We start from the raw sequence: 283,909 nt of genomic DNA, 5'->3' as shown, positions 1-283,909 counted from the left end.
CAACACTGAATTATTGGTATAAATATCTGATCTGGAGATCTCCAGCCTATCCAAGGAGTTCTCTGGTCACTCACTCCTCAAGTCAGGACTCTGAACCTCACTGCCCACTACCTCAGCCCAAGGTGAGCCTTGGGAATCACCATGGCAACAAACTGGTTATGAACGGGGCTGTAGTTGCCATGGTGATGGGCTGCTCTCTCTCTCTCTCTCTCTCTCTCTCTCTCTCTCTCTCTCTCTCATCCCCTTCACCTCCCCTCCCCTCTTCTCAATGAACCAGAGTGATCTGCGAGCACCAGCTTCTCCAGGTGGGGTGGGGATGGGGGTGGGTACAGTGAGAAGGGGGTCTTGATTGAGAAAGAGGGAAGATGGACTGAATCTATAGAGGAATGGGGGGCTGTCGGGGTGCCATTGCCATGGTGACCGGGCTGCAGCCTGTTAATTAAGCCCCCGGTTACCACGGAGATGATGGTGGTTGACGTGTCTGCAGCGGGCCCTATGTGTGTGTGGGGGGGTGTGTGCTCTGCCCCAGACTCATCAATTCATAGCAAGAGCTTGGGTTCCAGAGGAGGGGCCCCCCCAGTGGGGGAGAGAAGGGTGAAGAATGGAGTTCAGGGCCTTAGCTCCATGAGGCCAGAGCTGGGGGTGGGTGGGTTAGGCCGTGGTGATAATGATATAGAGACAAGGGTGGATAGGGACTGAGCCAGAAAGAGGAACACTACGCCTACCTTCCATAGAAAGAGGACCCTGCCAAGTGGCTCCAGTTTCTTCCAAACAGCTCCTTGTCCTGATTCAGTGGCTGGGACCCCAGGCTGAAGTTCAGGGAGCCAGATTCTAGGCCCTAGGCTGCCACAGGTTCATCCCATGGAGCAAATTTATAGCTTTCCATTTCTAGTTTCTTTCAATTTCTTCCAATTTCCCCAGATAGGAGGACTGGTTAAAAAATAACTTACAAAATTCCTTCCAGTGTCCAAATCCTGATATTAGGAGGCAGTTTCCTTGACCTTTTTTTTCTCTCTGTCTTTCTGAGAAGCATAAGTGGAAGGGGAGATGAATTTTAGAGACTCAGAGTTGAGAAATAAGACCCGTGCCAGGCTCTGCATCTCGTGATGATTTAATGAGAGGATGCCCCTGGCCCTAGATCCTCCGAGGGCTCTCGGTGGGGATGGGGTGCTGAGCTTGCAGCCATGTTCCTGGGGCTCAGAGCTGAGGGTCACCCTTACTGGCCAAGGCCAGGCTGCCAGTGGAGGAGGTGCCTGCGATGTGTTTTCTGAAAGCCTCACTGCAGAGGCTTGGCCTGAGGCCAGAATGGGGATCAGTCTTCTTGAGAGGTGGGGGCTGTGAACCAAAGGACTGGGGTCTCCCCTTGTGGCTGTCTCCTCTGTTGGTCTTGGCTCCTGTTGAAGAGCTCCATGGATTTGGTCTGAGATAAATGGAGAATTTTCAGGGTGGGAAGAAGGCCCAGGGATTATGCAGCCTCACTCTTTCATTCTATAGATGGAGATACTCAGGGCCTGAGAGGAACCCAGCTTTGCCCAAGGAAATGCAGAGTTTCGGGGCAGAGGACAGGACAGCACCACTATCCCCTGAATCCTGGATGCCTTGTGAGATAGGAGGTCTGGTGAGGGGGCCCAGGTGGGACACCCAGGGGAAGAGGACCATGCCTGCCTTCATCTACTCCCTTGGGATCTAGATTTTCTCTGTGGGTGGGCTCAGTCCCTCCCTGAGTGGCCAGGGCTCTGGACCACAAATGGGAAATACCCCCAGGGGAACATCCCAGACCCAGGATTGCTGAAAAACCTCAGCACTTATTTCTCAGCACTTCTCAAACACACTACACATGTTACTGTATGACTTGTCTCTACAGAGTAGTAGAAAAGCATATTGGTGGTGGTGGTGGTTTGTGAAATGCAGTGTTTAAAATTTCTTTAACACTAGCCTACCCACCTGCAATCCCTTTAACCCCTGTCACCAATTTAAACTCATTTCAATTTTTGTGTGTGGGTGGGTGGTTTTCTCTCTGGGTGGTTTTCTCTCTGGGAAAGCCAAGAAGGCCAATTCTCACACCTTGTCTGAATAGCTAGCTCTCCACCCTAAAGAGTCCTTCCAGTGTCCACAAAACCCAGTGAAGGGGTTATCTTACTGGAGGATGCCTCAGAGTCCCACTTCAGTTAGCTGCTGAAGACTCGGTGGTTGATCCAATCTGAAGTCAGCGACACATGGGTGACAACAGAATCTGAGCAGCAGGCCCTGTCCATGGTCCTGAAAAACTCATGTCCTAGAACTGGATCGCTAGTGGTGCAGATTTATTTTTTCTAGGACCCTTGAAGATCTTCTGGGCCCACCTCCAATTGCAAGCTGAGAGGCCACTCTGGCCCTGCACCTATAAAGCCTGAGCACAAGAAAAGGGAGAGAGTTCATCTCCAACCCAGTCCCTGTTCCTTTCTTAGTAGCCAAGGATGAGAGGCACTGAGCAGTTTGGATATGACTGCATTTTTGCCTCTTCTATTGGAGGCAGGACCCATTTCAAAAGAGGTTATGTTGAGGAAAAGAGTCCTAAACTGGAATAAAGGAAACTGGATTCTAGACCAAGTTCTGCCATTCACTGGTATTGTGTTCATAGGCAGTCATTTCCCCCCATCCCCATCAACAGTGAGCCTTAGCTTTTTCACCTGTAAAATGAAAGCTATGCATTAGCTAAGATGATTGAAGCCATCCTCTCCAGGCCTGGAACTCCCCTGAAACTTAGAGGGCTACTGCTGGGAGCTTGGGTGAGTCTCAAAATCATTTGCCCTAAATCTGCTCTCCTCATTGGATGTTTCCATCTTGCTGGGGCTCAAAGGGTCCACACTGCTGATGCTGCTTCCTGAGATCTTTCCCCATAGGCTCAAGTCTGGGGTCTTGGGGTGCTGAGGGGGTCCCAGGACAATTAAGCTTCTAGGGGACTGGTGTCAGAGGAGGGGGAGGAACGCAGAAAGCATGTCAGCTCTGGAATCCTCAGAAAGCAATCCTGGATTAGGGGATTAGACACTCCCGCTCCAGGAGAAAATCTGGTCCCAAACCGACAGGCGGCCTCATTCTCCCCTCCCCCACTCCACTCCTGGCCAGCCTGCGACCGGCCTGCCCTCCCCAGAGGCTGCACCATCCCCAGTGGGGAATCAGCGCTCCAGAAACTCACTGCCGCCTTCTCTCCTCCTCACCACCTCTCCTTCCCAGGTTCCTTGCATGGGGGTTGGGGTGGGGTCCCTTGTTTTGGGACTCCAGTAATTTGCCTTTGAGGTGAGACGCTGAGACCTCTATCGGTCTAAACAGAAAGAAAGGGTTCACTGCAACTCCTCAGACTCATGCCTCCCATTTTAAGCTAGGATGAGCCAGACAGTTCAGCCCCTGACCCCCGGGGGCCAGCATGGTGCTTGAGTTAAAGGCTCTGGCCTTCGCACACCCTTAGCTCCAGCCTCCTGAGCAGCGATTGTGGGCGAGGGCAGGATTCCACAGCGTTCTTCAAGGCCGGCCTCCCCAGCTTTGCAGGCAAGCTCTCCAGGGACCCATATTCCACGGCGCGCTCCCCCTGCCGCCTCAGATCTCCGCATCTTCCCTCTAAGGGTCAGCCCAGACCCCCGGCCAGGCAGCCGCTGCGGGGCCGCCTCCCCGCGGCCGCGACCTAGTTCCCTGCCGTTATTTTTAGGGCGCGGGATGGCACCTGCCCACGTGCCGGCCCCGCCTGCGCCGGAGAGTGGGGGGCGGGCAGAGCTGCGTCTGCTCCCGGGAGGCGAGGCCCCCGTCTCCCGCAGCACCCTCTCCATCCCACCGGTGCAAGCCCCCAGGTTCCGTGCGAGGGGGCCTCCGGGAGCGCACTGCCCGCCGCTCGTCCCCTCTTCTTCCTCCCTCGCTCGCTCCCCCCCGCAAAACCCCGCCAGTGGCTCACGCCTCCTGCATACGGGATGAGGTGAGCCGCGCCGCCGCTGAGAGGGGGCGCGCGCGGGTGTGAGCGTGTGTCCGTGTGCGAGTGTGTGTGCGCCGGGCGGGCGGGCACTGCAGCTTCTTCCTCCGTGGAGCGGAGAGCGAGAGAGCTAGATCGAGCGAGAGAGCGGCGAAGGCAGGCAGAGGGGCGCGGGCGAGGCGGCGCAGCCATCCCCGGGCCCGGCGCCGCGCCGCCACCATGCTAAACAACCTGACGGACTGCGAGGACGGCGATGGGGGAGCCAACCCTGGTAAGCGATCGGGGGCGGCGAGGAGAGGAAGCAGCTCTGGGGTTAGAGACAGAGCCGGGGGCCGCCTCCTTCGGAAGCGAGGCTGGGATTGACCCGGGCGGTGGGCGCCCAAGTCGGCCTGGAGCCTAGCTCCATTGGAATGCGCCAGGCGCCGTGCGAGGTGCTGGAATGTGCCGCGCCCGGGGCCAGGACGGGGGGCCGAGGGCTTGCCACTGCCCACGGCCCGGGGGCAGACGTGGGCTAGCTAAGCGGGGGAGTCGGTGGGAACGGGTTGGAAGAGCTAGAATGGGCTGACGTGGAGCTCGACGGGCGGGAGGAGGGCTCCTTTTCCCGAGAAGGGACCCTGGAGTCCTGGCGCAGAGCGCGGGTGTTGGGGGGGCGCAGTCTGCTGCAGTCCCTCGCTTTGAGACTTCCAGCTGAAAGGTGGGGGGAAGGTGCCTATGGGGGGGGTGTTGGAGGCATATGACAGCCCCCGTCCGGCTGCGGTGTCTCCTTAAGGGGTCACTTGATGCAGTCCGGGCCCCCTCCCCCAAAGCTGCCCGAGATCCAACCTCCGACTGAAGCGAACCTCCTCCGGGGATTTTCAGCTCTACTTTGCGGAATCTCCTTCTCCCTCTCGCGTTCCCATGGGTTCCTTTTCAGGACGGGAAGCAAGATCACCCTCTTTTCTTTCCCCTTTCCCTTTCCTCTGGGTACTCTGGGATAGCTGTGAGGTTTCCAGGGTGGGGCAGAGGGGAGTCTCTCTAGTCAGCTCTGCTAGCTTTCCCAGTGAGGCCTCAGGAATGGGGTCCCAGCAGCCGAATCCCCGGCGCCGTGGCGCGGACACTGCGGACGCGCTGCGGTGGGTGCGGAGACTCGCTAGGACCAGAGGGGCTTGGAGCGAGTCCGTTGGCGGCTCCCGCTCTCCCCCGCCCTCCTCCGCGGTTTCCCTGCTCTGAGGTCTTCTAGGCCAGCCACCCCCTCGGGCTCCCAGGCCCCCCGCCGCCCCCCAGCGGTTTCAGCCATCCATCACGGCTGTCAGCCGCCCCCACCCCCCACCCTCCAGCGGCGCTGCGTCCCTTGCGCACTAGTGCGCCTCCTGCTCTGGCTGTCTGCGCTCAGCGCCTTCAAACGCTCCCCTGGGCATTGCTTGACCCTCAGGTCCAAGACTCCTGCAGAGCTCCCCGCGGAGAAGGCCCAAGGGTCCTAAAGGCTCAAAGCGCAGGGTCTTTCAGGGACAGGCAGCCTGGACTTGAAGTCCTCCGGATCCTGGGTCCAAGTCAGAGCCAAGTGGCCGCTTGGAAGGCTGTGGACACCAGGGTCCCTCATCCTCTGACACCCCTTCTTCCTCCCTGAAGCTGAGTAGGGGCAGGAACTACTGACTGGCTAACTCATCCATCTCCCCAGTGACCCTGGAGTCAATCCGCAGGCGCCCTCCTCCATAGCAGGTTCAGGCTTCGGGAAGCGGGTGGTTTGGCAAAGTCTAGTCTGCAGCAGAGCCGGGCATCCCATCGCTGCTCCTAGGGAATGAAGGTGGGGGCTGTCATCCCACATGGGAACCCCTTCAGATGTCTCCACTCTGAGGAGGGGGCTCTGCTCCCCCAGACACAGGGTTTGGTCCAGTCCCCCACGCCCTGCTTGCCTGGGCCACGGGATTTCTGCAGGGTCTCAGGTGGCCTAGAAAAGAGTGTGCAGCAGGACTCCAACTAGGAACTCCCTTCAGTTCTACCCACTCCCCACAAGTTTTCCAGACTGAGTGTAGCAGACTCGTCTGCAGACTTTCTCTCTCTCTCTCTGAGTGGCCAGGACCTGGGTCAGGCTTTTTGGCCCCAGAGAAAGAAGGCCTCCCAGTGGTGCCTGGAGACGGTGATGGGGTGGGGTGGGCGGTGGGGGGTGGTCCAAGGACCTCTGGGGCTTTAGGGAAGACCATCAAACCGAGAAAATCCGGCATCTCTGAACTTAGGTTCTTGGAAATGTAGGAGACCTGGGTCCTGACCTCGGGGAGGTGGGAATGACCAGAGAAAGAAGGCTCCTCTGGACTAAAGAACACAAGGATATTGTCTCTGCCCCCCAGGTCTCCTTTCCTCTTGGGGTCTGACGCTGTCCCCTACTCCCCTCATCTGGCTTGGGGATTCCCCGAGGCCTGGCCCCAGGTCCCCAGGGGAGGCTCCTTAGCCCGCGCCGCTAGCCTGTTTCCTCCCTGGGAGCTCTGGCGGCCGCAGCTTAATTGAAAGCCGATTCGGGCTGAGAGCTCCCAGGGGGCGGGGGCGAGGGCGGGGGCGGAGAGGGCTCAGCCTCCGTCTGGCCCGGCCTCTAGCGCGCGCGCCGCACGGCGCTCTCCCAGCCTTCTGACTCCCGGCTAAGGGAATGGGGGCGAGATCCTGCCTCGCGGTCCTGCCCCTCTGAGGGCTCGTGAAGCTCAACCCTCCCCCTCAACCGGGGTTCCAGGGAGGGGTCGAAATCAGCCCTGGCAGAGCAGGTTGGGGGCCTGGCGTCCCGTCCAGACGGCGGGTGGAAAAGCGCGACTCAGGACAAGCCTACGAGCTGCCCCCTCCTCTGCCCTCATCTCCTGGCTGGGCTCCGGCCCGGAGTCTGGCTCCGCGCTGCGCGCCGCGTTACATAAGCCGCTGCGGGCGCGTGGCCGGCTCTGCTCCGCGCCGCGCTCTCTGCCCGCGCGGTCGCCATGGAAACCGGCGCAGAGCTGCTTCGATGCCGGGTCTCCGGCCAGGACGCCCTCTTTCCCGCCCTGCACGCTCCCCGCGCCCCCACGAAAGAGGAGGGGAGGGGTGTGAAAGGAATGGGGCACTCTCGTGCCTGACCGTCCTAACCCCGAAGAGCCGCGGGGAGGAGAACCCACAGGAGACGGGGCCCCTAAATCTTGCCGCTGGGGAAAGGGTGTGGGATAGGGCGCCCAGGGTGGGTGGGGTACCACGTATATTAGTAATAATCGTGATTGTAATATTAACAGCAGTAAGTACACTTATGTGCCCAATACACACACGCCCAACAGGCATTATTTTACTTAATTCCCACCACAGCCCTGAATTAAACACGATTATTATCCCTTTGCAAAATAGGAAACCGAGGCTTAGTTTAAGTGACTTGCCCAAGGGGTGGACACAGCCATCGAAGTTGGGACTGGAACCTAAATCTTCTTGACTCCAGCCTGTTTTCCTAACCATTAAGAAATTTCTTCTCATCTCATCCCCAACCCCCTAGTTCCCACTATAATGTGGTGAGAACACGAGGCCTCTTGTCAGCATCTTAAAAATGAAGAGGGACCCACCTCACTTTTATTTCTCCTGTTCTCTAGCCCCAAAGAGCTCTTCCGAGACCCTGGGGGTCAGGAAGGGAGCCCGGGGGGATTCCCCTCAACAGACTTTTTGCTGAGCACCTACCACGTGCCAGGCTCCCACAGGCAGGACCGGTCTACTAGTCCCAGGAACTCATGGACGTGAGGAGAAGAGTGAGCTGGTGGAAGTCCTATCTGGGGGTCAGGAGTTCTTGGCTTGATGAGTGAAGTGGAGGTGGTGGCAGGAGACAGCGGGTGGTGGGTTTCCCTTGAGGACATGAAGCATCACTTCCACAGTTTTGAGTCAGGATGAGACTGGATTTATAGCAGGTCATGCTTTGGGGATGGACCCTGGCTGAGAGACTAAGGGAGGTTTCCAGGAGGAGAGGATGGGGAGGATTTGGGCAGAATGGAGATGGAGAGAGAGAGAGGTCAGGAGATGAGAGGATAGGAAATTCAGAATATGTAGGGCCTCCACTTCACTTCTGTCTTGGTCATTGGAGAGTTTCCCCGGAGTCCACAGAGATATCTACTACTGGGATTCAGCCCTGAAAACTGAGAAAGTGTGATGGCTGGAACCAAGGGAATGTGCCTCTGTGTGTGTAGGGGGGATTGCTTATGTCTCTTTGAAAGGACCCTCTCCTTAATGCCCTGGAGACTTCCTCCTTGCATGATCTCATCCAGGCACATGGTTTCACACACTTGCTACACAACTTTTCATGGGCTACCCCTGATTCTCATGCCCAGCGTCTCTCCTGGGTCCCGGGCTGATCTGTATCCAAGTGCTTCTGGACAAGTTCTCTTGAGTGTCCTATAGTGCCTCACCGTCAGTCAAATTCAGCCTCTTCCCCACCCCCAGTCTCCCTCTTTTCCTCCGTTTATTAAATAGCACCATCATCCACCCATTTACCTCTGCTAAAATCCAGGCATTATCCTAGATCCCTCCTTCCCACATCCGCACACATCTGGCATAGAAATGTGTGCCAATAATTCTGGAGTCTGCTCACTTTTCCACACTGCTCTGGTCTGGGGTATCAGCAGTCCTTGCCCAGATTTCTGAAAGTCCTTAGCTTCTGCATTTTTTTCTTTTTCTGTTTTTTGGCCACATGTGGCATGCGGGATCTTAGTTCCCCAACCAGGGATTGAACCCATCCCCCCCTGCAGTGGAAGCATGGTGTCTTAACCACTGGACCATCAAGAAAGTCCCCCCTAACTTCTTTATTCTTCGTCAAAAGGCCAGCATGATTGCTCTAAAACACAAATTTGTCCATGGTACTTTTTTGCCTGAAACTCTTCAGTGACTTCCCATTGTCCTCTGGATGGAGTCCAAAGTCCTTAACGTGGTTGGCTAGTCATGTAAGGACCCAGCCCACACCTACCTTCCTAGCCTCATTTTCTTCATATGCTTCTCCTCCATCCTCCAGCGCCCTTCCCCCCGTTCCCTTTCCTTAGACTCCTCCAGATCAAACTTCTTTCAGGCCCTCTGACCCAGTCCAGCTCACTCTTACCTCTGGGCCATCGAACACGCTGTTCTGCTGTTCTATCTGCCTGGAACACCCTCCCGGCTCCCTCCCAGTCTAGCTGTTACTCATCCTTCAGTTCTCAGCCAACACGTCACTTCCTCTGGGAAGCCTTCCGTGACCTCCCAGGCTGGGCTGAGTGCTTCTCCCGTGTTCCCACAGTCCTTCGTTCATATTCTGCCACACAACTTACCACTCTGGGTTGGAAACGTCTGGCTATGGGTTTATCTCCCCTGCCTTTGTGTTCCCCAAGGGCAGCAATGGTCTTAGGCTGTGTTTTATTCCCCCACCCAACCCCCACATCGGCATGCAGGAGACATCCAGTGAATACACAATGACTGCAGATGAACCAGGGACACAGGATATGCCAAAGGGGGTCACTTTTCCAAGAGGTGGAGTATCCTGGGGGCCTCCAGCTGAAGTGGTCTCTGCCTCCCCTCTAGGAAAGAGTGTGCTTCCACCTCCCAAACACCAGGATGGGCCAGTTATGGTCAAGGAGGGAACTCTGGAGAGTCTAGGGTGCCCTGATGAATGAAGTAGGACCACCCCACCCCCCAACCAGAGCAAGGAAGCACTTCCACATTCATTAAATATCCTGTACATGTCAGGGAGTGTGCTAGGTTTGTTATACAGAACTAAAATTCTGCAGGGGAGGCAGCATTAGCTCATTTTTTCAATGTGTGGACCAAGGTTCAGCGAGTAAGTGGCCACCCAGCTGGGTGCCCAGGCAGACGGGTGGCAAACAATTGATGCCGAGTTTCTCACTCCTCTGCCTTCTCAGGGGATGGCAACCCCAAGGAGAGCAGCCCTTTCATCAACAGCACCGACACAGAGAAGGGGAAGGAGTACGATGGCAAGAACATGGCCCTGTTTGAGGTGGGCTGCTTGGGGTCCTGGGACTCCCCCCACGATTCATCTCCGCCTTCATCAGCTGTTCCCTCCCTCCTTCCTTGGGGCACTGTCCCCTCCTCTCCATTGCTCCCTCAGGCCCACCTTCTTCCTTGCCCTTTCCCCCTGCTCCTCCGCTTCTTATCCTAACCCCCTCTCTCCCTGCCCATCTCATCCTAGTCTCAATGACTTGCCTCTTGGTCCCCATCTCTCTCTGCCTCCTACCACCTGGCTCACCCTCCTCTAGACCCTGGCGCCCCAGCATTGACAACTTCCTTCCACAGGAGGAGATGGACACCAGCCCCATGGTGTCCTCCCTGCTTAGTGGTCTGGCCAACTACACCAACCTGCCCCAGGGAAGCAGGGAGCACGAGGAGGCAGAAAACAACGAGGGTGGAAAAAAGAAGCCGGTGCAGGTGAGGGCCTTGGGGAAGAAGGGCTGGAGGGGAGAGAAGGCGGGGAGGAAAAAGGATTCAGGTGAAGGGATGAATGATGGAGACGGAAGGATAGGAGGTGGAGGCGGAGGGAGGGGAAGGGATGGGAGATGAGGGGTAGAGGTGGGGGGCGGGGAGGGGGATGAAAGTATGGGGAAGAGGAGAGGGCCTGGGGTGCTACTAGGGATGGGGAGGGCTGCAGAAACTGACGCCAGCCTCCCTGGCAGGCCCCCCGCATGGGCACCTTCATGGGCGTGTACCTGCCGTGCCTGCAGAACATCTTTGGGGTCATCCTCTTCCTGCGGCTCACATGGGTGGTGGGCATCGCGGGCATCATAGAGGCCTTCTGCATGGTCTTCATCTGCTGCTCCTGTGTGAGTGACTCCCTCCCCTCTCCCGTTCCCTGACAGCTGGGGCTTGAGCAGGGACCTGCGGGTGGGAGGGGAAGGAAAGGGGGGCGGCATGAGACCTGAGCTTTTTATAGGAACCACTGCGTATAATTTTGGAGAGGAAATTAGGTCTGACTGGGCCTTCCAGCCTCTCCCAGGCTCATCCCTGATGGCCATCAACCAGGTGTCACCTGGACCTCTGTGTGGGTGCGGGTGCTGCAGACTCATTGATAAAAAAGATAGGTGTACATTAATAAATCAGATCCACCTATAGCCCTGCAACAGTTAATATTTTGGTAGGTCTTGACTCACAAGAAAACGGGATGATGGGTCCCAAACAGGTCTGGCTGAATTCTTCCCATCCTCTCAAAAAACCCACATGTTCACTAACACCTACTTCCCATGACATTTACACTTCCTCACATGTGACCTGTGATTCCCCCCTCGACACATGCGGTAGCCAGTGCCGAAGCTGGTACACCTGCCTATTGAATAAACGAAGAAATGGAGGCTTAGAGAACTGAAGTGACGTGTCTCCTCCAGCCAGACAGCTGGTCAGAGGCCAAGCTGGGGTTTCCAGAGCTCTCTGATGTGAGAGCTCGAGTTTCTTCCCTGTGCTGGGTGAAGAAGAGGTTTTTCTGGACAAGAAGGACTTGGCAGGAGTAGGAGCTGGAACCGTACCAAGGAGAAGCTCAGCGGAAGAGGACTTGTGGGTTTGGCGGGTGTTTATGGGATAGCCGCCACCCTGATGGTGATCTCTGTTCTCACAGACGATGCTCACGGCCATTTCCATGAGTGCAATTGCAACCAATGGTGTTGTGCCTGGTACGTGACTGGGGCTGCTTGGAGGGGAAGGGGGCCTGGCTGGGTGGGAGGGAGACCTGGACGGTTGGGAGGAAGGAGGGGCAGTGCCCAGAGCTTTGGGCGCCCTCAGGAACCCCGAAAGGCAATACTGCAGGTCTGAGGCTGGGCTGTGATGTTTGTGGAGTCGGTGGGGGCAGCCCTCTTAAGGGGAGGGGAAGGAGGCTGTTGATGGTGTTGAACGGGGCAATGAAAGATCTCTTCCCTTTGCCTGAGACCCTCTTTGCCATCATCCTATTTTCTGAGCCATGACCTCCTTAGAGGGGTAATTAGCAACATGGTAATTAGTGCTGTAAAAGCCACTCAGAGTGTTTGGCTGGGTCTCCCACTACAGCCTGTAAGGCTTGTGAGGCCCAGTGCAACCCCCTTCCCACCACTGTCTCTGATCCCCTCCTCACCCCTAAAGCAGCCCAGGGTCCCTCGAACCTCTTGCCAATACTGGATTCTTTCTGCAGCTGGTGGCTCCTACTACATGATTTCCAGGTCTCTGGGTCCAGAGTTTGGGGGCGCTGTGGGCCTCTGCTTCTACCTGGGCACTACTTTTGCTGGGGCCATGTACATCCTGGGCACCATCGAAATCCTGCTGGTAAGAAGGGCTGGGGAGGAGGTGTGGGTCCCAGGCTGTCAGTCAGTTAACAGATGCTCTTGTAGGCTGGGTCACTCAGTAAGGCCAGAGGGATATCAGATGTGGTTCTGTCTTTAAAGAGTTCACAGTCTAGTTGGGGAGACAGGATACACTAATTATGTAACATGAACAGCTGTCGTTTATCAGGCACCCACTGTGCTCTCAGTAGAGTTCCAAGTGCTTTACAGTCATTAGCTTGAGTCCTCACGAGGTTTAAGTATTATTATGCCCATTTTACAAATGAGAAGCTCAGAGAGGTGAAACGACTTGCTCAAGGTCACTCGGCGACCAACTGTCAGAGGTGGGTTGGGAAGAGCACAGTCATGGTAGAAATGATAACAGTCATTTCCCTCAGTGATTGCCTACTACGCGCCAGGGTGCGCTGTGCTGGACACTCTGTGGATGTTAATGGTAGAGGGCAGATGGCTGGCAGGTTGCAGAGAAGAAGGAGCTGAGAAAGAGATCTGTTAGAAGCAGTGACTGATGAGCAGTCAGGGCCCTGGGCAGTGTCTGAAGTGGACAGCTGCTGACCTGGGTCTCAGTTCTTCCTGCCCCTGCAGGAGGAAGTGGGAGCTGGAGGTTCCTTGGTATAAGAGAGCCGGGCTGACATTTCCCAAACACTTTATTCTACCTAGGCCCCGTGGCTGGCCATGTATCATTTTATTTTATTCTCACGACTCTTGCATGAGTTAGATATCTTCATTTAACAGATGAGGAAGGCAAGGCTCAGAGAGGTAAAGGGACATGTGGAAGGGATGTGAAACTGTGTCTTTCTGACTCTGAAGCCTGTGCATGTCCCCCCAACTGCACTGCTTTATAGAACTAGAACTAACAGATGTTTCACCTTCTGGCCTGGGGACAGATTGGAGAAGTCCAGGGTCAGGAAGGATAGATGGGGAATAAATGACCCAAGAAGCCAAATTTTGAGAGAATAATAATAGACCTCTATGGCTTTTACAAAATTAAAACATTATTATAAAAGCAATTCTACCTATTGAATTGGAAGATTAAAAAAAATAAATTGGAAAAAATCAAAGAATGTAAAAAGGGAAATAACAATCTCCTGAAGAAAGTCATCATTAACATTTTGGTGTATCCTTCTAGTTTTTGTTTTTCTTTATGATATTGTATTTTGTCTTTATAAAACTCTATAGATTTCTCTAATAGTTCAAAACTCTCTGCAAATATCACTTACAACTGAAAATAACTTTTGTAACAATATAAATATATTAATATTTCATATAGAAATTATGGAAAATACAGATGTGCAAAAAGAATAAAGATTATTCACATTTTTACCATTCAGGGGAAACGACTGTTAACATTTTGATGTATCTACCCACAGACAGACATATATACACATGTATGTGTGTATATATTCACATGTAAGTAAACATATATATATTTACAAAAATGAGATAAAACACATTCTCTTTAAAAATAGATTGTTTTTACCCAGTCTAACAGGGATAGCTTTTTTAAGTTGGTTCATATAAATCTTTGTTGTTCTTTTTAGTAGCTACATAATCTATTTGGAAATACCGTAATTAATTTACCTAATCCTCTAGGGATGAATTTCTAATTTGTATCTGCCTTTCTAATTAAATAATAAAGACAATAAATAATCATTAATACTTATACTTGATAACAAAAATGATAGAAATTAATAATTGCTCCTAACATTTTTGCAGTATCATCTTTTAATGACTGAATAATAACTAGTCTTTGTAGGACAGACCCTCTCATTGGATGTCCTTCCCAGTCTCGGATTACTGTAAATATGCTGTGAAGAGTTACCTTTTTCTCCAAAGCCCTGCCTGCACCTCAGGTTATTTCCTTGGGGTGGTTCTTCGTTGGTCCCCACTGGGTTACCTGCTTGACTGCCTCACCCCTTTCCCACAGGCTTATCTCTTCCCAGCCATGGCCATTTTTAAGGCAGAAGATGCCAGCGGGGAGGCGGCAGCCATGCTGAACAATATGCGTGTGTATGGCACCTGTGTGCTCACCTGCATGGCCACGGTGGTGTTTGTGGGCGTCAAGTACGTCAACAAGTTTGCCCTTGTCTTCCTGGGTTGTGTCATCCTCTCCATCCTGGCCATCTATGCTGGGGTCATCAAGTCTGCCTTCGACCCACCCAACTTCCCGTAAGTGCTGCTGCCCTGCACCTCAGGCACCCTCCCCCTCCTCCCTGGCTGGTTTCGGGGTCTTCACACTAGTCTCTGCCTCCCCCCACCTGCCCCTATCTCTCAGAATTGGAGTGGTTGTGGATTCAGAGTAAACTCTCTTGGGAGGGAAAACCTCTTCTGGTTTCAGGTAAATCTCTTTAGGGTGGGGTAAGTTTTTTTGGAGGTGGGCCCAGTGTCCCTTGTGAGGGTCAACTGCTTGCTGGTGAGCTGGGCTTCCCAGCGGCTCAGAGGTAAAGAATTCACCAGCCAAGCAGAAGACATGGGTTCAACCCCTAGGTTGGGAAGATCTCCTGGAGTATGAAATGGCAATCCACTCCAGTATTCTTGCCTGGGAAATCCCATGGACTGAGTAGCCTGGTAGGCTACAGTCCATGGGGTCACAGAGTTGGACATGACTGAGCACGCTCACTCAGGTGGAGTTAGGAAGAGTCAAGTGGAAAGATTTCTGAAGGGATGACCAGTCTGTGTGAGGGAAATCTTTCTTGGGTGGGGAACAACCTTCTGGAATGAGACAACCACTTAGTGTTAAACACCTTCTCTATCATAGGACAGGACACAAAAGAGAGGGTCTAGGGGCTCAGGTCCCTCTTGGTTCAGCTTCTCTCCCTAGGACACATTCCTCTACATACATAACAGGGCTCAGAAGGATGGCACATTGGGACTGCTGTCCATGGTGCTGAAACAGCATCGCAGGAAAGCAGTAGTTCTCTGCCCTGGCTCATACTAGAGTCACTTGGGAGGGAGGCGATTCCCCAGAGGGCCAGTGGTTAGGAGCTTTGAAAAAACGCTGATCCTGGGCTCCATCCCAATTAAATCGAAATCTCTGGATATGGGGCCCTGGCATCTGTGTTTCTTCGTGCTCCCCTGGTGGTTCTACCATGAAACCAGGGCAAGGTTACATCCCTCCCCACCTTCCTCCCTTGTTTCTCTCCGTAGGATCTGCCTCCTGGGGAACCGCACACTGTCTCGCCATGGCTTTGATGTCTGTGCCAAGCTGGCGTGGGAAGGAAATGAGACAGTGACCACACGGCTCTGGGGCCTTTTCTGCTCCTCCCGATTCCTCAATGCCACCTGTGATGAGTACTTCATGCGAAACAATGTCACAGAGATCCAGGGCATTCCTGGTGCTGCCAGTGGCCTCATCAAAGGTCTGAAGGAGGGACGAGGTCTGGTGTCCAGGGAACACTGCAGGGATTGTGGACTAATCAGTTAGGATTAAGGGACTCTCTTTGGGATTCAGTTAAATTCGATCCATTTTAATTGAGCACCTACTCTGGGCCATGTTCTATCCTTGGGATCACAGAGGGGTAGAGATGAAAGGGAACCTTTGCATGTCTTTCCATCTAGTGGGAAAGAAAACCATCAGTTTGGCAAGTATTCACTAAGCACCTGCTAAATGCCTAGTGCTGTGCTGAGCACCAGGAACACAGCATAAATAAGTCACAGTTCTTGGCCTCAAGGAGTCTAATAGCAGAGACAGATGTAATAGCAAATAAATTATGACATGTGTAGACGTGCATTCAATGAACAGAGTTCTCCCAAGGGAGGGAGTGGTCATGTGTATAAGGTGGTAAGACTAGGCTTCCTGGATTCATCTGAGAAGGGTTTTGAAGAGCAAATAAGAGACTTTCAGCTATACAAGGGGAATAAGGGAATCACAGGCAGAAGAACAGCTTGCCTAAAAGCATGCAGACACAGAAGAGCATATTGTGCCCTTCCAACCACGAGTAATTTGGTATGACTAGGGCATAAAGTGCAAAGGAAGGAGGGGCAAGAAATGATGGAGAGACTGACATGAGCCAGACTGTGGTCAGCCCTGGAAGCCATATTGAAGAGTTTGGACAGTGCTCTGAGGGTGATGAGGAGCTGCCAAAGGGTTCTGAGTAAGAGGCGGACATGGTCAGTTTGTGGTTTCTGAAGGTTCACTTCAGCTGCTAATGTGGATGGGCTCATAGCAGGGAGGGGACTGAGTCAGGGAGTTTAGGGGGCAGCTGATGCTGAGTCCTGGTGAGATATGATGGTTTTCTTACTGAGAGTGGTGGATGCCAGCAAACTTGTTCTCCATCAGGCCTGTTTTGCACTGCCCCCGCCCTCACTCCCAGGAGACAGGTGGCAACATCTAGAGACATTTTTGGTTGTCACAACTGAAGGATTATTACTGGTTTCTGGTGTGTAGAGGCTGGGATGTGGCTAAATACCCTACAGTGTGAGAGGACAGCCCCCTCCCCCCACATACATACAAAGAATTGCCTATTCTTATCATAGTTACCACTACAAGTTAATAGGGCCAGAGTGGAGAAACACTAGAAAGATGAGAAGGGGTGTATTTGAGAAATATTTAGGAGGAATAAGGATAGGAGTTGGAGATGGTTTTGAAACAGAGACGGGGAAAGGGAATGGTTGTGAGCAATGTCAAGCTGATCTGTATTGATGGTGGTGCCTTTTACCAAGATAAGGGGTAAAGGAAAGGAGCCATTTGCCGTGAGTGGGTGGCGAGACCAGTTTGGGACATATTGAATCAGTCTGAGATAGGTCTTTGTTGTATATGTCCTTCAGTAGATTGGACCATTTTAGGGCAAGGACTCGATCTGATTCATGTGCAAAGTCCCTGGTCCAAAGCAGGAGCTTAGGAAATGTTGGTGGAAATAAGAGCTGGTTGATTTTGACCCTTCTTTTTGTCCACCCTGCCTCCTGGCCCCAGAGCTCTGGCACCCTGATATCTGAGAGTCATGTCTCCCCCACAGAGAATCTATGGAGCTCCTACCTGACCAAGGGGGTGATTGTGGAAAGGCGTGGGATGCCCTCGGCGGGCCTGGCAGATGGTACCCCCATTGACATGGACCATCCCTATGTCTTCAGCGATATGACCTCCTACTTCACCCTGCTGGTTGGCATCTACTTCCCCTCAGTCACAGGTGAAGGGGAGCTCAGAGAGGGAAGACTCTGCCTGGGAGTGGATGGGTAGGGAGAAAGTCAATCATGATGTGGGGAATTTCTTAGTCCAATAGCCCCATTACATAAGCAGGATTCAGTTCCCCTCCCACTGGACAGGTGAGGGAATTAAAGCCCGGAGTAGCCAAGTAACACGCCCAAGCTCTCACACGAGTCAGTGGGCCAGGACTAGACTCCTGGGTTCATGACTCGGAGGCTGGTGTCCTATCTCCGTCTGCTCTCCCATGGCTCCTGTCCTAACTGCTCCTCTGTTGACAGGGATCATGGCTGGTTCTAACCGCTCTGGGGACCTGCGGGATGCCCAGAAGTCGATTCCCACTGGCACTATCCTGGCCATTGCCACCACCTCCGCTGTCTGTATCCTGCACGGCTGGCGGGGACCGCTGTGGATGGGGAGGGCTAGACGGAGGGTCTCTGAAGCTGCTGCCGCATCTGGCTGGCTCAGGAGGGGTTGGGAGGACGGGAAATGCCGCCCTGGGGATTTTCCTTCATCCTCTGCTGCAGACATCAGCTCCGTTGTCCTGTTTGGGGCCTGCATCGAGGGGGTCGTCCTTCGGGACAAGTAAGTAAGGGGCTCAGGGAGGAGCCTGTTCTGGGGAGGGTGCGGTGGGCATCAGGCACACCTCTGTGTGCGCACTCCAGGGCCTACTGAGGCAGAATCTTCTGTTTTAATACAGTGCCGAATGGCCAGTTTGTGGTTTCTGAAGGTTCACTCCGGCTGCTAGTGTGGATGGGTTCATAGCAGGGAGGGAACTGATTCAGGGGGTCTAGGAGGAGGCCAAATGGCCCTGTCTTAAAAATCATAAAATTCTTAGAAAATGCTCTTCTTGATTCTCACACCACATCACGTCACCACGTGATGAGGCCAGAATCCCCATTTTTCAGATGGAGACACAGTTTAAGATATCTGCCCAGGATGACACAGTCTTATACAATTGACCATGTACTAGAATCATTATTAGTGGGGAGGGGCAAGATAAGGGTAGGGTGTTAAAAGGTACAAACTACTCTGTGTAAAAGAAATAAGCTGCAAGGATATATCATTCAACACAGGGGATACAGCCAATGTTTTATAATAACTATAAATGAGGTATGACTTTTAAAAATTGTGGATCACTATGCTGTTAACCTGAAACTTATATAATCTTATGTACATCAACTATACCTCAATTAAAAAAAAAACAATTGAGTTGCCACTAAGTTCCAGGCACTGTGCTAAGCATTTTACATATGTTAACTCCTTATTCCTCCCACCAATCATATGAGATAGGCTTATAATGATCTTCACTTTACAGCTGAAGAAACTGAGGCACAGACAGGTTGAATGTCTTGCCCAAGGCCACACAGACAGCCCAGTCATCAGGGGCTTTGTCTGTCCCTTCATTCCTACACAGCCAAGCCCCGTGGTGGACATACGGCTGGCCCTGCAGTTGGCATGGGAACCCTTTGGAAATCCAGTTGGCATTGCTTACCCAGCATCTCGTATCTTCTACTGCTTCCTTCGAGGTTTGGCGAAGCTGTGAACGGCAATCTGGTGGTGGGCACCCTGGCCTGGCCGTCTCCCTGGGTTATCGTCATCGGATCCTTCTTCTCTACCTGCGGGGCTGGGCTGCAGAGCCTCACGGGGGCCCCTCGCCTGCTGCAGGCCATCTCCCGCGATGGCATAGTGCCCTTCCTCCAGGTCAGTGGTGGGTGAGGTGTGGGCCGATAGTCGACCCCCTATACCAGCCAGCCAGGCCCCTGCCCAGCGAGGCCACCCGGTGAGGAGAGGCCACAGCAAGCCTCGAACTGCCTTCTGGTCTCTGCCTCTCTGTGATGCCACTATGAAAAATGGGTGTGCTTTAGTTGGGACTTGGCCCATGCTCAGGGTCATCTCTTTGGGCAGGGTTGTCTGCTCTTAGGGAGAAAAATAAATGGTCCTCCTTGGGCCTTGTGACTGGGCAGGGACTCAGGGAGACAGCCAAAGGGCCGTGAGAGGAGGGTGCTCTCTGTGGTGCTTTAAAAATATATATATATGATGAACTCCGTCATGGCTGCTTGCTGGCCGCCTGGAGCTCCTCTTCCATCTGTCCCCTCCTGTTCCCCTTTAGGGATCATCTGAACTTCCTTGCACTTGGGTACCAATGTCAGGGTGGGCAAGATACAGCAAAAGCCTGGTATCCCCTTGGGTACCTTTAAAGGATGAGAAACGCAGTATCCCTCTCTCTCTGCCTCTCCTGTACTGGTCCCCAGGACAGGAGGAGAGAGACAAGAAGTCCTTAGGGTCTCAGGCCCCTGTGACGGTTGCTGTGTCCTCAGGTTTTTGGCCATGGCAAAGCCAACGGAGAGCCAACGTGGGCCCTGCTCCTCACCGCCTGCATCTGCGAGATTGGCATCCTCATCGCATCCCTGGACGAGGTCGCCCCCATCCTCTCTATGTGCGTGCTGGCCTCCTGCCCTCCCCATCAGCTCTGGGGGTCTCTCTACCTGGATGCTCCAGCTGTGACCCTGGACGGCCCACCTGAACCACTTTAACAATCCCACTGTCATAGAAACCTGTCCTCTGTTGTACAGAGAGTCATCCCCACATGCACCAGGGCGTGCTGTAAGGGGATCTGGCCTTTGAACCCCTTCCTATGCATCAGAACATGACTCGGCCACCTCCCTGGTTTCTTCCTCCCTTTCCCCCTTTCTCTCCCTGTGTGTCTGTCTCTGCCTCTCCTGCATCTCTGTCTCTCCGGGCCCTTTCTATGTTCTAGGTTCTTCCTCATGTGCTACATGTTTGTGAACCTGGCCTGCGCGGTACAGACGCTGCTGAGGACGCCCAACTGGCGGCCACGCTTTCGATATTACCACTGGTGGGTGCCTGTCCTGCCCCCCCCCCAACCCCCTGTCCCACAGGACCATCCTCTTCCCGGCTCCTCACCCCAGCCCATCCCCTCCAGGTCTCAGGATCCTCAACTCCAGCTTTCATAGCCCAAGTAGCATGAGAAAAGTCCTGGCGAAGTTCTCCTTATAATGACAAGTAATAACAGAAGACAGTATAAGCAGTCCCAGCTAGAATCCCTCTCATGTCCATAGTGCTCAACACCTGCCAGTCTTGATGAGGAAGCCTCAGTTTCCCCAGCTGTGAAATGGGACAATAACCGTACCTACCTCATAGGCCCCTCTGAGCCTTACAGTGCTTGGGGCACAGAAGGGTGCTCCTCGTGTGGGGCCGGACTTCTGATTGTTCTGCTTGATGGTTCTTGATCCTCACAACAGGCTGGTGGGACAGACAGGGTGGGCATGATCATGCTTATTCTACCTGAAGGAAATGGAGGCTCTGGCAGGGAAAGGGATGGGCCTAAGGTCACCCGCCACAAGGCTGTGGCGCACCTTGACCAGAACCTAGGCTGCCTGCCTCTGTCCCACCTCGGCCCTCCTGCCGCACCAGTTGCCTCGTCCCATGTTCATCCTGGGAGATCTTGCCTCCAACTCTCCCCAGAGACCCCTGCCCTCAGAACCCCTCTGGCAGGGTGGTCTGCCAGGGCCTGAGGCACTGGGCCAGGGCAGTGTGGTGACCGAGGAGCTGGGCAGGGCCCTGTCCGTGGCTACTCATCCACCCAGAGGCCCCAGGTTCCAGTGATGCTCCTGGAGATGATGGTGTGGGCTCCCCTAGCCCTGGCTGTAGCCTCCCAGGTCTGGCCCAGGCCCTCTCTGCCCCATCTAACTCTTGCCTTCTGAGCCCTGGGCACCAGTGAGAACCCCGCCAGGGGCTCAGAGGCCGGGTCTCCCTTCCACTGTCCAGGACACTCTCCTTCCTGGGCATGAGCCTCTGCCTGGCCCTCATGTTCATCTGCTCCTGGTACTACGCCCTGGTGGCCATGCTTATTGCTGGGCTCATCTACAAGTATATCGAGTACCGCGGGTAAGGCGGGGCGAGGCTGGGACGGGGAATGGGAGGGGCGAGGAGGCTAGAGATGGGTACTTGGCGGGGAGGGGTGGGGTTGAGGCCGAGACGCTGGGGAGAATGGAGAGGAAAGCCTGAGGGGGTGGGACAGGAGCAGAGGCAGGCACTGAGGCTTTGAGAAATGGAGGTGGCCTGGAGCGACCGCCCTTCTGAGCCCGAGATGGACGGCTCTGGCTCCGCACTGGGGGGTGGGTGCTTCTCCCTGGTACTCCCCGGCTTTCTGCCTCTTGTGATCCCCCCTTCCCGGCCCCCAGGGCAGAGAAGGAATGGGGCGATGGGATCCGAGGCCTGTCTCTTAGCGCTGCTCGCTATGCCCTGCTGCGCCTGGAAGAAGGGCCCCCGCACACCAAGAACTGGAGGTGAGTGATGGCGACTGAAGAAGGAGGGAGCAGGGCCCGACCCACCCCACCTGCTTTGTTCTGCTCTTGCTGAGTGGTGTTCGGCCTCATCTGAATGCTTCCCTCCTGTAACGCTGAGGCTGAGCTGAGGTTCCACACATTTGTTCTCCAAAACCCTACCTGCCATGCCAGTTTCTAACCATCTATCCATCCCTCCATTCATCCCATCATTTGTTTAAAAAAAACACATGATCTATGTGCTGACCCCTTCTGGTCTCCGGGGATGTAGTGAGCTCACAGTTCCCTGGAGAAGGCACGTGCCCAGAAAGGTAAGTGGAGTATCACAGAGCATTCACCCTGAAGAGAGGTGGGATCATCCACTTTGAGAGTTACAGGGCCTCTTAGAAATCTCTAGATTCCTAACAATCTCTCTATTGGCTCCCCTGGTGGCTCAGATGGTAAAGCTTCTGCCTACAATGTGGGAGAACCGGGTTCAATCCCTGGGTCGGGAAGATCCCCTGGAAAAGGAAATGGCAACCCACTCCAGGACTCTTGCCTGGACAATCCTATGGACAGAGGAGCCTGGTAGGCTACAGTCCATGGGGTCGCAAAGAGTCGGACACGAACTGAGTGACTTCACTACTACCACTACTATTTGATTCACGTAAAAATCAGGGCTTAGGGAAGGTCTCAGGGGTCGTGGAAGGCAAAACTGGAGCCAGAATCTTCCCCTCTCACCTCTCAGCCCAGGTGCTTCCTAACTGCTTGCTCTGCAAGCCCTCCTTCTCCTTCAGGTTCATTTTGCTAAGAGTAAGGTCTGGAACCCTGGAATGAGGACATCGTGGACTTGTCCTCACTCATGTCTACTAAACTGGCCTTTTAGAGACTGGAGCTTTGCATAAATAGTCTGTGAATCCTCAAATGCTTAGCACAGGATCTAGCCCAGAGTAGGTGCTTAGAGGATGGTATCAAACTGATGGTTAGCTGGGGAGGGTAAATGAATAAGGGAATGAACAGATAAATAGATGGGTAGATAGCTGAGTGTATATATGTATGGGAGTGTGGTTTGGTGAATAGATGAATGTGTGGATGGATGGTGGTAGGTGGATGTGAGGGTAATTGAGTGAATAATGCATGTGTTGGTAAATTAACATGGACGTGAATGGATAACTGAAGGATAAAATAGATGGATGGGTAGGTGGATAGATGGATGTATGGGTGAGTGAGTGAGGTAGATGGGTGGGTGGGTGGATGGATGAATGCATGGGTGAGTGAGATAGATGCAGAGATGGATGGGTGGGTGGATGGAGAGATGTGTGGGAGATGACTGGATGGGTTGATAACCCAAGGACATGGGTGGATGGATGTTTAGGTGGATGGGAGTATGGGGGACAAGTGATTAGTGTATGGAGTATGGGTGTATGAGTTTTGGTGCTTGGGGAGGTGGTGGATGGATCACGTGATCTTGCACCCACTTCAGGCCACAGCTGCTGGTGCTGGTACGTGTGGACCAAGACCAGAATGTGGTCCATCCACAGCTGCTCTCGTTGACCTCCCAGCTCAAGGCAGGGAAGGGCCTGACCATTGTGGGCTCTGTCCTTGAGGGCACCTTTCTGGATAACCATCCCCAGGCCCAGCGGGCAGAGGAGGTGAGTATAGGGCTTGGTGGGGGGCACGTGGCAGTTGGGAAGACAGCCCCTTGCTCCTTTTCAGTTTCTTCCTACCACCTCTCCCATCAGCTGGGGCTCAGGCTTCTCTGTCCTCCTCCTCAGAAGTGGAGTCCAAGGGCTCAGTGACTAAGTTCCTTAGAATCCAAGCTGCAGAACTCAAGATGATCAGGGCCAGAAGGGCCCATTTTATGGATAAGGAAACTGAGGCTTAGAGAAGTCAGGTCATTTGTTTAAGGACAGAGAGCGGAGACTCAAAACCTAGACTCCTATTCCAGCTTTCTTCTGCCAAAGCATAAATCTTTTAAAGCGTTTTCACATTGGTGGATTCTTCCAGTTCCCACAATGCATGGGGTTGACAGGATAAGTATCCAATTTAGCACAGGAAGAGACTGAGGCCCAGAGAGGGAAAGCAGCTTGCTGAAAGTCACAAAGCTGGCTGGAAGCATAGCAGGATTTGAACCCAGGTCCCAGGGGCTGGATTACTTGCTCTCATTCCTATCTACTGGTCATTGCTCACGGAGCAGTGGGCAGAGCCAGCGTGAGCTGGGGCAGCAGGGGTCTGCAGTAAGTGACGCTAACAGGTGTCTGGTGGGTGGCAGAGGAAGAGGGTTCTGTCTGTGAATCAGGCCTCTCTCCCCTCGGGGCCATGATTAGAAGTGGAGAGGGCAAGGGGGCCTCAGGGAGGTTCGATGAGATGGGGTGGGGCACCCCTAATGGCTTGTGACAGCTGCTGTTTCTGCCTCACTGGGCCGTTCACACCGATCTGTCAGGGCCCAGGGCTGGAGGCCTCCACTGGTCACTTTAATTCAACATGCAGTGGCTGCACATGTCCTGGGTACCAGACACTAGGGTAGGCCCTGGGGGACACGGAGAGGTGGAAGACCAAACCCCACCCCTCAAGGTGGTCCCAGGCTGGAGGGGGAGACAGAACATACACAGAAGGCTCTCCAACCCATCTGAGGTTGACAGGGGCTACCTTAGAGTTAGTAACCACAAAGTAATAGAACATATTGAGTGTTTATGATCTCTCAGGCTGTATACTAAGCTCTACTCACATCATGTTATATCATTCTCCCTCTTCCTAAATGAGGTAGCTGTCACAATGCCCATTTGACAGATGAAAAAACTGAGGCTCACAGAGGGAAGTGATTTGCCCAAGGTTACTCTGCTCTTATTTTCAGCCACTGCATGCTGAATTAACAGACTGGGACAGAGGCAGAAATTGGAGCCCTTTCTGTTTGACATTAGGAGATTGGTTAAGAGTGTGAAGGATGGAGTCAGACCCCTGGATTTGAACCTCTACAATAATATCCATTATCCATATAGCCTGAAGCAAGTCTTAATTTCTCTGAGCCTCAATTTCCTTAGCTATAAACTGAGAGTCATAAAAACACTTCCTTCATCGCGCAGATTAAATGTGTGTTTTAAATGCCTACTATTATGCTAACTTTTAAAAATCGTTAAAACCAAATTGTCCAGCTAAGCAGAGGAGCCCAGTTTCATTCTGGTCTGGGTGGAGGGGTGGTGTCTGAAGAAGGTGATGGTTGAATTGGCCCAGGCAGGGTGTCATGGACAACATGGGGGAGGGGGAGTCTGGGTGGTGGGGGAGAGCTTCCCTGGGGAATCTGTGAGCCATGGCAGGTTGATGGGAAGCATGGGGTCTGATCATGAAGAGCTTTGCTTGAGTAGTGGGGAATAGGGGCCATAGGTGATGGGGTGCCAGAGGCTGACATGGTCTGAGCTGAGCTTCAGGAAGATCCGGATGATGGAGAGGAGAGATGGGAGGTAGGGAGGCTGCAAGGGGCTGAGCAGGGCCAGGGAGGCCTGAGCCTGAGGCTGGCCCTTTTCTGATCCCTGCCACCCCAGTCCATCCGGCGCCTGATGGAGGCAGAGAAAGTGAAAGGCTTCTGCCAGGTGGTGATTTCTTCCAACCTGCGAGATGGCGTGTCCCACCTGATTCAGTCCGGGGGCCTCGGGGGGCTGCAGCACAACACTGTGCTCGTTGGCTGGCCCCGCAACTGGCGACAGAAGGAAGATCATCAGACGTGGAGGAACTTCATTGGTAAAGCTGGCTGGGCTGCGAGTGGTGGAGGGCTGCGTGGAGGTGGGTTCTCCTTTGGGCCTGGGGACGGCTTCCCAGGCATAACAAGTATGGATCCAGCATATACAGGTGATGGCCTTCAAAGCTGGCCAGGTGCCAGACACTGTGCTGGGAGGCCAGGGACTCAGGTGTGAAGGAGACAGACTTGGCTCTTGCCGGGCGCACAACCCTGCAGGGAAGACAGAGCAGGCCAGTGGGAAGACCTACAGTTTTGAAGTCACCACTGAGGCCCGGGTCTAAATCTAACCTCTGGCCCTTCCTTGCTGTGTGATTGTTCACAAGTGCCTCACCCTCTCTGAGCATCAGATTCCTTGGTAGTAGCAGAAATAAGTCATACAGTAACTAACACTTACAGACTGCGTTCTGTGCGCCAGACAAGTGGTGGCTTTCTCTAGGTCTTGAATTCTCTCAGCAGGCCTGTGAGGGCTAGGCATGGCTGTCTCTATTTTAGTGGCGTGAAACTGATGCACGGAGAGATGAAGGTCACGGCAGCTGGTAAACCCTGAGGCTGCTTTATCAGTAGATCCCAGTTAGAAGGTAGTTGGGAGGATTAAGTGAGCGCTGCAGGGTCGCCTTCTTAATTAGAAAGGGCAGGTATCCTTATTACCACTTGACCAGTGGGGAAACTGAGGCCCAGAGAGGTTTTTGTGTGTGTGTGTGTTTTTTTTCCCCCCAAGTTCAAATGAGGCCCAGGCAGATGGGGCTTTTCTGACTCCTCAGTCCAAGGCCGAGGCGGGAGGCGGGATGGGGAGGGGTGCTGGGTGCCAAGGAGGGGACCAGGGTCACTGTTTTACCGTCTGCCATCTCCTTGGCCTCCTCCAGAGCTGGTCCGGGAAACCACGGCTGGCCACCTGGCCCTGCTGGTCACCAAGAATGTCTCCATGTTTCCCGGGAACCCCGAGCGCTTCTCTGAAGGCAGCATCGACGTCTGGTGGATTGTGCACGATGGCGGCATGCTCATGCTGCTGCCCTTCCTGCTGCGGCACCACAAGGTGCGTGTACGTGTGCGCGCGCGGCCCCGCGTGCACGTGCTCGTGGCTGTGCGCGCGCCCCACATGCACGTGCACGTGGCCGCGCGCACGCTCCCGTGTGCGCGTGCTCATGGCCACGCGCGCGGGGGGCTCCCGGGCTCCCGCCTGGCCCACCTCCGTGTGAGCTCCTGGGAGAGGGCTCCAGTCACCTCCTTTATTCTGAGGTGTTGGGAACTGACTGTGTCTCCCCTGGCAGATGTCCTTGAATTATAGAGGAGAGCCGTGTTTAATTCAAGCGAGTGATGCTTCAATGGCAGGGGGCCCTCACCTAAGCAGGGGCATTTTTGTACGGAGTGGCCACCGAGATAGAGGATTGGTGGGCTACCTGGATGTGTGGGAAGGTGGTGGGAAGGGTGAGGGACGAGGTCTGGCCCTGGGTCTCCGCACGGCATCTGGACTGGACCTTTCTGGGTCCCCTTCATCTCTCCAGGTTTGGCGGAAGTGCAAGATGCGAATCTTCACCGTGGCCCAGATGGACGACAATAGCATCCAGATGAAGAAGGACTTGACCACATTTCTGTACCACTTACGTATCACCGCAGAGGTTGAGGTGGTGGAGATGGTGAGCCCCCAGGAGCTGCCTCTGACATTTTAGAGTCCTGCTGGCCTCTTTGCCCTTGGGCCCAGAACCAAACAGGGGAACCCCAGTACCCATCAGCTTGTGATGCTAAGGTCCTCCCCCCGCCCTCCAATCCACTTTTGGCTGCGCTGGGTCCCAGTTGTGGTACTGAGGTCGATTTTTGTGGCGGGTGGCATCTTCAGTTACAGCCTGTGAACTCTTGGTTGTGGCATGAGGGATGGAACCTGGGCATACCCATCCACTTTTAAGCCTCTCACATGTTCACCCAAGAGCCCTTCCACCCATCCATCCATCCACCCACTCACCCACCCTGCCTTGTATCCTTTATACGAATAGACATGTCTAGTAATGTTGACTACATGAGAGGCACTGTTCTATGTGCTTTATATATACATTACTTCTCACAGCAATCAATGAAATAGATACAGTTATCCAATTATCAGTATTCCCATTTTACAGATTAGGAAGTTGAGGCACAGAAACGTTAAGTAATTTGCCCCAAACGTACACCAAGTGGCAAAGCCAGAATTCAAACTCAGGCAGACTGGCTCTAGAGTCCAGGTTTCTAGTAGTTACACTCTAAAGCCTCTTGTTATCCATTCCACTCAGCACCATTTACCCATCCCTCTAATGGTATATTCATTAATCCACCCATATATTCATTAATGTATTTATTCACTCACTCATTCATGCATATGTGTGTGTATTCATTCATCTCTATGTTCCTTTTTTAACTTCTTCCCCCTCTCCATTCACCCAGGTAATTAATTAATCAACTCATTCATTAATTCACCCATTCATTCACCCAGTCCTGGGCTTGAGGAGGGAATGAGTTGCCTCACCTTCAAAGAGCATCACCCTCTGCTTTGTCCTTCCTCCCACAACTGTTTATTAAACTAGGTCATTGGACAGGGAAGCCCTAGGCTGGCAGCAGGAAGAGGGCCTGCCTCTCTTTTCTTGGCCTTGCACCTGAGCTCGGAGCTCATACTTTCCTCCCTTGCCCCTCTCCCCCATCCCGCCCCTGCCTGCCCACAGCATGAGAGCGACATCTCCGCTTACACCTACGAGAAGACCTTGGTGATGGAGCAGCGTTCCCAGATCCTCAAACAAATGCATTTAACCAAGAATGAGCGGGAACGGGAGGTGAGGTTGCCCTAGCTGGGCTCGGAGTGTCTCAAGCTGCTGCCAGCTCTGGGGCTGCACAGATTTGGGATGGCCCACTCCTGGTCACTGGCATTGCCACCTCCTGGCACTGGTTCCCCAGCAGCAAGGGTGCACGCTGCAGCTGCCTGTCTCCAGCCTCCCAGCTGAGATGCAGAGGGGCTTTGGCAAGGGTGACAGATGTACTCTCAACGTGACTTCTGGGGCCCAAGGGAGAAGAGTGGAAGTTAAATGTGTATGGATGATGATTCCTCAGGGGTGTGGGCTGCAGTGTGGGGGACAAGGTATCATGTGATAGACCCTTAGAGAGTGAGTAATGAGTGGATATTTCAGGATACAGCTGATGATGAGAGCTGGGGGCAAACCTCCTAGGGTGTGGATGGTGGGTTCTCAGGGGTAACGGTGATGAGTTCTCATGGGGTAAGGCTGGCTGTAAGGTCTCTCCCGTGTGGGTAACATGGGCCCACCAGCCCTCTGGCATTTGGATGAAAGCCCCACCCCAGCGAGTGGGGTCCTTAGGGCTGGGGACAGAAGAGCTCTCAGAGGTGGGTGACAGTACAATTGTAAGAAGTGGCATGTGCACTGACCAGTCAGAACTGGCCCTGAGGTAGAGCTCAGCTGGGCCAGGTGTCAACCCTTTGGTCACTGGAGAGTGGGAAGGCCAGGGGTACTGGAGAGGAGTTGGAGTGGCCATATCAGTGGGGCAATAGCTATTTGGTGTGGAAGCACCGCAGTATTTTAACAACTGGTACAGGTCCCGAAAGTGCACATCCTGGCTGAACATCAGCTTTGGGGGTAGCTCTTTGCAGGGCATGGGTAGTGATTTCCATGGCACCAACTTGTGTCCCTCCCTAGATCCAGAGTATCACAGATGAGTCTCGTGGCTCAATCCGGAGAAAGAATCCAGCCAACACCCGGCTCCGTCTCAACGTCCCAGAAGAGACGGCTGGTGACAGTGAGGAGAAGCCGGAAGAGGAGGTATGCAGCTCGGGTAGTTTGGCTGCAACCGGTGGGAGCAGAACCTTTGGCCTCCAAATGAATCACGTGCCATCCCTTCTTTCATCCCTTAGGTGCAGCTGATCCATGACCAGAGTGCTCCCAGCTGCCCTAGCAGCTCACCGTCTCCGGGGGAGGAGCCCGAGGTGGAGGGCGAGGCAGATCCAGAAAAAGTGCATCTCACCTGGACCAAGGACAAGTCGGTGGCAGAGAAGAACAAGGGCCCCAGTCCTGTCTCCTCAGAGGGCATCAAGGACTTCTTCAGCATGAAGCCGTACGGGTCTGGGGGCTAAGGGCTGGGGTCTGGGGTGAGCCTACAGGGTCTTTGCTCCCCATTGAGAGCAAATGAGTGGAAGGGGTCCTGGGCTGGTAGTCAGAAGGCCCAGCCCAGACCTCTCCTTGGTTGCTCTGTCTGAGGACTCAGGTTGGGCTTGATTGCAAAGGGTCAGAACGCACAGGTGCAGGCAGTGGAAAGGTAAAGGCTGGGGGGCTGGGAGAACAGGAGTCATCTGCACGCAAGGTGTTGATGGTGGCTCAAGTCCTCAGCTTCTCCTGCTTTTTCTGACCCTTCTCCTTTTTCTTCCTCTCCTTGCTTCTCTTATGTTTCCTGAAGGGAGTGGGAGAACTTGTAAGTGCTTCAGAATTTTTAAACTCTCTCCTAGGTTGGCCAGGTTCCCTACTTTTCTCACTCTGCTATGAACCCTCAACTCGTGCCCCTGACCTCTGGGGTAGCCCAGCTTGGAGTGGTCTAGGGTTGGTGGTCTCTGGCTTGTAAGGAGCAGATCCCAGCAGCCCGGCGCTGGGGGCGGGGGAGGTGCTGGAAGGGGCGACTGGATCCAAGTCCCCCCTCTCTCCTAGCCTTCCTGCCCTCCTCCCTGGCTTTCTCCCGCAGGAACCAATCCAACGTGCGGCGCATGCACACCGCCGTGCGGCTGAACGAGGTCATTGTCAAGAAATCCCAGGATGCCAAGCTTGTTTTGCTCAACATGCCTGGGCCTCCCCGCAACCGCAACGGTGACGAAAACTGTATCCTGGGCTTAAAATTGGGAGGAAGGAGGGAGGCGGACGTCAGGGGTCTTAGTTCCTAGCCCTGGGAAGGAAGGGCTGAGCCAGGTCGGCTTCAGAATCAGCACCTCGGACAGGGACGCGAGCCCCGCGTTCCGCTGGCGCCCAACGGGAGCCTGATTCCATGGGGGAGGAAAGGGGACAGTCTTTCTCCTTGACGGGCGCTCAGACATGGAATTCCTCGAGGTTCTCACCGAGCGCCTGGACCGGGTGATGCTGGTCCGCGGCGGCGGCCGCGAGGTCATCACCATCTACTCCTGAGAGCCAGGATCAAACACCTGGGCCCGAGCGCGTCCGGCCCGCGGCCCCGGAGCCCTCGCTGCGCCCCCCGCCGCTGTCACCGTTTACATACAGACCCTGTGCCCGCGCCCTGGCCCCCTTTCCCCGCTGCCTGAAGCCCGGAGGCCACGTCGGCTGGGGCGGACCCGGAGAAGACCTCCCCTCCCGGAGACCAGAGTCCCGTTGGCGCGTCGGCCCCGGCCGCCCTTTTTCTAAGCCCGGCCTCGCCCCGCCGGAGGAGACGCTGCAATAAAGATCGGAGGAGGCTGCGGAGAGGAGCGGACCTGGGGCTTCGAGGACCCCCGGTCGTCCGCCCGGCCCCTTCCCTCTCTTCCCGCGCCCCGCCCCGCCCGCACTCTGCGCCCCTCCCCCGGCGGCCCGGAGCGCGCGGGGTGGCGGGGATGCGCCCCGCAGTCTGCGTTCTACTTCCTCGCGAGGTCGCGGGCGCGAGCCGGCCGAGCGTATACATAGTGTACAGGAGACATCGCGTGTATTTTTAACGTCCCCATATTTCTGTGACTTAGAAGCGCAACGGACTTCTCGCCGCAGTCGCGCTTTCCCGCTGGGGGCGCGCCCAGGGAAGGCGGAGGCCTCGGAGGCTGGGTTTTCCTTGAAGTCCGAGCGTTTGAGAGCAAACGTGCTTTTAGGCCCAGGCGGGACTCGTGGTCCCTCGACCACCCACCCCCTCCACGCCTCCTTACCTTTTCCGCGCGCCCTTGGCTTCCGACCCTTCTTCCCTCTAGATCTTTTCGGAGACGAAGTGAGACAAGTGTCCCAACTTTTCCTGGATTCGCCTCCCAGCGAACGTGAGCTTCCACTGTGGCTGCAGAGACGCGCGCAGCCTCTTCTCATCGGCTCTTTATGCAAGCTGGGGCCAGGAGAGGGGAGGGGCGTTCCTTAAGCCAGAGGAACCGAGAGAGGCCCTCGCCCCCGCCCCCAGGAAGCCCCGTCCCGGTGCCTTCGCTGGGGGAGCAGGCGTCTCTCCTCCACCGGCTTGTCGCCTGCTCCCCCCATCCCGTGGCTCTTCGCCAAAGACTGAAATCGGGGGAGGGGGGGGTTGGAGGGCGTCCCCTCCCCCGGAGTTTCCTCCCTGGGACAGGTGAGGGAGGAGGGGGCGTTTCTGGGTTAGGGGCCGGACCCGCCGGGGTGGCCCCAGCGCTGCCCCTGACGTTTCCTACCCTGTTCGCATCCGGCAATTCCGGCCTCGGGGACCCGGCCGCCTTCTCCGCGTCTGGGCGCCGGGCCTCGCTGCCTAGCAGCGGCCTCTAGCTGCGTCTCCCAGGTACCTGGGCCTGGGGGAGGGCTGGAGTCGCCACTTGCTTAGTTCTTAAGCGCCTCTCTGCCCTCCTTCAACTAGGGCCCCAAGGCCTTTGGCTTCTCCAACACCAGTCCTTGGCGCTTCTGCTCCGCCAGCCCGGCCGGAGATGCCCTCTTCCCTTAGAGAAACCCCGTTGGCCGGGTTCCCTTCCCCCAGGGCACGTTACTAAGGGGGGACATGCACTGCATGCTCGTTCCAGCGCCCTCTGGGGCTGGGTACAGTAACTCCAGCCCTAGGGCCCTGACTGCACCTAGTTAGACATCCCGTCCATCTCCCAGAGCTGAGGCTTCTGGGGACTCCTGACCTCACCACCTCCTTTCCTTTGAGCCCAAGGCAGAGCTGGCGCTGGTGCCATCTTGACTGGGTCAGGTGTGGCTGGAGGAGGTTTGGACGCCTGCGGTTAGACCAAGGCCTCTCTGAAATTTGATCAGGGGGCTGGATAGATTTTTCCGGGTAGTAATCAGAAGTTGGAGGTATCAGACACCAGCACTTCCCACCCCCATCCTCCAAGACCTCCCTCTGAGAACCACAGCTGGGTCTAGCCTTCTGGGGGCCTAGCACTCTCAGGCTGAAGTGGTGGGCTAGGCAGAACCGAAAGGGGGCTGTATTAACATCACTTAGGGAACCAAAGTTGCACTATCTGGGCCCAGGCTGTCTGGTTGGCAAGAGCCGTTTCCATTGATGAAAACAGACATCCCACAACAAACCCCCAAATTTTCTGTGCTACATGTGCAATATTTGTTATGAATGTTATCACCCGTCACTCATCAACTTATCTTTATAATCATGTAGCTAGATGTTTCATGTCCATTCAAGTGACTTTTATTCTGAGTGCAATATTTCAATAGCCTTGTAGTGATAACTAGTGTTGCTTTTGTTTTAGACGATCTATGTGCAGGGCAATGCAATGAAGTTGAAAACCCTTGTAAATAGGAGAGGTTGCAAACCAAATCAAGAGTATTTATTACTATTATTAGGCCTGCCTTTAATTTTCAGTGTGTTTCAGTATTTCGCATTCTGCCTCAGTATTGATCTTGTGTTCTTTGTGCCAAGATGAAAAGGAGAGGGTTGGTTCTTTCCTTTATTGTTGAATGCTCCCATTTAATGCTTTATAGCTTTTACTGTATTAATTTTTTAGACTCCCGTCTGCACAAAATGCAATAAAAATAATTTTATTATACCCTTCACAGCCTGAGGTGTGCTGTTTGGACTCTCCAGGGGGAAGAACTAGTAGGTGCGAAGAGGGGTATTCAAAGCGGGCCCCCCTGTGAGGATCCCAGACTCTTAATCAGAAACACTGACCACCCCTGACCGAAGAGTCGGTTGGTTGACCCTCCAGGTCTGGCTGCCTAGTTTGTGTACTGATAGTTCTGGAGCCCCGTCAAACATCTGAGGCAGCACCTCCAGGTCAGGCTGGGCGCTGATGGCATCCTCATCCCTGATCTACTGGCGGCCTTGTGCCAGTCAGTTTACCACACCCACCCCGAGTTTCCTGGTGGGGAGCTCTATGAAATGCTCTCCAGTGTGCCCACCTGGGACACTGGTTCTGCCAACCCCTTGCACGATGGGCTGGCAACAGACAAAATCAAAACAGGAGAGCACCCCTCTCTCCACTGCCTTTTGGTCAGAAATGGCCTCCTCACCATTCTGTTTTCGTTAAGAACAAGCGGACAAGCCTCTGACACACCGAGTCTGCCACAAACAAGGATGTTTACACACCACTGTGATTACCCAGCAGGCTTTTACTCCGAACTGTTGTTAAAGCTTCTAAACAGGTGAGCTGTATGAGAGGAGCTAGGGTTCAAAGAGGTTTTGAGGCCCGACTGCAGGCTGAGGACAAAGGGGGACAGACCTCATGACAGACTGAAGCCGTCAGCTCTGTCAGGGACCCTCACCCATGCGCTCCGGGGAGGAGTGCCCACAGAGGCCCTTCGCACAGTCACACCCCAAAAAAGACAACACGGCTTTCACTTTTACATTTTAATTAAAAAGTAATCATTTCATCTTATTAACAACACAGGAGTTCCAAAGAGGAAAGAAAAAAAATAAACACTATATAACACAAACAGGTCAGAACATAAAACACTGCCATCTGGGGACCTTGAGTTTTGGAAAGCAATGTTTACTCAGCTACTGGCAAGGACTCAGCTGAAGTCACTGCTCTCCCGTGTCTCCGCCAGGGGTCCCTTGAGACTGAGCCACAGGGCGCTAAGGAGCACCATCCCTAGGGAGAGGGCAGCTTCCTTTGGCTCCACTTAGAGCAGCAGGCAGAGGTCCTCCCTCTAGTAACTTCACTCTGGCTCAGAAGTTACAAACAGCCGCCTGCATCAAGAACATGTCCAGCTACCAAGTCTGACATCAAAATGGTCCCTACCTCCTGCTGCTCAGAAAACAGAACAAGAGCCTGATTTCTGGGCCAATGCTCAGCGCAATCACTGAAAAAATGGGTGTTCACCGCCAGAGTCTAGGGTGGTCTTCTCAGAGCCAACTCCATGAAGCTACCACTGGTGAGGAAGAGGCTGACAAATGTTAAAGGGTTCAGAGTGGTTGGGGCCCAGATTCACAGTTTGGGTTAAACTGCTGGTGACTGGTGCTGCTCAGTTCATGGAAAATCTTCCATTGCAATGAAAGCCACAAAGAAAAAAAAAAAAGAAAAACCAAGATCCAACTACTCTGGGTCAGGCAGAAAAGTGACTGCCATGGCCCCTCTTCAACAACTCCAGAGCAGCCTGCTTACCACCCCTCAGGCAGCCCCCACACTCGTGGGACAGGGTGCGCTGGGACCGTGCCCACCAAGCCCAGCCTGTGGCTCTACAACCCTGCACAGGGCCGCAGGCAGCAGCTCATGCTCTGCTGGGCCTGTGTGAGGCCAGAAAGCCTTGGGGAGGTTCAAAATGAACAAAGCCAGTGGCTCTCGCCATGAAAGGACTACCCCAAATGCAGCCAGTTCGGACTTGGCTGCTTTTTCCTTCCCCGCCCCGACATCGAGCTGACAGAGACAAATGAAATACAAACGGAGCCCAGACACCTATATTGCCCATGACCCCAGAGATCTTTATTTTCTATCAAAAAAATAAAAATAGAAAAAAAATAAAAATAACCCCAACAACAAAAAATACACCTCCAAGACAGTACAAACTCTGACTCTGGAAGGAATAAGTAACAACAGCCTTGGGCAGAAGAGAGCAGATGGTAGAAACTTATGCCATTCGATGTGGACCTGGATACGCGCAGAGAACATCCTCCAAGTAACTCTACTTAGAACGCAACAGGTAGGAGGCCAGGGGAAGAGGGGCCTGGGGGAAGTTGAGATTTAGCCTCAGTAATGCCTCTGGAACGATCCTAAGGGGGCCTGGGGCTGCCTCACCTGTGCTGTGGTCTGGCTAACCAGGTGGGAGAGAGCAGGGCCACTCTGGATCAGGGTGTCCAGAGCTTTCTGTACACTTGGATTGTCAAAGTTGATACTTGTGGAAGACACGGGCCTCTGGCTAGCCAAGTTGCTGGCAGGTGCCAGGAGGGTGGAAGGCTGGCCAAAGAGCCCTTGGGAAGGAGCCCCAGGCCTGGGGCCCATGTTCCGAGCAGATCCTGCCTGTCCCAAAATGCTTGGAGGCTGATTACCAGAGGCCTGTGATCTTTGCTGAGGCTGGCTGTTTGCTGCTGTGGAAAAATTCTGGTTCTGGGTGTTTCCGGCAGCAACTGAGGGGGATGCAGAGCTGCTATTGGCCACGACCGTGCCACTATTGAAGAGGCTGAGGATTTTGGCCTGAAGCTCTTGCTGGGAGGTGGGGGGTGCAGCTGGAGTGGGTGTAGCAGACGGGAGCACTTGGCCACTCTGGAGCGGTTGAGAGCTTGGCTGTGTCTTCAGTGAGGCACCCGAGGTCGCCCCGAGTGGTTGACGGGAAATCGGGCCTAGAAGACAGAAAGAAGAGGTATCTGGTTGAAAAATACCCTCCATGGGCAGGAGGCTTAGCAGCCCAGGGAAGAACAACAATCACTAGTTACATCAATCACACAGTACACAGACTATAACATCGATTTCCCAAAGGGGCCACTTCATAGTACGTGCTGTTTTCAGTAAACAGCTTAGTTCCCCCAGAGAACTACTTTAAAAAAAAAAAAAAGGCCATCTATCTTGGTTCCCAGGGAGCCAGCCATACTAGCCCACCCACCACCACATTAACTACAGGGATCAGAATTCAGTATCCAAATCTTAAGTTACCATTATTACGCCAGCACGGATGGCCCATGCGGGAAAACCCATGAGATGGGCTCATTTCCCTTACCCACCCCAAAGAGCCCTGGGCCTGCCACCCTCCCAACAGAGCCTGGGGATTAGAGAAATGCAGAGTCAGAACTTCACCTCGGCCCTGCCACGTAGCTCACCAGGCAGAGAGTCGGTGCTGCTCCTCATAAGCCGCTCCTTCCTCTCTCGCAGGTAGTTGATGATCTTGTCAGTCTCTTCAGCAGTGAGGTACCTGTTGTCGGCCAGCAGGTTGAGGAGGCTCTGGATGGCTGGGGGGTGCCCCCCACGCATTCCCTCCTCAGGGCCTCCTCGCTCTCTCTCCTGGAGGATGGCTTCATCAGCCATCTTGGCCGCCTGTCTGGCAATCTCCTCGCGCTCCTTCTCCCGGCACTCATTTTTATAGCGCTCATAATTTCTGGCCACCAGCACCATGGCATCTGCCTGGGGCATGTTGCGATGCTCTGTAGGAGGGAATGACCTGAGTTATTTTCTCCCATGACAGATCTGAGTGCCCACCTGCTGAACTCTACCAAGCCTTTCCTGACCTCAAACAAGCAAGAAAACCATTTCACTGACAAAAACCCTTGGAATGGGGATGGGGAGAGGTGGGGCGGGAGGGGATGCAGCTCAGAAGACAGAGAATGGGTTTCTTCAGTGGGAAAGAGACACCCTTGTAGAGAGCTAGTTCTGTGGGGAATTCTTAGATCATAGACATGTAGTAAAAGCCAGAGAAACATGACAGTCTCACAGATTCAAAAAGACCATGTGGAGAATAACCACAGGAGGTAGGCCATGGGGGTCCAAACAGCCCTCTGTAAAGCCTGGCTTTCCACCACACTCCTCAGGATAGAGCTGTTTTTTAATGTATCAGTTCAAAGGTTATGGACTAAGATCAAATGATGACCCTAAATAACCTTCTCCCCTCCCTCTTGGGAAACAAGATTTATAAAGTGGTGAGAAGACTTCTTGGCACTTGATATAAATGTCTTCACACATCTTGAGGACTGTTCCTCAGAGAGGCGAATGACCTGCTGGAGAGGCTTCTACACTCTATGCTTATGGGTAAAACTGGTCAGGCAAATAGAGGGCCCAGGGTGGTGGGAGAAGGGAAAAGTCTGTGCTGTGAGAGCAATCAGCAAGGCATCAGTTGACTGAGTCTCAACGATCTGGGAGCAAAGGACTAAAAGTTACTTTAGGGAAGGACTTCAGGGAACCTACCCTGGGCCTCCAGGAGGTCAAGGCTGCCTCCCTCTTCTCAAAGTCCCTCCACTGACTTCTCCAGCACACTAACAAAAAGTCTCCTAACTGCCTGTCACGTGCTTTGTCCCTCATTCCAAAGTCTGGTGAAAGCAGGGACTCCAGCACACTCAGTGCAGTGTGTGCCAGAGCTGTGCTGGCTCTCACTGGTGCGAGCAGACTGTGCGCCTCTCTCCCCAACTTGCCCTGAAGTGACTTCATGTTGGTGGCTTGAAATAGAACACGGTGGGAGTATTTACACCATGGAAATCAGGAAATTCTATAAACCACACCATCCCCACCCCAGAACTGGCTGTTAAACATTTACTAACACATCACTGCACATACCTAAGGGCTGCATGTAATGTCACACACAGCGGGCCCAGAACTGCATCCAATGAAAGAAGATCAAACCAGTAAATGACTATGCAAGTCTCTGCCATGCACTTATAAAAGGGCCCTACCACATTTGAGCTGAAATACCTTTACCTAAAACCTGCTGCTTCTGAGTAAGCCATAAAAAAATTAGTGGACTAGTATCTGGAAGTTTCTGGAATTCTAACCCACTGGGGCCTCCATACCTTGAGGGGTTCCAAACATGATGTTGACTGTACAGGAGCGGTGAATCTGGTGTTGCTGGGTGATGACAATAGCAAAGGGAGACCCTCCCCTGCTAACATCCTCCAGGGCTTGTGACAGTGATACTTCCGTGTTGAGGAAGATTAAATCTACTACCATGCCTAGGTCTCGGACCTTCCGCCCCACAGATTCAGCATAATCTCTGTAGAAACAAACAGGATCCAGTTGAGTACTCCCTGATCAACTCCCAATCTGTACAGTGGCACCTCAGCCAGAAGACTTCAAATCCTAGCTCTACCACTGTCTCCCTAGCACCCTCTTCAGGCTCCAAGAATCTAAACCAATTCCTTCTCTTTATATTGGCTGAGAAGTTCCCAATGGAACAGTACTTAGTGTCCCAGGCCCTTCTCTTGATTCTCTAGTCTGATGGTCATTCCTAAACACCATCCTGTTGCCTAAGATTTGTAGCACATTTCTGTTTTGGCAGAGGCTGTACACCACAGTGAAAAAACCATGGGTTTTAAATGCTAGAGTCAGGTTTGGATCTTAGCCCTAACATTTACTTGCAAAGTTGAAGCTTTAAGCAAATCCCTTTACCTCTTACAAACCTCAGTTTCTTTACCAATCAGACAGGAATAATAGGGCTCAGTTCATATGTCATTTCCTTAACTTTCTTTCCAATCTAAATCAGATCCTTGATATATTTCTTCTTATAAGACTCATCACCAATACATTTATTTTTGTCATCTGTCCAACTAGGGTATAAGCTCCACAAGAGGAAGGGGCCATGTGTGTTTTGCTCATTAGGATTACAGCTTCAGGACCTAGCACCTGCCACACACAGAAAAAATTTGATGAATGAATACATGTGAAACATGATTACTATGAAGATTACAAAAAAAATTAAAAGCGCTTAGCATGGAGTAGTACAGAGTAGGTGCTCAGAAAATGACAGCTATTATCATGCATTTAAAAATAAAAAGGCAAAAAAGTTATCTGCAAGTTAAAGCAGCATCTGTTTCTAAACAAGGCAGCCCAGAGCCTGTGAACTCTGTCTGCTGTTTGGTGTCTCAACACCTATCTCCCTAGGTTCTGCCTTGAAAATTAGCTCTTTAACCCCAAACTGCTAGAAAATACATGAATTTATTTACTAACCACTTGGGGAAAGGGAACATAGCTAATGCCAAACTTGCAAGCTGCTACACTCCCTTCTGCACCTCTGAGCTGCTTCTTCAAGGAAAGAATGTGAAACAGAGGTAGAATAAAACAGTGCTGTGAGCTCTGACTTGGCTAGCACGGTCACCTAACAGCTCTGCAAGGCCATGGCACTTCACAAAGCCGGTTTCTTGGCTGACGCATGCAGACATGCCTTCCAAAGTATTAGGGACTCGGGGTTCTCTCACGAAGGGGACATCTACTGCTTTGCCTGACCAACATATACTCCCTCGGATTTTCCTTTGGGAAGGCACCCCTTTTCCACTCAGTCTACCCCAGCTCCACAGGATTAATCCCACTTTTAGCACTATGAGTGGGAACATGACCTAGCCCTGGCCAATCAGGGCATCCAGCACTGCTGGCCAAAGTGATAGTCCAGGGTTGGGAAACAATTCCAGGATTTCAGGTGGAAGCAACAGGAAAAAGCAGCTCTCTTTCCACGGGTTTGCTAAGTTAAGGAGATACATGTCAAGAGCTAGCACTGTGCTGTCTTTTCAAGTAGAAAGCTTGTCTGAGAGTGAAGACAACACAAAAGACCAAGTCTTTATGAGAGGCTGACCCTGAATGCAGCTGTGCCTGAACGTCCCAGTCAAGCAAACTAAAAATTTCCCTTTGGGCCCAAGCCAGTTTGCAGTGGGTTTTCTGTCATCTACAACTGAAAGAACTCTGGTTAACACAGTACAGCAATGCCAGAGTACACAGCCTGGCAGTGTGTACAGCTGCCAAGAAGAAGTCTAAATTTCTAATTTCTCTTCTGCTTCTTCTCCTCACTCAGGAAAAATCCAAAGGGTTCTTACTTAGTTTGCTTGTTGACCACAATCACAGAACAATCAACAGGCCTCTCGGCATCAAAGCGTCTCTGGATTTCCTCAAAATACTGACGATAGAGCTCTTCTCTACGACGCTCCTCACGTTTCAGACGCTCTGCAGGATGACACAGGGAAAACTGAAACATGGACTGTGCCTTTCTATAAAAATAAGTCACAGGCCTTATTTTCAATCTTGAACTACTTGTAGGCAAATGTTGTAATCTAGACTACCTCTGAAAAAAAATTATTACTTTTTTACTATTATAAATTCATTAAAAAGGAATGAATGGATTACAAGGCATGGCTACTTTAATCTGATACATGCTACCAGAATGTCCTCTAGGAAAGCTGCTACTAATTCATCCTTTCTTTGGGGTGGATCACCTTGTGCTATTTCTCCATATCTTAATCAACACTGAGTTTTGTCATTAAAAGAAAAAAAAAAAACTCCTACCAATTGATAGGCAAAAGATAATATATCATTATTATCCTAATTTTCATTTTTGGGACAACTATTTAAGACTCTTATTGACAGGTAATTGTAATTTGCTTAAAAAAAAAAAAAAAAAAAGATCAGGCAATTAAAAAAAACCCAACAAAAAAATCCTAAACAAAACCAGGCAGTAAAGTTCTGTAACAAACTAAAAATGAGGTTCTTAATTTGACCAGGAATAAAGCAATTAAAAAATCTTAAAGATGTATTAAATATATTGAGAAAATCAAGGCTTTAAAAAACATGTCTTTACCTAAAAAATAGATGCTCTTAGGTAAAAATTATAAATAAAACAACTCTCCCCACATACTACATAGGTAATAAAGACAGTTATATTTATTTGGTCAATGAGCAAAAAACAAACATTTAACCTCTTCAGCTCCAATTTTTAGTTCATTTCTTTTCTTATTGATAGTATTTCATATTTATTTCTTCTTGTTGGGTGACTAAACCAGATGACAGTACTACTTTACATTTTAAAAATGATTTTCAAGCTGAATGCTCTCTACAAATGAACAGGCCATTTGTATTTCTTCTTTTTGTGAACTGCTTAGCCAAGTCATTAGCTCCTTTCCATCTGGTTATTAGTTTCCTCTTTCTTTTATAAAGTGTTCTATTTGTGATAAGAATAAACTGTTTTTTCTACTTTACCTTTTGCACGAGACTGACTTTCTGGGCCTGGAGGGCCACGTCCATCAAAGCTATCTCTGTAACGGTCAAAGTAAGCATCATCTTTCCTCCTGCAGTAGTCATCCATTCGCAGGTATCGGTCATAAGAGCCTTCTCTTCTGAAAATGTAAAGAAATGTGCACAAAGTTAAAGGTTTTATCCTGCAAAAATCAAATACAGAGAACTCTTCAAGACCCAGCTATCTGTGAGGAAGACATAGTAAGGCACAGAACTTTGGGATTACGCAAACAAAATTATTATCTGGGACTCACTGCTTATCAGCTCTGTGGCTGGGACTGAGTTAACCTACCTTCCAAAAGGACTGGGAGGATGTACAGAACGCTCTCAGCATAATGGAAGCTCCCTGGCCCAAAGTAAACACAAAATAACTGGTAGTAATTATTGATAATAGTTTTGAGGAACCATTCTAGGCACTACCCCAAGCCTCCTTCCTTGTGCTTTTTAAAAACTGTGGTTAAAAAACAGAATAAAAAAAAAAAAATATATAAAATAATTTTCATCATCCTGAACAGTCTGAACAGAAACTCACCCCCGATCTCTGTAACTTCTAATCTACTTTCTCTCTATGAATTTGCCTTTTCTAAATATTTCATGTAAGTGAAAACATGTATTTGTCTTTTGTGACAATGTAGCATAATATTTATTTCATGTAGCATATTTTTTAAGGTCTATCAAGGCTTAGCAGGTATAAAAAGGACCTTTTTATGGCTGGATAATATACTGTATGGATATACCATACTTTTTAATCCATCTATTGATGGACATTTGAGTGGTGTCTACCTTTCGGCTACTGTGAGTAGTGTTGCTATGTATAGTCACACCCATCTGTGTAAGTTCTTCTTTTCAATTCTTTTGGATATATATTCAAGAGTGGAGCTGGTGGATTATTAATTCTACTACATTTAACTTTCTGAGGGACCGCCAAACTTTTTCACAGCAGTCATACTACTTTGCATTCCTACCAGCAATGTATGAGGATTCTAGTTCCGCTATACTTCACCAACACGTAAAAAAAAAACTATTAAAGCCATCCTAGTAGGTATGAAGTGCTAGCTCATTGTGGTTTTGATTTGCATTTCTCTGCTAACTAAGGATGTCAAGTATCTTTTCACGTATTTATTGGCCATTTGTACATCTACCCTGTGGTCCTGCATGGCCAAAACAATTTGCACTCCCATCTTTTTTTCCATTTGCACAATGGTGCCTTTCACAGCCCACAGGAAAAGACCCAGATTCATCATTAAGCAAAATCCGTCTTCAATCACACATTCAGCAAATATTTATTAAGCGGCACATCTCTCATGGTGATAAACACCAGAAACATAGGCCTGAGAAAGGCACTGCTGTACCGAGTTTTCAATTAGTTCAGCAGAACAAACATAAAAAAGACTGCTACCAAAAACAAACAAACAAAAACCCAGCAAGCAGAACAACTGTAGAGGTTACCTGAGAATGGGATCTCGGGAGTCTCTCATCTCTCTGTATCTGTCGTACATGGGATCTCGGTGATCTCGAAAATTCCTAGTCTCTCTTAGGTCACGAAAGTCTCTAAGATCCCTCATGTCCCGAGCATCACGCATACTTCTGCTGTCTCGGTGATCCCGAATGTCTCTGCTATCCCTGTGGTCCCGCAAATCTCGGGGGTCTCGCATGTCTCTGCCATCTCGAGCATCCCGGCCATTCCTGCCATCCCTGGGCTCTCTTCTTGGACTTCCTCGAATGGGCGATCGATCACGTCTTGTATCTCGACTATCTCCAAAGCCATATGGATCTCTGTGGGAGGGGGCAAGAAGATGCTAAGACAAAGGAACTGAAGGAGTCTACCCTTGAGCTCTTTACTGGAGAAAGCCCCCACCCTCCAAGCATTTTTCTCTAAAACACAGCAGTCAGTGAGAAATAAGATTAAAATTTTAAGGACAGTCACCCATCTGGTCAGCAAATAAAGATTAGCATGTTTTAGAATCTCCAAAGATTTGGATATTCAAGGAAGAATGTATGATCCAGAGCCAAGGGTTTTGACTGGGGTCATAGTGTTTATGAGACTTTGTGAGGTAAGTCAATATTCTGTATACATGTCAAACTATCATCTCTATCTCGACAGGTTTTCAAAGTGAAAGGGTCTTCCCTCATTCATTTCCTCCCACCAAACTTATTTGAAAGAGATTTTAAAGGGGGAGAATAGTTGCAGGGGTCGGGGTGTGTGTGTGTCATAATAAGGGGCAAGACTCATGAAGAAAAAATGAGCAAATGACACAATCTCATACAAGGTTGGCACAATCTCATACAAAGTAACGGTGATCCAAGGAGTTATCCTTAAAAGTACAGAAAACGTTACTTTAAAAAACATTGAGCAGGATCAATCAAATAAAGGGGAAAAAAGAAAGAGAAGTGCAATACGAGACACACAGTCAAGTATAGGAGGAACACTCTATCTTCTTAACATGAGTAGCGGTCTCTCTTAGTCTAAAGTTTAAGTAGAACCTGGCTCCTTCTGGTCAAGGTGTTCTTTCTTTAAAAACAAAACAGTGTTTGAAGTCACAGGTGTTCAGCCTGATCTGATTCAATATTCTTCATGAGACTACCCCACTAGGAACTCATTCTCAACATGTTTAAAATTAAACTTCTTATTCAACCCACTCAGGCACAGTCAGACCTTTTCACTTTTGCCAAAAATCATCTTCCCAATTACCAAGGTTTAAGTTCTTGAGAGTTAACTTTGATTTTTCTTCCCTATCAAGTTACTTGAATACTCTTTGCTTTTCTTGTTCATTCCCATTGGACTTTTAAGTTCAATCCAAACCCTTATTCTATGCTGCATCACCAAGAATTTTTAAGATACAAAAACAAAATCCAATCTTCCAGATTTCAATTCTTTCAGCAAATAGCAGATAAACCATCGATTTCCACCTGTTACCAACTGCAGCTTGGCTATCACGCTTCTGGGCACTCTTCCCTAACAAATTTGGCCCCTTTCCATTTATTATTTCTCCCTCATTTCCTGATCTAACTTCCTTAGTTCTACTTAAGCTGGTCTTATGATTTAACTCACATGACTTATTTCAGTATTTCTGTTCATATGGCTTCTCAACCAGGAATGATTTTCCTGCACTAACTCAAGTATCACCTAATGCTCAAAGGCAAGTTCATGTCCCATGTCTTCCCAAAAATATTCTCTAATCTCTTGAGTAACTGCTGATCTCTCCTGCTAAACTCTTAGAGCACTTACTATTACTCATCTAGATCTGATTTACCTTTTTACAATGTCTCCTTTTAAGACCCCTTTTAAGGATTACCTCCTCCATAAAGCCAGCCCTGAACTCTTGATCTTTTCCAGCAAATAGGCCCCTCCTCCAGTCATTTCCATCTCAATAAACGGCACATCTACCTACTCAGTAGCTCAAGCCAGGAAACTGGATGTCATCCTTTCTTTAAAGCCCTATCCACTCTTCCAATGACATTTCCAAAATGTGTTCACTCTTTCTCTGAAACTGACATCCATTCTGCCCATGTTTCTTTATCGCCATAGGTACCACTGAAGCCCAACCCCAAAACACCTTTCCCCAAAACCACAGCAGAGCCTTCTAAAGTAGTCTCCCCATTTCTGCTCTTGCCTGTTTCCTAATCTTCTTCTAGATTACTCTAGAACCATCTTTTAAACATGTAAAACCCTTCATTGGTTTCCCACAGCATTTAGAATTCAGTCCAAAATCTCTACTGAGGCTAATAAGATTCTGCCCTGCCTCAGCTCTTGTCTTCTCCAACCTTATTCCGCCCCCTCCCTAGTCTGCGTCTTTCTTACCATATTGACTTTTCAGCTGTAACCAGTCAAGGTTTTCCCCAATGCCTCTCATTGTGCAGCAGGAACTACTCAGCATCCCTTACTCCATGATTCTGTTAGTTTAAAACTTTATCTTTGGTCCCTAAATTCTGGCCACCTTCTCTCATAGCACTGTTTTCACTCATGTTATTTATCACAATTTGATGTCACATATCAATTTACTTAATGCCTGTCTGCCCTACTAGACTGCAAGTCCATGAAGACAAGGACTGTCAGTTTGACTTCATGATAAAGCCACTACATAGGCTTATATTGTCTGGCATAGAGCAGATGCTCCATGAACCTGTTAAACAAGTCTTGCTCTGCATACATATTTCTATTGCTGCACTTATCACACTGTTCTGTAGTTATTTGTTTGCAATGGCTTCCCTACCAAACAGTAAGCTCACTTGAATGCTTTGTATCCACAGGACACAGCAGAGTTCAGTAAATGTTTAATAAAATGAATTATTCAACTAAACTGTAAGCCTCTCAAGAGCAGGCATCATGTCTTCCTCATATTTTTGTCACCTACCATGATTACACATATAGACATTCATCATGATGCCCTCAGCTTGGAAGAAAACCTCATTTTCACTTCATCCACATGGTCACAACAAAAACAATTTAAATGCCAACTCTGTTTCTATGAAAAGTCCTTGTCATATGTTTTAAGGCTCATAAGTACTCTTGATTGGTGGGAGCAAACATATGGGAGAACAGAGAATTTAAACGAGGATGGCTAAAGATTTTTCCTACTAGAATAAAGTGCAGAGTAACCGAGATTCTTACTTCAACTTTTATCATGTCATATAATCCCTCTAACATATGTAACATCTGATATAGTGTATATTGTGGGCAAACACGTAGGATCCAATGGGAAGGGACAACTGTAAAGTATTTCTGGATTAATGATCAGCAGATAAACCTGCCTTGGGGAGCAGTCAGAAATAAGTCATTAGAGGTGGAATCAGATTTCAAGTGCTCTTTGGCAATCAAGGCTGAAAGAGATCATGAACCTGACAGACCACAGACCACACACAAAGCCGTAGGCTGGAGAAAACGGGGTGGGGGGGTGGGGACAGGGATACCACCACATCAGGCACTTTTTACAGTCCTAGGACGATTACAAATGCCACATCTGGTTTTCATTCTTTTGAATCCACTGAAATACCTTACTCACCTGTCGACAGTTTATTCCTGGAGGTTGACCACAATACCCTAGATTCCCAAAGTCCAGGTTCAGGTTTCTAGTTTGAGAAGGTAAGCAGTCAATCTAAAGTCTATGTGCAACAAAACTATAAATCCCCCCTTAATTACCTTGGGGGTAAAAATGTAGAAGAGATGATATTCACAAGGGAACGAAGAACCAAAGGAGTAGCAGAAGCAGGGACAGAGAGGATAGCAAGGCTCTAAAATGAAAAGGTAAAGCTTTCCTTTCTCCAAAAGACAAGCAGCATGGCAGACTGCTTTTCTTCTGGAGACAAAAACAAAACAACCCTTTAGGAGCCAAACAAAGACCTCCCCAGAAAAAACGGATCCTGGTGTTGGCCCCAGCATCTTTCTCAAAATAAGAACCAGATGACAAAAAGGTGGTACAGTGTGCAGGATTCAGAGTGCCGCAAGGATGAAGCCTGCTGAACAAGATGCTTGGCCTCAAATAACAAGTGGGTTAGAGGCAAGTTTCTGGAGAATGAAGTTCACTAGATCATCCCATGGTACCAAAGTTGTTTAACTGGAGACCAATGCACTGTACCTCAGGTACTAGGTCACCAGAAGCTAAAAAGAAACTGAACAACAGTTAAAACTTCAGAATCAGAGTCCACAAACTGAAAGCAGTTGATAAACATCGCTAAAATCCTGTTGCAAATTCCTCATCTATTCAGCAGGAGGGGGCAAAGCCAAATGCTCTCTTGCCTTGAGAGAAATGGTAGTCACACCATTTGCAAACATCTGAGGGGTAAGGAGGGATGGATGAAGGAAAAGACCATGGCTCAGATGGCAAGTGATATGCTCCTGGTAGAAGTGCTTCTCTTCCTGAGGAGCACCAGGCATTTGAGAGCTCTTGGACAACTGATGGACTCTGAGCTTCTCTTTGGCTAGAGACAGCCTCAAGCCCAGGATGGTGTTCTTTGGCCTTGGCTGTTCAGAAGGTCAGGGAGGAAGGCCTCTGTCCTTGTCTTTGTCAGCATCTCCTTTCTCCTTTCTGTTCACTGGAATATTTTCCTTCTAAAGCCAACCTTTTTTCTCCTGGAAAAAAAAAATCCATCAGCTCTTTGTATTTCTGTTCTGTCACAGATACTGTCCACAAATACCATTCTCTAAATGGCTGGCTGCTGTGTGATGCTGATCCCCCACCAGGAGCTCCATGCTGCCATCAGAAACAGAGACAACAGACTTGTACAGAATTTTGCCATTGGGTGCAGGAAGGATAACGGGGTGCAACAAGCAATCGCACCTTACAGATCCAAATTTGTAAGTGCCCATGCTTCTCCCTAGGAAGCACACTGATAATTTTCTCAAACACAAATGTGACTCTTCTGTTGGTAGAGAGGTGGCACTTGCTGAGAACTGACGGATCTTCTTTAAGTGTTAGTGCGCAGGTAATCACAGCCTGGAGTCTTTAATTGTGAAGCCCACCTAGAGCTAGGGCAGTCTCACACCCAAGAAGCAAGCAGTTATTAAAGGAATTAACACTGTGGATACACAGAAATCACCTCAGGCCACGTAAGAAACTTGTCTGCAGTTAGGCTTTTTCTTTTCTTTATTAAAAAACTGAAATATAGCTGACAATGGCCAGTTTATTTCTGATGAACCAATCCTTGACGACTTTCACCAATGAGGCACCAGGCCTAACATTCTTCACGAATACATAGAGAAATTCTCGGCAGAGGTCTCGATGTAGACAAGTTAACTCTATTTGCTTTTCCTCACGTCATGCAGGAAGGTTTAGGAAGTAGAGTATCACTTAGAGGCCATGTCTGCAGAAGGATATGTTCCAAAACCTGGACTGCTCAAGTGTTGAGCTGAAGATGGAAACTGAGAACTGAGTGAGGAACGACTAGAATCATGATCAAGTCTCCGAGCATGGTTAAGGACTGATGCCTAGCACCAATGGTAGACAACTTGCATGGTAACTATGCAATGCTCTCAGTGTGCACAGCGGAGTTCAATGAAGTGGTCCAAGGGTTAAATGACGAGAATTCAGGCTGAAATGTGATCCAGAGCAGGGATCCCTGATGCAGAATTCTGTGCTTGGCTGGGCCAGAACCGTCAGAACCACATCCCAACAGCTGGAGTCATTAGAGAGGCATATTACTGAACGGTGAGCAATACCAGCAGAACTGTGGCTTACAGAGACATTTGAAGAGGTGATAATCCTGTGAAAATTCCCAAAGATACTGAGGTGTTTTGACACTCAAGGTTAAAGTCCAGCAAAATAAGGTGTTACAAAGGTCTTGCCAGCATGCTTAGAAACAATTTTCTTAAAAAGTAGCAACACTGAAGACACAGAGTTACAACTTAAGGGAAATGCTTGCTATAGGTAGCTTTTTTTTTTTTTTTTTCCTTCCTGTGAACAATGCATTCCTCCAGGGCTGGGGGCACATAAAATGTTTAGGGTTGCTAAATGAAGTCAGGTGGATTGCTGTCAACATACTGATACACTGGAATTATCTCAAGGTTTTGACTGGAAGCACGCACCTGAGGAGAGTGCACGCTAGCCAGTGTTCACCCTCAGAGAAATGATTAGCCCCTTCCAGACTAGTGTCTTAAGAGAGAATATACGATAAGCACAATGATCAAAACCTTAGTATTCTATTTTGAATACAACATTCAATTTATCTGACTTTAGGGTTTGAAAATTTTTATTTTTAAATGGAACAAAACTGGGACTCTGCTTAAAGACTTTTAGATGGGGCTCAGACTAGATTTTTTTTTTTAACTAAATGTGAATATTCCTCTTCCCCAAACCTTACTGAGTATGACTATATGAAACTTAATCATGCTAAACAAGCATGACTGTTCCACTTTGAGGAACCCAGTTAGGGACGGATCACCAAGAAGACTGATTTTCAATGGACCTTTAATTAGCCTAGCTGTCCCTCCTATTGATTATAAATAAAGCGGGAAGCCACAGGCCAATCCATGTCCCAAATGACCTCATCTTAGAATTTATTTTTGAGGAAGACAATATATTAAAATGAAAATATAAGTGACATATGTTTATAAATCTGGTAAGGAGAACATTTTAAAAGGCCCCCTCCAATGTTGTTTGTATGTTTATCTTTGGGGGTGGGGATATAGAAAGAAAGAAAAAAAGCATTCTTCCATTACAGATGAAATTATAGAGTTGCATTTTAGGCTGGGATGAAATTAATCTTTTAAATTTAATGCTCTGGCAATGGCAAAATTGGATTTTAAGCAGGGGAGTAAGCTATTTCCCCAACATTGCCAATGCTTAGTGAATACCTACAATAATGGGAAATGTTAAAAGCATCTGGTTAGGTATATTTTTAGTGCAATGACATAAAACATTCTTATCATAGCACAAATGAGAACTACTTTTTATTCTGTGATGTGCAGTCCCACCTCCTTTTTGCCTGCGGAAACATTACCCAGACATCACAGACATCATGAGGATACAGAGAGCAGGAGGATTTTACTAGGGGAGTGTCTTTATAGTGACCAATTCTACACTCCTGTAAGCTACCTACTTCAGAAACATACACATTTGAGCTCCTTGGAAACTGGATATACACCACATCTCGTTTCAAGTCATTTAGCAACCACAGCTTCCAGTGGAGCCCATATGTCTGACCATTAGATGCAAACTCTCAGTCACTTGTATTCCATGTTTACTGGGGCAACGAGGAGCAACACTGAAGGGACTGTCCAACATCTGCAGCGTGGTTAGATGCAGCACAACGGAAACAGACTTATATGGATCTGCTGAAGTTCCAGAGCATTCATTTATGTTCTTTAGGGCACTCACACATACACACAAAATCAATCAATATACTATTTACCTGCAAGCTGCAGGCATTCCTTATGGTGTCAGAGAAAACAAACAGAATACCAATGTATATGCTCACTTCTGCAGTGAAACCAATGGATGACCAGGGCATCCAGCTAACAGCTGTGGTGCAGCTATAACTGTGGTGTTAGATTCAACTTCCAGGCAGAGTGTTCAAAGAACCTAACTGAAATCAGCAGCATTACTTTGTCCCTAAGGTCTGCTCGAACTCTGCAGAACATACCCGTGTAATTTAATCCTGGTAGCTTAGAAAATACCATCAGGTCCAAGTGGGCACATATACAAACACAGAGCAACCAATCCTTCCTATAAGTAGGTAACAAACTATAGGTGTTTTTGTTTCAAAGCAGGACAGCTGTATGTTATGTGTAAGTGCCCAGTTAGTTGGGTATACCCCCAAGTGACCTGTGGAGCTACCAGTATAGACTAGGATTTGTTGTACTCAGCATGTTCAGTCATCATATGAAATGTAGTTTCCCGTGGTATATAGTTTAGGTACACAATTTACTGTGGGAAACTGGCATTTTACTTAGGGGCAAAGGCAAAATCCATACTGAATATCCACTTGGGCCATGAGGAGACACCAGATATGAGATATGTATGTCTGCATTCCACACAAAACTGCACACACTGCATCCACTTGTGTGCTATTTATGAGGCCAGACAGTTTGAATACAATATACTCATCTTTGGTGTAATGGCAACATTAATGAGGCTCTTCTTTGGGACGAATTTAATGCATATCTTGAGGGTACACATCAGGACTATCTCTTGTAAATAGTGGACGACTATTTGGGGAAATGCCTTTTATTTCCAGGAAAACTAAGAAAAAGGGAGACTTCTAGAGGTAGGGTGTTTTTGCCCTTTTTATTTCCCCTCAATAGGTAACCCAAGCACGCGAGCGCACAGGGGGTCTGCAGCACAGGCACAGTAGCAATCTCTCAAGCAGCGCTTTCTGTAAACCTGGGTGAACATCTGGACCGGCAGCCATGTGGAATGAAGAGTCGAGCCTGCTGCAGGGCAGCGCAGCACACACCAACGACCCTCGGGCACTCCTGCTGTGGAGGCTCCCACTGACACGTGAGCGGGGGACACACAGAGGTTTATCCTCTTCCAATCGCCTGCAACTCACGGTGCAAGCTGAACTTGCTGGGTTTGCCACGGAAAACAAAGCTTCCTCTGCATCTCCTGATGTATGTTCTAAAAAAGCAGCAAGGCCCTTCACACAGGTTCACGTTCTTATTGTTTGCTTGTGCGTTTCTGATTTCTTGGGGGGGAAGAAAAGACCCTTGATGTACGAAGTTGGGCTTAACTCCCCAGAGCCCAACTCTCCCAAGGTAACTCACTGCTTCAGGGTACTTTACCTTCGTGTGGGGCTGGGTCTTGATGGAGCCGTATTCATATTTCTTCTTTCCGCTGCCTTATTAATATCTGAAAAGAATAATCAACCCATCTGTTCAATGCTACGGAATAAAAACAAGATCATCAGCACATTTCAAATGAAAGCAACAACAAAAAAACTACAATGACAACCAGATGGTGTAAGAAAATCCATTCAGCAGACGCATAGTCACTTGGGCAATTTTTATTAAGTTACAGCAGTACGTTGTCATGGCTTGGTAGAGAATGTCCCTTAGTTTTCTAGCCAACACATAATTTGTGTAAAACTGATTATGTCAAGGCTTTAACACTGCCAAGCCTAAACCTAAAAACATCCCCCTCCAAAAGGGGAAAAGGCTGTCTTCTAAACTCTTGGAGAGCCAGATGTGTGATTCTTTTTTGAGGGGAGGAGAAAGAAAGAAAGAAAATTTTAAAAAGAGAGAGAGAGCAAGGGCAAGTAGTTCCATTTTATATTACAAGGAAGTAATGGCTGGAATCCAGTCTTAAAAAACATCTAATATTCCATGAAGCAGGGGCTCCTTTTAGTTTGCCTTGTGGCATTCTATGGGTAGAATCTTTCAGAATGAGATGTAGGAAATAAATTAATTTTTTTCTAAACAAGGCATATGACATGTTAATATTTATAACCCTCATAGCTAAGTACCTAAGAATAAGAACTGGCATGTGGTATAGTAAGGTTAAGTAATAAAACACTCATCGTAAGTCTTCACTATAGAAGCCTGGCATATACAACTAGATAAAGAACAGTGGAAACATAAACTCACAGAAGCCAATCTGTGCAGTTAAAGCCTCTCGGTTAAAAACAAAACAAACCTACTTTGCAAAAGCTGAAGCAAGTAATAAAAACACCATATGTAAGAAATATCTAAAGAAATGCACCAATCTATGCTCAAAGTTAACACCTGATAATTTTTATATGCCTTAAAAAATAAGCATATTAAAAATTTCATACTTTTGTATATGGAGAAATAAAACTGCTTTCTGCTGCAGTGTAATTTTATTCCCCTTGTTCCATATTAAGCAATTAACAGTGTATCTAATAATGACATTAAATGGTATTAAACAATCATATAATTAGGATTTAAAACAGTGATTTTAAATAGCTTTGAAAATAGTAATTATGTGTGTGAAAAATTCTAACCAGAGTCTTATCACATGAAAGACCAGAGAAATGACAAAACTTAAAGAGGTCTTGTATGTCTTTCCCCTGCTATGTTGTCAACTATTGAGTTCCTGTTCAAGTAAGAATGATCTCAGTTCTATTTTAAGTCAGAAGCCCCTTATCTTTAGGAGAATGGCTTTTGACCAAACTGAAGGTTACACATCTAAACAGTCAGAGAAGTATATTCTATGTAAACTGCTTCTTAAGTTTCTAACTGAGCAGACACAATCCCTCTACCTTTATAAAGAATCAGAAAATATGTTCTACACAGAAATTGGCCAGTAATACCTGACCATGGGTTTGGTATTGCATGTTACAAGTTACAACCCTTAAAATTCACTAAGGCCTGACTTTTTTTTTTTTTTAATATTTATTTATTTGGCTGCACTGGGGTCTAGTTGCAGCATGCAGGATCTAGTTCCCTGACTGGGATGGAACCTAGGCCCCCTGCATTGGGAGTGCAGAATCTTAGCCACTGGACCACCAGGGAAGTCTCAAGTCCTGAAATATTAACATATGTTATATAATGACAGATCATACAGGGAGTATCTAGTTTCTTCTATTTGTAATTGTGAAGAGTATCAGGTTCAGGCTTAGCAGGGCCTACTGCCCTAGTCCGCCCACTTACTTTGTACTGCTTTCTAACACAGGGTGACTATGATTCAGAGAGAAATGTAAAGTCTTTGATTATTTAAGCAGTTTTCAAAGTATCTCTGGAATACATGGGGAGTGGTGTTAGTGGCATGCACATTTCTTTTAAATAAGGACCATACTTCCCAGCAGGATTCCATGTATTATTAAAGAGTCATGTAAATAAAACTCATCTAAACACTGACTTGACTCAGCAAACATTTAGGTGAGAATATGGAACACAAGGTACTACTATAACTGGTGTCTATAAATACTATATAATTTTGCCCATATCATATGAAAAGGACTACTGCATTGTATAATTATATCCAATTCTGCGAGGGCCACTAAATATAGGACTGGGGAGATCAAAATACTCATGGTACCATATAACTTTGGGGCAAAACTGGTTGCAGTTAGAATGAAGGAGGTAAATATTTTCCTTTGAAGTTCGTGAAATTCTTTGCAATCACTTGAAAGATTATTTTAAAAACTCAAGATTGTATCTTTAAACCATTCTGACTGTAATTTGCCTCCTAGTATCCATTTTCATGGAGGAGTCCAAAGTAATTGTTTTTGGATGGTGTGGCTTAAGTTTCTTTTGCAGAAAAGAGAACTCTTAGACCATTTTCTTAATTTTAGGGGTTAGCAAACTTTTGGTATGGTATAGCAACTGTTTGTTTATTCATTCCTATTAAAGAGATCCTTAAATCTCCACCTTGAGTAAGATATGGACAAAATTAAACTTGAAACATTTTGCTAGTCTCACTGCCATGTAAGAGGACTGCTCACGTTACGCTAGAGTTGGAGGCGTTTTTAGTAAGAGTTACGAAAAACTATCATCACCGCCAATTCACATACACAAACAGGTCTAACATATGTGCACACAGAACTTTTGGAAAACCTAAGAATTCAGAAATACAGAAAGAACAGAGAAGCTACCAAAAGTACAAATAACTTCAGAGAGCCGATCACGGTACAACAAAGATTTAAAGCAGCAGAAAAAACAAACCAACAAACCCAAACCTTGCACCATCCCAATTTTCTGTCACATAATTAGAAAACCCATCAACTGGAGGTTCATTTGAACAAGTTTCAATTTGAAAATGCAAATACTGGGAGTAGTAAAGGGTTTTTTTGTATTAATTAATTGAATCAGATTATTTTCTTTCTAAACCCTTACTGAGATACAAAATTTACACCAAACAAATAGAAATGATATGAATGTAAAGGAGAAGGGAAAAGAGAAAGACAATTTGGGAATCTTTCTGGGTGTTAGAGGGGAATCAAAATTGGAGGGAATTTAATCAACAGGAGGGCAGTGGTAACTTAAAAGAATCTCCAAGGAGAGGTGGAATGCCTCTTCTGCCTAAAAAAGGGAAGAAACAGTGCTTCTTTTTCTTCCTGCTTTATTTTATCTGGGGCAGCTCAATCTCAGTGTCTCTTCCACCTCAGCTTGGTTGGTAGTTCTACACTTTGTCAATTTATTAGCAATGTGAATACCATTCAAAGTCACCATTACCACAAGGTGCTTAACCTTCACCTGAATATCTATAACTTCTATGGGGTAAAAATAGTTAAAAGCACTTCTCTAGTAAGAATTTTTAGACAAGAAAAACAGCACCAACCGAAGGAATTCACATAAAAGGGGGAAAAAAATGGAAAATAATCTGGAAAATGTTACACAGGAAGCAGCAGAGCTGTTTTAAATCACAAAAGAATGGGGGTAAAGAACTCCCAAAGGAAGGCACAATGCTTAATCTAAAATTTTATTTTAGACTAATATGCCAGACAGAGTTCACACAATGGTACTCAGATATGCTATAAATAAAAATGCATGTTTCATTCATATTATCAGAAACTGGTTTGCTCTATTTTTTAATTGTACCACCACAAAACAATTCTTTTCACTGTAAAACCAATTTTTATACTTCAAAGACAGTCACAATGGAAAACAGGACTATTCTCAACAAGTGCAGTGTGAATTGTAACATCTGACAGTGCCAACTCTGGTTGTTGAAATAAGTCCTAACCACTGGACTGCCAGGGGATTCCCTACACTTTCAAGAAATGATTACAAATGAAATAAAGCTTGCCGATAGGTCTAGCTGAAAAGCAACCAACAATTAGGAATTATTAAATTGGAAATACATGATGACAAAGATAATGCTACTTGAGAAACCATACTGACAAGACAGTGACTATGAGACAGTAACTCCCAAAATTGGGAAGGGAAAGGACAGGACTTCTCACTTACACCATATTTATGAAGATGACTTTGATGATATATTGTACCATTAGGGATATTATGAGTTATACTGTAAAGTTAGGGATAAGAGAATGCTTGGCCTGCTGCTTCTAAATCGATGCTTTAAGCTCACTCTGAAAACTACACAATCTCTCATATTTGGTTATCTCCTTCAATTTCTAATTGAAATAATTATTGTATCCTTAATGGTATTAGGATGTTATTCCAAGGAACAGAAATGGTGGAAACAATATAACTTATATTTACAAAATACTTACTCTGTCCCAGAGCCTGTACTAAGAACGTTATGTACATTATCTCAAGCAAACCTTTCTACAACTCTTGGAGTTGTATTATGATCTCTACTTTGAGAATGAGGAAATTTGAAGTTTAGAGAAATCAGGTGACTTATCTGAGGTCACAAGATGATCAAAAGGCAAAGCTAGAACTCAAAACCAGGTGTGCCTGACACTAACATGCTTAAACATGTTATGCTGCCTCCAACAGGGAGTAGAAAGACCTGACTTCCATTCTGAACACTGGTGAGGGCTTCCTGATCAGATGCTGATGGAATCTGGAAAAGGCAGTCTATGCTGGGCACAGCAGTGTTTAAGTGCCCCAGACACTCAACAGGGTAGGACCTGCTTATTCAATTACAACTTTGATTTCTATCACCTGAAACAACAATGTTTCTGGCTTTTACTACTGACATTCTATTCACTATAACATCTCAGACAAAAATTCTCTATCAATATTTAATTTCTGGCCCTTTTTACTTCTTTTGAGGAAAGAACCTTGGTTGGAATCAGCAAATCTGAGTTCTAGTCCTACTTTTCTGGGATGTGGGGGAAGGGATTTAGTCAGGTCACTTGATTTCTCTAAACCTGATAAAATGGATATTCTACCTTATTTGTTATACTGATTCAAGAAGAATATCAACGAAGAGAAAAAGCTCCCTAATTTGGACCAACAAAGGTTGAGCTAATCTAAACTACTAAAAAAGTTGGAGCAACAAAAACTTCAAAATATAGGTTCATTTAAAAAAGTAAAATTTCAACTGAACTGTACAAGTAAAGACCCTTGTGCTGCGCTTAGTTGCTCAGTCGTGTCCAGCTCTTTGCGACCCCATGGACTGTAGCCTGCCAGGCTCCTCAGTCCATGCGGATTCTCCAGGCAAGAAATACCAGAGTGGGTTGCCATGCCCTCCTCCAAAGGATCTTCCCAACCCAGGGATTGAACCCAGGTCTCCCGCACTGCAGGTGGATTCTTGACCTTCTGAACCACCAGGGAAGCCCAGAGATCCTTAGAAAACTAAATTAATGAACTTAAAAAGTACTGTTTGTAATCAGGACATCAAATGCTTCTATACATAACCACGCATCACACTCTGTACTAGGTCTTAAGACATACGGAAATAACAAGGCTTAAGTCTCTGCCTTAAAGGAGTTCACTGTTTAATAAAGAAGAGAGGCACATGTATACAGATAATCACAACATAATTTAAAATGGGCTTATAGAAGAGATAAAGAAGGCCTACCTATGCATATGTATGTGTCAGGGCAGAGAGAACACTGGGAGGAATAGGGGATGAGGGATGGGTGGAAGAGGTTGGAAGGCCTAAAAATAACATTTAAACTGAGTCTTGAAGAATGAGTTTACCAGAAAATAGAGAAGTCACTGCAGCACATGCAAAGGGAAAGGAATGGTCTGAAGGGCACAGTAAGAAATACTGTAGGAAGTCTACTGTAGGAAATGGGATGATAGGAGCAGGAAAAGAGAGGAATTACAGATGCAAGCCAGAGCAGACTAAATAACAAAAAAAATCTCTGCTATGGGAAAGGAAGAAACTGGTGGCAGGAGGGCATGTTAGGAGGTTATGAACTGAACTACCATAAACAGAGTTTCAGTGAAGTCAAATTAATGAAGGTTTATTCTATGTTTATTATTCAAAATAATAGGGGATTATTTAAATCTATGACATTCAAAATATTGCCCATTAAAATAATGTTCCTTGAAGATCATTGGTTTGACATTGAAGGGACTAGAGGGGAGAAAAATATCTAAAAGTTATGATTTTTACCTTCAATAAAGGGATATAAAATGAACTGATGGCTAGAGGACTCATTATTTAATTAGCCAACCATCCACTGATCAGGAACAAATAGACAACAAACCTTATTTTTTCTAAAATCTTCCATTTGTCATCTTTAAGTGTACAGTTCAGCAGTGTTATGTATATTCACAAATATAAACAGCTGGGCAATAGGTTTCCAAAACTTTTTCATCTTACAAAATTAACTCTCTTACACCCATTAAACAACTACCCATCTTCTCCCCGCCCATATATATTTTTTCTTTTCATTCTCAACATCACATTTCTTTAACGAAGATACATAAGTGCCACCTGAGAAGATGTTTAAAAATGGGATTTCCAGACCCCTTCTCAAACTTTCAGTATCTGAGGATAGAGCCTAGGAATCCAATCCACACTTAAGCAAGTTTCTTGGCAGGTATTTGGGAACTACAGTGCTACTCTATTATCTATTTATTCCTGTAGTTTATACAGAACATATACTTAAGTCCTCCATTTAAAAACCTCTCTAAACTCCTGTGTTCAAGGGGGAATAGTTCATAAACTGTTACAAAGAACATGTCACACAATGGCTAAAATCTGCAGACTGGTCAACTGGGAGCGGGGGTGGGACGCTGCACCCAGAACATGTATTTCCAACGAGCTGTTTCTAGTGACTCTGATGCTGTCCTAATGTAATCTTCCCAAAGGCTGAAAAAAAGTTCAACTATATATTTAAAACTCTAAGTTTTAAAATTGAATGAAAATCATCTTTTTCCTATTTTTTCTTTTGGATATCAAAAATCATTTCAGAAGAGAGATTAAAAACAAACTTCTTGTATCATCTCTATCTCAGTCTCCAACTGCATAATTAAGTATGCAACCTAAAAGCCAAATGACTTGTAATTCAAAGTTCTTCACAGCTTGCTCACTAGCTGCAGAATCAACCTAACTTTCAGTAATTCTATCATTCCAGATCCAAACCAGGAGACCACTCAAAATATTTTTTAGAGCTAAAGTTGTAAGCCATTCTGCTTTATAACTGTTCATTAATGCAACTTAAGTTCTCCTGCTCTTTGCCTAAAGTTGTTGGTCTTTGCATAGGTCAACAATAATGTTTTGAACATGAAATAAAAGGAAAAAGAGTCATGGTTTGGAAAAGTTCTGATTCTTTGAGTGGAATTATTTTCTTAACATTAACACAATTAGTCCAGTTGACCTATTATCTTTCATTTTTTAGTGATAAGATAAAGAATGAAAATGACCATCCCTATAAAAATTCATATTTGGCGGTAATAAAACCACCATTTAAAAAGCAGCAGGCATGCTGGCATCACATATTTAGCTGTCAGTATAGTTCATATTTCCCTCATGTGCTGCTGCCTCAGACAGTGCCCTAACACTGATGCTTTCCTTAATGCTTCTCACTAATGAGAATCACAGAGGGTAATTTTCTGTTGCTTACTGCCCTTTTAACTTCTCAGTAGTTTACTTCAAGTTACTGAATAGTCTAGGCAAATGTTTATGCTGTTCAAAGGACAAATCTTTAGGCACAAAAAGGCTGATGGAGCTTTTAAAGTGTTTGTCTTAAAGACATATGGTCAGTATTAGTTAACAGCAAGGTACAGAGAGCAAATCTAGAGTAGCAGAAAGAGTAGTCGGTTTGGGGGAACACCACAACCACAAGCTGTTCGTGGCAGGAGAGCAAGAGAAAGGCATCACGATACCTTCCTCTCTTGAACATCCACACTGCATATGTTTAGTATGTTAAAGCCTCTGAGAAGTTCTGGAGTAAGGACACTGCTTTTTTACCTTAACATTTCCCAATTTTACTTGACCACAAAATCTTTTATCTACTGGGCCACAAAATCCTTTATCTTCAATATGTTCTACTAATATGTTATTTGGGCAAGGAATATGACCTCTCTGAGCCACTGTTTCCTCATATGCAAAAAAGATATAAGACTGGTCTACCTATCTCACAAGAGGACAGGAGGGAGAAAATGAGTTGGTGTTTGTAAACCTGCTTTGTGAACTATAAGCACTGTCTGTTGTACTTTATCATCACCACCAAGAGTAACAGTGAGTGTAGGAAGAGATGGTTAATTTCTCCTGTGGAGAGTCAAAAACAAAGAAACAATATAAATGGAACACAAAAGAATGTTAAATATAGTTCCTCCAAAGGTTTTCCATTCTTTTTTTAAATAAATTTATTTTAATTGGAGGTTAATTACTTTACAATATTGTAGTGGTTTTTGCCATACATTGGCATCAATTAGCCATGGGTGTACATATGTGTGTACATGGGTGTACATATGTCCCCATCCTGAACCCCCCCTCCCACCGCCCTGCCCATCCCATCCCATCCCTCAGGGTCATCCCAGTGCACCAGCCTTGAGCACCCTGTCTTATGCATTGAACCTGGACTGGCGATCTATTTCACATATGATAATATACATGTTTCAATGCTAGTCTCTCAAATCATCCCACCCTAAGGTTTTCCATTCTTAAAAGCACAACTGAATTCCAATAATTTGCTCAACAGCAATAAGCTGTACAAAGGCACTGCCATCTGCAGGCGATGGAGAACGAATGCTTGAAATGGATACTTAAAATGAAGTTTCAAACCATCAGGTGCTCTTTCTCATCAGACTTCTAAAGCCTTTCCAAAAAATGTTTATTCTTAGCTTTTGAACACTGGTAGATGAGGTTCCATTTACTTAAGTTCTGAAATTGACTGGAATAAAATAAAATTCTCATTTCTTCTCCACACAGGACTGCTGCTTTGAAATGTGAAAATATTACCTTAGCCTTTCAAAAATTCTACATTGTCCCTGCACAAAGTACTCCCAGGGAATAAGGATTTTTTACACAGCCTTTTGAGGAAAAAGCCCTTGAAAGGCCTATGCTGACTTTTCTGAGTTCTCTCTCAGTGAGTTAAAGTAAATCTGCTCTCTCATACACAAAAACAGAGCTTATGAACAGACTACAAATAGAACACAATGTTAACTAAGGAGTAAGTTAATTTGTCAATGCCTCCTTCAACCCGTGGTGTTCAGAGGCCTGGGCCATTCAACAACCTGCATCTAGAAAAATTCTTCCTCTGGGCCTTCTCCAGCACAGTCTACAAGAAAAATCACTGTTTCTATGTTTTACGTTAAGACTGTCGGAGGTTTCAAAACCTTATCTGGAGGGTGATAGACAAGTTAAAGCAAAGGCAAAGAAACCAGAATGGAGGAAGAAACTGATGTCGACATACCGCAGTGATTTCCAATATTCACAAAGCAAAGTTTGGGCTTTACTGTTTTGGAAAAGTCAACACCAGTTAGTTTTCATACCCAGACTGACTCATACGCAAAACGTGAAATCTAGAGTTGTCACAAAGCAGATCCACCGGCGTTTGCAAAACATTTTTGTTCAACTATCTGGCAGGTACCACACCACAATGCCACAAGAAAACCGAGGAGACACACCGGGTGCTCTTGAGCGCAAAGTTTCTCTCAGACTATCCCGCGTAAGTTAACGATGAGAACGGTTTACAACGAGAAAGCTTTTAACGTTAATTATTACCCCCGAAGACCCTAGGGCGTTTCATGGAGTCCGCTAACTCTCAGGGGTAAATTCTGTGCACAGCGCTAAAAGGAAGAAGGACCACAATTAACCCCACATTCCTAGGGCAGCGTTTCCCAAAGCGTGGAACGCAGAATAATTTCAGGAGGAATCAGGACGCACTGTTTATTTTAATACGTAAGTATTTATTTCTTTATGAGCATTAAAGAATTGGCTTTCCATTAAACGGTCGGTGATTTACGCTTCCACCTTAAACAAATGTATTTTTAAAAAGGGGAAAAAAGTCAGTTTAAAGAAGAAAAAGTAACATTTGGTAAATAAATAGCTGTTTAGATGGGTACATGGATGTAAAAGTGCAACGCGAAAGGCTGAAACTGGGGAAACGCCGTCCTAAAAAAAAAAGCCCTCCCGGCGAGCCGTCGGGGTGCAGAAGGTGCCCAGGTTCCATAGACGGAGAACCAGCCGGTTGGGACGCTGGCTCGGTCGCTAGTTGCCAGGGTAACCGCGGGCTCGGTCGCTTTCCCCGTTTCCTAGGCCCAGATCCGCGCTATTAAAACGGGTGTGTGTAAGGGGAATGTCACATAACAACGAGACGCCTCGAGAATGCTGTCAAGAGGCCGCGAGGCGGCGGCGACGCGGGACAGCGCGTTCGGTTCGCCACCCAGCGCCGCGTGCCGCGCAGAGAGCCCGGTGAGGCCGGCCGCCTCGGCCCGGGTTCGAATCCCGACTGCGCCACCGATTAGCTGAGGACCCGAAAGCAAGCGACTTCACGTTTCGAGAAGGAGACATGGAATGTGAGGCCCGAGCCTACAGAGGAGCCCCACAAGGGCTATTATCGGCGGGTCGTGCTCAAACCGCAGGCGGCGGTGCGGCGCCGTCGGCCCCGAGCCCACCTCCTGCCGCCCCGGCTGACCGGGCCTGCGCTCGACGGTAGTCAAGAGAAGGCCGCGCCCCGCACCGGGCATGCGCAGCCCCGCGCGCTCCCGCAGGGGGGCCGCGGTGGCGGCCGCGCGTCGAGCGGGCCCTCCTGCCTCAGCCTTCCCATCCGGCCCTGGGCCCCCTCAACCGTCAGCCCCACGCCTCGGCGGACGGCCACCGCTTCCCGGCACTCACCGCTACCAGCGCAGCGGGCTGCTGGCCGCTTCTCCGCCTCAGGCCCGCCGCTGCCGCCTCCGCCTCAGCCCACCTGCCCGCCGTAGGACAAAGGCGCCACCAACCGACCGGCGCGGGCACGAGGCAATGGCGGCCGGGGCGGGGAGTAGGGCCAGAGGGCGCGCACGCAGCGGCAGGCGCGGCAATGTCGCAAGAGCGCGCGTGTTTGCGGCAGGACTGAGTTGGAGCGTCGATCTCCTTAGCGATGAGGGCGGGGAAGTGGCTCGCACGGCGGTTGAGAAGTCAAGGGGTTGCCTAGCAACGGCGTCCCTGGGTGAGGATGGGTCCCAGGCCTCGTCGCCACCATCCTAAAGGGCTTCGCCTTTCTTCAGATTTTCAGAGTGCCTTCTTTCCGCTGTAACTGTGGAAAGAGATCATTTAAATCCTGGAATACTTTGATTTCGCCCTGTATAAGACTCAACACCTATAGATGTGTGTATTGGAGACTAATACATATATTCATGTAACCCCCGGATCACAAGGAACAAAGCAGAGAGGTAGAGAAAGTGTTTTGTTTACGTTTAAAGAGGCTGCGTGGAGGAGGAAACGGCAACCCACTCCAGTATTCTTGCCTAGAGAATCCTGTGGATAGAGGAGCCTGGTGGGCTACCGTTGGGGTCGCACAGAGTAGGACAGGACTGAAGCGACTTAGGAGCACCAGCAAAGCAGCTGTGTATCTTGTTTAGTCTTACTGACAAGAGGCAAAAGGATTCTGGTGATATAGTCACAGATTCATCTTGAGTTCTTTCTTTCTTTCTTTCTGGAATATTCACTCAATGTCAAAAATAAATTTCCCAGAAAGTAATTGTTGATCATGAAGCATGTAAAATATTGTATTGCTCATTTAATCTGCAGAATATATTTGTCACAGTAAATGGAATTTGCTCACACAATTGTAAATGCACTCTGTTAATCACAGTGATGGCTATGTGAATCAGGTAGGCTTTTTGTGAGTTAGGAAGTGCTGCAAACCCCATGGGTCAAGTTTTTGTCCTTGTGAATGTGTGTGTTAGTTGCTCAGTCGTTTCCAACTATTTGCGACTGCGTGGACTGTAGCCTGCCAGGCTCCTCTGTCCATGGAATTCTCCAGGCAAGAATACTGGAGTTAGGTAGCCATTCTCTTCTCCAGGGGATCTTCCAAATCCAGGGATCGAACCCAGATCTCCCGCATTGCAGGCAGATTCTTTACCATCTGAACCACCAGGGAAGTTCTTGTGAATAGTGCATGCAAAATAAAAATGGTGGCAGTGGGATTTGAATACTATGAGAAATCAGATTTCTTTGACACCAGTTCATAAGGTCCCTCCACTAATTTATTCACTGAATGTTTATTATACACCTACAGGGTGGCCTTATGATTTATTATACACCTACTCGCTATCATGAGCAAATGCAGACCCATCCCTGCTGTCTTGGAGATTCAGTGCAGTGGAGAGATAGAATTAGGCAAACAATCACACTTGTGCACAAACAAAAATAACTGAAGGAAAGGAATAGGGATGCACTCTATTGTCTAGTTATTCTCCTTATGAATACTACAGAGTGTATCTGATGCCTATCAGCAGGTATGCTTGGCTTTCAGATCCTTCCCATAATTCATCATGGCACCTGGGAAAATGGAAGCTGTATGGTTTTTTCCTGCCTTGGCTGAGAGGTTCTGAAGGCAGATAGGGACTTCTACTCCCAGGAATTTCCTCTTTACTTTATCCCAGGCTGTTCACCCACTCTTGGTGAGGAGTCTCAGGGTTTTGTGGATTCACCTGCTTTCCTGATATCCTTTTCTGTGTCAGGTGAAAAATGACATTTGACTCAGTTCAGAATCTTCTGTTTCTTTCCTTCATTCCTGCTTTTTGGTGCTTATGACATAAAGTGGTACTCTTTTCATTGTTTGGTTGAATACTCTTAATTTAGGCTGATATCCTTTAACTTTTTATTATTACTTTTTAGTTAGATATACAGGGACAGAGATACTGTGACTCAACTTCGTCTTGTTACTTTACCCACCCAGAAGTTTTACATTATCTCTTACTCTTCACAATAACTCTATGTGACACTATATGCTTTAAAATTTTTATTTTTGTTTCTGGCTCTCTGTTCTGATGCTATATAATTTAAACTTTAAAAATTCCTTAATATCTCAAACATACATTAAACTACATAAAATAATACAATGCATACCTTTCACTCACTACTAAGATTCTCCTTCCATTTCCTTCCTCTCTCCTATAAATACCTACTCTCCATACATTTTCAGGTATATTTTGTACTAAGTTGCTTCAGTTGTGTCTGACTGTGACCCCATGGACTGTAGCCTGCCAGGCTCCTCTGTCATGGGATTCTCCAGGCAAGAATACTGGAGTGGGTTGCCATGCCCTTCTCCAGGGCATCTTTCCGACCCAGGAATCGAACCTGAGACTCCTGCATTGGCATTCTTTACCACTGAGCCAATGGTAGTCAGGGAAGCCCATACATGTCAGAGTTTTCTAGAATACACACCTTAGGAGTGGAATTGATGACTTTGTAGTATACCACACCTTGAACTTTAGGAGGTTTATAGCCAGATTGCTCTCCAAAGAAGTACTAGTATATACTCGTGCAAGCAATGTGTAATACCACTTTTAGATATACTTGCCAACTTTTGATATTTTCTGACTTTATTTATTTATTTTCACTTATATGTGTAAAATGATATGTTTTTTCAGTTTTAATTTTCCTGAATTTAGTGATATTGAGCATCTTTTCTTACAGGCTCTCCAGGTTTCTGTCTGTTGATATTTCTGGACCATTTTTCCACTGGGTTTGTTTATGTTTTTCTTATTGATCCATAGGAGTTATTTACATATGCTTGATACTGATCTTGTGTTAGTTAGGTCTTCTTTCTGTGGTTTGTTGATTTACTTTGTTGATGGTATCTCATCATTGAGAAGTTTTAATTTTTAATGTAGTCATATGTTTCGATCTTTCCCTTCACGGTTTGTAGTGTTTGGTGTCTTGTTGAAGGATTTCTTCCCTCTCATGAGGTCATGTAGATATTCTCCTTGGTAAATACTATTAGTACGTCAATTTTACAGGTAAATCATTTGGGGTACGGAGAGCTTATATGACTTGCCTAAGGTCATAGAGCATTGGAGGTGAGTGACTTGGGTTTTTGACTCCCAGGTTGCACTGTACTCCACAGCTGATAAATCTCTTGCCACCCTGTTCTGCTAATTATCTCATGAGAGCACTTCTCAGCCTTTTCTTGTAGACGAAGAGGATGTGCAGAGCTCAGACAAGCTGCAGATTAAGTGCGGTCCTCATTTACTGCGTCATGAAACCCTCTGGCTCTAGACTTCACAATACTTAGAAATATTTTGAAAATCTTCAAATAACTTTGGCTATACATTAGAGTTGCAAAAGTAGTACAAAGAATTCCTGAATGTTATTCACCCAGATTCCCCAAATGTTGAGCATTTTACCTTGTTCAATTTGTAACTGTTTCTCTGTATTATTGAATCTACCATGCTAGATTAAATTATTAGTATCTCTATGTTATCTTTGCATTATCAAACCTATTTGAATTTCACTAGCTGTCCCACTAATGCCAGTTAGAGCAAAAGAAACAAAAAAGATTTTTTTTTTCTGGTCTAGAAACCAGTCTAGGGTTTTATGTTGCCTTTTAGTTTTCAAATCGCTTCCATCTCCTTTAATCTGCAACATTTCTTCAGTCTTCCTTTGTCTTTCCTGACCTTGACATTTTTTAAGAGTTCAGGCCATTTATTTTAAGGACCATCCCTCATCCAGGCTTTCTGATGTTTCTTCATTATTAGACTCAGGTCAAACATTTTTGGCAGGAATACACAGAAGTGACGCTGTGTCCTTCTCAGCCAGTAATTTTCTTTTGACTAGAACCCTCTACAATATTATGTGAATAAATGCATTTTTCCAGGCAAAAGAATTAATATCTCTTATTTCCAGATCTCAAAGGATCCACATGACGTAATAAAGGCCCAGAAGTTCTTCATTCCTCTGTACTGGTCTTGGTGGGAATCCTTGCTCAATAAGATGCTCTGAGGGAGGCAGGGAGGGAGACATTGAGAGTTGGGCCATGCCCTCTCCCAGGCCATTTCCTACACCTTCATCCCCCCCGCCCCCTGCCCCACTCCCTTCTCTGCCACCTCTTTAACTGCTACTCATCCTAAGGGCTTTAATTTAAATCTCACTCCCATTCCCCATTTAGAATAGAGACTTTATTTTGGGGGGCTCCAAAATCACTGCAGATGGTGACTGCAACCATGAAATTAAAAGACGCTTGCTCCTTGGAAGTAAAGCTATGACCAACTGAGACAGCATATTAAAAAGCAGAGACATTACTTTGCCAACAAGGGTCCATTTAGTCAAGCTATGGTTTTTCCAGTAGTCATGTATGGTTGTGAGAGCTGGACTATAAAGAAAGCTGAGCACTGAAGAATTGATGCTTTTGAACTGTGGTGTTGGAGAAGACTCTTGAGAGTCCCTTGGACTGCATGGAGATCCAACCAGTCAACCCTAAAGGAAATAAGTCCTGAATATTCATTGGAAGAACTGCTGCTGAAGCTGAAACTCTAATATTTTTGCCACCTGATGTGAAGAACTGACTCATTGGAAAAGACCCTGATGCTGGGAAAGACTAAAGGCGGGAGGAGAAGGGAATGATGGAGGATGAGATGGTTGGATGGCATCACCAACTCAATGGACATGAGTTTGAGTAAGGTCCAGGAGTTGGTGATGGACAGGGAAGCCTGGCGTGCTGCAGTCCATGGGGTCACAAAGAGCCAGACACGACTGAGCTCCTGAACTGAACTGATAGAACAGACTATGGATTCAGACTGCTGCTGCTAAGTCACTTCAGTCGTGTCCGACTCAGTGCTACCCCATAGACGGCAGCCCACCAGGCTCTGCCATCCCTGGAATTCTCCAGGCAAGAATACTGGAGTGGGTTGCCATTTCCTTCTCCAATGCATGAAAGTAAAAAGCGAAAGTGAAGTCACTCAGTCCTTAGCGACCCCATGGACTGCAGCCTACCAGGCTCCTCCGTCCATGGGATTTGCCAGGCAAGAGTACTGGAGTGGATTGCCATTGATTACTTGGCTCCAAATCCTGGCTCTGCCATTGACTAGCTGTGTGACCATGGGCATGATACCTAACCTCTCTGTGCCTCAGTTTCCTCCTTTGTAAAACAGAGATAGTAAAAAGACCTGTCTCAAAAGATTATTGTGAATGTTGCTGAGTTAGCATGTCTAAAACACCTAGAACAGTGCCTGCCAATAAGCATTAATAAGCTGGTAGTAGCTTGCCAGCCTAAGGCACACTCTTAAAAAAAATTTTTTTTTAATTTACTTATTTGACTACAGTGGGTCTTAGTTGTGGCACACAGGATCTTTTAGTTGTGGCTTGTGGAATCTGGCTCCCTGACCAGGGATGGAACCTGGGCTCCCTGCTTTGGGAGCGTGGAGTCTTAGCCACTGCACCACCAGGGAGGTCCCTGCACTCTTACGGAACTGTGCTTTTCTGTCTTAAAACTACCTTTCCAATCAGAAGCTGTGCAGTGGAATATGAGGCAAATTTGGGAGTTACCACCTAATCTCACAGCTGAGGATAAAGAGGTACTAAATATAAAGCAGGGGCACTTGACCTGAGGTTTTTCACAAAATGGGAAAAACGTACTTCCTTATTTTCATTTACCTCTTACTGAAATTAAACTTTTCTTTCAATTAGGAATGTAGTCAACAAACAATAATGTTAGCAGAGCTTGCTATGTTGTCTCCAACAGAGAGCACAGATATTTCAAGTCACATTACAGTTGTGAGGGAGGTCTTGAATTATTGTTTATGCTCATCATTATTTTGAAATTAATGTAAATTTTAGGCTTGCCACAAGATCTTATTATTTAAACCATTAATTAAGAAGCATATTCAGTGCTATATCACACCTTTGTATTTCTAATATTTTGATGACTGTATTTCAATATAATTAGTTTTCTTTGTAACCTTATCTATCATATTTTATGCATTTAAAAACATTTCCTGAGAAGGGTCCATAGTCTTCTCCAGATGGTCAGATAAGTCCATAACGTTATACACACAAAAAAACCATAAGAATCCTGTTCTAAAAACAGTATTCAATCACTCTATGACATAACTAGTAGTAATATTTGGTATATCTCCTAAAGCAAAGGGAATAAAAGCAAAAATAAATGAGGCCTAATTAAACTAGAAAGCTTTTGCACAGCAAAGGAAATCATCAACAAGATGAAAAGACAACCTACTGAATGTGAGAAAATATTTGCAAATGATATGACCAATAAGGGGTTAATATCCAATATATATAAACAGCTCATACAACTCAGCATTAAAAGACCAAACAACCTGATTAAAAAATGGGTGGAAGACTTGAATAGACATTTTTCCAGAGAGGAAATGCCGATAGCCAACAGACACATGAGAAGATGCTTAACATCGCTAATCACCAGGCAAATGCAAATCAGAACCGGAAGCTATCACCTTACACCTGTCGAATGCCTGTCATCAGAACACAAGCAACAAATGTTGGCAAGGCTATGGAGAAAAGAGAACTCTCATATGCTGTTGATGGGAATGTAAATTGGTGCATCCACTGTAGAAAAGAGTAGGCAGGTTTCCCAAAAAACTAAAAATTGGAAATTCCATGGCAGTCCAGTGGTTAGGATTCCATCCTCTCTGCTGAGGGCCTGGGTTTAACCCCTGGTTGGGGAACACAAACCAAGTGGTACAGCATTAAAAAAAAAAAAACCCAAAACCCTAAAAATAGAACTACTGTATGTTTCAACATTTCTACTCCTGGATATATATCTCCCCCCAAAAAGCCCACCACTAATTTAAAAAGATACACACACCTCGGTATTCATAGCAGCATTATTTACAACAGCCAAGATATGGAAGCAACCTAATTGCTCATCAGATGAATGGATAAAGAAGATGCGGCTTATATATACAATGGAATAGTACTCAACCATTAAAAAGAAGGAAATTTTGCCATTTGCAACAACATGGTGAAATAAGTCAGAGAAAGACAAATGTTATGGTATCACTTATATGTGAACTCTAAAAGATACAACAAACAAGTGAATATAACAGAAAAGAAGCAGATTCACAGATATAGAGAACAAACAAGTAGTTACTAATGGGGAGGGGCAAGATAAGGTTAAGGGGTTAATAAACTATTACGCATAAAATAAACTACAAGGACATACTGTACTTCACAGGGAATACAGCCAATATTTTATAAGTATAAATGAAGTATAACCTTTAAAATTGTGACTCACTATGTTGTACACCTGTCACATATACATCAACTTTATTTCAGTTAAAAAAAATGTGGTCGCTGACTTGAGCTTCCCTTGTGGCTCAGGGTGAAGAATGTGCCTGCAATGCAAGAGACCTGGGTTCAATTCCTGGGTTGGGAACAATGAGATGAGAAGCTCCCCTCTGGGTATACTAAGAGGTGAGTCAGTCATGTCTGAGGACTTTATACATATGGTTATTTAATCCTTGCAACACTGGTATTACTATTCTCATTTTATAGATGAGAAAATTGAGGCTCAAAGAGGTAGGTTAATTACCCAAGGTCATAGGACAGTATACTAGAAAGGAAATCTGTGCTTTTAGTGACTTCAATATCCCGCTTCCTATGTAAATCCTCTTAGTCTTTCTGCTGCTGCTGCTGCTAAGTTGCTTCAGTCGTGTCCGACTCTATGCGACCCCATAGACAGCAGCCCACCAGCCTCCACCATCCCTGGGATTCTCCAGGTAAGAACACTGGAGTGGGTTGCCATTTCCTTCTCCAATGCATGAAAGTAAAAAGCGAAAGTAAAGTCGCTCAGTAGTGTCCGACCCTCAGCGACCCCATGGACTGCAGCCTTCCAGGCTCCTCTGTCCATGGGATTTTCCAGGCAAGAGTACTGGAGTGGGGTGCCATTGCCTTCTCCATTAGTCTTTCTAGTACCCTGTTAAGTATTAATAAGTATCCTATTCCTTCATTTTACAGATGAGGAAACTGAGACTCAAAGCAGACAAGTTATTTTTTCTCACAGCTAAACAACAGAGTCAGGATTCAAACCCATATCTGTCAGGCGCCCAAGCCCGTGTGTGTCCCACTGTGTCCAGCAGAATTACTGACAAGTACCATGGAAGTGTAGCCTTGAAGAGCTGATGGTTTATCAGATATATGACTCAGGCAGACCTTTTCAGGCCATGCATCGGGATTAGATGGTTTGGAAAGAAATCACTTTTCTGCTTTTGCTATGGGGTCACAGAGTTCTGTGGGGAACCTCTTCGTGAGTGTGACATACACACTGGCATCTGAAAGACTCCATTAGCTGCTATTGTCTAGACAGTAAAAGTAGGAAGCAGGAGATAAAAGAATACACAAGTAGGAAGTTCTGTATTGGGCTCATGCTGAAACAGAAAGAACATTATTTTGAAACCATTAATGATGAACTTGGTAAAGATCAAAGTAGTCTTGTGACCTGTAAATCTAATAAAATGAAAATGAGGTAATGGTATGTTTTATAACTATTGAGTTTCTGAGAAGCTGGAAATTATCTCAGCATGAATACTGTAAGCGAACAGGGAACAATGGAAGCCATCTAGAAAGAGATCTTTATTCAGCTTTATTTATAGCAGGTATTCGTCTTGTCTTTCAACACAGGGATCACAAAGGAGTCTGTTTCACCTTGCAGGGTGTATGAAAATACAACGGCTGTCACAGTCCCCAACGCTTCCTTCCTTCCGAAGAACACAGCATAAAGGAGAGAAAGGCAGAGAGTGCTGTGAATAGGGGGCTGGATCGCTGGGGCTAGGAAAGGTGACAGGAGGGAAGAGGAAATAAGGAAAGAAGAAAAAAATGAAGTGATTCTTCCCACCATCACCCAACCCCTATCCTCTAGACCCAAGCTGTGTAATTTAACCGTCGTCACTAGCAATACATGGGCTTTCCAGGTGGCACTAGTGGTAAAGAACCCTTCTGCCAATGCAGGAGATACAGGAGACCTGGGTTTGATGCTTGGATCCGGAAGATCCCCTGGAGAAGAAAATGGCAACCCACTCCAGTATTCCTGCCTGGAGAATCCCATGGACAGAAGAGCTTGGCAGGCTACAGTCCAGAGAGTTGCAAAGAGCTGGACATGACTGAAGTGACTTGGCAAGCACTTTATGTTTATTAGAAGTAAATAAAAAATCTGCTTCCTTGGTTGCACTTACCATCTCCCAAGGGTTTAACAGGCACATGTACTTTGTGGCTACATTATTGGATGGTGTAGATACAGAATGTTTCTCTGGAAAGTGCTATTGGACAGCACAGATAAACATCCAGTTCCATCTAGGAAAATTCAAAGTCTAGGACAAGTGGAACCCTGTGACTGTATCGTCCTCAGCCCATGGGAAGACAAGAGTAGAATCTTCTGAAGTGGGATATGAGAGTGCCAGGCTTCTGTGTAACCTAGCACATGTACTCTCTAGGACTCAGTTTTCTAATTTAATGATTAATATAAATATTTTAGTGGATACTATAGGAAAATCACATAATTAATTCTTAAGATAATCATGTGAGCTGTTAGGCCAGTTTTTTTTTTTAATTGGGATACAGTTGCTTTATAATATCGTGTTAGTTTCTGCTGTACAATGGAGTGAATCAGCTATATGTGTATACATATATATATAGCCCCTTCTTCTTATGTTGGGCCTATGTTAACAGAGGAGAAACCAGAAGTTAAGAAAGTGCTCAGGGCCACATGGTCAGGAGCAGAACCTGGCTTCGGACTCAGGCCTCTGACTTCAGAGTCCACATTCCTGCCCACCTAGCTACCCCACTTCCTGCTGCTCGGTTCCTCCTACACAAATGAAAGTGCCCCAGTCGGATTCTCCCCACAACAGAAACTGGGACTAGGACTTAAGTGCAGCTAGTTTATTTCGGAGGCGGCCCCAGGAAGTGCAGATAGGGGTGTGGGAGAAGTGAAACAGGGAGGGGAAGGAAGCCATTACAGGGTTGGTTAAGGACAAGGCCTACCCTGTGGGCAATGGAGCGTAATCTTGATGGGGAGAGAGTGTGGAACACATGCTTCTGAGTTATCCTACTTAAAGGATGAGCACTGCAAGGAGATCAAACCAGTAAAGCCTGAAGGAAATCAACCCTGAATATTCATTGGAAGGACTACTGAAGCTGAAGCTCTAATACTTTGGCCAACTGATCTGAAGAGCCAACTCATTGGAAAAGACCCCGATGCTGGGAAAGATTGAGGGCAGGAGGAGAAGGGGGCAACAGAGAATGAGATGGTTGGATGGCATCATTGACTCAATGAACATGAGTTTGAGCAAACTCTGAGAGATAGTGAAGGACAGGGAAGCTTGGTGTGGTGCTGTCAAGTCCATGGGGTTGCAAAGAGTTGGACACAACTGAATGACTGAAAACGATAAGGGGGTTAGGATATTCATCCATGAAATCCTTGTCATTGTAGATGGCTGTTCCTAAGGACACTGACTCTGGCACTTCTGTCCAGACATCCTCAATGCCTCAACAAGCTCTTGTAACCATCCAAGGTCCCCCAGGCAGAGGCCACATGTGCTTCAAGTAGGGAACAGGAACATGTACATGGAGGGCATGTGAGTGAGGTGCCAACAAGATGCTACGTAGGAGATTGGACTGAATGCTCTCTCTACTCTAAGAAACTAATGGATAGCTGAGCTTGGCATTAGGTATTTTTACATCATAAAATCTGAAACCATAATGATTAACAGTCTGCCAGAAAATTTTCACAGGGAAAGCCTGGAGGTACAGTTAGACATCTGAGCTGATTTTCAACATGGATGACAGAGTAAAGAGTTAATACCGTTGGTAGTGGAGGAACTCGTTTTAGATAAGGTAATCAGGGAAGGCCTCGCTGAGGAGATGCCATTTACCGGGAAAGCCCAATAGTGAGATAGCAGAGGAAGAGTGAAGGACAAGCGTTTGAGGTAGAGTGAGCAACACAAAGACTCTTGAGTGGGGAGTCGAGAGGCCTTACTGGCTGCAGTGTAGCAAGCAAGCAGGCCAGAAGAGGGAGAGGTCAGCGAAAGCCAGATAACGCAGGATCTCAAGGTCCCGGTAAGGAATTCAGATCCCTTCCTCCAACCTAAGTAAGTAAGTAAGTGTTAGTCGCTCAGTTGTGCCTGACTCCTTGCGACCCCATGGACTGCAACCCACCAGGCTCCTCTCTCCATGAGATTTTCCAGGCAAGGATACCGGAGTGGGTTGCCATTTCCTTCTCCAGGGGATCTTCCCAACCCAGGGATAGAACCCGGGTCTCCTGCACCGCAGGCAGATTCTTTACTGACTGAGCTACAAGGGAAGCCCCTCCTTCAACCAAAGCCATCTCTTATTCCAGATCTCAGAGTCTGAGAAGGCTGTGGGCCAGACATGAAGTCGTCTTTGTCTAGGCATCAGGACCAGCCAAGCCAGTGAGGGGCTTTAACCAGATCATGATAAAGAGCTTTTCTGTGGGTGGGAGGGAGGAGACATACATATACTTATGGCTGATTCATGTCGTTGATTGGCAGAAAGCAACACAACATTGTAAAGCAATCATCCTTCAACTAAAAATAATAATAATAAAAAAGAACTTCTTTGTCAGCTCACCTGTTACTTTTGCTAGCTCTTGAAAGTGAAAGTGAAGTCGGTCAGTTGTGTCTGACTCTTTGCAACCCCATGGACTGTAGCCTATCAGGCTCCTCAGTCCATGGAATTTTCCAGGCAAGAGTACTGAAGTGGGTTGCCATTTCCTTCTTCTTTCCATTACCAGGCTTCCCTGGTGGCTCAGAGGTTAAAGTGTCTGCCTCCAATGCAGGAGACCCTGATTCAATCCCTGGGTCGGGAAGGAAGTGGCAACCCACTCTAGCATTCTTGCCTGGAGAATCCCATGGACGGAGGAGCCTGGTAGGCTACAGTCCACGGGGTCGCAAAGCATCGGACACGACTGAGCAACTTCACTTTCACTTGCTAGCTCTTAGGTTTCCTTAATTTCTGATTGGGTTCTTTCCTGAGTTTCTTAGTTCTCTTTGATAAATTCCCAGCCAGCTCTGCTGAGCTGAGGGGGAAAGATTTTTGTCCATGGCTGGGCCTGGGAATCCCAGCTGGAGAGTCCAGTCATCTGGAGGAGAGGGGCAGTTAAACTTTGGACAGTGTGGGGATGAGCAGGTGGATTCCAGTGCACCCTTTCAGTCTCATTTCATGGTCCCACATTCCCCCCACATTCACATTCAAGTTGTTTAGCATCCAGCATGTGCCTGGGCTCCTTGTGGGCCTCGGGCTATAAAAATCGTCTTCTCCAGGAATCAATTCAGGTATGAGTGAGGGCCCAATCCAAAGGTCATTGAGTGAGAGTTCCCCGTTACTTAGGAGCTGGTAAAAGTCACAGGCCCACCCTTTGTAACCTGCATTCCAAACGGGAGGCAGTACTTTCTCTCCAAGGTTTACAGTGGGGCAGAAATGGTCCCATATCCCTTAGCCAATCCCTTGCTTTCCTTTTCCTTGCCCATATAATAATCCTGGGGAGGGAGGAGTTCTCTGGTTTTATTGAGGAATGTAGTGTTTATGGCAGAAGATAGTTCCCACCCCCACACCTTTCTCTGGTAGTCCCTCCTGGATATTAAAGAGTGAGTTCAAGAAGAGGATGCTGGGATAGTGTTCCCAAGTGGTGGTGGCGGGGGTTACTTGGCAACAGATCTGCTGATGTCCTCCTGTGCTTATCTGAGCAGGGGAGAAGAAGGGTGGACAGGGGAGGAAGTAGAGTCGCTGACCAGGAGGTGTGAGTTTTCTCTGGGTCAGGGGGATGCCCCAGTAGTTAGGCTTTCTGGTACCCCGTTCAAGCAGACTGCTGAGCAGAGGGTCCCACCAGTGGCAGGGGCCCTGCTGGTGGTGCGACAAGTTAGGAGAGCTCAAGTCTGAGCAAGGTGCCCCTTGTCAGAGAACCTGGCAGTGAGGAAGACCCTAAGAAGGTTATATGCCCCATGGATGAAAACTTGCCTCCCTGGGTTAGCCAGGGAAGCAGGGTCAAGCAACAGGCAGAGGGCCATGTTACAGAAGGTTGTTCCCGCTCCCTCCTCCCAATTTCAATAAGGGGATGGTAGCAGGGTATGTCTCCCAATCAGGCCACACACCCACTTCCAGTTTTTATCCAAACAAGTGGGGTCCTGGCTCAAGTCAACCCTTGGATAAGTAAGGGAGAAGATCAAATGAGATTTAAATTGAGTTTGAGAATAAAGCTTTCAAGGATGGAAGCTTAACAACAGAAAGTGATCCTAAAGTAATGCAATCTGCCCAAGATGTCGTTAAGGAATGGAAAATGGAGATTCAACACAGCAGGACTGAAGGCAGAGATGAGGGGGAAAAAAGCTTCATTATTATATCCCACTGAGTTGAGTCGCCTCAATACACTGGTTCTGTGAGTAAACAGAATAATTGAAATACGGTGTGGTAGAGCTGGAGTCTTACCTAGGCAAGCAGCTCCAGGGTTCTGAGCAGGCATGGGGAGCTAGGGGTGCGCATCCCAGGTTGGGTGATGGAGAGGGCTTTCCAGAGAAGAGGCACTTGAGTTGAGCCTTGAAGGATAAGAAAGAGCTGGTTGGGAGACTTCCCTGGTGGCCCAGTGGTTAAGAATCCACCTTGCAATGCAGGGGATGCGAGTTTGATCCCTGCTCAGGGAACTAAGATCCCATGTGCCACGAAGCAGCTAAGTCTGCATGCTACATCTAGAGAAAGCCTGCACACTGCAATGAAGACCCAGAGAGGCCAAAAAACATTCAAAATAAACAAAGTAAAATTATATATATATGTATATATAAGTTTTAAAAATCCTACATTCTTTAAGGAGACTCAAGGAGAAGAAATGGCAACCCACTCCAGTATCCTTCCCTGGACAATCCCATGGACAGAGGAGCCGCAACTGCTGAAACTTGCAAGCTCCAGGGCCCGAGGGTCACAACTAGAGTCTGTGTGTTGCAACGAAAGAATCTGCATGATGCAGCGAAGATCCTGCATGCCACAACTAAGACCCCACGCAGTCAAATAAATACTTTTTAAACAGAAAGAGTTGGTTCAATGACAGGACAGTGGGAAAGGGCTTTCCCTGCAGCAATGACAGCAGTCTGGAGCGGAAAGTTGAAGGCAGGGAGGACAGTTAGAGATGCAGGCCTTGAGACCCTGTGGGCTTGTGGGAGTGAGAGATCTGTGGGGTTGCTTCACGTCTGGGAGGCGCACAATCGGGTTTGTATTTTAGAACCACCTAGCAGCCAGATTCCAGCAGTGCTGCAGACTTGACCTTCAGGCCCGCTTCTCATCCATTTATCTGGCCCTGGGACTTCCCCCACCGCCCCCACCTCCCTACAAAGGCCATTTCTTCTGTGATTTCAAAATCCTGGGTTCCTGCTCTTTGGAATGTCTTTTGCCCTACTCCCACCACTGAACGCTTCACGGTTTCACCCTTCAGTGGGACTCTGAAATATTGTCACCCTCCCCAGAAGTCATCTTTTCTCTTTCCTCCGCCAGCACACTCTTCTCAGCCCAAGAAGATTCGATGCCTTCTCTGGGCCTATGCCTGCCAGCCCATGTCTCCTCGGAATATGCATATACTAAAATATCTTCTCTTTATCTCATCTGGTCTTCGCCCCATGGGGCCACCCGGAGGCTACTATTTATTCTTTCACACATTAATTTAAGCTGCTTTAATTGCTGCTATGATATGTTTTATATAATATAATTAATGTTTAATCCTGTGTACTTGCTTCCCAAGGCAGTTTTGTGAAGGGCCCAATTTTAGAATCAAGCAAATAAAGAATAAGTAATGGCTTAAGTTATTATAGTAACGCCCCCCTCCACCGCCCCCCTAGGAATGAAAATGGTGCTTGTGTTTTTCAAAGTGGGTTAAAAAGGGAAAAGATATTTTAATGTTGTCTCTATCCCAGGCATGCTTGTGTGACTTTCATGAAATTCCCTGGTCTCTGATTTCAAGTGTTCTGGGACTACGGGTATCAACTTGAGGTCTGTGTTGAAACTACCAGCTTAGTACCCCCTTTCTGATGGAGACTGTGCTTAGAATAAGAAGTTATCAAACCCACTCACTTATTTATTCATTCAGCAAACGTGTTGGTGCCCAGGACTGGGACAGATTCAGTCCTGCCCTCAAAGAGCTCACCATCAAGTGGGGCCAGGCATATGGGTTGAGAATTCAGCATATTAATGCTGTGGGAACATGGGAGCAGGGGCGAAGGTGGGGTGCAGTATCTACTTGTGTCTCGGGGAGTTAAGAGGAGGTTTATCTAAAGAGAAGGTAAAATTTAAACTCATTCGAGGAAGGAGAAGGAAGGAAGAAAACAACAAGACAGAAGAAAGAAACAACTGTGCCTTTGGAAAGTGAGGGAAAGCCGAGGCTGCTTGAAGCCAGCATGCATGGTAGGACACGGCAGGGTGTGAGCGTGGGAAGAGAGGGTGGGGCTGAGTGGAGACTCAGCTGCGCCAGGAGAAGGAGTTTGGACCATCCTCAGATGAGAGTCTCTTGTTCAGGAAGGAGATCAAACCAGTCAATACTAAATGAAATCAACCCTGAACATATATTGGAAGGATTGATGCTGAAGCTGTAGCTCCAATACTTTGGCCACTTGATGTGAAAAGCCGACGCTGGAAAAGACAAAGGAGGCAAAGGAGAAGGGGTGACAGAGGATGAGATGATCAGATAGTATCACCGACTTAATGGACATGAATTTGAGCAAACTCTGGAAGATAGTGGAGGACAGAGGAACCTGATGTGCTACAGTCCATGGGGTTGCAGAGAGTTGGACAAGACTCAGTGACTGAACAACAACAACAGGGTCTCAGTTCAGTTCAGTCGCTCAGTCGTGTCCAACTCTTTGCGACCCCATGAATTGCAGAACACCATGCCTCCCTGTCCATCACCAACTCCCGGAGTTCACTCAGACTCACGTCCATTGAGTTAGTGATGCCATCCAGCCATCTCATCCGCTGTCGTCCCCTTCTCCTCCTGCCCCCAATCCCTCCCAGCATCAGAGTCTTTTCCAATGAGTCAACTCTTCGCATGAGGTGGCCAAAGTACTGGAGTTTCAGCTTCAGCAACATTCCTTCCAAAGAAATCCCAGGGCTGATCTCCTTCAGAATGGACTGGTTGGATCTCCTTGCAGTCCAAGGGACTCTCAAGAGTCTTCTCCAAGGGTACAGAGCAGGGCAAAAAGGTTTTTAAGCAGTGAAGTGCCCCCATCAGACCAGATCCTACAAACAGAATTGCGACAATGTGCACAATGAGAGAGAGAGATAGGGCTCAGAGTTACCCGGAACATAGCAGAGACTCAACAAATACTTAACTGAATGAGTGAGGCTGTTGTGTTGTGACAGCCCAGGTGAAAGATGCCGAGCCTCTGAATTAAAGCTGTGGCAGAGGGGATAGAAGAGAGGGGATGGATCCTGAAGGTAGAATCTACAGGTCTGCAAATGTGCCCTTTGCAGCAGAAGCCAGGAGAATGGGGTTAGCAGCTCTCTCCCGTCCTCTCTGCTCTGTGCAGTTTGGCCTTTTGACCCTGCCCAGAAACTCAGAGCTTGGAGAGTCATCACCCCAAACACCCTCTAGTTCAAGCTCCTTAGGTTTCACTGAAGCACACCGAGGCTCAAGGACACCCAGCCCATCAGAAGCGGAGCCTAGGCCAGAACCCAGGTGTTCCCTGCTGCCGAGCAGAGTGTTAATACTGGTTCAGGAAAGGCTTGGAGGGTCTGAACTGGGGAAATAATCGCTACAAGGACGTGTGCTTCTGTAGAACTAGGGGGTCTCCAGTCTCCTAAGATTCTCAAGGGGTCCTGCGAGCCCACGAAAGACTGGTCTAGTCTAAGTGCCTGTTTTCACGTGGCGGAAAGAAACTGGAATGGAATAGAGTCTGGTGGGGACTGCACACATGGATGGATGAATGGATGGGATGGGGGAGGGGGCGCGCTGGGACGCGGCGCCCACGCGAGGGAATTTCCTTTGAAAGACAGCGAAACTGTAAGTTGGGAAACTCTTTTCCTTGAAAGGCCCCCGCCCCCGCCCCCCAACCCTCCTTCCACTACCCAGCCGTGGCCTTCCCGTTTTCTGGGAACTTCCTTAGGCCTCTCCATCCGCGGCGTTCGACACTTTCGGTTCCGCCGGGATTGCCGGAGGTGGCGGGGAAGAACGGGGCAGGGTGGGGGAGTCTTCTCAACACTCATAGGGATCTCTTTCCACTCCCTTCGCCTCTCTCCCAACTCCTCATCCCCATCCCCAGAAAGCGGCTGTCTCCCTCCTGCTGGGCCTTTGTAGTCCTAGAGTGCGCGGGGGTTGGGGGGGGGTCCCATGAAGAGCTCTCCTTGGAACCACGCTTTCCCCTCTTCTCCCCGCTTCCTTCCCCAAGCGCGTCCCTAAACTCCTTGGGGAATTAGACTCCCCGGGAATGTCCTGGGGGAAATCCCAGGGAGGTGTGTCTCCGGGAGCTCCGCCCCTCCGCTAGCGAGGCTGGCTGCGATTGGTCCCCGAAGACCCCGCTTCTTTCCTGGGCGGGCTCCCGGGCCGGGACAGGGGAACTGGAAGCGGCCAAGTCCCGGCGCGCTCTCCTCCGGCCGCCGGGTTCTCACCTCGCCATGGTTCGTTTGCCACTGCAGTGTCTCTTCTGGGGCTTCTTTCTGACCGCCGTAAGTTGAAATTCCGTTCCGACCAGAGGCGGGAATTTGAGATTAGAGAGTAGGGAATGGGAAAAGAAGCGATACTTCGGGCAGGGAACCTTCTGAGCTGATTTTGGGGTGGGGGTGTGGAAGCTGGGTAGGGTACCCGGGGTCAGCTGAATGAGATGGGCTGTTTCTCTCTCCTCCCGGGCAGGATGGGGGTCCCAGGTGGCCCACAGAGGGCGCCTAGTGGGGTCGCCGCAGGAAAAGCCTAGGCAGCGCAGATGAGGTTGGGGGTTTCGGCAGCCTTAAGCCTTTATCTGGTCAAAAAACTGTAGAGTCTGGGTCTGCCTCGAAGGCTGGCCCCAAAGAGGCGGTGAGGGGTTTCAGAAGTGAGAAGGAAGGCCAGCCAAGGGAAGGGGCGGGTCTAGCCGGTTTCCTGTCTCTTTCCCAATGTGGATAGATGCCAGCCTCTGTGAGTGGTTATCACCTCCTTGCCAGCTGGGGTGGCCTTCTTCCAGGACATCTTGCGGGAGCAAGGGATGAGGGCAGTGGCCCAGGTGCTTCTCTGAGAAGGCAAGGAGCTTTTAACGTTCCCACTCCAGAACCAAATCCTGGTGATCCTCCCCAACCCCCAACATAGGAGGAATACCCAAGGCTGTGTCCCTGCCTCCTGAATTTAAGATGACATAGGGGACTCTCGGGGGAACTGAACAGTTCATGGGACCATGAAAGGGCTGGGAGACCAGCAGGGGTTTCTCCAGGTACCCCAGAAGGGCTCAGATATGCCCAACCAAGCATATCTCCGGGATTTTCAGAGTTCCACACTTGACTCGCTTCTAGTTTAAATGTATTTTTGTAGTTCCTCATTCTGGAGGCTGGGAATCCCCCAAGTACCTGACACTGTCATCCCCACCCCTCTGGTCTCCCCCTAACTTTCAAGGGCTGTACTTTCTGGCATGAAGGCAGGGCAGGAATGACCCATGAAGTAGGGGGTCAGCAGCAAGGGGAGAGATGCTGTGGGGAAGCTGCTCTGGCCCCAGCACTTTCATTTTCACTGTAAGCAGTGGCTCTTAGGGAGAAAGGAGGCAGGAAGGGGGCTCTTGGAGGAGAAGTGGAGGAAAAGCCAGTGGGGATAGGGTGAAAGGTGGTCTGGGCTTCTCAAGAGCAAAGTCCCAGTTTTAGCTCCAGGTGGAGACTAGGCTGTGACAACAATATCTGAGGTTATTTACTGAGAGTTTCCTGTGTGTCAGGCTCTGAGCAAAATACTTTACATGCATTCTTGGTCTGATTTCTTCCAACTCCCCCATTATACAGATGAGCAAACTGAGGCTCAGAGAGAGAAAATGGCTTGCCCCAATCCACTTAGCTAGATGGAACCTGCTGATAAATGTACATCTGCCTGATTTCTGAGCCAGCCTCTCAGATGGTGAGAGTTTCCAAGCCTTGGTCCTGAGCTACCACATGTCAGAAGGGTTGAAACTATGAAGTGGGAACTGGGGATTCGACACATTTTCAGAGGAAGGGCTATATTTCTCATATGTTTGAAAATGGCATAGAGGACTTTTATTGCTCTGGGAGTGTGGGGGGAAGGTCCATGGGCTTGTGGGGAGAACGTTCATGGGATGGTGTGTTGTGATGTGATGGTGGGAGCAGTGACCTTTGCTGTTTCCTTCCCTGCTTGGGATAAGATACACTTCTGTAAGTAATTCGCCACCCCCACCCCCCACCTCCCCCCCCGGCCCCGAGTTGAAGGAGAACCACCAATTAGGTAGGTTCCTGGTAGCCAGGGTGCTGGGCAACCCAGCAGATACTTATGTATGTATGATAATTAAAAGTGCCATTTAATGAGCACCTCCTATGTTCTGGACACTATACCAGGCCATATGCATCCATTCTTTCTCATCTTCACAACCTAATCTGTGCATGCATGCATTCTAAATTGCTTCAGTTGACTCTTTGTGACACCATGGATTGTAGCCCGCCAGGCTCCTCTGTCCATGGGATTCTCCAGGCAAGAAAACTGGAGTGAGTTGCCATATCCTCCTCCAGAGGGTCTTCCTGACCCAGGGATCAAACCCATGTCTCTTATGTCTCCTGTATTGGGAGGCGGGTTCTTAACCACCAGAGCCACCTAGGAAGTCCTAATTTGTGGGGCAGGCATTATCTCTCCCATTTTAGAGTTGTAGAAACTGAGGGTAAGAGAAGCAAAATAACTAGTTAAGTGTTACAAAGTCAAGACTGGAGCTTTATGCTGTTTGACCCTTAAAACTGTTCTTTTCACCGGCTGTTCCCAGGGTGTGAGATGATTTTAGAGAGCATGCGGTCGCTGCTGTTCAGTTGCTAAGTCATGTCAACTCTTCTGCAACCCCATGCGGATGTAGAATTAACAACACAAATCCACTTTGCAGTTCTAGTTAAAATCCTTTTCATTTTTTCAAGAAGGAAGTCGCTGGAGCTAGAATATAGTTAATACCTCTCAAATGCCTTGCTAATCCTCCTTTTAAAACAAAAATCAGGAGCAGGCCTGGGGTAGAGGGCTGTCAGTAAGCAAAGCAATCAGCTATGGTTTAATGACATTGTTTTGTTTCTGTTGAATTTATTTTTAGGGTTGCCTTTTATTTATGAGAAGTGATACTAGTTTTGTTCTCATGGCAATGCTATGAGGTTTACCTTGAAAATAAATGTATTTAAATGAACAAGAAGTCATGAATAGCATGGGTGGTACCTGGATGTAGTGACAATGATGCAGGTGAGACCCACGTTGATGGAGAGAGGGAGTATTGAGACCTGAGTTCTCATTCGGATTCTATCACTGCGTGACCTTGGGCAAGTGAATCAGCCTTTCTGGTCCCCAGTCTCACCACGTGTGAAGTGAAAGAGTTGGATTTTATGCTTCCAGCTGCTCCATCCTGTATTTCGTGAGGGAGGGGTTGGATGATCAGATGATGAGAGGTTGGAGGGAGAAAACATGATGAGGCTCGGAAAGGGGAAGAGGGTGGGGAGCAAAAGAATAGAAGGAAGAGGCCACATGCTAAATATAGCCCCCATTTGGACTAGGACCAGCTGGAGTCAGCCAGCTTCAGGACTCCAGGGTAGATGCTGGAGTCCTCATGTGCTCTTGGGTTGCTGGGGAGAGGAAAGACTCAGCCCTCAAGCCAAAAGGAAGCTTTAGTTCAATGAATATTGTGAGTTAACAGCGCAATTACTTTGTAAAATATCAGAATGATTCTCTGGGTACCTTTGTCATCATACTAGTTGGCGGTTTAGTTAAAAACAAATGCAACATATAACACACAGGCCCCGTTTTTCTGCTTTGTACTTCCACTTTGGTTCTAACCTCTGTCCTGGCTGATTTGCACCTGTCTGCCAAGGAGGCTACATCTGAGATTTCAAGATCCCTTCAAATCACCCAATTCTTTTTTTAGGTCCACCCAGAACCAGCCACTGCTTGCGGAGAGAAGCAATACCCACTGAACAGTCTTTGCTGTGATTTGTGCCCGCCGGGTGAGACGCCGACCCTCTAGCCCCACGTGGGACCTGTCTTGGTCTGCTGGCACATGCAGATCTCATGTGTCAACTATAAGCTTGTGTCTTAAATGACCCCTGGGATTCCCTGTCCCTGCCCCAGGATGTTCTGAGTTTCCTCTCTGCCGACCCAGAACTAGGGTTCTTATCTCTTCTGCGTCCTATACCAGAGTGTGAAGGCTGGAAGGGTCTGGGACTGCCCTCTTTGAACCCCCCTCCCTAAAGCCCAGCCTTACCGCTTTTCAATTAAGTGTCTGACTCATTGGGTTGCCTGGAGTGCCCTCATTTCCGGATGTTTTCCAGGACAGAAACTGGTGAACGACTGCACAGAGGTCAGCAAAACAGAATGCCAGTCCTGCGGTAAAGGCGAATTCCTGTCCACCTGGAACAGAGAGAAATACTGTCACGAGCACAGATACTGCAACCCCAGTGCGTGGGCTGCGGGGGAAGGGGGCCCTTGGGAGTCAGGCTGATATTCCAGCTCATTCCTGACAGTACAGCCATCCTGGCTTTTTTTTTTTTAATAGCCAGGGTCTGTTCTGATTGGTTAGAGTCTGGGTTGTCTTGGTTGTTACCTAATTTGATTGCTGTCCCTGCTAGGAAGAGGGTCTAAAAGAAAAGAACAGGAAATATGAAGATCAGGGGCCCTTGGATCACGGCCGGTAAGGGGTTCCCATCCTTCCTTCCTGTCTCTGCGCAGACCTAGGGCTCCGGATCCAGAGCGAGGGCACCTTGAATACAGATACCACTTGTGTATGTGTTGAAGGCCAACACTGTACCAGTCACACCTGCGAAAGTTGCACGGCCCACAGCTTGTGTCTCCCTGGCTTCGGGGTCAAGCAGATCGGTAAGTGGCCTGTCTGGGAATCAGTTCTACAGGCAGGAGAGAGGAGGCAAGGGCCCAGGGAGAGGGGCTGGGCAGCGGGCACTCCGCCCCAGAGGCGGAGAGACCAGCCTACGTTGATATCTCCACCATAGTGGGTTGGAAATGGAACCTTTGCCTCTGCCTCCCACTGTGGGCATCAGCCTTGGCCCACTGTGGGCATGGGGCTCAGGAGGGCCGTGGGGGAAGCCTCCCTAGGGGCTGCCTGCAGCAAGGGAAGGTATGTGCTGCGGGGAGAAGTGCTTTGAAGCAGGATGCTCGTCTGGTCCTGCCTGCCCACCGGTCCCCCTGACAGCCAGACAGGGGGTCCACTGTAATGATTAATGCCTCCTCTTCCCCCTCAGCTACAGGGGTTTTGGATACCATCTGTGAACCCTGCCCGGTCGGCTTCTTCTCCAATGTGTCATCTGCTTTTGAAAAGTGTCACCGTTGGACAAGGTATAAGGACTTATCCCTTGTGTTTCCTGCCCCAAGAGGGGCATGGGACCTGCTTCCCTTCTCTCTGGCCACCAGTCCTTCGGTCCCCGCTCCCCATGTCCACACACACTCACACACCTCTAGAATGTCTCGAGGGACCCCCACGGCCAACCAGACAGACACTTTCGGCATTTCCTGTCTGCTCTCTCTGGGTGGTAATGGACACGGCTGCTCTCTGATCTTTGGTGAAATTCTCCCTCCGGGGGGGGGGTACAGTGACACCTCTTTTCCTTTCCTTGTACCCCTCTCAGCCCCTCCTTCCTCCTCCTGAACTGGTTTTCTAGGCCTTTGTTCTAGGCTCTAGTCTCCCTTCACTTTGCCCACCTCCCCTGGACCATCTTTTCCACATCCGTGGCTTTGGCTACAGATCGTTCCCCATCACCATCTGTCTAGATTTGTCTCCTAGGTCCCAGACTGTCGTATGTATCTGCCGAGGGAAGCCTCCTCGGAGGTGAGCCATGGGCACCTGCCTGCTCCCTTCACCCGCTGTGATGGGCACAAACATGCCTCTGGGCACCTGTTGCAGGGTCCCCCTCTGTCTCCCCCAGTCAGTCACTAAGTCCTGTCTGTCTAACCTTCCAAATGTTTGGGGACTCTTCCTCCTTCTCTCTGATCTCCCCTGTCACCACCTTAGTTTGGACCTCACCACAGTGGTCTGGCCGATGCTGTAGCCTCCTCACTGGCCTCCCTGCCTCGATCCTCTCCCTTTCAGCTGGCTCTCCATCCCTTTGCCAAAGTAAGCTTTCCACCGTTCTCTCCGGAGCATGGCACTCCCTGTTGAAAATGCCCCGTGGCTCTCTGCGCCTTTGGGATGAAACCCCAACTCCTTTGCACAGCCTCCGACCTCCCAGCTCCATCTCGTGATCTCTTCGTGACATCATGTTGCTTGCAATTCCCTCAACACACTGTTTGTTCTCTTGCATTAAACGCTTCTGCCTGGAATACACTTAAGCACACGCCTGATTAAGTTTTTTTTTACGTTTAATTTGAAAAAATGAGTAAGACAGGCCTGAGTACAGAAGGCATAAAAGGGCCAATAGTGATACGTCCCCTTGCCGCCCTCAGCCATCCTGCAGCCACTGGACCACGCGTGTCCTTCTAGAGGTTCTCTGCACAAACAAACAAAGGCACACACATGCAAACAGATCTTTCACACAAATAGTGGCATCCCGTATATACTGTTTACTGTCTGCCTGTCTCCAGTAGGTGGCAAACTCCTGAACTATAGAGGCGCTCTTTTTCTCTTCCATGGATGTATCCCTTATGCTCCAAACAGCATCTGCTGCATAGTAGGTGCTCAATAAATCTTTACTGATAAATGTTGACTGAGAAAGGAAGGCACCTTGGTTTGGTAGAACCAGAACACTGGGTTCCAGACTCACTCAGCTTAGAAAGGGTATGACCCTGTGGGACTGTGACCCTCATCTGAGCTTTGGTGTCCTCATCTGGAAAATGAGAATGACCTTCATTTCACAAGGGTCAAGGAAAAGACATGTAAATGTGTTTCAAAAACTCTTAAGTACTCTTCTCATATATGTGCTTTCTTTGAAGCTTCTCTTTTTCCTTCGTTGGATGTTTTGTCCTTTGCGATATCCTTCTCTGTCCATCCCTTTCCATTCCTCCTGGGAACCACCTTGGTCCAAGTCTTCATCATCTAATGTTTGGCCACTGCTTTGGCAGTGGCCTCCTGGAAAGCCATTTTTCTGTCATTTCTCCACCTGGGAGATCTTTGGCCATTAAATCCTCTGGCAGCTTTAGTCATCTGGTTGGATGCTGACGTGACCCACCAGCTGAATCCAGCTGAAAACTTCATGGCTGATTAGTGATCTGGTTCTAAAGACTCAATTTTCCAGAGTTTCCTTATACCATCTGGCTCATCACCCACCTAATCCTTCATATCATGTTGTCCTGCTTAAAGAGAATATGTTGTTATTGTTGTTCAGTCGCTAAGTTGTGTCCGACTCCTCTGCAGCCCCACAGCCTGTAGCCCACCAGTCTCCTCTGTCCATGGGATTTCCCAGACAAGAATACTGGAGTGGGTTGCCATTTCCTTCTCCAGAGGATCTTCTCCACTCAGGGACTGAATCTGTGTCTCTTGCATTGCAGGTGGATTCTTTACCACTGAGCCACCTGGCACGCCCTACATATACTGATGTTCTAAATTTTACATCCCTCAAGGGCCCACTGAGATCTAACTTCCCCAGGGAAGTCTTTCTGGATGACTCTCAAACCAGAGATTCTCAACTGAGCAGTTTTCTCCCCCAGGGGACACGTGACAATATCTGGAGATATTTTGGTTCTCACGACTGAGGAGGAGGATGCTACTGGCCTCTAGAGGCCAGGGACGCTGCTAAACATCCTACGGTATTCAGGACAGTCGCCACCACAGAAGAAAAATTATGTGGCCCCCAGACATCAGTGGTGCCAAATTTGAGCAGCCCCCGCGTCCTTGCATTCCGGTCACTGTGGATTCTGCCTCCTTTCCCGGAACCATGCCCCGTTCACATGCACTTGGCACTCGTCAGAGGCTTTCCTACCCTCACTCCTTCACGGTTTACTGTTGTCTTTCCTCTGCACTCGCGAGTTCTGTATGAACAGTCCGTGTCATTCCCATAACAACCAGCACGGGAGAGCACGCATAACACATGCTCCGTGAACCTGCGCTTGTTGGTTGTTGGCCGTCTCCCTCTGGGGTTGGAAATCTCACGAGTGGGGAAACTTAGCATCTCTTTGTCTCTGTGTGTCTGCATGGGCACGCATATCTGTACACAGCTGTGAGAGAAAAGGCCTGGTGGAACAACATGTGGGGACGAACAAGACAGACGTTGTCTGCGGTAAGTCCTGGAGAGTGGGCCCCAGCGGACGGCTAAGAAGGTGGGGAGCTGAGGGGAGACTGGGGTACCCGGAAGCACTGGTGGGGTAAGAGGGAGGGGAGGCTAAAGCAAGAGGAGGAGGCAGTTTGGAACTGTGGCAACCTAGCTCTGCTGCTTATCTGTTGAGCCTGGGCAAGTCACTCCCACTCTCTGAGCCTCAGTTTCTTCATCTGTAAAATGGGACAATACCACCTCCCCTACTAGGGCAGTGTGAATCCCTGGCATGGGCTCAGGCATTTTGGAGGCGCTCCTCAGGGCTGTTCTGCCGCCCTGCACACTGAGGACCAGCATGTGTGACACTGTTTCCTCTCAGGGTCTCAGTTTTGTTTTTTTTTGGCCGTGCCACATGGCTTGCAGAATCTCAGTTCCCTGATCAAGGATTGAATCCCGGCCATAGCAGTGAAAGCCCGGAATCCTAACCTCTAGGCCACCAGGGACCTCAGTTTTGATTTTAGAATGAGGAGGTGACTTACAGCCCAGATCACAGACTCAAATAACTACAGAGATTAGGCAGGATCCAGTTAATGAGTGAAAAAGATCAGGGGTAAGAAAAAGACACTCTGCTTTTCCTTAAAATTCACTTTCCTCTTGGCAGGATTGGGACTGGGGTGAGGTGAGGGAGGCACTTGCCTTGGGCACAATATTTAAGGGGGCACCAGAAAAATGCTGTCATCAAGATAGATATTTGAGGCAATACTTAAAAAAAAATTACTGTGAAAACTCCACAACAAATAGAATAGCAACAGTTTAAATAAAGACAGGCTCCAACCCTGTATTTGCACAACCCAGCCTCACTTGCCTCACTGTAATCCCGACTCCAGTTCCAATAAAACTTTATTTGAAAACAGGTAGCTGGCCCATGGGCCAGAGTTTGCTGATATAATTTTTCAAAACATGACATTAAAATATGACTTATTTGGGGCTTCCCTGGCAGCCCAGTGGTTAAGACTCTGCACTTCCTATGCAGCAGACACAGGTTCGATCCCTGGCCAAGGAACTAAGATCCCATATGCTGTGTGGCATGGCCAAAAAACCCCCGACTTATCTTGATTACTGAGCTTTTGGGTGTTCCCTTCAGTTTTGTCCTGAGGCAGTGCTTCATTGGTCTTACTTTAGTCCTTACCACACCTCTGGTCTTTTTTTTTCCAGTTTCCCATGTAGAATAGAGACTTATGCACAAGAAACACTTTCCCTTCCTCTCCATCCTTCTATAACAAAGACGAGGGTGCAGATGTAAATGAGGCTGGGCCTCGGTATTGGACAAAGAGTAGGGAGGGGTGGGGAGTGTGGCCAGCTGGTAGCGGCAACTTTCACCACTCAGTTCTGGCCAATGAGTGGCAGGTGGGCTGCTGGCCCACTGGGGCTGGATCTTCCAAATTTGTAAAAGAAATCAGATACCTAAATTTTAAATGTGCAATCTCTTAATTTTAAAATGTTGGCAAATATTATAAATTAAACACACACACACACACACACACGCCAGTCACACTAAAGACATCTGTTGATCACATTTCTACTAGGGGCCATGTGTTTGAAATTTCTGATATAGATGAGCTTCGACACAGAAGGATTTGAGAGTCCAGCAAAGCACAGCAGCTTTGGGCAAAAGGTTGGGGAGCCATGGCTGAATTCTTACTCTCTCCAGGTTTCCAGAGTCGGATGAGGACCCTGGTGGTAATCCCCATCACGATGGGAGTCCTGTTTGCTGTCCTGTTGGTATCTGCCTGTATCAGTGAGTCCCCAGGTGGGGAGGTGATGGGGCAGGAGGGACAGTTGATGGGTCACCTGTTTCCTGATCTGGCCTTGCCGACTCCCCATCCTTTTTTTTTCTCTCTAGGGAACATAATCAAGAAGCAGCAGGCTAAGGTAAGTCACCCAGGGGAAGGTCTAAGACAGGAAAGAAAGACTGATTCATTGTTGCCTATATGGCAACAAAATTGAGGCAGGGCCAGTCCCCTCCCCCTCCTCTGGGCTTGGGGCTTCTCCCCTTTTGTCCTTTTCTCTTCTCCCAAGCTTACCTTCCCCCAGAGCTTCCCCAGCACCACTGGCAAAGTCTGCCATTCACTGTTCTTTCCTGGGACAGCCGCATCTTCCGAGCCTTGGTGTGGGGTCTAGGAGTGGGTGATAGAGGAACATTTCCTTAACCCGCGGTCTCCCCTTACGGAAGCTTCGTGACACCCTCGCTGTGGCCAGCAGGGGGCAGGGCGCACCCATGGAATCAGCACTGACCCTTGGTTTGGGAAAGGGAAAAGGGGCGAGGGGTGGGATGGCTTCCAGGGAAGCGCTCGGAAGTGTTGCTAGGGGCAACCCCAAGCCTTGTCTCCCCAGGCCCTGCACCCTACGGCTGAAAGGCAGGGTCCCGTGGAGACGATTGATCCGGAGGATTTTCCCGGCCCCCACCCGCCTCCTCCGGTGCAGGAGACCTTATGCTGGTGTCAGCCGGTCGCCCAGGAGGACGGCAAAGAGAGCCGCATCTCCGTGCAGGAGCGAGAATGAGGCTGCGGGCGCCCAGGAGCGTGGCAGACCGGGCCCATGGACAAGAACCTGGGGCTGCTGCTGCGGGGGAGGGCGACAGCCGCCCTCTGCCTGCACCCCTGCAGCCCAGAAACAGTTCACCTTGGGGCGCCTTTCACCCCAGCCCTGGAGCCCGGGCGCTCAGTCTCCCAACCTGCTTTTAACGATGGTAACAAAACTTTGGGGAGGACATACAATAATATCCACCAGACCTTCCACCCCAGCGAGCGGTTCATTGCTGACAGATGTCATTAGGTGGCTGCTCTGGGCCCAGGAGGCATATACATGGATATGCAGCGCAGTATTGTTTGTGACAGCGAGCAACTGGAAACTGCTTAACTGTCCATCACCAGGGGACTGGTTAAATAAAACTGTAATATATTTATGCAACAGATCTTGAAAACACTGTCATGGGGGAAAAAGTAGGTTGCAGAATGGTGGGCACAGCAACTTTTTTTTTAAAGCGTGTAACCCAAATCAGGAGGCTCAGTGCTAAAGCATCTGCCTCCCAATGCAGGAGATGCAAGAGATGCGGGTTCAATCCCTGGGAAGAACCCCTGAAGGAGGAAATGGCAACCCGCTCACTCCAGTGTTCTTGCCTGGAGAAGTCCATGGACAGAGGAGCTCGGTGGGTTACAGTCCATGGGGTTGCAAAGAGTGGGACATGACTGAGCATGCACACACATCCCAAAACAATATGATGTATCACCTACAGATACATATATAAACACAGAGTGTTATATATGTGGTATAAATGGGGGTCCTGGAAGGACACACAGTTAGGGAAGAAGGGTCCAGGGGAGGGTTGGTTAAAGAAAGATTTGACTTTCCCATAATGCCTCATTTTTTCCCCCCCAAAGAAGAGTGAATTCACACACTGCTTATGTAATTAAAAAGTCATCAAACATGTAAAAAGAAAAGCGGGGGTGGACACGCTGGGTGACATGAGCTGCTTCACATGCTGTCAGGCTCTCAGAATTAGAGTGCTTTCTGAGCGTAAATAAGAAAAGTCCCCAGGCCACGGCCTCTCCAGGGTGGGTTCTATGTGCCCTCACATTTGGCACCCTGTTTGCAAAGGGGTTTCCCCGTGTGATTCACATTCTCGACAATAGCCTTTGGGGCAGGCAGAGCCGGCATCCCCCTACGTCTTTATCGGAGGTGGAAAAGGAGGCCCAGAGAGGTAATTTATAGTCACACAGCAGTTCAGAGTGGTCCCCCTCAGAGCGCCCCTTCCTGGTCCTGGGCTGCTTTTTCCAGCCCTGCTTGCTCTTTGGAGCCTACATCTGTGGCCCCTTCCCAGGGAGCTCCTGGGCTCCCCACCTCCTTTGACATCCCAAATGCCATAGGATCCTCTGACGGCTTCTCGGTCAGATGGTGCCTGCTTCCCCCTAAGCAGTATCTGGGGATAAAAATAAACCGTCCTGTTCTCTTTTCCTGCTGTGCCAACTGAGGGGGAGCCTAGCCAGGAGGAGCAGCAGATGGAGTGGGAGCAGAGGGGAGGGGAGGGGGGAGGTTGTAGGGCAAGAAGGAGAAGGAAGGGGATTGCAAAGCTCCAGCACAAAGACTCCTGCTGAAGATGGGGCTGGGCTGGTTTAACCCAGGGATCCACCCCCCCTACCTCTCCCACTGGGAGAAGCTGCTTTGGATTTCCCAACCTGTCTTGCTGCCTGGAGGGTGGGGGTGGAGAGGGCTTGTCCCCATTGGAGGCTGTGAGGGCAGCTGGGAGCCAGGAGAGGGGCACCTGGCTTGGCAACATTCCCAGGAGAGAACCATTTGGAGGCACCAGGGGGAGCCGTCTGGTTCAGAAAGCAGGGCAAAGTGGTGGAGGTGAGGGGTGGGGGGAGGGGAGCCCTTGGCCCTCACCTTTATCCTCTGCCGAGAGTCCAGGGAAGCCCTGGTGACTCAGTGGTAAAGAATCTGCCTGTCAAGCAGGAGACGAAGGTTTGATCCCTGGGTCAGGAAGATCTGCTGGAGAAGGAAATGTATTCTTGCCCAGGAAATCTTGTGGACAGAGGACCCTGGAGGGTTACAGTCCATGGGGTTGCAAAAGAGCTGGGGCTAAAACAACAACAGAGTCTAAATGCTAATGCTACTTCTGTACAGGACGGTAAGGCAGAAAGAGACTAAAGACCCAAGTCTGCCACCTATTGTCTGTGTGACCTCGGGTAGGTCACGCTCACTTTTTAGGGTCTCAGTTTGATCATCTGGCAAATGGAGGCAATACAATGGGCAGATGCTACGCATGCCTCCTTCCATGTATCCTAGTCACTGGTTCTCAGTCTTGAGCATGTATCAGAACCACCTATAAGACCTGTCACTAATAAAAGACAGATTGCTGGGCTCCGCCGCCCATGTTTCTGATTCAGTATCTTTGGGATGCGGCCCAAGACTGTGCAATTCTACAGGTTTCCCAGGTGATGCTTCAGGTCCCGGGGTCACACTTTGAGAACGAACACCCTTGGCATTCACATTTCTTGCTGAGCAGTCGATTTCCTCTTGCAAGCACTCGGGGCTTTCCCTGGTTTTCAAAACAGGCTTGGTGCAGGTGTAGGGCAGGTAAGATGCAGCTGGGTGAGCAAATGCCCTGAATGTGTGCATGCGTGCTCAGTCACACCAGTCGTGTCTGACTCTTTGCGACCCCGTGGACTGTAGCCTGCCAGGCTCCTCTGTCCATGGGACCCTCCAGGCAAGAATACTACAGTGGGTTGCTGTGGCCCTCCTCCAGGAGATCTTCCTGACCCAGGGATTTAACCTGCATCTCTTACATAATGCCCTGAATACTCTCAAACAAATAGAAGTGAAAGTTGGAGGATAAATGCCCCAGCCTCCTTGCCCTTGGGAGGGACAAATCTGAGGTGTGTTCTGTGCTGTCTCCTGGGTTCCCTAGAGGGCTCGATCCACAGATGCCCTCTGCATGGGCTTCTTTTCTTTTCTGTCTCATGTCCCACAGCCCCACTGGTGCCTCTTGGGTTCAACTCTCCAAAAAACTACCTGCATGCCTTCCTCGTTGCAGAGTCTGCTTTTGGAGAAGTCCCCTCCAAGAGTCAGCATTGGCCAAGCATGAGAAGGTACAATTTTGTATATCTTGCATCCCTGACAAAGAGAAGGGGTTGTTATTCTTGGCAGCTGTAGCAAGTTCTGGATTCTAAATGGACCTCAGCCAGGAACTTTTTAGGTGACTCTCTGGTTCTGAGGTTTCCCCTGCTCAGATGTGATGAAGGACTGGGGTTCAATGAGTTCTAGTGCTCAGTCGCTTCAGTCGTGTCCAACTCTGTAGCCCACCAGGCTCCTCTGTCCTTGGGGATTCTCCAGGCGAGAATACTGGAGAGAGTCGCCATGCCCTCCTCCAGGGCATCTTCCCAACCCAGTAATCGAACCCATATCTCTGGCGTCTCCTGCATTGTAGGCAGTTTCTTTACCCACTGAGCCACCTGGGAAGCCCATTATGAGTTCTAGGGAGCTTGCCAATTCTAAAAATAAAGAGGATCAGCCCACACTGTAGGGTCCACTCTGACCTGTGGATAAATGGGTGGGCGTGAAGCTCGCATCAGCCAGAAGGTGGCGCCAAAGTAATGTCCGAAGACCCTGGCGGCTGGCTTTTGCCCGCTCTCATCCTCCCGTCATCCATCCGCCAGAGCCTCCTGCGACTTCTACTCTCCAACTTCATCCGTTTCTCGGGTCTCTCTGTCCACTGCTTCCTCCATTTAACAAGCATTCCTGCATTCCTCCTGTGGCCTCTCCCCCAGCTGGGGTTGTGCGTGCGTGCTCAGTCACTTCAGTCGTGTAGGGTTGTGCAGGATAGCGCTAAGAAGGCGCAGGGCCGGAGCGCTCTGTGCTAGGCACAGGGCCAAGAACTTCACACGCTTGTCTAAAGTCCCTAGGACGACCCCGAATAAGGCACAGTCTCTTCGAACGCCCATTTTACAGATGGAGGCTCAGAGGCTAAATGACTTGCTACGGTCTGAAGAATTAGAGCTGGGATTTAGGCCTGACTGATTGATCCAAGACCTCTGGCGAGTGAAAAACCAGGCACATGTCATTAGGCTGTTAAAAGGCCGTGTGACCGCCCAGGGCAGAAGAAAAGGCCCTGCAGGAGCAGGTAACCTTTAGGGCTGGGGTTACACGGGAGCTGGAGAGCAAGACAGGCAGGTTGGGGCAGTCAGGATGGCAGAGCCTCTGGGCAAAGCAGCAGCAAGGCTCTGTCCATCTTGTGGGGGGAGGGGGAGGTGGCATCTATAGATTCCATCCAGTGGTTGCCCTCTAAGAATGAGAGTTATATATTGCTGGGCATCCAGATTTCTATATTAAATCTCCCAATGTTTAAATGCTACCAATCCCCCAAATTAAAACAAAACTGTGAGAGCTCAAGACAGCATATCAGAGAGGGTTGAAATTAAAAGTGACTGGGAATTTCACTGTATCCAGCACTTTTCTTTTATAATTAAAAAAAATTTTCAGCCACATTGCGTGGCACAGTTCTCTGCCCAGGGATCTAACCCACGCCGTGGAAGCGTGGAGTCTTAAGCACTGGACCTCCAGGAAGAGCTACTTTAGTTTTCTATGAGGGGAGACTGAGGCCCTGGGAGGGTCCAGGGCCAAGTCAGGCCACATGTGCCAGGCAAGTTGTCTCTTTTCTCTGCACCCCAGCTGGGAGGCTGGAGAGTTTCTGGGGCCTTAGGCTCCACCCTGCGACCCTGGTTAACTGGATCTAAAACACTGAAATTCTAGGACTGGGGGCCAGGGCTGAGCTGGTTGTAATGCCCTCTTAATTCGATGACAACCCCCACCCCCATCTCGGCCCCCAGGCACACGCTCACACACTCTCCCCTTAAGCCTTCAGGGCCGCGCAGTTGATTCCTTGGGCAGCAGAAGTTATTAAAGAGTCTGCTCCAAAGGATTTCTCTCCCCAAGAGTGATTCTAGCTCAGAAAATTACCAACCCACCTGCAGGGATGGGGAGATACAGTTTTGATTTGTTTAAAAAAAAAAAAAAACAAAGAAAAAAAAAACCCCATGCTGTGGTCCTGGAGTCTGGGGGATGGGGGAAGCTCATTGAGGGGTGGAGTCCTCTGGGATGTGCAATATTGCTACGGTGTGTGGGGGGGAGGTTGATGATCAGTAAAATCAGTGCGCAGCTTTGTCCAGACAGAAAGTGGGTGGCGGTGGAGGGATTGGGGGTAGAGGGGCCTCCTGCTTCTCTATTCCAGTCCCCTCTTCCAGTCCCTGGGGGCTCTCTGCCTCTTTCGCCGTCCGCCGACTGGCACATCACGCTGGGCCCTGGCACCCAGCTAGTTCGCTGCCTGCTCCTCCCTCTAGGATCTCCTCCCACCCTCTGCAGTCTCTGCGTCTCCCCCTCCCCACCTTCTGCCCGTCTCCCTGACCAATCACCTCCTTCCCCTCCTCTCAGTCCTCCCATCTCACCCTTGTTCTCTTTTGAACAAGTATTCTTGTTTTGGCAAATCACCAAACTCCAACCTGTGCATCTCACCACCCCCACCCCTGTCCAAGCAATGCACAGGGAAACCAGCCCACCTGTGAGAGTTCCCCCCCCCTTCCCGCCCCCACTTCCAAACCCCCGCCAACCACAAGTTACAGGTCCTTCCAGACTTGTTTTCTGTACCAAAAATATTTTTTCAACTCGGGCTATTATTGCATGCAGTATTTTGTAAGCAGACTTCTTTGCTTAACTGTGTACAGCAGACATCTCTCCATGCCAATAAATATAGATCGACAACAAGCTTTTTAATTGCCGCATAGGATTCCATTGTCTGGCTGGAGCCCGATTCAGGTAAGGGCTCCATATTAATGGACATTTAGATGGCTTCTCTCTTCCCCTCTTGAGTCCCTTCCTGCTTCTATGGCATCCCCCTCTCCACTTCCTCTTTCATTTTTCCTCTCCTCTCTGGCCTTCATCCCCAGCCTCCCGCCCTCCCCATTCCCTCCAAGCCTTGGGGGGGCCCCCTGTGGAGGAGTGGGGGGTCGCGGGTGTTTAACACCCGGTCCCCTGTGTCAGACATGTGCCATCTCATTAGTAAGCCTGTCCCCCCAAGTGAGTCAGGCAGGAGCCACAGTGGCAGCGAGAGGCCTAATTGAATGTAACTAATTATTCACTCCCTTAAATGGGCCTGGGAGGGACAGAATTACTCACTCTGAACTGGGGAGACAGGGAACTGGCCGGCTGGCAAACAAATCCTGGGGCCTGCGGAGCCAGTCCTCCTTGGAATACTAATTAGGCAGGAGGGCAGGATCAGATCAGGAACCGAGAGCCAGCCGCCTGGCCCGTCCCCCTCCCAGCTGGGAAACCGGGGGTCTAGAGGAGAAATGAATCATTGTGTGAAGCTAGTTGCAGGCCCACCCCATCCTGGACCTGGGAAGGGTCACTAAGGGAGCGGGGTTTGGGGGACGTGAAATGTTGAGCCTTCTTTTGGCTCTAGGAAGACAGGATTCATGTTTCAGGTGGAGGTGGATGGCAAGAGACCTCAGTCCCACCAGGAGCCGTCGGGACCCAGCTGGCTCCAAGAAGGGTCCCCTTTGCTCCTGAGCTGTCAGGGGCAGAGCAAAAGACTGATGATGTCCACAGTTCTCATGGCAGCCCTCCGGGGTGGCAGACTCCTTAGCGAAGATCAGAGCCAACATGGGCCAGAGCCGGGGCTCAGCCCTCTTTGGCTACCAAGCTTGAGTTCCTAACTGCGGAGAAGGACCCAAACCTCACTCCTGACAAATCAAAATGTCCTCAGGGTGGGGTGGGGTGGTAGTAGTCCAGGCATCTTTTTTTTTTAAGAGCTTTCCTGGTGATTCTCACATTCTGTTGTTGTTGGTTGTTCAGTCTCTAAGTCATGTCCCACTCTGTGATCCCATAGACTGTAACCCGCCAGGTCCCTCTGTCCACGGGATCTCCCAGGCAAGAATACTGGAGTGGGTTGCCATTGCCTGCTCCAGGGGATCTTCCTGACCCAGGGGTCGAACCCACGTCTCTTGCATTCGCAGGCGGATTCTTTACCCTGAGCTATCAGGGAAGCCCTCTAACATTCTACCAGGTCTGAAAACCACTTGTTTAGGCCTTAGTTCCCTATGAGTCTCTGTTCTGGGGCAGGGGCGGGGTGGCCTGGGTAGGGAAGTGAAGAAAGACCTGAATGCAGCCCGAGGGAGCTCCATGCTGGGCAACTCCTGCAGGTCAGAGGTGAGGATATGGGGAGATGCAGAAAGGAGAGCGAAGGGGTGTGTGTGTGAGAGAGAGAGAGATAATGGTAATCCTGCCATCTTATACAGGCACTTCTCACACAGGATCTCATTTGATCCTGACAACAGACAACAGCTCTTTGAGAGGGTATAGTTATCCTTGCAGCTGAAAAAGGTGAGGATCAGAAAGGTTGAGTAAGTGGTCCAAGGAAACACAGCGCGGCCAACGTCCTGGCTCTCCTGGATTCCAAATCCCATGCTCCTTCTCTGCCGCGGCTTTGATTCTGCTATTGTGTTTGCAATGTCTTCTCCAGCAGGTGTTAGTGTGGGTGTGCTACTATTCTGTGTGTGCGCACGCTTGTTAGCTGGGTCTATATGAGCATGCCTTTCCCTCCTGAAAGGGGCTGGCTGTTCACAAGCCTCCCGCTCCCATCCAGCACAAAGCCTCCTGTTGACCAATGAGAAGAAGGGGGGAGGGCAAAGCCCCAGCTTCTTGCCCCCTTTTCCCGAAGCCAGCTCCAGTACCCACTCAAGAGGCAGTCTCCTCTCGATGCTGGGGGCTGGCGAGGGGCAGGGGAAGGCAGGTTACCCTTCCAGCCAAGTGCCGGTCAGCCTTGCTTGTAATGAATGTGGAGCGAGACCTCTCTGTAGTCCTAGGGCAGGGAAGTTTCCCCTGCCCCATGAACGCGCTGCCCCCGCTTCGGCCCCCAGCGAGGGTGGCAGGGAGAGATGGATCACCCCCCTCTCTCCACCCTCCCCAAGTGCAAGGGACTTCATGGGGGCTTCACAGCGGGGCAGTAAATTTATGAGACCAACACAGATCCCCCAATCACCTCGTTGGCTGATCCATCTTCCTGGAGTCAGGGATGACATGAAATTATCGTGAAATACATCTCCAGATGATGGAGGCGCTGGTGGGTTGGGGGCCAGCAAAGGTGCCAGGGCAGAGGAAGTTGGGGCTCAGGTGGGAGGGCTGTTGCCACCCCCTCCTTGGCTGAGACCCAGAAAAGGGGACCCTGCTCACTTTCCAGAGTCTTTGGCTGGGGTGGGGCAGCTGTGTTCCATCTCTGCCTCCAACTTCCTTGGAAACCCCCTGCTCAATGAGACTCTTAAGCCACCAGGCTGCATGTAGGACCTCAGCTCTGATGGGGCCATGAGGCACTTGTGTTTCCAGAGTCCCAGAGTCAGAGAGACGGGCAAGGTGAGCTGAACAGGGCAGCTGGATTGGAGGAAGGGCTTCGTTCTGCATGAGTGGGTGGGGGCAACAGAAACAGGGTCAGGACCACAGTCCTGCGTGATGCTCCACACCTTTGGTTGCCCACCTGTAATCATGGGCAGGGACCAATCAGAAGGTCTCTCAGAGGGATGGGGTCCTTGGAGGCTCCCCTACTGTATCTGGCATTAACTCTTCAATCTCTGGGATTGAGGAGAGAGTCACGGAAGGGACCAGTGTTGAGGGGGTGCTACTTGGAGAGCTTGGGGTAGCACCTAGTTATGACTATGTTTGGAAGTACAGCTGACCCTTGAACAACATGGGGGTTGGGAGCACCCACCCTCTATGCAGTGGAAAATCCACGTGTAGCTACAGTTGGCCCTCTGTATTCACGATTCCACATTCAAAGATTCAACCAATTGTGGATTGTGTAGCATCATAGTATGCTTTTATTGAAAAATGCCTGCCTATAGATATTTTATATAAAATATCTGCATAGATATCTGTGCAGTTCAAACCTGTGTTTTTCAAGGGTCAAGTGTAGTTAGTTTTTTCCCATGCCCTATAGCAGGATGGGGGGCTTCCCTGGTGCCTGCAATGCTGGAGACCTGGATTCAATCCTTGGGTTGGGAAGACCCCCTGGAGAAGGGCATGGCCACCCACTCCAATATTCTGGTCTGGAGAATCCCATGGACAGAGGAGCCTGGTGGGCTAAAGTCCACAGGGTCGCAAACAGTGGAAGACAGCTAAGTGACTTACACTCACTCACAGAGCAGGAGGATGTGTTCCAGCTTGAATGCCGTCTTGGAGCTGGTCCCCAAAGTCCAGTGGTTCCTCCCTCTCCCTTCTGGCTGCAGTGTCTGGGTCCCCTCCCCAAAGACGCTGGTCTTGAGGCCACTGAGTCAGAGGATGAGCCCAGGGATGAAGGGCATACAGGGATCTGCAAACCCAGGGTGCCAGAGCCTTCCTGCCTCTCCTCAGCCCCACTTCAGCCAGCTCTCAGGGGACCCCCCGCCCCGCACCCTGAGCGCTGAGCTGGAAGTGGATGCAGCCAGCATCTGTGCAGCTGGGATGCGGTCATGCGGCCTCCTGAGCAAGGCCAGCTCTTGCTGTGGGAAACTGTGAGAGTTGAGGCTCTGTGGGGGCCTCCTGGGCAGGACTGGCCGACCCTGCCCGCCCTGATCTAGCCCTGGGACGCCCCCCTGGGAAGGGGCATAGCCACTCTGGGGGATGGTAAAAGTCCAGACAGCCAGACCGGCGGCACCTAGTGATGTTTCGGGCTGGGCGGGGGCCCTGGAGTGTGAGTGCAGCCCCGAGGCAGTGGGGTGGGGGGGGAGCCAGACACAGCCGACTCTGGAAATGAGATTTGTGTTGTTATCTGTGCTCGCTCAGGCCGAGGGCCTTGGGCATTAGCTAACCTGACTGAGGAGTTAAGAAGCAGGGAGGGGCCCAGAAGCAGAGGGGTGGTAGGAGCTGAAACACAGGCTGGAGTGGAGGGAGCACCTGCTGGAGTGTGTGTGTGGGTCTCTTGAGGGGTTTGTATTTGTGCCTTTTGGTTTTCCCAAAGTGTGTGTGTGTTTCCCTGGTTTATGCGGATGTCCTTTAAAGGGATGCTGGGTGAGTACTTGGCTTCTTGCTCATGTGTTGAGATTTCTCGTGTGTGTGTGTGTGTGTGTACACAACCACACATTCCTGGCAGTTTGGTGTGTACACGCTCTATCATACCCCACCCCCTCAGCAGCCTGCAGGTCCAAACACAGTTTAAGGAATAGAGCGGGGGTGAGGGGGCAGGGCACCCAGAGGGTGGTCCTGGGAGAGCTGGGCCCTGGAGGTGGTCCTGGCCTGGCAGGGAACAAAGGGCCAATCAGTGGAGAGGCCACGAGAGCGCTGGCTGATTGAGGAAGAGGAATTAGCCAGGAGCCTCTCGGGGCCCCATGGGGGGCTGGGGGGGGCCTGGTATCCTGATTAGTGAGCAGGCACAGCTGGGTTCACCTGAGCTGCAGGCAGCCGGGCAGCCTGGGGCAGGGGGAGTCTGGGCATGGGCCAGGGATGAACCACAGCAGGGCCTGGACTGATGACCAGGGATGGCAGGGATGGACTATAAACAACAGATGTCACCATGACCCTAGCAGCTCCCCGATACCCAGGGTTCTCAGGGTGCCTGGTGATGGAAGCGGCATCTGCCACTCAATCCTCACAATGCAGGTTCATCCATCATTCGGGCTCCTGCATGAGGACATAGAGGCTGATGTTGCTGTTCAGTCCCTCAGTCGTGTCTGACTCTCTGCGACCCCAGGGACTCAGGCTTCCCTTGTCCATCACCATCTCCCGGAGCCTGCTCAAACTCATGTCCATTGAGTTGGTGATGCCATCCAACCATCTCATCCTCTGTCATCCCTGTCTCCTCCTGCCCTCAATCTTTCCCAGCATCAGGGTCTTTTCTAATGAGTTGGCTCTTCGCATCAGTGAGGGGATGCACAGCTCCAGGTTGACTCGACCTCAGAGTCCTCTTTTTACTTTTATGCCACCATCCACGACGGGTCCCAGCCCTCCGCTACATCACCAGTGGGGAGAAGTTACAGGAGTACAGATTGCAGGGACAGGAAAAGAGGGATTTATCAATCAACCTGACCAGCAAGGGCTTCCCTTGTGGCTCAGCTGGTAAAGAACCTGCCTGCAATGTGGGAGAGCTGGGTTCTATCCCTGGGTTGGGAAGATCCCCTGGAGAAGGGAAAGACTACTCACTCCAGTATTCTGGCCTGGAGAATTCCATGGACTAACTCCATGGGGTCACTGAGAGTTGGACACGACTGAGTGACTGTCACTTTCTTGATCATCAGAGCAGACTGACTTGGTAGGTGATGAGACACTCATCACTGGAGGTATGCAAGGAGTGGCCCACTAATGAAGGGCTTCCTTGAGGGATAGGAGATTGGGTTCCATTTTCTTCCATCACTGTAATATGGTCTTGAATCACAGCCCCTGGGTTGGAATCCTCACTGTGTGACCTTGGGCAACTGGCTAGCCCTCTCTGTTTCCATTTTCTCATCTGTGAAATAGAGAAGTTTGAGGATTGAATTCAGAGGATAGAATTTTTCCAGTAGTCATGTATGGATGTGAGAGTTGGACTACAAAGAAAGCTAAGTGCCGAAGAATTGATGCTTTCGAACTGTGGTGTTGGAGAAGACTCTTGAGAGTCCCTTGGACTGCAAGGAGATGCAACCAGTCCATCCTAAAGGAGATCAGTCCTGAATATTCATTGGAAGGACTGATGCTGAAGCTCCAATACTTTGGCCACCTGATGCAAAGAACTGACTCCTTGGAAAAGATCCTGATGCTGGGAAAGATTGAAGGCAGGAGGAGAAGGGGCGAAGAGGATGAAATGGCTGGATGGCATCACCGACTCAATGGACATGAGTTTGAGCAAGCTTCGGGAGTTGGTGATGGACACGGAAGCCTGGCGTGCTGCAGTCCATGGGGTCACAGAGAGTCGGACACGACTAAGCGACTGAACTGAACTGAAAGCACTCAATATTCTAACACTGTGTGTTAGGTGGGGTCAGAGAGAGCTGGGGGAAGAGGGACTTGGGATGAACAGAAAGTAAAGTGGAAGGAAACACAGGTGTTGGTTCTGAGGCTTGAGGGGTTAGGCGGGTACTCAGGTCCCCTGAAAAATCCCCAGGCTGCTCTGCTTCAGTCTAGACCTCACCTCCCCTTTCAGGCTATTACTCCTCCTCCCCTCCCTGCATTCCCTGCCCAGTTTTTCCTCCTCTATTTCATTCTTTATCCGCATTAAATTGACCATGTCACCCTCTCATCCATAGGCTTGGATGATTCCCTTTTGCCCATGGAAGTGATTCTCCAAGTGTGCCAGGAGAACCCAGGGAGTTGGGGGATAACCTTAGGTTATCTGGAGTCCCTTACACGACCCTTACAGGATCTGGAGTCCCTTAGGAAATTTCTAGTTCTCTACTAATTCCAAGGAGGACATCTCCATTTAATGGTATTTTGTCCTCTACTCCTTTATTAAAAGGAGGTGAGGCTCAGATTCAGAGCTATCAGCAAGAACTCAATATCACTGATGAGTTCCAGCCATTTCCTTCTTCTCAAAGCACCAGTCCTCTCGGCCCCCCAACTACACACTTTCTTCTTTGTATCCTCTTCCCTGGCTACTCCTCCCCAGTCTCCGGGATTGTCCTCTGGGGCTGACCCTCTAAAGCTGGTGTGCCATCGGGCCCCCTCTTGTCTGGACTCTGTCTAGTCCCATGGATTTCAGCACCACCAGTGAGTCCCCAGCACATCTCTCCAGACTCAGAGAGGAATGTCCAGCTGCCTTTGTGACATCACCACTGGATGTCCATCTCAACCTGAAAGTCCAAAATGGAGCTTGAGTTACCCCACACCTCTGCCTTCCCTCTTGCTCGCTCTGGGTTTCCTTGGTTCCTCTCTCTAACCCGCCCCATCCAATCCATCAGCTATACCCATTCACTTTACCCGCAAAACATATCCTGCTGCTACAGACACTTCCCTCTAGTCACTTTGTGCTCTGGACCAAGCCATCCTCACGCCTCACCTGCATGTTACAGTCACCTCTGCCCTGGTCCTGTTGCTCCCACCCTGCACCCCTACAGTCCACCACGCAGCAGCTGGAAAGGCTTTTAAAAATGGTGATCAGACACTCTCCCTCCGCTGCTTAAAAGTTTCAAAGGGAATTCCCTTGTGCTTACAAAAATTCAAGCCCTTTGCGCTGGTTTACAAGGACCCTCTTTGGCCTGTTTCTCCCTCTTCGTCCTCACGTGACTCACCCCCTTGTCCACTCTGTTCTGGTCCCAGGAAGCTCAGTTCCACCTTATTCTGTCTGGGACACTCTCACGCTTGATCTTTGCATGGTCAGTATCTTCTCTTCCTTTTGCTGTGTGCATGAGGGTCACCTCCACAGAGAGGACTTCCCTGACCATCCAATAACCAAGTCACTTCCAGACATGACCAAATCGGCCTCTTCAGGCACAGCAGAGCATGACACTTTTACTTGTTTCCTTTCTTTGCTTTTTTTCTTTTCCCCATATAGCTATAAATGTCTTCCCTGGTGGTGCAGTGGTAAAGAATCCACCTGGCAATGCAGGAGACGCAAGAGACGTGGGTTCAATCTCTAGGTCGGGAAGATCCCCTGGAGAAGGAAATGGCAACCCACTTCAGTATTCTTGCCTGGGGAATCTCATGGACAGAGGAGCTTGGTGGGCTACAGCCCATGGGGTTGGAAAGAGTCGGACATGACTGAGCACTCATGCATGCATGCACGCACGTGTATAATTATGAACCAAGAACTTGAGTTAGTAAAATGTCCAGGAGGATCATTGGTGCGAACCTGTCTGGTTCACTGCTGTATCCTCAAAGCCAAGAATGGTGCCTGTGTCACTGGAGACAATTATTAAGTATTTGTTTCTTGAATTAATAATTATACATATATATATTACAATCACCTTCGATTTATGATGGCTATCACTGTGTTTTTCCACTGTAGATAGAGATTTAAACTTTCCTTTTAAGAATAAAGAGAGAAAAAAAAGAATAAAGCAAAAGGAGATCTTATAAGAGACTTGTATCCAGAATATTAAAAAACTCTTACAACTCAACAATAAAAAGACAGCATGGTTAAAAATGGGCAAAGGATTTGAATAGACATTTCTCCAAAGCTGAAATGCAACTGGCCCATCAGCGCATGAAAACATGCTCAGCATCACTAGTTACTGTGTGTGTTAGTTGCTCACGCGTGTCCGACTCTTAACGATCCCATGGACTGTAGTCCACCAGGCTCCTCTGACAACGGAATTCTCCAGGCGAGAACACTGCAGCGGGTTACCATTCCCTTTTCCAGGGGATCTTCCTAACCCAGGGATTGAACCCGAGTCGCTTACGTTACAGGCAGATTCCTTACTGTCGGGAGTTACCAGGGACGCCCCATTGGTCACTATGGAAATGCAAATCAAACCACAATCAGATGCCATTTTAAAGCCATTGGAATTTAGCTACTAGGCTAATTAAAAATGAAAAAAGACAGATAATAGTAAGTGTTAGCAAATGTGGAGAAGTTGGAATGCTCATGTATTGCTGGGGGGATTGTGAAATGGCACAGCCGTTTTGGAAACAGTTTGGCAGTTCTTCTTCCTCAAAAGGTAAACATGGAGTCATCATATAATCCAGCAATCCCACTCCTAGGTGTATACCTAGGAGAACTGAAAACATACGTCCACCCAAAAACTTCTGTGTGAGTTGATAGCGACATTATTCAAAATAGCCCCCAAATAGAAACAACTCAGATGTCCATCAACTGATGAATATGGTATAGCTATCCAATGGAATAGTATTCAGCAATAAAAAGGAATGAAGTGCTGCGATATGCTTCAACACATCTGAGTGGACCCTAACACCAGGTTTCTAACAGGAAAAAACCCAGTCACAGAAGGCCACATCACATACTGTTTGATTCTATTCATCTGAAAGCAATGGCAACCCACTCCAGTACTCTTGCCAGGAAAATCTCACAGATGGAGGAGCCTGGTAGGCTGCAGTCCATGGGATCTTGAAGAGTCAGACACGACTGAGTGACTTCACTTTCACTTTCATGCATTGGAGAAGGAAATGGCAACCCACTCCAGTGTTCTTGCCTGGAGAATCCCAGGGACGGGGGAGCCTGTTGGGCTGCCGTCTATGGGGTCTCACAGAGTCGGACAGGACTGAAACGACTTAGCAGCAGCAGCAGCAGCATTCATCTGAAGTGTCCAGAATAGACAAATCCATAGAAACAGAAAATAGATTAGTGGTTGCCAGGATGTCTGGGATGGTGGTGGGGGGAGAGGGAGGGAAAATTGGAAATGACTGATAATAGTTGATGAAAATGTTCTGAAATTAGATAGTAATGATGATTGTACAATTATGAATATGCTAAAAAACATGAATTGTACACATTAAAATGGTGGATTTTATATTATGTGAGTTATATCTCAATAAAGCCATTATTGAAAAATAAAGTTTAAAAATGATCACTGAAAGAAAAAAGCCAAGAAAGGCATGAGTCTCCTGCACAGTCATGGAAGAGGAATGTGAGCGATTTGAAGCTACCTTATGGGGACTTCCCTGGTGGTACAGTGGTTAGGACTCTTCACTTCTACTGCTGAGGCACAGGTTTGAATCCTGGTCGTGGAACTAAGATTCCACATGATGCATAGTGCAACCAGAAAAAAAAAAAAAGATGCTGGCTTATAGGCTTACAAGGATAAAGTCCAGACATCACAGTTTAACATTCAAAGCTTAACTCCAGTTTTGTATGCTGCTCTTCTCTTTAATCTGGTCACATTGGGTTGCTCCCTGTCTCTGAAACAGGAATCTTTAGCGCTGCCTTGTCCTTGCAAATCCTTGCCCCTGACTGGGGCGCTCACTCTCCTTTTCTCTATCTGGTCAATGTCTGCGGGAAGGCTAGGTGCTGAGGCTTCTCAGGTTGCACTGGTGGTCAAGAACCCGCCTACCGATGCAGGAGACTGGGGTTCGATCCCTGAGTTGGGAAGATTCCCCCAGAGGCGGGCATGGCAACCCGTTCCAGTATTCTTGCCTGGAAAATCCCATGGACAGAGGAGCCTGGCGGGCTGCGGTCCACAGAGTCGCAAAGGGTCGGATGCGACTGAAGCGATTTAGCACGCATGCACACATGCAGTATATGCCAGGCTCTGTGCCAGGTGCTAGCGACACAGTGCAGAGAAGTGAGACAGACACAGTCTGGGCCCCGGGCTGGCTCCCAGGCAGGACAAGGGAGATGAAAGCGTACCTGGCAACAATCAAACTGGAAGGAGAATCTGGGATGCTGGGAGCACTGAGGCTGCAGAGGCGCAGAGGAAGAAACTGACAGAGCCTGAGGGATCCAGAGGGGACAGAAGAGGGGCTGTTTCAGCTGCGGAGTTTAGCCAGGCAAGAAACAGAGGGAAATGTATGACAGGCTGAGGGAATGGACTAGGCTAAAACCTCAGACAGAGCACAGCAGGTTGGAGGAGGCATCAGAAGGCAGACTGACTGGAATGTAGCCTGGGAGGTGGGGAGTGGCAAGAAACGGTCTTAGAGGGAGAGTGATCAGGCAATCGGTGCTCTGGGTCTTTGTTGGTCATGCCAAACATGCTGGATTTTTAATTCCAGAGCTCAGTTCAATTCCACAGAATATTATGCTTATTTTTCTTCAAATCACTGATCACCCCTGGCATTATACATCCATCTGTTTATTGCCGGCCCCACTACTAGAAAGGACGTGAACTTTGTGTTGTTGACTGCTGTGTACTCAACAGCCAGAACGGCTCATGTAGGCACTCCATAAATACTTATCAAATGCATGGATTTACATGCCTGTCTCCTCTGCTTCACAGTTATTTAAGGTCAGGGAATGGCTGGATTCATCATTATGTCCCCAGGGCCCAGCACAGAGCTTGGCACACACATGCTGCTTAATAAATATCCAGAGAATAAGTGAATGAATAATTGTCTCCTTCAATAGGCTACAAATTCCTAAAGGGCAGAGACTGCTTGATATATGTCGTCAGTGGCCCCCACATTGTCTGGCAGACAGCAGACAGTCAGTAAAGATTTGTTGCAATAGTCGAGAGTCCCCTCTGGATGGGGCCCCTGGCATGCTTGCGTTGGGAGCTAAAACTTGACACCTTCAAGGGTATTAGCTCCCAGGTAGTCAGGAAGAGGAGATCCCCAGTTGTCAAAGCGTCTCCGGACCTGGGGCCACAGGTCTTGCCGACAGGATTAGCCTAGATGTGCCAGGTAGCCAGGGAGACTGGGAGCATCAAGGAGGGCTTCCTGGGGGTCAGAGACCACACCACTGCCTATCAGGTCTCAGCCCCGCCTCTCTCTGGTGATTGGCAGGTGGCTCCACCAATGAGGTGTGAGTGCAGCTGTGGGTGGAGGTGGTGGGATGGGACAGATGGTGGGTGACAAGGAAACCCCCATGTTCTCCTCCATCTGTTACATTTAATTGACTTCCCGCAGAAAGAAAAAAAAAAGATAAACCAGTTGCAAGGATGAAATTGCTAATTAAAAGGCCCTCTGATTAGATAGACAAATATTTACCAATTACGCCTGACCCTGTCTCTCTCTCTTATGTCTGCAAACTCCCCCATCAGCATCATGGCTGCATGACACCCAGCTGGTGGCTCTTCCACCAATGCCTCTCCTGGGGCTCAGACTGGCTCCGGGTGAAGCCGGGTAGGAGAGAGGCAAATATGGCAAATAGTCATTCAACAAACACCATGCTCAGGTCCAGGCTCAATGCTGGGCCCCAGAAAGCTGCATCAGGATTGCCAAGCTCAGTGCTGTGGGTTGTGTGCTGCGTGAAGGTTCAGCCCAGGGAGAGTGGGGCTCCACTTGTCAGCCTGAGACTTCTGGTGGCAGAAGAAGATTTTTTCTTTTTTTTTTTTTTTGCACAATGGGCCATTAGCTTGCCAACCCATGTTCAGAGGATCATGGCTGTATTTTTTTAAATACACACAGAATGGGCTAGTGACAGCTGAATAGAGATGACTATGATTCAGTTCCTGAGCCATGGGCTCTTGGGAGTGTGGGGGAGAAAAATCTACCTATGATGAATAAACTGTCATTTAACATTTATTGAGCTCCTGACGTTGTGCTAAGTCCTGGGCTTCCCAGGTGGCATTAGTGGTGAAGAACCCGGCTGCAGGAGACATAAGAAACGCGGGGTTGATCCCCGGGTGGGGAAGATCCCCTGGAGAAGGGAATGGTACCCCACTCCAGTATTCTTGCCTGGAGAATCCCATGGACAGAGGAGCCTGGTAGGCTACAGTCCGTGGGGTTGCACAGAGTTGGACACGACTAAAGCGACTTAGCATGCATGTGCTAAATGCTGGGGGAGAGAGAGATGGGTAACACATATTTCCTGCCCTCCAGGAGTCCTGTCCACTTGGAAGAGATGGGCACCCATACCTGGGTCTGCCCTTCCTGTCTTCTTTTCCTTCCTGCATTCCAAATAATCTTCAGAAATACCTGGGAGATAAGAATCATCACTCTGGACTCATGGGGCCTGCACTTGAATTTTGGCTCTCCCCTGTTCTGGCTGCGTGACCTTGGGCAGCTTACCTCACCTCTCTGTGCCTCAGGTTTCCTAAGTTGGAAATAACGATGGTAGCAGCATCATGGAGTTATTACAGATGAAATGAGTAAATGCATGTAACTCATGCCTGACACATAGTAAGTGCTCAACAAAGGGCAGCTATTGTTATTTTTTGGGTCTATTATGTGTCCCTTGGGAACACAGAGCTGCACCAGTGTGGTTTCCTCCCCCTTTAGAACTCACAGTGTGGCGCACACACAGAGAACCCCAGTAACACACCCAAGCTCACATACACTCAGGCTGCGCTGAAGAAGTTGTGGTGACAGGGTGCAGTTCTATTTTTTGTTTTCTTTTGTTTTGTTTTGTTTGACTGTACTGGCTCTTCCCTGTGATGTGCAGGCTATTTGTCCCATGGCGTGTGGATCTAGCTCCCTGACCGGGGATCAAACGCGCGTCCCCTAACCACTGGACCACCAGGGAAGTCCCAGGGTGTAGCTCTAGAATGAGTGAGTTTTAGCTTAGAAGTCAGATGAGTTGAGGTTGTCTTACACCCAGACTGGGGAAAATGGAACGATTGCCTGGTGAGGTCATGAGCTCTCCATCCCTGGAGGTATGCCAAAGAGTGAGGTTGCCACAGAAAGGATCCCAGCTGTGTGGGAGAAAAGCAGGTCAATTCCATCAGGCAGACACTGGTGTGGGGCGTGACAGCCCCCTCCTAGGACAGTGGGATAAGTTTTCCAGGACCAGAGAATTCCCTAGCGACCCGGTGGTTAGGATGCAGTGCTTTCACTGCCAGGACTGGATTTGATTCCTGCTTGGGAAACTAAGATCCTGCAAGCTGTGCGGTACAGCCAAATTAAAAAGAAGAAGAAGAAAAAATGGATACTAAAGTTCTCCAAGAACAGCTGGGTAGGCGTGGAAGCCTGACACTGGGCAATGCACTGGGAGCCCATTCCACTAGCAAAGGGACAGCCAAGCCTCCCGCCATGCATGTTCATTTCCTGGGGTGAGGCCCTGAATGGCAGGAGTGTTACAGACAGAGGCAGGAAGGTGTCAGACTTCAGCCCCTAAGGTGGCCCCAACTGGGGTGGGAGAGAGCTGGGATGATTCAGTCCTGAAGGGGTGACTTGGGAACCCCTCTGCTGTGTGACCACTGTCTACTTACTCCTCATCTCAGTTTCCCCACCTGTAAAATGGGAAGAGAGTGGACCAGATAAATGTCAGTGTTCAGCCCTTGTTTCCCTTCTCCCATTTCCAAATCACTGACAACACATATTAAGTACTCACCACATGCCCAAATCCGTCAGTCCTAAAGGAAATCAATCCCGAATATCCATTAGAAGGACTGATGCTGAAGCTGAAGCTCCAATAGTTTGGCCACCTGATGCAAAGAGCCGATTCATTAGAAAAGACCCTGATGCTGGGAAAGTTTGAAGGCAAGAGGAGAGGGGACAACAGAGGATGAGATGGTTGGATAGTATCACCTACCCAATGGACATGAGATCGAGCAAACTCCAGGAGATGATAAAGGACAAGGAAGCCTGGTGTGCTGCAATCCATGGGGTCGCAAAGAGTCAGACACGACTGAGCAACTGAACAATAAGAACATGCCATGCACTGGATAAGAACAACTAAGCCTGTTGCATGTAGCATCTTGTTTGTTTATTAAAGTTTTATTTTCTTTATTTTTTGGCTGTGCTGGGTCTTCATCGTGTCGCGTGGGCTCTTTGTTGCAGTGCACGGGCTTCCTCGAGTTGCGCACAGGCTCAGCAGTTGCATCGTGGGAGTGTCTCTAGTTGTCCTGCAGGATGTGGGATGTTAATTCCCTAACCGGCAATCAAACCCACACCCTCTGCACTGAAAGACGAATTCTTAACCACTGGACCACCAGGGTTCACCCCTAACATCTCATTTAAATTTCACTTCAACCCAGAAGGTAGGTACTCTTACCGCCATGCCCGCTTTACAGATGCAGAAGCTGAGAAGTAAAGGAAGTTAAGTTCAGCTAGCACAGAAGTAACAGAGCCAGGTCTCAAATTCAGGCCTGGCTGACACTGAGATGGGGGATGCCAGTACCTCTGTCCTCCTGCCTGCCAGTCCTGCTAGGCTCCCCCGCACGGCCCCCGCCCTGCACCCCGTCCTAGGAGCACGGCTCCCCCCACCGTCCCCTTCCTGGGCTCATACCATGAAAGCCCCATGCAGAGCCTTCGACTCTAGAGGGATATATATTATCTAAATTTGATAAGACAACTTAATTTCACTCTGTGTCTGTTACCGGCGATAAAACCAGGAGACTTTTATGACCCAGCGTCCTCGGCAAGATTGTCAGGAACTTATTATACAAGGTCTAACTGGATTTCTCCCTGCAGATGGCTGGGAGCCACGGGCTGGAACGCAGTTTGGCATCACATTTGGGGGAATAAATGCAAAATGCCTGTTCCAGAGGCTTAGATAAGGCAGCAGGCCTTTGAGCTCCCCAAGAATCGGATCTGCCTTTCCCAGGCCCTGAAGGGTGATTCGGGTAGGATTTACTTAAACGCTGTTGGCGGAGGACAAGATGATGGGTTTTCTCTCCCCCTCACCCCTTGATCCTTCTCACCCAGGGAAGGAATGTGGAGGTGCCTGAGACCTGGGGTTCAGAAAAGAGGTTCCTGGAGAGTGAGAAGTTCAGGGCAAAGATGGGGTATGGAAGGAGGGGCATGACTGGTGATGGAGGTGTGAGACAGGAGATGTGAAGACTGTGTGCAGTAACAGAGGGTAAAGGAAGAGCCAAAGGAGGGGGAACTAGGTGCGTCTTCACTTGCTGTCTTCACTTGCTGCCCGGGGATGCCCCCAAGACTTCATCCTTACTGCCCTGAGACGCCTGTCTCCTTCCCCAGCCAACCCCCAGGGCTGGTGTGGACCCTCACACACAGGGCTCCTAAAACAGACGACGTCCCTCAGATGTGGGGTTCACATATTTGGGCTCACAGATGCCACAATATATTCTTTTCTTTCCTGGCATCAACTGAGCCGTTTGCATGATCGGCACTGCCCAGAGTGGCATCCACAGACCATTGTGAGAAAAAGCCATTATCTGCCGATACCCCAATATTTTTTAAGGTTCGCTGTCAGCAAACCCCACATTCGGAGCTCACCTCAAAATCTGATAGCTCCTAGGCTCGGGCTGACAGACAGACCTAGGATTCAGCTTAGTCTTAACACCCAGTGCAGATCTATAGCCTCCTAAACCTCACGCCTCCTAAACCAAGATCAGCCCCAAGCTCAGAGTTAGACTCCCCAGACTGACATCCCTCCAGGGGTGGGCTTCTACACGTATTTGGCACAACTCCAGATTCAGACATCTTCTCGAACTAGACTCTAACCCTTAGCTTGAGCATCCCCAGCCTTGGGTTGCCCCCAGAATCCGAAGGGTCACCCTCAGATTCAGGCATCCTCCCCCAAAGAAGCTCGGACCAAGCCTGAGGTCACTGCAGGCTCAGGCTCTCCCAGGACCCACCCAGGGGCAATGAAACTGTTCACTGGCGATGACCAAGGAAGCAATGACCTGGGAAGTTTCAGGTCCGCCCTTGCCCTTTCTCCCAGGCCAGGAAGGCAGCGAGCTGTTTTCATCTGTCACCCAGCTCCTGATGCCTCATTTATCTCCCTTTCAATGGACTCGGGACTCACTTAAGGGAAGGCTTGTCTCATCTTTTCACCCCTTTGTTGCTTCCTCTTCCATCTAGAACCCTCCATCTTAGCTGGGCCTTTCCCCCTCCAGGTTTTAGAGAGGAGAGGGTAACATTTATTGCGCATCTTCTGTGTACCATGAGTGTGGTCTCATGGAACTCTCACCATAACTGTTCTTTTTAAAACAATTATTGATTTTTATTTCTGGCTGTCCTGGGTCCTCGTTGCCGTGTGGGTTTTTCTCCAGTTGCAGCGCTCAGGCTTCTCACTGCGACGACTTCTCTTGCGGCAGAGCATGGGCTCTAGGGTGCTTGGGCTTCAGCAGTTGCAGCATGTGGGCTCAATAGTTGTGGCTCCCAGGCTCTGGAGCAGACTCAAAAGTTGAGGTGCATGGGCTTAGTTGCTCTGAGGCTTGTGGGATCTTCCCGGATCAGGGGTCACACTTGTGTCTCCCACCTTGGCAGGCAGATTTGTTACCACTGAGCCATCAGGGAAGGCCCTCACCATAATCTTTTGACTAGATTTTTATTATATCCATTTTTTTGATAAAGAAACAGAGGGACGGAGAGGTTAAGTCACTTGTCCAAAGCCACACAGCCCTGAAGCGTGGGAATTTTGTCTCTGCCAAGGATCTGGTCCTTGTATGGGCTTGGGCGTGCCCTCAGGTGGTGGGGCTCCAGGGGGTGCTGTGGCCTTTGGAGAAGGCACAGTGGGAAGGCTGCTGTTGTCGCTGAGCCCAAGTTTGTATTGTTTCCACATCGGCAAGACTCATTATTTCCAGTAGACAGGAGGATGGGGGGAACAGGGGCGTGGAGGACACCGCAGTGAGATCAAGGACACCGGTTGCCGGGGCCAGTAGCCATGGGGGTGGTGGGGGCAGGAGATGGCCTTTGCCAGAGACAGTGATGAATGGGTCGGGTCCCAGCGGCAAGGTGCTGAAGGGCAGAGACCCAGTTCCTGCGTGTGTGTGTGTGTGTCAGGGGTCAGAAATCACTGCCCCCCTGGGACTACCCCATCTTGAGTGAAGACCAGAGAGTCTATGGGACCTCTGGAAGACTCACAACCCCTGGAAGGCCCGACAGGATGCAGAAGGCAGGCTGGAGCCCCGTCTGTGCCCCCCAGCTCTGCAGTTTCCTGCGGGACCCAGTGGGGTTTGAGTGTTGAACCAGGATCTGGGGCTGAATGAGAGAGAGCCTGGCTGCACTGGGGAGCACGTGACTGTTGGAACCAGGCGGTATCCCTTCCCAGCTAGGTGACCTGGAGCAAATCATTTCACCCCTCTGAGCCTCAGTTACAAGTAAACAGGTGCAGTGAGGCTCATCTGCGGGGTGGTGAGGGTTGAAAGGTACACGCTAAGTGCTCGTTCAGGAAATGGTGCTTTATATTATAAAGGGGTTACCATGCCAGCACTCTAAATGGCTGGCCCTGAAAATTGCCTCTAAGGGGAATAGGGATGGAACCCAAATCCCTCAGCTGAGAGTGGCTTTTTTTTTTTTTTTTTTTTTAAGAGAAACAAGTAATATAATCCTCAAAGGATTTTCCCTTTTGGCTCTAAAAAATAAATAAATAAATAAAACAACTAATATCTTCATTTCCATCCTCCCTTTTAAGCTAATTTGTGGAAAATTAAAACAGGGAACTCACGGTGGCTGGCATTTTAATTGGATCTTGACTGGCGTCCTCACTAGGATTCCCTGATTAGTGTCTTCAGTTAAATCCTCTATGCTTCTTTTAGCTGATTTTCTACCCTGGGCAGGGCCTGGGATAGGCAGGGCTGCCCAGGGCCCAGGTAACTTCCCATGCCAAGAAGAGGGCTTCAAGCTGGTACCCCAGATGCCCCAGGGGCTTTGGGGACAGAGTGACCAGGTTGAAATTTTGGCTCTGTTACCTGATTGGGTTGGGGGCGGGGGAGGGAATCTGTGCAAAGGATTTGCAGGAGGCACCTGTGTCCTTAGCTGAGACTGGGACACACCTGAATGAATTTACCTGGCACACACAGACGAGCAGCACATGGTGTCTCCTTCTTCAGTCCACCTCCAAGAGAGTTTGGGAGGGGGGCTTTCACAGGGTGGGAAGAATGGCCAGCCCTACCCTGCCCGTATGGCCCAAGGGCAGAGCTCTTTCTTGCATCCATCAGCCTCACAGTTTCTGGTTAAAAAGGCAGTTCAGGGACTTCCCTGGGGACACAGGTTCGATCCCCGATCCAGGAAGATCTCACATGCCTTGGAGCCTCCAAGCCACCACTATGGATCCCATGTGCAAATACTGAAGCCAGCACACGAAGCATCGAAAATCTAGCACAGCTGGAAAAAAAAACTCACTGCTTTTCCCACTTCCAGGATTTCGGAAATGATACTAATAGTGTGTTTCTTGAGTGCTTACTTCCTTTCAGACCTTCTTTTGTCCTTATGAAACTCCTGAAGGAAGAGACAGTTGTCTTCCCATTTTATGGATGAAAAAACTCAGGCTCAGAGAGGTTGACTTGCCACACAGCTAGGGTAAGTGGCAGAGCCAGAAATAGAATTCAAGTGTTTTGCCCCTCCTCTCCCCATAGCTTCCTCAACCAGCCTCAGTTCCCCAGTTTTGGATTAAAGTGTGTTTCCCCAGCCCTAGGTTTCCAGGGGTGTTCCTCCAGGGCCCGGATTTAGACCCCTGGGCTGGCGGGTGGGTGATGGGGTAAATGAGAGGAACCCCCAGCACCGCTGTGCCCCCACTCCCCCAGCCCACATACCCGGCTGTAGGTGGGGCTCCCTCCTCTGCCCCGTGGGGGGACCTGCAATCAGTGCTAATCAGCCCCGGATAATTACTCAGCCCTGGGGAGGTGAGCACAGTGGCGCTGGGGGGTTCCAGCCCCGGTTCGCTCAGTGGGACGCTGGCACAACGCTCTCCTTCCCGGGTCTGGGTTTCCCTGGCTACACTTGGGTATCGTTTAAGCCAGTAGGTCTTTAGCTCTGAAATGCAAGACCTGCCCACTTTCAAGAAAACTAGGGTGGTCACAGAGCTCCAGACCAGAGGTGTGGGCTCAGCCCGGTTGCCAGGTTTATAACCTGGTCCTGTCCTGAGCAGCTGGGATAACTCATTGAACCTAGGCAGCTTTCACTTTTCCCATCCATTAAGTGGGGATAAAATTAAAGCATTGACCTCTGATTTAAGTGACTGTTAGGAGCATGCATGCCCAGTCGCTAAGTCACATCCAAATCTATGTGACCCCATGAACTTCAGCCTGCCAGGCTCCTCTGTCCATGGGATTCTCCAGGCAAGAATACTGGAGTGGGTTGTCATGCCTTCCTCCAAGGGATCTTCCTGACCCAGGGATCAAACCTGTGTCTCCTGCACTGACAGGCGAATTCTTTACCACTGATCCACCATGGAAGCCCGACTATTATGAGAGAGAGGCCCAAATCCAAACCACTAGACCACCAGGAATAAATGATTGTTAGGATGGGCTGCTGTCTATGGGGTCGCACAGAGTCGGACACGACTGAAGCGACTTAGCAGCAGCAGCAGCAGAAGGATTCAATGTGGTGCCTGGGATAGTTTCTGAAATATTATGAGCGCTCAATTAATGGCAGCTAGGGTTAGGGAGCATTTTGTTTGCATCATCTTATTGAATTCTCTGAGCAGCTTGGTGAGTGAGGCATTATTACAGATGAGGCTCAGAGATAAGGTAGCCCTACACTTGGGGGAGCTGACATTCACTCGCTCTGAGCATTCCCTGGGCACTTACCAGGCTCCACACTCACTGCTGAAACAGACCACTCCCACCCTCTTGGGGCTCATATTCCAGCAATTTGAACACCCCCGCCCCTATCCTCGGCTTCCCTGGGAGGGACACCTCCCCACCCTCTTGCAGTAGCTGGGGAGGAATTAAGCCGGAGGGTCCCAACCAATGGATATCCTTGGGGTTTGGGTGCTTAATGACCCCCCTCCTCCTCATAACCATCTCATGTAAATTTCTTTTATAATTACACTGAAAGCTATCAAACTATCTAATTTAATTTCTTTGCGAAAATAAATAGCTAAAGTGGCCCTAGGTACTAGCATAAATACTTCAAGCAGAACCATCCGGGATAGCTACTTATGCAGGCCTGACTGGCCGCAATACACACTTCATAAGTACATATTTATTGGGCCTGCCCCCCTCCCCTGAAGCCCTCTCCCTTCTAAGAAGAGGCAAAGATTCTGCTGACTCAGCCGGAAGAAGAGGAAAGTGATTGGGGCCATGGTGGTAGCGAGGAGGAGGGGTGAGGGAACAGAGGAAAATATGCTGGGTAATTAATTATCCGTCTTTGTACATCCATAACTTTTTATTAAACAAATATGCAAATACTGCCTCTCCGCTGCCTTTGCCCGGGTCTGCCGTGGGGATGACTGTTAATTGGCGGCGGGGTCCGTGGGGAGGAGGCCTGTTTGAGAAGCAGGCCGGGGCTGGGCCAGCCTCCTCGCTCTCTCACTTGCCGTGGCTCCCCTGGTCCACTGGGCCAGCATCATTACTCAGATATGCTTACACAAGGCCAGCAGATTGTGCCTTCTTCTTATCACCTCTTGGCATTTCTGCCTTTCTTCCCAGCTGCCAAGGCTCAGGGTCAGGTGAAGACCAAGACTCCTCTCTTGGTCTGGCTTCTGTCTACTTCCTCAGCCTCATTTCCAGTCCTTCTCGCTTTTGGCTAGTGTATCTCAGCAGCCCTGGTCTCTGACCTAACCTGCTCTACCTCAGGACTTTTGCACTGGCTATTTCTCTGCCTGGAATGCTGGATTCTCATGGCCAGCTGTTTCTTTTTTCTTTTTTGGGGGCGTTATACGCCAAGGCATGTTCAATCTTAGTTCCCTGATTGGTGATTGAACCCACACTGCCTACCGTGGAAGCACAGGGTAGCCACTGTGCTACTGGACTGCCAGGGAAGTTCCTGGCCAGTTCTTTCTTGAATTTCAAGTTTAAGGTCAATGTGACTTATGTGGCCACTTTTTTTTTAAGCTACTTTGCTTTATGATTATTATTTTTCAGCACACCTATCACCTTGGTAATTTTCACTTTTATTTATTAGTTTTGTAAGTTTATTATTTCCTCCTGCCAGAATGTGACTTCCAATAGAAAAGAGCCTTGTGTTATCTATGGCCAAATCTCCATTGCCTAGAATGGTATACGTGGTTAGATGGCCCTTGTTCAATATTCATGACCTGAATGGAAGGAAAAACCTCCTCACTCCTCTCCTTGTCCCCAGGCCCCCTCTTCCGTTCTCCATACCATTCAGGAGTCTTTTTAAAACACAAATCTTACCGTGGACAACCTTCCATGGCTTCCTAGTTCTTCGGAATGATATCCAAGTTCCATTACCTGCCCCATTCCAACCTAGTCTCTTTACCTCTCCATGAAGAAGGCAATGGCACCCCACTCCAGTACTCTTGCTTGGAAAATCCCATGGACAGAGGAGCCTGTTAGGCTGCAATGCCTGGGGTCGCTAAGAGTCGGACACGACTGAGCGACTTCACTTTCACTTTTCACTTTCATGCATTGGAGAAGGAAATGGCAACCCACTCCAGTGTTCTTGCCTGGAGAATCCCAGGGACGGGGGAGCCTGTTGGGCTGCCCTCTATGGGGTCGCACAGAGTTGGACACGACTGAAGTGACTTAGCATAGCATTACCTCTCCAACTCCTTCTTTATCCTCCGATACACTCACTGGCCTTCACACAAAGCATCATTCTTCCATGTGAGCCTTGGCACAAATGTTTCCAGCTGCAAATTCTCTTCCATACCTCTGTTAGCTTGGCCAACTCCATCTTTTCTGCATCTCAGATCAGGCATCACCTCCTCTAGGAAGGCTTTCTGCTTAATCTGCTATCCTCCCTGCCAGTGCACTTTCATCTTACTCTGGCTTTTCTGCTTCTCCCTCTCTAGATGGAGGTCTTTAGGAGGATGGGGATGCTGTCTCCTTTCTCATCTTTCAGGCAACTATCGTGAAGCTGGGCGGGGTATTAATCAGGTTCTGGTTTGAGAACGTGGATTCTGGTCCAGCCTCTCTGGATTCATACTCCAGCGCCTTGATTTACTGGCTGTGCTGTGCTGGATAGCCACCAAGATGGTGCCCAGTAGGGTGGTGGCATCTGGTATTTATACCTGTGTGGAGCCCCTTTCTCTTGAGTGTGGGCTGGGACCTAGGGACTTACTTCTAATAGATACGATACAGTAGAAGTGACGGAATGTCACCTCTGCGAGTAGCTTATAAAAGGGTGGAAGCTCCCCTCTTGGACACTCTGTCTTGCTCCTTCTCTATGAGGGACGGCAGACAGCTGTCCTGTTACGGACGGCCCTGTGGTCTCTGGAAGGGCACACATGGAAAGAAGCTAATATCTCTAGTCAATAGCAGGGAGGGCCTGGGACGCCAGGGAAACTGTGCTGGAGTCCTGACCTACAGAAACTGTGAGGTAATCAATGTTTCTTGTTTACAGCTGTTAAGTTTTCGGCTAATTTGCTACACAGTGATAGGGAACTAAATATTAACTAGGTGCTTGTGGGCAAGACCTTTCTGTGTCTCAGTTTCCCTATCTGTAGAGTGGGGACAATAATTACCCCCATCATGTGGGTTGTTGTGGGGATTAAATGAGTTCCTTAGAACAGTGACTGGCATATAGTGAGTGCTGCGTGAGTTTAGCTAGTCTCACATTGTTAGCACTTTGGAGGTGCTTAACAAGCCCTGAGCAGGAACAAACATGGTAAGAATAATAGTCCTTGTCTATTGCTCTCTGGGCATGAAGTTCTAGCTTCTTGAGATGGCACTCAAGGCCTTTTATGATCCCTCAGACTCCTACCAGCTTCATCGCTGTGGGGCTGGCCACTGTGTTCAACTCACCACCTCTCATCTCATCCTTACAACATCCCTGTAAAGTAGGGACTGTCTTACAAATGTGGAGCTTGGGTTCAGAGAGGTTAAGTAACTTGCCCAAGGTCACACAGCCAGAACAAGATTAAACTAAGTTTTGAATTCAGGAATGTCTGCCTTCGGGTCTGGTTTATTTGTGTAGCCTCAGTGCCTCCCATGGGCCTGGCATAAAGTAAGAAGCAGGTCCATGGTCACTGAACTGCCTGCCTGCCTGGATGAAGATTGCCCCTTCCTCCACCTCCCATTTGTCAGGTGAAAAAGCAACAAAAAGCTCACGCAGCCAAGAGACTTTGGAGAGCAATGCTTAACCCAGAGGACTGACTCACCAATGGGCCCCTGGGGCATCAGCCCAGTGACCCTGCCCAGTGGCTGGCTTTAATAGAGGAGGAGGAGGCAGCGGGAGCCAGCAGGGAGAGCTGCCCATTAGCCCTAATTAGCAGCCCGTCTGGAAAAGAGCTTGGACTGAAATTAAGATGCTGTCAGTGGGTCCCAGCTGGGTCGTAGCAGAGTGGCAGCTGCAACATTTCCAGAGCCTGAGCTTGAAACACTCAGCTGGGAAGGCCTCTCTGCCTGACTCCACCTGGACCCAGGGGCCCTCGGGAGGCAGCCAGACCTCTCCCCCAGCGAGACGGTGATTCACTGAGAACCCCTCGAGTGTCAGAGCTTGAGCCAAGCCCCCACCACCCTGGTTATCTCCATGGGTCCTCCCATAGCACCTCTACACCCATTTTTCAGGAAGAAACAGAGGCTTAGAGAGCTTTCATGGTGTGCCCAAGGCCACACAGCTAGATGTGGCAGAGTTCTGGGGGGGCTCCTGAGACAGTGCCCCGAATCCAAGGCTGCATGGGTGGGTCGGAGGGGGAGATCCTGAGCAGGGCTTGAGTGGCGGGAATCAGCGGAGGACAGGGGGCAACCTCTGGGCTTCAAGTCACCTTTCAGTCCATCCCTTCCTCCCATTCCCAGGTCAGGACAGAGGTCCCTGTGCTGCTCCCTTTGTGGGGAGAGACAAGTTATGTAGAAGAGGCGGGCTGGGTTTGGGGTGAAGTAGGGTGAAAGAGCAGGAAAACCAAGTGGCAGGAAGGATCCAGCCTGCCTCCAACTCTCCACTTCCTCTTTTAAGGTGCCAAGAATAAACCAGGATTTAAAATCAAACTTAAAAAATCACAAAATCCCTACAGCTGCTTTCCCAGAAATCAGTGGCAGTGATTTGTGCAGCAGATGAGCTTTGGCCAAGCCCTGCTGGACAGTGGGTGGGGCTGCAAGGCAGGAGGTGGGCCAGGAGATGCCCAGGACCTAGGCTGTCCCCACCTTGGTTGTCGATGTTGTTATTCGTAATAATAATGAGCAGCCCGTTGAGGGCTTGGGATGAATGTGTGTGGAATAAATGGCAGGTGGACTGAGCGTTTCCTATCCCGGCATGGCCCTCTGGGAGGTACGGGGCGGTCTGCCTTACCAGAGGTCGTGGCTGAGTCTACACAAAGCTGGTGTCCTCAGAGAGGCTGAGCTGAGCCTACCGCAGCCTGCACACTCCCTCAGCCTTCCTGCCCACCCTGCCGCCAGGCTGAGTAGATGGTCATTTGCTCCCCAGCCGGCGGGCAGCTACTGATGTTTTTATGGGCAGATTGCAGGTAACGAGCTTTCCCTCCAGGACCTGGGGACAGTCTAGAAAATTGTATTCAGGTTGGAGAGAGGAAGAGGGGAGAGGAGGGGCAGGAGGTGAGAGATTCTTCCTGCCTCTGCCATCTGCATCCCCACAGCCAAGGAGGGAATCAGGTGAAGCCATCAGGGAGGGCCCAGACCCACCAGGGGTGGGGCAGCAGGCAGTAATTCCTTCTCTCTCAGGATGACTTTATGCTGAACTCTGATCTTTGTGGCTGTATGTCTGGAATTACAAATGGCAATGACTGTGCTCCCAGGGTCACCCTTTCTTTATTCCATCCATGCACCCATCATCCATCCACCCATCTACTATCTACCCACCCACCCATTCATCCATCTATCCATTCATCAACCCCTTGAGTCATCCATCCAACAGGTAGTTACAGAGCTCTCTCCTTGGCAGTGGGTAAGGTCCTAAGGATAGGGCAGTAAGGAGGTGAAGAGGAAAAAGACATCGCTCTCCTTCCTAAGAATAGTCACTCACTTATTCATCTATTCAAATGATGATATTGAGTTCCTATGATGTGCCAGGTTCTGTGGTTAGTGGAGATACATGCATGCATGCCTGCTGAGTCGCTTCAGCCCTGTCCAACTCTTTGCGACCCTGTGGACAGCAGCCCGCCAGGCTCCTCTGTCCATGGGATTCTCCAGGCAAGAACACTGGAGTGGGTTGCCACGCCCTCCTCCAGGGGAGCTTCTCCACCTAGGGACCAAACCCATATCTCTTATGCCTCCTGCATTGGCAGGCGGATTCTTGACCATGAACGAGCACCACCTGGGAAGCCCAGTGGACATAGAGTGATGAACAAAAACGACACAGTCCTGATACTTGAGGGCATCAATGAGGATACCAAGCGAGGCTTCGGGGATGGATACAGATGGGTACTCCTGAGAATACAGGTGATGGACCTGCAAGAGTGCTGCTGGCGAACATTGATAATGCCACCAAGTCATCGCAGGCGATCCCTGCTGGCATCTGCAGGGTGTTGGTGATAAGCATTGATGACGTGCTCCCGAGGATATTGGTGACGGACACTGATGGTACTCCTTTGGCAGCCAGGGTGGGCACTGGCGCTGAGCAGTAGCCATGCTCTCAAAGACATCAGTGACGGGCTCTGGGAGGAGCTGATCTTTCCTTCTCCTGCAGATCTCACTCACCCTCCGCGTTCAGTCTCCTTTTCCCCAATCAATTAAAGCTCCTGCAGGCAGACAGACCTCGGGATGACCCTGCGGCTCCCAGTGTGATGTGATGGTGGCCCTCTCCTGGCCTTTACTGAGCTGCAGAACCCGCCTCCCAACTGGTGGCCTATTGATCCCCTTGCTGGGAATTCTCTCTATGGTTAGAATGTCATTTTCCACCCCAAACACCTCTTTCTTGCAATTACTGAGAATTACTTATGAGGAGAGAAAGAGAGAGAGGAGTGAATGTGTGTGTATTGATTACCACCCCTGAGAAGCTCACGGATCATTTAGAGTAGATTAACCTAACTTTCTTTTGCCTTTTGGGAAGTTGGACTGCAAGTTATTTAAGGAGATTAATCAGCTCATCAGAGGACCAGTCTTCCTACTTCTTATATCTATTTTTAGGCTAGTTGGGACCGTGTCATTTTTAACCCTCCTTCAAAATATCTTTTGCCCACCACTCTGCCTGTACGTTCACCTTGACTGCCCAGGTCACTTCAGCAGGGGCTCCTGCTGGCTCCTCTTTAGGGGAGAAGTAGACACATCTCTGGCTGCTGTTCGTTTACTCAGATGGCCTTGTTGCCCGGATCCCAGTCTGGGCACAACCTCAGAAAGGGCTGAACCACCCCAGGCCAGTCTCCCCCATCCAAGCCCTGGCTCAATGCAGCTGTCGCATAGGAAAGACCCAAATATTCCAGCCACCAAAAGGCAGTGACTTCCAGAGACTTTTCTGTGAGCAGGGCTTGCTCATCAGTTCTGCAGATGTCCGTCCCGCCCATCCACTCCCCTGCATCTCCAGGTGCAGCTCCGACCTCCTCCGCCCTGCCAGGAAGCCATCCCAGACTGTGCCATCCTTCTGGGGACACTCGTTCTGCTTAGAGAGAGGGGATGCAAGAGCAGAGGAAGGAAACAGAGAGAGAGAGAGAGGAAGGGGAGGAGAAAGGAAAGAAGAGACAAGGAGAGGCAGCGAGAGGGCCTGAGGAGGATCCGCCGGCTTCCTGACTCGACGGCACATCTTGCAAGTTCACCACGTGCAGACAGATTGGGGCTCGAGTCTCTGCACCAGCCTTCCCTGGAAGGGTGTGTGACCTTGGGCAAATCTCATCACTCCCTGAGCTTCGGGTCCTCATCATTCAAATGGGAAGATGACAGTTCGTACCTCGCAAGGTTGGTACGGTTGCAAATGAGGTCATGTATATAATGCGTTTAGAACATGGCCTGGGGCTTTAGTAGGCGCTCCAGTGATGGCAGGTAGGTATCGCCAGGTCACTCTTGACGGCAGGACTCCCGGCAGAGCCTCTGTGAAGATGTGCTGGGTGATCCGGAACCTTGTCTCTGCTGTGGGGACCTCCGTTCCTCCTCTCCGTCCCCCTGTCCACAGGCAGGTGCAGAAGCGGCAGCCAGTGGCCTGGGTCTCTGGGAGGAGGGGGCTGGGAGTCAGCCCCTGGCGTCTGGGCTACGAAGTAACCCCTTTCAGAGCATGACAGGCCCTCGCTGCCCCCTTCTCTGCCATTTCTCTCCTCTTCCAGGAAAAAAGTTTGAAGTTGAATGGGTCCCGAGGTGGAATATTTTCCAAATGTCAGTGCAATCTGTGGTACATTACAGCTAAATGCGATCGTCGCCGCGCTGGGCTCTGAATGTCAGCGCACCGCCGCGATGCAGTGACAGACCGCAGGCTGACAGGTGGGGTCTCAGCCCCCCACCTCCTGGGAAGTCAGCCTGGCAGGGGAGGGAGGCAGGCCATCTCTGGGCTCAGCAGACGTGGACCGTGGGCCTCGGAGGGACACGCTGCGGGCTCGTGAGGCCCCGTGTGTTGTATGTGCGTGTGCGTGAGTGGGTACACCTGTTCCTGTGTTTCTGTGCTACATACGTCTCTCTTTTTTTGGCTGCACTGTGTAGCGTGTGGGATCTTACTTCCCCAACCGGGGATTGAACCCGTGCCTCCTGCAGTGGAAGTGCCGAGTCTTAACCACTGGACCAGCAGGGAAGTCCCTGTGCTTTGCACCTTCTTATTGTCACTGTGTGTCACTGTGCACGTGCCCAGACCCTAGGAAGGTGTTCACTGAGCCCCACGGAGGTCTATGTACAGTGCTGTCTACGAGTCCTCCATCTCAAGGTATCCCCGTATGTCAGTGTGTGCACACGCAGTAATTTAGAGCTCCTGGAACGATGCACACACGTTCACACTGCCCACCAGACTGTGCGTCTGTCAATACAGACATCATCCTTCTCGAGGTGCCGTAATACCCGCTGCGTCATCTGTCTTCCTGTGGCTCTATCTCCCTCACCCGTGTGTAGTGTGTGCTGCAATTGTGTATTTCTGTGTATCCACAACTGTGTGTGTGGTGTATACAGTCTCAAGACTTCACCAGGTGTGTGTGCGTGCACGCACGCACGTGTCTAGGTTAGTAAATCTCATCTCATCCACAAAGGAGGATGGGGAAGCGGGAGTCAGGAGAGGCTCTCTGCCTCGCTGCCCCCGTGGTGGGGCATTCTGATGGCCATGTGCTCTGTGGAGCCTGTGATTGGCTTGGCAGGAGGGGGCTTCAATCGTCTCCAATTACCGGGGAGTGGATGGTGAGCTGTGAGGCCGGAGGGATGGCGGTGCGTGCCAGGATTAAAGCGTCCTGTGTATGCAGACGGGCCCCGTGTGTGTGCGTGCTGTCCTTGTGTTTTGTGATCTTTATGTGTGGCCACAAGGGCCCGTGAGAATGCCAGGCAGACCCGCGTCATGTGGGACTGGAGGCCATCAACGTGTCCCTGGGCGTCCATCTGTGTTGCCGTCACTGTCCCTGTGGGGGTCTGCTAGCACACACAGTGGGGTGTGTATGAGTTGTGGTCTCTGTGCATCTGAGCATGTGTGTGTTCTTGTGTGACTCTTTGCGTGTGCTGGTTCTGCCCGACTGTCTTTGTATGTGCCTTCGAGTATATGGGAGGGTCTCTGGGGTTTTCTCTGGGTAGAGTTGGTGAGCCTGTTTTTGTTTTAGTCGCTAAGTCGTGTCTGACTCTGTGTGACCCTTTGGACCATAGCTCGCCAAGCGTCTCTGTCTGCGGCTGTCTACGAGCCAAAGAGAATGGTCTGGCTCTCACAGAATCCTGGAGAGGGTTGCTGTCTCCTCCTCCAGGGGATCTTCCAGACCCAGGGATCGAACTTGTGTCTCCTGCATTGGCGGGCAGATTGTTTACCACTGAGACACCTGGGAAGCCCGAGTGTGTACTTTTGTGTGTGCGTCTGTGTATGTTTATGGTTAAATGTGACGTTCCGAGCAAACTGATCAGTAAGAAGGAAAAGGAAGAGAGAAAACCGTGCCCCATCCTCACCCTGTCCCAGCTGGTGGTCAGGATCCCAAGGTCTTCTCCCTCAGACTGTACAAGCATCCACCCAAGGGCGGAGGTCCCGCACACCCCCAGTTAAAGAGCTCGGTGAGCCTGGTGTCTCTGGTGACAGCTGGTGCTGAGCCTGGCCTGGGGGATGAATCGTGTCTTCCTGGAATCCACGTTTTGAAGTCCTAACCCGCAGAACTTCAGCACGTCACCTTATTTGGAGAAAGAGTCATTGCAGATGTGATTTGCTAAGAGGGGGTTATTTTGGAGTCAGGTGGACCCCGTACTCCAACATGACTGGTGTCCTTAGAGAAAAGGAAGACTTTGGACAGGGACAGACATGCACTGCGGGGAGAAGACATCTGTCTACGAGCCAGGGAGAGCGGCCTGGCTGTCACAGACCCTCCTCTCCCAGAGCCTCACATATATAAACCTTACCTAGGCCCACATACCACACACTAGGAACCAAGTCCATGGACACCTGGATGTTTGACATCCGGCCTCTGGCACTGTGAGATAATAAATTTCTGTTGCTTAAACTGCTCAGCTTCTAGCGCTTTGTTACGGCAGCCCTAGCAAACTGATCTGGGGATGTGAAGGCTTAAAAGTGCTTCTCCGAGCTCCTCTGCTTCCTGCAGACCCATCTCGCAGCCTCCTGTGCTGTGATCAGCAGGCTGCCCACATCTTCGCCCCGCCCTAGGCTCCCCCAGCGCTAAGCAAAGTGCCCTCAAGGTCTCAGGCCAGCAGCCTCTCCCCTGGGCTAGACAACCCCACCTCTGCCCCTTCCCCCACCCCTCCCCTGTCCCCAGATCTCAGCTTCCTCCAGACTCTCCGGATAAGCCTGGGCTTTATCACCTTTCTGAGCCCAAGTATATCTTTCTCTACCCACTTCCTGCTCCTCCCATCTGGCTCTGTGTTCTGCATACAGCAGGTGCCCACTGAAGGACTCAGCGAGGGGCCCCAGGCTTTCAGCCTCTTTCTGGGCTTGGACTGGGAAAGAGACATCTGTGCTGCTCCTTTCCCCAGACCAAGTGCCCGCGTCAAGGTCCTGCTCTTGAAAGTGAAGTCGCTCAGTCGTGTCCGACTCTTTGTGACCCCATGGACTGTAGCCTACCAGGCTCGTCTGTCCATGGAATTTTCCAGGTAAGAGTACTGGAGTGGGTTGCCATTTCCTTCTCTAGGGGATCTTCCCGACCCAGGGATCGAACACGGTCCTCCCACATTGCAGGCAGATGCTTTACCTTCTGAGCCACCAGGACAGCTCCTGCTCTTCTGGGGCTGAGCTAGGTGCAGGTCTGGGTCACCAGACCCTCCAAAACCCCAGAGACAGGGACTATTTTAGCCCCATTTTGCAGAAGGAAAACCAAACCCAGGGAGGAGAAATAAGTGGTCTAAGACGACGCCTTAATTCTTGAACATCAGATCAGAAAGGAACTTTGGCACCAGCTAGATCATCCCTCTCCCCTGCTCCCATTTTATAGCTGGAGAAACTGAGGCTCAAGTGGCTCCTCTCTTTCCACCTACCTCTAATGCTTCCTCACTGTTCACCCTTGACCCTCTGAGCGCTTCCCTCTCTCTCGTTCTTGCGACTTGAGCAATTCTGCAGACCAGGGGGTCAGCAGAGCTCTTGTCAGCCCCTCCTCTTTCCCGAGCTCCAGTCCGGAATTTCCGTGTCTTGCGCACATGGCCCGCAGGGCTTTCAAACTCAACATGCCCGGAGCCAAACTGACTTCCTGTGATCCTTGATCCGGGGCATCTCCTGGGTTCCCTGGCTCATTACCAGCTTCTCTGTCCTTGCCGCTTAAGCCTGAAGCCTTTGACCTGCTCTCCCCGCCATGCCCACATCCAGTCAACTGCTGACTCCCACTGGGTCTTCCTCTTAAATATTTCTCAAATCCACTGTTGCTGACCCAGTTTAAGCTTCAGCTTCTGTCTCTCTGAGATTCCTGTATTAACTTTTATTTAAAAAATGCATTTATTTATTTGGCTGTGTTGAGTCTTAGTTGTGGCATGCGGGATCTTTGGACTCTAGCTTTGGTGCACGGACCCCGTGGTTGCAGTGTGTGGGCTTATTGCTCCTTGGCATATGGCACGTGGGCTTTTGGTTCCCTGACCAGGGATTGAACCCACATCCTCTGCATTGCAAGGTGGATTCTTAACCACTGGACCACCAGAGAAGTCCCTGTATTAACTTCTTGTATCGGCTTAGGATAAAGCTTGGATGCTTGGAACAGAAAACCAAAATAATAGTAACTTCAGCAAGTTGGAAGTTCATTTCTCTCTCATGTAATCAAAGTGTGGATTGAGCAGTTCAGGGCTGGTATGGTGGCTCCATGAAGCTAAAAGAAACCAAGTTTCTGTCCAGTCCACTGTCTGGCATCCATAGGGTCAGCATTTGTCTTCATGGTCCAAGATGACTGCTTAAGTGCCAGCCATCTCAGCTGTGTTCATCCAGCAGAAAGGAGAAAGGAGCAGGAAAAAGAGGCTAAAGGTATGGGTCAACAGTCTTTTAAGGAAGTGTTCCCAGAAGCTTCCACTTAACAATTCTGCTTAGATTGTTGACGAGGACTCAGTCCGTGTAATACATAGTTATAATGGAGATTGGGAATGTGGTCCCTGTATTAGGGGGCCAAGTGCCTAGCCAAAAACTGGGGTTTTCTGACTAAAGAAGAAGATGAGAATGGGAGTTCCTCACCTCTTCACTGGTCTCCCTCTCTCTTTTCTCACCCTCTAATCTACCCTGGACACAGCAAGGTAGGGTAATCCTTCTAAAATACAAATCCAGACATAGAGTTGCCAGATTTGACAAAGAAAAATATAGGATTCCCAGTTAAAGATGTGAATTTCAGATAAATAATGATACCTGTTTTAATATAAGTGTGGCCCGGGTAATATTTAGGAGATACTAATGCTAAAACAACAATTTATTCTTTATCTGAAATTCAAATACAACTGGACACCCTGCAGTTTATCTGTCAACTCTTTCCGTACACCTTTCATGACTTTCCATTGTTTTTGAGAAAAGGCTCAAGCTCTTTGGAGGGATTTACTGGTACCTTTATAATCTGTCCTCCAACTGACCTGTCTAAGCCCAGTGTTTCCTGGACAAGCCAGGCACTGCCACTGTGTCTCCCAGGCTTCAAGCCTCTGTTTGAGTTGTTTTGTCAGCCTGGAATGCCCTTGTCTATCTGAGAAGCCCCACGCATCCAGGAGGGACCATGGCCTCTGTCCATCTCTATATTCCTGGGACCTGGCTGGGGTGTGAGATTATTTGATGAATGAAATGACAAGTTCAAGGCTACCCAGCAAGTGAAGGGCAAGGTTACAGCGGCCGCCTGGACTCATGACTCTCTCCCTCAGATGTACCCGGGCATATGAACTCAATGGTCCTCAGAGAGCACTGGCTCTTTGCACCCAGCTGGGTCACGTGGAACCAGCACTGCGTTCTCTGTCTCCTGGGTCTTCATTCTTTAGGAGCCCACATCGGAGTGCAATGCCCCCAGCACACAGGGGGTTAAGCCAGCCTTGGAGACGGGAGCTGGAGCCCATGGAGTCCTTTCTGACAATAAAGCTAATGAATCCCTCCTTGCCGTTTTCTCTTGCACAATAACATTTAATCATCATTTGCACAGCAGATGAGAAGTTTGAGGCAGATGCGATTCTGCGTGAGTGGCGATTTCTGTGTGTGGGCACCGTTCCTGCTGTCCCCAGCACACCTGACAATCTGGGGCTGGGACAGGCTGCTTCCCAGAGGGGCTGTGTGTGCACCCACGTGCCAGAGCTCTGACCCTGCACCCATGTGGGAGGTGGGCTTTGGAGGCACGTGTCTATCTGGGTGCATGCTTGGGTGTGGAGTCAGACACTTGTGGTGTGGCTGTGGGTCAACCTGACGGTGCACGTGGACAGAGGTGGTTAGGTGCCTGAGGACACGTGGTGTGGAAGTGGAGGTGCACACGTGTAGGCAGGCAGGCATATGGGGGTAAATATCATTGCGTGTGTATGTGTCCCTGGTGTTGATCGGAGCGCTTACTAGAGGATGCCTCTAAGTGTTTAGATGCTCGTAAGTGATCGTGTATATTATGTACACGCAGGCCTATGTGCTCATATGTGCATACACATCTCTGGGCATCATGGAGTTGAATTTAGCTCCATACGTGCACCCATGTGCCAGGGCCAACAGTTCCTGAGGCTTTCCTGTGCATGCACACGTATTATATGGACCTATGAGTTCATATGCCCGGGTGCATCTGAGGGGACACACATTCGTGTACCACATACCTGCCTGGGAGTGTCTGGGGACACACAGATGTTCATGAACATGTATGCATGCACGCCTGAATGGGGAAATGTGTTGGTTCCTGAAAGGGTATCAGTGAACACACACATACATGCAAGCAAGAGAACACAGCTATGGAAGGTACACATGTCTTGTGTGCAAATGTGAGTGCACATGTGAGTGTGCCCCTAGTACATGCATGGTATGTGGGCACATGGCCACATTTGCACACCTGCAGGAGTTATGCTCTGTGTGCATGGCTGGGAGCATCCATGTGTCTGCACCACGCACCCAGCCAGGAACATGTCTGAAGGTACACACGTGCCTGCACTGTACGCTGGCATGGGTATGTGGGCATGCTCATAGCCCCCCTGTGCACGCACTGAAGCGTGAACCCTCTCTTGCTTCCAAGTGAGGGCTGACAGGGTTACATTTTCCAAAGGCTCAGCGGCCAGTGACAGAACTGGTCTGAGCGCACTGGCTGGCAGGAGGTAAGTGGAGCTGCTGATTCGTGACCCGGGGGTGGGCGGTCATGACGGCCGGCTGACGGATGCAGCTCTCAGCCGCCCTCTATGACAGCAGCCGGCTCTCGGAGCTGCCTGAAGCAGGAGGTGGGAGGTTAGTTCCTGACCTGTGCGCTCGGTGTTGGCTTCCCACTTCTCTGGTGCGTGCCCACATCCACGTGCAGACGCACACGCATTGGGACAGCCAGAGACGCAGACCCGGGCTTGGACCGTGGCCGCAGCCCCACCTCCGCCTTGCTGCCCAGCTATGCCATCTGTCTGAAATGCCTCCCCTTCCCACCGACTGCTTTCCTCTCCTCAGACATCCCCAGAAACTCCACTCAGAATCTGAGCTGTCCTTGTTCTGCCCAGAATCAATGGTGGGGTGTGTGTGAAATGGTCCAGACCCTTGTAAGCTCTGCATCCCTGATCTAGCACCACCCCCCACCCCACAAATGTGAGCACTGGGTTCCTCATCCGTAAAATGGAGCTAATGAGGTACCTGCTTAAAATAAACAAGGCACTTAAATAAAGCACTAAACACAGAAAGCATTGAGTCCACCCTCCAGGCTTTTACCTGTACTAGTAATTACGTACGGAGCTTAGAACAGTGTCTGGCATGCAGCAAGAACCATGTAGGGCACGGTCATCATCTCTTACCATCATTGTCATTGTCATTAATATCCCTGGTTCTAAAATTCTTAGCCAATTATGCATCAATTCTTGCTCATGACCCTGAATGCTCTTTTATCCCATGCTGCTGATGGTGACAGAGATGATGACAATATAAGGGATTTTTTTTCTTTTCATTTTTCCCTGTGCCTTGAAAGGGGGGCAGACATGGGAGAGGGAAGGCTCTTTGTTTTCGGAGCTCCTTGATAGAGTTGGGTGTGCCCAGTTAGAGCCTGGAGCTGGGGCGGCTGTGCTGTCTGCGTAATATAGGGAGGGGAAATGGAGCTTGTGCGGGAAGTTGGTGAGAATCAATGAGGCCGAAGGGCAAACACTGTGTCGGCCACAAGACCCTTGTCTGTGACCCCAGACCATCAGAGAATTCTGGGTACAAAGCTCACAAAATACATGATGTGATGGGCACCTTGTGGAACCCAGAGGAGGGTCTGGGCTCACGTATTTCACTCCTGGGTTGGCTCAGAGCTCAGTGGAGTAGGCTGGTGAGGGTGCAGGAGCTGGAAGCAGAGGGGATCTAGGGGGGCATTCCCTAGCCCTCCAGCCCCACTCCTAGGATTAGCAGAAATCACAGGGAGGCTTGAGGACTCCCACAGGCTGTAGAATGTGGCAGTGAGCCAAGGAAAAGCTCTCCCAGGGCAAGCCGGTGACATCAGATACATCCAGACCACGTGTCCAGGGCTTCCTGTGGGTCAGGCACCGTACGTGCTGCAGATGGTGTAGGTTCCGGGGATCAGAGTGCCCCTGTTAAATCTTGGCATCTCCACTTCTTAGCTGTTTGATCTTGGGCAAGTTACTTAGCCTCTCTGTGCTCCATTCTCTGACCAATAAAATGAGGGCTACTTCACTGGGCTGATGAAGGAGTAAAAGAGGTCATTCACATGAAGGGCTTTGAGTAGTGCCTGGGGTGGGAAATGCTCAGTGCCAAGGATTATTTCTGTATTTTTTCCTCACCTGCAACCCTATGGAGTAGGTGTTCTAGTGTGTGCAATTTATGGAGAAGAAAATAGGGGCACAGAGAAGGTAAAACACTTGTCCGAAGTCACACAGCTGGAAAACAGAAGAGCCAGAGGCTCAGAAGGTGAATCTGGATGAATAGCGTTCTTTTATTTCTGGCAAGCTCTTTAACTCTGTGTGACCTCAAGAAATCATTCTCCACATATGGGGTTTGGACAAAATGTTCAAGGGTCTTTGTGACTCTGTCCCTCTGGACATGCAACCTGTCTATAATTTTCTTGGCAGGGACAGAGTCTGACAATGCAAGGTGCACATGTGGAAGGAAAAGAGTCTTGGAATCAGAGGTCTTGAGTTGTTTCAGCTCTGTCCCCACCAGCTGGGTGAACTTGAGCCGGTCACTTTACTTCTCTGGATTTGGATCTCAGTTACCCTCTCTACAATGGTGATGGCAATACCAACCTGAGAACTGTTGGGATTCTGTATGTGAGAATTGGGCACACAATTGGGTGAGGGAGAGGATCATGTCTTCTCAGGGGTCTGCAAGTTACCAGGGCTCCTACATGGATGAGAGTCCCAATGCCCCACATCCCTCAGTGGACTTCAGGAGACATGGTCAAGTTGACCAAAGCATCGTTTCTTAGCTTGGCCTTCAAGGTATTTTCCCAGCTGGCCTCTAACCAGCCTTCCCCGCTCACATCTCACTATTCCTCCACCCAGTGGTCCAGCCCTGGGGACCGCACATCACTCCTGAAGCTGCCTCATCCTTCCTGCCTCTCCCCCACCCCCAGTCTTTGAGGATCCTCTTCTCCTCTCTGCCTGGAATGCTCTTGCTTGCTCGGCTATCTCATATATCTCAGACTCATTCTTCAAGATCCAGTTGGAGTCACCTCCTCTGGGAACTATTCAATCTTTCTTCAGTGTTTCCAGCAACTTTTTTTTCTGTTAATTCTGCTACAATGCTTATCCAATGCATTGTTACTAGCTGCTTCTGGCCCCCTGCACCCCACCCCCAAGTTGGAAGTTACTGGAAGGAAGGAACTATTCATGCTCTGTGTATTAATGGCATGGGTTACTACTCTCTGAGCCTCAGTTTTCTCATCTGTGAACTAGGCTGACAGGATCTAACTTAGATGAGATAATACAGGTAGGGCACTCAGGACAGAACGACTATCTCTGGATATGTCACAGTGGACCTTGGCAAATGTGGAGGGAATTAATGAATGCTCCCTGGGAGGGTAGAAGAAAAAGGCAAGTGAGCATTTATTGAGCGCTTTCAGTGTGGCAGGAAGGCACAGAGATCAGAACTTAACATTCATCGTTTCCTTTAAGTCTCTTAACAATCCCTTAAGGAAGGGACTATCATTAGCCTCATTTTACAGATGAGGAAACTGAGGCTTCAGCAGTTGAGGACCTTGATGAAAGATGCCTACCTAGCAGGAGATGGAATTCACAGCCAATCAATGCAGAACGAATGAATCACTTGGGGACAAGGGTCTGAGGGCAAATTACCTGTATCTTATAATCAAATGGTTTTAGAACCGGAGGCTCTTAGGGATGACTTAGCTCTGGGGTCCTTAACTTGGGGTCCATGGCTGGGGAAACTGCAGGGTCCCAGACCAAATAAATAAGGTCCTCAGGGACTTCCCTGGCAGTTTAGTGGGTTAAGACTCCATGCTGCTGATTGAAAGGGAGTGTGTTTGATCCCTTGTCAGGGAACTAAGATCCCACATGCTGTGCAGTGCAGTCAAAAGGTAAAACTAAAATAAAATAAGGTCCTCATCACATCCAGTGGCTTTCAACTCCTCCATCTCCCAGCAACCCTTCCACTTGATCTAAGTCCTGGAGCTGCCCACCTTGCCTTCTCTTGGCACCCCTGGCCAGTGTCCTATTCCAGTGTTGCCTGAAACGCCAGTCGCTGGGAATGTCCCTATGTCCCACCATCCTCCATTCAGAGCAGGAACACCTTTTCTCTTTCCTTAGAAACGTAGAGAAAGTGGGGAGAGAGCTCAGCCTGGGAGACAGACACGTCTGGCTTCTAATAACGACAAAAAGAATAATAGTATCAAAGGCTAACATTTATTGAACACCTACTATGTGCTAGGCACTGTCCTAACCACTTGACACATACGAAACCTTTTTATCCTCAGGACTCTCGAGGTAGGTTCTGCTAATTTGCCTCGTTTGACACAGGTGGAAACTGAGGCCCAGAGAAGGGAGGTAACCTGCCCAAGGCCAGGTAGCCAGTAAGGGCCGTGGCCCCACCGCACACTGGCGGGGTGTCCTTGGACAGGTCCCAGCCACTGCTCTGGGGGGTCTTTTCCCATCTGTTACCTTCAGGCTCCACCTCGCGGTTTCCATGACGACTCTGCACAGTCCCAGTACACAGTAGGCGCTTAGTAAATGAACAGCCCTTCTTTCCTCTTAACTCTGATGGGGGGATACCTGGGGAAGGGAGGGCACTTAGGCAGCATTCTCCCTCCGGCTTCTCCCCCAAGCCAAGAGGGAGCCACGCCCCATCCAACCCCTCTCTCTGTGTAACCCCCAGAGCCAAGCGGCGCCCGTTCTCCGGGCAGTTTTCGTGATGTTGATCCTAATTCCCGCACCTCTGGGCGAAAGCTGCCCACTCCCTCGGGGAGGGATGCCGTCGGAGGGTCCGCTCGCGTGGCCCCACTCCTGGCCGCCCTGGGAGGGTGGGAGGTTTGGGAAAGGGGGTGAAGCAGGGGACGGACGTGCTTTGTCCTGGGGGTGCAGTCGGGTCCCGGGCGGCAGGGAGGGCGGGCTAGGAGGCCGGGGCCTCGTCGTCCGGGCGGTGGCCGGCGTAGAGGGCGGCCAAGGGCCGGAAGCGGGGGCCCCAGCCGCTGAGATAGGCGAAGTCCTGCTCGGAGCCCGACGAGCCGCCGCTGTGCAATGAGCTGAGCGAAGCGGCCGGCGAGTCCGCGCCCTCGAAGGCGTAGGTCTGGAAGGCGTCGTAGGGCGGCACCGACAGGTCCCCGTCCGCCAGCGCCACTTTGCGGCTGATGAAGTCCCTGAACACCGAGAAGTCCGGCTCGGGGCTCGGCGGCCCCTGCGGCAGCGAGTGGTGCTCAGAGGGCAGGCGCGCCTGCGGGGGGCTCCCCGCGCTCCCTGCGGAACCCTCACCCCCGCCGCCGCCGCCGTCACCGACGCCGCCGCCCTTGAGCTCGCCGAAGTCGTAGAGGCTCCGCAGCGCCGACATGTCGTAGGCCTCGGTGTCCTGCTCGCCGCCGCCCTCGTCGTTGTACTTGATGACGTTGTCCCGCATGTCCTCGTCCTCGTCCGAGCTCAGGTGGCTCTTGTGGTGGCGCCTGAGGGTGAGGATCAGCAGCACCAGCACTGCCCGGGAGAGAGGAGCGGGTGCCTGTGAGGGCCCAGCCCCACCCAGGGCGGTCCCGGGAACCACCCTTCTCCTGATGCCCAGCAGAGCTGGTTCAGCCTAAAAGCACATACAGGTTTCCTAGATTTCTGTGCAAAAATACCTTTCTCACAGTCTGGACAGAGCTGGCTATCTGGAGAGGTAGTGAGCTGCCCATCTTGGGATGTGTGCAAATCAAGGCTACACCACCACTGGGGGTGGGGACAGAGAGCTGGAGTTAAGAGATTTCATGTGTGTTGTAGGGCTGGACCCAACCTCTGAGGTCTTCATCCTCAACTCCATGAAGATACATCCCCATGAGGTCTCTGGGGGCTGGTGGGTGGAAAGAGGGTAGCTAAGGTTTGGGGGGAATGAAATGTCCTTGACCCTGACCTCTCTCTCACCCTTGTCCTTCTCTGTCCACTCCAGAGGCCCTGATCACCCTGTTAGCCCTTTGGGTCTCAGATCCAGGTATGTCCTGCAGGAGCCCTTGTCTGAGAGCTCCAGGCCGGGTTCAGCACCATTACCTCCAAGCTTCCCTGGTGAGGGTTCCTCTCTATTGCCCTGCTTGGGTCCCTGGATCAGCAGCATCGGCACCTCCTGGGAACTTGTTAGAAATGCACGTTCTTAGGTTGTGCCCTAGATCTACTGAATCTGTTTCAAAAAGGCTTCGAAGTCATGCCCAGGCAGCTCAGGTCTGAAAGCCACAGCTCCTTCACAGCACAGACCCTGCCATATGTTGGTCTCATCTCACCTCAAATCCACACTCTGAACTGCCCTGGAGGACCCGGAGCATGTTCCCCTGGTGGGGAGCCTGGCACGCACGCAGTAAGCATGAGAAGTATGCTTGTTGAATGAATGACTGAATAAAGAACTAGATGGAGACCTGGGTGTTGCAAGGTTGAGAGAATGAATGAATCGTCCCTTCTTGGCTTTCTTCAACTGTCAGAAAGGACTCTGCATGCCCTTTCTCCTCCCATCTCACTGATAACTTGTCTTCAACCCTCTAAGCAAGCTTCTCTTCTCCTCTACTCTCTGACTTCTTTTATTTAAAAAAAAATTTTTTTTTTTTTTTTGGCTATGCCATATGTGGGATCCTAGTTCCCTGACCAGCGATTGAACTTGCACCCCCTGCCTTGGAAGCAGAGTCCCAACCACTGGACCACCAGGGGCAGGAAGTCCCCTCTCTGATTTCTTAACATCAGATGTCCCAGGACTCAGTCCTTGGTCCTTTATCTACATCCTCTTTCTTGGCGCTTTCCTTGTCTCGTGGCTTTAAATTCCAATTAGAGGTTGACAGCTCCCATACTGCAGCCTCCAGCCTGGACTTCTCCCTTGAAACCTAGATTGTCCATCCAGTTTCCACCCCAACAAGTCCCAGGGGGTGACCAGAAGAATCACAAACTTAACCTGTTGAAATTTAAAATAATAATATTTCCTCCTTCTCACCCTCTGTCTCCCCGCCTCAGCAACGGCAACCCCAACTTCCCAGTGACTCGAGGCTTATCACCTCTTTCATTTACTGATGAATCCCAGTGCCTATAATTGAGCACATGGGGGTGGGGCTCATGGATGGATGCATTGGGAACTGATGAGAAAACAGAGAATTAGATGGATGGCTGGGTAAATGAATGGACAGAGATGCACTGGGTATCATGTCAGGCACTGGATTTTTTTTGCTGCTCCAAACAGCTCGGGCAAGCCCAGGGGCCAGAACCAGCTGCGAGGGCCATGGGGCAGGCTGCTGGCTCATGACCTAACAAGGTGGCCCATGACAGGGAAGGAGGGGGGAAGCCGGGGACAGGTCGGGAGGGAGGAAAGGCATCAGGAGAGAAGTGGGAAAGATGGATGGACGGCTTCCGGAGCTGGAGGCCGGAGCTGTGGAGGGCGATGCCCGTGAGAGCAGATGGTGGGGAGCGCGGGCGGCGGGCGACAGATGTGCCAGGCCTGATCAGCGATTCCGCCCGTCACCTTTACAGCACTGATGTGCACTTTCTTCGTTTGTGGGCAATTAGGCAGAAATTTGTTTGCACTGCCTCAGAAAATGAAACCGCTGTAAAGTGCACCCTCTGGAAAAAGGGTTTCTGAGCCATGGGCTGAGGAGGGGAGAGAGAGGGGTGGGGGGGAGCCTCCTAGCTAGGAGGGGCCTGCCCATGGCCTCTGCAGGTCCTGGGGGTGGGCAGCGAGGCGTAGGAGGCAGCTGAATCTCCCAGGGAATCGAGCAAACCTGGGATCTGCCATCCAGCCCTTCCTTGAGCTCCTCCAGCTTTGGCTGTTCTGTGAAGTCCAGAGGTCAGGGCTGAGGTGACAGGGAGAGGCAGCACTGTGGCCACTGGGTCTAGTTGAGCTCCTGAAACTGGACCTCCTCCTTGGGGACACTTCAGGGGTTCAAGTGGCTGCTGGTGCAACTGATACCAGAGTAGATTTTGCCCCCTCCCCAAACACCTTAAGATTTTACCCCAGCTGCCCCAAGATTTTGCCCCCAGTTTAAATTCCTAGCAGTGAAAAAAAAGTTGTGTCTGACTCTTTGCAACCCTGTGGACAGCAGCCCGCCAGGTTCCTCTGTCCATGGGATTCTCCAGGCAAGAATACTGGAGTGAGTAGCCATTCCCTTCTCCAGGGGACTTTCCCGAGCTAGGGATCCAACCCTGGTCTCCTGCATTGCAGGCAGATTCTTTACTTTCTGAGCAATCAGGGAAACCCAGATTTCCCAGCAGGTGGGGTACTTAAAGGAACAGAAAACACAGGCTGAAAAGACCTGATTTCAAGGAAGACCCAGTTAGAAGACTAGTTGGGTCCCCTTCTGCAAGCCACTTAACCTCTCCAAGCCTCAGTTTTGTCATCTGAAAAATGGGGTTGATCTATCTGGCTGCATGGTTGTAAGGTTCGCAAGAGCCTTTTTTATTAAAAGTCCTACATAGAGAATAAAATAGGACAATAGACATGAGAGAACTTTAAAACATAGGCTTGGCTTTTAAAAATTAGGGGAGACTTCGGGCCATGTAGAGCCAGCTGAACTTAGTCTCCACTGGGTGCTGACCCCTTCTGAAGCTGGCAAAGCGGCTGCTCGGTACTTAGGAGATTTCTTAAAAGAGCTGCAGGTTAGAGCTTGGCGCTCAGGCAATTGGTTCAACATGGAACAGTGGAAAGACACGCCCCCATCTTCTCCTGCCAGAGCACCAAAATCGCAGCTAGCTATTGAACAACCATCGACTGGAGAATGCTGAAACCCACTAAAAAAATCCAAAGACAAAGGAGAAGCTGCAGTGAGACGGCAGGAGGGGCCCAATCATGATAAAATCAAATCCCAAACCTGCCAGATGGACACCCCCCAAACTGGAGAACCAAAGAAGTTCTCTGCCTGTTGTGAAGGCTCCGAGCCCCACGTCAGGCTTCCGAGCCCGGGGATCCTGGAAAGAACCTGGAGCTCCATCAAGCCAGCCCTTCCTTGTGCAGACAGGAAAGTCAGACCCCTGCAGGGGCCGCTGGGGAAGGAAATCCGGGGCCCGAGGACCGGGGCCAATCAGGCAGGGGGGTGGGGCTGGCTCTTGGCGGACTTACCGACCAGGATGAGGACACAGACCAGGAGGGCGATGAGGGCGCCGGGGCTGAGGGAGGCGGCCATGACGAAGGCCGTGGTGTTGCAGGACTGGATGGCGCCCGAGCTGTCGCAGCCGCAGATGCGGATGGTCAGCGTCCCCGTACTGCTCAGCGTGGGCGGCCCGCTGTCCACCACCAGGATGGGCAGGAGGAACACGTCCTGCTCCTGCCGGTTGAAGCCCATGTGCTGCGTGTGCACCGCGGCCGTGTTGTCTGCTCCGGAGAAAGCGAGGGGCGAGTGACTCGGGGTCAGCCGTGCCTGTCCCGGCCCCTCCCGAGTCCACCTTGGGATCTGCCTCACTCTGGCCCCAGCTACCGCCTCCCAGAGGACCTGATCTCCCCCAATTCTGCCCCCCAGCTGCCTGAAGGTCCTGTCCCCAGCCCTTGAGCCTTCACTTCTGTCCTTAGCTGTTCTAAGTTTCTCTTCCCAGCTGTCTCAAAGTTTTGCTTTCAGCTATTTCAAGATTCTGTCCCCAGCTGTGCCAAGGTCCTGTCCCCAGTTATTCCAAGATTCTGTTCCCAGCTGGGCCAAGGTCCTGTCCCTGGCTATGTCAACTTTTTTTTTTTTTGCCATGTGTCTCAACAGCCTTTTGTTGTTGTTGTTGTTCCAGATTCTACCACAGCTGTCAAATGCATCCTGACCCTGGGGTCCTGTGGTCTTGGGGTTGTGGCTTTCTGAGCTCTGACAACTTCTGGGTCATCAGAGAAGACTGGGAACTCTGACTGGCACCTGCCTTTGGCTGAGGGAGCTTGCTGTCAGGGGTCTCTTTAAGAGCTGAGCCTGGAGAGCTTGGGACATACCCTTGGGGCCTGATAAAGATGCCTCAGGGCACCAAGGTCTCCTCACCCGTCTCTTTCCTTTGGATGCACGAGGCCAGAGGAGACAGTGAACACACATGAGTCATACTCATCATACTGCTGCAGGCTGGCGCCAGGAGTGCCCGTCAGGACTCGGGGGCGGGTGGAGAATGTGTAGACGTGCCCACTTCCCCTGGCCTCCTGACTCCTCCACCCCTCCCCTGTGTGGGCCAGGCCATCACGGACCGCCCCCCACCCCCCACCATCATTTTGGTGGAAGTACTCAGAGCCCACCTGGCTGCTGGCTGTTGCCCCCTCCCTTGATAGCCAGCCCCACAATGGGGGCCTCACTTCCTGCGAGGGGCCCAGGCTTCCTTCCTGAGTCCTTCTCTCTGTGTTCACAGGCTTCATGTAGGTCTCTCTGACCTCAGATTTTGGCAGCCCGGGCCCCTTACCCAGCTTTGTGTCCCCATTTAACTCAGCCTCTTCCGTGGCCCCCATTCAGTGTTCCTGTCCTGGCCTTCCCCATCATGGACATAAAGCAGGAACTAAGAGCCCTCAGAAGGGCCAACGTGTGGTCTTGGGCACATCTGTGAAATAGCCTGGAGATCCGACTGAAACAAGACTGGTCATGGGTTGAAGCTCATGTGATGGCCACATAGGAGTTCGTTGTGTGATTCTCTCTACTTTTATACATATTGGAAAATTTTCATTAAAATATTAATAACTAAGGCTGAGTCGATCGTGTACTAGTTAGGGAAACTCATTTAGCTTGTCGGGACCTCAGTTTCTTCATCTGAAACTGAGGAAAACTGCATCCCACAGGTGTGAGGATGAAATGGTGTACTTCACCCGTGCCCTGCAGAATAGCTCCAGCAAAGCAGAAACTCTCCATGAATGCTGGTTGTTAATTTTTTCTTGCCCCACCCCCACACGCCGTACCCCACGCCCGCTCTCTGTTGAGGCTGCCCTGACTTTATTCACCAAGTTCCCGCTACCTGGAACACCCTCTCCACCTTCTTGCCTGGGCAAATTCCTCATCCGTCATGCTCCAGCTAAATGTCACCTCCTTTCTGTGGCCTCCTTTCTCCGCTTCTCTGGGAAGGAAGGATTTATGGGTCCCCCGCCCTGCTCTGACTATGCAGGTGCCACGCACACTTCTGTTACAGTGCTTGTCATGCTGCGTTAAGGTAGCGTGTGCCTGTCTCTTCCCTGGCAGTGAGCCAGCCTGAAAGAATGATGCTTGAACGAGCCACATCTTTTAGGGGTAGCTGGTGGTTCTGGGTCAGCTCCTCAAGCTCTGGCTTGAACTCCAGCCTCCTGTCAAAGGGCAGTCAAGCCAGCTGTGACAACATCTGCCTTCCCCTGAGGATGAAAGGCTGAAGAGCAAGATGAGGGGTAAAGGAATAGCATGGGACTCCTTTATATTGACTGCATATTTTTTAACACATCAGGGACTGGGTGGAAATGCTTAATCCTCACAAACATCAAGAGTTGTAACATTATTCCCATTTTAAATACTTGGAAGTTGAGGTTCAGAGAGAAGGGATTTGTCTGAATTTATTGTGTTAATTGGTGGCATAGCTATCTTTTCCATCCACCCATCTTACCATCAATCCATCCATCCAACTGTCTTCCATTCATCTGTCCACCCATCCTCCATCCATCCATCCATCCATCTATCCTTCAACCATCCATTCATCTGTCCTTCCATCCATGCATCCAATAAATCTTTATTGAGTACCTACTGTGTGCTTGGCACCATGCTAGTCATAGGAGGGAAATAATGAAGACCTAAATCAACCATAGTCTTGGATCTGGTCTTAACGTGATAATGTGAGAGACAAATGTTAATCAAATAAACCCACAATTTAGTCTACAATTGCAAACCATGAGGAGTGCTAAGAAGGAAAAGTATAGGAAGAGCATTTAACAGAGGATCTGACCCAGTCTGGGAGGTCAGGGAGAACTCTTTGGGTGAAGACATGATATTATTGCTGAACCCTGAACAATGAGTTCTAGGAGAGGGAATAGCCTATGCAAAAGTCCTGCGGTTGGAAAAGGCATAGGAACTCGAGGAGCGGAGAGCAGTCTTTTGTGGCTGGAGGGATAGGGTGATGATTAGAGCAAGTCAAGAAGAGTGTGGAGAGGGAGGCAGAGGCTCATTATAGAAAATCTTAGAGGCCGTGGTAAGGAATCCCGTTATTTTCCTAAAGGCAATAGGAAGCCACTGGTTGGTGGGCAAAGAAGCAACCTAGTGACATATCATCCCTCCATGCAACAGCAAATAAGAATTAAAGACCCTCTTTAGGTCAGGATAAGCCTTCCCTGGCGGCTCAGTGGTAAAGAATCCGCCTGCCAATGCAGGAGATGCTGATTTGATCCCTGGGATGGGGAGATCCCCTGGAGAAGGAAATGGCAACCCACTCCAGTATTCTTGCCTGGGAAATCCCATGGACAGAGGAGCCTGGCAGACTACAGTCCATGGGGTCGCAAAAGAGCTGGCCACAACTTAGCAATTAAACAACAACAAGAAGTCAGGATTAGTCTAGTCCCTGAGGACAGAGCAGTGAACGAGACAGACACAGTCCCTGCCTTCTCAGAGCCCACCTTCTAAGCAAGGGTGCCTCTAATCTAAAACACAACCGTGGGTGCGGAAGACCAGTTAGGAAGCTGTTGTATGTTTTAGATGCGAAATAATAGCGGTCGTGGAGGCACTGAGAAGCAGACAGATTTGAAAAATGAGTGGCTGGCTCTGGCTCAGCCTCAAATTCCCAAGTAAGAACAGAGGAGGAGAAAGTGGATATTTGTTTCTCAGGGCTGCTGTCTTTGACCATGGGAGCCATATGTTTCTGGAGCTCTGGTCCCTGCTACTGTTTCATTCCATAAGAGGAAATCCCTGAGCCTCCTTCCCATCCCTCTTCACTCCTCTCCTGGCAGCAGCTGGCTTCATCTGGGGAAGCCGCTGGCCACACCAGACCCCGACCCCACCCTTCTAGGCGGGATCTGCGCCCAGCACTGCATCCATCCATCTGGCCTGACATACATCAGTGTCAATCCCTGGCTGCAAAAGCAATATTTATAAATCACGTTTCCAAACTGGCTACAAATTTGTACAAAGAAACAGATGGGTTGGGGTAGCCGTTTGTCAACTGGGATATTTATATGGTGAGGAGGAGGGGGCTTGGCACACCGTGGGGAGGAGCTGGGGGGCTGGAAGGAGGAGCCCTTGCCTGCCTGTGCTGACCTCAGCACGCTGCAGCCGCCCTGGCTCCCAGTTCTCGGACCAGGGGGTCACACCGGATGGGAACCCTGGTGGCCAATCCAGCCCCCCACCCCTCGATCACAGAGGGGTAGTTGGGGCATAACCTCAAGCCCCTTGGGTTGGAAAGATTTGTGAACCTGGTGAGGTCAAGGGGTCAAGCCAGGGCTCCTTGTGTCTCCTATGCCCAGCTCAGGGTTCCACAGCAATGATGAGCAGGCAGGGCAGTACTGGTGGTAAAAGTTGTTAAAATATCGAACTACTTCCAGAAAGGTTTAAATAGTCGTGACTCGGAGTCCCCCGATTCCTGCCCTGTTGCCTCGGCCTCTCCCTCAAGCACACCCCCAACTTTTCTTTTTTTAAAAAATTATTTATTTATTTAGCTGTGCCTGGGTCTTTGTGGCCGCGCGGGCTTTTCTCTGGTTGCTGGGAGCGGGGGCTACTCTCTAGTTGCAGTGCTCAGGCTTCTCACTGCAGCGGCTTCTCTTATTGCAGAGCACAGGCTCCAGGGCTTCAGCAGTTGCTGCTCATGGGCACAGCAGTTGCGGTTCCTGGGCTCTAGAACACAGGTTCGATAGTTGTGGGGCATGGACCCAGTTGCTCCACGGCATGTGGGATCCTTCTGGACCACAGATCAAACCCATCTCTCCTATCTTGGCAGGCAGATTCTTTACTGCTGAGCCACCAGCACACTCCCACTTTAATACAATCAAGTCATTGATGGATTAAAGCCTGGCTCCGCAGAGGCCCCAGGGTCCTACTCCAGGTTTATGATCAGTGTCCTGATTGGTTATCTGAGCTGCTGCTGCTGCTGCTGCTAAGTCAGTTCAGTCGTGTCCAACTCTGTGCGACCCCAGAGACGGCAGCCCACTAGGCTCCTCTGTCCCTGGGATTCTCCAGGCAAGAACACTGGAGTGGGTTGCCATTTCCTTCTCCAATGCATGAAAGTGAAAAGTGAAAGTGAAGTCGCTCAGTCGTGTCCGACTCTAGCGACCCCATGGACTGCAGCCTACCAAGCTCCTCTGTCCATGGGATTTTCCAGGCAAGAGTACTGGAGTGGGACACTGGTTGTTAAATCCATTTAAGACTCCTGGAAATACACAAGGGTCTGGCTTCAGAGGACCCGGAGGCCCTGAGGGAGGGAATGTCAAAGTCTTGGGTTGGTGGTGGGGTGAACCCAGACCTGTTCCAGGTTCAAAAGGAACTCGCATAGTCTGACCTTAGTGCCTCTCTGACTACATGTCCTCCAGTCCTGTCACTCACTCACCCCAACTATGGAGGTCTTGAACATTGCAAGCCTGCTCCTGCCTCAGGGCCTTTGCACTTGCTGTCTCTTGGACTTGGATCATCTTTGTGCAGTTATCTGCATGGCTCACCCCTGACTTCCTTTAGATCCCTCCTTACTATTGACTCCTTCACAGAGGCCTTCCTAAGCCACCTTATTTAAAGTAGCTTCTGAAACTTTTGTGCTATGCTATGCTCAGTTGCTTCAGTCATATCTGACTCTTAATGACCCCAGGGACTATAGCCCACCAGGCTCCTCTGTCCATGGAATTCTCCAGGCAACAGTACTGGAGTGGGTTGCCATTCCCTCCTCCAGGGGATCTTCCTGACCCAGAGATCGAACCTGGGTCTCCTGCACTGGCAGGCAGGTTCTTTACCACTAGCGCTACCTGGGAAGCCCAGCTTCTACTCTTACCTTGCTTTATTTCCTCCTGTTTTGTCTAACATGTGTATGTGAATACCCACTATGTGCCAGGCACCGAGGGTCCAGCACTGAATAGAAGTCCAAACTCTTGTGAAGATTGCATTATTTCTCCCTGCTGGCCACTTACCACCCTCATCATATTATTTATTTGTTTAATTTCTGTTTTCCCTCCCTAGAATGTAAACTGCACGAAGGCAGGGATTTTGTCTCATGTGCTGCTGCATTTTTAGGACCTAGAACAGTGCCTGGCATATAGACATATTTTCAATAAATGTTCAAGAAATAGTTGCTGAATGAAGGAGATGCCATGTTCTAGGTACTGACAATACACTTCGGTAGGCTGCATTTCATTGGGGCCACCTAGCTGCCTGGCAGGCATTTTCAGTCCCATTTTACAGATGGTAAAACTGAGGCAGACCTCAGGGTTGCACAGGAAGTCATGAACTGAGATTGAACTGAGACCCAGAGGTCCCTCACCCCCAGGTCTACCCCTTAAAGATTCAGACTTCAACTTCTTGATGAAGGTGGACCTGCAGGGGTGGGTTTCACAAATGCGATCAGCTCAGGCTGGGTGGGGCAGTTTGCTTGCTTTCAAGGTAGGGAAAAGGAAGCACAATGGAACTGAGATACGTGTGGGTTTGAATCCCAGCCTCACACTGACTCCCTGTATGACCCTGAGTGAGTCCCTTGTCCTCTTAAAGTCTCAGTTTCATCACTTGCAAAACGAGGGGACGGGTAAGAAAAACTGCCTCCCAGGTGACCATGAGGATGCAAAGAGAAACGAGTGGGCTAAAGCACTTTCTTTCCGGCTGTGCTAAGCCTCACTGCGGCACGTTGGCTTCCTCCAGCTGCCGTGCAAAGGCTTCTCTAGTTGTGGCCCACGGGCTCAGTCATGGCAGTGCATGGGCCTAGTTGCCCCTCGGCATGTGGGATTTTGGATATCCGACCAGGGGCAGAACCTGTGCCCCCTTAATTGGAAGGTGGATTGTCAACCACAACCAGGGAAGTCCCAAGGGATAAAGCACTTTTAAAACAAAAGGGTGGGAGTTGTGTGTGTGTGTGTGTCAGTTACTCAGTTGTGTCCGACTCTTTGTGACCCCATGGACTGTAGCTCGCCAGGCTTCTCTGTCCATTGGATTCTCCAGGCAGGAATACTGGAGTGGGGTGCCATTCCTTTCTCCAGGGGATCTTCCTGACCCAAGATCGAACCCAGGTCTCCTGTATTACAGGCAGATTCTTTACCGTCTGAGCCACCCTGGATCCCTGGCTTATTCCAATCTTCACTTAGATCAGGGGCTCCTCCCACCCTGGAACCCCACCCGCTCCCATTCTTCAGGTATTCCCTCTCCGTGTCTTTCTATCTACCCCTGTTACCCTGGAGCTGGCCCCCTCCACTCCACCAACCCATCTCTTTCTTGTTCTTCAGTCTGGCCAGCAGGCTTGGTAAGGGCTCCAGCGTGGCGCAGACGTTCTGTGTGATCTCGGACCCATCACTGGCCCTCTAGGGGCCTCCATAACATGGGAAGGGGGCGGGGAGGCTAGGCTCCTCCCTCCACGAGTCCTGGGATTTGGCGGTCCTTCAGAGGTCACTCACCTTGGATGTCGAGCAAGGAGAAATGGGGGTTGCTGGGAGCTTCCGGCACCAGGCGGAAATAGAAGCGATGCCCGCTCTGGGGCTCGTCTCTGTCCACCACGCTAATGGTCTGGATGAGCTGAAGGGTGAGGAGGGGCAGGGGACTGAGGTGAGGCCGAGCCCACGCCGGGCCTGAACAGAGGTTGCCCCAGCAACCGACTTGGTAGCGACCCCCAGCCCCTCAGTGGTACCTGGCCCGGCTTGGCATCCTCACACACGGCTGCCTCGTAGGGTGTGGCCAGCTCTGGGGGATTGTCGTTCACATCCAGGATGCGGATCCTTAGGGATGCCCGGGATAGCTGGGCATGATTGTCTGTAACAAGAGCACAGCAGTAAGGTGGGAGGCTTCAAGTGTGAGATCTAGACAGCTCCCCATCTCCTGCTAGAACATTAGGCAGTGGGGTCGCATTGAGAGATCTGTGTGTTGATCAAGCTGGACATCGGACTAAATGGGTCACAATCACCATATAAGTGTTATTATCATCATCACCACCATTTGATTATCACTGTAACCGTCGCCATAATCACCAGTCCCACCCCATCACCAACGCCATCACGCTCTCCACTGCTACTACTGCTCCCTTCGCCATCACCATCACCAGGAGCGCCGCCTCCATAGCATTGCCACCGGCATAACCATCAGTACCACCGCCAGCATCCGCCCCACTCTCACCATCACCCATGCCATCCCACCTCCTCTGTCACCTCACCAGCAGCATGAGAATGATCACCAGCGTTGTATCCACTAGTCCGCCTCCCTCATCTCCACCATCACAAACACTAAGGCCGTCACTCACCACCCTTGCCAACCCCAGCACCCCCGACACCACAATCACCCGTATCCCCACCACCATCATCTCCAGGCATTCACTTATCCACCATCTCTGTTACAGCCCCGCCAACACTGCCAGGACCCGGCCCTCATCACCCACATCAGGACCACAGCACCACCACCCAACCACACTACAGTCAACACTGCCACTCTACCCCTTCACCTCAGCGTGCACAGAATGCTCCTGGAGCATCCATACCCATCATTTCAGGTCTCCTTGCAGAAATCTGGTAGCTTGGTACAATTTCTATCCCCATATTGCAGAAGAGAAATGAAAACATTGGAGAGTTTAAAGAATCGGTCAGCTGGCAACTGAAGTCCCAAACCTTTGCTCTTTTAAGACTTGATCCTGAGAGGGCAAGACAAGTCCACTGGAGGTGAGTCTTCACCTCCAAAACCATGCAGTCCCCACCCCTCCATCTGTGGTGTCTTTGAGGTCAAGGCTTGCGTTGTATTAGTTCCTGGGTCCCCAGCATTGTGGCATGTGGCACAGACTAGGTTCTAACAGATCTGCGGAGTGAATGAGTGAAACTTGGAAACACTCAGACAGAAAGAGGCTTGCATTTCAGGCATGGCTCTGTCCCTGACACGGTGTTTGATCTTGGGTAAGATGTTTCCCTCTCTGACATCAGTTTCCACACCTGGAAAGCAGAGCACAGTGATTAAGAGCAAGGACTCAGGAACCAAGTGGTTCCAGTCTCAGTGGTGTCACTTAGTAGCTGTGTGATCCATGCCAGGTCACTTGACCTATGCCTTGATTTTCTTACCTACAACAAAATGGGTCTGTTAGGAATGGGTTGGCTAGGCGGACAGATTGAGTCAATATCTGCGAAGCACTTAAAACTGTATATATAACACATAACAAGTGTTACATAAGGAGTTGTTAAATAAACAGGCATCCTTGAAGGATCCTCTCAGCAGTGACATTCAGTGACTTGGGGCTCTGGGACACCCCATCCCCTCCTGTCCTTTCTGAGAAGCACCCTGAACGTTGGCCCTTTACAGCCCCCAGACCTCTGAGTGCTCATGGGTGCCGTGTCCTTGGCTATCTTAGCCATGAGTTCATTACTGACATGTTCCAGCCAACAGTGCAATCAAGGACAGGCAGCCAGGAACCCCATGAGTTTTTTGGGGGAAGAGGAGGTGGTTGACTGCTCCTTTTTGTGAACTCAAGGGCCCCAGCGGATGCTGACTGCAGCTGCTCCTGTGTCGATAAAGACAGAAATGGAGATTGGGAGGCAGGTGTGGCCACCGGGTCAGGGAAAGGAAGGGCTGCGGATGGGGGGCATCCTTAATTAACTCAAACCCCGACTCCTCTCTGGAGCTCCCCTTAGCCAAGGTGCCTTATCTTCTCAGCTCACCCAGATCTGCCGCTTCGGCGATTAGAGGGGGCTTTTCCAGGGGCAAGAGATAGGAGTCGTGACTGGGAATGCCGGGTGAGCTGTTATTTTTAAGAGCGCTATGCTGGAGAACAGCCAGCCAGTGGGTGCTTTGTGGGGAGAGGAGGAGGGGAGGAGGGGAGGGTGAGGTCCATCACCAGGAACAGGCACCTTTCTCCCCACTGAGGCAGAGGGAAGGTAGGGGGTGAGAGGGCACCTTTCCCTTCAATGGGGGGGTTCAGGGCTGGAGGCAGAGGTAGGGTCCTGTGGGGCCAAGCAGAAGGGGTCCTCAGAGTCAGATAAGATCCTCAGTGGACAGACTGGAGGCTTGGGTCCACTGCTAGTGAGACACCCATTATTGTATCATTCCTCTGGGTTCTCCTGGGCCTCTCCTATCTCCTCTGTAATTCTATCTTGATTATCTTGATTTATTGAGATGTAACTGACATATAACACTGTATAAGTTTAAGGTGTAAAATGCAGTGATTCAATACACATAGATTTTGTGAAATGCTAGTCACAAAAAGATTAAGTAGTACATCCTTACTTTACAAAGCTACAGTTTCGTTGTTGTCCTAGCTCCTCCTTTCAAATGTTATGGGTCACTTCTTGGGAAAGTCCTGAGTCCTTTGGCAAGAGAGAGCGTCTCAGATCTGAGAGGTGGGGCAGCCAAGAGGTGTGTCTCTATGTTGCCAAAGTTGCCACCTACACAGCTTATCTCAGAGACCCCCTGCCTGAACTGGCGGCTGGCCTGGGACCCCAGAGTTCGTGGGCCAACCCTAAGCACAATCCCCATGCTTTGGCATCATGACAGTCTCCAGCCTGGCTCATTAGAATCACTTGGGAAGGGACTTTCTTGGTGGTCCAGTGGTTAAGAATCCACCTTGAAATGTGGGGGACGTGGGTTCAGGGAACTAAGATCCGACATGCCATGGAGAAACTAAGCCTACGTGCCTTAGAGAGGCTGTACACCATACTGTAGAGTCCATGAGCCACAATGAAAGACTGCAAGATGCAATGAACTTCCCGTGAGCCGCAGCTTAGACCTGATGCAGCCAAATAAATACAATTGTTTTTAAAAAATCCTGCTTTAAAATGAACTGATGCCGCAAGACTTGGTCATTAATTTTTTTTTTTAATAGCTCCAGGTGAATCTATATAATATGTATCCATAGTAAGCTTTGCAAACTCCAGGGGTGACTGGTAGGTGCTGGGGGAAGTCCAACTGGACATCTTGCCTCTGATTGGCTTCCTCCAAACCCCTATGGATCACAACATCATTTGCAATAATTGATAATAATGCATAATTTTACCACCTTAAATGTTTCTGGTATAAAACAAGAGATCCATCAATTAATAATTTCCTCTTCATGCGGAAAGTTCCAATTTATAACAAACTTTCTTATCTTTCATTGGATCTTCAAAACAACTCATAAAGAAGATCTTAATTAAACCTGTTAAAAAAATTTTTGGGGGCCATGCCATGCAACTTGCAGGATCTTAGTTCTCTGACCAGGGATCAAACTCAGGTCCAGGCAGTAAAAGTGCCGAGTCCTAACCAGTGAACCGCCAGAGAATTCCCTAAACCTATTTTGTAGATGGAGAAACTGAGGCCCAGAAAGGGGTAAGACTTTGTCCAAAGCCACAGGAAAGTCAGTGGCAGAACTGGCGTTGGGTCCTAGGTCTCCAGACTCTCAGTCCAGTGCTTAGTCCAGATGCAATGCTCGTGGGCCCTTCCGCTGCCTGAATATTTGTCCATCCAGATGCAGCTACTGCTCGGACTGAGGCCCAGGCTGACCTCGCCCCACACCCAGTGGTAGGCGCCCTCTCCCAGGGCTGGATCCCCCAGGGGTCCCACCCACCCTCCCCTGGCATCTCAGTTCAGCTGACTGACATGCAAATTAGTTTAATTATTTCTTCTTCTAAAATAAATTATATTTTGCAGTAGCTGCAATATGTTGTGTCAGGCAAAATTACATTCAATATTTTTAAACTAATTGATGCAGCCTTGAGGAAGGCTGATTGACAGCCCAGAGCTGAGCAGGCCTGCAGTCTTAACCGATTCCTAAATTAAAATTAAACGTGCCTCGGCCGGGTGCTTCCTCTCTGAGCTGGCTCACCATTAATCCGGGGAGGTGGCAGGTGGAGCCCTGGGGGGCCGAGGGGCTGAGAAGCGTGGGCCGTTCTGTGGGTGCCTTGGGAAGAGAGCAGGCTTGGGCGGGAGAGCCAGTGTGCAGTATTGGCAGGCCCCTTAGCTTCTCTGGGTGTCAGAGTCCCTTTTGTATAACAGATGGGGGACCGGACTGGGCAATTTGAAACTGAGACTTCTGTTTTTTGCTGACTACTACAGTTTGAGCGCCTCCTTTGTACCAAGGGCGCAATACTGAACAAGACCAACACTGCCTCTTGGTCTATGGCAGGGACAGACAGCATTCCAGACTGTGATAAGAGTTGAGAGGAAAAAAGCCCAGGACTGTGAGAGGAGGAGGCAGGGGCTCCTACCCTGGTGGGGCACAGGGATGTTTACCCTGAAGTAGGGAACAGTGGCGCCAGTGGTAAAGAACCTGCCTGCCAACGCAAGAGATGTAAGAGACGCGGGTTCGATCCCTGGGTTGGGAAGAGCCCCTGGAGGAGGGCATGGCAACCCACTCCAGTATTCTTGCCTGCAGAATCCCATAGACCGAGGAGCCTGGTGGGCTAAAGTCCATAGTGTTGCAAACAGTCAGATATGACTGAAGATACTTGGCACTTAGCAGGGGACCTTTAAGCTGAGATCCAACTAGGAAGTGATCAGGTGAAGGGGATGGGAAGAAAGAGTTCTCCAGACAGTAGGAACAGCATGTGCAAAGGTCCTGGGGTGGGAGGAGAGTCTGTAGATAGTAAAACTCTGGATTCCTTCTAAGGAAGACCCCATCCCTTGGCCGCTCCTAATATAGTGTTTGGACCAAACTGGACTTAGAGGGCTGGAGGCCAGCAGGAAAGACAGAGGGTGTAGGGCCTGGCCTGGTGACCCTGTTAGGGAACTCCTGGGAATGAGTGCCTCCCAGAAGGCCACCAGCAAACACATATAGAGAACCTGCCATGGGCCAGGGTTTGTTCTGCCTCATTTCATCCTGTCAGCCCCTGGGAGATACGGATTTGAATTACTGCCATTTTTTGATGAGGAAACTGGCTGAGAGGTAAAGAACTTGCCCAAAGTTTCACAGGGGGACAATCAATGGAACCTGAGCCTGGTTCAAAACAAGGACTTTCTACCCATCAAATGATATGGCCTTTCTGACCATCTTTAGCTGCCTGAGGCCAGCTTGCCTTGAGGCCCCAAATGTCTCTGCCTCCTCCAGGAAGCTTTCCTTGACTGCCCTCATTCCTGGGCAGTCAGACTATATGTCCAAGACCTACATACCCATAAAGCCTGTGTGATCTTCCTCCCTGGCCTTGTCCCTCGCCCCACTCTCCTTTTTCCTCTGATCCAAGTTTCCTCTTTGCCCTCCAGATATTTGCCCAGATGTCTTCTCAGCGAGACTTCCCCTGACGACTTTATTTTACCTTGCTCCTTGCAATTCCACCAGATACCCCGTTTACTGCTCTCTCTCTGTCGTGTTTATCCAACATCCCTGTATTTTTGTTGTTGTTGTTGCTGTTCAGTTGCTAAGTTTTGTTCAACTCTTTGCGACCCCATGGACTATAGCCTGCCAGGCTTCACTGTCCTTCACTGTCTCCAAGTTTGCTCAAACTCATGTCCATTGAGTCAGTGATGCTATCTAACTGTCTCATCCTCTGTCTATATTTTTACTTAAACTCACACATCATCTATCTCCCCCACTAGAAAGCAAGCAGATTTTTGGTCTCTTGTGTTTGCTGCTGTCTCCCCAGCCCCTATCTGCATGGCACACATTAGGTACTCAATAAAGATTTGTCAAATGAATGGGTTTCACTGTCTGTGGCATCTCTAACCATGCTGGGCTGCTGCGGAGTGACAGGGAGAGACCGAGACCTCTGGAGGGACAAATTCTGTGGGGCCACACCCACCCCTGAATCACATCACCGAGGGAGCAGTCTAGTTTTCTGACCCTGTTCCTGCCTCTCTCCCTGGACCAAGGTTTTCCCATCGGTAAAACAAATGGAGCTGGACTCCGAGGTTCTCCTTGGTTGTCACAGAGAGAGAGAGAAGCCAGGGAGAGAGACAGAAGTGAGGATGCAAGAGTGGGCATGGGAAGGAGAGTGAGAAGGAGAGGGCGGAGGGAGGGGGCCACAGAGGTGGGGGGCTGCTGGAAGGTACCTCCTTCTCCCTCACCTGCAGTGGTGCAAGGGTAGCCCAGACCCTCTGCTCCACAGTTCCCTCAGCTCCCTGCCCCCCCGCCCCACCACCTCCCGAGGGAATTAAACTGCATCCAAACACCAGGCTCTGATTAGCGCTGGCCAGCTGGGCAGGAAGATTTATCATCCCAATTACGAGCTGGCCAAGACAAGCAGGCAGGATGGCGAGGGGGGTACTGGGTGAGCAGGCGGGGGTGCTTCAGGGAAGGGGTGTCAGAGCTGTCAGGGGCAGGTGCCTTGCACTCCCTGCCCGGTCCCCACTCACCTCCAGTGGGAGCACGAGGTTAGGGTGCCTTCTCTGCTTTTTGATTATCTGTTTGGCTTCCACATGGAGATTGGAAGTTTGCCCTTGTTGAGATGGGGATGTTTCATCCACCAAATGGTAGAGGAGGACTTCTGGGTAAAATAAGGGCCCTGGAATCGGCGGTGGGTGGCAGGAAGTTCTCCTTCCTAGGGCTGAGCTGGTCCTAGTACTCTGGGCTTTCCTACAAAGACTCCATGGACCTCACAAAAATCTTTGTTCCTGGTGGGATCAGTTAAGCACCTAGGCAGCTCAGGATCCTGGGAGTTACCCGGTCCAAGTGGAACCCAGGCTTGATTTACACACCTCTGGTGATGGGGAGCTCACTACCTTCTGAAGCAACCCCTTCCATGCAGGGCTGTGCCAAGCCTCTCCCCCAGACCACTACAGCTAGCCTCCCCAGCACTTCCTCCTTCCTTCCCTTGCCCTGCCCTCCACTCTTAGCACATGTCTCAGCCGAGTCTTCCTGATAGCCTCCCATCTGTTCCCCGCTCCAGGCTGCCCCTCTCCCGTCCGCCTTCCCCCACGAACCCAAGTGGCCACAGGGGACTTCACATCTGACCATCTCCCTCTTCTACTTGAAGACCCGCTCTGGCTCCCTGTCGTCTCCAGGAGATGTCCAGCTGCTCACAGGACATCCAAGGCCCTTCCTGTAGAGGCCCCCAGGGAGCTTCTGCACACTCAGCTCGTCTCACCTGCTCCAGCCACCCTCTCGCCCAGCCTCTAGCCACATCCCGTGTCTCAGAACGGACAGTGGTCTTCCTGCCGGCCAAACCTCCAGGCCTTGGCACACAGGCGTCTTTCTGCTGGGAGCTCCCAACCCCACTCTCCTTAACCTTTGAGACCCAACTCAGACGTCCCCTTCTCTGGGAAAGCTTTCTTTCCTTCTTCCCCTGCCTGCGGCTCCCGAGAGCCCACCGCCCCATCCCCTCTACCTTGTGCTGTCCAGAGCAGGGCCAGACATCCCGAGATCAGAGGCCAAGACTCTACCCCCAGACTCTACCCCCAGTGACCAGGCCTGGTGGGTGAGAAGAGGTCCCCAGCAGACACTTTATATAAAGCATTCAGCACAATATCTGGCATATTGTGAGCTTCAAATAAATATAAGCCACTATGATGAATAGTTATGAACTCAGGTGGCTCAGTGAATAAAGAATCTGCCTGCAATGCCAGAGACACATGAGAGACAGGTTCAATCCCTGGGTTGGGAAGAAACCCTGGAGGAGTGCTTGGCAACCCACCCCAGTATTATTGCCTGGAGAATTCCATGGACAGAGGAGCGTGGCGGGCTACAGTCCATAGGGTTGCAAATAGTTGGACACGACTGAGCGACTGAGTGCACATGATTAATAGTCAACAGTAACCGTTATTACCCTCATAGCTGTCCAACAGGGTGCCATTTCATAGGTGAGAAAATCAAGGCAAGAAGAGGGGAAATGACTGTCCATACTCTCAGCTGGGATTCGGACTGCTAGAAGCAGTGTTTCTTTATCACGCTGCCCTGCCTTCCTAACTGGGTGGGCAAGACCATTTACCATCCATTCAGGAAATATTGAGTTGGCCAAAAGGGTTGTTTGGGATTTTCCATATGATGTTACGGAAAATCCCGAATGACCTTTTTGGCCACCCTAATACTTGTACATACCTACTAAGCACCAGGCCCAGTGTGAATGCTACAGATATGGAAGAGACCCTGCCTTCATGGAAGGTCCTTTTCCCAGGAGATGAGAGATCAACAAAGTCAGCACACAAATGCATATCTAAATCATAAAGCTTGCTCTGTGATAGAAAGGAAAAATCAGGGGCCTGTGAAATCAGGACTTGGCTTGGGGTGACCCAGATGGGGAAGCTCTAGCTAATCTAGTTAACTCTTTGCTGTCCAGCCAGAGACCACCCGTCCAGACCAGTTTAGGGCCTGGAAGAGGGGGCCGGTTGCAGCCCCCTAGCACACCGCCCCCCTCTACCCCAGCGCCGGCTTCGCCAGCCCACCCGCCACCCCTCTGTCTCTTTGAAGACTGTCCCTTTACAACTGCCCTTTTTTCCACTGAAGGATTCAGACACAAATTGTACTTTAAATTCAATATCGGTCATTAATATTTCATGATTACAAAACGTTAAAGATAATGTCAGTGGAAGGAGCGTCTGCATGGGCAGAATGGATGACTCAGAAGTTCGGGGGAGAGGGGAGCCCGCATACTAAGTGGCCGGGGAGTCTTTGAGGTAATCCGGTCTGACAGGCTGCAGCTGTGCCTCAGTGCCGCGTTCTCCGAGGTGCTCACAAGGCTCCGCTGCTGTGTGTAAATATTTCCCCTCTGATTCTTGTCACCTCGCGTTTGTTGCACCCGGAGCAGGCGGGGCACCATGACCCCACCACTGGACCCCCGCTGTGGTTCCCTGTTTCTGAGAAGCCAAATAGATGCTTTGGCAGAAGGGCACCTGGGTGGGGGGGGGGAGACCCGAGGGCATTGTCCTTGAGGCTCTGGCCTGGCTGTGGGAGCCCTGCCCACCCCCAGCCCCCAGGGACTGGCTTTGTGACTTTGGGGCCATCGCAGTTCCTTCCTGAGCCTCTACTTCCCAGTCTGCAAAGTGGGGATAACAATTTGTCCTCGTCTCACGGAGAGGGCAAGAAGCTGGAGTGGGTGGATCGCTGGCGCTGCTCCTGGCTTCATGCCTGGCACCAAAGACATATACTCGGGGGCAGCTGGGTGAACGCCGGGCCATGCAGTCAGACTGGCTGGGGCCGGGAATTTGGACAAATGACTTCACCTCCCCGAGTCTTAGTTTCCTCATCCATACGTTGGGGGTGACATCTGATAGGTGGGGAGCTTCCGTGAACACAGCATTGTAAAGCGCCTGGCACAGAGTGAGTGCTTCAGGCAAGTGCACCGAGTCCAGATCGATAGATATCATTAACTGAGCACTAAGTACTAGGCTAAGTTCTTTCTATCCTATTTAATCCTCCCACCAGCACTGTGAAGTGGGAACCACTCATTTTCTCATCCATCAATATCCCCGGTGAGACTTGGGCAGGAGTTGTGAATTGCAGCTCCGAGGGGAGGGGTCGCTAGCCCAGTCCTTTCCTTTCCCATGCTCAGTTACTGGGATGGTGTGGGGGCAATAGGGGTGGGGCCCAGAGAACAGAGTACCAGGAAAAGGGAGGCTGTGGAGCAAAGCTGTGGAAGAAACCAGGAAGACTTGGCCCCCAGTCCTGTCTCTGCCACTGCACATCCTTGGGCAAAGCTCTTAATAGTCTGAGCCTCGATTTTCCCATCAATAAAATGGGTGCTGATCATTCAATAGAAGTACGTGCTAAAAAGGATCAAGCTCAGTATCTATTAGGTAAACACTGTAAAAAATATCTCTGCTGGGGAGAGGCCCCTGACACACTCTCTGTGAAATGGTAGCATTAGCGATTCTGTATGCTTCTCTAGCTGCTTCTGGAAGAGATTCACAGGGCAGAAGCACAACGCTTAACCCAAGAAGGGACCAGCTAGTGGTGAGCTGTCGGGCGGTGTGACAGCTGGTGGGGAGATGCTCTGTGGGTAGGGAGAGGGGGTGTCTCTGCCCAGCAGCCTGGCCAGGCCCCCTGGCTGCTCAGGAAGCAGGTTCAGGGAGGTGAGGATGGGGAGCTGTCTGCCCACCAGTCCAGCCGCCACTTCTTCTCCAGCCACCTTTGTTATCTCCCTTTCATGCGGTGGAGAAGTGGATTCAAAGGCTTGGGAGCAGCAGGCACTGAGGTTTGAGCCAGCTTTGTATTTTCTTTTAAACCGAAGTTGAAAGAGACGAAGGGAACTTCAGCCTAGGGACTTCCTCGGCTGGAATGGGCTGGTGGGGCCAGGGAAGTGGGAGGCACCAGCCAGGGAAGGTGGAGGAGGAGAGCCGCTAGGAGGGCTCGAAGGCACAGGAGGGCCCTGGGGCCCAGCTCTGCAGAGGGGAGTCTGAATGGTGCCCACTCCCACCAAGGTTGAGACTCTGAGTATTCCTGCTGTCATCATCGGTTACTGGAGGCTCTGCTGGCTGCTGAGACCTGGAGAGCTGACAGGGAGGGGAGCTTGCGGAGCCGGTCTAGCATGGGCTCTGGCAGCAGCGTTGCTCTGGTTGAGCAGGAGGCCTGCTGAACTGCCCTTTCCCCACTCCTGGCGTGCCATGAACCCCCATGCTCTTAGCCTCTCACCTCCATGGCCTGACTTGTCTAGACTCCATGTCCCAGGCCTCCTCTTTTTTTCTCAGCTCACACGCCCCCCCAGCTGCACCACACTGCCTGTGACATGCTAGCACGTGCGCACACACACACACACACACACTCTTCGACACAGGCCAATCACCTTGGAGTCATTCTTGACCCCTCCATCTCTTTCCTCCATCTCACCCCATGAGCAGGTCCAGGCGGCTCTATTTTCAGCCTGCCTCCAAAAGCTACCACTTCCCACCATTTACATGGCTATCACCCTGGGCCAGGCTACTATCTTATCTCAGGGCCCTGTTGCATGTAAATTCTAGTTGAGCCCCTGCTCCTTCCCCTCCCCCACCTCCCCCCACCCCCACCCTGCAGCCCCCAAACAACCTATTTTCAATGCAGCAGCCGTAGGTATCATGTCAGGCAACCTCCCTCCTCTGCTCAAACCCTCAGTGACTCCCGGCTCATTTGGAGTCAAGTCCAAAGACCCATTGCAGGGTAGACACTGTGCCCCTTGCCAACCACACTGGCCTCCTTGCTATTTCTCCAACTATGACCTCAGGGCCTTTGCACTGGCTGTCCTCTCTCCTCGGAACTCTCCTCCCTCCAGTGGCAGCATGACTCCCTCACTTTATCGAGCTCTCTTTTGAAAAGTCTCCTTCGCAGAGAGGCCTACTCTAAGAGAAACAATTCCCCCCCAATCCCTTTCCTCTGCTTTCTTCTTTTCCAGTTTCTTGTTAGCACTTAGCTGACATGCGAACACCCTTTCTTGAAGTTTCCTGAGGGTCTAGCTCTAGCCCATGGAGACAGGAGTTTTTTTTTAACCTTGTTAGGGGCTATATCTCCAACCTCTGTAAAAAGGACTGGTGTATAGTAGGTGCTCAATAAAAGCTGAAGGAAGAAAGCCAAACTCAAGACTGGGCCCTGCCTTTTTGGCTTGGGATCCTTCCCACATCTGTGATCCTGTGGGTCAGCCTTTGCCGACCACGCCCCCACCTCAGCTCCGCAGTCTCTATCTTTTTGCCCTGTCCCCAGCCTTCGGCCCCTCCTCCCTGGGCTTTGCCCCGCCCATAGCCCCACCCTTCGGCCATCGCTCCTCCCTTCCGTATTCGCCCCGCCCCATGGCTCACCCGCCTCCATGGCCAGCACTGTGATGTTGTGCCAGCCGGCCGTCTCTCGGTCCAGCCCCTTGCCGGTGACGATGGCACCCGTGTCCGCATCGATATCAAAGATCTGGTCCAAATCTGAGTCGCGGTCGATGGCGTACCTAAGAGGGGCAGGTCAGAGCTGATTGAAGGTGTCCTGGCGCCGATGGAGCCAGTGCCCATGTCCCTCCACCCTCCCCCTAAAGAGGAACCACCTGCCTGGGAGACACAGGAAGCAGAGAGACCCTTTCCGACAGAGGAGGAGTGAAAATGGATCTGAGTTTGCATCTCAGCTGCACTGGGTTCATGACGTGTGACCATGGGCAAGGCTCAAACTTTCTGAGGCTCAGCTTCCTCAGCTGGGTAACCGGGCTAATAATTTGCATCTCACGGTCGTTGTGAGGGCGGGAAGAAGGCATAGTGCCCAGCACAGAGTTAGCATTCACGGGCTATTTGATTCTTATCTTTCCATAAGAGGTGACCCTGGAACTGGTCTTGAGAAAGGGACAGGATGGCATTCCAGGCATGGGGAACAGAAGCTGCAAAGTGAGAATCATTCTGCAAAAGGTTTAGAAACGGCCAGAACTGGGAAGTGCGGAGGAGAGGCTTGAAAACAAGCAGACTGCAGAATGCAGGGCGTTGGGGGTCCTGGGGAGCCTAGAGGGATTTTGAGCAGGAGGGAGGGAGTTGGCTGTGCCGCTCCGAGGCTCTTCCGAGGCTCCAGACCTGGGATGCGGGCTGAGCCTGGAAAGGGTCTGAGGTCTGGCCGCCGGCCCCTCCCCGCCAGAGCAGCGCGCCAGTGCTAATCTGCGGCTTTTCAGTTGCCGCGTGAAAAAGCCCTTTGTTCCGCCTCCTTCCCGGGCCTTTGTGCTGCGGCTCCAGGCCTGAAAGGCCCGTGTCCAACACATGTCTCGGGCGGCGGCGGCCCAGAGAGGCCCCGCCAGCTCTGTCCGCCGCTTCCCCAGGCTGATAACGCGGGCGGGGGCGCCGCCAGGCTGCGCGGCCTACAAAGGCCCCCGAATGCCAAGCAAGGGCTCTTTGTGCAGCGGGGACAATGGAGCCTGGTGGGGCGGGGCATCCCTCCCCGTTCCTCCAGCTGGAGGAAACAAGCCCTTCCCGCATTTTCCGGAGCCAGAGCCGGGACACTGAGGACCACGGAGAGGACGACACCAGAACACTCCCTTCCCTACCCGCACTGAAACTCGAAGCCCTGAGATGACCCTTCAGTGGGCGTTGGCTGCATTACCAAACCGCTCCAGGCCTCAGTTTCCTCATCTGTTGAATGGGGATAATGATACCCAGTGCATGTGGGAGGGGCTTCCCAAGTAGCCGGTGGTAAAGAACATGTCTACCAATGCAGGAGATGCAAGAGACACGGGTTTGATCCCCAGGTGGGGAAGATCCCCTGGAGGAGAAAATCGCAATGCACTCCAGTATTCTTGTCTGGAAAAATCCCATGGACAGAGCAGCCTGGAGGGCTACAGTCCATGGGGTCACCAAGACTCGCACACTGCTAAGCACAGTGGTACCCAGTGGGACTGTGGAGCTCTGGGAGCAGTTGGAGCTGGCTTTGAATCCTCTGCTTCTTATCCACCTGGGTGACCTTGGGCTAGGCACTGGACCTCATTGGCCTCTGTTTACTTGTCTGCAAAACAGGGTGATTCATACCTCACTGGTGTGGGTTAGAGGAAGTAATCCATGGAACTGGGCAAAAGTGACAGCCCTTGCTGTTTTCATACTCACAGCTGTAGTGGAGGTGGAAGCTTGTGGCAGACTGCGAAGGGCTGGGCATGAGGGTGTAGAGGGCATTCCAGCTAGTCCCCTGAGGCCCTAGGTTTTTTTCTTTTTCAGCCATGCCACACAGTATGTGGGATCTTAGTTCCTTGACCAGGGATTAAACCCACATCCCCTGCATTGGAAGCAAAGAGTCTTAACGACTGCACCACAAGGAAGGTCCCCGAATCCCTAGTTTAATGCCGCCTCCTCTCTCTAAGTTGCTAAGCCCACATCCTCTTTGGCCCTGATCAGCTTGGGTCCTCCTGACCTGGGTGAAAGTGTGTGAGTCAGATCCAAGATGACAATTCCTCCCATCAGGACAGCACTTAACAGTCTGTAGCTTGCTTTTCTGCCAGCCATTCCTCCCTTCGTTCCTTTATGCCTAAACATTAGTTGAATGCCTTCTCCACGCTGCTCTGTGCTAAAGTGAAAGTCGCTCCGTCGTGTCCGACTCTTTGCGACCTCGTGGACTATACAGTCCATGGAATTCTCCAGGCCAGAATACTGGAGTGGGTAGCCTTTCCCTTCTCCAGGGGATCTTCCTAATCCAGGGATCAAACCCAAGTCTCCTGCATTTTGAGTGGATTCTTTACCAGCTGAGCCACCAGGGAAGCCTAAGAATACTGGAGTGGATAGTTCTCCAGTGGATCTTCCCAACACAGGAATCGAACCGGGGTCTCCTGTATTGCAAGTGGATTCTTTACCATCTGAGCCACAGGGGAAGCCCACTCTGTGCTAAGCTCTGGGGGTAAAATGGTAAATGAGACAGATGAGGCCCCGCCCTGCCTGGTATCTTGTGAGGCTGATGTGTGGTCAACCCATTTTGCAGATGAAGACGAGAGAGGCAGCTTCCCAAGCTTAGGGCTGCCAAGTATGGTTGTGCAGGCTGTGTCCTGCGCAAAGTTAATAGGCTGAAGAGGGGAAGAGGGGATGAAGACCAGCTGGTGGTGTTCTTGCCCAGCCACAAGTGCTAGCTCAGGAAGCATCTTCTCAAAGGAGGACCTTTTCCTTATTTATGAAATGTGCCACATGGGCTAGTGTAACCCTGCCTAAGGTTGCACAGGGACTGTCAGAGAACTCGAATTTGTACCCCAATTTGGGACTCTACACCCAGAGTTCTTTCTAGTGCATTGAACCATCCGAAGCGGCAGTGCATGGAGTCTCGGGTCACCGTGGACCCAAGCCTGAACTGCTGGATGTTTGGGTCCAAAGGAGGTAGACCCAGACTCTTGAGTAGTGTCGGCTCAGCTGGAAGGAACCATGGAAACCTCCTCTTGATTTTACAGGTAGAAGTGAGTCCAAGAGACAACAGGGGCCCCTGATCACCTGGTTGGGGCTGGGCATGAGGCAGGGCTGATGGGAGGATGCCCACTGCCTTCTTCTGTCTCCTCCTCCCTCTGCTCAGACCTGTCCTCTCTTCTCTTTCCTCCCAGTTACTCTTTTGTTTCCTCCTGGAGGGGAAGAGGGGGATGGATTCTAAGTGGAGGCAGCTGTTCTCAAGGCCATGGGAAGGGAGGGGGGCGTGGGGAGCCGCTATCAACCAGCTAAAGACTTGGGGCTGCAGGTCCATGTGGCTGCCCGGCCCAGGTGGCTTTGTTCCAGCTCAGGGAGCCAGCGAGCGAGAGAGAGGGATGGGTGCAGGGCACGGCACGTGGCAAGGAGCGTGGCCTGGCACACATGGGGGGCAGTGGGGGAGGCTTGAAGCCTGGTGGCGCTCGAGTTGTGTGTCTGGTCTGTGTTGCAGGTGGTCAGTGCGTGTGTGTGATGATATGTTACGGCTGGAAGGTACAGGAGTTAGGCACTCAGACTTGGAGCAGGATGCACAATGACCCAAGGCAAGCCACTTCATCTTTGAGCCTTAATTTTAAGGAAAATGGAAAAGTGATTTAACTCTTATCTTGCAAGTGGTTGGGAGGATTATGTGCCTAGCTGGGGACAGGTGCCTAGTTGGGTTCCAGGAAAATGAATCTGTGAGTGAGCACTATTGTTATTCTAATGACAATTCAGAAATGTCTGGTAAGGGGGACACAGGAGCCCCCCCAACCCAGCGTGTGGTCTGCGGGGTGGAAGGTACCATGCATGGATATGGGAGCGTTGCCAGGGTTTGAGAACAACAGGAGGCATCTGTGGTCTAGAAGGTTCTGCTCAAATCTCAGTTCTCATTTGGTCAGCCAGGACCTAGAGGGCAGGAAGGGGAACAGGAGCAGGTGTGAGTGGAAGAGTGCAGTGAGAGTGTAGGTTTGTGTCCGCTAGTGTGTGTGTGCACAAGTGCAAAGAAAGCCTGGGAATTGTGGTCAGGAGTGGGATCCGGTGGCCATCTGCCGAGGTTTGAAACCCAGCTCTGTGACCTTGAGTCAGTCACTTAAGCTCTCTGGTCTTTGGTTCCCTCTTAAAAATGGTGCTAATAATAACACCTACCTCAGAGTGGTTGTGAGGATTAGACAGGTACTACCAATAAAACACTAATAAAACACTTTTAACAGCACTGGGCCCCTGCCACATGACGTATGGATTAGCTCATTGTTATTTGCTCAGCAAGACTCTGTGCCAGGCCGGTGTAAGGGCTGCACATGCAGGAGCCCCTCCCAGCCTTGCAGATAACTGTCATCACTGCCGCTGCCATTTTACACGTGGGGAAACTGAGGCTCAGAGAAGCCAGGCGCCTTGCCCTGGGCAGACGGGCTGATGGGTGGCAAAGCCAGATCCCCAAGCCACGTGTGTCTGTGCAGAGTCCCACGTCTAACCAAGAGCAGCCGCCTCAGGGCCAGCCTGGTGCACCTGCGGGCGCCCCCACACCCTGGGAACAGCACAAAACCCTGCTGTTGTCAAGGTCAGGGTGACAGAAGTGGCCAGGGTGCGCCTTACTGGCTTGAGGGCACATGTGGGTTTTCACCACTTAAATATGTGCATATATAGCTCACGCTAGCATGATAAATATGAAAGTGTGCAGGCTCATGCGTGTCCAGGCTGCCCGGTGCTCCTGTATCCAGGCTCGTGTACACACACGTGCACACGCAGCAGGCTAAATGATGCAGTCTCTGCCTGAGCTCCTAATGGGGGAGACTCTTCACAAGCAAAAGGGGCTGCTCCTCTGACCTGGGGATTCCTCTCTGCTCACTCCATCCTGCCTTTTGACTCTTTCCCCTCCCCCACCCCTTTTAAAGCACACCCTCAAAGCCCACACACAATGCCTAGAAATCTGTATGGGGTTAGTACTGGTTGCAGAATGAAGGGGAGTACTGGGTGTCCAGACCACCGAGAAAAATGGTAAGGTCCATTTCCTGAGGACCTACTATGTTCCAAACACTTAATCCTTCCTCCAACCCTGGGACCACTGATCACAGAACCTGGTCCATAGTAGACATTTAGTACTTTTTTTCTGAATAAATGAATGAGGCAGGAACTACCATGACACCCATTTTGAAGATGGGAAAACTGAGGGTTGGAGTAGGTGCAGTGATTTTCCCATAATTCTGCAACTGAGCTAGGATTCATTCCAGGTTTTCTCTGACTCTAAAAAGAGTATGTCAAGGCTGTATATTGTCACCCTGCTTATTTAACTTATACGCAGAGTACATCATGAGAAACGCTGGGCTGGAAGAAGCACAAGCTGGAATCAAGATTGCTGGGAGAAATATCAATAACCTCAGATATGCAGATGATACCACTCTTATGGCAGAAAGTGAAGAGGGACTGAAAAGCCTCTTGATGAAAGTGAAAGAGGAGAGTGAAAAAGTTGGCTTAAAGCTCAACATTCAGAAAACGAAGATCATGGCATCTGGTCCCATCACTTCATGGGAAATAGATGGTGAAACAGTGGAAACAGTGGCAGATTTTATTTTTTTGGGCTCCAAAATCACTGCAGATGGTGATTGCAGCCATGAAATTAAAAGACACTTATTCCTTGGAAGGAAAGTTATGACTAAGCTAGATAGCATATTGAAAAGCAGAGAGATTACTTTGCCAACAAAGGTCCATCTAGTCAAGGTTATGGTTTTTCCAGTGGTCATGTATGGATGTGAGCTGGACTGTGAAGAAAGCTGAGCACCGAAGAATTGATGCTTTTGAACTGTGGTGTTGGAGAAGGCTCTTGAGAGTCCCTTGGACTACAAGGAGGTCCAACCATTCCATCCTAAAGGAGATCAGTCCTGGGTATTCATTGGAAGGACTGATGCTGAAGCTGAAACTCCAATACTTTGGCCACCTCATGCGAAGAGTTGACTCATTGGAAAAGACCCTGATGCTGGGAGGGATTGGGGGCAGGAGGAGAAGGGGACAACAGAGGATGAGATGGCTGGATGGTATCACCGACTTGATGGACGTGAGTTTGAGTGAATTCCGGGAGTTGGTGATGGACAGGGAGGCCTGGCGTTCTGTGATTCACGGGGTCGCAAACAGTCAGACACGACTGAGCGACTGAACTGAACTGAAAACCCATATGCTTTCTGTTGCACCCCATTGTGGAATGCTGGGAGGAAACGAAGTATTCACTCTCTCTCTGGTCCAGCGTGGGCTTTCCTGTTTTTGACACTCAAGGGAGACTCACAAGGGGGCTGGGGCTGGTAGGGCTGGGGATGGGCTGATAAACAGCCAGTCTGTCTGCAAGACTGCCTGATCCAGAGATGGGCCCATCTGAGCCCTCTCCTCTTTCTCTTCAAAGCCTTCCAAGACTTCTCACTGCCTAAGGATAAAGTCCCACACCTTCACCTGACATTCAAGGTCCTTCTCAGCTTGTCCCCAAGTGCCCCCACCCTGACCTCCTCTCTGGCCCCAACCCCCCTCCCGTGAGCTCATTCAGCTGACCTCACTGCTCCTGAACTTGACCTTCTGGCTCCCTGATTCTGTTCCTGCCACCAGGTCCTCAGAGGCCCTCCACCCTGGATGCTGCCCTCCCACTCCAGCCCCATCCTCTTAATCCTTGCTCCATCCCTTCTTAGTGCCCAGAGAATGTGCCCCTCCTTGGAGCTCCTGAGTCCAAGCCCTTGCTCAGCCCACTGAGACTTAGATCTGTCATTCGATTCACTCACATGGGGCCCCAGCCTTCCCCTTGCCCTCATCTGACTCTCTGTGTCTCACGCAGAGGGGAGGGCACTGCATAAAGTTGGAAGCTGTTCAAACTACAAAGAGAATCAGAAAGAAGAAGTGTTAGTCACTCAGCTGTGCCCAACTCTTTGCAACCCCATGGACTGCAGCCCACCAGGCTCCTCTGTCCTTGGGATTCTCCAGGCAAGGATACTGGATTGGGTTGCCATTTCCTTCTCCAGGGGATCTTCCTGACCCAGGCATTGAACCCAGGTCTCCTGCACTGCAGGCAGATTCTTTACCAACTGAACTATCAGGGAAGCCCTAAGAGAATCAGAAGCAGGGGTGAAATGGCAGAAGGCTGGACTCAAGAATCAGACAATCACAGGTTAAATCCCATTCCTTCCCCCTTTAGGCTGAGTGACATTGGGAGGGTCACTTCTCCTCTCTGACCCTCAGTCTCTTCATCTGTAAAATGAGTAAACTACAAGCTGAGGGCCAAACGCCACAGTGTGAGCATCTTCCTGCAGATTGCTCTGCAGTACAGCAACTCAGAAAAGTCACTCTCTACTTCTGCATCTCTGGGTTTCCCAGGTACCACCATCCTAGGCAGACTCGCCTAGGATATCACTTCATTTCCAGGAACACACTAAGCCTGTTCCTGTCTCAGGACCTTTGCACTTGCTATTCCTTCTACCCCTGATAGCTCAGTTGGTAAAGAATCCACCTGCATGCAGGAGACCCTGGTTCAATTCCTGGGTCGGGAAGATCCGCTGGAGGAGGGATAGGCTACCCACTCCAGTATCCTTGGGCTTCCCTTATGGCCTAGCTGGTAAAGAATCTGCCTGCAATGCAGGAGACCTGGGTTTGATCCCTGGGTTGGGATGATCCCCTGGAGAAGGGAAAGGCTATACCCACTCCAGTATTCTGGCCTGGAGAATTGTCCATGGGGTCGCAAAGAGTCAGACATGACGGGGCGACTTTCACTTTCATTCCTTCTACCCAGAATGCATTTTGCCACATCTTTGTCTAGTTGGCTCTCTCTTGATCATTCTGATGTCAACTCACTTGTCAACTCCTTGATCACTTAATCTGGAGTAGCCCCCTGTGGCCCCAATTGGTCTTATTCTATTACCTTGTTTATTTTCTTCATAGTTCTTATCAGCAATGACCCCTTTTAACCATCTGTTGACTTGTGGCAACAAACATTCAACTACTTATTGGCCATTTCCCTGCCTCCCCTGCCCCCCAGGAGAAGGCAAACTCTTTGAGCGAAGGGACTGGGTCTTATCACCTCTGTTTCCCCGTTGTCTGGAGCAGTGCGGGATATGACATGACTCACACGCCTAGGTGTTGACTGAGTCCAGGACCCTTGGAACTCAGGGAGCTGGAACATAAGCCAGGCTCTGGGCTGCCCAGGTGGTCTGTGAGGACCCCTTCTCTAGCCATCTGTCCCCTTACAGACCGGGTGCTCCTCCCCAGCTCTGCCCTTAGCTGAGTCATCTCGGGCCTGGCTCCAGGCCGGGCATGGAGGAGGAGGAGTTGGGTAAATGTTTGTGGTGTGAAATTGGACCTGTCTCAAGCTCCTCACCGCCTTCACATCTGAGGAGCCCCAGGGAAGGGGCGGCAGAGAGAGATGAAAGGAGGTGAGAAGCAGGTTTCAAAGTTGGCCCTTTCAGTGCAGATGAAAGCAGGGGGGAAGTGAAGTCAACAGAGGGTGGAGGGGGAGGGCTGAGGGGGGAGTGGGGAGAGCAATATTGGAGAGGAGGGGAGAAGGCAGAGGGGTGTGCTGGACCTGGGAGGCAAGGACAAGGCTCCTACTGCTGCCTGGTAACTCTTATGAGCCCAGGGAACCTCCTCCTCTCCCTGGGTCTCAGTTTCCTGCCAAACAAGGGTGATAATGCCCTCCTGGGAAAGGTCTGGGGCTGAGCCAGAGGCTGACGGGAATGTTTAAAGACTGTATCTATTGTCAGCAGGGATGGAAGGGTGGTGGAGGAGTTCATAGGCAGTGGAGGGTGGTTTTGGCCATGGGAAGGGTGGAGGCAGCCTAGGAGGCATTCAGAACCTCTGGACTGAGTCTGAGCCCTTCAGTCTATCTTTGAACCCTGTCAGACTTCTCTTGTTGGCTCATTGCTCAGCCTCCTATAGACATCACAGTCTACTCATCTCCAGACACCCCTGCCACTTCTTGCCTTCCAACGCCTGTGCCTGGAATAGCCTTCTCCTCATAGCTACACTGACCAGATTCAGGTACACAGCTCAATATAATTCCTGCCTCCTCCAGGAAGTCTTTCTAGACCCCCAAGGGTAGCCTCCAGTCTGGGAGCCCATAGGTAGTTAAGCATCTTTGTGTCCTCACCTTGGGGTTGCCATGTAAGGTTGCACAGGCCATGCACTGGACAAATTGGAGGGAGCCATTCACATGAATGATGGTGAGAATGCTACCCATATGGAGCTGAATAATGAAGAGATCCTTAAAGTAACTTCCTTTCCCTCCTCCAATGCTTGGCACAGAGCTAGGCACACAGTTGGCTCAGGGATCATTCACTATGTACAGGGGTTTCAGGGAATAAACAGGAAGCTCCAGATGCTTAAATTCAGTCAACAGTGGGCATTCACCCCACCCTGACCTCCTCCTCTGGATCACTTTCTTTCTATCTGACATCCTTTCAACTTGGGCCATGGTCAGGGACTCCCCAACTCCTGCAGATTACAAACCCTTCCAGGGACACCAACAGCGCCACAGCATCCCGTGGCCTCCGCGCACTTGCCGCTGCCCCTCTTCCTCCCGCGCCCCATCCCCTATGCTTCTGTCTCTGCGACTGGCTTTCTCTCCAAGTCTCCTCTTTCTGTTCCTACAGCGTCAGGTCAGTTCCTCTGTCCTTTAGTTACTCCTGCCCTCTTTCCACTGGTTTTCCTTCTCTGGTCACTTCCTCTCACTGTTGGTCTCACTGCACCTCCATGAGCCTCTCTCTTTTCTTTCTCTGTTTTTACATTTCATTCATTCACCATGCGTCAGGGAATGTCCACTGAGCGCTAGGCAGCGTGAGGCCCTGAGGATACAGCGGTGAACTTAGACACGCATCCCTATTCTCCTAAAGCTTATCTTTTAGGGAGAGGGACAAAGTCATCAGGTTAGATGGTAGCAGGTTAGATGGTGATGAAGGATGAAAGAAAATGGATATGAAGTGTGGGGACACGTTGGGGTGGGGTTGACATTTTAAAAAGGGTGGTCAGGGAAGGTTGCACCGAGAAGATGACTTTTGAGGAAAGTCCTGGAGGAAGTGAGAGGAGATGTTAAGCGGGAGAACATTCCAGGCAGAGGGATCGGGCAGTACAAAGGCCCTGGGGTAGAGGCGGGCTGGGTGTATCCCTGGAGCTGTGAGGAGGTCAACACGGCCGAGCAGAGTGAACCAGGGAGGAGGTGAGCCAGGGTCTGAGAGGTTACAGTCAGGCCACACCTATAGGGTCTGGGCTTTTATCCTGAGCCGCAGAGGCACCTTTGGAGGGCTTTCAGCAGAGGAGGGCCAGTGGAGGGAGGTTTGGGCAATGAGAAGGGTGGGGCGGGAGTCAATTGGCTCCTGTGCCCATTCTAGATTGAAGAGGGGTGATGACAGAAGCAGAGAGAGGCAGTAATCAGGCAAGAGAAACAGGTGGCCTGGACCAGGGCGGCAGCTGCGGAGGAGGTGAGAAGTGGTCAGATTCTGGAGATGTTTTTAAAGCAGAGATGACAGGCTTTGCTGATGGATTGGAGGGAGGTGTGAGAGAAAAACATAAGTCGAGGATGTTTGCAACATTTGTGACCTGAAAAGCTGGAAGGATGAAATTATCTTTTTTTTTTTTTTCCTTTTGGTGGAGGACCGAAGCTGAGCCCAGGTCACTGCTGCGTCTGTCACACCTGGTTCTCTCTCGTTATCCTGAGTTCCGTCTCTCTGCCACTGTTCGCGAATCTGATTCCTTTGTCTCTTTGGCTCCCGTCCATCGCTCTGTCCCCTCCTCCCTCACCATCACCGCCCCCAACCCCTCCGTGTCCCGTCCCCACCCCCTCTGCCCGCCGTCTGTCCGCAGGCGCTGGCGGGGTAGCAGGCAGCAGGCGTCGGCCCCGGGCGGGGGTCTCACCGGACGGGCCGGTTGGCGGCGTCGGGGTCCCGCGCCGTCACCACGCCGACCAGGGAGCCCACCTGCGCGTCCTCCTGTACCTCCAGGAGGCCGGAGGGCGGCCGGAACTCGGGGGGCTCGTCCACGTCGATCACGGCCACGCGCACGATCGCCTGGTCGCGGAACGTGCCTAGGTCAGCGAAGCGGGGGTCCACGAACTTGTTGAGGGCCTCCAGGACCACGGTGTGCACCGGCTGGGACTCGAAGTCCAGGCGCTGGAGGGGTGGGCGGAAGGGAGCAGAGGGCGGTGAGTGGGCTGGGGTCTGCGCCACACCTCCAGGTGAACAGAGCCCAAGTCTGGCGGGGGCTGGCCTCGCTCCGAGGGGGCGGGGCCGTCCCCGAGAAGGTGGGGCTGGCTTAAGGTCACAGTTGACTGAGGCATCACTGACTCAATGGCATCACTGACACACGGTCGGGTTACATGTAGAGAAAGTCAGGCCCTGCTAGGGACAGTCTTGCTCAGGGACACTGGGTCACATACTGACTCCCAGACTTCCTGCTACCGGGCACACGAGACTGGCCTTAATGTATTAATTTACAAAGCACTGTGTGCCAGTGTTCTAAATGTAGCGACTCATCTAATTTTACAGCGTCCCAAAGAGGCTTGTATTATTATTATCATCCTATTTGACACGTGAGGACATCGAGGCCCAGCAGGCTCTGTAACTTACCCTAGGTCACTTAGCAGTTAGTCCCTGGCAGAAGTGGGATTCACATCCCCGGGCAGTGGGGCTGTCAAGTCCCAGCCCTTAATCCCACTGAAGGAAAGGCACTGGATCTGTGGCTGCCCCGCTGTGTATCTGTGGGCAATCTGTTCGGCCTCTCTGGGCCTTGGGCGGGAGAGTGAGATGAGACCCTCCTGGTGTATTATTGGTGGCAGCTGCTAATGTGAGTTGAGCCTGATAGGCTGGGCGGCCTTAGAGCTTCCCTCAGAGGCCTGGCTAAAGCCACGCTGAGTCCTGGTCCTCATCAGGGAATGCTGGTGGGTGACCCTCTGATGGACAAGCTGCATGGCTGAGTGGACTCTGGCCTCCTAAGGATAACACCTTTAGAGCAAAGAGAAAGGGCAGTGGTGGAACCATGGGCACCACTGTTACATGCTGGGGGAGCCATCTGGGCAGCAAGGGCCACCTTCCTGGAGAACTGCCCTCTGTCTAGGGACCCTCCTTTCCTCTCAGAACCTCCCCTCCACACTCCCCCTTCCCCAACAGAAAAAAAAAGAGAAAGAAAAGAAGGGCTACCTCCTCCCTCCATCCTGTTGCCTGGGAAATCAGGATGCAGGGAGGCAGGCACGGACCTGGCCTGGGAATGAGCGATGGGCTCTGGAGCCAGGTCATCAGTCGGGCGGGGGCTGTGCTCCCTGAGCCAGCACTGACTCCACAGAGACACTCAGGCGCCACTGCTGGAGCAGGAGGGCTGGGGCGGGGTTATGGGGCAAGAGGCAGGGAGGACGGGGAGTTACTACAGGGGCATCACCGGGGATGAGAGCAAATGCTGTGCTGGGGTCCCCGGGCTGGGCATGGGGCCTGATTCTGCTGCTCTGTGATGCTGGGCCTCCCCAGGCCTCCAGTTCCCCCATCTGTGAAATGGGCTCATCTTACAGTGAGGACAAGTGGAGGTCAGAAGACCGAAAGCCATGTAATGTTTAAAAGGGTGGATTCTGGAGACAGACTCCCTGGGCCCCTGTCCCTACAACTTCTCTGTAAGATGCTTGGCCTTGGATGCAAATGACTGAACTCAGGGCCTCAGATTCTCACCTATGAAATGGGCAATAATAATACTGAGAGGGTTGTTGTAGAGATTAAATGAGTTAATACATGGAAAGCATTGGAAAGGAGGCTGGCACGCTATTCACACTTCATTGAAAGTATTAGCCTCATATTCTTATCCTAGTTGAAGAAACAGAGTTTTCTCTGTCCTCAAGCCCTCGTGGCCAGGGAGAGAGTTTGATTATTGAGTGAATGAAGGGCTGACAGGGCAGATGTTTCTGTAGGTCCCAGGAGACAGAGCCTGGGCTGACAGGAACAAGATAGACTGTGGCTGTATGGGAGAAGGAGGAGCAGGACACTGGTAGGGAGTGAGCGTCCCATCCTTGGGAGTATACAAAGGGCTTACGACTGTTTGTAGGCCAGGCAGGGGACTCAGACCTCCTGTGGAACAGCAGGGTTGGAGTGGACAGTGTCAAAGGCCTGTGCACCCCTGAGTTGCCAAGCTTGTGACCAAGCCCTTGAAGATGATTTTTGCTTTTTTATCTGACCTCTGTCTCCTTTCCCTAGGGGATGCTGAGTTTGCTGTTTGAGCTTCTGGTTCCTGGGCTGGTCAGTGGGTAAGGAGGCTGTTAGATTCAAGAAAGAAAGAGCTTTGGGGTCACCAGACCCGGGTTCAAATCCTACTCTATCCCTTACAGGTATAATCTTGGGCAAGCCCTTTTACCTTTCTAAATCTCTGTTTTCTTACTTGTAAAAACAGTCATAATATGTTTTCCTTCCAAGGGTAACATCAAGATGAAAGGAAACAGTGAGTGTGAAAGGCCTGGTGTGGACTTGAAGTAGCACAGCATAGTATGTAAGAACACAGATTCAAATCTGGATTGACTCCTGGCTCTTGACTGCTAGCTGTGCAACCTTGGACAAGTCACTTAACCTCGCTGTGTCTCATGTTCTCATTTGTAAAACGGGAAGGACAGCATTAGCGTTTTCCCAGGTTGGTCCAGCGTCCCTGGAGAGACTTCACCCCTGGAGTGAAGTGGGATGGGGTATTTGGCTGCTCAGTGACCCCCTACCCGACCCTGCTGCCCTGGGGCCTGCCTCCCCCATCACTTCCGGGGCAGCCGCACCTTCTGCACTACGATGATGGCCTCCTGCGTGTCACTGTCTGTGATGACCTTGAACACGTGCCCGCCGCTGCCGCTCTCCTCCCTGAGGTGGTAAGTCATGTCTGTGTTTTCGCCCACGTCTGAGTCCTCGGCCTTCACGCGTCCCACGGCTGTGCCGATGGGGGCCGACTCCTGAATGCTGAACTGGTACATCTCTGTAGGGGATACAGCTGTGAGCGGGGATGGTAAGGCGGCCCCTCCCCCAGCTTCCACCAGCTCTAGGGGAGAGGAGGGGGGTCTCAGATGGGCTCCTTGGAGCTCCCTGCTTGGCCAGGACTGGTGTTGGGAGAGGCGCTTCCTCTGCAGAAATGCCGGACGCAGTGCAAAGAAGAGGGTTCTAATTCTGACCTTGGCTTTATCCCCTGATTGATTTGAGAAAGTGTCTGCAGTTCTTTGGGACTCAAGTGTCCTCATCTGCCCAAAAGGGGACAGAGAAGCACAGTGATCAAGGCTATGGCCCTGGAGTTAGTCCTGGATGTGTAGTTCTGAGCTCTGGTTTTCCTCATCTGTAGAATGGGAATAGTAATAGTGCCTTCCTAATAGCACTGTCATTTCCCAATTAACTGAGATGATAAGGCATGTCAATTGCTTAGCACAGAGACTAGTATCTGTTACGTACCCAATAAATGGGACACATTGCCTTCAAATAGTAGGGCTGCACACTGATTTTTTTTTGTTGCTGTGGATGTTAATGATATTGGTTCCTTCATTTCCACGTATTTATTGAGCATCTATGATGTCCCAGATGCAGCTCTATGCATTGGGGTTCCAGCAACAAGCAAAACAGACCCAAATCCCAGGGCTCACAGTGCTTTTCTCTTAACAGAAGGAGAAAGACACTAAACAATCATATCAGTAAAATAGGATGTCAAATGGTACTTGGGAGAAAAATAAAACTGGGAAGGGAAATGGGGAGTGATGATGAAGGTGTGTGTGGAGTTTTAAATAGGGTAATTGGGACTTTCCTGGCAGTCCAGTGGTTAAGACTCTGTGCTTCCAATGCAGGGGGCGAGGGTTCAATCCTTGGTCGGGAAACTAAGATCCCACATCCCACGGGATGCAGCCAAAAAAAACTGTAAATGGGGTAATCGAGGAAAAGACATTTCTGCAAAAGTCTGAGGGAGGTGAGGCAGTGAGTCAAGCAGATATTTGGGAAAGACAGAGGGAACAGCAGGTGCAAGGGCCCTGAGGTGGTTGCAATGCCTGGCATGTTTGAAGACTGGCAAGATGGCCCCTGTTACCAGAGTGGGGAAGCAGAGGGGAAACCAGAGGGAGTGAGGGTCAAGTGGAACTCAAATGGCTCCCTGCTCTCCTTCCAGAGTGGAGTTGAAGGTGAGGGTGATTTGCTACATGATGGGCCCGCCCAGGGGAAGCAGGGGCTGTGGCACCGGGGATGTGTCTCTTGGAGCCCCCACTGGCCTGGATACCCTTGTGTGCTGTGGCTGTCTCTGACTGACTCTCACATAAGAGTCTTGGGGGGACTCTTAACGCAAGCTGACCATGCCACCCCCCACTCTTTACCATAGCTCCCCACTGCACTTGGAATGAAGTTGTACAAGTCCCTTGGCCCCTGCTGACTTCTGCAGCCTCATGCCTCCAACGCCCCACCTCAACATGAGCCTTAGCCTGGCTGAAGTTCTTGTAATTCCTTCAGGATGACTTGCTCTGTGCCACCTCTAGACATTCCCTCGCTTTATTTTCCTCTCTGCCTTCGCTTCCCCTGTTTCCCCTCCTTTTTAGTCTCAGTGACTATTACCTCCTGTAATGGGGAAGGTTCCCAGACCTCCAGGCTCTGGTCCTGTGTGTCCAGGGCCCCCAGGCTTATCCTATTGTAAGGATTACTGCATTTCCCTATTATTTTCTGTTTATTCTCCCTCCCTCTCTCTTCTCCCTCCCTCTGGGCTGTGAGCTCCTGCAAGGCAGGGACCACATCTCTTATTCAGCAGGCATTCATGGTGCCTGGCAGAACACCAGGCTGTCACATAAATGAAATGTTTGAGTGACTCGTGAGTGAATGAATGAAAAGCAGCATGAGTTACTAGTATACACTCACTAGATTAACACAAATGAAAGAAATCTGACAATATCAAGTATCAGCGAGGATATGGTATGATGGACACATGCATTTCTTCATGGGGGAAAACAATTTGGCTTTATTTAGTAAAGTTGAAGATGAGTTTATTCTGCTCCTCTGTAGACTAATGAAATTGCATGAAAAACAGCAGTAGGGACACATACAACCATGTTCAAAGTGGTGTCCTCTATAATAACCTCAGACTGGAAACAACACAAATGTCCATGGGCAGGAGAATAGACAAATCATGGAATACTATACAGCACTGAAAACGAATGCATTATAGCTAGAAACAATAACATGTGATTTCACAAACATAATTTGGGGAGATAAAAAAGCAAGATGAATCATTTGTATTGTGAGTTTCGATTTAGATAAGGTTAAAAAACATAAAATTAAACTATAATGTTAGGTGATGCCTACATGGGTGAATCGACCCTAAAGGACTGGATAAAGAAGATGTGGTATATATGCATATTTATATATAATGAAATACTACTTAGCCATAAAAAAGTGAAATTTTACCACTTGCAGCAAGATGGACTTGGAGGGCATTATGCTAAGTGAAATAAGTCAGACAAACAAAGACAAATATTGTGTGATATCACTTATATATATATAATCTAAAGAATATTAAAAAAAGAAACATTCACAGATATAGAGAACAAATTAATGGTTGCCAGTGGGAAGAGGGAAGCGGGCAGGGGCAATATAGGAGGAGGAGATTGAGAGGTACAAATTATTAGGTTTAAAAAAGCTACAAGAATATATTGTACAACATGGGGAATATAGCAACTAATTTATAATTAATTATAACTATAAATGGAGTAAACCTTTAAAAACTATGAATCACTGTATTGTACACCTATAATTTACATAATATTATACCTCAAAGAAAGTGAAAGTGTTAGTTGCTCAGGTGCATCCAACTCTTTGTGATTCCATGCACAGTAGCCCGACAGGCTCCTCTGTCCATGGAATTTTCCAGGCAAGGATACTGGAGTGGGTTGCCATTCCCTTCTCCAGGGGATCTTCCCCACCCAGGGACTGAATCCGGGTCTCCTGCATTGCAGGCAGATTCTTTCCTGTCTGAGCCACCATGGAAGCCCCTATTATCTACCAACTATACTTCGATAAAAAAGAAAAAGAAAAGCAAAGAGATGATGGTCATGAAAGTGGATGGTGGTTAACTCTGGAAGAAGAGGTAGGGGGAGAAGTTATAATTAAGAAAGGACTTGTGGCAGCTTCCGGGTCCTGGTCGGTGGTTACAAGAGTGTTTGTTCTGTAATTCTGTGTTGAACTGGACATTTATATTTTATGCATTTCTGTGTGCTGTACTTTACTTCCCAATAAAGAAATAAAGAAAGAATAGATGAACAACACAGCTATATATTAAAAATGGATAACCAACAGGGTCCTACTGTACAGCACAGGGAATCTGCTCAATGTTATGTGGCAGCCTGGATTGGGAGAGGAGTTGGGGGGAGAATGGATACATGTGTATGTATGGCTGAGTCCCTTTGCTGTCTGCCTGAAACTATCACAACATTGTTAATTGGCTATACTCCAATATAAAATGAAAAAGTTAAAAAAAAAGAAAGAAAGAATACATGAATGAATAAATAAGAGTCTTCCAGGGGCTCCGGCCCTCTGTCTGCCCCACTCCTTCCAGCTCAGGGCTGGCACACAGCCCGGCACACAGCAAACTGGGTGGCCCCGCCCCTTCACAGGGGCTTTAAAGCTTCCCCATCAAGTGACTGAGGCTGGGCTGGGGGAGTGGCTGAGGGCGGCTGCTGGACTGGGTTCCCCGGGCAACAGCAAAGACGGGGAGCTGGCTGGCGGGCTCTGCCCACCCCACTTGGCGTCTGGACTGAGGTGCTTAGGCTGCGATGTGCTCTCAGCTAAGGGATTGGATTCCCTTATCTCTCGGGGGTCAGTCCCCTGTGGCAGGGCCTAATGTGAGAGCAGCAGACCTCAAGTAATGACTCGCCCGATAGGGATCAGCCCGGCTCCCCATGGCATTTAGTCTCTGCCAGCTTCGGCGGCTTCCTGGGCACAGCTTTCTCGTCTGAACCTGGGATGGAGGGGCTGGCTGGGCTGATGGGAGGTGGAGGACAGGACCAGAGAAGACACCCCCACTCTGTTGTGCCTGGGGAGGCAGAGAGTGGAAAGCACCCTCCCCCAGTTCAGAAGCACAGAGTCCTCCAGGCTAGGAGGAGAGGAAAAGCCCTGTCTCTCCAGACCCTGGCATTTCTATGCACAAATGATAGGTGCCCCTGGACATGGCTGCAGCCTCTGTCTGTATGTCTAAAAGACCCCTGTGTCTGTCCCTCCATCCCCAGTATACCTTTGCAAGCTCGGATCAGTAGCAGATCACACATAATAAGCGTGACAGGGGTATGTGCAAGGACCAGCTGGAGTGGGTGGACAGACGGGGCTCACTCTTGGCCAGAAGCAAGGTGCGGGGAGGGGTGGTAAGTGTGTTACATGGATGTGTGGAAAGTCAGACAACTTTGGGGCTGTCTCTTGCAAAAAGCAAGATTGGAGTGGGAAGGGGGTTGGGGTGACTTGGATGGATAGACAGAAGGACAGATCGGGGAGTCCCTCTATGGCGAGAAGGCTGCAGGGCAGCTTGGGGTCAGAGGGTGGCTGGGAGGGATGACTAAACAGACACACAGATCCACTCCTCCCTTTGGGAAGGCCTCACTCACTCTGCGGGAAGCGGGGCGGGTTGTCGTTGACATCAGTGACCACGATGGTGACGGTCGTGGAGCCGGAGAGGCCGCCCAGCTGGCCCGCCATGTCTGTGGCCTGGATTACCACCTCGTAGCGCTCCTGGCTCTCGCGGTCAAGGTCGGGCACGGCCGTCCGGATCACACCTGTGGGTGGGGGGTTGAGGCCAGGGATGCCCCTTGCCAGCTGCCAACCGATACAGAGACCCCTCCCCAGGCAGAGGCCAGGCTCATTCAAGTTCAGGAGGGGAGTTGCTGATGCAGAAGACACTGATACAACCACCGTGTAGGTGTGGGGCTCAGCATACACACACAGACACACACACACACCTGCATGCTTATACAGATAGGCTCACAGATAACTCACTCAGCACTCCACACACACACACACTCCTCTCTCACACACATCAGATTCATGCACGCGTGTGTCTTCAGTTGCTCAGTTCGTGTCTAACTCTTTGAGACCCCATGGACTGTAGCCCGCCAGGCTCTTCTGTCCATGGGATTTTCCAGGCAAGAATACTGGAGTGGGTTGCCATTTCCTTCTCCAGGGGATCTTCCTAGACCAGGGATCAAACCCACGTCTTCTGCATTGTAGGCGGATTCTTTACCGCTGAGCCACTGGGGAAGCCCAGATACATGCACATATACTTCCCATCCACTTGTACACATAAACACACACATTATATACAGACATATTAACATACATCCACACACTCACACACATACATGCATATTCACACACTCACATGCAACCCAAAAGCAACAGAATATGGACTATTTAGTTTACTAAAAAGAGGCATAGGGCCTAGAATCAGGCACTGTGTGACTCCCCCTTGAGCCTCCGATCCCACTTTCAGGGTCTCAGTTTCCCCATATGAGGGGGAGTCCCGACATTTTCTGGGTGAGCCTGGCCTGTGTCTGATTCATCTCTGGGTCAGTGTCACTCAGCCCAGAGCCAGCCCCAGCGTGGCGGCTTGGTGAACGTTTAACTGAGTGAACTGGCCTGACAGTCACCCTCAAACACACGATGGAGTCACACTCGCCCACACATAAACACTGATATGTCTCACACACTTAGACGTACTATTAATACATTAATACACAGGTAACACCTATGAGGTCACATGCACAGGCACACACATAGCTACTAGCACACACTTATTCTCACACGCACACATACACCCTCCACGATTAAGTCATCCCCCAGCCCTGGGGACCCCAGCCCTTTCCTCTGGGGCCCGGCCCTAGATTCTCTGTCCAGGCACCAGCTAATTGCTGATCAGACAACCCTTCAAACTGTTAATGGAAGCAGGCAGAGGAGCAGCAGGAAGGGGTGGCTGTGAGATGAATTCTGAGCAGAGGAAGGCTGGACTTCTGGTCTCCCTGCACACTTGCTTATACGGTGGGAGATCAGGCGGGAGGGGGGAGTTGATGAGCCAGTCAGAGTCCCCCCACCCCTGACCCACTTCAACCTGCGAACGCCAGGTGGTGGCAGGTGGTGCCCAGGGCCTGAGCACCAGGTGGGGTCACGCACCAGCAGCCCCACGATGCGCCCCATAAAACCCAATCTCTCCCTCCTGATGTCCCCAGACAGCCCCTAGCCTCCAATAAAGGCAATAGAACGGGAGGAAAGGCTATAGTGTGTGTGTGTGTGTGTGTGTGTGTGTGACTGGGGGAGCCAGGGGTGGTGCATCTTAGTGGGTGTGCCTGCTTTTGTGGGATCCCATGGAGATACGGAAAGTGCAGTCTGTCTAATCAGGGGTCATGGAGACCCTCTATCAGCGGCCTTCAAGACTCCTCAATAAGCTCCCTCCTGACTGCTCCTTGGCCTGGACTGATCTTTCCAAGGGCAGGGGAGACTTGGAAACAGACGAACTTGGGATACATCCCAGACCTGCTATTTGTTGACCAGGTGATCTTGAGCAAAACCCCTCACCTCTCTGGACCTCAGTTTTGTCATTTATAAAATGGGACCATCACATACCTCCCCAAAGAGCAGGATTTCCCCAACTGGCACGTGGACATCTCGGGCAGGATAATTCCAGCCACGAGGTGCTGGTAGCAGCGCCCTCCCCCTCCCAGCTACAGTTCCAGACATTGGCAAATGGTTCCTGGGGGCAGAATTGGTGCAGAGTTTCATCTCATGAGAACGGCATGTGACAGTAACAATAACTGACATGGATGTGCATTTACCCTGCGCTTGCCATGGTTCTAAGCACCTTAAGGGAACTGCCTCATTGAAATTGCTCATCAGCCCTATGAGGATGGTGCTGTGATTATACCCAGTTTGCAGATGAGGACATGGAGGCACAGACAGGTTAAGTACTGGCCCAAGGTCGCACACAGAGAAAGTGCACAGTCAGGATTCCAGCAGACTCTCTGGGGCCAGAGCCCATGCTGTGGACGGCTCTGCTGGACCTCAGTAAGGATGGTGGGCCCCTGCCCAGCCAGCCTAGTATCCCCCACCCCACCCACCCTCAGGTACAAGGGGAGAGTGCAGGCCTCTGATAGAGTGATGCTGCGCTTCTGTCTCAGCTCCTGACAGAGCCCTTGCTCATCTCCATCCTAATCAGGCAAGCCACGCTTCCAATCATGCACTGGGCTCCTTGCCCCATCTCCCTGGTGCTGGACCTCAACACTGGGACTGTTAGAGGAATCCCTTCTGGGGATTAGGGCAGGACCCAAGTCCGGGATGGCAGGGGCCCTACTGGGAAGGTGCCCTTGTGTGTCCTCTACCCTGAGGGGCTGAAGGAGGGAAAGAGCAGGAAGGGAAGAGAGAAGAGAGGGAGGAGGATGAAGGTGGCAGAGACAGAAGGAGAGAGAGACAGAGAGGAATCTGAGAGGTCAGAGCGGAAAGAGACGGAGAACACCACATACACGGAGGCACAGAAGAAGGGAAAGGAGGGGAGGAGAGGGAAAGGGAGACCCACAGAGAGACAGAGGCCTGGAGAGAAACAGAAAGAAAGAAGAAAGCAAGGCCAAGAACAGCAAGGGCAGCGTGAACAGACCTCCTCAGGGACGCCAGAGAGGCAGACGGACAGGGAGGGGTGGAGAAAGAAGGTGGGAGGGCCGAAAGGAGAGGGCAGACAGATGGACTGACAGGGGAGTGATCACGGGCCAGAGACGTGGTGGGGGGCTCCCTGCGTGAGCCAGGCAGAGGGGCGGGCTGGGGGGTGGGGCGGGCCAGTCGAGCATTTAAGATGGGCTAAAGAAAAGTGAAAGTGAAGTCACCCAGTCGTGTCCGACTCTTTGCGACCCCATGGACTGTAGCCCATCAGGCTCCTCCGTCCATGGGATTTTCTGGGCAAGACTACTGGAGTGTCATTATCAGAAAAATGCAAATCAAAACCACAATGAGGTACCGTCTCACGCCAGTCAGAATGGCTGCTATCAATAAGTCTACAAACAATAAATGCTGGAGAGGGTGTGGAAAAAAGGAACCCTCTTACACTGTTGGTGGGAATGCAAACTAGTCACAGCACTATGGAGAACAGTGTGGAGATTCCTTAAAAAACTGGAAATAGAACTGCCATACGACCCAGCAATCCCACTGCTGGGCATATACACCGAGGAAACCAGAATTGGTTTCTTTACACATGTAGCCCAATGTTCATCTCAGCACTGTTTACAATAGCCAGGACATGGAAGCAACCTAGATGTCCATCAGCAGACAAATGGATAAGAAAGCTGTGGTACATATACACAATGGAGTATTACTCAGCCATTAAAAAGAATACATTTGAATCAGTTCTAATGAGGTGGATGAAACTGGAGCCTATTATTCAGAGTGAAATAAGTCAGAATGAAAAACACCAATACAGTATACTAACGCATATATATGATATTTAGAAAGATGGTAGCAATGACCCTATATGTGAGACAGCAAAAGAGACACAGATGTAAAGAACAGACTTTTGGACTCTGTGGGAGAAGGTGAGGATGGGAAGATTTGAGAAAATAGCATTGAAACATGTATATTATCAGATGTGAAATGGATCGCCAGTCCAGGTTCTATGCATGAGACAGGGTGCTCAGGGCTGGTGCACTGGGATGACCCTGAGAGATGGGAGGGGGAGGGAGGTGGGAGGGGGGTTCAGGATGGGGAACGCATGTACACCCATGCTGATTCGTGTGAATGTATGGCAAAAACCACCACAATGTTGTAAACCTAATTAGCCTCCAATTAAAAAAAAAAAAATACTGGAGTGGGTTGCCATTTCCTTCTCCAGGAGATCTTCCCGACCCAGGGATTGAACCCAGGTCTCCCACATTGTAGGTAGACGCTTTACCGTCTGAGCCACCAAGGAAATCTATGGGCTAAGCTTTGTCATTTACGTCTAGGATCTCACAGATGTGGAGTCTGGTGATGGGGCCACTGTGCATGGATGAGCTTGTGGACCAAAACCTCAGCGGCCCCGGCTCTGAGTGAGGCTGGGAGCAGGGGTCTGACTGAGATCTATGCTGTGGGTGAGGTGCCACGATTATGTGACTGGCCTCCTTGCTGCCCTGTCACTTCTGACTGCAGAGGAACTGGGGACACTTAAGACTTCATCCCTAGAAACAGGTCATGAAGCCGTCCTGAGTGTGTGAGCAGGTGTCTTCTCTGGACAACTAGGAGTTGGGTACCCTGAAGCCATGCTGCCTCTGGACCCTGTCCCCCCGAGCCACACCCAATGACAGGTTGCTATGGTGATAGCTCCTGAGGAACCACGCCTACTGGGATCCATGCCTTGGGTCAGCCTCTCCCATGCTGACTCCAGCCTCGGCCATAGGACTTGCTTTGGCCAACGGGACATCAGCAAGTGTGACAGAAGCAGAGATACTTGATAAACCCTTGTGTGCCAGGGCTTGTCTCCTTGGAACCCTGAGACCACTGCGCCGTGAAGAAACCCAAGATGAAAGGCCACAGCTGTCCTAGCTGACCTGCCAGCTGACCGTTGCTATGTGAGTGACCCCAGCAAAATAACTGCCCAGCCAACCCACAGAATCGTGACAAATAATAAATTGTTGCTGTTTTAAGCCACCGTGTTTGGGGACAGTTTGTCACATAGCGGTAGATAGCTAACAGAGAAATCGAGATTCCCCAGCCTGTTCCTCTTCTGGGCTCACTCCTGTAGCTGCATTTCACTGGAGGGCCATCTGGCTGGAAGGTCCAAGATGGCCTCATGTATTGATACATGCTGGGCAGTTGATCCTGGCTGTTCACTAGGCCTTCTCTCATCCTCCTGTGGGCTGGGCTGGTTTCCTTAAACCGTGATCTCAGGACCATGTTCCAGGAGAGAAGCATGAAAGCTGCAAGGTCTCTTAAGACCTAACCTAGGAATCTGCAGAACATCACTACATTCCACTGGCCAAGGCAAGTTGTAAGGTGGCCCAGATTCAAGGGGCAGGGAAATAGACTCCTCCTCCCCCCTCGATGGGAAGAGCTGAAATTACTTTACTAGGAGGCCAATTCAAGGATGGGAGGACTTGATGGGGTATTTTGCAATCTGCTCTCTTCCACACCCCATTCTACCCCCAACATGGGGAGAAGCATCCTGGAGGCTGGTGTCCACCTGAGAGTCTGAGGCAAAATTCTCGAATTAGCTCTTACACCATCTGGCTCTGGGTTTCCTTGGTGGCTTAGTGGTAAGGAATCTGCCTGCCAATGCAGGAGACACGGGTTTGATCCCTGGTGCGGGAAGATCCCACAGGCTGAGGAGCAACTAAGTCTGTGAGTTGCAACTGCTGAAGCCTGTGCACCCTAGAGTCCGTGCTCCACAGCAAGAGAAACCACCACCATGAGAAGCCTGCACGCCACAGTCAGAGTAGCCACCACTCTCCGCAAGTAGAGAAAAGCCCGCAGCAGCAAAGACCCAGCACAGCCAAAACGAAATGAATAAATAAAATTATTAAAGAAAAATCTGGCTCTGAAAATTCACTCACTGACTCATTTATCAGGGCCTTACTGAGGGGCTATCATGTGCCAGGGCTACACAGAGTCAGATAAGAAGTAGCACAAAAATGAGGGACTTTAGAGTCAGAGAGATACAGGTTCAAGCCCTGTTTCTACCATTTATATGTTATCTGACCTTGGGCAAGTTCTTAACTCTCTCTGAGCCTCAGTTTCCAATTCTGTACAATGGGACTACTCAGTGGAAAGGGCTCTTACGTGGGTTAAATGAGACAAAGCTTCAGCAGCAGGTCCCACATTTTGGAGATGCCTTGAGGATTCCCCCTCCTCAAGTCCTGGGTTGTGGACCCCATAAATCAGTTCCACAAGGACCGAGATCCACAGTGGCCTTGTTCATCATCTTATCTATACAGTCTAGCACATAGTAGGTGTTTGATAAACATTTTGACTTACGGACCTACAACCATAGACCCTCTGCCTGCCTCTCGCAGCCTGGGTGTAGTTGTCTGTCTGGCTTCTCTGTTGGAGCAAAAGCCCATGAAGGCAGAAACCAGATCCAGTGCATCATCCTGACCCCCGGGGTCTGGCACTTACAAGGGTGAGTTTCATTCCCTCTTCAGGAAGCCAATGTTTCTGGCTCAGCTAGGAACGTTCCGCAGAGATCTGGAAGTCTCTGAGAGCCAGAGGCTTTCTATTCTTGCTGGGATGGTGGCTGGGCGGGGGCTGGTAATGAGAACCTGGCCCCAGCTCCCCACAGCCTCATCCTCACCCGACGCCCCCAGTTCCAGCTGTTATCCTCCCCGCCCCCGCTGTCCCCTCCAAATGCTGCAGAAGGGGCCCTGGAGCCCAAGTGACGCCTCATTAGCCCCGCAAATGCCATCCCTGTTTTCCCAGTGGGGGGTCTGCTGGCAGGCCTGGCCTTTAAAACACACACGCTAATTCCTCCTCTGGCACGGGCCTCGTGGCGCCCCGCCTCCTCCCTTCTCTCACACCTTCCTCTCAGGCCCCGTTCCGGCTCTGCTCCCTGCTATCTGCACAGCAAGAACAGACTGTACCTCGCCGCGGCTGCTAAATATAGACCCGCATCAGCGGAATATTCCTGGCTGGGGAAATGGAGCTGGGGCTGGAAATGGCACCAGGGCGGCTCCTACCGTGGGGCCGAAGGCTCGGGGAGGAAACATCGAGTCCTTCTTGGGCAATACCTCCCCAAAGACCCTTTCAGACTGTGGAAGTTGAAGGATCCTGAAAACAAGGACCCCGTTTGTGTTTCTCCACTTGCCTTGCCCCCTGCCCACTTTCGAGCTTCTTGAGAAGCCTTCCTGCCCACCCAGGCTCCACGGTCTCCTACTTGCCACCTTCCTCCCAACTCTCTGCAGCGGGGGATGCTCTTTCTTAGAACCTAGCCATCCTCTTCATTCTCTTTGAGTCTGATGCTTCATCTGCCCACCCCTGTCACCTCCCAGACTCGGTCCTGGCCCTGCCCTTATTTCTCTGGCCTGCCTTTTCCTCCCCACCTTAAAGCTGATGAAGGCATGAAGGTTGCATCACCATCATCCCCAGGGGTTGCACTGAGCCCATCACACCCTCACTGTTCCCTGGCCTGCATCTTCTGTCCTAGATACCGGGTGGCCGACCCCCTCACTTTCATTCAGGGCTCAGCCCCAATGTCACCTCCCCAGAAAGTCTGCCCTGATTTCCTCATCTAAGTCTACTCTATTATCCTGCTTAGGTGTCTTCGTAGCACTCATTGCTACTCAATATTATGTTGCATGTTTATGTGCTTGCTTCTGTATTTCCTACTTAAAAGCTCCGTGAGGGTAGGGTCTCGGGTTTGTCTATTGCTGCACTCCTAGGGCCTGGAGACAGCAGGACAGGTACAGGCATTCAATAAAGAGCTGGTGAATGAATGAATGAACGAATTCTCCTACTGGACCCTCCCAGCAACCATGTGAGATGAGTGTTATTCTCTCTCTTGTGCACACAGGGAAGCCAAAGCTCAAAGAGTCCCAAGTGTTCCTGGAGCTTTACGCCCATATTTCAGATGGCCCATTCTAGACGATTCTTCCCTCCTCTCATCTTAAGGCCAACAGAGTTAAAATCGTATTAAATAGCTCTGCACCAGATCCTGAAGCATACTCAGTAATTCCTCTGCCCCGCGACAGTTTTCTTAAGCCACACCCATCCTTTTGTTCTTGTAGATGGTGCCCCTTTCCATCCCAGGTGCCGATGTTAGGAAACCCCAGATCCCTTCCTTAATCTAGTCCAGGTCTCCAAGGTTTGCCCTTTGCAGGAGCTCACTGTCACCTCTCATTCTCCCTCTTCAGCATCTCCACGAATCTTCCCTAGCAGTCCCGAATCATCTCTGGCCCCCAACAAGACGAAGCAAGTTAAGGAGTCTGGGTGGGTGCTGAGAAAGGGCGCAGGCTTTGACTTTTGTCCTTTGGGGCTCTCTGCTGGCACCCCAGGCTCCTGGGTGTCCCTGAATTCAGTGCTTGTTTCTGAGCCATGCTATACAAGGGCAGCCCGAGGGATCTTGTTAAAATGAAAACCTGAGCATGTCACTTTCCTGCTTTAAAGTCATCAATGAACCCATAGGGTTGGCAAGGGGAAGGGGAAACAAGCTCTCTCCTAGGCGGCTCTTCGCAAGTGTAATCTGGTACATTTCGGCATTATCTATCCTGATTCCAAAAGCACATGCTCTTTGACCCAGCTTTTCCACTTCCCGAAAATTATCCTGCAGATACACTCACACAAGCACAAAATGATATATGTATGAGGTTATTCACTGTAGCATTGTTGGTTGTAGGAAAAGATTGGAAACAGCATAAGTGTCCATCAAGAGGGGACTGGTGAAATAAATTTCAGTGTATCCACAACAGCTGTTAAATAAAAGAATGAGGAAGCTCTTTATGTGCTGATATGGGATAATCTGCAAGATGTATTGTTAAGTGAAAAAGGCAAGCAGTGTGTATAGTGTGTGTTTATAGCTACCGTTTGTGTAAAAAAAAAACCCAACAAACAAATACATGTACCTATTTTCTTGTACATGCATAGAATAGCTCTGGAAAGATACACAAGAAAATTACATTGGTTGCTTTGGGGATACAGACCAGGTATCCAGGGGACTAGAAGGGGTGAAAAATTTCCATTAAATACAAATTTGGACTTTTTTTGGGGCTGTGCTGGGTCTTTGTTGCTGTGTGTGGGCTTTCTCTAGTTGCAGTAAGTGGGGGCTACTCTCTAGTGGGATGTGGGCTTAGCATTGCCGTGGCTTTCTTGTTGCAGAACACAGGCTCTAGCCTCACGGGCTCAGGAGTTGTGGGTTGTGGTACATGGGCTTAGTCGCTCCGTGGCATGTGGGATCTTCCCAGACCAGGGATCAAACCTGTGTCTCCTGCATTGGCAGGCAGATTCTTTACCTCTGAGCCACCAGGGAAGCTCCCAAATTTGGACTTTTTGAATCTTGAAATGTATTATCTATTTAAAAAAAAAAAACACAATATTTTTCAAGTGAATGAGTTCAAGGTCTCATAGGATATATACACCACGTGGCTCCCTTTGGGGTTGCAGCTTCTGAGGGTAAGAGTGCTCTTCCTTCCTCTCTTTTTAAAAACATTTCTTTCATGTTTGAATGTTTTCTAAAATGTATTAGTTTTGCAAGGAGAAAAAGTAATGCAGATATTGTGTGTAAGAGCATGTGATTATAGACTGGAACCCTCCCCCTAAACAAAACAAACTCACATACACACAATATCCCAATCTCAAATCTATCAAACACCCTCCCGCCCCACTGCCCTTAGAATAAAATCCAAGTGCTTTGCTTGCCTTGCACGCGACGCAGCCAGGCCCCAGCCAGCCTCTCCACGTCACCTCTCCACAAGCCTCTTCCCCAGTCCTGAGTTGTTTACAATTCCCCTTACGCCTCAGGCTGTTCTCTTCCTCCCGGTTTTGCCTGCACCATGCCCTCTGCCTGGAATGCCCTTCTCTGCATCTTGGTCTGGCCAGCACTTTATCCTTTGGAGATTGCTACCACTGCCTCCGAGAAACTGGCATCCTAATTGCCCAAGCAGACGCCTGTCCCCCTGCCCCCACTGGACTAGGAGCCCCATGGTGACTTTCGATAAGCATTCGGTGGTGTCTGATGTCTCAACCCCTGCCTTCTCCAGTCCCAGGGACAGTGAGAGCACTGCTCTTGGCATTGGCAGCCACAGCCAGCTGTGGGACCTCGAGTGAACCAGTTCGCCTCCTCCTCTGTCCTCTGTGCCACTCCGGCAAGCCGCTGCCCCACCCCGGGATGTACTCAGGTTCTAGCCTCTGAGTGAGTGAAGCAGTGGACAGTGGGAGGGGTACTGCAGCATTGCTTGGTGGTGGTGGGGAGAGCAGTGAGCCAAGACCTTCCCTAACGGTCTTGGCTTCTGTCTTCCCATCACATCCTTAACAACTGTCACTTGAACAGAGGTTTCACAACTGCCAAAAATGTGCCTTGCACAGGCCCACTGCCGTCCCCTGCTACCTGTCGGCCCCCAGCTACACTTATGACCATGGCCGACTCGTATGGACTGCGGACGCGTCTGCCCAGTTTAGTTCCTAGGCCAAGGTGGGGGGCCACGGAGTTCAGATCTCTGACGTCTTTTCAGGAGGCTCATAGAGGTTGCCTCCCACCTCTTGGTTTCCGTGCCAGTCTTGCAGGTGCCTACCACTCCATTTTCCCCCCTACTGCTCTGTCCTCTCTTCCTACCTGGCTGCCCTCCCTCTCCGCTACCCTGGGGTCTCCTGGATCCAGTGAGATGTTTCGGTATCCTGTCCTAACCTCAGCGCTGTTGGTTGGAAGGCTGAGAACAGAAGTCCGTCCGCCTCTCTGGCCCCGCCCCACCCCTTATGCCCCGCCCCGGCCCCGCTTATGGCCCCGCCCCTTGGACTGGTCCCACCCCTCACCGGTCTTGGGGTCCACGGTGAAGTGATGCTCGCCATCCAGCACGCTGTACACCAGTCGAGCGCTGCTGCCGTACGTGGGGTCATCCGCATCCGAGGCCATCACCTGCATCACCGATGTGCCTGGGCGCAGGGGACAAGAGAGACAGAGGTCAGCTGGCGCCGCTGTGCTCGTTCACTCCACCTCTCCCCACCCACGAGGAGCTGGGAAAGGAGACTAAGGCCGGAGGTCGCTGAAGCCAATCCCTTCACAGTCCCCTTGTCCACATTAAGCCCCAACCCGCTTCCAGATCTGGGGACCTTCCCAGTAGCACGAGCAGGACCATGGAGGCAGATCTGGATTCAAATCTCCTTTCCCAGCCACAGGACTCTGGCAAGAGAAGAGAGCCTCTCTGAATCTCAGTTTCCTCACCAGAAAAATGGGGACAATCCTGGTTCTTGTTCATGATGGAATGCATTTTAAACTCCCAGTGTACAATGAACGGGCTCAGAGCCGTCTCTCAGTGGTGGTGGAAATGGTTAATTTCACCAGTTAAGGTCATCACAGTCAGAGTTAGAGCTGAGACTGCAAACCATGCACTTGACTCCCAAAGCAGGGCTCTTTCTACCCATCCCAACACGTCCTGATTTCTCAAGGAAATTCTGCCTTCTTCCTCCCACCCTCTATACTCCCATCCCCACCATGGAGGGGGCATGTGCAGAGGTCAATGCAGAAGGACAACCAAGTTTACTGAGACTCAGCAGCTAGTGTCTCTTGGCCCCCAGGCAAAAGAAGAGCAGTACCCAGCTCTTGCTTTGGGAAGTAGTTGGCTGTGGTCCTTGGTGCCCTTCTCACTCCTCCCCCCTGGTGCCCAGACAGTCCCCAGTCCCAACGCACACACTTTTCCTCATGCTTCGCACGTAGGCTGCTGGGGAGAGTATAAATTGGATAAAAGTCCATCAAACAGTGGCAATTAAGTTATTGATTTTCGACGCTGCCTCATTAAACTGGGAGCTTCTCTCGGCCTGTCCCAGAGATGGCTCTAATTTGACATCATGTTCAATTTGACGAAAGCAGAGCTTGGGACGTGAGGCTGGACAGGGTGCAGATGAGGGAAGGGGTGGGGGAGGGGTTGGATGGGGGGACGGGCTAAGCTGAGTGGTCCATCAGAACCTTTCCAGAGAGGAGGGGATAAGACCCAAGAGGGAGTCATGGAAGGCTTGGGATGGGACCCAAGGGGGATGAGACTCGGGCATCACTTCAAGGAGATGCCCCCTTCTGGGTGCCCTGCTAAGGCTCCAGATAGAGCCCTCCTGGTGGGCTGGGCTCTCTGGGCCAGCGGGTGGCATGCTGGGGGGTGCAGCCAGCTCACTGCCTGGCTAATGAGTGAGGCTCTGGAAGTGCTACTGCAGCGATTCTGCTGAGCCCAGACTGCCGCCCGCCTCTCCCGCCTCCAGCCTGGGGCCCTCGATCATTCCAGACAGACACATGTATTTATTTTTCACTCTTTTGCATTTCTCATTTCCCTCTCCGTGTCCCCCCCTCCCAGCCTCCTAAACCGGCCCTGCAATGCGCCTCTCTCTTTTGGCGGCTCCAGCTCTGCATCAACCATGTCAGAGTTGCCTGGAGAAGCTGAGAGGAAGAGGTTTGGGCAAGCCCCTCCCTCTTGATGTTAGGTAACCAGGGGTCTTCTATTCAGGGCCAGGGCATGATCCCAGGCCCCTCCTATTAAACAGAGAGAAGAGAGAGTAATAGATGCTACTGAGCACTCACGGCATGCCTAGCTTCACCAGCCACTTAAATCCATTATCTCTAATTCTTATAGCATCTCTGAAAGGCAGAGTGGACCTCTCTAAATTACAGGGGGAGGGAGGGGAAGAGGTCAAACGGGGGAAAAGACCTGAATGGGGACACAGAGTGACGAAGTGGTGGGACTTGAACCCAGGACTCTCTAAGGTCAAAGTCCTCTGGAAGCCAGAGTCAGCACAGACACACACAGTGACTCTGGATGGTGGCCTGTTGTATTGAATCACAGTCAGTGACTCTGCCACTTCTTAGCAGTTTGACCTTGGGACTGTCATGAACCCCATTTTTGCCTCAATTTCCTCCTTTGTGAAATGAGGGTGAGAGCACCATCATACTCCTGGGATCGATTTCAGAATTCAAATAGATTTCCGTATTCAGCAGCAAGGACAGTGCCTACCCCCATGCTAAGAACTCAATAAATGCAGGTTGTTGTTGTTGTCTGAGGAGGCACTGCATGCCTGTATACAATGGCACAATCAAGCCTCCCTCACAGACATACTGAAATGAGAGACGATACATACAGCATCAGGCTCATGGTGGGCGCTCAATAAATAGTGGCTGCTGTAACTGTTATGAGAGAGGATCTCCCTGTCACTCTCCTCTGCATGTTGCCCCCACCCCCTGGGCAAGACACAATGCTGGGTTGAGTGATTCCCCAGGGACATGGCTGAGCTTTCTCTCTCTCTCTCTCTCCCTGGCTGTCTCCTAGGGACTCCCGCAGCGATGATGGAATCATTTCCCCAATCTGGGGTTCTTTATTGCAGCCATTACAGTTAATGCAGATGCATGGGGATGGTGAAGGGTCAGTGATTCACCCCTGGTTCCCCAGGCCCCACACTCCCTCCCACCTCCTTCACAAGTCAGCAGCTCCCCAGAATCAGCAGACAAATGGGTGCCAGGCTTGTGGATGCTGTAGGACCACTTTGTGCCATCCCCCTAAGTTTAGCAGATTGCATTTTACAATGAACCATCACGGCTTTTCTCTCCTTCAGTCCTCATGCCAACTCGATGAGGTGGATGTGGTGACATGCTGGCAAATGTTTAACCATTGGCTCTGGGGGATGGAGGGGTGGGGATAAATGCCCTGCTTTGTAGAGTTTGCTGATTTCTATGGTGTAAATACTCTCACCATGGCCAATTTCAAACTACCAATGTGATATCAAGTGGCTTATGAAACTCCTGAAAATCAATATTTGGCTCTCATGAGCTGATACAAGCCAACTTCAGTCTACTCCTGCATCATTTCCATTTTACAGATGAGGAAACTGTTATGCACAGTGAAGGGTGACAATGTAAATTAATAATGAACAATAATGAAACCCATTATTACATAAATGTCTTCAATGATAATGATAGATTAGGTTTATTAAATAACTACCTTGCACTACATGTTATAATAAGCCTTTTATGCATAGTATCTCATGGAATTCGCATAATAGAGTCTTGAAGTAAGCTCTATTAAGATTTCTACTTTGCAGGTAAGGAAATAGAGGCTGAGTGAAGTTTAATAAAGAACCCCTTTTGTCTCAACTTCATCATCTGTGAAATAGGGGTACTCAGGACCATTATAAGAACTCAAATAGATTTCCTTGTTCAACAGCTGGGACAGTGCCTGGCTAAATTCATCTGGCAAGGAAATAGGAGAGGCAAGATTCAAACCCAGGTCAATATGATGTCAAAACACACATGTATCTTGCCTTATAAGGTAGTAGGGTGGGGATCAATAGGAGCAGAAGTAGACAGGCAAGTGAGAGAAGAGTCAAAGAAAGGAGAGAAAGAAAGAGCAGGAGGAGAGCAAGGAACTGGATTCAGGATTCTCCCTCCCTGGTATTTAGTTCAAGCCCAGACTTTCACACAGAGAAGGCAATGGCAACCCACTCCAATACTCTTGCCTGGAAAATCCCATGGATGGAGGAGCCTGGTGGGCTGCAGTCCATGGGGTCGCTAGGAGTCGGACACGACTGAGCGACTTCACTTTCACTTTTCACTTTCATGCATTGGAGAAGGAAATGGCAACCCACTCCAGTGTTCTTGCCTGGAGAATCCCAGGGACGAGGGAGCCTGGTGGGCTGCCGTCTCTGGGGTCGCACAGAGTCAGACACGACTGAAGCGGTTTAGCAGCAGCAGCAGCAGCAGACTTTCAGAAGCAGGGCTTCCATTGGCTAGATTGAGCCATTCGCTGTCCGTGGTGCTGCCCCCAGCCCTTCTGCTATATGAGATTAAGGGCCTAATTCCAGACTGATGTAGGAAGGATTGCCCAAAGGATTCTTGCATAAACAGGATCGCAGAACTTCAGGGCTCCATGTAGAATGTTGGATATGGAAAGGCTGCTCCTTGGGAGGCACAGAAACCAGTGGTTCTCAACTTGGCTGCACATTAGAATCTCTTAGGAGCTTTAAAATAAAACTGATGTTGAGCCCCAACCCAGATTAATTTAATAGCACTCCCTTGGGGGTGGAGCACAGGCAAGGGTATTTTAAAAGCCCCAACAGTGATTCTAAAGTGCATCCCAGACTGAGAACTGATGTCCTAGATGCAACCCCGGATTGAACTGATGAGGAAACAGAGTCACAGAGAGACTCAGTGCGTTTCCCCAGGTGAAGTCACTAGTAAGTGGTAGGAAAAGATTCCAACCCACGTCTCTGTAGCCAGCATGTCACCCTCCTGGACTCGAGGTGCCTGCACTGAGACTGACACACAAAAGGAAGCAGCAAGTATGACACAAGCCACCAAATCAGCATGAGAAGCTGGACACTCCTACAAAGAGATGCCCCTCGCAACTTCATGGAGACATGGGACTTCGGCATCAGAGAGTCCTGGGTTCAAATCCCACCACTTCCTCACTCTGTGCCCTGAATCAAGTCTTTACCTTGTCTGACCTTTTTCCTCACAGTTTTCCTCTAAGTCAGAGGGTCACACTCTGCCTCTCAGAGATGTTATGGGGATTAGAGATGATGGATTTAAGAGGCTGGTAAAGCCAAGCATTTAGTAAGTGCTCAATAAGAGTTTATTCCTTTCTCTTCTCTCTATATGGTCAGAAGATCCCTGGGGCTGTGTCTTTGCTCGTGAGTGGGAGACTCCCGGGCACCAGTATCAGGAGGGAGGGGGCTTGCACACCCTTCATTTCTAGTTTATCTGGGTGGCTCTGACATGGTTTATCATGGGTCCAGAACTAGAATCTATGCTCTGGCTCCCAGATCAGAACACTTTCTCTTCTCCCTTTAACCACTGCTGTTTATGAAATCCAACTGAGGCCCAGCCATGGGCCCCAGAACCCCAAGCTGCTCAGGGAGAAAGTGGTGCCATGTGGAGTGGAGTTCAGGGGTTGAAGACAAATTCTCATTCCAGCCCTGTCCTTGGCTCTCTGTGTGGCTATGGGACAACTACCCAACCTGACTGGGCCTCAGTTCCCCTTCTGTAAAATGCGGATAACACTTTATGCTTCCGTATCCTGGGTGAGGGAGACCCCTTGATGAGATGAAAGAGATAAGACGCTTTGGAAAAGAACAGAGTCCTCAACCGAGGTGACCAAGTGTCATTATTGTGAAGATGTTTGTAATTATTATCATCCTGTTTCTTCCCTACCTCCCTCTGCTGCCCTGCTGGGCCCGGGGAAACCCTTGGCTCACATTTAGCTTCTCAAACATTTATGAAAAATGAGTCCCACCCCCTGCTGCTGCTAGAACTGCGTGGAATGCTTTCTATTAAAAATTAAAAACCACTTGTCGAGTCTCTGGGAACATTCAGATTACACAGGAAACAAGTCCCTTCTCAAACCCCCCTCTTACCTCCCACCCCCTCCCCCCGCCCCTATCAACTCCCTCTTTGCTCATCACTTACAATGCCCGCTCACTGCACTGGCCTCAACTCCGCTTCCAGCTGCCCAATCAGGGCAGACTAATATAGATGAATGATACACAGGAGACACAGGAAAGTGGTTGCATGGAAAGGGGGGTCAGAAGATAGAGGGGGAGGAAGCAGGTCAAGAGACAAGGGACAGAGAAGGCGGCATATAGAGATGGGGTAAGAAAGTGGGTCAGAGGCTGAGACACAAGACACAGAGATGCAGACAGATGGACAGAGAGAAAGTGACAAAAACAGAAGTACCCAGATACATAGGGAGAAATTAGAATAGGGCTAGAGAGACGAGGGTCAAAGAGGCAGATATACATACATATATATATATATCGAGAGAGAGAGACAGAGACGGGGACAGAAAGAGGTTGCCATGGACTCACCCAGGCAGGCAACACTTGAGTGTGTGTGTGTATCTCATCTATCCCCCTAAGAAAGGGGATTCTTTTGTTTCAAATCGAGTCCCATTGACTCTTCCATCCTCTCCCCACTTAAATGGGACCCTCCGTGGAGTAGTCTGGTCACTTCGTTTATTTGGGGCAGCAACATTCTAAGTTTCTGCAGTAGCATCCCTCGGCCAGTTGCAGAAAGCAAACATTTTTGGCTTATGATTCAGTTCTATTCGGTCACCCAAGATATACAGAGCACCTACTATGTGCTAGACCCTGGAGGGTAGGATGCCACATTTGTCACCTTTGTACTCACGGACATGTGGGCACCGGGCCTGGCAGAGAGGGGCTGCTTGTGTTTGCTGAGGGATTTGTTGATGGGAAAGACAGAGAACAAAGTGAAGCCAGGGCCTGTGTTCCTCTCTGCCACCTCTCTCCACCAGAAACCTCCTGCCCCTTTTCTCCCCATCCTGGGCGGTGAGAGCCAGTGTCGTTGCTAGGCGAGGAGATATTGCACGTATAGATCTTCCTGGACTTTAATTAAAAACATCTTTAGAATGTGTCTCTGCAGAGGCCAGCAATTGATTCCTGGCTTGGGCCTGAGGGCTGTTGAGCCACACTCTCTCCAGCAGCAGGTGGGACAGTCAGAGGCTCCCAGCCTGCCCTGCCCTCCCCAAACAGGACCTCTGGGAGCACACTGCCCCCTGCCTTCCTCCTCTCCTCTCTGCCACTGTCCTCTCAAGCACGGGCCCTGGCAATCAGATAGTATGTCCTCCCGATTTTATTTCTCCCTCCCCTCTTGGGCCTCAGTTTCCTCAGCTGTAAAATGAGGGTATCTACACTTAACCCAAGAGAGTTCCTGGGAGGATGAAATGAGATTAGGGGTGTGAAAGGGCTTTGTAAGCTCTAAAGTCCTGTGCACACTAAAGAGATGGTTGCGACTGTTTCTCATGCCCACTGAGGCAAGTAGCTTAGGTTCTGGATCCAGGATCTGGGTCCAGTTCCGGCTCCAGCTCTTACTATGGAACCTCAGGTAAGTTACTTTATCTCTCTCCACATTTATCTCCTCATTGGTAAAATGAGGACAGTAATACCTGCCTTGCTTATTCCCCAGGACTGTGAGAATAAAGGGAAATAGCTTTGTGAAAACAGTGTTGGCTGATAGCTATTATTTAGTGGATGTCCCGAGAAGCGCAGACTGTACTACAAAAGAGTCTTTTTCCATCTATTAAAGACGCTGCTCACAGAGGGATTGCAATACACGGGAAAGCGGCTGTGGCAGGGCCCCTGTCCATTTCCACAGTCTGCTGAGCCCCAATCTCATGGTCCAGCAATGCCAATCCTATGGCATATGTGCCTCCATAGTCGCCTTCCTTTGCTCCCAGCAGACATCACTAATCGATTGTGGCATTCTTTTCTGCTAAGCCTGAATGAGACCTCAGACATCTTCTCAACATAGCCCTATGACCAGTTGACCAGAGTTGGCACCAGAGATGAAACTGATCTGCTAACACTTTAAGGACAGTGGCAGTATCTTGCTTATCTTTGCATCCTCACATACCTAGCGAAGGACCACATACATAGTAGGAACTATTATGTATTTACTGAATTAAAGCAACTGCTTATTTTTCTATCCTATTCAGGAGATATATATATATATATATATATATATATATATATATATATGTATATATATATATATATATATATAAAGTAGGCACTAATAACGGAGAAGGCAATGGCACCCCACTCCAGTACTCTTGCCTGGAAAATCCCATGGATGGAGGAGCCTGGTGGGCTGCAGTCTATGGGGTCCCTAAGAGTTGGACACGACTGAGCGACTTCACTTTCACTTTTCACTTTCATGCACTGGAGAAGGAAATGGCAACCCACTCCAGTGTTCTTGCCTGAAGAATCCCAGGGATGGGGGAGCCTGGTGGGCTGCCATCTATGGGGTTGCACAGAGTCAGACATGACTGAAGCGACTTAGCAGCAGCAGCAGAAGGTACTAATAAATGTTTGCTTAGTTGGGTGACTCATCTTTGAAACCCCTACAGACCCAAGTACACTGAAGGCCTTGTATATAATGGGTGCTAATAAACATTTGTGGATTTAACTCAATTACTTATCTTTACATCCCCAGCAGTGCCCAGAATAAAGTAGTGGGTAATAGATGTGTGCTGGATTGAACTTCTCATTTCTGTATCTTCAATAGTGCCAAGGATTTTGTCTTACATAGTTGGCATTAATAAGTAGGTGGAGTTGAACTGGGCATGGGAGCCCTGTGAAATTCCCTTGCTGTCCACTGGTCAGGTTCTGCCAGCCTACATAAGGGATCTGGGCCCCCCAACATCAGGAGATTATCTAGTCTAACTCTTCCATACCAAAACTCACTCCTTTGTTGATTTCACCCAGCCTCAAGTTTTAAATTCTCGCTTTGCTGATGACTTCCAAAGTGGTAACTCTAGCCCTCATCTTGCTTCTGACCTCCCGACTTAGAGATCTAACTGTCCCCTTGACAACTCCACTTGGATTTCTAGTAGACACCTCAATCTAAACATGTCCAATAAAGAACCCTTAATTTTGTGCAAATTTGCTCTTCCTGGAGTATTTCCCAGCTCAGCAATGGCAGTTCCATCCATCCACTTGCTCAGGTCAAAACCTTCAGCCTCATCCTTGTCTTCTCTCTCTCACTCCCCTCATTCAATCCCTCACAAACCCTGTTGGTCTGCATTCAACATACATCCAGAATCCAAATCACCATCACCTCCTGCCCCAATTACAGGTGTCTCCTCACCGATCCCCCTACTTTCACCTTTAACCCCTATAGTTTAGTTTCAGCCAACAAATCATCTTTTTAAAATATATGTTGGATCATAGAACTCCTCTCCCCACCCCCGCCCCGTCTTACTCAAAGCACAACCACAAAGCTTTCAGCAGCTACAAAAGTCCTATGTGGTCCAGCTTCTGGTATCTCTTCTGACCTCCTTGGACCCTCTCCCCTTCCTTTACTCCTCTTTTCAGCCACACTGACTTCCTTGCTATTCCTCAAACATGATAAAACACATTATGCCTCAGGACCTTTGCACTTGCTATTTCCTCTTCCTGGAACATTCTTTCTCTAGCTTAGTTTTTGCGGGTATTTTGTTGCAGTGCAAGAATTCTTTAGTTGTGGTGCAGGCTTAGTTGGTTCTTCAAGTGTCCCCGGAACCAGCAGCATCAGCATCAGCTTTGACAGCATCTTTGTTAAAAATGCCAACATTTCTAACAGCCCAGATGTACTGGGCTTCCCCGGTGGCTCAGATGGTAAAGAATCTGCCTGTTATGCAGGAGACCCAGGTTCCAACCCTGGGTTGGGAAGGTCCCCTGGAGAAGGGAATGGCAACCCATTCCAGGATTCTTGCCTAGAGAATCCCAAGGACAGAGAAGCCTGGCGAGGTACAGTCCATGGGGGTTGCAAAGAGTGGGACACGACTGAGCGGCTAACACTGAATCAGAAACCCTGGGGGTAGAGGGGAGCCTTCTGTGCTTTAACAAGTCCTACAAGTAACTTGGATGTACAATAAACTTTGAAAACCACTGTTTCACATGAACCTCACCAAGATGGCGGAGTAGAAGGACATGTGCTCATCTTCTGTGAGAACTCCAAAATTACAAGTCGTTGCTGAACAACCATTGACAGGAGAATGTTGGATCCCACCAAAAAAAAAAAAAAAAAAGATACACCACGTCCAATGGCAAAGGAGAAGCCCCAGCAAGATGGTAGGAGGGGCAAAATCACATTTAGAATCAAACCCCATATCCACCAGAGACACTTGGAGGGCTCAAACAAACCTTGTGCACACCAGGACCCAGAGACCCCACGGAAACTGAGCCAGAACTATGTTTGAGTGTCTCTTGCAGAGGTATGGGTCAGCGGTGGCCTGCCGCAGGGGCAAGGGCTCTGGGTGCAGCAGACCTGGGTATGGCATAAGCCCTCTTGGAGGAGGTCATCATTAACCCACCAGAGAGCCACCAGAACTTACACTGGACTGGGAAACAGACTCTTAGAGGGCACAAACAAAACCTTGTGTGCACCAGGACCCAGGAGAAAGGAGCAGTGACCCCACAAGAGACTGACCCAGACTTGCCTGTGAGTGACCACAAGTCTCCAGTGAAGGTGTGGGTTGGCGGTGGCCTGCTGCAGAATCAGGGGCACTGAGTGCAGCAGTACATGCATGGGACCTTTTGAAGGAGGTCACCATTATCTTCATTACCTCCACCATAGTTTGGCCTCAGGCCAAACAACAGGGAGGGAACACAGCCCTGCCCATCAACAGAAAGTTGGATTAAAGCTTTACTGAGCATGGTCCCAGCCATCAGAACAAGACCCAGCTTCCCTCTCAGTCAGTCTCTCCCATCAGGAAACTTCCACAAGCCTCTTATCCTTATCCATCAGAGGGCAGACAGAATGAAAACCACAATCACAGAAAACTAACCAATCTGGTCACAAGGACCTTGGCCTGGTCTAGCTCAGTGAAACTATGAGCCATGCCATAGCCACTCAAGACAGACGGGTCATGGAGGTGAGTTCTGAGAAAACGTGGTCCACTGGAGAAGGGAATGGCAAATCACTTTAGTATTCTTGCCTTGAGAACCCCATGAACAGTATGAAAAGGCAAAAAGATAGGACACTGAAAGATGAACTCCCCAGGTAGGTAGGTGCCCAATATGCTACTGGAGATCAGTGGAGAAATAACTACAGAAAGAATGAAGAAATGGAGCCAAAGCAAAAACAATACTCAGCTGTGGATGTGACTGGTGATGGAAATAAAGTCCGATGCTGTAAAGAGCAATACTGCATAGGAACCTGAAATGTTAGGTCCATGAATCAAGGCAAATTGGAAGTGGTCAAACAGGAGATGGCAACATTGACATTTTAGGAATCAGCGAACTAAAATGGACTGGAATGGGTGAATTTAACTCAGATGACCATTATATCTACTACTGTGGGCAAGAATCCCTTAGAGGAAATGGAGTAGCCATCATAGTCAACAAAAGAGTCCGAAATGCAGTACTTGGATGCAATCTCAAAAATGACAGAATTATCTCTGTTCGTTTTCAAGGCAAACCACTGAGTATCACAGTAATCCAAGTCTATGCCCCGACCAGTAATGCTGAAGAAGCTGAAGTTGAATGGTTCTATGAAGACCTACAACACCCAAAAAAGATGTCCTTTTCATTATAGGGGACTGGAATGCAAAAGTAGGAAGTCAAGAAGCAACAGTTAGAATTGGACATGGAACAACAGACTAGTTCCAAATCGGGAAAGGAGTACGTCAAGGCTGTATATTGTCACCCTGCTTATTTAACTTCTATGCAGAGTACATCATGAGAAATGCTGGGCTGGATGAAGCACAAGCTGGAATCAAGATTGTTGGGAGAAATATCAATAACATCAGATATGCAGATGACACCACCCTTATGGCAGAAAGCGAAGAACTAAAGAGCCTCTTGATGAAAGTGAAAGTGGAGAGTTAAAAAGTTGGCTTAAAACTCAACATTCAGAAAACTAAGATCACAGCATCTGGTCCCATCACTTCATGGGAAATAGATGGGGAAACAGTGGAAACAGTGTCAGACTTTATTTTTCTGGGCTCCAAAATCACTGCAGATGGTGACTGCAGCCATGAAATTAAAAGACACTTGCTCCTTGGAAGAAAACCTATGACCAACCTAGACGGCATATTAAAAAGCAGAGACATTACTTTGCCAACAAAGGTCTGTCTAGTCACAGCTATGGTTTTTTCAGTAGTCATGTATGGATGTGAGAGTTGGACTATAAAGAAAGCTGAGCACTGAAGAATTGATGCTTTTTGGACTGTGGAGTTGGAGAGGACTCTTGAGAGTCCCTTGGACTGTAAGGAGATCCAACCAGTCCATCCTAAAGGAAATCAGTCCTGAATAGTCATTGGAAAGACTGATGCTGAAGCTGAAACTCCAATACTCTGGCCACCTGATGTGAAGAACTGATTCATTGGAAAAGACCCTGATGCTGGGAAAGATTGAAGGCAGGAGGAGAAGGGGAAGGACAGAGGATGAAATGGTTGGATGGCATCATCGACTCAATGGACATGAGTTTGAGCAAGCTCTGGGAGTTGGTGATGGACAGGGAGGCCTGGTGTGCTTCAGTCCATGGGGTCGCAAAGAGCCGGACACGACTGAGCAACTGAACTGAGAACTGAGTTTCACATAGCTCCTTGGTCCATTCCCTTGGTTCCTTCAAACCTTGTTCAAATGTTCTCTTATAAAAAAGGAAGACTGGTACGTTCCTACTTCCATGGTGGTTAAGAATCCGCCTTGCAATGCAGAGGATGTGGATTGAATCCCTGGTAGGGGAACTAAGATTCCACACGCATTGGAGCAACTAAGCCTGCGCCACAACTAAAGAATCCTTGTGCCGCAACACAATATCCGTGTGATACAGCAAAGATGCAGCCAAATAACTGAATAAATACAAAAAAAGAAAGGGCTCTCCTGACCCCTCTGTCTAAAATAGCACTCCCCCGATATAAGTCCCAATTCCCTTGGTCCTCACACTTACACCACAGGGTGTATTTATATCTTGACTTGTTTCTTTCTTTCCTATCTCTCTCCATGCCCTAAATGTAGGCTTCCTAAGAATCTCTGATGCCTGAAACAGTCTCTGGCACAGAGTGGGCACTCAATAAACGTCTGGGCATGAATGAGCCCGCTCTGTGCTCAAAGGGGAACCTGGGGCCCAGAGACGAGCAGGGACTTTCCCGAGGTCACGCGGGGAGCCAGGCTTCCTGACCGCCATATGTGGGACCCGCTTTGCAGTGTTAGGCTCAGCGTGGCTGGCGTGCCCCTCCTCAGAAGCGTGGCTCATTGGAGGCCCCCGGCACACTTCCTTTCCCTTTTAAGCTGTGAGTGGTTTAATTTGTGAGCGCTGCTGCCTTTCATGTCCCAAGCTGTGTCCCCGCTCCGTCTGATCTCCGATGCTGCCCAGACCCCGGTGCTGCTTGTCGGCCCCGCCCCCCTCAGCCCAGATCAGGAGGCTCAGTAATTGTGACTGATTTTCAAAGCTGCCTGGAGTCTCCGTAAGCACCCAAGTGTCGGATTTGCTTTTCCTTCAAAAAGTTGCTCAAATGCAATAAACTAATTTAATTTCTGCTTCCTCCTCCCACCTCCTGGGTTCCCCCAGCTTGTCCCACTTTTTCCTGAGAGGAATGTCAGATTCAGTGGACCAGGAGACGGGGATGGGGCAGGGAGGGGATTCCTTGTGGCTGGGCTCATCAAGCTGGGGGCTGGATCAGCCTCCTACTCTCTGGGTGACCTTGAATGAGTCCTTGCCCTTTTCTCGGTCACTTTTCCAATGAGTGACACAAGAACCTTGCCACTCCAAAAGCCTGGGAGCCCAGCACAATGACCTGCTTGGTCATTCACTTGCTATGTGACTGTGGGTCACATCATCTCCTCTCTCTGAGCCTTGGTGTTTCCATCTGTTCAATGGGGATGCTGACATCAGTCCTGCCACCTCTCAGAGTCAAAGTGAGAGTGAAGTGGTGATGGGCAAGCCAGCATGGGGGATATGGGGCTATACCTCCCTCTGGACCCCTCATTCCCATCCACTCTCCACCCCGAGGCAGAGGGAAGCTTCCAAAATGCAAGTCTGCCCACTTACTTCCTTGCTTAAGCTTTTCCCAGACTACCTGCTTCCCTCAAGTCCTTTGCATGAGTCCAGTTTCCTCCTCTAGCCTCATCTCTCGCTACCTTTCTGGCTTTTCCATGTGGAAATGTGCAGTTCAGTTTTGGGTGAAGAGAGACAGGGCTACATCTCTTTTGGCCAGAGTTTGAGTCCAGGAGTGAGGGCTGCTGGACTTGGGAAATCAGAGGCTTCATAAGCTACCTCTGACTTGCAGTATGACCTGGGACCCGTCACGGCTCTTCTGAGCCTCAGTTTCCCCACTTGCAAAACTGATTTCTAAGTACTCTCTGGGTTTCTGCCATGGACAACCTCCAAATTTACCTCTCTAGCTCAGACCTTGCAGCTGAAACTGGATACTGAACTGCCTTTTTCAAGATGTCTCCTTGGCTTTCTAATAAATACTTTCAACTTAGTTCATCTAACCAAACTCACGATTTCCCTCCATCCCCACAAATCTGTTTCTCCCATCTCAGTAAATGGAGATTCCATCTATTTAATTGCCCAGGTCAAAATCTCAGTAGTCATCCTTGAATTTTCTTTCTCTCACACCCCACATCCAATCCATTAGCAAATGCTTTCAGCTCTACTTTCGAAATATATCTAGAAGCCGACCTCTTTTCAGTACTCTTACTGGTACCACCTTGTTCCAAGCTACCATCATTTCCTGCCTAGGTAATTGCAATATCCTTGTCAACAAGCTATCTGTTTCTGCCTTTCCCCCACCTCTCCATCTAATCTTCATGGAACAGCCACAGGATCCTGTTCAAATTAAGTCATATCATGTCACTCTTCTGAACAAGCCCCTCCACTAACTTCCCAGCTTGCTGAGCATAAAAGGCAAAACCTTGACTATGATCACATGGCTGCCTGATCTGGTCTCCTCTCTGCTTCCCCTCAGAGGGAATTTCAGCCTTGGGACCTTTGCTTATACTGTTCCCACTGCCTGGAATGCTGTTCCCTGGGCTCAGGCTCTCACTTCTTTCGAGTCTTTGCTTCAGTGTCTTCTTCCCAGCCCCAGGATTGGTTTGTTAACTTGCTTTCTGCATGTCTTCCTTGACCAGAATAGCCCTTCCATAAGAGCAGAGAGGCTGGTCTGCCTCCTCCTTGCTGTGTCCCCAGTGCCTACGCATATTTGTTAGATGAATGAATGCATTCATTCAGCAGACACATGACCTGTCAAACACACGCACGGGTCTTAAAGGCCATGCACATGTGCACAGGGTGAGAATACAGTATGCACAGCAGACAACGCCAGCACACCAGTGTGTGTGTGTGTGAACACGAACCCACACCCACATTCACACCCCGCCATTCCCTGTTCTCCCACCATCCTTTGCGCTCACCATTTTCTCTGGTGGGGAAGCTGGTAGTGGCCGGCTTGCTCCTCAGCCCATGACTCCAGTTTCTATCAGGAGCCCTGGGCTAAGTGATTATCCAGGACTGTGCCTGGGCACCTGGGCTCACAGCTGTACCCTGACTCCCCTCCCCCCAGCAGGCTCCTCTCTCAACCCGGCCACTCCCCTTCCCCTCTTGCTGACTCACCCCACCCCCCGGAGCCCACCGCCCACCTGTGGGTGAGAGCTCGGCCACGCTGCCAATGTAGGGGCCATGCAGGAAGCGAGGCTCGCTGTCATTGATGTCCTGCACCTTGATGATGAACTCCGACTCGGGCTCCAGCAGGCGGTTGGTGGCACGGTCCCGAGCTTGAGCCCGCAGCGTGTAGAAGGTCTTCTGTTCCCGGTCCAGGCGCTCCATGGCGTGGATGTCACCTGTCAGCTCATCAATCAGGAAGATGGTCCCAGCACCCTCACCTGAGATGGTGTACTTGATGGCCCCGTCACCCTCGTCTGAGTCTGAGTGGATCTGGGGAGGCAGGGAGGAAGGCAGAATGGAGGCCAGGGTGGGAGCTCCTTTTGGCGCCCCACTCCCCCAGCAAGTCCCACTGGGAGCCTGTTCCTAAGCACATCTCTTCTGGCCCATTCTTCAGTGAAGACACTGAGGCTGGGGAAACCAAACGTCATCCCAGTCCCAGGCCTCACTGTCTGGTCTGGCATGTTTCACTAGCCCTCCACGGCTCTTCCTGCTATAGCCCTGCCCCTGTAATCGACCTTCCCCTCTGTGGCCAGAGATATCAGCCTCAGAGGCAGATCTGAACAGGTCCTCCCCTGCATGCAATCTTCTATGGTTCCCTATCACCCTTACAAAGAAGTCACAGCCACCTCCACACCTCTCTGCTTCTTCTTTGCGTGTCCTGCCTTATTTCTCTATCTACTGAAAGTCTCCTCATCCTGCAAGGCTTGCCACATCTTGCAAGTTTAAATGCCACCTCTTCTCAAAAGCTTTTTTTTGGACCCACCCCCACCCCCACCTCCATTCCACCTCCAACTCTGCCATTCCGCTCCAAGATCTTTGCAAGATGTCAAGCCATCGTTATCACGTTCGCTGTAGCCATGCTTCTCAAATCTTACTATGCATGCAAATCACCCAAGATCTTGGTAAAAAGCAGATTCTGACCCAGGGAGTTTGGAGTGGGGACTCAGAATTTGCATTTTTAGCAAATTTCCAAGCTGCTGTCCATGACCCTCGCTGGAGTGACAGAGATAGGGTCCCCAGGCTCAGAGCCCCCAGAAGTATCTTCTTACTTCTCTGGAGAGCAGTCTCAGGGCTTGGGATATGCTAGGGACAGGGACTGGAAGGACAGAGGGGAAAGGGGGGTGTAAACTGGAGGAGCACCCACCATGTGCCAGGCGGTGTGCTGAGCAATTTACATACTTATTTGGTGCAGAGAGCTTTAAAAAGAAAATTGCTATTAGAGTAGGTTTTGCTATCTTTACTTGGCAGATTTTTTTTTTTTTCATTTTCCTACTGAGGACTAGAGAGATGGGATGAATTGCTCAAGGTCAGACTGCTGGAGGAACTGGCCTAGTCCACAGCCTGGGCTTTCTCACTCCATCCTCACGCCTCCTGGGAGAAGCCCATGGTGGAGGGAAGAAGCAGTACAGCTTGGTCAAGCCTCAGTGCCAGCATCACCTCCCTGTGAGTTCTTGCACAAGTCACTACCTCTCTGGGCCTCAGGTCCCTCTTCTATAACATGTGGAGCATAATAGCACCTCCTCCTAGAGGTGCTGGAGGGTGGCACGCCTGCATGCTAAGTGACTTCATTCGTGTCCGACTCTTTGTGACCCCATGGACTGTAGCCCACCAGGCTCCTCTGACCATGGGATTATCCCAGGCAAGAATACTGGAGTGGGTTGCCATTTCCTCCTCCAGGGGATCTTCCCAACCCAGGGATCGAACACGTGTCTCTTACATCTCCTGCATCGGCAGAGGGGTTCTTTACAACTAACACCACCTGGGGAGCCCAAATGGAGGGCTAATTGAGTCTGAAGTCCACATAAGGCCCTTAGCACTTGCCTGGCACCAGATGATGTTTACAATATGTAACAGCCAGCCTGGCAGTGGCACTGCCTATGGAGTGGTACCACAGCAGAGCCCCTGCTGGTCCAGGTGGGAACACTTTGGATGCTGGATCACAGAGAGGTCCAAGGAACGGAGGGAGCCGAGGGGAGGGAGAGGAAACAGACTATTAACCACAGGTAGGGAGCCTTTTCACTATTTTAGCAACTGGTACAACTATACTGGTAGGTACTAGCTGAAAATCAGTCCTGCCCGAGACATAGTAAGTGTCCCATAAATGATAGCTATCATTATTATTATATTATTACTAAATGTTAGCTATATATAACTGAGATTTAATCCAGGCATGCTAAGCTCCAGAACCCAGGCTGTTTTCACTGCACCGAGATCTCCTGGGCAAGGAACCAGCAGAAAGACTGTTCTCCCACATAGAAACACCCAAGTCCTTATTCTACAACATCCAAATCTCTCAGGCAGCTCTGAGCAGAAGAAAACGCATCCGAGGAAGCCAGTGACCTTGGGCGGCTCTCTGCTGCTCTCTAAGCTTCCATCAAGATGGGGCATGAACAAGAGAAGCCCTAAAGGCCCCTTTCAGGCCAGGAGGCCATGTACCCCAGGCCACTCAGCAGGATAACAGGTGCCAATGAAGTCATCACAAAGAGGGATAAAAGCCCACCCTCTGCCATGCAGGAGGAGCCTGGGTATAAATTCTGCTGGTGGAACTTTGTGTCTGAAAGGTGGATTATAGAAGTGCCATTTGGAAGATTGAATGGCCCATAAACATTTTCATATTTCATTAGCCGATTAATGGGCATCTCTCTCTTTTTGGCGAGTCTGCTGATTCTCAGCAGAAATTGCGGGGAGTAAATGGAGGCGTCGGGTGGAACCTTTCCGGGTCCCCGTCCTGTTATAGATTGCCCCAATTAATGCCCGTCCTGGGCTCCACTGAGAAGCCTTCTTCCTGTCCAGTTACTGTTAATAGATTTCTCATAAGTGGCTGGATTGTAAAAACCTCATAACTCAGTTTAATACCCCCAATAAAATTATCTCAAGACATTGGCCCTGAATCATCGGCAGTGCTGGAGATGAGGAGACCTGTCTCTCCTGTTTGCTGTTTACGCTGTTCCTCCACCTCTGCCTGGAGGAGGTGGGGACCAGAGAGGGTGAATGGGTTCCCTTTTTGGATGACTTCACCCACTTCCCAGTCAGATCCGTTGCGGGTTTATTTAATCAGCACACACTCCTCCCCGGAAGTCTGGTGGAATAGATGCCATTTGGGGGAATGCATAACAGCGGTAATCTTATTAGTCTTCATCACCACCCTAATAAGAATGAAATGTCGTTCTTAGTTCCATTTATCAGATGAGGAAACTGAGGAACACAGAGGGGAGGTCATTTGTTTGGTCACCCAGCTAAGTGCAGGAAGCCAATCTCCTGAACCCATCACTCATGAATCTTGTGATCACACCATCTGTTATTTTTATCCCTCTGGGTCCGTTTTTCCACCTGAGAAATCGGATCAAGTCCTATCTGGCACAGATGCGGTGAAGACGAAACAGGTTCAACCCCTGGGTCGGGAAGATCCCCTGGGGAAGGAAATGGCAACCCTCTCCAGTATCCTTGCCTGGGAAATACCCATGGACTAGGAGGAGCCTAGTGGGCTACAGTCCATGGGGTGGCAAAAAAGTTGGACACAACTCAGCAACTAAACAACAACACACTCTGTAAGTGATTGTCTCCTTCCCTTTCTGTCTCCTAGGTCTCCATCACATCCCTGAAGCCTTTAACATTTTATCTCAGCCTCTGGCTAGGGATTGCCTACCAGTAAGGAGCAGAAAGGAGGGAGTGAAACCCAGTGATGATGTCATTGATATTCTTCCATGAAGTGTGACACAGAGCTCATGCTGGGGCCCAGGGGCTGCTCTCTGGGGACAGCAGAGTCGGACAGAGCCAGTCAACCTGTGGAGGAGCTAAGAGCTCAGAGCTGCAGATTTGGGCTGGGTCGGGGCTGCTTCCCACCCCCTACCCCCCGCCCGGGTCCTGGTTCTGGAATGGAGAGGGAGTGGACAGAAAATCTTGTCGGGCTAGAGTCCACAGGGTCACAGAGTCGGACACAACTGAAGTGACTTAGCACGCACACACATGCCAATCATTCTATCCCAGGATGATATTTCTCAAGAATCTCAGCTATGAGGCTGGAGGATGGGACTTGTATTTACTGAGCGCTTACTACATGCCAGATTGCAAGCCTCTGCAGAAGTCTAATTTAACGTTGTGGCAGGACTTCCCTGGTAGTCTAAGTGGTTAAGAATCCGCCTGCCAATGCAGGGGACATGGGTTTGTTCCCTGGCCCAGGAAGATCCCACATGCCATGGGGCAACTGCCATGGCCCATGTGCCACAACTACTGAGCCCACACTCTACAGCCAGTGAGTTGAAACTCCTGAGCCCACGTACCCTGGAGCCCGTGCACCACAAGAGAAGCCACTGCAAGGAGGAGCCCACGCACCCCATCTAGAGAGCAGCTCCCACTTGCCACAACTAGAGAAAGCCTGGTGCATAGCAGTGACGACCGAGCACAGCCAAAAATAAATAAATATAAAAGAAAACATTGTGGCCTATGTAAATGCCTCTCCATTTTCCAGAACAGACTGAGATGGTCCCAGGTCTGTCTGACTCCAAAGCACAGGTTGATCCCTCTGCAGCCTTTGGAATCTCGTCCACTTACAGGGCTTCCCTGTAGCTCAGTTGGTAAAGAATCCGACTGCAATGCAGGAGACCCTGGTTCAATTCCTGTGTCAGGAGGATCCACTGGAGAAGGGAAAGGCTACCCACTCCAGTATTCTTGGGCTTTCCTGGTGGCTCAGCTGGTAAAGAATCGCCTGCAATGCAGGAGACCTGGATTTGATCCCTGGGTTGGAAAGATTCCCCTGGAGAAGGGAAAAGCCGAGCAGGTCCCAACTGATCTTCTCAGTCAGACACAACTGAACGACTTTCACTTCACTTCACTTAGTCCGCTTACAACATTTCTGGTTAAGGAAGAGGGAGAAAGGAAGAGGGGGTGGGCTGGAGGGCAGTCATGGGGCTGCTTGGCTTCGACAGAGACCTGTACCACCCTGGACCCACAGGCCATGGTCATTGGTGGCCTTTTCAATCTGAGCCTCTATCTCATCATTTGGAAAAGGACTTCAAAATCAGAAGAGGTGATGGGCTTTGGATACAGGAAGAGCCAGGTGCCGGCGTCTGCTTTGTCACCCACTTGTTGCCTGGCCCCGAGTGAAAGGCTACCTTCCTCCAAGCCTCGGTTTTATCAACAGTAAATGAGGCTGACAGAGCTTCCTCAGAGTCTAAAGAGGCACTAGACAACATGTGGGAGCTCCTGGCACATACGAAGTGCTCACTGAAGACACCTTTCCTTTCCTCTTCTGGCACCTGGTCTCAAGAGAGATTGAGGGTCACCGAGTGCATCCATTCCCCCAGCTCCTGACATAATAACCATAGGCTCAAATCCTGACCCACTGGAGACAGGGGGGCCATTATGCAACATCTTCTTGTCTTTTATTTATTTTTTAAGTATTTGTTTTTTATTATTGTAAGTATTATTATTATATTATACTAATTATATTATTGTAAGTATTATTTTATTTTATTATTCTTATTTTATTTATTTTTATTTTCTGACCCTGCCACGTGGTATGTGGGATCTTCGTTCCCTGACCAGGGATCGAACCTGCATCGCCTGCATTGGAAGTGTGCTGTCTTAACCACTGGACCGCCAGGGAAGTCCCTCTTCTTGCCTTTTAGACTTAGCTCGTTTCCTCCTGCAGGCAGCCCTCCCATTTGCCCTCAGCCACGCACACTCCCCTCTGCTCTACACTCGCCTATAACACCTCTATATTGCAGTCTGTCTCCCCAGTTCTCATGGGGCTCAGGGGCAGGGACTAACTTTGGTTCATCTTTGTCTGAATTCCCCATGCCAGGCACACAATAGGTGTCCTTGACAACGTATGCAGAGAAAATACAGGGGGAGTGGAAGAGGTGAGTGTGTGTGTGTGTGTGTGTGTGTGTGAGAGAGAGACAGCAAGTGTGTATGTGAGATGGTGAGCTCAGATCAAGCATATGGCTGTTCATTTCCATTTCCCTTGTACCTAGGTTAGGCCACAGCACCAAACATTGAATACATGAATAATGATATATACAACTGTCATTGTGTGTGTGTGTGCTTAGTTGCCTTAGTTGTGCCCGACTCTTTGAGATCCCATGGACTGTAGCCCACCAGGCTCCTCTGTCCATGGGATTCTCCAGGCAAGAATCCTGGAGTGGGGTGCCATGCCTTCCTCCAGGGGATCTCTCCAACCCAGGAATTGAAGCCATATCTCTTATGTCTCCTGCATTGGCAGGAGGGTTCCTGACCACTAGCGCTTACCTGGGAAGCCCTGCAACTGTCATTAGAATTTTGCAACTGTCTTCCAGGATTTCTGAAGGATCCAGTCACTCTGTTCAATCCCAGGTACCCGTGAGCTAGACTAGGAAGGACAATCACTAGGCACACTTTTAGACCCTCTACTGTTACCTCCTTGATATTTCATAATGATCTTATGGCTCAGAGTTCATCCTCTCCCCATTGTACAGATTGGCAAACTGAGGCTCACAGAGGGCACACATCCTACCTAAAGCCACATAGCTAACAAGAGGCAGCCCAAGGCCTGTCTGCCTCCACATCTGGGTTCTTTTCTCTGCAGCTATTGGAGACAGCCCCGCAGGGGATTCCCCCTCCCTAAGCCTCAGCCCTGGATCATAAACAACTTGAAAAACACCAGAGTGATGGCTTCTCATCCTTGGGGGGGTGGTGCTGAAAAATGGGATTTACGAGGCCATTAATTACTTCCTCCTAATTAAATCAAAATTAAACGCGAGCAGAGGTACGTTTTCCTTATTAAAGACAATTAAACGGACAGTGCGGCTACGCAAATAAAACAAGCCCAGGATTTAAACGGAAAGCAAATCAAATAAAAAGCCTCCCCCAGAATGAGGGATCTGTTCATGCCTGTGCTACTCGTAAACCAGGAGTTCATCAATTTTCTTTAAATATTAGCAACTTAATTAAATCTGCTCTCCTCCCTACTTTAATCCTGCCGTATATCTAAAATAGATCTCACCGCCCACAGGAGTTGGTCATAAGTGCTGACCCCATAATTCTCTTTAAAAAAAAAAAAAAAAGAATTAAAAATCCTACAAAACCCACAGCCAGCTGACAGAAGCCTCAGGGGAAATTACAGTTCGGAAAAGGGATTAGTCAAAGTACCCAGATTGTATGGAAATGTTGGGAGGCCGCTCTGAGGGTGGGAGTTGTGAGAAGGTGTAGGGAAGACGTGGGCCCCCAAGCTGTTGGGGTGGGTGGGGGGGCAGGACAGCAGAGGGAATTGTTGGTGTGGGGCCCTGGTGACAACCACGGGGCCCAGTGGCTTCTGCAGGTGCCAACAGGAGCCTGGCGGTGAGTGATGGAGGAGGCGGCTGTAAAATAGGTTACCGTTGGGCGCCTGGGGTTCACTCCATGGATGCTGCTGTTGCTAAGCTACCTTTGGAATTCGACAAGGACGGATGCTCCCAGCGGCTCCCTGGGGCGGGGGACCGGGAAGCAGTGAATTAACTGAAACTGTGGAGAAGTCCTTTCTCCCTGATGAGTGAGAGAGTGTGGTATGAATGTGTGCGTATGTGTATGTGCATACACAACCACTTGTACAAATGTGGGACTTGGCTGGAACGGGAACAGGTGGTTTTCAAGAGGACGAGCTCATCTTCCCACAGTGAGGGGTGGGCTGGCGACCACCTCCCCCTACTTTGTGGCGAGAAATTAGCACATCAGGTTGCAATGAAGGCTTTCGGGATTTGGGGTGTGGGTTCATAATACCGGTGTATACTCAAGGCAGTGGGAATATCAGGCAAGATCCATCATAATAAAAGCTAATACTTACTGGGCACATAGAACGTGCTCTCCAGGTTCTTGGCATATGCTAACTCATTGAATCCTCACTGCAACTCTGAGTAGGTGCCAGGTACAGCCTCACTCAGCAGATGAAGAAACTTAGGCACAGAGAGGTTAAATAATGTGCCAAGGTCAGAAAAGGAGTCAGCAGCAGAGCTGAGACTTGAGCCCTGGCAGTCTGGCTCTGGTTGAACAGCAAAGTGAATCAGTCATACATATACATATACATATACCTATACATGTATAATAATATAAATACATATACATGTACATGTATATGTATAATAATATAAATACATATTCCAATAAACTGTGGAAAATTCTGAAAGAGATGGGAATACTAGACCACCTGACCTGCCTCTTGAGAAACCTATATGCATGTCAGGAAACAACAGTTAGAACTGGACATGGAACAACAGACTGGTTCCAAATAGGAAAAGGAGTACGTCAAGGCTGTATATTGTCACCCTGCTTATTTAACTTCTATGCAGAGTACATCATGAGAAATGCAGGGCTGGAAGAAGCACAAGCTGGAATCAAGATTGCCAGGAGAAATATCAATAACCTCAGATATGCAGATGACACCATGCTTATGGCAGAAAGTGAAGAGGAACTAAAAAGCCACTTGATGAAAGTGAAAGAGGAGAGTGGAAAAGTTGGTTTAAAGCTCAACATTCAGAAAACTAAGATCATGGCATCGGGTCCCATCACTTCATGGGAAATAGATGGGGAAACAGTGGAAAGTGTCAGACTTTATTTTTTTGGGCTCCAAAATCACTGCAGATGGTGATTGCAGCTATGAAATTAAAAGACGCTTACTCCTTGGAAGGAAAGTTATGACCAACCTAGATAGCATATTAGAAAGCAGAGACATTCCTTTGCCAACAAAGGTCCATCTAGTCAAGGCTATGGTTTTTCCAGTAGTCATGTATGGATGTGAGAATTGGAGTATGAAGAAAGCTGAGTGCCGAAAAATTGATGCTTTTGAACTGTGGTGTTGGAGAAGACTCTTGAGAGTCCCTTGGACTGCAATGAGATCCAACCAGTCCATTCTAAAGGAGATCAGTCCTGGGTGTTCTTTGGAGGGAATGAAGCTGAAGCTGAAACTCCAGTACTTTGGCCACCTCATGCGAAGAGTTGACTCACTGGAAAAGACTCTGATGCTGGGTGGGGGGGGGGGGGGATGGGGGCAGGAGGAGAAGGGAATGACAGAGGATGAGATGGCTGGATGGCATCACTGAATCAATGGACGTGAGTCTGAGTGAACTCCGGGAGTTGGTGATGGACAGGGAGGCCTGGCGTGCTGCGATTTATGGGGTCGCAAAGAGTCAGACATGACTGAGCGAGTGAACTGAACTGAACTGAACTGATACATATACATATACATCCCTGAACCACACACTATACCACCTTTCACAAGAAAAGGTGCTTTGGGCACATGTTTGCAAAGAAATGGAAACTTCTCTCTTCTCCCTGCACAGAGTGCTTTTCTGGAGGTGGCCTTGAGAGTAAGGGAGGAGGGGCTCTGGATGAAGATGATGGAGGGGGAAGATAACGTGGTCATGACAGCAGTGGGGATGCTGGGAGAGGCTGCTGTGAGAAGAAGGATCCCTGTGGCTGGGCACAGTGCGGGGCTCACAGAAGATGCTTAATGCAGGACAGTTCTGTGCAGCACAGGGAACTCTATTCAGTACTCTGTGATGACTTCTATGGGAAAAGAATGTAAAAAAGAGTGGGTAGATGTATAACTGATCCACTTTGCTGAACACCTGAAACTATCACAACGTTGTAAATCAACTATATGCCAATAAAATTTTTTTAAATTGCATCGGAGGAATTCCCTGGCAGCCCAAGGATTAAGACTCCATGCTTCCATGGCAGGGGGTGTGGGTTCGATTCCCAGTCAGGGAACTAAGATTCCATTTGCCCCATGGCCAAAAAGTTAAAATAAATAAATAAATAGGGTCAAGATATTACAAAAAAAAAATAGTATTAAAAAATTCACTGGGACAAGACCTGGTGTAAGTAGAGCCTCACCTCTTGGGGTTGGTTCTAGCACTGTGCTGGACTCACCCCATCTCTGCTGATCAAAAGTCCCTGGGAAGTTGAATGGCCTTGGCATGATGCTCATGATGTTCTTCTGGCCTCAGTTTCCCCTTCTTACCAGGAAGGGAGGTACTAGGGACCCCCATCACCTGGAGATGGTGGTTCAAGGAGACAGGGGTGGTGTTTGACTCATGACAATAATTGCTAGGTGGATGCAGATGGGAGGTGGTGAATGAATGAGCAGCTGGTTTCTCTCATCTGTTGGGGATGTGGATGGCTAAGGAGACTTTCTCAGAGCCCCAGCTGGCAGGCAGACAACACGGCCGAAGTGCTTGAGACCACCGCAGCTGACAGTCAGGTAGACATGTCAGTTATTCCCTGAGTTTCTGGGCTTTTTCCGGACCCAAATCTCTCTCCCAAGCTTGGAGGTCTTGGAGAGGTTTGGAGAATCAGCACATGGGTTTCAATCCTGGCTAAGCCACTTGCTCACTCTATGCCTGTCCTCTCTGTACCTCGAGTCCGTTGCCTACAAAATGGAATGATTTCTACCTTGCAGTTTAAGAGTTAAATTCTTCATATGGAAATAATGAGAAAACAACAATAAACAACCAGGGACTTCCCTGGTGGTCCAGTGGTTAAGAATCTGCCTTGGATCAAGCATATGGCTGTTCATTTCCATTTCCCCTGTACCTAGGTTAGGCCACAGCACCAAACATTGAATTATGAGTAATGAAATATACAACTGTCATTGCGTGTGTGTGTGCTAAGTCGCTTCAGTTGTGCCCAACCCTTTGCAACCCCATGGACTGTAGCTCACCAGGCTCCTCTGTCCATGGGATTCTCCAGGCAAGAATACTGGAGTGGGTTGCCACGTCCTTCTCCAGGGAATCTTCCCGGCCCAGGGATAGAACCCGCATCTCTTTTGTCTCCTGCATTGGCAGGGGGGTTCTTTACCACTAGTGCCACCTGGGAAGCCCACTTCACTCATGCACTATAGACATCTCAACTGCTGACAAGACTCTAAATAAGCCAGGTTCCATCAGGCCGTCAAGTCTTTTTATAGGCTATGCCCTCTTCCCATCAGCCAAAACTCCTACTCATATTGTAAAACCCAGCTCAGTCATTTAGAAAACACTTCCACAAAGCCAGCCAACAGATACCACTTAATGAATGCCTACTCAGTGCCAGGTGCTGACCTGTGAAGCTTCTTATGCACCAGGGTGTCTCTGCCTCTCCACCATTGCACCCATGAGGGGCTTAGGGATTAAAGGGATGAACAAAAGTCCTTCTCAGTTCCATATACTCTGAAGGCATAGACCTTCAGTCACATTAACCAACACTTACTCAGTTTGAGAAAGTAGCTTTCATTCATTCATTCATTCAATGAACAATTTGTGAGCAATGTCTGTGCTAGGCGCTAGGGATTTTATGGTGAGCAAAACAAACACAATCTAATAGGAAAGACATGCATTAATTGCATAATCAAACAAAAACACATACATAATGAAGTGTTATGAAAGAAAGATATGGGGACCTCAAGGGGCACATAACAGGGAGGTACAGCCACATACAGAGGGATCCATCCCAGATGGGTGTGATCAGGGATGGCTTCTCTGAGGAAGTGGCATTTCAGTGGAGACCTGAGTGTGAGATAAAGTCAGCAGCAGAAGGAGCAGGATGGGGACATCCCTGGTGGTTCAGTGGTTGGGAGTCTGCCTGCCAGTGCAGGGGACATGGGTTCGATCCCTGGTCCAGGAGGATCCCACATGCTGCCGGGCAAGTGGGCCTATGTGTCACAGCTATTGAGCCTGTGCTCTAGAGCCCAGGAGCTGCAACTACTGAGCCCATGTGCCGCAACCACTGAAGCCCACGCAGGCTAGACTGTGCTTCACGACCAGAGAAACCACCGCAACTTGAGAACAGCCCCCACTCTGCAACTAGAGAAAACCCATGCACAGCAAGGAAGACCCAATGCAGTCAAAAATATAAATAAAAAGAAGGAGCAGGATGGAGCAGTTAGGGGAGGCAAGTAATCTAGGTAGGTAAGGGGTGTGGGGCTGGCAGAAGCCTGTGGGGGCAGCAGAGGGACCAGGGAAAGGCATCAGAAGGGTGTCGTGGCCCAAAACTCAGAGGGAGTGTGGCAGATGAGGTTGGAGGAGCCGGATCTTTGCAAGCAGCGGAGCAGAATTTGAACTTGACCCCGAGTGCATGGGAAGCTATGAACGGATTTTGAGCATAGCAGGGAGACTGTGTGTGACATGATCAGATTTGCAAACTCCTTTCTACATTCTGGCCACCCGCTTCAGTATTCTTGCCTGGAGAATCCCATGGACAGAGGAGCCTGGCTGGCTACAGTCCATGGGGTCTCAAAGAGTCGGACACGACTGAAGAGACTTAGCATAGCATAGCATTCTGCATTCTAGCTGGGTCCAGCTACAAGTGGGACTGGCTTTCCGCCCTACCAGTCTTCTCTGCTCTAAGATGCGAAAGCAAGAGGGTCCAGAGAAGGATGCAGGGCAGGGATGCGAGCAGAGTGAGGATCTTGTGGTCCGCCCGCCCCATCAGGGGTTAGGAGGGGGTAGGAGGGAACTGGGATCCCTTGCGTCTGCCAGCGGGTGTCTCTGGGGTCCTAGGAGTAGGATGGCGGGTGCTGGGTCCCACTTTACCTTGCCCACGTACAGGGGCTCGGTGCCCGTGTACTCCTCCACCACGAAGAACTGGTTCCACACCCAGCCGCGCTTCACGCGGCCAGCGCCGGGCGCGCCGTCCTGCACCGACGGCGCAGGCGTGCCCGCCGCCCACAGGGCTCCCAGCAGCGGCGGCGGCGGCGGCAGCAAGAGCAGCAGGAGCAGCAGCAGCAACGCGGGCGACAGCGCGGCTCCCGCCCGGAGCCCCCGGCCTTCGGGCCGCGGCCTCATGCTTGGCCTGCGAGGGGCCCGGGCCCAGGAGCATGGACGGGAGGCACCAGGGTGTCGCCGCTCGGTGGCCAGGACGGAGCGGCGCAGCAGTCACATGGTGGGCTCAGCGCGGCCGCCGGGGCGCCGCCCCCGACGGGGCACCCGGACAGGCCCGCGGCCCTGATCGCCGCCCAGCCGCGGGGGCGCCCGGCTGGAGGGGAAGGGGGCGCGACCGCACCCGGGGCATGGACGGCCCCCTGAGGTCCCCGCCCGCGCCCCCCTGGCGCCTGCGCGGCTGGGTCACCAGGCAGCGCCTCGGCGGCTCCGGAGTCTGGGATGCGCCATGGTTCCTGCGCGAAGGGGTGCTGGCCGGGGCCGGGCTGGTCCTTCGGGGACTAGGGGCCGTCCCGCCCAGGAGCCTGTGAGAGATACAAGAAGACGTCAGAGGAGGCGCTCTGCGGGGACGGGGCGGATTGGGTCTATCTTTTTGTCGTTTTAGGTACCAATTAAACACCTGCTGTGTGCCTGGCACTGTGCAGGGTGGGACAAACAAGACAGAGTGGTCCCCGCCTTCTTGGGCCCAAGGTCTAGCAGTCCTGCCCCTCCCCCGCTCGCTTCCCTAGCCCGGGTGCTTCCTATGAACACCCACCACTCACCTCTCCTCCCCCAGCATCCCTTTTCCTCAGACCCCCTGCTCCAGCCCTTTCTTAGTGGTCCTGGGCCACCCCACGTGCCCACAGGGACAGGGACCTCTTGAGCTGCTTTTCCTGCCCGACCCCCACCTCCTGACAATCTCTGTAGCACAGCCCCCCTACCCCCATAACCCCCGGCCCAGAGAGGAAGCCAGCCCTTCTGGAAAAACTCCAGAGCTCCCAGGACCCAGCCTCCTGGGTGCATAGAGTCCAGCAGCCAGCCGGCCACCCCACCAACCCTCCAGCCCTCCATGGCAGCACAGAGAGGTCATTCCATCCAAAGCAAGAGCCCGGGGAAGGCCCTCTGACCTCAGGTGAGTCCTTCCACACACCCCCCCCACCCCCACCCCAGAAAACCTTCTTTTCCCGGAGACTGAGAGACAATCCCCCCACTTCCCCGGACCAGCACTGCCTCCCCAGATCAATCCATCTCTCCTTCCCGCCACCCCTCCTCCCCCCATCAGATCCTGCTTTCAGCCAGAAAGGATCTGAGGGACTAACTCCTACTCAAGCCATAATGATGAATAATGGCTTCATGTGGGTGTTTACAGGGGACAGCAAAGCTGCTTCCATGGAGGAGTTTCAGCCACTGAGAAGCGTGAGCAGAGGTGAATCCCCAAGTTCCCTTCCCACCCCCCCAACCCCCCCGCCCCCAGCCTAGTTCAATTCAACCACTCCATTCTGCTGAGCTTCCATTCTGGTCCAGGTTTGGGCTGGATGCTAAAACAAAGATGAAATAAGCTCACAGTTTAGTGGGGTGGGAGACAAGACCCCCAGTAATAACTTAAATGCTGGGTGGCATGTAATCAGGGCTATAAAAGGGGGTGCTACCTGACACCTGTCTGGAAGGCACAGGTGTGTGGAAGGATATCAGGGCTGCTGCTTGGAGGAGGGGGCATCTGATTGGGTGAGAAGAAAGGGATGGGCATTCTGGTAGCTGAGTGTGCAGCCAGGCTGGGGGTGATCTGGCTAGTTTGGAGAGGCGGGCTGGAAACATGAGGTGTGTGGAGCTAAGCAGAGAATCTGGGAAAGTGCCTGGCCCCAGCCAGGTCCACCTGTGGGCAAAGGAAGTGGCTGGAATGTGGGGGTGGGGGCAGAAGACATGGGCCTTGTGTGACCCAGGACCCCAGTGGGCAATTCTCATGCATTTTTAGGGGTCCCCAACCTCTGGGATCTAATGTCTGAGGATCTGAGGAGGAGCGGATGTAATAATCATGGAAATAAAGTGCACAATAAATGTCATGTGCTTGAATCATCCTGAAACCATCCCCCACCCCTGGTTCATGGGAAAATTGTCTTCCCTGAAATTGGCCCCTGGTGCCAAAAAGGTGGGGGCCCACCGCAGTTTAACTCGCTAAGTCACATGAGTCACAGCAGCTGTGAAAGTGGGCGTCTTATACCCATTTCACAGATGCTCAACTCCCCAGTGCTCTTTCCCACTCTCAGCTCCAGAATTTCTTTATGGAAAGGGTTCTGGGGGAGGGAGTCATCTGCTGGGAGGTAGGGGCAGTGGTGAGGGGGTCAAAACTGCATTGAGGGCAGTGAGGAAGGGAAAATCCCCACAGTCCATAAGGAGGAATAGAAGGGAGATGTCCTGAGCCAGCCCTTTCCCTTTAGGACCCACCCTGAACTGATGGTACATCAGGAGGACCTGGGACCCTGATGAGAGCATCCCCAGCACCTTGTCCCACGCCCTCCTCACCCACTCTGGGGGTCTAGGCTTGAAGATGTTGGCAGACCCTCCCCCACCTGGGTGGTCCCTGAGCTGTGCTGCTGCCCCTGGGCATCCAGCGTCGATTCCCCATGTTATGGTCAGGGCTGGTCCTAATGAGACTGGAGTTACGGGTGAGGAGGAGGCACCGCTCTGAGGCCTTCATTTCCTGGAGCTTATGACTTCCCTGCGCGTGGCAGGAACTGGTCCCCTGACTCCATCAGGCAGTTTCAGGGCTCATCACAGCCCTGCAGGGATGCAGAAGGGAGGGGCTGGTGGGAGGGAGGGTTTGGGGAGTCGGGGACCATCTCCGGGGATGGCTGGGGGGGGTGCAGGAAGTGGGAACAAGGGGCAATCCCTCAATGTTTGCAAGCACCCCACTGTGGCTCTTTCTCCTTCCCCCTATCCCCCTCTCTTCTTTATGCCTTTCTTTGTAACACCTTTTACAAGACAGGGACATGCTAAGATTCAATCATTCATTCATTCATTAAACATTAGTGTCTGCTACAAGTGGGGAGACAGAAATGCATTTCATTTATTCATTCAACACACTTTAAAGATCATTTCTTTGTGTAAGACAGCAAGATGCAATCAGCTCCTCAGCTATGTGACAGGAGAGAGGTGCATTTCTTCTGGTTATTCATAGACTCTTTCTACAAATATTTACCCGTGCCTCCCTGATTCCAGTTCCTGCGCTAGGCACTGGGGACAAAGTAATAAAATAAAGTCCCAGCTCTCATGAAGCTGACCTTCTGGTAACAAAGGAATAAATTCTACAATGCAATTCCAGGGAGTGGTAAGTATTAAGAAGGAATATAAAGCAGGAAAGAGGAAGGAAGAGGGTGATGAAAGAGTTGGGGTGTGGAGGACCTCTCAGAGGAGGTGACATTTGGCTGATCTGGAGGAATGAGACAGAGCTGGGGACAGCAGATGGAACAGTCTGTACAAAGGTCCAGAGGCTTGGAGAAGCTGAGGAACGGGGAGGAGGTCACTGTGGTTGGCACAGAGCAGTCCAGATGAAGATGAAAGAGAGAGGGGTAATGGCTAGACTGAGGAGGACTGGAGGAAGAAACACAGTGTCCATTTTATTCTGAGTGTGCAGAGAAAGGCTTGGAGGCACTTTATACAGTAAAAAACCATGGTAGAATGAAATGGCACAGGGCCATAAGGGACTTTCATGATGCAAGCCCTTCATTGTGGAGGGCCAGGCATAGTGAATTGCGGAGTAGGGACAGCATCACAGAGAAGGTGGCACTTGGAGTTGAAGCACAGGAGGGATGGGGGCAGGTGGCGTTTGGGGTGTTGGGGAGGAGAGGGTGCACTCTATGGGGAGGCTGCAGAGGTCTACGGTCAGCTCCCACTTTAGAAAGGGGCGGAGTCCAAGAGTGTCATCCAAATTTGCACAGGATGCCTGATGATGGGGTGGAGCCTCGAACCCAGGACTCAGATTCCCCTTAGCAGAGGGCACCTTTAGGAGGATGGGGAAAGATGCCCCTTCGAGTAGATCAGCCCCAGGTCAGGAGGCACGTTTGGCAGGACAAAGGTGGCCGCCTCTCAGCCCCACCTGCCCCTGGGCCAGGTGCCCTTGTACAGCGCTGATCCTGCACCCTTGTTTGATCCTGCACCATCTCTCCTTCCCTCCCTGGGCCTTCATACCTCAGCCCACCGGGTCTGCCTTTGGGCGTGTTGGCCAGATGCCCTGGACGCAAGCCAACCCTGCTCGGCACAGACCTGCTGGGGCTGCTGCAGACACTCCAACCTGTTCCCTCCCTTCCTTCCTTTCTCTCCTGTTCCAGCTGCTTGTCCTGAGTGGGTGTCAAGTACAAGGCCCCATCCTGGAATTCCGAGTCCTTCAGTGGAGGCAGCTGTAGTGCTGTGGGGTCACGTTTGGCTCCATTGGGCCTCCTGGTGAGATTTTGGGCGTGTTGGTGGCCTTTTCTGGGCTGCACGTCTCATTCTACTGCGCAGTTGTTGAGTCCCACGTGGGATGAAAAGTTGAGCCCCAGCCTGGCTCAGTTAGTGTTGGCTTCACCCAGTCTGCTCATCAGCCTCACCTCCTCTAATCCATGTGCTCTTGGGTTCTCGGGTAAATGTGTGTAGTTCCTGTATGCCTGTGGGCATGGGCCTGCAATTGTGCATGCTAGCATATGTGTGTGTGTCTATCTGGTACATACTCGTTCATTCTATAGATGTTTGTGAGTTTCCACTCTATGCGGTTCTCGGCACAATGAAAAGAAAGAGTCCTTGCCCTTGCACCTCTAGTGGGGGTCAGAGAATAAACAAACAAACAACATGTCAGACGATGGTAAGCGCCATGGAGAAAAACAAATCTGGGACACAGGAAGTGTTGGGGGTGGGGATTTTCTCTCTCTCTCTCAATCATGTATTATAAGTAATAGTTTATATATGGTCAGGGAAGGCCCCGCGGTGAAGATGACATCTGAACAGAGATCTGAAGTGAGCGAAGGAGAGAGCTGTGCACATGGGTAGAAGAAGAGCATTCCAGGCCAAGGGGACAGCAGTGCAAAGGTCCTGAGGTCAGGGCGTGTGCGGTGTGCAGGAGGAACAGCAAGGAGCCCAGTGTTGCTGAACTGGAGTCAGTGCAGAGGGGCAGCAGGAGATGAAGCCAGTGAGATGAGCTTGGCATCAGAGCCTGTAGGGTCTCCTTTGGCTATTTCTGTGAGTGAGATGGGACCCCATAGGAGGGTTTGAGCAGAGGAATGACACGATCTGACTTGTGTTTTAAAAGATCACTCTGGCTGGTGGATTTAAAACAAAGGGAAGCTGGGATAGGGGAGGGGGGTGGCGAGGGAGCTATTTCAATAATCCAGCCGAGGAGTAAACGTGGCTTGGACCAAGTGGGAGCAGAGGAGGTGCTGAGAAGTAAGGCTCCTCCTGCGTGTATCTCCTCCACAAGATACGCTGGTGGGTCAGAAATGGTGTGAGGGAAAGAGAGGGAAGGAGCGTGACCACACCTGCAGCCTAGGCAACAGAAATGATGGGGTGCCCTCCCACAGGCTGCAGACAAGCATGAGCAGAGCAAACCTGGGGAGGCGATCAGGGACTCATTTGGACGTATTACAACCAAGTCCCGGATGTGTTACGTTCACTGCCTACTGGATACCCAGCGGAGACATCAAGCAGGCGACTAGCACTTACAGTCAGGAGTTCAGAGGCGGGAGTTCAGAGGCGAGGTCCTGCCTGCAGGTATATTTGTGGGAATTTGGGTGGTATTCAGAGCTGAGGCTGCGTGAGCTTGTGAAGAAGTGAGGGTGGATGAAGAGGTCCAACATCTCAGCATGTAGAGACTGGGGAGATGAGGAAATAGTAAAGGGGCCTGAGAAAGAGGGGAGAGAGGGAAAGGGAGGCGGGGAGAGAAGGGAAGGGAGGCGAGGAGAGAGGAGGTGTCTTGGAAACCCATAGAAGAAAGGAGGGAGGAGGCATTAACTGGTGACCCTCTGTCCACCTTTGCCTGCGACAGTTCCATTTTACATCCTCTGTCCGTCCTGGCATAACTACGAATAGTGTCTTACCCCCTTTTACTCTCAGCTTGGATGATAAATTGTATGGTCATCCTACTGATAGGTCAAGTCAGATGCAGACTTTGAATTGACCATTGGATTTAGCAACACAGAGGTCATTAGTGGCCTTGACAAAAGCTATTTCGGTTGGGTGGTGGGTGTGCTGGCACGACTGGAGTGGGTTCAGGAGAGGCTGGGAAGAGAATATGTGGAGACATGTGTGAGTGGGTGGCAGCCCCCCTAGGGATTTTTGAAGGTCCGTTTTGCCTGCTCCCCCAGCTCCCGCCCCCAACCTCAGCAGTCTGGCTGGGTTTTATGATGTGTAAACAGAGTGATGGGAAATATAAAAGATGGGCTTGCTGCTAAAGACTAATTCATTCCCCTAACCTTCTTCCTTGTTTCAATTTTGTTTTAATATCCACCCTCCCACAGCTGGGCCATGTGCGCAGCTCCTCCCCTCTGAACAGTGATTAGTCTAAGCCGGTAAGAGCCATTCTCCTGTCTCCACAAGTGACTGGTCTATAAAGTATCATATACACAATTCTGGTCAATGAAATCCAGAAGCCCTGGAGAGCTTCTGGATATATATTTTTTTAGTCTTTAAAAAGAGATGTCTTGAGGAGAAACCTTTTGTTTTCTGCACATATGAGGTGATGGCCAGAGCACTATCAGCCATTCTGGGACAATGGGACCATGAGGCCAAAGGGCCCTACTAAAAATGATGGAAAAGTCTGTATCCTTGATGATATTGTTGAACCACCAAAGATATCCATTCTGGGCTTTCATGATCCAGTTCTGGCCCCTACTTCCTCCAGGCTCCCCTTTTCTTCTTTCCTCTGAACCCCTTCAGACCTCTATGGCTAGGTCTTCCTCTGAGGTTTTGTGTCAGCTGTGATGACAAGCTTCTAGAGGGCAGAGGTCATGTCTATTCCTTCTTCCACCCTTCCCTGCTCCTTCCTACACACACCTGCCAGAGCCAAACAAGCAGTTGGCGCCTGGGACTCAGGAGAGTTTTGCCTCGGGTAGATTTTGGGAGCTGTTCAGGCAACATGTCTTTCCCTTTGAGCAGCTGCCAGTCTCAATGATTTGTTGTGGCCCCATCTGTCCTGTGGGCATCACCACAACTGTCTACAGTGTATACTTTTAGAATCCGGGCTGAGTGACCAGCATGTCCTTTCTTGATTTTTTAGTGCCCTAGTACCATTCCTACCAAGACTGCAGCACTGCGAGTTCAGTGGCTCCAGACCCTTCTTTGTCATCTGGCTGTCTCCTTGGGGACAGAGGAAGGGATTCTTATCCAACCCATCCCACATTTGTTTTCTAGCCTCTCACTCTGCTAAGACTAAGAAGAGGGGCAGGGCTCTGTGACCCCACAGGCAAGACAAAGAAGGAGGAACTTCATCATGTAGCCTGGGGCTCCTCACCTGTGCCTCCTCCCCCAAACTTCTGATAATCTTCCTAGCCCCAATCTCTGGGACAGAATTTAACATTCAGGGGACCTGAAACCATGAGGTCCAAAGTCAGAACAGAATTTGAGTCCCAGGTCCATTGCTTTACTGTATGTATGATCTTGGTAATTTTCTTCTTTTCTCTAGCGTCTTAGTTTTCTCATCTGAAAAATGGATGTAACAGTGCTTACCTCTCAGAGTCAGTGTAAGGAATAAATGAGATGATGCAAGTGAAGAGATCCACAGTGTTTGGCAATAAATGCAAGCTAATGTAATGATAATGGCCATTGCTATTATTATTTCTAGTCACTTAAAAAACACCAGTGGAGTGACTTCCCTGGCAGTCCAGTGGTTAAGACTCCTCGCTTCCGATGCAGGGGGCATGGGTTTGATCCCTGGTCAGGGAACTAAGATCCACATGCCAAGGGGTGAGGCAAAAACAAAACAAAACAAAACAAAAAACACTATAAAATTACTAATTAGCTTCCAATTAAAAGAAATTAATTAATTTTAAAAAATTAAAAATAAAATTATTAATGGACTCCTACTGTGTACAAAAGTATCCTGATCAGGTAAAGGGGGCTCATAGATATGTGTCCCCTCGGTCACTCGTTTATTCATTCATGCATCTAGTTAACAACTGCTAGAAGCCCACGAATGCACCTCTTTGTAAGAAGAGTGAAGTCTTGTACCAGGTTGTGGTGCTTACTCTGGCTCCAGGGCTCTTCCCCTGGAGGGGATGTGTAATGCAGGAAGAGGCAGTTCATTCATTTTCTCATCCATTCATTCCCTCTCTCTGCCTCACACTGGCTTGACACGTATATGCCCTCTCTCCATGCCCACCTGGCTCCCAGGTCTGCCAGTGGGAACTGTGCCTGGCAGCCTGGCTACTGTCTTCCCTGTCCGAGTCCTAAGGGCACTGTGCCTACTGGATCCTGTGCCCAGAGCTCTCTGTGCTTGGCTGCTGCCTTCCCTTGGGGGAGAAATGATCCCTACCAGCTCAATACTCTCCCTCCAGGCCAGAATGGACCCCAGAGTAATGTAGGAACTGTTGAGGTATGGAGCAGTATGGGGCAGAGTCACCTTGTGTCTGCCCACCTCTCACTGCCCCTTCCCAACCCCCTGCTCCATGGAAGGCACGGCGGAGTCACAAGTGAGACAGCAGACCAGTTACTGCCTCAGCCTGCCTTGACGCGCGTGAGCATGGGTGTGCCTGAGCATGTGTATGCCTTTGCATCAGTAATGATGTGTGTAGGGGCAGCACGCATGCGCACAGTATCCCAGCAGCTAGAACAACTTCTGGCACGTGACAGGTGCTCAGTAAATGTGGAGGGTTGACTGCATAGGGGCCTGCTCTGTGTGAGTTGAGCCCATGGGCTGTTTCCGGGGCCCTGGGGGTGATGCTGGTGTCCTGTGAACAGTGCTGTATTTCTAGGTGGGGTGGGGACTTTCTCTCTGAGTGTTTGTATGGGGGCTCAGGATATGCCAGAGCTTCTGGGCTTGGTAGCTGGACCGTTATCAAGGGAGGAAAATGTGGGAGATCAGGGGAGAGAGGGGACAAGAGGGGTCATATGTAACCCATATAAAGGACCACCCCATCTGCAAAGCTGGTCCAAGGACCCACAGTCTTGCCCCCAGTCTATGCTGGGCATGCTGCCAGAGGCACCTTCATGCAGCCCAGCTCAGTCTGGAAGGTTCTATTCAAATCTCTTCCCTGCTCCCTTTCGCCTTCAAGATAAAGTCCAGACTCGGGCCTGGCATTCACTAGTTACCATTCAGAGTAGCAGAGTTCTTCATGTTCAGTGACTCTACCTAGGCATAATCCTTTGAGGTGGGGACTATTATTTGTCCTCATTTATCAAATGAGGAAACTGAGGTACAGAGAGTTCATGAAACTTGCCCCAGACTCATCCAGAGGAGGTGGAGCTGGGATTCGAGCCCTGGGCTGTGGGCTCCAAAGCTTGTTCCTTGAGCCACTGAGCACACGGCCACTCGAGGCCCCGGGAGGTCTGGCCAGCCCACTCCATGTCACTGTCACCGCCTTGTTTCCAAGACACTCTTTACATTCGTTGATGAGGCTGCGTCGGGTCTTAGTTGCAGTATGCAGGCTCTCTAGTTCTGCCCACGGGTTCAGTAGTTGCAGCATGTGGGATCTCAGTTCTCGTGACCTGAGATCGAAGCCAAATCCCCTGTATTGCAAGGCGGATTCTCAACCACTGGACCACCGGGGAGGTTGCTGTCATGGCATCTCTCCACGCGCTCATCTCTCTGGGCGGACGGGGTCAACCACTGTTTATTACTTTCATGCCTAGTTCTTTGCTCCTACTGTTGTTCCCTCTGCCAGGAATGCCGTTCTCCCACGTTGCCCCACATCCATCCCTGACCCCCATCATGGGGCCCAGCCCCATTGCCCTCTCCTCCAGGCAGTCTCTCTGCCTCCCCTCCACCACCTCCCCAGTGAGCTCACTCATCTGAGCCATGGCTCAGAACCAGGTTCTCTCTTTTGTCTGCGTCTCAGCATCTGGCCAGCTGGCTCTGGGTACCTCCCTTACCGCTCTCTGCCCTTCAGTTCATACCTGCGTACATGCTCAGTCTGGCTGCTGCTGAATGTGTGAGTGAACTGGATGAAAGAAGGCATGAATGGATGGAGACATGGATGGATGGATGAATGGACAGAAGGGCACGCACTGCAGTTGCCTGGTTACCGCCACACCACCTCCCTGCAGACCGCCCTTCTATGGCATCATTTCCTTCTGTTTGTTCCATTCGTTGACGCATTAAATATTTATTGAGCACCTACTCTATGCCAGGCACTGTGTTAGAGGGTGAGGATGTAGCTGTGGGCAAATCAAAGTCTCTGCCCCCTGGTGTGTGTCTGTGTGTGTGTGTGTGTGTAAGAAGACATTCATTAATCTGATCATCTCACAAGTAAATATACAATTACCAATGGGGGCAGATTCACAGAGGGAAGGTAATGGGGACTATCACGTTTAACAGGAACCTCATTAGGGCTGGGTGGGGCAGGGAGGGGCAATTCCCAGAGAAAGGGCTTTTGAGCTAAAAGGTAAAGGATGACAGAGGCATACTGGGGCCCGAGTAATAGAAGGTGCAAAGCCACATTCAGGGCCTAAAAATTCACATAGCACGTGAGGGGGAGAGGCGGCTCACCAAGGGTCTTAAGTTTAGATTTTAGCTCCAGAGCAAATGGAAGGGCATTGAAGGCTTTTTAGCAAGGAGATATGATCAAACTTGTGTTTTGAAGAAGATCATGGGCTTGAGACGTAAAGGACAAACTGTACAGATGCAGGACCAGAAAAGAGGACCCAAGAGGACTCGATGCTGGTATAGATCAGGGAGGCCGTTATGGGACGGAGGGAAAGTAACAGATTTGAATTATTTAAGAAAGAAAGTGGACCAGGCTTGGTGATGTGTCAGACGTAACGAATTTCGGGAGCAATATCGGGCATGACCCCTGGTTTTTAAGTGATGAAGGACAGAAATGGTATGGACCTAACAGAAGCAGAAGATATTAAGAAGAGATGGCAAGAATCCACAGAAGAACTGTACAAAAAAGATCTTCACGACCCAGATAATCACGATGGTGTGATCACTGACCTAGAGCCAGACATCCTGGAATGTGAAGTCAAGTGGACCTTAGAAAGCATCACTACGAACAAAGCTAGGGGAGGTGATAGAATTCCAGTTGAGCTATTCCAAATCCTGAAAGATGAAGCTGTGAAAGTGCTGCACTCAATATGCCAGCAAATTTGGAAAACTCAGCAGTGGCCACAGGACTGGAAAAGGTCAGTTTTCATTCCAATCCCAAAGAAAGGCAATGCCAAAGAATGCTCAAACTACCAGACAATTGCAGTCATCTCACACGCTAGTAAAGTAATGCTCAAAATTCTCCAAGCCAGGCTTCAGCAATATGTGAACCGTGAACTTCCTGATGTTCAAGCTGGTTTTAGAAAAGGCAGAGGAACCAGAGATCAAATTGCCAACATCCGCTGGATCATGGAAAAAGCAAGAGAGTTCCAGAAAAGCATCTATTTCTGCTTTATTGACTATGCCAAAGCCTTTGACTGTGTGGATCACAATAAACTGTGGAAAATTCTGAAAGAGATGGGAATACCAGACCACCTGATCTGCCTCTTGAGAAATCTGTATGCAGGTGAGGAAGCAACAGTTAGAACTGGACATGGAACAACAGACTGGTTCCAAATAGGAAAAGGAGTTCGTCAAGGCTGTATATTGTCACCCTGCTTATTTAACTTATATGCAGAGTACATCATGAGAAATGCTGGACTGGAAGAAACACAAGCTGGAATCAAGATTGCAGGGAGAAATATCAATAACCTCAGATATGCAGATGACACCATGCTTATGGCAGAAAGTGAAGAGGAACTCAAAAGCCTCTTGATGAAAGTGAAAGTGGAGAGTGAAAAAGTTGGCTTAAAGCTCAACATTCAGAAAACGAAGATCATGGCATCCGGTCCCACCACGTCATGGGAAATAGATGGGGAAACAGTGGAAACAGTGTCAGACTTTATTTTTCTGGGCTCCAAAATCACTACAGATGGTGACTGCAGCCATGAAATTAAAAGACGCTTACTCCTTGGAAGGAAAGTTATGACCAACCTAGATAGCATATTGAAAAGCAGAGACATTACTTTGCCAACAAAGGTTTGTCCAGTCAAGGCTATGGTTTTTCCTGTGGTCATGTATGGATGTGGGAGTTGGACTGTGAAGAAGGCTGAGCGCCGAAGAATTGATGCTTTTGAACTGTGGTGTTGGAGAAGACTCTTGAGAGTCCCTTGGACTGCAAGGAGATCCAACCAGTCCATTCTGAAGGAGATCAGCCCTGGGATTTCTTTAGAAGGAATGATACTAAAGCTGAAACTCCAGTCCTTGGCCACCTCATGCGAAGAGTTGACTCATTGGAAAAGACTCTGATGCTGGGAGGGATTGGGGGCAGGAGGAGAAGGGGACGACTGAGGATGAGATGGCTGGATGGCATCACTGACTCGATGGACGTGAGTCTCAGTGAACTCCGGGAGTTGGTGATGGACAGGGAGGCCTGGCGTGCTGCAATTCATGGGGTCGAAAAGAGTCGGACACGACTGAGCGACTGATCTGACCTGATCTGATTGATCACTTACTGTTCCAGCACTTTTTGGGCATTACCTTGCTTACTCCTCACAATAACCCCATAAGGTAAGTTACCATCACCCCCCTTCACAATCCCATTTCATTCTGATCAAAATTGGGGAGGGAGGAGGGGGTGATGGGACACAGTAGGGTTTGTCCCAGGCTTTGTTCCTTTGGGGAAACGGCCTTGGCAGATGAAAGAATAGAGAAGGAAGAAAGGGAGGTAGGGTGCATGTACTGAGCTGATTCTGAGTCACCGAGAATAATGATAGATAACATTTTTAGCACTTTTACTGTGTGCCAGGCACGGTGCCATTCAATTAGCTAATAATAAGAGGCAACACTTAGTTCCAGGGCATTTTATATCAATGATCTGACTGAAATCTTACAGCAGCTCTCTTTAAAATATCTATTACAGAAGAAGGGAAAGTGGCGAGGAGAGGCTGAGGGACTTGCCCAAGGTCACACAGCTAGCTAGTAGTAGATGTGGAATTCAAATGGGCTGTGCAGAAAGTAAGGAAGGAGAATGAGCAAAGAGGGGCTTAGTGGCTGCTGGGAAGGAAGGAAAGGCCTGCATTTGGCTCTAAGGATGAGCTGTGTCCCTCCCCCAAACGCCTCCTGACACTATTTACCCGAAGCCTGACTGTCTACTTGTAGCCTGACTTCCCGTGAAAGTTACGAACACACACGTGCATACACATTGACACCTACCCACACATGCACACATGCATGCCTTGGCTGCCACTGCTCACCTGCCCTGAAGTGACCACCTGGCCCCTTCATGCCAGGTGCCCGGGGCCTGCACCTGGCTCCCTGCCCTGCCCCCATCCCGCCTGCCTGCTGGTGCCGCAGGCAGAGCCCGCTGTACATCATGTTGACAGTAGAAATTACATCCGAGCTGCTGTTTTACACCTCGCCCTGTCAGAACTCACCGCAGCCCAGTGATCAGGACAAATTGAATACCATCCTGGCCGTGTCAATATTTATTCCATTTTATAAATGCGGCTGGATGGGGGGCAGGGCCCTGCCGCGGGGCCGGACGAGCAGAGTCCCGGGAGGTCCTTCTCCCTCTCACTCCTGAGTGCCGCCCCCCCTTCCCCGCCTCCTCCTCCTCCTCTTTCTTGACTTTGGTAACCAGTTAAAACTGTGAAATCAACATTCATACTGAAAAGTACAAGAAACATAAATGAGAAATTTAACAAATAATTAGAAAATGAACCCTGTGGATCGCCCTTTGATCAAAACACTGAATATGGTCCCCTCTTCAGAAGCCCCCTACTGTGTCCCTTTTTTGACTATAACCCACCGCTTCCCTTCTTCCAGACTTTTGTGATGACCAGACCCTTGCCTTTTACATAGTTGACCAACTCATTATGCATTCCAACAGTCTTAGGTTTTTGAACTTGAGAAAGATGGGCTCATCCTGTATACACTCTTTTGTGTCCTGTTAGCATTGTTTTTACGATTCATTTTTGTTCTGTGTCTTTCCTTTTCACTGCTGTCTAGTACTCCATTGTGTGAATATCCATTCTAGTCATTCCCCCTTTTCCTCTGCTTTCCTCCTTTCCCCTGCCCTTTCTTCTAGTCTGTCTCTTCCTACCCTTCTATCTTCTCCCCGTTTTGCCTCCTTGGTTGTCTGTCTCTCACTGTTCTGTCTGCTGTATCTGTTCATATCATGCATACCTGATCCCAGTTCCTCCATCCTACGAGGGGCCTGGATACTTCCTCTGGGTCTCTGCCTCCCCCTACTCAGTTCTTGGGATATGTGGCTTAGGCCAGAGGGAAGTTCCCACAGACCTGATTCTATTAAAGTTTATCTGTTGTAAAGGATACTCAAGAGCAGAGACTGAGACCCACAGCAACATCTTTTGCCCTCTGTACATCAGCTTTTACTCTAGCAAGCTTCGGGGAGAAGTTCTCACCCATCACCTTCACTCAGACAGTAGAACACTGCCATCTGGGCTGGGGTGAGAACCAAGGTGACCCTGAGTGGTCCGGCAAGATGTACTAGTAAGATGCATAAGTGGGTTGAGGGGGGACTGGAACCAGGGGAGTCAAGGGTGAAGCCCCACCCTCAGCCCTGCTCACTCAAGGCCTCTTGGGGCACCCATCCTGTGCCTGGCATCGGGTCCCAACCCAGGCCAAAGCAGAGGAGACCAGCAGGCTCTGGGGGGAGGTGTTCTCCTAGAGTGGAGGGCCCTCCAAGGAGTCATTAAAGAGCCTGCCTGGATACCCCAGGAGTGTGTGTGGCACATCTCATTTCCATGCCTTCTCTGTCTTGGAGCTGCATTGATGATGCACATATTCAGGGTAGTTAATTTTTACTGCAACCCGAGCAGATGACATTAAGGGATATGTCCCTCTGCGGCACAGGCAGGAGGAAGCTCTCCAGGATGGAAGGCAAGTGGACTGGGTTGGAGGTGGGCTATGATCCCGCCCTGCTGGGTGACCTTAGGCAAGACCCCACCCTCTCTGGGCTTCGGTACAATGGAAGGTCAAAATGTGGTTCCCAGGGCTCGTCCGAGGACCTGCCGGAAGCAGGGTCATGTTGGGAGCATAATAAGAAGGACTCTTTTAAAATCCATATCCCCAGGTCCCCAGGGCATCAGATTCACTAACAGTGACAATAATACTAATAGGCAACATTTATAGGGTGCTTTCTACATGCCAGGACGTGGGTATCTGATGAGCTAAAAGTAAGATGCTGTGCTTGTTGACCGCTGTGCTAAGCGCTTTACATGAATTACCCTGGTTAATTTGTGCCAGTCTGTTTTAGTCATTATTATTATTTTACAGATGATGACATCGAGGCACAGAAAGGTGAAGTAACTTGCCCAAACTCATAGCCAGGAAGTGGGGATCCAGGGCTTGATGTAAGAATTTCTGGCCCCAGAGTCTGTCCTAGGTCTGGCACAGCCCACTCTCAGATTCTGAAGCTGATCTTGGAGCCCCTGGACCAGGTGGTCAGGATGTTGTGTAACTAAGCATCATGTACCTACTGTGAGCGACATGTTTTCACAGTGGTTCATCAAAATGTGTGTGAAGGACTCATGCAACGCACAGCCAGTGCCAGCTCTTATCGTTACTTAAGCGAGCCTCACCCTATCCTCCTGAGACGGGAACTGGTCTCTCTAGTTACTGATGAAAAATAGAAGCACTTAAGAAGGGGTGGTTCTGCTCAAAACTGTGCGGCTAGGATCCAGCTACAAAGCTGTGAGCTTTCACCCTAGCACACTGCCTCCATGCCCCCACTCTCCCCTGTACCTTGTAACTCTCTGGGCCTCAGTCTTCCCATCTATAAAATGGAGGAGTTGGGCTACTGGGCTGGGAGTCTGGTGTCCAGCTTTTGCCCCTAACACCAAATGTTCTTGAGTAAGTTTCCTGCTTCTTTGGGCCTCAGTCTCCCCATCAGGAAAAGGAGGCTCTGTGATGCTCTTCCAACACTACACGCAAAAGCTGTTTTACAACAAGCCCACTGGTGAGGGAAAGCCTTAAGTCTGGTTCCCTGGAAATAGGCTCCAGGGTAGAGATGTGCCTGTGGGAGGTTTACTGGGGACAGCTGAAGGGAATACAGGGCAAGGGGTGAGAGAGGCAAGGCTGAGCAGAGGGAGAACTTGAATTGTGAGACGGTCTCAACAGAGGCCACAGCTGCTTCCATGGGGCGCTCCAGAGTTGGGATGCTCCAAGTTGAGCCAAGGGGTCCAACCTTTGAATCCATGCACCTATCAGATATTGGACATGAGTTGTGCTCCCCTCCAGTGGGCATGACCTTGAGCTGGACAGCTCCCTTTGGTGAGGGCAATGCTGGAGAAGGCGCTCAGCTGAGTGCTGTTGGCAGCCGCTGGCACAGCTGTCCTGGGCGGTACGTTCCGCTACATAAAATTGGCTGAAAAATCAGGGCCTGACCTCGGCTCTGGAGATGACAGCGGACAAGACGTGGCCTGAGCCCCGGGCTTAGCCGGCGCGGCTGGCCCTGCTGGGAGCCCTGTGCCCCCCGGTCTGCCGCCCCGCGCTGTGATCACAGCGGGATCAGCGCCCCAGATCTCGCTTAAAGCCTTGGCTGCCACCGCCTGCCTCGCGGCTCATCTCCCGCGGCTCCCTGAGGTCCCAGCGATTATGCCACTGAAAATTCCGCTTTCATCTTGTCAACCTCGCAGTAAATTACAGGCCCGGGGAGGCGTGGGCCTCCTCCTTAAACAAGATTCAATTCCACTTAGCTGTCCCCCTTCCCACCCCACACACGGGTTCCCTCCCTCCTACCACCCAGGGCTCAGGATTTATGGCCTCTCCTTGCAGGCAGCTGGTAACCATGGCAAGCTCCTTAGGGAGGCTTCCGGCTAGAGCCTCGTCAGCCCCAGACTCTAGTGCGGCCGTTTCCTCCTAGGATGGGAGACAGGACAGGCCAAGACAGCAGAATGGGGCTTCTGGAGGCCAAGGTGGAGCGATAACAGGAACCCCAGCAATAAAGGGGCACGTCCATGCTATCCCATCTATCCTCACACTAACTGCGATACGAGATGCAACCATCACCCCCATTTGATAGATGGGCAAACTGGGGCCAGAGAGCGTGGGGTCAGCTGCCAAGGTCACTTACTGAGGAAGCAGATGATTCCAGGGCTGCAGCACTTATTAAGCACTACGGTCACTGCCTCTTCCTGCAACGGCCACTCCTGGTGGGCTGCAGTGTCTGAGAGGGTTTCATGCCCTCTAAGACCTTAGCCCACCCAGAGGGTTTCCTTGGTGGTCCAGTGGCTAAGACTCCTTGATCCCAATGCAGGGGCCCTGGGTTCGATCCCTGGTCAGGGAACTAGATCCCACGTGCCACAACTAAAAGATTGTGCGTGCTGCTGCACAAATAAATGCGGCCAAATAAATAAGTAAAAGAAGAAAACAAGACCATAGCCCACCATCTGATGTCTGAATCCTCTCTTAGATCTCAACCTCTGCTCGCATTTCCCCGGGGATGGGGAGATCGCTGCCTCTCTGAAGGACCCATTATCTCTTTAATGATTAGACACAGTCTCCAAATTATTGATCAAGCCCTGTCACCTCTTGGAAGCATTGCTTTGGCATTTGAGTTTCTCTGTGATCCAGCCGCTCACTCCCTTCTCGATATTCACCTTTGTGGCTCACCAACACGGTAGGCTTCCTGGGAGAGGGGAGAGGTTTCTCCCCTCTTTCTATTCCCCCAGCCCCTTATAATTACTATCCCCCTTTTATTTCTATCCTCGAATATCGGAGCTAGAAATCTACTACTTTCCTAATTTTCCCGATGGAGAGAGGCTCAGAGAGAGTGAATTTCTCCAGTGCACAGTGGGAGCTGATAATGGGCCCAAATCTTCTTTCAATGAAAATAATAAATAGTAATAAAATAGCTGACATCCACTGAGTGCCTGATACCACCATCCTAAGCATCTCGTGTGTAATGCACTTTCTCAAACATCCCTACGAGGCAGGCCTATTTCTATTGTCATTTTGTGGAGGGGACGAGGCACAGAGAGGTCAGGTGATGTCCCCAAGGTCGCACAGGTGGTCTGACATCAGAGCCATGCTTCTCACCAGGTGCTCCCCCTGCCCCACTCCACCTGGCTTGTTTGTGAACAGTTAGCAGACAGAAGACGCCAAGAGGAGCCAGCATGCCAAAGAGAAGTACAGGTGGCTGCTTTGTCAGGGAAAGCGACCTGTCACTTGCGCTATCAGGCCTGGGACCTGAGATCAACACTCCTCCCGCCCCCAGCCTGCCCATTCGGGGGTCATCACTTCCCACCTCCTCTGCAGTTTCGCATCCACATCCCCAGGGACCTCCAGCCCTGCTGCTTCTTCCTACCAGACTGACAACCCCGAGCCCCTGGAAGCAAGGCCACGATATGACGCATCTCTGAGCCTAACCCGCAGACCACACATAGTAGGTGCTCAATAAAGGCTCGCTTTTCTCTAAGGAGGGCTTCCCTGGTGGCTCAGACCGTAAAGAATCTGCCTGCAATGCAGGCGACCCGAGGTTCAATCCCTGGGTGGGGTAGATCCCCTGGAGAAGCTAATGGCTACCCATGCCAGTATGCTTGCCTGGAGAATCCCCTGGACAGAGGAGCCTGGAGGGCCGCAGTCTATGGGGGTCATAAAGAGTCGGACTTTTCTCTAAGGAAGTCACATGAGACTTTTTGTTGCAGGTGACATTTGAATTGCTCCTTTAAGGATAAGGAGGGGTTCACCATTTAGAACAAAGGAGAAGGGGAGTGCCTGGCAGAATGTCCTGGAGGAAGGAACATTCAGGGTATGGGGCGGGGGTGGGGCTTGTGAGGTGAAGAAGAGGAAAGAAAAGTAAGCTGTGGCCAGGCTGAGCATCTTAGCAAGGGATCGGGTCTTTAAAAAAATTTTTTTTTATATATTTTTGGCTGCACTGGGTCCTCATCGCTGTGCCTGGGCTTTCTCTAGTTGTGGCAAGCAGGGGCTACTCTCTAATTGCGCTGCCTGGGCTTCTCTTGTGGAGCACAGGCTCTAGGGTGCGCCAGTTTCAGTGGTTGTGGCACACGGGCTTAGTTACCTCTCAGCACGTGGAATCTTCCCGGACCAGGGATCGAACCCATGTCGCTGACACTGACAGGTGGGTTCTTAACCACTGGACCACCAGGGAAGTCCAAGGGGCTGCATCTTAACTTAGAGGCGGAAACACTCCTTATGACCTCGTTGTACTGGAACAGATGGGAGAAGGGAACCGGGAAAGAATATTTCTCACAAGTGCTACATCCCCGGGTTGGGACGGCTGGGGCTGCAAGCTGCAAATCAGTTTGGCCAAATCACCCTCCTGACTGTGAGCAGGGCCTCCTCTGGGGTGACAGATAGGCAGCACCGATGCCAGGCCTTGAAGGAGGTTTCACTTTCTTCTCTCTCCTGACAAGTGATGGAGCTGGCAGATAGGGCATCGTCTTCCCTAATCTCCTGTCTCCGGCTGGAACAAGAAAGCAAGCCGAGCTCGGCACCTTGTTCAAAACTTAATCCTCTCTTTCGTGAGCTTAAAGCTGTAGATTCGAGCCATGGATTCCCCAGCCCTTTCTCCAGGGGACACTGCAACCACTGAGGAAAACAGAGCTCCCACACAGGGCTGTACTGTAGAGGCTTCATGGGGGAGAGGCGAGACCTAAGTCTGAGTTCGTCTTGGTGGAGAAAGTAGGAGCTGATGTAGGGGGAGTGAATTTGGGGATTGGACTTGGCCTCCCAACTCTGCGGCTGCCAGCTTTGTGACCTCAGGCAGGTTTCTTCACCTCTCTGAGCCTCAGTGTTCTCCTTTGTAGAATAGGGAAAATAAATCCTCCCAGGTTTCACTGTAAGGCTCACATAGATGAATATCCAAGTAATCCTCTGGAAAGACTTAAGTGCTATAACCAGGTGAGGTTTGATGATTATTATCCATACGCGAGAGTGGATCAGAGCTTCGAGAGTGAAAGATAATAATAGTGGCTGCTATCTGTAGAATTTTAACTACCTGCCATTACTACCCCAGGCTGAGCCCATTAAAAGCACCCATTCATGGAATCCCCACCCCACTGGCCCCAGGGGTAGGCACTATTATTATCCCCATTTTATAGATGAGGGAACACATCTCTCTCCTCTTTCTTGCCCTTTGCAACAGAGAAAATGTCTCTCTTGTCTGAGGACAGGCCCCTAATCTGGGTTCTAAAGCCCACTCACATCTTCCCAGCATCCGAGGAACCTTACTCTGCCAATTCTCTCTTCTCCTGCCTTATCTTCTCCTGTCTCTGATGGACTCCTGGCATTTACACGTGCTCAAGAAGATTCCTTTCTCAGTCGTGTCCAACTCTTTGTGAGCCCATGGACTATAGCCTGCCAGGCTCCTCTGTCCATGAAATTCTCCAGACAAGGATACTGGAGTAGGTGGCCACGCCCTTCTCCAGGGAATCTTCCCAACCCAGGGATTGAATCTGGGTCTCCTGCCTTGCAGGCAGATTCTTTACCATCTGAGTCACCAGGGAGGCCCCTTTCAAGAAGATCCCATCTTAAAATAAACAAACAAAAATAGGCACACCCCTCCTGACACCTCTCAGTCCCTTCTTTTAACAGCAGAATTTCTCTGCAGGTGGGGTATCCTCACGATTCCTTTAGTCACCTCCCACTCTCCTGTTAAGCCACGGCCATCTGGCTTTTGTCCCTGGCACTGCATCAAGATAGCTCACAGAGATCACCACTGACCTCCATCTTGCTGAATCCAACGCATGTTCTCCACTCCTCATTTTACTTGACCTCGCAGCAGCATTTGAAACTTGAAACTAAACAACTGGGTTCCTTCCCACCTCTCTAACAAAACTTTCTGCATCTCTTTTGCAGGCTTATCATCCTTTATGCCACTTGCAAACTCCTCAGACTCTTCCTGGGCTATCTCAGCCATGCCAATGGCTTCAATTACCATCAATGCTGTGATGACTCCCAAGCTTAGTTTTACCCTCCCTTCTGAAGAAGTCCAAAGATAAAGATACAATTACTTCTCAATACTTCCACTTAGATGCCTCTGAGAGATCTCAAATCTAACATGAAAAGCCAAACATATGTTCTTCTTCCTCCATACTGGCCTGTCTCCTGGGTGCTCCATGTCGGTGAATGGCATCCATATCTGTCAAGTGGTCCAAGCTGGAAGGCTGGAAGTCGTACCTGACAACTCTCATCTCTGCACCCAGTCTATTATTAAGTCTGGTTCACTTTTAAATAACTCTCTAGGTTGACACTTTGCATAATCTTTATCACCACCCTAATTCAAACCAGGGATTCTAGATGATTCTTAGATTCTTGGCCTAAAACTGGGTGGTGTGACACCATGATGGAGTAAATGAAGGAAGGTTGGTGGTAGGAAGCAAGAGTTCCTATTTAGGTATGTTATTTTTGAGACATTCACAAGATATGCAAGAGGAGATATGTAGCAGACAGTTGGATGGAACAGTCTGGACTCCGAGGAGAAGGGATATAAATCTGAGGTTTATCAGCATGTAGGTGATATTTAATGCTGAGGAAATGAATGCAATCACCTGGGGTGAGATAGAGAGCAGACCCAGAAATGGTCCCTGAGGCCCACCAACATTAGAGATAAAATAGAGGAGGAAAAGGAAGGAGAAAGACTGAGAAGCTCCCAGTAAGGCTGGAGGCCATTCAACAGACTGGTGTCATGGAAACCAAGAACAGTAACTAGAGGTCGACATGTTGAAAGCTGCTGAGAGGCAAAGTAAATTGAGGAGGAGAAGTGAGTCCAGTAGGCATTGCAGAGGTTGTTAGTGGCCTTGATAATAGTGTTGATGTCTGTCTTCCTTGCTGGACTATAAGCCCTGTGAGGCAGGGGGATGGTATTTGTTTGCTCACTCTGTACCTCTAGTGCTTACTTAGCTTACTAGCATTGCTTTCTGGCATGTCTGGTTATCTTTGACTATGTGTTGGCCATTGTACTTGGAAATTTTTTTTTTTTAGGAAGAATTTTTTAAGAGGAATTTTATGCCTCAGATGAAAGCATTTGCTTCTAAAAAGGATTTGCATTTGGCTGCAGTGCTACCATTCTGGGATTGCTTTAAACAAAATTCAGGGTTTGAGGTTCCCTGGAATACCCTGGTAGTGTGGATGAGGCTGCCAATTCATGATTCAAGGCTGCGTTACCTTTCAGTTCAGTTCAGTTCAGTCCCTTAGTTGTGTCCGACTATTTGAGACCCCATGGACTGCAGCACGCCCAGCCTCCCTGTCCATCACCAACTCCTGGAGTTTACTCAAACTCACATTACCTTTGGTTCACCCCTAATGCAAGGGTGAAGCCCCCTGGAGCCCCAGCTTATTTGGGCGAGGGTCTCCTACTTGATTGCCCACTTTGTAGAGGCCGCAGACTTCGGTTTCAATTCCCTTTATGCTGGGAGACACTCAAAAAACAAATTCAAAACTTTCAAGATTGGCAAACGCCCTCAGGACAAAAGAGATTCTGTGCTCTCGAACTTTTCAGGGTTTCTGTCTTCCCTTCAGTTTTGACCTAATAATTCCTGGTAATTCCTTACAAAGAGCTTGCTTGTCAGCTCTTTGATGATGCTTTAATGCTTTTTCTATTTTATCCAGTATTCTTAGCTCTTTTCAGCTGAAGGGTTGTTCCAAAAAACTAGCCTCCTGTTTCTAAACACAGAAATTGCTTACCGCTAGGACTTGGCAACAGGCATGGGCACATCGTGACGATGCGATGAATATTTGTTGATCAAATGGATGAAGTGAATCCAGGTCTCCAATACCCCCATTCTTTCTAATGTGTTGGACATCACACTCCTGGCCAAGATATTAATATTAACAGAGCGCTGTGATCAGAGCAGAGGGCTGTGCCGAGAGACAGGGCTGTGAGCTCAGAGGAGGGAAGATTAAAGGGGGATGGGGAGGGACAGTTAGCAGGGGGTAGGGGACAGAGTGATAGGGAGCACAGAGACGGAAGCACATTTTAGCATGTGAGGCATTGGGCTGGGAAAGGAGGACTCACAGGAAGTGATATTTTAAGTAGAAGCCTGGAATGAAGTCTGGAAGGTGTAAGGGATCCAGGAGCTAAGAGTGGGTGGTGGGCAGAGAAGCAAGGACCAGCCAGGGAAAAGTTTTGGAGGCCAAGGGAGACTTCTGGCTCCGCTGTGAATGTGGAACCTGAGACCCGGCAGAGTCAGCTCCCTGCAGCCGGCAGGAGGAGGGAGGAGAAACAGCTTTTGTTGAAATGCACACACAGTAATTGCTAAGAAGAGTATTTCCCCTAGTTTAAAAGGTTTTCTCCTCTGCATTTTCCTTGGTCTCAGTTTCAAAGGAATTTTAATTGCAAAGAAAATGTTGTCATCTCCCCGGGGGGGAGAGGGCTCCGTGGCTCAGAACAGTCATGTCCCCACGCTGATTCTTCTCCATACTGGGGATTTTCACGGTTTGGCTGCTTGGAAGCTGTCTGGGGATTGGGTGGTGTGGAGGGAGCGGTGGGTATGAGACAGTCCTTCCGGTACATTTTTGGGCCTGGGAAGGCTGGGTTTGCAGTTGGGGAGGTCTCCTGGCCTGGGTCCTGCATGAGGGTCTTTGGTACCAATTTGGTGACAGTCCTAATTTCTCTCTCCGCAGATCCAGCGGGTTTATTTACTTACTTATATTCATCAAACAACTGGTTTTTCAGCTTCCACCCTTGATTCACTGTAGACTATTCTCCACATAGCAGCCCATATGGAAAACACTTTGAAAGTGAAAAGTGAAAGTGTTAGTCGTTTGGTCTTGCCCAACTCTGTGCCATCCCATGGACTATAACCCGTCAGGTTCTTCTGTCCGTGGAATTCTCCAGGCAAGAACACTGGAGTGGGTGGCCATGCCCTTCTCCAGGGGAAACTTCCCAACCCAGGCCAACCCAGGGATTGAACCCGGGTCTCCTGCATTGCAGGCAAATTCTTTACCGTCTGAACCACAAGAAAACATTTTGGGAGTTTCTCAAAAAGTTAAACATAAATTTGTTATATGATTCAGCAAGTCCACTCCTAGGTATCAACCCAAGAGAAGTGAAAACATATAGCCACACAAAGGAATACTATTAAGCAATAAAAAGGAACACTCTGCTGATATATGCTATCACATGGAACACATCTCAAAAAATATTATGCTCACTGAAAGAATCCAGATGGAAAACACACACACACACACATACTGTATGGTTTTGTTTATGTGAAATGTCCAGAAAAGGCAAATCTCTGGAGACAGAAAACAGATTAGTGGTCGCCTGGGGCTGGCGGTGAGGACGGGGATTGACTGCAGATGGGCACAAAGGATCTTCCTGGGATAAAAAAAAATGTTCTAAAACTGGGTAGTGATGTGAGTTGCACAAGTCTGTAATTTACTAAAAATCATCGAATTGTATGCTGACAATGAATGAATTTTATAGTATGTAAATTACACCTCAATAAAGCTGTCAAAAAAAAAAGGCTCTCATTTCTCTCAGCATAAAAGCCAGAGTTTCTACAAGGCCCTATGTGGTCTGTGATCATGGCCTGGTTGACTTCATTCTCCCTCCCATCCTGTCCCTCCTTCCCTCTGCTCCAGCCCCGCTGGCCTTCTGGGTTTTCCTTGAACACAGCAGACGTGTTCCCATCTGACCGCCTTTGCGCTGGCTATTCCCTCTGCCTGGAGTATTTTTCTCCTAAATATCTGCAGGGCTCCCTCCCTTAACATTTTAATCTTTGCTCAAATGTCACTTTTTCAGTGCAAAGCAACCCAACCACTCCATCTGAAATTACAGCCCCTGTCCGAGGCTCTGCCAACCCACTTTCCCTCCTCTTGATTTTTCAAAGAGTTTATCACCTTTTCATATATGACTTACTTATTATGTTTATTGCTTGTTTCTCTCTTGACCCCACCATACGTGCTTCCCTGAGATCAAAATTCATGTTGGTTTGATTCCCTGATGCATCCTTTGGGCAGAGAACAATACCTGACACAAAAGAGTTCAACAGTGATTGACCAAACGTTTTCTGAACGCCCTCTCTGTGTCAGGAGCTGAGCAGACAGCAGTGAATGGGTGAACAGATCTCACACCCCCAAATGGCATGCATTTCAGAAATATAGAAACGCCATAGGCAAGAACAAATTTTAAACTAGGAATGGAGGGCGACCCCGAGTTTCATCACCAAGAAATCATGAGTGTGATAAACTTGACAAAAGGCTGGTATGGGTGAGGGATGGAGGGGGGGGAACTTCCTGGGGAGTGACCCATTAAATAAGTGGGAATTGGCCAGGTGGGGTGGAGGGAAGAGGGTTTCAGGCCCAGGGAACAGCATGTGAGAAGGTCCAAAGTTCAGAGAGGGAAGGTGTTCTGTTTGGAGACACATAAGATGTTTGTTCCTGTCAAACATGAACCTTAAGAAGAGTGGCATGAGAGATGGGGCTGGTGAGGTGTGCGAGAGCCAGACTGTACAAGACCTGGGGCACATCGAAAGATGTAATGGACAGTTCAGCAGGGCACCAACCAATTAGAAAAGACACTGTCCATACACAGATGGGATCCCCTGCTGAATCTCTGCTGTGTGCTAAGCCATGGGAGAGACCATGGAGTTAACACATGTTGGTGATCACGGGAGGCTGTAATCAGGTTTACGGAAGGATCACTTAAGAGCAGAATGGATTGGAGGGGCACGCGTTAATTGGAGGGAGGTTGGACAGGGGGCTTTTAGCCAGCCTGCCTGGGAGAATGGACCGTCGCAGGCGATGGATTGGATGTACGTGATCAGGAAAGGAAGGGGTCGTGGATAATATCCATAATCACAGCCAGCGTTTCCAGGGCAGGTACTGTGTGCCAGGGAAGGCTCTGAGCACCTGGCAGGTCCTGGCTCTTAATCCACACGGCACACCAGGAACCGGAAACACAGGGAGGTTCCATGACGGAAGTGGGGCATCCAGGCTTCAGACGCAGGCTAGAGACAATGTCAGGCTTTCAAGGGGTGACCTCAGGTAGCTGATTTGGGTGAGTGATGAGGAGATGGGGCCGGGAGTGGGCAGGAAGATGCTAAACACACAAAAAGTGTGAGGTGCCACCCAAGTGGCGATGCCAACTACACAACTGAGTGTGTGGGTCTGGAACCCAGAGAAGAAATGAGAGCTGGCAACAGGTGACTTGGCATCATGCCCCACCACTCCACCCCAAGACACCACCCTGCGTCAAGAATGAGCAATGAGAAAAGGCCCAGGTCAGCCCCAAGATTTAAAGGGTGATAGAAACACAGAACAGGCTGTAAGGATGATCCCTTCAAGATACATAAAAATAACATAAAGACACAGGCGCTGGAGTATGAACAAAACATTTTTCTAGAAGAATTATGAGACAGGGTGATCAGGGTTTGCCTCTGGAGAGTGGTTGGGGTGGCGGGGGCGGGTGGGTCTCTCTGGACACAGCATATTCCTGGATGTGTGGTTCATGCACCACATCTATTTAAAATATATATATAAATCAGTAGGGGAAAATAACTGGTGAGATTTCAAGTCATTTTTGTTCATTTTTTCCTCTGTATACTTTTTTGGCATTTTTTAGAAAAATGTCTTTAAACAAATGGAGGGGCAGGTTGGGAGAGGAGATGGCAAAGGTGATGGAGAAGGAATGCTCAGAGAGGTAGGAAGGGTCCAGGAGGGAAGGCGGGTCTTGGAGGTCAGTGAAGGGAGATTTGGGAGGATGCTGTGGCCACAGGTGTCCAGTGTCCATAAAGGACCAAGGGGATGACTGTGACGCAGGCATCGGAGGCGAGGAACGGAAGCATCGCAGTAGGGGAGGCCATGGGGACCCTGAGAGAGTTGTAACCAGGAGGATGGGCGATGCCAGATTGGAGTGGGTGGAGGAGTGAGTGGGAGGGAGTGAAATGGAGGCAACTTGATCAGGGGGCTGGGAAGGAAAGGGGGAAGAGGGCAGCAGTTGCAGAGGAACCAGGCCGGGAGGGAGGGCCTTTTAAAGGCAAGTTAAGCAAGTTCATGCTGATGCAGAGGAGCTGGTAAAGCCAGAGGGGCTGAGGAGAGAGAAAGAAGGGCTGAGGAGAGAGAATGAAGGGCTGAGGGCAGAGATGGAGGGGCTGAGGGGAGAGACAAAGGGGCTGAGGGCAGAGACAGAGGGGCTGAGGCCAGAGACAGAGGGGCTGAGGAGAGAGACAGAGGGGCTGAGGGGAGAGAAAGAAGGGCTGAGGGCAGAAACGGAAGGGCTGAGGGCAGAGACAGAGGGGCTGAGGAGAGAGACAGAGGGGCTGAGGGGAGAGAGAGAGGGGCTGTGGGCAGAACAGAGGGGCTGAGGAGAGAGACAGAGGGGCTGAGGGGAGAGACAGAGGGGCTTAGGAGAGAGACAGAGGGCCTGAGGGCTGAGACAGAGGGGCTTAGGGGAGAGACACAAGGGGCTGAGGAGAGAGATAGAGGGGCTGAGCTGAGAGACTGTGGGGCTGAGGAGAGAGACTGTGGGGCTGAAGGAAGAGACAGAGAGGCTGAAGGCAGTGGCAGAGGGGCTGAGGGGAGAGGACAGAGGGGCTGAGGGGAGCGAGCCACGGGCTGAATTGAGAGACCGAGAGGCTCAGGGAGAGCAGAGGGGCTGAGGGGAGAGACAGAAGGGCTGAGGAGAGAGACAGAGGGGCTCAGGAGAGAGAGAGAGGCTGAGGGCAGAACAGAGGGGCTGAGGGGAGAGACAGAGGGGCTGAGGGGAGAGGACAGAGGGACTGAGGGGAGGGACAGAGGGACTGAGGGGAGGGACAGAGGGGCTGAGGAGAGAGACAGAGGGCTGAGGGGAGTGAGAGGGGGGCTGAGGGCAGAGACACAGGGGCTGGGGGCAGAAGCCAGAGAGCAGAAGCTGGAGCGTGGAGCCAGCAGCTAAGACAGAGAGGAAGGCTCATCTGACCTAACCAGAGGGGAGAGGGTGAAGGGGGAACAGGGACCGCTCCTCCTCCACTCTCCCCTGTGACTCTGGGCTCCTGGGGACTCTGCTGACTTTGCACCTGTTCTTGACCCCTAATTCAGGCCCAGGCTTCCAGGGCACTTCTCTAGACTGCTGGGTCCACTGGACCGGGAAAGGGTAGCCTCCTCACCCTGCTCCTGCTCTGGATGGCTGTGTGGCCATCAGTGAGTCCTCCTCACCCCTTCCCCGGGCCTCAGTTTCTCCTCCCATGTCCAGCTCCAGGAGTCTACCATTTCATGGTTCAATGTTTCTGCCAGTCCGCATCTCGGCTGCCTCAGCCCCTGCCTAAGGAAAACTCATGGTGGGGAGAATCCTAAAGGAAATCAACCCTGAATACTCATCAGAAGGACTGATGCTGAAGCTGAATCCAATATTTCGGCCACCTGACTCACTGGAAAGGACTCTGATGGCTGGGAAAGATTGAAGGCAGAAAGAGAAGAGACGACAGAGGATGAGGTGATTAGATAGCATCACCACTCAATGGACACGAACTTGGGCAATCTCTAGGAGATGGTGAGGGACAGAGAGGCCTGGCGTGCTGCAGTCCATGGGGTCTCAAAGAGTCAGACACAAATTGGCTATTGAACAATGACAACAAATGGTGGAAGCGGGGAGCTCGTCCTCCCAGCTGACAAGCTGAGCCTCCTGTCCCAGAAATGACCTGGGCACATTTCTTATCACCAGAGGACACCTGTCACTTGGAATTTTGTGGATTCAGGGCTCTGAGTGTAGACATGCCCAGTTGGTTTTTCCAGATGTTCTTGCTCTAAACCCCCGTGAACAGAGGGAGAACACCACGGCTGGCACAGGTGTGTGCTGGGCTGAGGAAAATCAGGGCCAGCTGTGTGACTAGGAGGAAATTCTGCATGTCTCTGGGCCTCAGTCTTCTCATCTGAAAACTGGACACGATCTTTGCTCACACATGGCTTTCAGTGAGGGTTAAATGAGATAATGCATGTGACGCTTCTAGAACACAGTGAATGCTCAGTACAGGGCAACTATCATTGTTATTCACAAGCCCTGCCTGGATCTATGACCACATCTGTACTGGAGAAACCTCAGCACGTGCTCCAGGAGATACGCACGTAACATTTACAGAAGCACTGCTAGTAATAAGGGGAAAAGAAAAAACATTCTACATGTTTATTGGTAAAAGAGGGAACACATAAAATGGGGTATATTCATACCATGGAACACAGCCACTTAAATGGAATGAACCAGATCTCTCAACACGGATAGCTTTCAAACACATCGTTGGAGAGAAAAAAGCCAGTTGCTGGGCGATGATATATCTAGTAAGAATCCATTAACATGAAAATAATACAAAACAACGCTCCTTAATTTCTGGAGGTCCATGTCATGTATGCTCAAGTATAAAAATGGTGTGAAATGATACAAATCAAACTCATTACAGGAGTGATTTCTAAGGAAGTGGGGAAGAGACCAGATTAGAGGTGGCAATAAAGGGGGCTTTATTTATCTGGTGGTGCCCTGCGGCTTGTGGGATCTTAGTTCCCTGACCAGGGATGGAACCCATGCCCCTTGCAATGGAAACATGGAGTCCTAACCACTTGACCACCAGGGAATTCCCCCAAGGGGACCTAAGTTTCATCAACAATATCCTGATTTCTAAGAGAATGGATTCATGCATTTCTTATAAAATTAATTTTTTTTAAAGAAATTAATATGGGGACTTCCCTTGTAGTCCAGTGGCTAAGATTCCATGTTCCCAATGCATCACGGGACCCAGCTTTGATCCCTGGTCAGGGAACTAGATCCCACATGCTGCAACTAAGACCTGACACAGTAAAAAAAAAAAAAAGACAGAAAAGAAATTAAATTTTAAAAATTCTTGCCCTGCCCATTTCACGAAATTGTTTGGAGGACTGAATTATATGTGAATGTATAATTCATTTTCTAGTTGACAGAGCATTTTTTACCCACGTGACCTTACTCCATCCTCTCAATGAGCCTTTGAAAGATGAATTGTAATTTCTGTTCTAGTGAGAAGGAAATCAGGGAGTGGAGAGGTGATGTGACTGTTTCCCAGGTCACACGCAGGACGTGTAGAGACAGAACCGGGATTCCAGCCTGGGGCTGTCTGGCTGCCTAGCTTGGGCCCCTCTTTCTATGGCTTCAGGCTCTGGAATGAAATGCCTTTTAAACTGTTTCCCGGTCACTGTTGTCACAGGATAATCTTGGTGGGGGCATCATCCCGACCCTGAGCTCTCTCTTAGGGGGACCTGCAGCCTCTACCCAGAAGGCCCATAGCCCTGCCGAGCTGTCTGGCCCCAACGGCCGTGGACACCTGGCTTGTGAGTCTCCCTCTCTCTCTTCTTATTTTTATAAAAGATTTATTTATTTTTGGTTGTGCTGGGTCTTTGTTGCTGTGTGTGGGTTTTCTCTATTGTGGAGAGTGGGGGCTTGTCTTCATTCTGCTGCGTGGCTTTATTGTTGTGGTGGCTTCTTTTGTTGGGGAGCACCGGCTCTAGGCACCCTGGTTTCAGTAGTTGTGGCTTGTGGGCTTAGTTGCTCCACAGCATGAGGACTCTTCCCTACCAGGGATCAACCCCATGTCCGCTGCATTGGCAGGGGGATTCTTAACCACTGGAGCACCAGGGAAGCCCCACCCTCTCTCTTGAGACCGTCACCCACTAGCTCCTGGGAGGCAGTGGCAAAAAAAAGTGCTGGGGAAACATACACACACACACAAGGATTAGACTCAGAGAGACCTGGATTTGAATCCCAGCTCCGACACTTACCAGCCTGCAACCTCAAACAAGCCACTTCCTGGCTCTACACAACAATACCTAGCTTGCGGGTTGCAGTGGGCAAAAGGTGCACAGGAGGTGCTCCGTGAATGTTCATTCCTGTTCTTTCCCTCTTCTCGCAGCTTCCCTGACTCTTAGCAGAAGCCTGACTTACCCCTGAACCCTGTGCCAGGCACAGCACATGACATAAAGTAGGTCCCCAGGGAAGCTGTGGCTTGGTTTCTCATTAGATTACATTATTATTTTTAAAATTGTTTCATGTATTTATTTTTTTGACTGTACCACACAGCATGTGGGGTCTTAGTTCCCCAACCAGAGATGGAACCCGCGCCCCCTGCAGTGGATGTGTGGAGTCTCAATCAATGGGTCACCAGAAAAATCCCCAGGATTAAATTATTGATGACAAAGGAAAAAGTCTCCACCATCTAACTGGGGTGGCAGACCCCAGTCACAAGCAAGGGCCATCCTGAACTCTACTTTGAGGGCAGCAGGAGCCATTGAAAGTTTAATCAAGAGAGTGATGGGGTTGGATAAGCTTCAGAAAGAATGCACAGTGTGGAGTGTGGCTTTGGAAGGGACAAGCCCAGAGGCAAGGAGACCTGTGACAAGGCTCTGGTGAACAGTTCAGGTGACAGGTAGGGCCCAAGGTCCCTTTTAATCCTGATACCTGGTGGACTGGCACAAGCCAGGGGAGAGTGGGATGGCTGGCTGAATTTTGAAAGATGCTAGAATTTTATAGGAGCTTGAGATAAAAACACATGATGTATAGGAGAACATGTTTCATAAACTTAAAAAAAAAAAGCGCATATCCCCACCCTGATGCTCTTAATGTCACAATCATAGGCTTTTTGAGGCATACAGCCTCCCAGCCCCTTTGTATTCAGAGAGCATTGACAAGGTCTCAAGTAAATTCCCAGCTCCCCTGAATCACTTGGCAGAAACAAGTTTTTATGTCAACTCACAAACCGACCGGTGTAAGCCCTCTGACAAACACAGCACATTATTGGGAAAGCAGGTAGCCCACAAAAAGCAATGGCTTGCTTTTCTCTTCCTTGTTTGTCAGACACATCTGTCGACCTCCACCCAGCATTGAAGATAATATCACAAACACCCGAGACTTCAGACTCAAGGGAGAAGCAGGGAGGGCAGGTGGGACATGGGCAGCATTGAGAGAGAGAGAGATTGCAGTTTATAATAAAAATAGCAGCTGCCAGCTTTTGAATGCTTACTATGTGCTGGGCGTATGCACTAACTCTTGTATCAATCTCTGACGTGGGTGCTATTTTAATATATGCCTTTTACAGATGGGGGAATGCAGACCTAAGGAACTGAAGTATTTCACCCACATTCACCAGCTGGTAGGTGACAGGGCAGGGGTTTCGAGCTGGTTGAATGCGAGGTCCATGGCGACAGCAAATTCTCATCACCAGACTTGGTGAATACCAATACTTTCCATTTTGTCCCCAAAGACAATGATACTGATGATTTTAATGATGTGGATTAATTTATTCAAAAAATAATTATTAAAGGACCTCCTCTAAGCTTGGCAACAAAGAAGGAGGGTAGGACTTCCCTGGTGGTCCAATGGCTATGACTCATGCTCCCAATGCAGGGGGCCAGGATTTGATCCCTGGTTGGGGAATTAGATTTCATGTGCCACAAGTTAAGAGTTGGCGTGCCTCAACTAAAGATCCTGCATGCTGCAACTAAGCTGGCATAGCCAAGTAAACGAATTTATTATTTTAAAAAAGAAAGATGGTAGGGAAGAGCATGGGCAGAGGTCAGGAGACAGAGATGTGTGTGTATATGTGGGACACATCCAGACACCCTGGACTTGGTGAGTTACATCCAGAGAAGGTTAGGCTGGGTGGGTGAGGAGCGGATCAGGGCAGAGAGAAGGGTCCATAAACAATGGGTGTAGACAGAAGTGGGGGTAGGAGTGCCTGCAGAGAGGGAATCCCGCTTCCTAATTTATTGCCTCTGAGCTCTCAAATGCATGACTACTAGGCAGAAGTGACAAAATAAAAAGGGAAAGGAAAAAACGCCAGCTACAGCCAGAATAAAATCAGGGCAAATAGAATAAAACCTGACAGCCAAGTATAAATAAATATTCGTAAAAGAGTTAAAGGACAGATTAAATTAAAAACACCAAATGCAATTCTTACCCCTTGACAAATGCAGTGTGAATTGGGTTCTTTTAATCAAATGTTTGGCAGGTGTATGAATTATTTATAATTCAATATCAGGTGGTTAAATGGAAAATGGAAGATGTTCCCGTCATCTTCTCAGCTTATCCGCCTCCCCCAATGAGTTTTCCCGGGAGAGGCGGTGGGTGAGGGCCCCTCCCCCACAGCAGGTACCAGGCTGGATGCTGGAGCCCATAATCCCTGGCGCGCTGCACTGGGCAGCCCCGTTTGTCCGTCTCCTGCTGCTCAGAGCCTTGTTCCAGAAGGCGGCTCCTCAGTGCTGGGCACAGGAGTGAGGGTAGCTGACCAGGGGCAGGGGAGCTGGGGGTCCAGATCCCTGGATTTGTCCCCAGCTCCCGCAGACTCCAAGGATGCCCTTGTGTAGTCTTCCCTCTTCCTGAGTCCTCTGCCCTCAAATGAGCTTCTCCCCTGCCATCCTCTTCTCGGCTACCTCATGTTTCAGTTCACAGGGCAAGTTCCAACGTGTGGATCTCACCACACCTTTCAATGGTGGGAAGCATGATAACCACTCCCATTTCACAGAGGAGAAAACCGAGGCTTAGAGAGATGCCGGAGGTGCCTCTGGTCATCCCACTGGCATGAGCTCCAGATAGGGCTGGAGCCTAGGTCTTCAGATTCCGTGTTCGCTGGGAGTGTGATTCTGAAGGTCTGACGTCCAGATAGAGTGGACAGGGCATGACTCCAGAATCAGACAGCAGTCCCACCTCTGGCTCTGAATTCACTGTGTGACCTAGGGTAGGTCCCTAACCTCTCTGATCTTCCATTTTCTTCTCTGTACACTCCACTAATGACGATAGCTGTCCTTGGGTGGTATGGCGAGGATTAAGAGTGGGCAGAGTTGCCTGTGTGAGCCTGGCCTCCAGGAAAGCTTGACAGAGATGTTTCTGTAGCTACAAGAAATTACTCTCATTTTACTTTTTTTTTTTTTCTGCTACTTGTGGGATCTTAGTTCCCCAACTAGGGATCAAACCCAAGCCCTTGACAGTGAAAGCTCAGAGTCCTAACCACCGGAGCATCAGGGAATTCCCTACCTTTATTTTACCAATGAGAAGACAGATGCCCAAAGACACAAAGTGACTTCTCAAAGCCATTCAATGAGTCAGTGGCTGGGAATTATGGTCCCTGGGGAGGCGCTAGTCAAGAACTTGTGTGGCAGGATCCAGCCTCCACCTCCCCCAGGTAACCTCCACCTCCCCCAGGAACCCATCCAACCCCTGATTCTGAATACGGCATCACCCTTATCCCCCATTCCTACCCATGGGGCACTCATTTGTCCCTCTCTCTTACACACACACACACACACACACACACACACACACGCACATGCCCTGTGAGTGAAAGCGGGAGCGGAGAATCCCATTGCAGCCAAATGTTGACGGCCTTCCCTGAGCAGCAGATGAATGAGTCCTTGCTGCTAACAAACGGCTGTCGGAAAGGTGGGAGAATGAAGGTAATTAGTCCCCTTAATGCCGATTTCAGACTAATCTTTCACACTTAAGGAAATTGTTCCAATGATTTTCTTATTTTCAGGGGAGCTCGTTAAGTAAGAATTAGAAAAATAGATATGGTAAGAGATAAGAAAATGGATTTCGTAATGACAAGCTGCCTAAACACACTGAGGGGGGGCTGGCTGGGCCAGGATGGAGTGACAGCTTCAGGTCCTCCGGGGATGGGTGACGGAGGGGCTCCAGGGCCTTCGGGCAGGATGAAGACCCCTGGGGCAAGGGTCCAGGGCCCACAGTCTTAGCTCGCTGGTGGTAGTTGATGTATCTGGACCCTGAACACCTCTCCAGACCCTGTGCTCCTGAACCCTGGAGGAGGTGGGCACAGGAGGGCTCGTTAGACATCTTTCTCAACATCTGGAAAGAGAAGTCTTTGCTGGGATTGAGGTCCGCTGCAGGGCATGCAAACCTCAGCACCTTTTGCATCTTCTGGGGAAGTCAAGGGACATTTATTGATTGCCTGCTGTATGCAAGTTGCGGTGCTGGGCGCTCTCCCTCTATTTCATCCCACAGCCCCACAGGGGTAGATATGTTGCTAGTCTATGGAGATGGAGGAGAAGCACAGAGGCAGGCCTGATGGTGTTCAGCCAGTCCTGCTGGCCCTTTTTTCCTTTCCAGGTGTCATCTGTTCTGACTGGTCAGGGCCTGTGCAGTTCCAGTTGTTAACTATTTTGAATGTCGGTCACCCTTGATCATGTGATGCGGCCAAAGCCATCGGCTGTAAGTTCCACTGCAGCTGCAATTGAAACCCTCGGGGCCCAACATCAAAGTATCCACCTCTCCTGCCCCTCCAGGCCTCCTCTGGGTAATGAGTCCCAGTGGGAGAGAGGCTTGGAGGGAAGGACTTGGAGCCAGGAGGAGCTGTGTACCCTGGGAAAAGGGGTGGCTTCCCCAGGTAGGACAGTCAGAGGCAGGGTCTGTGGGAGAAGGAAGGATGCCCTCATGTCTAACTTTCCGGAATGGGTACAGGCCATTTTATACAAGCTCATTCCTGCCTCATCTTTGCTGAAGTGGTACTGCCCCCTGATCTGCCTGTGACTCTCTCTTGTCTCTCCAAATCCTCCAGAGCCTCCATGGAGACCAGTTCACGTCATTCCTAGCCTTCATCCCCAACAGCCTGAGATCTCTCCTTCACCTCTGAACCTGAGAGGGACCCAGCAGCCCCCGGGTTTCGCTGCAACGCATTCTGGGAAATTCACCTTACACAAAAGGAAGTGACTTTCTGTGCATGGACCAGGTTAGCATCATCAGCAGAAACTTCCAGGCAATTGGCTCTGGCAAGGAGAAGAATTGTCCTCTAACAGGACAAGTGGGAAAAGGTGACTCTGTGAAAATATCAACATGATATTTCTCCTTGGGTCATGGTGGGGTCATGAGTTCAAGTGTCATCTTCTCCCCAACCCCCGAGACCTCCACAACATAACAGAGCTTGTATGATGTTTCAAGGACGCCCTTAGAATAATGGTTCTCAACCAGGGGCGATTTTGACCCCCAGGAATATTTGCAGTATCTGGAGACACTTTTGCAGGTCCCAGCTGGAGGCGGGCTACTGGCGTCTAGTGGGTGGAGGCCAGGGACACTGTGAACCATCCTGTAGTGCACAGGACAGCCCCCGACAACAGACGATTACCCAACCCAAAGTGCCAGTAGGCTGAGAAACCACTCGTAGAGTCATCTGATCCAATGTCCCCATTATCTAACTTGTCCAGGAGGTGGGGAGAGCACCCAGCTCTTATGACTACCCCTGGGATTCAACATGGAAAGGGCAATCTCCAAGTCAAAGATTCATGGTTCTGACAGCTTTTGTTTTCAATTCAACAATCATACATTGTACTTCTGTGACAGGCATTGTGCAAAGAGCTGGGTACTCAGTAGTGGACATCCAATCTCTGCCCATCTGGAACTCAAATCATAGTGGACTTTGAGCTGGGTCACCTTAAACTTGTCTCTTTTTCCCTTCAGCCTCAGTTTTCCCACCTCTAAAATGGGCACAATACCCTCTCCCTGTGTTGTTGTGAGGCCTTCAGAAATTTAAATGTCAAATTGCAACCATAGAAGTGGATTGATGCTTCTCCTTCCTGGAGAGAACTGGACAGGCGGTGCAGACAGTTTTCCAAAAAGAAGGGCAGGAAGATGAAGACGTTATTGAGTTTCAGGTGCTTCTGCTGAATGCTCCTAACAACACTGCTATTCAGCGGCAGTTCTTTTACTCAAGGGCTTCCCTTGTGGCTCAGCTGGTAAAGCATCCACCTGCAATGTGGGACACCTGGGTTCGATCCCTGAGTTGGGAAGATCCTCTGGAGAAGGGAAAGGCTACCCAATCCAGTATTCTGGCCTGGAGAATTCCAGGGACTGTATAGTCCATGCGGTTGCAGAGTCAGACGTGACTGAGCGACTTTCACTTTCTTTTACTCAAAGTGCAGATAAGAAAACTGAGGCTGGAGGGAATGGGATGGGAAACAGACAAGCTTAAGCTGGTCAAGCGTAGGGGCTGTGATTTGAATCCAGCTTTCCTGGCTCTTTCATGTCTTCCTTTTTGCCATCTCCAGGGCCTTTTAAGATGGTGCTGGTCAGGGAGTTGAGGTTTGAGGCTGACCAGGCCTGGCCTTCAAGCCTTATCCCCCCAGCATCCCCCAGGGTCTCGGTCTCACCCCATTAGCGCTGCTTTAAAAAGTACGGACCGACCAGGGCGCGTTATTGCCCACATAAATCAGGCGGCTCCAAGTACGGAACACCTTTAAACAAACAGCTGATGGGAGTGAAGTTCCAGGATCATTATTAATAGCTTTTCATTTTGGTGGCCGCTGTGCTGTGACATGCCTTCCCAGCAGAAGCCCCGCGCAGCCAGCCCCCGATCGGCTGATCCCCCGAGTCCGCCAGTCAGAATGAATGACTGTACCTTTGTGTTAATTGTGGAGCCCAAGCCGCATGCGGAATGCTAATAGGGCCAAGTGGGAGGGGGCAGGTGCCAGTCTCGCCTGGCTGCTGGGCAGAAAAGGACCCTACCTCTGGCTGTCCTCCTCAACAGCCAGCAGCAGGATCTGGCTAACATATTCATCTGAGCTCCACCCTCCTCTGCTCGAGGAAGCCCCATGGTTCCCATGGACCAGGGCCAGGTTTGGACTCCTGTGGCTGCCACACAGGGCCTTTCACATCTCGTCCTGTCCATCACTCCAGCCTCCTTGGTTGCATTCCCACACCATGAACCTTGTACCGCTCAAACGCCTATTCACTTATTCATTCATTCCTTCAACATTTACTGAGCCCTCTGAAGGGTGCAGGGGACGAAGCTGTGAACAAGACAGACATGGTCCCTCATCTCATGGGTTTACCATCAAGCAGAAAAGACAGACATTGGCAGGCTCTGGAGCCAGGCTGCCTGGGTCCATATCCCAGTTTGGCACTTTACTATCTGTTTGATCTTTTTAAAAAATGTTTTTTATTAGAGTATAGTTGATTTACAATGTTGTGTTAGTTTCTGCTATGCAGCAAAATGAACCAGTTTTACGTACACCTATACCCACTCTTTTTTAAAGATATCTGTATGATCTTACAGCACAAATAACCTCTTCTGGGCCTGTTTCCTCCTCTGTAGAATGGGAACAAGAAGAGTAGCTACCTCGGAGGGTTGTTTGAGCAATTAGATGACTAAAAACATGTAACACATGTGAAACATGTAATACAGCATCATTTACTACTGAACATGAAGTTCTCAATAATTGCTAGCTATTATTATCATTATCAACTCAGGACAGCATTACAACAAATTTCAATGGGACTTCCCTAGTAGTCCCGCGGTTGAGACTCTGCTCTTCCCCTTCAGGGGGTGGGAGTTCGATCCCTGATTGAGGCCAAAAAAATGATGATGATGACGAAATAAAGTTATGGGGGAGCAAGCAGGGCATCAAATGGGGGGACTGGTCCAGTCAGGGGCTGGGGAAGGGTTCCCTGAGGATGTCTGATTTTCTCAGACAGGAGAGCTGAGTGGGTGTTAACTGAAGCAGTGGAGGTGGGGAGGGAGAGAGCAGAGAAGTGGAGGGAACAGCACGGGTAAAGGCCCTGAGGCTGGATGGAGCGCGGAGTCGAAAAATCTGAAAGGCAGCAGGAGGCTGGTGTCAGGAGTGATGGGGAAGCAGGGCTGAAAGGAGCCTGGAGAAGCGGGCAGGGGGCCACACCATGCGGGGCTCGTGGGTCTTGTTAAATTGTAAATTCTGTCCTGAGAGTAAGGAAGGGGAAGTTGTTGAAAGCTTCTGAAACAGAGGATCCCCATGAACCTTATCCTGTTTTTAAACTCACTCAGGCTGCTGCATGTGTAAAGCTGGTAGGACACCCACCCTCCTTCTGCAGGGCCCCTCATGGTGGGCAGAGAGGGGGGAAACAAGGGAGAAGTAACTGCTGTCCTGGTGAATTACAATGGTGAGCTGGTCCCGGGTCAGGGCAGGGAAGCAGAGAGGAGAGGGCTATGTCTAGAGATCTACAGGAGGCTGAACCCTCCGGACACAGCAGGAGCGAAGGTGAGGGACCTGTTGGGAGGACTCCAAGGTGGCCCCAGTGGCGACTCCCCGAGGGGGAGTGAGCTGCGGGTTTGGATGGTCAAGAACCAAGGGCTCAGTTTGCATGCCCTGGTGGTCGTAGGACTCTGAGCCTTCACATGTGCTATTCCTTCTCCCTGGAATGCTTTTCCCCAGTGTTGTCTGATGGGGGATCTTTACTAATCGCTCAAAGCCAGGCTCCAATGTCACCTCTGATATATGAAGCCTTCCTTTGCTGCCGTAAATTTGGTGTCTCCCTTCATCCAGTATCAACTCCCTTCTCTGTTAGCAACTTCTTTGTGTTAATTCATGACTTCATTAAAAGGTGTGAGAGCAACTGCAACAGAGAGGGAGCGGGAGCAGAGACAGCATCACTCGACTCTCCTAGCATCCTGTGCCTCCCCACCTGGCGCATTTCACTGTCCCTTTTGCTGTTTCCACCTTGTTCCCCATCCCCTGCTCCCCATATGCTGACGGGGCCCAGGGCCTAGTCCTTGGGCCGCTCATCTTTTCTGTCTACACCTACTCACTATGTCACCACATGCAGTCCCACAATTTGAAGCCCCATGGATTTGCTGATGATGCCCACATGTGTGTGTCCAACTCAGGTTTCTCCCACGACCCCAACTTCTAAATCCACTTACCTGTTCAGCATCTCCACTTGGAAGTCTAAAATGCATTTCAAACTCATCATGTTCAACACGGAACTCTTGACTTCTATCTACCCATCACCCCCCTCCACACACAAATAATAATAAAAGAAAATAAATGTAAAGCTGCTCCTCTTCCAGCGTTTCCATTTCAGTAACTGACAACTCCATGATCCCAGCCACTTCTGCCAAAAGCCTTCAAATCCTTCTTGACATCACTCTATCTCACACCCTACAGCCAATACATCAGCAAATCCTGCCAGCTCTACCTTAAAATAGATCCAGAATCTGACTATTCTCACCACCTTCACTGTTTACAGCCTGGTCCAAGTCACCAGCATCTCTCACCTGGTTTATTGCAACAGCCTCCTCGCTGGTCTCCCTGTTTCTGCCGGTAACCCCCTACAGACTGCTCTCGGTTTTGATGTTAAAACATAAATCAGATCATGACACTCCTCTCCAAATTCCTTTCTCTGGGTAAAATGGTTCATAAGACCCAACAGGATACAGCCGCTGGTTTCTTCTGAACGCCTCCTCCCATCATCTCCCCTCCCCCACATTCCAGCCACACAGTTCTCTGAATGGAATGGGCACATTCCCGCCTCAGGGCCTTTGCATATGCTGGTCCTCTTGCCGGAACACCTTTGCCCCTGTTATCTGCAGTGGTTACTCTCTCCCTTCCTTCAGATGTCTGTCTAAGTGTGAGACTTTCCCTGACAACAGCCCCTCCATTCTCAGGAGCCCCCATCCTCTCGCCCCGTTTGCTCCCTGCCCCAGCCCCCACAGAACTCAGCACTGTCTGATACAGCACTGATTTATCATCTGCCTCCTTGCCCTTTAATGGAAGCTCGCTAGGAGCTTTGTCTTTTGTGCTCAAGGCTGTATCGCCAGCACTTAGAAAGGCACTTGCCGTATAATAGGTGCTCGGTGGCCATTTCTCCAATGACTCTGGAAATCACTGTTTTGAACTAGCTGTCGGCTTGTTTGTCTATTTCTTTCTCTCCCCCAGTAGACAGTAGGCAGCAATGGATTCAGTTCTCCACTGTTTTTCTAGTGTCCAATACAAAGCCTGGAGAGTGGATATTCATTAAATGTTTGAATAAACAGATGAATAAACAATAGAATTTCCAGATGGGTTGCCAGGAGTGGTGCAAGGGAGGGGTTATGAGACAGTTGCCTCCTGAAGCCTCTAACTCCAGTAGCCCTTCCTGCCTCTCCTTGGAGACCTGAGGCTACCTTGGAGGGGAGGAGGCTAGAGTTTGACCTAAAAATCTCCAGAGGCCGAAAGGGACAGAGATTAGTATTAGGAGCTGGTGCTTGAAGGATCTGGAAATGTAGATTTCCTATTGAAGCTAACCTGTGGATTGACTGACTGATTTCTCTTTCTTTTGAAATCAAAGTATAGCTGATTTACAATGTTGTGTTAGTTTCTGGTGTACAGCAAAGTGATTCAGTTGTATATGTGTGTGTGTGTGTGTGTGTGCGCGCGCGGGCACACACGCGTGCATTTGAGTGCTAAGTCACTTCAGTACTGTCTGACTCTTTGGGACTCTATGTACTATAGAGTCCACCAGGCTCCTCTGTCCATGGGATTCTTCAGGCAAGAATACTAGAGTGGGTTGCCATGCCTTCCTCTAATGGATCTTCCCATCTCAGGGATGGAACCAGCATCTCCCATGTCTGCTGAATTGACAGGTGGGCTCTTTACCACTAGCCCCACCTAGGAAGCCTATATATATATATATATATATATATATATATATATATATATATACATCTGCGAATGGATATAGAGGGGCTTCCCTCATGACTCAGATGGTAAAGAATCTGCCTGCAATGAAGGAGACCTGGGTTCAATCTCTGGGTCAGGAAAATCCCTGGAGAAGCAAATAGCAACCCATTCCAGTATTCTTGCCTGGGAAACCCATGGACAGAGGAACCTGGTGGAGGCTAAGAAATCTGAAGTTTTGGAACAGATCAAGGGTTTAAAAATAGGATTTGAATTAAGGTGTTGGGTTTGGGAAACAGGTTGAAGTTTGAGATTCAAGGTTAAGATTCAGGGTTTGGGCAAATTCTGGTAAATTTTCTTTTCATTTTTATTCTATTACAATTTTTTTCTAATTTTCCTTGTTATAGCTTTTTAGATATACCTCTTATTTAAAAGTGGACATTTAATTACCAAATACATGAGATTTTTTTTTAAGAGATTTTTTAAAGTAAAAAAAAGATTCGCGGTTAGGGCCGAGAGTCTGGGAGTTGAGGCTGATGCTTGTGGCCAGTTGATTTTGACTCTGGGTCAAAGGATCACAATTTTGGTTGGAAAATGAGACAAAGTTGAGGGTGGCATCAGGGGCCCAATTTGAGGACGTTCATTAGGTCTTAGAAGCATCTCTGACAGGATACTATCAGTATAAGACAGAGACTAACATTTTATAACAAAGTTCTAACAGTGATTCTCCCACCAGGGGACATTCAGCAATGTCTGGGCTCATTTTTGGTGCAACTGGAGGATGGTCTCTACTTAGGCAGAGACTGCTAAACATCCTGCAGTGCACTGAGAGGCCCTCCTTTACCAAGAACAATGCAGCCCCGAATGTCAGTCGTGCTGAGGCTGAGAAACACTGTGCTCAAGAATTTACTCATTCTCTGAAGGCTTAGCCAAGGGCTAGTCCAGGTGCGCCAGGACCCAGGATATGAGTGTTCAGACCTGAGGGGTGCTGTGATGGGGCCTGAGTTATAAAGTGAGATGCAGGTACCTCGTATCTCCCTCCCCATGGATTCAGCTTCTCACAGCTATCTCTGGCTCTGGCAGACACAACAGGAGAGGAGGAGGGTAAGGGTGGAGATGGGATTCATGAAGCACAATTCATAGACAAGCAGGCTGGGAGCAATTGAGAGAGAGAGAGCAGCGGCTAAGGCAGGCTTGCGGGGCCCCCAGACTGGGTCCATGGCGGGGGGCAGGGGGCTTGGGTTGGGGGGAGGGACAGACAGAAAGCTATAGAGAGATGGCATCTGGACAGGCCAGTGTCTGAGGCACCTTCTGCAACTTGTGTGAGTGCCTTGCTCCAGAGAGAATTCATATAATAATAAAAACAGCAATCACCACCATAACATTAGTAGTTAGCATTTGCATAGCACTTATTCTGTGCCATGCTAAGGGCTTTACCTCTGTTAGTTCATTTTTAGCCTTCCCCCCAAGCCTTTTCACTTTCATGCATTGGAGAAGGAAATGGCAACCCACTCCAGTGTTCTTGCCTGGAGAATCCCAGGGATGGGGGAGCCTGGTGGGCTGCCGTCTCTGGGGTCGCACAGAGTCGGACATGATTGAAGCGACTTAGTAGCAGCAGCAGCAGCAAGCCTATATGGTAAATACGATTGTCATCCCCATTTTACAGGTGAGAAATTGACGCACAGAGTGGTGAAGACGCCTAAGATCCCATAGCTCTGCATGGCAGAGCTGACTCTGGAGTTGGAGCTAAAAGGCTTAGAGTTTGCGTCTGCAGCAGAGGGTTTTGGGGTGCTCCCCTCTGGAGGTGGGCCCCCCAACTTCCCGTGTTGCCGTCTTCCTCTGCCATCTGCATACATGATCTCATCACACCCTCTCAACAGTTTCCGGAGATAGGTGCTATTATTACTGCCTCTGTTTCACTGATGAAGCGATGGAGGCTCAGAGGGGTTAAGTACTTCTCAACACAGCCAGGTCTGCCCGACATCAAGGCCACTTTGGATTCTCTGCGTTGCAGCTTGGGGTCCATCTCTGCACGGCACTTGGGGCCTGCCCTGGTGGCCTCACTTGGTCTTCACAAACAAGGCTCAGACTGCAGGGCCTCTCCTTCTTGGCTCTGTTGACATTTTGGTCTGGATCATTCTCTGTGGTGGGGGCTGTCCTCCATGTGCAGAGTGCTCAGCAGCATCCCTGGCCTCTACCCGCTAGATGCCAAGGGCACCGCCTGTCAAGCAGGCTGTTTCCAGACACTGCCACTCATCCCCTGGGGGGGTCCAAATCGTGCCCCATTCCCCCTAGCTATTGAGAACAACTGCCCCAGAGAGAAGGCAAGGAGGAGCTTCCTATGATATAAATGATCATGGAAACTGAGACCTGGAGAGAGATAACGTCTTGCTCAAGGTCACCCAGAGGGTCGGGGCAGGACTGCAAGTAGGACCAAGCTCACTGCAGCCAAGAGGACTTTCTTGCTTCTGAGCTTTTCTGCTGAAGTTGTGCTCCTCCTGTGCAAGTATTCAGTGCACTGAACAATACGACAGGCCCTGGCTGCCTGTCCCACTCCACACACTGGTCCTCCTGGGGCAGCCAGAACTTGCCCCTGAGAGTGCGTTCTGCTCCTAGCTTTGGTTTCATGAAAACGGCTCAGGCTCTGATATCAAACAGACCAGATTTCAAATCCCAGCTCTGCTACATCCTTCCTATACAACCTCAAGCACAGTACCGAACATCCCTGACCCTCTATTTTACCATCTGAAAAATGGGCAGATTGGACTAGAGTCTTTCAAAGACCCAACTAGCTCTGAAATTCTGGTTCTCTGAAAAACTAAGGTATTGTGTTTTAGCCCCAGCTTCAGGTGGCACTGTGGGTAAGTCACTGACCTTTTTCAGAACTCAGTTTCTTCAAAGGCAACCAATACTTGAGCCACACAGAACTTCCTGTTGTCCTCTAAACTGTGAATACTCCACTTTTTTTGTTTATGCTGCCCCTCTGAAATGCTATTTATTCCACTCTCCACCTGAAGAAGTCCAATTCATCCTTCAAGACTGAGCCCAAGTCATTTCCCCCATGAAGGGTGTGTGTATGTGTGTGTATTCCCCAAAAGACTGAAAGAGTCCTTGAAGGTGGAGAAAACTGGGTATCCCTAGGTCTCATATCCTCGTGGCCTGCATAGTGCCTGGCACAGAGTAGGTGCTCAATAAATGTTGAATAAGTAAGAATGAATGAATGGACGGAGTAGATGGTTGCCAAGACCCTTAGCGGTTCCAGCACTCCAGAATCCAGGGAAGGAAGCCAACCTCTTGCTGTTCCCCAGTCTCACATTCAGAGAACTGTCCCCACCCCCAGTCCCCGCAAGTGCCTGCCGCCCCAGCCACCCACACAGTCTGCAGCCCCAGCAAGTACCTTGGACAGCGACCAGATACACTTTTTTCCCCTTTTCTTAAGGCTTTTATACTTCGTGGAGCTGCCACTATAGGGAGCTGTCTGTGCAGAACTGCATTCCCTACATGTGCACAGAGACATTTACTAATAGAAGAGGCCTTGCTTCTTCCATTTTTCAACCCACCCCAGACCGAGGATTGAACAAGGACCTGCATTCCTCACATTTATGCTTCTGAATACACACCCTCTGACCTGGGGTGAATGGCAGCAGTGGGGGCGGGGGGATTCAGTACTTCAGGAATGTCTCCCATTATCTCCTCCAGGAATCTGTCCGCCTCTTTCTCTAAAGCCACAAGTGCCTGAATCACTCTCAACCCCCTTTTCTAAGAAGTCCTCTGAGTGAGGAAACTAGATCTTAGTTCCTGGCTTGGGCAGGGGGCAGTGAAGAGAGACAGAAGTGGTCTGTTCTCTTTGAGATCCACCCATTCAACAAGTATTATGTTGTTATAATCAACAGTTATTTTAAAAAACACTTGTATTAAACTTAACTTCCCGGGTCCTCAGTTATTCACTTGAAAAATGGGGGTAGATGTGGGTAAAGATTCAGACAAGCTCAAGTCCTTAAAGTTTGTATAAGCTTGACTCCCTCCGTGTAATACATCAAGTTCAACTTCCACCAATGAACCAAACTGCATGTCTTAGCTCACCTGTTTCCTTCCTCTGGGACGCTGATTAAGCCTCTGGTTTCCTCCTCTGCACCTCTGGTTGCAAAAGATGGGGAGGGGGGATGTGAATTCTGGTTTCTGAGTTCTAATTCAACTCTAGGGGCCTGGGTTTCCTGGGTTTTATAATAAATCTACCTCCTCCCCTTTCCTCCAACCCAAGAAAGGGGCTGGACTCTTGGAGAGGTGGGCAGGGACCAGAGCTTCCTAGTGTGGGCAGGAGGGTATCAGGCAAGGAGGATCTGTCCCAGTCCGGGTGTGAGAGACGAGTTAACAGCTCAATTGTTATTTCAATTACACGGATTATTTGAAAACAATGTTATGAGTTTCATCACTGACAACCCCAGGAAATGGCTGCTATGGCAACCAGGGAAAAGAATAGCCCTGACCAGCCAATCAGAAGTTCCAGTCATGCCCCCAGTTTTTACAAACTCCCTCTCCTCCCTGGGAGCCCCTCCCATCCTCTGCTTAGGGAAGAGCCTTGGGAGGAGGAGAAAAAAGAGGGGCAAGTGGAGGGACCACTCTGTAAAAAGGAAGAGGACAAATGAGGAAACAGAGACCCCAGGGGAAGAGGGACTCCAGGAATGGGCTGTTTCTCCCAAATTTCCTCAAGAGCTAGGACTGTGCCTGGGTCACTGTTCTTTCCCGGTGCTACAGGGAGCAGCGGGTTCCAGGACGAACCCTTCACTCCCTGCTCAGCCAGACTGTAGGAGGGAATTCCCTGAGATGCCCTGACAGATGTCTTGGTCATAGGAACACAGCAATCACCTGTCACGGCAGGGAGAGAACAGTCATGCCAGGGGACTCCACTGGACCAGAGAAAAGGGCAGGTGAGGCCCTCAGGGCTCAGAGGTGCCTCTGAGAAGGCTGGATGCCTTTCCCTTCTGCCCTCTGCAGAGACAGCCTCTGTGTGCAGTGTGCCTGGGCCCACCCTCCTCTGAACAAAGCACTCCAGCAGTCTCCAGAAAAAGCCCTTTCACTCAGAGAACATCCCATGCTCTCATTATTCAGGAAGAGGCCAGTCTGATGGATAACTGGCTGGACTCTAGCTCTACAAAAGTCCAATTCTGAAAGCCCATTCCCTACCCTGCTTGAGCACCTGTGCCGTCCACGCCCACATCCCTGAATGTTTCATCCATTTCATTTGACAAACCCTTTTCCAGAGCTCAGTAGGTACCAGGCAGTGTTCTGTTTATCAATATTAGTTCATTTAATCCTCACTACACCCTATGCAAGGAGATCCAACCAGTCCATTCTGAAGGAGATCAGCCCTGGGATTTCTTTGGAAGGAATGATGCTAAAGCTGAAACTCCAGTACTTGGGCCACCTCATGCGAAGAGTTGACTCATTGAAAAAGACTGATGCTGGGAGGGATTGGGGGCAGGAGGAGAAGGGGACGACAGAGGATGAGATGGCTGGATGGCATCACTGACTCGATGGACGTGAGTGAACTCCGGGAGTTGGTGATGGACAGGGAGGTCTGGCGTGCTGCAATTCATGGGGTCGCAAAGAGTTGGACACAACTGAGCAACTGAACTGAACTGAACGAAACACCCTATGAAGCAGGTACTGTGCTTATCTTATATTACAAATAATAAGAATAATAAGAAGAAGAAAATTATTTTACAGATGAGGAAATGAGGCTCAGAAAGTCAAAGAGACTTGCCCAAAGTCACTCAGCCAGTATGTAGCAGATGAGGATGGGTGCCTAGATCCATTTGCCTGTCTGCCTTTAGTAGAAGACATCGGTCCTGTTCTTGTGTGGGTGTGTTCAGTCGCTTCAGTGGTGTCTGACTCTTTGGGACCCTATGGACTGTAGCCTGCCAGACTCCTCTGTGCATGGGATTCTCCAGGCAAGAATACTGGAGTTGGTAGCCATTGCCTTCTCCAGGGGATCTTCCCGTCCCAGGGATCAAACTCGCATCTCCTACATTGCAGGGGGATTCTGTACTGCTGAGCCACTGGGGAAGCCCTCCTGTCCTTGAGGGGACTATCAGAATCAAGACGGGTAACAATGGCCCACAAAAGAGGGTGCTCAGGCTGAGTAGGGGGAAGAGATCAGCCCAGGTCTGCAAAGGCCTGCAGGTGAGAACGGACCTGGGAGCAACAGCTTAGCTGGGCCAGGTGGGCATTAGCACTCAGCCGGTGACCAGGTCAGATGATGCACTGGGGCCTCAAATGCCAAGCAGATGGTTTGGAGCCTACGGTTGAGGCCACAGGGAGCCAGTGCTGGCTTCGGGCTATTTTCCCTCCATTCTGAGGCGACCTCCCTCTCCCCCAGCAGAGCAATTTCCCAAAGCATTTTCTCTAATTTGTGGTCGTTTTCCTAACCCAGAAGCAGTCAAGAGTCTCCAGCTTCTCCCAGCCCAGGAATGGAATTGAGCTGAGCTGCCAAAGCTGCTGGTCTCCACCCTGAGTCCGGCCCACTTGAAGGACCCTCCCATCCCCAAACCAACCCCCCGACCAGGGTACTGCACAGGCTGCGGGGAGGATCTTGTGGGTTGGCTGGGTTGATGCAGAGCTCCAGGGATGGCTATAGAGCTGGAGTCAGTGCCTGCTGGTGGACAGAACCTGGAGTGTGAGGTCTGGTCCCTGAGACGGGGGTGGCAGGAAGGGCTCCATGAGGGAATGGCGGGGTTGGGGGGCACTCAGAGAGGAGAGGAGGGTTCAGAACAGGGGCCGAGGTGCAGTTAGAGAACAAGGGAAATGCATGCAGAAAGTGGTCCGGAGTCAAGTGAAGTGGTACGTACTCTGCGAGGGACCTGGGTGTCCAGGAGAGGCTGGGGCTCAGCAAGAGGCTCTGGGCTCCAGGAGGCAGTGGAGGCTCTGCAGGGGGTGGCGAGAGCTCTGCTGGGGAGTCTGGGGGCTCTCTGCCATGAGAGGAGAGGGATCCCACAAAGAGACGGGGGCTCAGAGAAGAGGTGCAGGCTCTGAGAATGGGGGATTTGTGTGGAGATTGGGGGTCTTCGGGGAACAAAGGCTTGAAGAGGGAACAGGGGCTCAGGGATGGGATCAAGGACTAAATGGGGAGCAGGGGCTTTGGGAAGGGGACAGGGCTGTGTAAGAGCTGAGGGTCAGAGAGAAAAGTTGGCTTGTGAAGGGAAGGAGGCTGAGTGAGGGGCTGTTTTCAGAACTAAGGGGCCCTACTGCGCCCTGGCTCATCCCAGCCACAGGTTTGTCTGCCTCCCCGCAAGTTCCCTTCGCCTTGGTCCTCCTCTCTTGCACTCCCACACCATTCTTCAAGGCAAGTCCTGAGTCCTTCTCCACCCACGGCTCCATCAATGGCCCAGTCTACACTCATGCCCTCTAAGTCACCCCTATAGATTTCATTTCCCCTTTTAGCCCAAACACATGATCAGGGAGGTACTTCAGATACCTGTAATGATCACTAAGGTAGTCCTCCCTGCAAGCTAACTGCAATCCCTCCAGCTGCAAGTGCAGCCAATGTCCTCTATTCTATCCTGGGAATAGAACACACCTTCTTTCAGGGCATCCCCTATAACTTTAGCGACAGATGGAGGCCTCTCAAATTTCTTTTTTTCAGGTAAAAGAATTCTGGTCCCTTTCATTGGCTTTTCTAATCACTGTCTTAATTATCAAGCTAGCAAAATATTTTACCAGAGCCTGGCACATTGTAGGCTCACAAGAAATGTAGCTTGGATGAATGAATAAGTTGGAGGATTATAGATGGACAAGTGTGGACAAATAGGCAGCAGAAGATGGAAAGAATGGTAGTGGAGGTACCTGTGTGATGGATGACGGGCGAATGGATGGAGGGGTGGAGGAAGGAGAAGGAAGGGGTGGACTTGGCAGTTGAATGTTTAAATGGAGGCAGGTGGGCAGGAGGAAGATGGATGGGATGGTGGATGGATGGACGGCTTAGATGGGAGGCTGGATGGATGAATAATCTTAGCTGGCATCTCCCCTTTCCCCATATCTCCCAAGTATAGTCCCCTAACGTGGTTGATGGCATCCCAGTTCTCCCAGACGCCCAGGCCTGAGACCTCAACATTTTTTATTCTTCCGTCTCCCTCATCTTCCATAACCAACAGCCCTGTTGATCCTGTTTCCCTGGTACCTTGGCCCCCTGGCCCCTGTTCCCCTCAGCATCATTCAAGCCCCAAACCCCCTTGTCACTGGGACAATTCCAGCTGCCTACTGCTTCCTTTCTCTTTCATTCAAGTCGATCCTAAAACAACGCCATCAGCCTGATCATCCTTAAATCTCTAGTCAACAGTTCCCTATGGCCTGCGTTCCCCTGCCTAGAGGCCCACCCTTCTGAATTCTGCTAAACTCCTGCCCCCTTTCTCAGCCTCTCTCACGCCTCCCTTTATTGGCTTGGTGCTCTGGTCACAGCAGGCAAGGAGCTGTAACCCAAACGTTCCCCCAAGCTTCCCGGCTTCCTTCATGCTGTCCCACCACCACCTCCCTGCCCCCTCCTGTGACACTGCCTTCCTGGACCTCAACACACAGCTCCAAGGCTGCCTCCCGAATCCCTTCAACAGCATATAGTCCACAAGCCACGTCAAGACACATTCACTGAGGACTGCCCTGGTGGCCCAGTGGTGAAGCATCTGTCTACCAGTGCAGGGGACACAGGTTAGACCCCTTGTCTGGGAGGATCCCACATGCCACCGGACAACTAAGCCTGACTACTGCAGCCATGGAGCTCTGCAACCAGGAGAAGAGAAGCGAAGCCACCGCACTGAGAAACCCGTGCACCGCAACCAGAGAAAGCCCAAGGGCAGCAGCGGAGACCCAGTGCAACCAAAAATAAATAATCAGCTTTTGAAAGACACCTTCAGTCAGCACCTACTGTGTACGTGCCCAACTGGTTAAGAGGGCCCTGGTGGTGAGAAGCAAAGATGAGAGACAGGATGAGAAAGACAGTCTTTGCCGTCAAGGAGGATACAGCGTGCTTGGGGGGCGCCTGTGAGTGTGCACCCACCCATACAGAAGGCAAAGGAAAATTAAAGGTGAGATAGTGGCATATGAGCAGTTAACATCATGGAGCACTTCCTAAGGGCCAGGCACTCCTGAAGGGCTTCTTTAGTTTTTTTTCCCCCTCTCCAGTCATGGTGCATGGGCCTCTCTCATCACAGAGCACAGGCTCCTGAGTGCCTGAGCTCGGTAGTTGCGGGGTGCAGGCTTAGTTGCCCCCCTCTCTCTGATGTGCAATTTTAGTTCCCTGACCAGGGATTGAACCTGCGCACTCTGCATTGCAAGGCAGACTCTTAACCACTGGACCACCAGGGACGTCCCAGGGCTGCACGTCTATTCACTTGTGTAATCCTTTCAACAAATCTCTGAGGTAGGTACAGGTGGGAAACTGAGGCACAGGTGAGCTGACTCTGAGGTCATGGAGCTAGTGACAGAGCCACAGCAGGAACTTTCCGTCTGGCTCCTGGGTGTGTGCTTTCAGAAGTACGCAGGAGGGTGGCGGAAAGAGAATCGTGGGAGGGGGATAGAAGGACAGATTCATGGCCAGGCTCACTCTGACCTCCCAGTTCCCTTCCCCTTCTGGGTCATAACCTCCCCCTCTGCCAACCTGGCCCTCTTCCTTTCAAGCCCAGGTGAGAGGCTCGTTTCAAAGAATGGAAACGAAAAAGGACTAAATTAGAGGCAGAGGAACCAGTCTGCTGCCAAGATCCTGTAGGACCCTTGGCACATTCCCTCCTCCCCTGGGTCTCAGTTCCCCATCTGTAGAGGAGGCCTGGACCCATCCACACCTAAAGATCCTTTCAACTCTGATGTGCTAAATCCTGAGCAGCCGCTTGGATGCTAGAAGAATTCCTAGGAGCCTCTTGGCCTCGGACCCTGGCTGCATCTCCCAGGAACTCCTTGTCCCTGAATACAGGATTTCAGCTCCTAGCTCCTGTGGGCTCCACTGTGAGGCCGCAGTCCTATGTCTGTGGTCCCCTGGATCTGTCCAGCCCATCACTGCCCATCATCTTGTCTGCCCACTGACCTGGATCCATCTGCCTCAGCTGCTCATCCATCAGCCTGCCCAGGCCCCTCCACCTTGTCTCCCTGCCTGCCTGGTACCTGTCACTCTGCCCATCACACACACACACAGAGTCCACCTCCCCACCCCTGGCACCTTTCTCAGCAAGCACCACAGCGACAACAGAGAGATAGGGTGGGGCTATTTCGCTCCTAGAGAAGCCCAGTGTTAACATGGGAACCTGCTTTTCGGGGACGAAAACATTTCTTGGCCATCCGGCATCCTCTTCCTTCCCCTGGGGACCCCCAGCCCCTCCTTTCTGGGCCCCAGGGCTTCTGCTTGAGAAATCTGGTCAGGGCCACGTGTCTCCTGCCAAAAATGTCCGAGTGGTCCCCAAGGAAATCATCGGACAAGAGCGTGAAGGCGTGTGTACAAGGATGTTCATGGCAGAATTGTTTGTAATCGCAAAGGATTGGAAACAACCCAAATGGCCAATAGTGGGGGCTGGTTAAATGAATGATGGTCCAGCCACACAGTGGAGAATCATGCAGCTCTTAAAAAATGATGATGTAGATGTATATTTATCGAAATGGCAAGACATTCACAATATATTATAGAGAGAAAAAAGCAGGTTACAAAGGCCTATGGATAAAGCAAGATGCCATTTTTATTTTTTAAAAATCCACATAAGTCAGGAAGATATGCACGGAAATGTTAGCCAAATGGTGGTGGGATTATGGCTAATTAAAAATGCCTTCATGTGCAAAAAGACACATTTATATACATACATATAAATTTCCACACACATACATGCACAAGTTGTTATTGTTTAGTCACTCAGTCATGTCCAACTCTTTTGTGACCCCAAGGACTGTAGCCCACCGGGCTCCTCTGTCCATGGGATTTCCCAGGCAAGAATACTGGAGCGGGTTGCCATTTCCTTCTCCAGGGGATCTTCCTGTCCCAGGGATTGAACCCGGGTCTCCTGCATTGGCAAGCGGATTCTTTACCACTGAGCCAACTGGGAGGCCCACAAACATATGTAGTGACCCCATATTGAAGACTTCCAACAAGCCCAGCGCTGGGCTAAGCCCTTTGTCTTTATCACTTCATTTACTCTTCTACAATCCCACAAGGTGGCTTCATTAAAACCACCTTACAGACGAGGAAACAGAGGCTCACTCAGTAAGTAGCAAAGCTAAGGATTTAAATTTGGCTTTCTCTGACTCCAGAGCCCGTGCTCTTAATCAGGAGGCTGTCATGTTTCTCATATTGTTTATCTGTAACTTGCCTGGTTAAAAAAAATAACATATATTTACTCGGGTGATAAAGAAATGACAGAAGCTAACAAGACAAGGGAAAAATGAGGCTGGCGAAACGTCCACAGCAATATGCCCTAGTCTCTGGGGTTCTGGCAGTTTTTCAGCGGGTCTGTCCCATCGGTTCATCCTTCCGTCCATTCTGAATCGGTGGGCTGGTCCAGCCTTCTGGAGATGGGCCGGGCAACCCTGGGTAAGGCTGGGTTGTAGGTACTGTAGGCTTCACTGCTGAATGAACTAAACCCCCGCACCCTGCGCTCCTCAAACCCAAATTTGATACAGCGGGGGTAGCTAGCTCTATGTCACTTGCTATGCTGGATGCTGGGAGGAAAAAATGAAAAAAACTCAGAGCCTGCCTTCAGGATCTTCTCATCCAGGGCAGGGTTTCTCACTCTTTGTACCATCAATGCTGCAGAGTTCATAGTGTGGAGCCTGTCCTGTGCATCGTAGGATGTTTAGCAGCATCCCTGACTCCTACCCACTAGATGCCAGGAGCAGTCCCTCACCTACTTGTGACAACCAGAGAAGTCTTCTGTTGTTGTTTAGCCATTAAGTCGTGTCCAGCTCTTTTGCCACTCCATGGACTGTAGCCTGCCAGTCTCCTCTGAGCATGGGATTTTCTAGGCAAGAATAGTGGCGTGGGTTGCCATTTCCTTCTCCAGAGGATCTTACTGACCCAGGGATTGAACTGGCATCTCCTGCACTGGCAGGTGGATTCTTAACTACTGAGCCACCAAGGAAGCCCCAGAAAAGTCTCTAGACATTGCCAAATGTCCCCTGAGGTGGGGGGCTAAATCACCCCTGATTAAGAACTGTGGATTCACTTGATGATACATTCAGATAGGAAGAACAAAACAAAACCTAATTGCTAGGGGGCTCAGTATAGATGAAAGTCATTCCTATGTATCTGGATGGATCAGAGAAACCTTCCTGGGATGTCCCTGTCCTTGAAATTTGATGGTCCCTCAAGGTTCTTTTCATTCTACACTTATCCTGGGTTATCTCATCCATCCTTGCAGCTTCAAAGATCTATTTCTGGCCTAGAACTCTCAGGGTGGCCCAGTCCTTTCTGTACAACTATCCATCAGGCATCTCCACGGCCTGTCCCAGTAGCGCCTCACATAGGCTCTGTCCACTGCTGGTTTCTACCTCTTGAAAGCTTTGCTCCTTGCATGACCCACACAGCTTCCCAAGTTAGAAACAGGGACTCCTCCTGTCTGCCATGTCTGCCCAATCTCCCAGCCCTGCCATCCTCCTCCTCCAACCTCACCATCTCCCACTACTCCCCAGACCCAGCCACTGGCAGCACTCAGCATCATCTTCCCCCCTAGTCCATCCTCCACCTGCAGCAAAGTGAGGCTTCTCAAGGCAGTGTAGTCATGTCACTCCCCTGCTGAAAACCCGAGTCGATCCCCACGGCTCTCACGATGCAGTCCAAACTGTTCTTCGTGGCTCTCAAGACCCACAGGACCAGGCTTCCACCCACCTCGCTGGCCTTGTTTCCTGGACTCCAAGCTCTCTGCATTCCATTTCAGCCAACTAAACTTGCAGTTCCTCCAATATTCTCTCTCACCTCTGGACCTGGGTACCCCTCACTCCCTGGCCTGGAGCCTGTTCCCATCTTTCCTCTGCCCCACCCCTTTTATTTCCTAGATAGCTGCTAATCAACCTGCAGGTCCCTGCTTAACCACTACTTCCTCCTGGAAGCCTCTGCTGAGGCTTGGCTCTTAGCATGGCTTATGAGAATTGTTTAATTGTCTGTCTCCTTCCCAGGACCATCAGATTCCGGTTGGCTGGGATCCTGTCTGCTTGTTCCCTGTTGTATCTCTAGCATTTAGCACAGTGCTTAGCACATAGTAAACATCTGACAAGGATGTGCAAATATATATTTTAAACTGGATAACGAATGGATGGATAGTCAGACAGACGACTGGGTGGGTGCATGGGATGGGTACTATTTGAGTTGGGTCTTTAATGCACTGAAAGATCTTCAGGGGAAGGGTGTTCAGGTAGAAGGGCAGGTGTGGCTGAACGCGGGAGTGTCGGATTGGAGGAACAGTGGGAGATAAAGGAGGATGCAGACGGATTACAAGGACCTTGAATGTCACGGTGCGGAGTCTGGACTTAATTCAGTAGGCGATGGGGAGCCATGGAAGGGTTTTAATCAAGCAAGTGACACGATCCCACCTGCGTTAGGGAAAGATCATTCTGGCTGCAGCAGGGATTGCAGTGGGGAGGGGATCAGAGGCTGGGAGGCCAGGAAGGGGGCTGCCACAACGATTTAGGCAAAGCTGGTGAGGTCTGAGCCAGAGCAGAGGACCATGGGACAGATGGGAGTGAGAAAAGAGGTAGAAACTAGGGTGAAATGAACCTGTGGGAATCTCGAATGTGTTCTGATGCCCCAGGCACATGCAGGGACTGGCATGTCCCTTGAAGGAGGTCAGAGACAGATCCCAGTGGTCCTGACTCATCAGGGGTGCAGGCGGTCAAAATCATGTACAAAACTAAACAGGAATTGCTGCCTTCAGCCCCGTGGAAACCAAGGGACAGATAGAGGGATAATAGCAGTAACAACACTCTGCTAAGCACCTTACATACTCACGCACCTGTAATCTTCACAACTCAATATGGCAGGTAGAACCTTTTCCCTCCCATTTCTCAAGGGAGGCAACTGAGACTCAGAGAGGCAAAGTAACTTTTCCCAAGTCACACAGCTAGCAAGTCACAAATTCAGGCTGGTCTGACTCCAAGGCCCATGTTCTTAATTAGCTGTTTATATTACACAAAAGAGGTTGCTTAGTTGCAAGTGGATGGCTGAAGGCTCTGGGTCTGATGAGAAACCAAGAAGCTCCTCACTTAATCTCAATGTGACCACAGACAGGGGCCTGCTGATGGCGTATGGAAGAAGACTTGCGGGGAGGAAGGGAATCCCTCCAGGTCCCTGCACAACATGTGTTCAGACCCAGACTCACGTATTCAGGAGGGCGTCCACAAGGTTAAAAGAACTGGGCTAACGAGTAAGCAGCATGTATATCCCTAACCCCTAAGAGGGCTACTTTTGTGGGAATTAAAGAAACATCTTCCTCTGGGGGCCTGTAGCACGACAGGCCCATGGCCAGAGGGTATATGAAAACTATTTTGTAAATTAGAGAACAGTGTCCCTTCCTCCAGAGGAAGGACATGGTCTACCATTAGGGCACCTGATTTGCTGAGTGGAGCTTAAGATAGATTTCCGGCCTTCGTCTCCTTTTGTACTGAGTCTCCTTGAACAGTCAACAACCTATCCAACTGTATATGACAGTCATGCCTCCATCCACCTTGTCCTGCCAGCCACTCTGCATCATTCTCAATGAGAAAAACATTCCCTCTGGCAGATACCTAGAGCTCAGACCATCTTTCAGACAAATTTCTTATTAGTACTTGACTCCTCCATGGGAGAAAAGACAAAATTCAATTATGCCCATTGCCCTGATGAAAAAGTTAAGGTCAGAGCCTGTCCTTGGTAGTTTTAGAAAAAAAAAGTCTAGACTTTCTCTAGAGAGGCCTATATTGAATCACAAGCTTCTAGGAAGCAAAGGCCTCTAGTCAAGAGCTCCATCTTAAGGGCACTTGGAGGAGTCCAGGGGCAGTGGAGGGTACACCCAACCCTCGCGGGGGCCATGAAAATTTACTCCCTAAGCCTAGCCTGAGGCCTGGGTCTCCTCAAGACTTAGTGGGGTGGACTCTCTGTCCCCAATCCCTAGTGCCTTGTTTGGGTCGCCCCAGGGCAGGATGGGGGAGCTCCCAGGCCTGAGGCCCCAGCCCAAGCCATCTCCTTAGGGTCTCTTCTTTTCCTGGAACCACACTGACTCCATTCTCAGCTCCCACCCCCTCCCAGGCTGAGCCGCACCGGCTGCTGCCGGAGTTATATAAACAGGAATCATTCTCTCTCTCTCCGAATACCTGAGGCTGCATTTCCGAATGGAGCTTCCTGATGGAAGAAAAAAGGGGAGGAAAAAAAAGAACAGAGAGGCAAGGAAATTTAATTGGCTGACTCTTATCGCTCATGTGGTAAATAAACTGGCTGTTACAAACTTTGCTAACTCAGAGGAGACAGGCCCTCCTGGGGTCCCTGCCCAGCACCCCTCCCCCAGAGGGCCAAGAAGTGCAGAGTTTTGCCAAGGCCTAAGAGGCCTGGCAGACAGCTGGGGGATTGGAAATCCCGCCTCTAGGCACAATTATTCCAGACCAACCAAAACGCTGGAGAACACAGCACACACACTTTTCATAGAAGGGCTGGGACTTGCTGGGGATCACATCGAACCTGTAGGGGCTGAACTGCAGCATCCTCAGTGTCTATTATGTAGGCTTCTCTGCAAAAGACATTTCAACAGCTTTCCCTGGTACTGACCAAGGTGCTCAGCAGGGGTGGGGGTGGGGGTATAATTTAAACACCTCTTGCATTTAAGCAGGCGTCTTCTTGTTCTGCTTGCAACGTGAAGGCAAGAAACTGCTTCGTTTCCCCCTAGACCTGCCCGACATGTACGGAGAATTGATGAGGCCTGGAAGTCAGGACACCTGGGATCCCATTCTGTCTGTGGCTATCGCTTATCGTGTGACTTGGGATTCTAAAAGGGGAAGGGGGCACCAGGTGATCTCTAATGTCAGGAACAGGGGAGGGGGTTCTTCATCTCCGGGAGCCAGCAGCCAGCCGGCTTCTCGGGACAGACGGCTGCCCCTAGGCTGAGAGAGATTCAGCAGCTTTTGCAAAGCTCCTGCCCCACAGGCCCTGGCAGGGGTGGTCCCCGGAGGGAACTAGACACCCCTAGGAAGCAGGGTTAAAATGTCAACAATGGCCTTCCTTTCCAGGAAGAAAGTAAGAGGAGCGTCCAAGACAATGGAAGATGGAGAGGAATAGGGGTGGGTGAAGTAGCTGGGCCAGGGAGAAACTGAGGCAGGCAGATGGGTGGAGGAGAAATGGTCATAGATGGGTCAAGACCAAAGGATGGGTGTAGAGACAAAAAGCCCCCAAAGGACTGTAGAACAGGGGCAATTAAGGGGGACAGAGTGGGCACTGATGGACAAATGTAGGGGTACTAAAAACAGAGAAAGGGCCATGGTGGTTAGGAAGGAGCCTGTGGGTTCCAAGGCAATCTTGACGCTGATGTCGAGCAGTGGCGCTGACTAGCGCGAGAGGAAGAGGATAAGACCCAGAACCTCGCAGGAGGGGCTCCCTAAGAGGGCTGGCAGCAGGTAAAACCCTCAAATGTGCCGCTGCCCGTGCTAGGGGTGGGGGGCACCTTGGCCAGACCCAGGGACCCAGAGAAAGCTGGAACCAGACCTAGAGAGCAGAGCTGGTTTGTGCAACCTCAGGCCAGGCAGCGAAGGGGTGGCAGAGAAGACAAGAGGGTTCCCCGGAGCGCGAACGTGGGAAGCCTCCAGCGGCTTCGAACGGCGGCTTCTCTGCCCGCCACCAGGGGGTGCCCCCTGCAGTTTGAGGAGATCCCGAGGGGCTCCAGATTAGCTCTCCCGCTGCAGCCCCGCCTGGTGGTCTCCTGCCGCGCCCGGGCTGGGGCAGGGGCCTGACAGGGCTCGGCAAGAAGGAGAGGCGAGGTCAAGTCCGGCCCTAGTAAGACGGGTGCCCGAGGGTGCCCTCCGCGGGCCGCCCAGCACCCAGCGCGCCCATACAACCCACAACACCCCCACCAGCGCCCGAGCCCCCTAGGGTCAGCCCCAGGCGGCGCTCCCTTTGGACGTGAGGCCGTCGGCCCTGTCCTTTTTCCGTTGAAGGGACATTATTGCCGGAGCCGGATGCTAGGGAAGAGGGCAGCGCCGCCCGGTCTGCCACCTGGCCCGACGGCCCCAGGGTAGCGGGATCGCGCTGGTGGGCCCCGCGGGCCAGCTCTCCCCCTCCCCCCGAGGTGGCCGCAGCCGCGCGTGTCGCCGCGGCTTGAGAGCCTCCGGGTGCCCCCGGACGCGGCACGACCTCGCGCGCACACACACACACACACACCCGCGCACACGCTCACGCCGTGCGGTATTTCCCGGCTCGGACCCCGCCTCTGGGAGGGGCCCGGGAGTCGAAACCCCATAGCAGGGGGTGGCGGTGGGGGGTGCTGTGCGCGCCGGGAACGCCTGGGTCCCGGCCTCCCGGGCTGAGGCTGTGCGCCCCCTTCCCAGCCCCCTTTCGGCGCGCGGGCTCGGCCCCGGGCGCTGCCACCCGGTGACCCGCGGGGGTCCCGGCGGCTTCGCGGCGCGCGGCAGGCGGGGTTGGAGGGGGCTGGGTGGGCGGGCAGGTGGGGGCCGCGGGCTCCGGGCAGAGAGGCGGCGGCTCGGCTCCGCGCCGGGGAAAGTTTGGACGTGGGAAACTCCCTCCCCGCCCGCCCTGCCGAGAGGAGGGGGCACGCGGGGGCCGGGCGCGGGCACCCGGGCTCCCCCTGCGGCGGGAGGCTCGCGCGCCCTCCACCCTCCCCGCTCTGCCTGCCGGGCCACTCCCGCCGGCCAGGGGGGGCTCCCTCCCGGCCGGGCAAGCCTCCCTTCGGCGGCAATCCGGCCGCCCCTCACGCGGCACCCCGCGCTCTTACCTCGGGGAGCGGCCCGGGGCTCCCCTAGTCCTGCCGCCTCGGGACGCTGCGTGGGGCGGGAGCCCCGGCGCGGGCTGGCGGGCGAGTCCGGAGCCCGGCGGCCGCCCCGGAGGAGCCGGAGGGAGAGCGGGCGCGAGAGGGGGAGCCGCGGCGGCGTGTGCGCGCGTGTGTGTGAGCGAGAGAGCGAGGGAGAGCGAGGGAGTGAGCGAGCGGGAGCGAGGGAGTGTGCGTGTCTGACTAGGGGGGAAGTGTGCAAGGGACGGATCCCTTCCTTCCTCCCGCAGCCTCTGGTGGAGACTCGGAGAATGCAGCGCCCGCCGGGCAGGAGCGCCGCGCAGCGCCGAGCCTCAGGCGGCCGCCGGGCCGGGACCCCGAAGCCGGGGAGCCCCGGCCCCCGCCCCCGGATCGCGCCCCTCCCCCGCCGCCGGGGGCCGGCCTCTCAGTCCCACCCTCGGCCGCGTCCCAGGAACCCCCGGGGGGCGGTGCCCGTCTTGCTTCCAACCGCAGATGCACGCGAAGGGAGCGCCCCCAGGAGGGGCGCCGTCTCCCTCCCCGCTTGGCAGCTTTCCCCGGAGACCCCGAGTCTGAGATCTGACCCTTCACCACTTGACTTTACCGCGTCCAGGGTTCCACGTTTTCTTCGCACTACGAGGGGAGCCCGGCTTCAGAGGAGGGGGGCTCAGGAGAGGGTGGGGGTTAGGTTTCTCCAGCGGCCGCCCCTGGCTGGCTGCCCAGAAAGCACCTCCCCGCCCCCCGCCCCCGCACTGACCCTCTAGCTTCAGAAATAATCGCGGCCTGTTGAGGTGGGTAGAGGCCAGGGCCCAGTCTCTTGGGAGGTGCCAGGTCAGTATCCCGGGAGCTTCTCCCCGGGTTGGGGTGGGGTGATGCTGGACAGAGTAAGTAGGCAAGCATCCTACTTAGTCCTCAACTTAGTGCCACTTTGGCCCCCAGAACCTCCCAATAAAATACCCGCCTCCATGTCCGGGTGCATTTTTCCAAGCTCTTTTAAATCCAGCTAGTCCAAAGCCTGAGGTCTTTCTACCTGGCCTGGTTTCTTTCTCCTTGCTGCATGGCTCTCTCTAGTCCCATCTCTCCAGGACGAGGCCTAACGGAGGAGACCCCTGGCCCCACAGTTCTCAGTATGAGGTTGTTGATGGTGGGCTAGGACCTCTGAGTTCCATAGATCCTTTTTTTTTCTTGGGTTGGGTATCCCCTTGGAAGCCTCTCCCCAGAGGGCTGTTGAATAGGGAGTGAAGGATGGCAGGAGACAAGACCCCCATTTCTACCTCTATCCTGTCATGCTGTCACTGATCAGACACATAATGATGTATGAAGTTCAAAGCCAAGAGGAGCAGGGCACCTCAGGGGCCCCGGCTCTACCTCAGCACCCCCCCTCCCCCGCCACTTCCTCCTTTGCCTCCTTCCCTAGTTTCCATCTGTCCCCATGTCCTGGTCCTTCTCTCCTTCCAGGTGGTTGGAATTATCTCTCCCTGTGGCTGCCCCTCTGGCCCCTCCCACTAAACTCCGTCACTCTTTTATTTATTTTGAGATTTATTCTCCATCTCACCAGCCTGTTCCTTCCTCTAAGTCCTTCTCTCAGTTTATTCCCCTTCATTGATCTCTCCCAGCCCTGCCTCTCGACCCCTCCTCTCTCCTCTCTCTCTCCTGCCCTCTTCTCTCTATTCTTAGCCTCCACTCTTTCATGCTTTTGGAGACCAGAGGCCAACCCTTCCAGAGGCATCAGCACGTGGTCTGTTCTCTCCCTTCCCTCCTACTCACTTTGGCTATTTGCTCTCACTGCCCCTCTCTCTCTTTCAGTCCCTCCAGGCCTTGCAGTGCTCTGTTCATCTCATGAGTCACATCTGTTTAATTGTCCACAGGTAGTTCTGGCCCTGGAACACTGTTGCTCGCACCTGCATCCACCCAGTAGGTGCTCCATAAATGTTCATTGAAGGGACTCCCTCTTGAATCTTTTTTTTTTTTGATCTCTCATCTCCCCGTGACTCTTGTTAGATCTGCATCTCCTCTTCTGAGGACTCTTCAGACTCCCTTTCATTATTTCTATTTCTTCCAACACACCTCCTTTGAACATCCACTCTGGGCCAGGCACAGCACTAGGCTGTGAACACACACTGAGATCACCCTCAGCCATGATGGAACACTGGCTGTATGCCATGATTTTCCTCTGAAGTCCTCCCAAAAATCAGATGCTAACTGGTATGAGTCCCCATTTTACACATGGGGAAACCAAGGCACAGAGGGCTGAAATGTCAAGATAACACGGCTGGCAAGTCGTGAGATCAGGCTGGTGCTCAACACTTGGTTCTGATGTTGCCAACTCTGGTCCTGGAGAAGGTAAGCTATATGACAGGGTCAACGAGAGGCTGTGACAGAGGACGCATGGAGAGGACCTGGGCTGAGAGCCGGCTGTATGATATTGGACAAGCCACTTCCCTCAGTGTCCTTGTGCAGATGAAATGACATGCTAATAGCAAGAGTTAGCTTTTAGCAAGCACGTGCCATGTGTCAAGCCCCGGTGCTAATTGCTTTACATAGATCGTTTCATTTGATTCTCATAAGTGTATCTAACCAACATAGACACTGAGAGATGTAGAAACTGAGGCACTGAGAAACTGCCCCAGATCATACTAGTAGTTTGTGGCAGAGCTGGGATTCAAACCATACCAGAGCTGCATACTGAACTGGTGTGCGATACCCCTCCCAGCAAGCAAGGTGCCTCATGCATCGCAGGCACTCAGTCAGAGGTCCAAACCTGTGTGGGATTACATTAGAGCCTGGTGAGTGTACAAATGAGGGAGATACTGCTCTGCCAGGCACAGGGATGGAATAGGAGGGGTGGGAGAGCGTGGGGCACAGGGCTAGAACGAATCCGAAGAGAGGTTTGTAAAAGTCCTCTTTTCACTTCCATCAGATGCTTCCAACACTGTCCTGAGACAGGGCATGTTTTCCTTTGGAATCGTCCCTTGGCTCCATGGTATTTCCCTCCCTCAGCCCAGGGTTTCTCCACCATGGCACTATTAACATCTGGGGTCAGATCATTCTTAGTTGTGCGGGGCTGTCCTGTATCTTGTAGGATATTTAGCAGCATCCCTGGCCTCTACACTGGGTGCCAGCACATTCCCCAATCCCCACCCTCTGTGTGACAACCAAAAATGTATCCAGGCATTGCCAAACCTCTCCTGAGAAACAGAATCACCTCCCCTCCTCGACTGAGAACCACTGCTCCCACTGCTCCCACCTGAGCGCCTTAATGGCAGGGTCTGCTCAAGAGTTTGCACCGGCATCAAGCAGGCAGGCTGCCTTCAGCTCCAGGCTCTGCTCTTCTCCCTGGCCCTCCTTTTCTGTATTTCTTTACTCAGCAGCCAGAACCCACGGGGCCTCGCGCCTCTCTGTCCTCACCTGCAGGCCTTCTCTCCCTCTCTGTCTCCTTGTTCATTTCTCTATGTGTCTGTTGCCTTCTCACCCACTGTCCGACTGTCCTCCCTCCCTGCTCAGTCACCCTCTGTCTTCTGTCCATTGGTATTTTTGGTGTCCTTGGTCTCCCTGACCCTTTCTCTCTTAGTGTCTGGCCCTTATTTGTTTCTTTCTAGCTGTCCTTCTATTCTTCTCTCTGGCTATTTCCTCTCTCTCTCTCTCCCCCTAGCTGTGTCTCTGTGTTTGTCTTTCTCTGTCCACTTTCTACACTGTCTGTCCACCCTCGCTCATTCATTCTCTCTGCCACCTCTCTGTCTCTTTCTCTCCATGTCCCTCGGTCTCCCACTGCCTTCCCTCCACCCGCCTTATTGTGGCTCTCTGTCCCCATCTTCCTCCTCCCGCTGTCTGTCTTCCCTCCTCTCCCTCGCTCAATGCCTCCCTTTCCCCTTTCTACCTTCCTCTCCCCTTCCTTCCTTCTTTCCTTCTCATCCTCTCCTCCCTCCCTCCCTTCCCCTCTTTCCCCCCTCTCCTCCTCTGTCCTCCCTTTATTTTTCCCCTCCTCCCCTCTCCTCCCCCTCCTCCCGTTTTGTCTGTAGGAGCTGGAAGTTAAAAGCTTTTCCGAACTTGCTCTCCAGTCGCTGTTCCCGGCGCCTTTCATCTCCGCAGCACATTTGTAAAACTGCGCAGACTGAAGGGCCGTGACATGAACAACCAAAGAAATGTCAGCGCGGGGACTGGGGCCTCCAGCGCGCCGGGGGGCGTCGCGGGGGCAGTCAGGGAGCACCCCAGCCCCTCCCAGGAAGGGACCTGGGACCGGGACGAGGATGGAAGGCCCCCCACGAGGAGCTCGAAGCGCTCTGGGCCTCTACAGACCCCAGGCTTCCTCCACCCTGGCGACCCGGAGCGCAGGGGCGGGGCGGGGCGGAGGTCAGGTGGGGCGAGGCCACCAGGGAGGGACCAGGCGCGCTGCGGGGAGCCCCAGGCGCCCAACGCCCGCTGCGCACTTAAACACCACCCCACCGTGTTCATCCTGGGGCCAGACTGTCTAGGTTCAAAACCCATCACCCCACTTACCTGCAGTGTCATCCTCGGCAAGTGACTTCATCTCTCCACGTCTCCGTTGCCTCATAGGTAAAACAGGCACGATGCTAACAGTGCCTACGCCAAAGGACTGGGTGAATGAGCGAATCCATGTCAACACTTAGAATAAATGTTTGCTGTAATTAATAAAGAGAACAACAACCTGGAAAGGGGGGGTTATCAGCCCTATGCTCCAGAAGGGGAAGGTGTAGAGGGGCGAAAGCGATGAGCCCGAGACTCAGAGCAAGTCAAGGACAGAAAAGGACTTAAAGCCAGGCTCCTTCCTCCTCTCTCCCCCTTTCTTCTCAAGGGAGGGAGTGTAGGGACGGAAGACAAGTTCCAGGAGTTAAAAGACTGAGTCTGTTTTGTGGACTGCTGAATCCCGTGGATACTGCCTAGTAGATGCTCAATAAATATTGGTTGAAATAATGAGTGAAAGAAGAGAGGAAGGAAAATGGCTGAAAAGCTAGAACATGGAAAGCCTGCTCTGTTTGAGGATGTGGGTGGGTTGGGTTGATGTGTAAGAAGGAGCTCAGTGCCTGGGGAACTTCTGAGCAGGAGGAACTTGTGTGGGTCTCAGATGGCCACTGGGGTCCAGGCTGTGGCAGCACCATGGACAGCAGACACACCTCTGGGCCTCTGAGAAGCTCTCTCCCTTCTCTGCTTGCATCCCAATCCCCGACCCAGCCCTTGGACCCTCAGGCTGAGACTAGACCCCAGCCTTCTGCCTCCCTCCACCCCCAGACACACACTCTGTCCCTTCTCTTTGGATCCACATCCAAGCAGCCCACCGCCTCTCCCTTCTTCCCCTCCTTTCCCTTCAGCCTGACACAGTGTCTGCAGCCTTGAGGTCCCACACTGCAGGTGGCTGCCTGGAGATGGGAAGAGGGCTCCCCTGGGCTTTCCTGAAAGGCCCTAAAGACACAGCAAGAGCAGAACAGCACCAGCACAGCACCTGGACCATCCCTCCCGGACCCCTTCCCTGGGGCGGGAGAGTGAGACAGCCCTGCCACACACTGCCCCCTCCCCAACACTTCAAACACTCCACTCTCCCTGAATTATTCACCTGCCTCTCCCCAGGCTGCTGCAGGGCGCCCAGCCCAGGTGCTGAGGAAAAAAGCAGGAGGGCCCATTAAATTTAAACACCGCTGAGGATTGTCAGATGTGAGGTTCTATTCCTGGCCTGGAGAAGAGCAGCCAGCGGGAGGAGGGGAGAAGAATCAGCAGGGGGTTTGGGGGAGAGACCCACCATGGGGTGACTTGCTGAGCTCCAGTAGTCATTGGAGAAGCTGGGTTTTCCCTCCCTGGAGGCCCTCAATCACAAGGAAGTGGTCCTTGCTGTACCACCTCACTCACCTGGCTCTGATAAGGCAGGAGAACCCATCTGAAAATAGCTTCTCTGCAGTGGCCTGAAAGCCCATTACTGCTCCAACATCAGCACCTCTCCAGCTCTAACTCTTGCTACTTCCTTCTCATCCCTTACATCCTGGGAATGCCAAATACTTTTAGTATATATATATATATATATATATATATATTTTTTTTTTTTTTTAATTGCACTCTGAGCTTTTATAAAGCCACTCCTGCCCGCTTTGGATATCTCTGTCTTCTTTTGTCTCTCTGGAAACTCCTATTGAGGCTTCAAAACCCAGCTTCAGTGCCATCACACCAAATGTCAAGAAGCTCACCCACCTCTGCCCTCCATTGGACCTGGAATACACATCCCCTGTTTCTTCCCTCTTGGTGCCCCACATGAGTATCCTTGACTGTCAGGCTGAGGAGGACATCATGAATCATGGTCCACTAAGAAAGAGCAGAAAAAGAGAAAGAAACAGCAGAGAGGGAGCTAGTCACCCCAGGAAGTCTGAGATCTCCCAGTCCTGGCTCTGGCCCCAATTCTCTGTGTGTTTTGGGACAAATCCCTGGCTCTCTCTTTTTTCCTTTGGCTGCGCTGGGTCTCCGTTGCTGTGTGGGCTTCCTCTAGCTGCAGTGAGCGGAGGCTAATCTCTAGCTGTGGTGTGCTGGTTTCTCATAGTGGTGGCTTCTCTGGTTGCAGTGCACGGGCTCAGTAGCTGTGTTGCTCTGGCCTACTTACCCTGCAGTATGTGGGATCTTCCCAGACCAGGGATCGAACCCATGTCCCCTGCATTGGCAGGCGGATTCTTTACCACTGGACCATCAGGGAAGTCTGAGGCAGGGATCTTATCTGTCTGGGTCACTGCTTCTGAATCAGTGCCTATTTTTACAGCAGATACACAGTCATTTCACTAAATAAACAGCTGGGGCCTTGGGTAAGTCATGCTGCCTCCTTGAGTTTCCGTTTCCCCACACCCAGTCTGGAAGAATTATCATGAGGCATATATGCTAAGGGGGTCTGAGCTGCCCTAGAGGGGAGCTCAGGCCTGAGATCCTGGTCCTTGTTCCAGCAACAGCCCACAGTACCACCTTGGGCAAGTTAACCCCCCTCCCCATGCCTTGGTCTTGCCAGGGCACCTGGGTGAGACAACGAGCCAGACAGAGAAATCATTTCAGTCTTTGGGCCTCCTCTGCTTCTCCCGCCCCTCCCTTTGCCACCTCATTCATTCATTCAACAAATAATGAACATCTACGATGTCCCAAGGCATGGAAGATACAGCAGTGAGCGTGGGGTTGCCCTTCAAGGGCTCCCATTCCAGCTGGGGAAGACAATACATGGACCAATCTGATCACATGGACCGCAGCCTTGTCTAACTCAATGAAACTATGAGCCATGCTGTGTAGGGCCACCCAAGACGGACGGGTCATGGTGGAGAGCTCTGACAAATCATGGTCCACTGGAGAAGGGAATGGCAAACCACTTCAGAATTCTTGCCTTGAGAACCCCATGAACAATAAATAGGGTAAGTAGTATAATACTTGGTATGTCAGACAGTGCTAAGGGGCGATTTAAAGCAGTACAGGGCACCAAGAGTGTCAAAGTGGGGTGGTGTTTCTGCTTTGGGAAGGGGGGTCTGGGAAATATCCCACTGATAGATGAGATATATGAAGAAAGACAAGACACAAAGGAGGTGGCTCTTGAGGGAAAGAGCCTTCTGGGCAAGTGCAAAAGCCAGGAGCAGAGGCTGGCTGGGTGTGTTTGAGGAAGAGCCAGGAGGCACGTGTGTCTGAAGCCCATCGGGCTGGGGTCAGTGATGTAAGGACAGAGGGTAATGATGGGTGATTTGCTCGCTCCTTCCGTGGGGAGATGGCCTCTAAGTTTGTGGCACAGGAGGCTGGGGCTCCCCTCCTTCCATCCCTCTCCCTCCCTGCCTGCCTGCTGAGGTCTCTCCTGGGCTGGTGGGGAGCCCAGCCTTGCTGCAGGTGCCCACGCTTCTGGATCGGTCATTTATCTCTCCGTGCCACGGGTTTCCTGGAGCTGGGCACTTCCTCCCCTCTCAGCTCTGCTCCCCTGAGTGGCAGAGACAGGTGTGAGGAATTAGCTGTGGGGACTAATGCCGTGACAGGAACCGGCACAAAAGAAGAGGACGGAGTGTAATGTTTATTATGTTTGAAGCAAAGCAAACACGCGGCCTATTTATGTATCTATAGAGAATTAATTGGCGAGCGGCAGCAAGAAGCAGATTATAAATTAGAATCATTTTCACCAACTGAAACCCATTCATCTTGCTTCAGAATGGGCCTGTCACCTTCTCCTGACTAATTCCTTTTAAATTCGTTGCCTTTCCTCCCTGGGTCCCCCACAGCTCTCACCTTGAGACCTGCCCAAACCCTAGGAGGTTGCAGGGGACTGGGGGGCTCAGCCCCTGTGCTTCTCGCAGGCCCGTGCTCTCTCCTCACTGGACCCCCACCTGCAATCCCCCCATGCTGGGTCTGAGTCCCTAGTGCCCTGGCTTTACATTGTTGTCCCTTCTCCCCTGTGTCCCAGTGCCTGCCTCAGCCTGCATCCTGCTCTGCCTGGTCCCCGAGCATCTGGCATAAGGGGAGCCCTAGCGGCGGCCCAGGCCAAGCAGGTAGAAGCGGACACCGAGGCCGCCATGCTGGGGGCCCCGAGGCCCTGGCCACTGCTGCCTGCTTTTGATTCTGGGCTTGGAGCAGGCAGCCACCCAGGGAATCAAAGGGAAACCACGCTGTCGCATCCCTGTCGGGCCAGGCTTCAGCTTCTCTCACCTGGAGCCCATAGAGATGAAAGTCTAGGGTAGGTGCCAGGCCTGAGGGGCATGCCATGACCACCAGGTGCCGTGACCACCACTAGTTAACCCTTCTCTGTCTCCTGCTTAAGCTGCCATCCTTCAAACTGGA

General features: G+C 50.4%; 4 protein-coding genes, 3 long non-coding RNA genes and 1 other non-coding gene across 15 annotated transcripts in view; 2 read left to right on the top strand and 6 right to left on the bottom strand.

Annotated features, from left to right (window-relative positions):
- SLC12A5 (solute carrier family 12 member 5) overlaps positions 1–31,246 on the top strand; it is a 35,282-nt gene extending 4,036 nt beyond the window's left edge. Inside the window, exons 1-26 of one of the 3 annotated variants that reach the window (XM_006051373.3) lie at positions 3,993–4,208; positions 9,781–9,875; positions 10,172–10,303; positions 10,549–10,695; positions 11,481–11,535; positions 12,027–12,157; positions 14,099–14,340; positions 15,319–15,530; positions 17,127–17,297; positions 17,593–17,691; positions 17,839–17,896; positions 18,841–19,015; positions 19,633–19,751; positions 20,073–20,171; positions 21,104–21,223; positions 21,520–21,624; positions 23,084–23,252; positions 25,140–25,335; positions 26,197–26,366; positions 26,836–26,967; positions 28,021–28,128; positions 29,002–29,124; positions 29,217–29,416; positions 29,756–29,770; positions 30,035–30,168; positions 30,377–31,246. In XM_006051373.3, the coding sequence (XP_006051435.2) occupies positions 4,157–4,208; positions 9,781–9,875; positions 10,172–10,303; positions 10,549–10,695; positions 11,481–11,535; positions 12,027–12,157; positions 14,099–14,340; positions 15,319–15,530; positions 17,127–17,297; positions 17,593–17,691; positions 17,839–17,896; positions 18,841–19,015; positions 19,633–19,751; positions 20,073–20,171; positions 21,104–21,223; positions 21,520–21,624; positions 23,084–23,252; positions 25,140–25,335; positions 26,197–26,366; positions 26,836–26,967; positions 28,021–28,128; positions 29,002–29,124; positions 29,217–29,416; positions 29,756–29,770; positions 30,035–30,168; positions 30,377–30,468 (3,351 nt within the window). In that variant the 5' untranslated portion in view covers positions 3,993–4,156 and the 3' untranslated portion in view covers positions 30,469–31,246. Of the gene's footprint in view, positions 1–3,765; positions 4,209–9,780; positions 9,876–10,171; positions 10,304–10,548; positions 10,696–11,480; positions 11,536–12,026; positions 12,158–14,098; positions 14,341–15,318; positions 15,531–17,126; positions 17,298–17,592; positions 17,692–17,838; positions 17,897–18,840; positions 19,016–19,632; positions 19,752–20,072; positions 20,172–21,103; positions 21,224–21,519; positions 21,625–23,083; positions 23,253–25,139; positions 25,336–26,196; positions 26,367–26,835; positions 26,968–28,020; positions 28,850–29,001; positions 29,125–29,216; positions 29,417–29,755; positions 29,771–30,034; positions 30,169–30,376 lie in introns of those variants that run through there. The other 2 variants (XM_006051372.3, XM_044927585.2) reach the window with 2 other exon arrangements.
- LOC123329146 lies at positions 5,290–10,713 on the bottom strand. Its single transcript, XR_006544347.2, has 3 exons — positions 10,582–10,713; positions 7,586–7,747; positions 5,290–5,707 (listed from the first exon to the last, which is right to left on the bottom strand). It is a non-coding gene; the product is annotated as an uncharacterized LOC123329146 (long non-coding RNA).
- On the bottom strand, positions 27,353–31,344 carry LOC102414863. Its single transcript, XR_003102997.2, has 2 exons — positions 31,188–31,344; positions 27,353–29,749 (listed from the first exon to the last, which is right to left on the bottom strand). It is a non-coding gene; the product is annotated as an uncharacterized LOC102414863 (long non-coding RNA).
- A 2,425-nt stretch (positions 31,345–33,769) lies between these two features.
- NCOA5 (nuclear receptor coactivator 5) lies at positions 33,770–62,274 on the bottom strand. Of its 3 annotated transcripts, none has more exons than XM_006051375.3 (8): positions 62,117–62,274; positions 51,286–51,352; positions 42,516–42,842; positions 41,031–41,167; positions 39,875–40,001; positions 37,865–38,064; positions 36,188–36,508; positions 33,770–35,713 (listed from the first exon to the last, which is right to left on the bottom strand). In XM_006051375.3, exons 2-8 carry the CDS (start codon positions 51,321–51,323, stop codon positions 35,124–35,126), a joined length of 1,740 nt encoding a protein of 579 aa, XP_006051437.1. In that variant the 5' UTR covers positions 51,324–51,352; positions 62,117–62,274; the 3' UTR covers positions 33,770–35,123. The 3 variants fall into 3 exon arrangements, with proteins under 3 accessions (XP_006051437.1, XP_006051438.1, XP_006051439.1); XM_006051377.3 differs by having other exon boundaries at positions 35,471–35,713; positions 36,165–36,508; XM_006051376.3 differs by lacking the exon at positions 51,286–51,352 and having other exon boundaries at positions 62,117–62,272.
- Positions 62,275–79,732: 17,458 nt separating this feature from the next.
- On the top strand, positions 79,733–90,527 carry CD40 (CD40 molecule). 3 transcript variants are annotated; one of them, XM_044927583.2, is made up of 10 exons: positions 79,777–79,888; positions 81,176–81,287; positions 83,287–83,365; positions 83,690–83,815; positions 84,087–84,233; positions 84,614–84,707; positions 87,519–87,580; positions 89,265–89,363; positions 89,457–89,485; positions 89,948–90,527. In XM_044927583.2, exons 2-10 carry the CDS (start codon positions 81,249–81,251, stop codon positions 90,113–90,115), a joined length of 843 nt encoding a protein of 280 aa, XP_044783518.1. In that variant the 5' UTR covers positions 79,777–79,888; positions 81,176–81,248; the 3' UTR covers positions 90,116–90,527. The 3 variants fall into 3 exon arrangements, with proteins under 3 accessions (XP_025119132.2, XP_025119131.2, XP_044783518.1); XM_025263347.3 differs by lacking the exon at positions 81,176–81,287 and having other exon boundaries at positions 79,733–79,888; positions 89,265–89,351; XM_025263346.3 differs by lacking the exon at positions 81,176–81,287 and having other exon boundaries at positions 79,733–79,888.
- On the bottom strand, positions 80,272–83,761 carry LOC123329145. The gene is made up of 2 exons (XR_006544346.1): positions 83,623–83,761; positions 80,272–80,426 (listed from the first exon to the last, which is right to left on the bottom strand). It is a non-coding gene; the product is annotated as an uncharacterized LOC123329145 (long non-coding RNA).
- A 21,102-nt stretch (positions 90,528–111,629) lies between the features above and the next one.
- Positions 111,630–111,716, bottom strand: LOC112578936. Its single transcript, XR_003103376.1, has one exon. It is a non-coding gene; the product is annotated as a small nucleolar RNA SNORD35 (small nucleolar RNA).
- Positions 111,717–133,541: 21,825 nt separating this feature from the next.
- Positions 133,542–275,509, bottom strand: CDH22 (cadherin 22). Of its 2 annotated transcripts, XM_006051397.4 has the most exons (12): positions 275,117–275,509; positions 215,609–216,258; positions 203,063–203,357; positions 187,760–187,879; positions 176,908–177,075; positions 172,084–172,277; positions 169,209–169,462; positions 158,277–158,413; positions 146,332–146,453; positions 146,102–146,219; positions 138,701–138,952; positions 133,542–135,120 (listed from the first exon to the last, which is right to left on the bottom strand). In XM_006051397.4, exons 2-12 carry the CDS (start codon positions 215,858–215,860, stop codon positions 134,549–134,551), a joined length of 2,484 nt encoding a protein of 827 aa, XP_006051459.4. In that variant the 5' UTR covers positions 215,861–216,258; positions 275,117–275,509; the 3' UTR covers positions 133,542–134,548. The 2 variants fall into 2 exon arrangements, with proteins under 2 accessions (XP_006051459.4, XP_044783517.2); XM_044927582.2 differs by lacking the exon at positions 176,908–177,075.
- Positions 275,510–283,909: the final 8,400 nt, after the last annotated feature.

Source organism: Bubalus bubalis, chromosome 14 (genome assembly GCF_019923935.1).
Source record: "Bubalus bubalis isolate 160015118507 breed Murrah chromosome 14, NDDB_SH_1, whole genome shotgun sequence".
In the NCBI taxonomy this organism is placed as follows: domain Eukaryota; kingdom Metazoa; phylum Chordata; class Mammalia; order Artiodactyla; family Bovidae; genus Bubalus; species Bubalus bubalis.
Note: the sequence above shows the minus strand (reverse complement) of the source record. Positions and strands in the feature narration are given on the sequence as shown.

Excerpts from the sequence above, each read along its gene's own strand:
- NCOA5 (XM_006051375.3), bottom strand. The coding sequence starts at position 51,323 with ATGAATACGGCTCCATCAAGACCCAGCCCCACACGAAG. Across the intron at positions 38,065-39,874 it reads GTGGTCAACAAGCAAACTAA|AGATTATGCTGAATCTGTGG; the intron begins GTAAGAACCCTT and ends TTGTTTCTACAG. Across the intron at positions 35,714-36,187 it reads CAGCACCGACTCTCTGCCTG|GCCCGATTTCCCGTCAACCA; the intron begins GTGAGCTACGTG and ends TCTGTCTTCTAG.
- CD40 (XM_025263346.3), top strand. The coding sequence starts at position 79,838 with ATGGTTCGTTTGCCACTGCAGTGTCTCTTCTGGGGCTTCTTTCTGACC. Across the intron at positions 84,708-87,518 it reads AAGTGTCACCGTTGGACAAG|CTGTGAGAGAAAAGGCCTGG; the intron begins GTATAAGGACTT and ends ATCTGTACACAG. Across the intron at positions 87,581-89,264 it reads CAAGACAGACGTTGTCTGCG|GTTTCCAGAGTCGGATGAGG; the intron begins GTAAGTCCTGGA and ends TACTCTCTCCAG.
- CDH22 (XM_006051397.4), bottom strand. The coding sequence starts at position 215,860 with ATGAGGCCGCGGCCCGAAGGCCGGGGGCTCCGGGCGGGAGCCGCGCTG. Across the intron at positions 177,076-187,759 it reads CACCGTGGACCCCAAGACCG|GTGTGATCCGGACGGCCGTG; the intron begins GTGAGGGGTGGG and ends CCCCACCCACAG. Across the intron at positions 138,953-146,101 it reads CTCCTTGCTCGACATCCAAG|ACAACACGGCCGCGGTGCAC; the intron begins GTGAGTGACCTC and ends TCTCCGGAGCAG.